Source organism: Thamnophis elegans, chromosome 12 (assembly GCF_009769535.1).
Source record: "Thamnophis elegans isolate rThaEle1 chromosome 12, rThaEle1.pri, whole genome shotgun sequence".
NCBI classification, from domain to species: Eukaryota; Metazoa; Chordata; class Lepidosauria; order Squamata; family Colubridae; genus Thamnophis; species Thamnophis elegans.
Genome location: NC_045552.1, coordinates 25,655,450 through 25,943,807, shown reverse-complemented (window position 1 = coordinate 25,943,807; position 288,358 = coordinate 25,655,450). Strand labels below are relative to the sequence as shown.

The window sequence follows — 288,358 nt, the reverse complement described above, 5'->3', positions numbered from 1 at the left end:
CAGTTAAACTCTGAGCTGCTTCTATTAGAAATGAGATTCCCTGTAGGTTGGATTTTTAAGAGTGGCTGTTGCTGGAATTCCAAAGGCAGGTTCCATTTTTTCCAGGATTCCTCATCTCAAAATCTCCAAGGCTGGATCTACCATTGGATCAGCCTAGTGTTCTGTAGCAGTTTGTCAGGGTTCCAAATAGCATCCAAAAGTAAATCAGAGTCTGAGACAAATAATTCCTCAAAGTTCCAATTTATTAAGAGAGCCATGTTGGCACTTCTGGGAAAACCTGAATCTGAAAAGCCTCCCAGTTTTCTCACCCAGTTGAAAGTTCAAGATCCTGCCCCCATACGCACAAGTCCATCACATGGTCCAATCTCCCATTGCCATGCTGGCAGTTCCACCCATCCAGTTCCAGCCAGGTGCAGAGACAGGATGACCTTGGCTTTCTAGAAAGAATTTTGTTATGGCTACATATCATCCAACTCCATATAATCCCCCCTCCCATTTTCCCACAATAGAAAATGCAAAATAGAATAATAGAAAGTGTGGCAGGCCTAAGATCTAAAAGAAAAGATGGCTGCAGGCTTGACACTATTATTGGCCTGGATCCATCCCAAAAAAACTTTGCACTATAAAGATTCTAGGGTTCAATTTCTGGTATTTAAAAATCTGTTTACAATCAGCAGATTGTCTGGCAATCAAAGTAATACTGAGCTGTAGAGCCAGTCATTTAATGAAAAGACAGCTTCTTCTTCCTGTCTGATTCAGTTGGTCAGAAAAGCATGCCCTAAGGTGGATGTAGACTTTCTTGCAGAAAGAGATGAGCTTGGAGATGGAGAAAGAACTGGACAAAGGGGACTGGCAGCTGTAGGTCCACTCAGAGGAGAAGATGGGAAAGGAAGCAAAAATTGTGGGGAAAAAACCTTAGTTTCCAATAATTGCTAGGAAGTCGTTCCAGGTTGGAATATGCCTGGCTGATATAAAAATATCAATCCTGTCACCAATTATTTGAGTCATCAGCATGGTGGATTTTCACTAGGGATTAAGTGTGAGTTAAGTGAGAGTTAGTTCTCACTTCGTCAGAGGAATACTGTCTGATAGCCAATCTATCCATGGCCAAGTGGAAAAACACATTATTTGTGTATTCATTTAACAAATGTATATCCCATCTACTCAAGACCAGCCAGAAATAAAACATAATAAACCATAAAAACCCAGTTCAAAAGAACCAGGCTCAAGGACTCTAAAAATTACATTATCAACATACCAAACAGAACTTGCCAGAGCTTGATCGAAATCCTAGCCTTGGGGTCTAAGGCTAAGAAGGTGGGGATTGCCAGTGTCTCAGTGGGGAGGTGCCATAACAGAGAAGCTATGCTTCCTGGAGCCTTACCAGAGACATTGCTTCATTGATGGGACCTGGAGCATCCCCACTTTTGCCAGTTCTAGTGGGATGGAGAGAAACCACTGGGCCTAGGCCAGGGGTGTCAAAGTTAATTTCATTGAGGGCCACATCAGGGGTTGTGTTTGACCTTAGGGGTGTATGCCCAGCTCAATATCACTTGTGTTGGCACCTGTAGTTGCCCGAGTGTTCTGCCAGCCAAAACGGGCTCCCGAGTTCCGTTATCATCTGCAGTGGCCTCCTGCAACCCACTGCCAGTGAAAATGGACCTCCATTTTTGCTGTCAGAGGCATTGCAGGCCAATCCTTCGCTGTTTTCAGGGTGGCCCCACGGGCCAGATCTAAGCAGCCTGTGGGCTGGATCCATCCCCCTAGGCCTTGAGTTTGACACCCCTGGCCTAGGCAGTCTGACAGTGAGGCTTTCACTCTCGCCTCCAAAAGAGAGATTGATCTGGGCCACTGCATAGTTCAGGCAGAAGAAAGAACTGCCAAAATATGAACATTGATTTCCCTGTAATTAGGGCTCATTTTAGGGACACGGTGGCTCAGTCTTTAAGTTGCTGTGCTTGTCGAGAAGGTCAGCAGTTCGGTGGTTCGAATCCCTAGCACTGTGTAACGCAGTGAGCTCCCGTTACTTGTCCCAGCTTCTGCCAACCTAGCGGTTTGGAAGCATATAAAAATGCAAGTAGAAAAATAGAAACCACCTTTGGTGGGAAGACAGCATTCCGTGCGCCTTTGGCATTTAGTCATGCTAGCCACATGACCACGGAGATGTCTTCGGACAGCGCTGGCTCTTCAGCTTTGAAACAGAGATGAGCACTGCCCCCTAGAGTCAGGAACGAGTAGCACATATGTGCAAAGGGAACCTTTACCTTTATCTTAGAGCTCATTTTGATTCATAGCAGTCACCAGAATTCTTCCTTAAAGGCTTCTTAGCTTTCCTGCAATGAATTACTGATTAGAGAAAAAAAAGTCTTAATACTTGGGAGATTGTTCAACCCAGCCTTGCTTGAGGGAGACTTGACAGATTCCTCTATTGCATTTCCATTGCTTTCCTTCCAGCTCTTTGCCAAATGGGGTACAACCTGAGCCCCCAGTTTTCCCAGCTACTGGTGTCCCGTTATTCACAGAAGGGCTGCACTCCTGGTATCCAGCTGGACTGCTTCATCCAGATCTCCACTCTCCTGCAAACCATGACGGAAGCCTTCCGGGAGAAGGATACTGGCATGACGGGCACTGCGCGGATCAGCTACGAAGATTTCCTCATGATGTCTGCTACTCGCATGTTGTGAAACCTTTCCTTCTGAGAAACAGAGGGTGGGCGTAACCTGGAGGACCCTGCATTGGACTGTTGGCTTTCCAGCAAGACAGAGAAGGAAAGACAACCTTGGGCACAAGATATTGGGGACAAAGGAAACCGCCATCATTTATTTCTATGAAGCTGATGCCTCAGTTCTACACATAGACTCTTTGACATTGTTCTGCAGTTGGATTTGATTGTTGTGGAATTGTCGTTGCTTCATGTAACTCCCAAGGGAAGAAATTGCTCCTTCCAGATACACTGGAATTTAATTCCCAGAATCCTTCATCCAAACCTGGCTGAAGGATTCTGTTTGAGTTGAAGTCCAAAACAATCTGGAGGCACCAGTCAGGACAAAGCAGGACTATGGCACCTGATACCCTTTTTCTTTGGCCCCAGGTATAAAATCATATAGGGACGTGGTGACACAGTGACTAAGACGCTGAACTAGTCAATCAGAAAGTTTGGCAGTTCAAATCCCTAGCGCCGCATAACGGAGTGAGCTCCCGTTACCTGTCCCAGCTTCTGCCAACCTAACAGTTTGAAAGCACATAAAAAATGCAAGTAGAAAAATAGGAACCACCTTTGGTGCGAAGGGAACAGCGTTCCATGCACCTTCCGTGCCGATCACATAACCACGGAGACATCTTCGGACAGTGCTGGCTCTTCGGCTTTGAAACGGAGATGAGCACCACCCCCTAGAGTCGGGAACGACTAGCACATATGTGTGAGGGGAACTTTTACCTTTACCTATATAAAATCATATAAACCTTCAATTCAGGATTATCCTCCTGCTTCAGAGCAAGTAGTCCAGCGTATCAAATAATAGCTCTTTCTTGTGAATATTCCACCTGTATGTCACTATGAATTTAGATGGATCTACCTTGAGCAGACCTGAATTCCACAGCAAAAAGTGCCCCATAAGGACAGACTGAGGCTTCTGTCCCTGATGCCTGTTTCAAGTCCAGCTCCCAGTTTGCCATTAGGAGATAACCAGCAATCCACCCACCCATCCTGCCAATTTTTTTTTTTTTTTTTTGAGTGGGAGATTCCTGGTTATCTGCATCTCCAGGTTATCGCCCTTCGCTTCAAAACCTACAGGTCCTCTTGCCAATCACTAACTTAGGTGCTTGTCTTTTTTCTTGCCAATGTTTTGCTTGTAACTTTCATGGTGGCCCAAATTATGGTTAACGATGTGCCAGCCAGAGATTTATGATTTATACTTGAATGCATTGTACAATAAACAATCCCAAGCACTGTGATTCTTCTTCTCTTCCTCCTCCTTCAGCGAAATAAATCTCTAGAGTTACATAGAAACAGAATGGCAAAGCCTAATTTAAAATACTATTAAGTTTCTTTTGGGGGGGAAAAAGCTGAGATACAGATGTGATAACTAAAACATGGTTAGATGGTAATGGAACAAGTATCTAGACCAATGTGAATAGAAACCACGTATCTCTATGTCCCATAGAAACTTACCATCAACTTTGATTTTTTGGGGCTTGTAAGTAGCAAGAGAGGAATTTGGAAGTATTCTGAGTGACAGAAACAGATCACAGACTGTTTTGAGTCAAGGGGCAACATATTAGTGTCCTTTCCATGCCTTTGTTCCCATAACCAGTTCTGTTTATTTATGTGCTTATGCAACTTTTATACCACCAACTTGACACAATTGATCTCATTTCACAAAGCTACACAAAATCATAAAAATGTTATAAAACTAACCTATTCTAGCCTGCACCCAATGAACATCCTCCTTACTTCCCATATTCTGAAGAACAGCTCAGCTATTAACTGCCCTCTAAAAGGAGAGGGTACTGTTGAGTATGCAAGACCTAAGTTGGTCTTGGATACTCACTCTCCCTATCTATCTTATCTATCTATCTATCTATCTATCTATCTATCTATCTATCTATCTATCTATCTATCTATCTATCATCTATATCTATCATCTATCTATATCTATCTATACACACACACACACACACACACACACACACAAACACAAAATATGTGGTGGCTCATTGGCCGCAAAATAGATTGAGCTCTCCTTACTTCTCCCAGCTTCTGCCAACCTAGCAGTTCGAAAGCTTCTAAAAAAATTCAAGTAGAAAAATAGGCACTACCTTTGGTGGGAAGGTAACAGCATTTCGTGCACCTTTGGCGTTTAGTCATGCCGGCCACATGATCACAGAGACCTCTTCAGATAGCGCTGACTCTTTGGCTTTGAAATAGAGATGAGCACCGCCCTCTAGAGTCAGCAACGACTAGCACATATGTGCGAGCGGAACCTTTATTTTTGCCTTTAACATTAGGGCATACCTGAAGAAACATTATGCTGTCATCTTCCCCTCCCGTTTTAATATTTACTCCAATCTTTTCAAGATTACAAACTAGGTGAGTTGGGTCTACCTAAAGAAGGTTGACCTTCAGATGCGAAGTCATAAAGACATTTATTGGTTCTAAGTAATACTTTAAACTGCACTGGGGAACCCTCTGGAAGAAAGTATGGTACCCCCAATACCAGCGTTATATGGTCCTGGCAGTTGTAAGACACCAGCTACTGCATTTTGCATCAATGGAAGTTTGATTTGGATAAGAACACAATTCATCAAAATGCTTCTCACTAATTTTTAAAAGATTTCCAATGTAGAACTGGTTCCACACTTTACCAAAGTTTGTTTTTACTAGTATTGTTGAATAAGGTTGAGTTGACAGCCAAATATCCATGGTTTATGGTTGAATGAATTCAACATACCATGGGAAACTCAATTAATTATAATTTACTGCGGAGTATGAACTTATATAAGGACCTCTAAGGATCTTTGAAGGGGCATCATTTTAAAGGGAAATGTCTTACTGATTCAGGAAAACATATATTTTACCTGTCTAATTGTTGGATCGCTCAAGTTTCACATTCCTTGTTGAGCCGGGCCCTTTGCGTTCTGCTCCTGAACATGGAGGTTCCATCAAGAAGTCAGAATTGACCTATCAGAGGGATCATTAAATGGAAATTCCAACAATGCCCAGCCTTCCTTCTGCAGGTTCACTGGATTAATCTAAATCCTTTTGGATGAAGGTAAGTTTTGTTAGGTAAATTAATCTTGAAATAACTTTCCCCAGGGATGTGCATCCTGTATTCTCCAAGCAAGGACACACCATGGATATTCTCCTCTCATTGTTTGTGGGGAAACGATACTGCTTCGTGCAAACATCTTCTTTTTAAAAACTCTTTTAGATGGATCTGCTGACTTCTAGATGGAGAAATTCACTTCAAAGACAAAGCTTTTTCAGATTCTTATTGTTAGGGAGCAAGGAAGACTAAAGAAGAAAAAGAGTCCACCATGTAAATGATGGGATTTATTTTTAGCTTTGGAAGAAAATTAGACCACTAATTAGCTGTTCGCTCTTCAGAAGCAGCTTTCTCATTAGACATGGGTTGTAATTCCAGCTTTTCAGTCAAGAGGTTGGTTTTCCTTGTAGTCTAAAACATTCCTTTGCAACTGAGCAAATAATTCCCATTTGTGTATTTCCAACAACTTGTGATGGTTTTAGGTACTGACTCACTAACTCTGGGCTGTTGTTTCTTTTCACCACCACCACCATCATTCAAGAGGCAGTGGGTCATCCAGATTTCCATTTTCTTTTCTTTTCTTTTCTGGATGCATATTTTGACAATCAGACAAGAGGTCACACGGATCAGAGGAGGAACCAAGTGGTAAACTTCAAACAAAAGCATTTCCCCAGATTTGAAACCATTGTGTCATTCCCCCCCCCCCCATTGAAAGGCGTAATTTAAGCTTTCATCTGAAAATATATGACTTCAAAGATTTTATTTTATGAACGCGATGCTTTTATCAAGTTACATCATCGGACTGGTTTGATGTTGGGGTCACATGCTGTTCTGAACCAGCCAATCAGGATAGAGGGAAGGCGTGGGATTCAAGAAAGCCAAGATGGCGGATATCGTCCCAGTCGCCATCTTGACTTTCTCCACCACTTTTCAAATACCTCTGCTGCCAGATTGTGACTTGTTGAAAAGGAGGCTTTTAAAAATATTTGTCTCTGTATTTGTATTTGAAACATTTATTCGCAACCATAGGCTTTAGCAAAATACATTTAAAATTGCAGCAATTATATCAGTTCAATACATAATATTGACAGCACTATTTGCCAGAGTGTGTTTTTGTATCTTCCTAGCAGCCATTACAAACAATGCAACATGTTTTATTACATGTTCATCTTCAATAGACAACAAAGAAGAAAAAAGATTTTTCCCTCTCCCTCTAGTAAACTAGATTGATTCTGTTGGATTAACAAGGACATAATGAATCTACCTTTAAATTCCTGATAAAGTTTGCAATATAATAAATCATGGGTCAAATCTTCCACCTGTACATTATTACAAATGCAAGAACAGTGTGTGGTTGTTTAATCCTTTATAACTTTCATTTAAATAGGCAGTTGGCATTGTTAAGGAAGTGAAGTTCTGTAAAGGCTTGTCTCAGGCAATGGGATTTAATCGACTCTAAATAGTAGGACCATGATGGTGAACCTATGGCAAAGCACCCATTCCTTTCCTAGGTTTCTGCCGCAAATGCAGACACGATGATCAGCTGGCCTTTGCATGAGCAGCAGTGCCGGAAAGCAATAGAACTGGTCTTCCATTTTCTGGTGTGAGCATGCACACTGGCTAGCTGATTGGCATGTGCATATGCACACCAGTAACCGGAAGAGTTGCTTGCTGATATGCATGCATGCACCAGAAACCAGAAGTTCATTTTCCAGTGCGTGCATGCCCCCTAGGCAGCTACTCTCCTTGTTACAGCCCAGATAGTGTGCATACATGCAAAGTTCTCCCTTTTCGGTACCAAGTGCTGAAATCACTTGGCATCATTGTAGTACAGGGGTGTCCAAACCTAGGAACTTTAAGACTTGTGGACTTCAACTCCCAGAATTCCCCAGCCTGGAGAATTCTGGGAGTTGGAGTCCACAAGTCTTAAAGTTGCCAAGTTTGGACACCCCTGCTGTAGCAGGATACTCCTTGTCCTTCTTTAAAAAGAATTGATGCCACTTAACCAATTTGAGCTTATACACCCACTCTCTACGTTGACTCAAATCATTAACAAATAAATACAGATAATCCTCAGCTTAGGATCACAATTGAATTTCTTTTGCTGAGACAGATGTTAAGTGAGTTTTGCCCCATTGTATGACCTTTCTTGCCACAGTTGTTAAGTGAATCACTGCAGTCACTAAGTTAGTAACACGGTTGTGAAGTAAATCTGCCTCTCCCATTGATTTGCTTGTCGGAAAGTCGCAAAAAGTGATCACACAGCCCTGCAACCATCATAAATATGAGCCAGTTGCCAAGCCCTCAAATTCTGATCACATGACTAAGGTGATGCTGCAAAAGGCGTGTGAAAAATGGTCATAAATCATTTTTAGTGCCCTTGTAAATTTGAATGGTCATTAAATGAATACCTGCAGTCCCTCAATAATGTATGATAATTTATGTCACTTAGAAGTTTCTGGTCTAGCAAGAATTGTGAGAGTGGTTTTAGCCACAAATTGATATTTTTCTCTGTTCATTATTCCTCCCCTTTTTAGTATGAGTTTGGCTTTTTGGTTTGTTTTCCATTTATTGTTACATAAATGTTTTGTTTGTTTTCCATTTATTGTTACACACATGGTACTTTGTAAACTTGGTTGAGCTACTTTTATTTAGAAGGTTGTATAAAAATAGATTAAATTATAGCAGCCTGAAGTGTTGTAAATCATGGTTTGTCATCTAGGTTCTTTGAACAAACTGAGATTTATTCAATAACCATGACATATTATGCTATGTGGACAGAATCTATGAGCTTCAAAGAAACCTATGGATGTCTTTCTTTGAGGATAAACTCATCATGTTTCTCATCATTTTAAGCATCAAGTTAACGTTTCTGATAAATAATAAGGTCAAGAATCTGTTTTGGCAGCAAGAGAAAGTACACACAAAAACGGATTGCTCTCAGAAATGAACTTCACCTCTGCTTCAAGCAGTTGCTGATGTTTTGCATTCCTTTCCTTGTCTCATGGGGCAGGTTCACGCAAGAGGGGAACCAAAAACAAACCCTAAACCCTGTTCATGCAGTATGTCAACCACAGGTGGAATTCAACAGGTTCTGGACCAGTTCTGGAGAACCGGTAGAGGAAATTTTGAATATTTCAGAGAACCTGCAAATACTACTTCTGACTGGCCCCACCCAGTCTCTGCCTCCCGAGTCCCAGTTGATTGGGAGGGAATGGGGATTTTATAGTATGCTTCCCCTGGAGTGAGGTGGGAATGGGATTTTACAGTATCCTTCCCCTGCCACGCCCCCCCAAGCAATGCCCACAGAACCAGTAGTAAAAAAAATTGAATCTCACCACTGGTGGCAACCCATCCTGGAAGGATGCTACTTTTAAAACTGTACTCCAGAAAGTCTGCAGGTGATGCATGATGAGCTTCTTCAGATGATGATGTGCACCCTCTTCAGACATTAGATCCACTCCTGGTTTGACATAATTGTGAAAGTAACATGGAGATCCCAGATAAGAGTCCATAGAAAATAGACTGGAAAGATCTGCCAGTCTAATTTCTTCAGGTGGGAAGATTTACTTTCAAATGTTGCGAGCTTGAAATCCCATGTCTCTCATTTTATCGAGTGTCCACTTTTGCTTCTCTGTGTCAGGGTTCCAAATAGCATCCTCCATCAAATCCAAGGCTAGAAGTTCCTCAAAATTCAAATTTATTAAAGAAGTTATGTTGGCAGATCTGGGAAAAGGCGAATCTGAAAGCTTCTAGGTTTTCCCCACCCAGTTGAAAGTTCCTGCCCCTACACCCAGAAGTCCATCAAATGGTCCAATCAGTCACTGCCATGGATGAAGATTCCTCCCATCCACATCTGTCCAGGTGCAGGGACAAAATGACCTTGACTCTCTGAGAAGGAACGTTGTTATGGATGCATATCTCCCATGCTCCATACAATTCCCCCCTCCCAGTTTCCCACAGTAGAATGTGTTTGAATATTTGGCAGGCCAAAGGAAAAGATGGCTTCCAAACCTGACACTCTGATTCATCTGCTGAATGAATGAAATCTGGAATGGATATTTTCCCAAATATATTCTTTAGCCACGTCATCCACAAGACAAAATGCAATTTGGTTCCCCTCGATTCATTTGGGTGGGATCATGCTTTGTGGGTAAATGACTACAAAATCAGATCTCCAGATTCTCAAGGTTTGGAAATATAACCTCATCCTCACCTGAACCCCAAGAGAGGCCTAGCGAACTGGATGGATTAAAAAATAAAAAAGATTTTATATACATGGTTTCCTACGTCTGATGGGAACCAAGACTAGAAGTATCCATAATAACTATTTCAAGACTGTAAGGTAGAAATTACTGCTTACAATAGAGCTACAATACAGAGGTGGTATTCAGCCAGTTTTGATAGGTTATGGGGAACTGGTAGTGGAAATTTTGAGTAGTTTGGAGAACTGGAAAACAGGCTGGCCCTGCCCCTGCTGCCTCCCTGCCTCCCAGCTGATCTTTTGTTGCCCTGAACAGGAGAACGGAGCTGGAAAGCAGGTTAGTGGGGTGGGAAGGGAACGGGGATTTAGCAGTAACCTTCCCCCAGGAATAGGGAGGGAATGGGGATTTTGCAGAATCCTTCCCCTGCCACACCCACAAAGCCACGCCCACAGAACTGGTAGTAAAAAAAATTGAATCCCACCACTGCTACAATACAATCGTCTCCTTAGTATCAAGCCTACTCTTCTCTCCTCTCCACTGCTCTCCTCTCCTCCCCTCCCCTCTCCTTTGCATTTCCCCTGATAATATCTTATTATTCTGTGTAGGAGGCATGCCTGGAGAAACAACATTTTTTTAAAAAATCAGACTCAGAATTAAACGGACATTTAAGAGTTAGGGTTAGGGATGGGATGGGAAAACCTGCTTATTCTCCATACGTTTAAAGTCACTGGCCCCAAATAGAAGACCAACCTCAAGTAGGAGTGTTTGCGTGGGGCTCCAAAGGCAGAATTGTAATGTTATGGCCATCCTATCATTCTGACCCCACCCATCACCCATTAAGAGCAAAAGCAAGGATACAGAAAAAAATAGGATGATGAGACCAATACAAGACAAACAATCCCTAATTTTTTGTTTGTTCCGTTTCTTGCCCCTAAGATTTATTTTGATATTATTTTTCAGAATATTAATGGAAAACACACCTCTCTCTTTCCATGCATGTGTTTTAAACAGCTTATTTTGTTTTCAGTTAAGTTGCAGCATGTCTTTGATTTAAATTATTAGGACTAAATGGTCTGGCGACTTGAAACCAGCACTATGGAATTTTAAAAGGAAATTCCAAAACGAATTGAATGCTAAGGATGAGCAGAAAGCAAATCAGAAAGGATGGATGAAAAAAATGAGTTAATAATATCAGGGCAGGCAGGACTCTCCAAAAACAGACACAATTTCCTCTTTGACATAGTCTCAAAACATCCGAGGATTAAGATATTTTTCAACATTTTTTCTTAAATAATAGTGATTTATAATTGTAGCCAGTGGAGTAAATCTGTACTCAGTTGTACTGAGAACAAAAGCTATTCAGAAGCAGGGAGATGCAGCATCCCCCCCTTCACCTTAGGAAGCTAATTGTCACAGTGTGTTCTGTGAAGAAATTAAATTCAACAGTAGAACATAGACTTTGCATGCAAAGCATCCCTCTGTCTGATTCTGACAGGGCTGTTTTTAGCCTTAGAAGCTGCCTTCTGAACAGGGCAATACTGAGTAGGATGGATCAATGAATTAACCTTTATTTATCTATTTTATCTTATTTATTTATTTTGTCAAGCATGTATAAGATAACAGATATAAGTCTAAACATGATTATGAATACAGGAAATGGATAAGAATAAGTGGGGACAGCAGGGCAGGGACGGTAGGCATGCTGGTGTGCTTATGCATGCCCCTTACAGATCTCTTAGGAATGGGGTGAGGTCAACAATAGACAGTCTAAGGTTAAGGTTTTGGAAGTTAGGGGAAGAAACCACAGAATCAGGTAAAGCATTCCAGGCATTGACCACTCTGTTCCTGAAGTCATATTTTTGGCATTTGAGTTTGGAGTGGTTTACCTTGAGTTTGTATCTATTATGTGCTTGTGTATTGTGGTTGAAGCTGAAGTAGTCATTGACAGGTAGGATGTTGTAGCAGATAATTTTGTGTACTATGCTCAGGTCAGACCGAAGGGAGTGTAGTTCTAAGTTCTCTAAACCCAAGTCTGGTGGCATAAGGTATTCTGCTGCAAGCAGAGGAGTGGAGGACTCTTCTCGTGAAATATCTCTGGACTTGTGTTGACGTGTGTTATTGTCCAATATATAGTGTGGATTCCAGACAGATGAGCTGTATTTGAGAATTGGTCTAGCAAAGGTTTTGTATGCCCTAGTTTGCCATACAATATTACCGGAGAAGAAGCTTCGCAAGATTAGGTTAACAACTCTTAATGCCTTTTTGGCAATGTTGTTACAGTGAGCTCTGGCACTTAGAATGTTTGAGATGAATACTCCAAGGTCCTTGACAGAGCGAGGGTTGTCTACGAGGTCGTATCCGCCCAGCTTGTATTTGGTGTTCTGATTTTTTTGCCAATGTAGATAGAAGGCAATCTTATCTGGTTTGTAAAAATGGTCACCATCTATTTGGTAAGGGTCATTACTCTGCAGGAAACCATATGCATGCATACCAAGGGGCCATCATTCAAATCATGGTCAAGAAAGACTTCTGCTCAGAATGGATGGGGGAGGGGGACATGCAGCTTCAGCTTGGAGAGCTGGGTCATGGTTTAATGAGCCCAGTGCTGGCTGGAGAATTCTGGGACTTGAAGTTCAGTTCAGCAGTGAGAACAGTAAAGTCCTGCACTTCGAGAGGAAAAAATCAAATGCATAGGTCTAGAATAGGTAGTACCTGGCTCAATGCAGGGTGGCCTTCAAAAATTTTAGGAAGGGAATCTCTGGGTGGGCATGGCCATGGTGGATGTGGCCTAGTCGGCCTCATGCACCACGGGGGTGGGGCGTTTTTGTCCTCCTCGGGCCCCGGAGGCTTTCCTTGAGCTTATGGGAAGCGAAAACAGCCTCCTCTATGCTCCGGAGGCCCTCTGGAGGCCAGAAACTGGCCTGTTTCTGGTCCAAGCTTCCAGAAGGCCCATTTTTGCTCTCCCCAAGCCTCCGTGCACACCCTGCACTTGCCTGCATCCAAAATGGGTCATGTGGGGACTCCTGGGAGGGGAGGGGAGGGGAGGGGCAGGTGAGCGTGACCAGCCAGGAATAGGATTTAGGAGTTCTCTGAACTGCACAGAATCACGAACCCTGTGAACCCCCAAAAGGCCACCCCTGGCTCAATGATAGTAGCTGTGAGAGGGATCTAGGTGCCTTAGTGGCCCACCATGGAAGTATGAACCAGCAGTGTGCTGCGGCTGCCAAAAGAGGCAATGCAATCCTAGGCTGCATTAGTAGAGAAATAACATCAAACTCATGAGAAGTGATGGTACCACTTTATTCTGCATTAGTGAGGCCACACCTGGAGTACTGCATTCATTTCTCATCACCACGATACAAAAACGATGCTGAGACTTGAGAAAGAGTGCAGAGAAGGTCAACTAAGATGATAAGGGGTCAGCAGGATATACCTTACAGGAGCTGTTAAAGGAACTAGATATGTCTAGCCTAATGAAGAGAAGAATTAAGGGTGATATAAGTGCCTTACAGTACACGAAGGGCTGGCATAGAGAGGAGGGGGCTGACTTAGTCTCCAAAGCTCCAAAGGGTAGGACAAGAAGCAATGGGTGGAAGCACGTTAAAGAGAGATCCAACCTGGAATTAAGGAGAAATTTTCTGACAGTGAACAGCTTGCCTCCTGGAGTTGTGGGTGATCCATCACTGAAGGTTTTCAAGAAAAGATTGGACAGCAATTTGTCTGGGATGAGATAAAATCTTCTGCCATGGGTAGAGAGTTGGACTAGAAGACCTTCCACGGCACATTCCAATCCTATGATCGATTCTAAGTCCAATTGACTAGTTGGGAAATTCTGGGAGTTGGAAGTCCACCCATCTTTCTGAGGTTTGGTCATGGTCAATGCCTAGAATCACTGGTGAATGCACTACCTGACTCTTACATCTTCAAATCCACAAAAATTTAACCTTAAACTGTCTACTGTGGACCCCACCCCATTTCTAAGAGGTCCATAAAGGGGCGTACATAAGCACACCATTGTGCCTACCGTCCCTGTCCTACTGTTCCCATTTATTCATACCCATTTCATTCATACACATGTTTATTCTTATACCTATTATCTTGTAAATGATTGACAAATAAATAAATAAATAAATAAATAAATAAATAAATAAATAAATAAATAAATAGTTATCTATATTGTTAAAGTACCCAAAATAAGGTCTTGGAAATTAAATATATGTTTTAGATCAAGTCATACTATTGCTCCATACTGGTCAGCATTATTAACACATTATTAACAAGGAACTAGATGTCTTCCTGATATATACTGGGACTGCAATTCCCAGAATCCTTATGCTGCCTGGGAAAGTCTGGGGAATTGGAGTCCACACATCTTGAAGTTGACAGTATTGAGAAGCATGGATCAAAACAATGGAATCTTTGCCTTTGCATGGTGTCTGTTTCCACTGGTTTTCTTGGGATTGACCCAAGAAAGTCAGTCCAAATCCAAAGTGAAGACAGTCTGAAAAAGCATGAATTGCTCTAAACTCTAATGTACTTTGCTTGTACTGTTTTGTGTTGTATGCGTACCAACATCAAGCCCATTTTCACTCAACTAATTTGGCAGTGGAACAGGCTTAATTAAATGGTGGTGCTGCAAACCCAGCCATTGAATCTTAAGACACTCTGGTTAATCGCTTCATGCAAGATGTTGAAGACATTGAATGCAACAAGCCATGGCTTACATCGTGATGTGCTCTTTGTTCTGCAATTCTGTTTGCCCGAAAAGGCATCCCAGCGGATTGTGTTCTGCAACTTCCCCGTCTCCCAGATCAAAGGGCACTTTGGTATACTACCCCAGTTCCAGTTTCCAGCTGTTCATGTACAGCCCTGACTATAATCATGTTTTTGCTGCATCAGCTGCACTCTGTGATGTCCTTCTGAGCTTGTGGAACACATTACACCACTCAGCATGAGGTGAAATTCTGCTAAATGAGGTGGCGCAGTGGTTAAATGCAGCACTGCAGGCTACTGCTAGATCAGCAGTTCAGCGGTTCAAATCTCACTGGCTCAGGGTTGACTCAGCCTTCCATCCTTCCGAGGTGGGTAAAATGAGGACCCAGATTGTTGGGGGCAATATGCTGACTCTCTGTAAACCGCTTAGAGAGGGCTGAAAGCCCTATGAAGCGGTATATTAGTCTACTGCTATTGCTATTGCTAAAGCTGCAGAAATTTGTAGTAGGAGGGTAGGGAGAATATAATCCCATCCATAGTGGTGCATTATTGCTGAAATTCCTTTTGCAGTGGCCACGGAAGAGCCGTCAGAAAAAGTAGATACAGAGTCAGTTGGTGAAAGCTAAGCCTGGGATATCATAAAAATCAGATAATCAGTGAACTATAAAATGGAAGTGAACACAAGGAACCTCCAGCCCTGCTCTGTTTCAGCAAATTTAGAAGAGATAGACTCAGAGGTGGCATTCAGCAAGTTCTGACCAGTTCTGGAGAACCGATAGCAGAAATTTTAAGTAGTTTGGAGAACCAGCAAATACCACCTCTGGCTGGCCCCGCCCCATCTATTCTTTGCCTCCCAAGCCCCAGCTGATTGGGGGGGAGTAGAGATTTTACAGTATCCTTCCCCTGACACGCCCACCAAGCCACACCACACCCACCAAGCCAGGCCCACAGATCAGGTAGTAAAAAAAATTGAATCCCACCACTGAGGGGGACTTCAACTCCCAGAATTCCACAGCCAGTTCATCATTTGAGCTTAGTTATTTGTGCTTTTAGTGAGATTGATTTGTTCTACAGGCCATTTGTTTGTTGCCTTGGCCGTCCATGGTATTCTCACATGTCTTCCCCAAGATCAGCATCCAAAACACTTTCTAACCTGCTCCATCAAAGTCCAGTTTTCACTTCTATAGAAACAGAAAGAAACCTCCTCTGCAAAGTTCTCACCTCTGTACAAGTAATCCTCAGGTTTCAACCATACCTAAGCCAGGCAATTAAGGTCATAAGCCTGGTCACTATGTAATTGGACTCAATTTGACAACTTTTTTCATGGCAGTCACTAAGCAAATGTGATGGACATTAAGCAAACCTAATGAGTTGCATGGGTGAGGTGGCGCAGTGGTTAAATGCAGCACTGCAGGCTACTTCAGCTGACTGCAATTCAGCTGTTCAAATCTCACCGGCTCAGGGTTGACTCAGCCTTCTATCCTTCCTAGGTGGGTAAAATGAGGACCCGGATTGTTGTTAGGGCAATATACTGACTTTGTTAACCGCTTACAGAGGGCTGAAAGCCCTATGAAGCGGTATATAAGTCTAACTGCTATTGCTATTGCTATTATTTTTCTGAAACAGGAAGTAAAGGCTGGCAAAACCATCATAAATCACAGTCAGGTGATCAAGACACTGCAAACAGGTGTAAATGTGGATTGATTGTCGAGTGTCCAAAATGTGGTTATGTGACCAACAAGGGGGGGGGGTGAGGTCAGAATTTTGAAACTGGGTCATAAGTAGCTTTTTGAGGGTTTTTCATAACTCTGAATAGTCACTTGGCAGCTGTCATAATATCTTTCTCAAGGACTTCATTGTTGTGGTATCAAGTGCTCACTTGTGGCATAATTCTTGTCTGCCAGTTGCTTTGTTGATCCTAAAAGGCAGAAGCTCTTCCCCACTTCAATAGCATCATCATTAAAAAGATATTAAAGTTGGTTGTAAAACCCATTGCCATTAGCTTGGTACAAATGTTCCAAAGAGCTACAAATCAAAATATGTGGCATAAGCTGTAGTAACCTTAGTAACAATAAAGTGAAAAATCTCAATGGCTTGCTCTGCCTACATGAGATCAGTCTATTAGAGATCTGGAAAAAAACCAGAAACCTGTTGACAAAGAAAAAGGATCTAATATAACGAGTTCTTCCTGAATCAAACAGGCAGATCATTAAATGTACCTGAGGGCCTGGAGTTTAACTAGATGAGTTAAATGGAAAAAACAACAACAACATCCTAATCAGAGGTGGTATTCAGCAGGTTCTGCCCAGTTTTGATGAACTGGTAGCGGAAATTTTGAGTAGTTCGGAGAATGGGCAAATACCACCTCTGGCTGGCCCTGCCCCGGTCTATTCTCTGCCTCTTGAGCCTCAGCTGATCAGGAGGAAATGGGGATTTTGCAGTATCCTTCCCTGGAATGGGGATGGAATGGAGATTTTACAGTATCCTTCCCCTTGAGTGGGGAGAGAATGGAGATTTTACATTATCCTTCCCCTTGAGTGGGGAGGGAATGGGGATTTTGCAGTATCTTTTCCCTGGAGTGGGGAGAGAATGGATATTTTGCAATATCCTTTCCATGGAATGGGGAGGGAATGGAGATTTTACAATATCCTTTCCCTGGAGTGGGGAGGGAATAGGGATTTTGCAATATCCTTTCCCTGGAGTGGGGAGGGAATGAGGATTTTACAGTATCCTTCCCCTGGAGTGGGCATTTTCCAATATCCTTTCCCTGGAGTGGGGAGGGAATGGGGATTTTACAGTACCCTTCCCCTGGAGCGGGGAGGGAATGGGGATTTTGCAGTATCCTTCCCCTGCCACACCCACCAAGCCACGCCCACAGAACTGGTAGTAAAAACATTTGAAACCCATCACTGATCCTAATGTTTTTCAATGTGGAGTTCTGAAAAGGCACCCAGGGGAGAAAGATGGAGAACCTGCAGATTTCATGAGCCTTAAATGAAGGAGGGTGGGAGAATGAGGGCTCCTCGTGTCAAGAAAATTATCATGGAGGTGGAGACTTCAACAAGTACCAAAGTCTCCAAAAGGAAGCAGGAAATTGTACCAACTGCTCATGTGGTCTGAATCCCATGTAACGTTTTCCTGGGTCTCATAAGGGGATGTCAGAGAAGAAAGCACCTGGCGTTTCCATGGAAGCGACACTTTTTCATCTTCAGATGTGTCACACTGACAAGCTCGTATCTTCCACACCGAAGGTATGGGAGAGCAGGTAACCCCTGCATTGAGATGAGGTTAAGAGTGATCTGGAGAGATGACAGACTCAGCAACCTTCGAGCTTCTGGGGAATGTTCTTTATATATCAAATGAGGGTTAAAAGGCTTGCAGTCTATAAACTACTCCTGGCAGTCATTTGGATGTGCAGTGATTCATCTCTGAAATGGGAAATGTACTTCTGCTCACTACACCCACACTAGACTCAACGTATCGTTCATGCTTCAGATCCAAAAAGCTGCATGTCCCATTTTGTGGTTGGAAGACTGGACTTCTTTTTTTTTTTTTAATGGACCCATTTTTCATTATCTCATGGGTTTCAGACCTCAGAAGATCAAGTTTCAAGGTTTTTCCATGAGTTGTCTTAGCAAAAGTAAATCGCTTGCTGCAGCTCTTAACATCAACTAAGGCTGATCTTTTTGTCCTTCACTCCATTTAATCTTTTCCATGTGTTTGAGCAGAGCATCTGACTCCAGAGGTTTAAAACCCATTGGTGGAGACACTGTACATTTTACCATTTCATTTCTTCTTTTTTTCTTTAACTAACATGTTCTTCTCTTCAGGCTCAAGGGTTTATGAACTCTCCGTAGCAATTTTCAGCACAGAAAAACAATAGGAAAGAAAAAAGGATGGGAGAGAGAGAAGGAGGGAGGGAGAGGGAGAAGGAGGGAGGGAGGGAGAGGGAGGGAGGGTGGGAGAGAGAGAGAGAGAAAGACAAACACAGAGAGTGGGAAGGGGAGAGAGAATGGGAGAGAGAGGGACAGAGGGAAGAGGAGAGGGAGGGAAGGAGAGAGGGGGAGAAAACAATCACAAATACTAGACCTTCATGTTATAAAAGTATTCCTATTATCAGCTTGAATGGGCAGAGAACAGGAAGGAAAGGCATGATTTTCAAATAGCCACTCAGCCAACCCAGTTAAGTTACTTTCCAGCAAGAGATTCCAGGTTTAAAACTCTAATAATCATCTGAAGAAGTCTTATCTTAGCAAACAACCAGAATTCCTTAGCCAATCATGCTGGCTGGGGAAACTTAGGAATTGAAGTCCATACATCTTAAAGCAGAATGAACAGTTGCAGGAACTGAGTATGACTATTTAATGAAGAGAAGGACTCGGGTGCCATGATAGCAGTTCTCCATTATTTGAGGGGCTGTCAAGAGAAAGGGGGGGGGTCAGCCTCCAAAGCACCTCAGGGCAAAACAAGAAGTAACAGATGGAAGCGTATCAAGAGAGTGATCCAAGCTAGAATTAAGGAGAAATTTGATGACAATGATAACAATTAAACAGTGGAACAACTTATCTCCAGAGGTTGTGGGCGTCCCATCACTGGAGGCTTTTAAGAAAAGGCTGGACAGCCACTTGTTTTGAATGGCATAGGGCCGTGATGGTGAACCTATGGCACACGGAGCCATTTGTTAGGGCATGTGAGGCATTGCCCTGTCAGCTCCAGTGTGCATGCATGCGCTGGCCAGCTGACTTCGGCCTTCTTTTGAGGCCGTTTTTCACCCTCCAGAGACTTCCTTGAAGTTTGGGAACAGACTTCCAGTTTGTCCATAGGGCTGTTTTTCACCCTCTGGATCCTTCAGGAGCCATCAGGAGGCTTCTTTGAAGGCTCCAGAAGGCAAAAAATGGCCCTACGGACACACCAGAAGTCACCATCCCGAACTTCCGGGTTCCCCGTAGGGCTGTTTTTTGCCCTCTGGAGGCTCCAGGGAAGCTCCTGAAACCTCCAGAGGGCCTCCGGGGGGGGGGACACAGGGGGCTATTGTTGCCCTCCCCAGGCTCCTGGAAAGCCTCTGGAGCCTGGGGAGGGTGAAAAAAACTGCGCCAAAAGCAGGAGGCGATGGTTGCATATGCATGTGCATTGGGTGGGGCGCACATGCGTGCTGGATCAGACACATAGCATTATGGATGGCATGCCCATGCACGACCCCCCTGCGCTCCCCCGCTTTTGGCATGGGAGCCAAAAAAGGTTAGCCATCACTGGTATAGGGTTTCCTGCTTGAGGAGAGGATTGGACTAGAAGACCTCCACAGTCCTTTCCAACTCTGTTACTCTGTATTTTGGGGGATTCTGGGAATTGAAGTCCACCCATCTTAAAAGTTTCCAAGATTAAGAAATACCAGCCTAAATGCATTTGTGCAGATGAAGGGAAAGAGACCTTTGAATCTGAAATAGATGGATGCATTTGCTTACAGTTTCCAGATGCTGTTGCCTTTAAGATCAACTTAGTCCCATTTGTATAGTGATAAGCATACCATTCTATTATGATGAGGTATAGCTAAAAAAATGGAGATGTAAAGACTAGTTAAAGGACCTCTTATTGGAATGAGAAATAGAGTCATTGGAGGAACAGCCAGGTATAATATTCAAGGCGTTGGAATATTAATTTTTGGAACTTAGAAGACCTGCCAAGGATTGCAAGAGGCCTTGTCTTCAAACCCCTGAAGGCTGAAAAATGATGCTGAAGGCCTGGCCTGTTAACTTATTAGCAAACTATAACAGGCTTTTGGAAGAGATCCATGAATAAGCTTCATCCAGAGCTACTTCATCTTCAACACTCCATTTGTGCTTTTGCTGGAATTATCAGTCAGTCGGCACCTCCTTTGACAACTGTTTGCAAAGAACTGGGGAAGGAGGGGTGGGCTGATCCCAAAGCCTCATAGGTGTCAATCTAGTTGGCAGATGGCTTTGTAACTGTACTGAAGCATTTTGCATGATATAATGTCACTACATGGCATACATAAGTTTAAAGACTGATTTAATTTCATATCAAGGCTAAATGTGCATGTTATAGTTTTCTTTTCCTTCTTTAATTAGATTTTTCAATTTTATGTATGTTTTAATTATAATGGATTTTTATCTATAGGATAATTTATATATATATATATATATATATATATATATATATATATATATATATATATATATATATATATATATATATATATATCTGTGTGTGTGTGTGTTATATTTGTGCTGATAAATAAATAAAGGGAGACTAGTATAGATCTATTTCAAGCTATTTAGCTCTCATCAGCTAGCCATACCCTTGCTGGGAATCGAACCTGTGCTCTATTGCCTCTTAGGCAGATGTGTTAACCATTGAGCTACAGAGCTCGACTCCTTATCAGCCAGGCCAGGGTGAAAGGTATATATTTAAAGTCACAACCCCTGGTATGCCCAAATATGGGAGGAAGATCACATTTCCATTCTCTGTCCTTTGGCTCGTCACAAGAGACCATCCAGACAGAAACCCAATATTTGAAATAGATCTATACTAGTCTCCCTTTATTTATTTATCAGCACAAATATAACAAATGTAACAAAAAGGCAACAGTAAAAAATATTGGGTTTCTGTCTGGATGGTCTCTTGTGACGAGCCGAAGGACAGAGAATGGAAGTGTGATCTTCCTCCCATATTTGGGCATACCAAGGGTTGTGACTTTATATATATATAATTTGAAGTCTGTATTTCATTATTAAAATGCAATTTAAAAACTTTAAAAATGTCCACGGAAAGCTCCTACAAAGTTCCTTATTAGCATGTTAAAAAAACACTCAGAGCTAGTGAGCTTAGCTAATTAAGTCCAACTGCCTGCATATTATGGGAAGTCAGCCTAAACTGCACTTGTCTTCAGTAAATATCAGGAAATTCTGAGGTGTGTAAGGGTTTTGTGGTATAGAAGCAGCTAGTGGAATCTCCGCAGCCCTGCTTGATTTGAACTGGGGTCCCAAGCATCCAGCTTTCCTTCTGTGCAGGAGTAAAATATTGGATCCCAGGTTCCTCTATCAGCACGATTATTGGCTCATCATGCTGGGTAAAATGAACCAGTGTTGGGCTGGGCCAACCACACATGCAGTTGACCTCTTTCAATGGAAGATACTTAAGACATCATAAACAGGGTCACCCTCCTCCCAAGCTGTTATTGTTCATCAATTACAACGGACACATTAAAGATGCCCTGCCATCACATCGGAATAAAGGCAGCAGAAAGGACTCAGCCTATGAAGATTGCATTTTGCTTAGATCGCATCACCCTCAAGCCCAACAGGACAGCCCTGAAAGAGAATGGAGACTCATGGCGAGAGCACCATGGGCAGCCTCCTTGGAGGGCAGGGATTTCACAGATGAATGGCCTGGCTCTGTATGAGTCCAGGACCTTTGCCCTTCCTCCCAGCAAAACAAATAGAAGGCAGTTCAAGGCTCAAAGTCACGCAGAGCAGCAGCCTGCAGCCTTATAGGAAACTTTAATTATGAAAGTAATTTATAGCGCACTAGGATACCCCCAGAATATAATTTGGGAGTTGCTGCTAGATGAGTTAACCCTTGAAAGCTCCCTGGAGCCTATTCCTGGTTATGCCGTTTTCATGGCAACAGTAGGTAAGTGCTCTGATCTGGAATGTCATTTTGACTTCCCAGCCTAAACCCAATGTATCCTAAACAAGATGGATGAAGAGAGAGGTGGGGGGCGGGACAGATAAATGATACATAGGAATGAATGAATAGTTGGATGTATGGACGATAGAGATAACAGGTAGGTAGGTAGGTAGGTAGGTAGGTAGGTAGGTAGGTAGGTAGGTAGGTAGGTAGATAGATAGATGATAGATAGATAGATAGATAGATAGATAGATAGATAGATAGATGATAGACAGATAGATAGATGATAGATAGATAGATAGATAGATAGATAGATAGATAGATAGATAGATAGATAGATAGATGATAGAAGACAGACAGACAGACAGACAGACAGAAATAGATAGATGGATGGATGGATTGATAATGATAAAGAGATGAGAGAAAAAATAAAGAGAATATGGATGGATACATAGGTAGCTCATAGGTAATAGTTAATAGAGAGTTAATAGATATAGTTATAGAGAGATTGATAAGGAGAGATGATGGATTGAGAGAGAGAGAGAGAGAAAGAAAGAAAGAAAGAAAGAAAGAAAGAAAGAAAAAGAGAAAGAGAAAGAGAAAGAGAAAGAGAAAGAGAAAGAGAAAGAGAAAGGACAGATACAGTACCTATGCCTGCCATAAACAGAAAAACCCAAAACAATGTAATTTTCAACAAAATAAAGAACTTGAAAGTTAGGGGAAAACAGTTTACAAAAACATGCGTACTGGCAGAAATGATTAGAGATTCCTTTTGTATTTGTACCATGAATCAAGAATGAAAAGAAATAGCTGTCACATCAAATGAATGGAGAATTTTCTCATCCATCTCTCTAGCTATGAATCATCTTTATCAACCCAGACATTATAGTCTGTTCAATGAAAAGCAAGCCAGATCATTTCAAAGGCAGGGATGCCTGTTTGAAACTCCATCTGCCTTTGGCTGGATTAGATGTGGCCCTAAAATAAACCCTTTTCTATGGGTTTTTCCCTGTGTTCAAAACACTTTCAATCAGGGACGTGCAGTCAGGGGAGGCAGGGGAGGTGGAACCTCACCAGTGTCATGAGGAAAAGAAAAATTAAAAGGAAAAAGGCTAAGGTAGTTGCTGCCAGAGTCACAGCGGATGACTCTGAGTCTGCTTAGTGCTAACTGCAGCGGAAGGCGAGAGAACTACGGGCCTCATTTGCATAAGGAATTTTTCGCCTTTTAACCCTTGCTCAGAGTTAAGCAAGGGTTAAAAGGCAAAAAAGTCCTTATGCAAAGGAGGCACGTGGTTCTCTGCCTCCTGGTCTGGGAGCAGCAACTCTTGTCTAAGTTGCCTTTTTCTTTTTACATTTTCATCATGGCGGACAAGAGGAGAGTTGAAATGATCCTCTGACACTGCTGGAAAAGATATGTGGGTCCGAGGGAGGGGGCAGGGGGGAGGAATTCAAAATTATTTGTAAGTAATTGTAATTTGTTTTATTATAAGTAATTTGTGTGTGTGTGTGTGTGTTTTATTTTTTAAAGCCGCCGGCTTCCAACCATACAGCAGGTCCTGTTGTATGGCTGGGGCAGCGACATGCACTTTAAAGTGTCAGCACGCCTCCTGGTGATAAAGCAGGACATGTTTAACTCTATGGCGGGGGCGGCATGCACTTTAAAGTGCGGGCCTGGGAGGAGGCGGCGGAGCGGGCAGCAGGCGGCTTTCGCTCCCACCTCGTCCGGGCTTCTCCTCAGCGGGCTGCCGGAGATCTCCAAGCAGCCCTGGGAGAAAACGGGCCAGCCCCGCTTCCCTCCCCGGACTTTCCAGGAGCAGAGGACCCACATTCCGCTCCCCCTTCCAAACCCTGAGTGGCCAGCCTCGGCTCCTGCTGCTTTCTGCCAGAGCTCTGGCAGGCCCGCCGAGGAGGAGCCCGGACAAGGCTGGAGCGAGAGCCGCAGAGGCGAAAGGCAAAGAGGGGTGGGGTGGGTGTTCCAAGAGGCCCCCTCCCCTTTTTGCACTCCGTAAGCCAGGCCCACAGCAGCAAGAGGCTCAGCTCCGCTTCTATCACCCCCCCTCCGCTCCAGAGAAGCCGGCCATGGGCGAGTCTCTGCAGCCCCGGTTCCATCTCCAAGCAGCTCCGGGAGGAAACGGGCCAGCCCTGCTTCCATCCCTGGACTTTCCGGGAGCAGAGGACCCGCATTCTGCTCCTTCTTCCAAGCCCCAAGTGGCCAGCCTTTCACCTCCATGGCTCTCACTCCAGCCTCCAGCCGCTTCTCTGGAGCGGAGGGGGGGTGATAGAAGCAGAGCTGAGCCTCTTGCCACTTGCCTATGCATTATTTTGCTTTTGGCATCTTGGTATTTTCTCTTTTGGGCCACAGGCATCCTCTCCTCACTTCAGCTACGGGATATATTTTAATTTTCAATCCCAAATCCTGCTTCTCTTTTCCTAAAAATATTCTCCAAATCTTGGCCAGAAGACTTCAGCGTGTCTTCAGCCCCACCTGCAGGACAGAAGCTGAACTGCATATTTGGGGACCTTATCCGAAAGGTGCTCTGATCTTCCATAACAAACAAAAGATGATTTGTGTCCCTGCAAGGCTGTCAAAATAGTATAAATCCCTAGTAGGCAATTAAAGGCTGGGTGTAAATTTCAGTGACTGGTTTCTGTAAGCTCACATGAACCGCTATGAAATTTATATTCAGATGGCCAACTAAAGTTAGGCAGCAGGAACGGGTGTTTCAGTGATAAGCAGCTATTTTAGTAATAAAAATGGACTTAAAGCAATTTCAGGGAGATTTCTTGGCATTTTGAAAGCTGTGTTGGGTTTTGAAAAGTGTTCCCCACTAAGTTGTGTTTTCTATTTCCTGCTTCCATGCAGCCTTTCCCGGTTCTTCCCTTGGGGGATCACACTCTACATTTGTGCAGCAAAGTTGCAAACTTAATTTAACCTCAGTTTCTAGCTTCGTTGCTCAGACTGTGGTGTGAAGCAGGCCTGGCAAGGGTGTGTGTGTGTGTGTCTGTGTCTGTGTCTGTGTGTTATGATTCAGTGTATTGTTGAAAGCCAGAAAACATATTGCAGAGAGTGAAAAGTTGTGAGTTATCATGTGTAAACATTAGCTTCTAGATCTCTGAAGATGGGCCATTTGCCTATGGCCCCAGCTCATCCCCCTGACTTCTGTCTCTAAACCCAGAGAGAATTAAGGTGCCTTTTGAAGTAAATCTATAATTTTTCCTAATCTGGTGTGTGTGTGTGTGTGTGTGTGTGTGTGTTTCATTTCTAGTAGTTTTCTCTGCTTAACTGCTGATACAGTTAAATCGTGAGAGAGAACCAGTTTGGTTTAGTGATTAAAATGTTGGTCTAGAAACCAGGAGACTGTGAATTCTAGTCTCGCTTTAGGCATGAAAGCTGGCTGGGTGACTTTGGGCCAATCACCAGGAGATGGTGAATTCTAATCCCACCTTAGGTCTGAAAGCCAATTGGTTGACTTCAGGCCAATCACCAGGAGACAGTGAGTTCTAGCCCCACCTTAGGCATGAAAGCTGGCTGGGTGACTTTGGGCCAATCACCAGGAGATGGTGAATTCTAGTCCCACCTTAGGTCTGAAAGCCAATTGGTTGAATTCAGGCCAATCACCAGGAGACAGTGAGTTCTAGCCCCACCTTAGCATGAAAGCCAGCTGGGTGACTTTGGGCCAATCACCAGGAGACGGTGAGTTCTAGTCCCAATTTAGGCATGAAAGCCAGTTAGCTGACCTAGGACCACTTGACCTTGCTCAGATCAACCCACCTCACAAGGTTGTGGTTATATGGCAGAGATGGCTAACCTTTTTGTCGTTGCATGCTAAAAGCATGTGCACGCTCGCAACACCGCAATCTGGCACCTGCATTCATAATGCAATGTGCATGCAACCCCCCTCCTGTGCGCCCCACCTCCCTCGCATGCACCTCGCCTCCCCCCCCTTTTGCCTATTTTTGGCTTCCAGGTTGGTGCAGGAGGCTTTCCAGACATTTTGGGCCTGGAAGGCTTCCTGCACCAACCTGGAAGCCAAAACAGGATGTGGAGAGGGGGCTGTGCCCCCTCCTCCCCATGCCCTGTTTTGGGCCTGAAAGGCCTCCTGCAGCAAACTGGAAGCCAAAATGCAGCAGAAAGCCAAAGACCAGCTGGCCAGCAGGAGGCCCGCCCACATACGCGGTGGAGCTGGGCTAGAGCGATGGCTGGCATGCTCGCAGAGAGGACTCTGCATGCCACCTGTGGCATGCGTGCCATGGGTTCGCCATCATGGTTATGGTGGAAATAGAAAGAAGCAGTATTAGATATGCTCTCTGCCTTGAGTTGTTTATAAACAAAATTATGAAGAATATAAATAAAAAATCCAAGGTGTCACAATTGATTAATTTATAGAAAAAAATCTAGAGCAGTGTTTCTCCATCTCAGCCACATTAAGATGGGTGGACTTCCACAATTCTCCCAGCCAGCATGGGATTTGTAGTCCACCCATTTCAACGTGGCCAAGGTTGAGAAACACTGCTCTAAATGTGTTCAGCAGCGTAGATTACATATTCTCGGCAATAGAGATATCTCTATCAGTGTTTAAAATGTAAGGAGATTAAGTGACACATAGATATGCACACTGGGAAAATCTGGACCTCACATCAATTACTGCAGTCATTCAAATCCGTCTCCAAGGCAAACCCTGCTACTTAGTCATGTGGATTCACACATCTATTTAGGATATATTTAATTGTCCTTTAACAAAAGCTCCCAGAGCAACATACAATAAAATGATGAAAGCAATAAAGAGCTAAGTGGAAGGAAGCAGTCAGAAAAGGAAGTTAAAACAATATCAAACCTGCAGGACAGACAACAAAGGGTTGGACGTGTGCTGACCTTAAGGCCTACGAGACTCAGGTAAACTGATCGAAACGACACAACTTCAGTGTGGATGCCAGGTTTTCCTGGGTGAGAAAAGGCTGAATTTCTCCACCATCTGGACTTAGCCAAAAGGCTTCTTGTCTTTCGGGTCAATCATTCAGATACAGATTAACAGAGTTGGAAGGGACCTTATATGTCATCTGGTCCAACCCCCCGCTCAAGTAGGAGACCCTACACCATTTTTGACAGATGGCAGTTCAATCTCTTCTTGAAAGCTTCCAGTAATGAAGCTCCCACAACTTCTGAAGGCAACTTCTGTTCCATTGATTGATTGTTCTCACTGTCAGAAAGTTCCTCTTTATTTCCAGGTTAAATCTCTTCTTGTCAGTTTCCATCCATTGTTCCTTGTCTGGCTTTCAGGTGCCTTGGATAATAGCTTGACCCCCTCCTCTCTGGGGCAGCCTCTCAAATATTGGAAGAATGCTATCCCTTGGCCCTTTTCTTCACTAGACTAGCCATGCCCAGTTCCTGCAACCGTTCATCGTATGTTTTAGCCTCCAGTCCCTTAAACATCTTGGTAGTTCTTCTCTGCACTTTTTCTAGAGTCTCAACATCTTTTTTATAGTGTGATGCAGTGGTAAAATGCAATTTTTTAAATTACTGATTCTATGGGCATGGCTTGGTGGGTGTGGCTTGGTGGGCATGGCAGGGGAAGGATACTGCAAAATTCCCATTTCCTCCCAATCAGCTGAGACTCGGGAGGCAGAGAATAGATGGGGCGGGGCCAGCCAGTTCTCAAAACTACTCAAAATTTCCTCTACCAGTTCTCCAGAACTGGTCACAACCTGCTGTATCTCACCCCTGGTGTGGTGACCAAAACTGGATGCAGTACAAACAAGATTGTAGTGGGAAATGTTTTTACATTTATGTTTTTGGTGTCAACTAGAAAGAGATAGATGATATTTTCAAGGAATGATTAAAAATAAAGTTCCACTGCAACAGACAACATGTTAAAACTGCAAAAAAACACAACATATTCTACTAAAAACAGTTTTTTCCAGGAACCCATGGCTGCAATTCATGGCAAAAAATTGTTGCATCTCCTGCCTATGTGCCTATTGAGGCTGATAAAGACATGTGATCTTATCTTGCTTGGAATGTTCTCCATCCAGCTCTGTTTCCTTTGGATGCCGTTTGATTTTGGAAAAAAATAGCTCTTTCTTTCATTAAGCCTTTTTTAGGAATGTTTGAGGCTGCTGCTATTGATGCCTTATTTGGCAAGGATTGGCTAAGCTAAGAATTTTTTTCCCACCTGGTGTCAGAGTGAGAAATGCAGTTCTCCAAACTACCCCCTTTCACCTGGAGAAAAAAGCTCTTCTTAAATTCAGAGGTGGCAAGGAGGAATATGTCTTTTTGTTCGCACATAATGAGCCAAAGGTCCTGTATAATAAATGCATTGCCCTATTTTCCCCAGTGAGCCATATGCAAGTCAGCCACCAGGGGCAGTGTGTACTATGAGTTCAATTCAGTGTTCTATTTTCCTTGTTCAGGCTGCAATATGCAAGATATCTACCAGGAGGCTCCCCAATCTTGGCAACTTTAAGCAGTGTTGGGTTCAATTATTTTTACTACCGGTTCTGTGGGCATGGTGGGAGTGGCTTGATGGGCATGGCAGGGGAAGGATACTGCAAAATTCCCATTCCCACCCAATCCGCTGGGACTCAGGAGGCAGAGAATAGATGGGGGTGGAGCCAGCCAGAGGCGGTATTTGACGGTTCTCCAAACTACTCAAAATTTCTGCTACTGGTTCTCCAGAACTGCTCAGAACCTGCTGAAGACCGTTTCAGGATGTTGCCTCCCGGGATGTGGACAAGGCTATGCGAGCTGTGAGCGCCTCCACCTGTATACTGGACCCGTGTCCCTCTTGGCTGGTTGCCAACAGCAGAGAGGTGACACGAGGCTGGATCCATGCGGTTGTTACCGCCTCTCTTCGGGAGGGGCACCTCCCCACCGCGCTTAAGGCGGCGGTGGTGAGGCCCCTCCTGAAGAAACCGTCCTTGGATCCAGCAGTTCTTAATAACTACCGTCCAGTCTCCAACCTCCACTTTGTGGGGAAGGTTGTTGAGAAGGTGGTGGCCTTGCAGCTTCAGCGTACCTTGGAGGAAGCTAACTATCTTGACCCCTTCCAGTCTGGCTTCAGGCCCGGTTACAGCACAGAAACCGCTTTGGTCGCATTGACCGATGATCTCTGGAGAGCCAGAGATGGAGGCCATGCGTCCATCCTGGTTCTCCTTGACCTCTCAGCGGCTATTTCGATACCATCGACCATGGTATCCTTCTGCGACGACTGCGGGAGGTGGGGGTGGGCGGCACTGTTCTACAGTGGTTCTCCTCCTACCTCTCGGACAGGTCGCAGTCGGTGTTGGTGGGGAGGGAGAGATCGTCCCCGAGGCCCCTAACCTATGGGGTGCCGCAGGGCTCGGTCTTGTCCCCCCTGCTATTCAACATATACATGAAACCGCTGGGCGAGATCATTCGGAGGCACGGGATTAAGTACCACCAATATGCGGATGATACACAGCTGTATCTGTCCGCCCCGTGCCAACTCAATGAAGCGGTAGACGTGATGAACCGGGGCCTTGAAGCTGTTAAAGACTGGATGAGAGCTAACAAACTGGTGCTCAACCCGGAAAAGACCGAGTGGCTGTTGTGTTTTCCTCCCAAAAATTCGGCTAACGTTCCATCAATCAGGCTGGGGGGGCAAAATTTATACCCCTCAGACAGGGTCCGCAACTTGGGAGTCCTCCTGGACCCACAGCTGAGTTTTGACCATCATTTGTCAGCTGTGACCAGGGGGGCATTTGCCCAGGTTCGCCTGGTGCGCCAGTTGCGGCCCTACCTGAACCGGGAGGCCCTCACAACAGTCACTCGAGCCCTTGTGATCTCTAGGCTGGAATACTGCAATGTGCTCTACGTGGGGCTGCCCTTGAAGAGCATCCGGCGACTTCAGCTAGTCCAGAACGCGGCCGCGCGAGTGATCATGGGCGCACCACGGTTCGCCCACATAACACCGATCCTCCGTGAGCTGCGCTGGCTACCTGTTGATCGTCGGGTGCACTTCAAGGTCCTACTTACCACCTATAAAGCGCTCCATGGTAGTGGATCTGGCTATCTGAGAGACCGCCTTCTGCCAATTACCTCCCTGCGTCCCATCAGATCGCACAGGGTAGGCCTCCTCCGAATTCCATCCGCCAGTCAGTGCCGACTGGCGGCTACGCGGAGGAGAGCCTTCTCAGTTGCAGCTCTGACGCTATGGAACAACCTCCCCGTGGAGATCCGTACCCTCACCACAGTCCAGGCCTTCCGCACAGCCCTCAAGATCTGGCTATCCCGTCAGGCCTGGGGATAGGATTTACTCTCACCCCGCCCGAATGTTGAGTGAATGTTGTGTTTTATGGTTAATTTTTTTACTCACGTTTTTCTTTTATGTCTTGTCTTGCACTCCCTTCCCCCATTGTTGTAAGCCGCCCTGAGTCCCCTCAGGGAAAAGGGCGGCCTATAAATGTTCAATAAATCTACAAATCTACAAATCTCTGACTTTCAGACTTGTGGACTTCAACTCCACAAGACCAGTGAATTCCACAAGTCTTAAAGTTTCAAACTTTGGAGACTCCTGTTCTACATAGCTTCAATATTTACTCTTTTATAGCTCGGAAGCCTGCAATACTCTTACATAAGTCATCAGGGGGCAGTATCTCCTATATGAGGAATATATTGCCTATTTTCCTCATTGAGAAAGGCAAGTGAAACACCAGAGGGCACTAAGTCCTATATAGGTTCAATATACAGCCACCTTATAGCTCTCAAGCTTACAATAGCTGAATATAGGTGTGAAGTGCAGAATATCCAAATGAGCTACTATGGAGCAGTATGTTGGCCAATACTGGCCTACTTCCCCTATTGACCCTGGAGTACTGTATTGAACTGAGCCATAGGGCCATATATTCAATAGGTTCAATACATTGCCATATGTTAGCTATATAATCTACCATTAAGGTCAAACCTCAGGAACAGAATGTCAGATGGATTCCATTATATTGTCCTAATTCCCACTGAATCTGCAATGCCCACTTATTAGCCATGTGGGGGGCAATATCTGGCATAGATTAAGCATTGTTTTCTCCATTGTGAGTACAATATCCAAGAGAGCCACTAATAGTGGCTGCTCCAGCCCTCTGGAACGAGCTCCCTGTGGAGATTCGGACCCTCACCACCCTTCAGGCTTTCCGCAAAGCCCTTAAAACCTGGCTGTTCCGACAGGCCTGGGGCTGATGAGTTTCTGTCCCCACTCGAATTGTGTGGTTGATGATTGTTTTTAAATTGGGACAGCCCACTCCCCCCCTGAATCTAAGAGATACAACACAACCACCAATTCTTCAAGCACTGTTTAATTTTATTCCTTAAAAGTGGCCCAATGATTGATTCAAGGTTCTGCAGAATCAACATGATTTGCCAAATATTGGAGACATTTACAAAAAAGTGAGAACAATGTCGCTCTTTCCATTATTATTATTATTATTATTATTATTATTATTATTATTATTATTATTATTTTGTTATAAATAGGTCATATATTTAAAATAAATATGCATTCATTTTAATGGTTTTAATATTGTAATTTTTATATGATTCTGTAAATAAATATTCTACAAAGAGGACAGTTTTAATTTTTCACACAGTAACTATAAAGATAACCTTACAAGCAAAAGCTCTTTTGTGATCCTTCATAATTTTAAAAAATAAGGAGGGGTTCTGAAAAGTAGCACTTTAAAATAATAAAAGCAAACGATAGCACAACAGGAAAGAAGAAGAAAATAAAGTTTACAGAGAAAATACTGTGTTGTGCATGTCATCTGGAGAAATATTTTCTTTAAATGGCTTTAGGCAGGGTGGAAAACACCAACCTTTGGAATGCATTAAAACTATAGGTACAGCCACATTCCAAGTATGCAGAATCAGACAGGACAATGGTATGTGAAAATAACCTTGGGGGTTAATGGGGGAAGAAAATAAGTTGCCCGGGTTGAAAAATGGGCAGAGAAAGTAACTTGGAAAGGATCTGCCTTAACTCGGATTGTAAAAGAGACAGTAAGAGATTTGTACTTTCAGACGTGCAAGATTCTGCTCATTTACACCAAAATAGAATTAGCTCATCTGGTCCAGAAGTGGGTTCCTACCGGTTTGGACGGGTTCAGCCAAACCGGTAGTGGTTTGCCGGCCTGGGTTACTGGAAGCGGCAGTGACCCAGGCCTGCCACACCCCCGAACTGGTTCCCCGATCGGCGCAGCATGTTTTTTTTTATTTTTTAATGTACTGCGCATGCACAGACCTATTTATGGGCAACTGCGCATGTGTGTGGAGCATATGTCAGGTGCACACATGAGCGAACCGAGTGTGTGCATGCAAAATTGCAAAGGCACTGAACCAGTAGTAATGCCAGCAGCAACCCACCCCTGATCTGGTCATGTTTCCTGTCTGATCTACCTGGGAAGGCCGACAGCAAGATTTAGGCTGGATGGTACAGTGTTCCAATACTTGAGGGGCTGCCACAGAGAGGAATGGGTGGGGGGAGGTCAAGCTATTCTCCAAAGTACCCGAATGCCAGACAAGGAATAATGGATGGAAATTGACCAAAGAGAGATTCAACCTAGAAACAAGGAGTGTTTGAGTTTCTGACAGTGAGAACAATCAACCCCTGGAACAGAAGTTGCATTTGGAAGTTGTGGGAGCTTCATCCCTGGAAGCTTTCAAGAAGAGATTGGACTGCCCTCTGTCAGAAATGGTGTAGGGTCTCCTGCTTGAGCAGGGGGTTGGACTAGATGACCTACAAGGTCACTTCCAGCTCTGTTGATCTGTTCTGTTCTTTGGGGCAGCAGAGGAGCACGCAAAGTAGTGGTGTGAATATGGTCTTCAATACAGAAGATGGAGGACTGATACCTAAACATATATATTCTTTCTTGTGAAGAAACTTGAGCAAGGTTATTTCTAGGCCTTCAGTTAGAACTGAAGAAGCTTCTTGGATGAGAAGCAAAATAATTTCCAAGGAAGAAACCAAGAAAGTCCAGTTGCCTTTCAGCAAAGCACCTTTGGGGCTTAATGTATGATAACACTTGACTCATAAGTCTAGAGTCAACCAATTGTATGACTTTTTTTGCCATAATTCTTAAGTGAATTATTGCAGTTGTTAAGTGAATCATGTGGTCATTAAGTAAATTTGGCTCCCCCCCCTTGACTTTACTTTTTGGAAACCAGCTGGGAAGGTCCCAAAAGGCAATAATGTGTCCCTAGGACATATGTAAACATCATCAATACACGCTGCTTCCCAAACGCCTAAATTTTGATCATGTGACCATGGGATGATAGTCATAAGTGTGAGAACCAATCATAAGTCACTTTTTCCCCAGTGCTGCTGTAACTTTGAATGGTTCCTAAACAAATGATTGTAAGTTGAGGATGTAAAGAAATGGGAAATTGTTGCCCTCCTAAGAAAAATAGGGAGCTTGTTTCTCTTGGTGCCAAAGCGTGGGAATTCGGCCAACTTTTGAAAAGAGAGTGCTTTTTTTTTTAAGGGAGGCAATCCAGGAAATTATAGGCCAATCATTTTAGCATCAATTCCAGGAACATTAGGAGAAACAATACACTTACAAAAATAACTCCTATAGAGGAAGAGTCTTTTCTGATGGACAAACACCACCATGAACGCAGCAAGAATTGAGCCTGTCTGGCAGTCAACGGGCACCAGAGTAGAGGCAACGCTGTTAGCGTTGAATGGTTTCACTTTCCAAAGATCTATGACTGAGTTGGCCTGGAGTAAACAAAATTGCTCATAGATGGGAGTACAGGTAGGCCTCGACTTGCAACAGTTTATTTAGTGGCTGTTCAAAGTTAACAATGTCACTGAAAAATGTAACTTATGATCATTTTTCACATTTAGAACCATTGCGGCAGGGGTGAAATGCTACCGGTTCAGACCGGTTCGGCCAAACTGTTCAGGCAGTTCAGGCGAACTGTATTTCTGATGATCAGCTGTGATGCGAGATTTATATTAGCTAGAAAGTAGGATTTCCTAATCTAAATTGCGTGGCACAGCGGATCTCCCCCCTCGCTGTTCTACTTACCTTTGCAGGTGTGCTCGGTAGCAGGCACCGCCCACCCACCTGGATGTCATCATGTCCATTTTTTCATGCTCTGTGCATGCGCATGCTCACATTTGTGAACCGGTAGCAAAGGAAAATAGATTTTACTCTTGCATTGTGGCATTCCCTATTGTCACACAATCAAAATTCAGAGGCGTGGCACCTGACACATATTTATGACAGTTGCAGCGCCCTGGGGTTTTGTGACTTTTTGACAAAGTCAATGGGGAAGCCACATTCACTTAAGGAGTGTATTACTAATGTAACAACTACAGTGATTCACTTAAGGTGGCGCAGTGGTTAAATGCAGCACTGCAGGCTACTGCTAGATCAGCAGGTCAGCGGTTCAAATCTCACCGGCTCAGGGTTGACTCAGCCTTCCATCCTTCCGAGGTGGGTAAAATGAGGACCCAGATTGTTGGGGGCAATATGCTGACTCTCTGTAAACCGCTTAGAGAGGCCTGAAAGGCCTATGAAGCGGTATATAAGTCCACTGCTATTAACAACTGTGGCAAGAAAAGTTGTAAAATGGGGCAAATTTCATTTAACAAATGTCCCACTTAACAACAGAAATTCTGGGCTCAATTGTGGCCATAAGCTGGGGACTACCTGCAAAAGAAACTGAATCTTCTGAAAGTTTCAGTGCTTCTTCATTTTGAGGAAATTTTATTTATTTACTTAAAACATCTATAAAGCATTATGTATAACATACATTATATATAAAGTTTACCATATATTATGCATATGTATATTATGAGAATGTAATGTGGCATTACATCTAATGTTATAGGGGTAGTGTCTGACTTGCAGCCGTTTGTTTAGTGGCCACTGAAAGTTGCAATGGCACATGAAACTGTGACTTACGACCAGTCCTCACGCAACTGTCACAGCATTCCCACAGTCACATGGTCAAAATTTGGGCACTTGGTCCTGGCAGGTGTGGCAGAGGCAGTGGTGGAATTCAGCTGCTTCGGGTTGGTTCAAGCAAACTGGTTTTTAAATTGCTGGCTGGCCCTGCCCCTTCCTGTCCCGCCTCTCCCAGGAGTCCCCACACGACCCATTTTGGCTCTCAGGAGGCTGCAGGGAGGCCTGCTAGGCCCAAAACAGGGTGTGGCACCCCCACCCCCTCCGGCAGCCCATTTTTGATCCCAGGAGGCTGCACGGAGACCTACTAGGCCCCAAACGTGACACCAGAGGGTGGCAGCACAGCCCCCCACCCCCATGGCCCATTTTTGCTCCTTGGGGGGAGTGCAGGAGACCGAGTGCTGCCTGTCACACACCCTGGACATGCCCACCATGACCACGCCCACCCCGCCAGTCATTAGGGCAGAGAACCAGTTTTTAAATTATTTGAATCCCACCACTGGGCAGAAGCAGTTGGTAGCATCTCGTGACTGTCATTTGTCACCTTCTCAGCCGGTTTCTGACCCGCGAAGTCAATAGGAAAAGCCAGATTCACTTAACAGGTGCAGTGATCCTCTTAATAACCAGGGATCAGGGATGGCTCACTTAGCAACCATCTTGCTTAGCATCTGAAATTCTGCTCCCAATTGTGGTCCTAAGTGGAGGACTACGTCTGTGTATGTGTGTGTGTGATTGCGATAGAGAGTGGTGGAACAGACTGTGACTCCTTGCCTATTTGTGTTGGCTTTGTGTGCGCTGTTTAAGTGGTCAGCATTCAAAACAACACTCAAGGACAAAATAGATCCTTCCTTGTAGCTTGAAAGAGCCAAACAAAGGGGAGAGGAAGAAGTGACCTCTGAGCACATCAGCACACACACACACATACACGCACATGCACACACCTGGATGTGTATTTGCACACACAGAAACACACAGAGAGAGATACACACTGCCCCTACAGCCAGTGCTCTGGGTTGCCCTCTTTTTGGCGCTAAGGGCTGCACAGGAGGATTTCCAAGGTGACAGCATCCCAGCACAACAGGAAGCAAGACAAAGGCAGGAGACCTTATCTCGGCTGCCCAGCTTCCCAGGCTTGGCCTTTCCACCCATGAAAGCATTCCAACGGAGAGGAAGGGAGCCACGTTTGCAAGTCTCTCCCTCCCCCCCCCCGCTTCCTAAGTGAGACCTTGAGCAGGGGGTGCAGTGGCTAAAGAAGCTGCTTTTGAGCCTTCACTGGCAGTGATCCTTCCAATTTGGCTTTATTTTACGGTGCTCAGTGTAGAACCCATCCTTTGGAAGTCCCCCTAAGATCACCGGGATCTGCTCTAATTCAGATGTAACCGTGGCATTTTCAACTATTTCATTTGTACTTTTTTTTTTTTTGGGGCAACCCAAACAATTTCAATCTGGATAAAAACCAGACCTATCTGGATTTTTTTCCCCCTTTGCAGCCAAAGAAAATGTACTCTTGCATTCGATTGCTGTTTGCTCTAAGGAGCTCTTACCTGATGGGAAAACTAGAAACTTGGTATCCTCATCCCAAATTTACCGGGCTGCTGCGGGACGAGCAAACGATGAACAAAATGCCAATTTCCCTACAGCAAAGCTCTGTTTAAGTCTCACACTTACACTCCCTTCCTACTTTTTATTTACACCAGGTGGCAGCACTAAGTCAAAGCAGACAGAGCCCCAAGCAGGGAAACCAGCAAAGAATTGTACAAACTCACAAAAGTTTGAAAACCATCCTAAAAGGAGGCCAGGGCAAAGCATATCTCAATTACCAGGAAATTTCACCAGGAATCTGCCCACTCCGTAGGGGCTTTATCCACAGGTGGGTTGCTCCCAGTTCAACCCGGATCAGGTGAACTGGTAGTGGCAGTGGCGGGAGGCTCCGCCCACCAGCCCGGATGCTTCTGCGCATGCAAGCGCATGCACACAAGTAATGGGTAGTTAAAAAAAATGGAATCCCACCACTGGCTTTATCTTTCATTGTATCCATGATCTATAACAAGCCAGGATTTCTCCCCCCCTCATCTATCATCTACCATATCTATCTGTCATCTTTCTCATTCTCATCTATCTATCTATCTATCTATCTATCTATCTATCTATCTATCATCTATCCATCCATCCATCCATCCATCCACCCATCCATCCATCCATCCATCCATCCATCCATCCATCCATCCATCCAATCATTATCTCATCTATTTAGTTTTCTCATCTTTCTTGCTATATATCATCTCTATATTTCTTTGTCTGTCTTTCTGGGTGTCTCTCTGTCTGTCTGTCTATCATCTATCTATCCTATCATTCTCATCTATTTAGCTTTCTCATCTTTCTCGCTATATATCATCTCTATATTTCTATATTTCTTTGTCTGTCTGTCTGTCTGTCTGTCTGTCTGTCTGTCTAGCTAGCTATCTACCTATATATCCTATCTTTATTATTCTCCCTTTTTCTCTTTTAATATTTCTATTTCTGCTACCTAATGCTCATCTATATCCATCACATTTTCAGGCTTTAATGCCTTTGTGAAAATTCAGAAGTTCTTCATGGAGAAAAGGAAAAAAAATCCTCTCTACAAATAATTTTCGCAGTTCATCAGCTATTAATTCTACAAGGTTTAAAAAATTTAGCCTAATCATCACATTTAATTCAGGAAGGGACCTAGATAAAACTTAGCTGGGAATCTAGGACAGGACTGATAAACTAATCACACACAATTCCTGCCAGCATCTTTGTTGCACTTTATTCACAAGAAACAAACAAAAGCAAAATAATAAATACTGAAATTGAGTTGCAGATGATTCGTGCTTCGTAGCCGTATTTTTCTTTTCCAGGAATAAAGATTTTTTTACCTGATAAGAGAATATATATAGATACATATAATGACATTTAGCACCTGGAAAATTTGGAAGAGAATATTGTTTTGCTTATTCACTCAGGTATCAACTTTGATTATGGAACGGGAAGTTTCAGAAGTTAAGTGAGGTTAGTCCTAGGAAGTTGTGAGACTTCTAAAACATCCCAGGGGTGCAGAGTGCAGACTGAGACTGGAAGTTGAAAAGAAATCTGAAACAGGTTAATTATCAACTACCTCCATAACGTAGCCAAGGAAACTGCCCAGGTACATCCTACGGGTCACATCAGAGTTAAACTGAAAGGAGATTTTACCCTTTGGACACAAATCTGAATCTTAACTTCTAGCACACATACCCTAAGCCACTGATGGTGAACCTTTTCGGTACTGAATGCCAAAAAATGGAGTGCATGCGTGCATGTGCTCATCTGACCCGCAACCCAGAAGAGGAGCTGCCCAGGGGGCATGTGCACACCTAAAAATGAACTTCCAGTTTCCAGCACATGCATGGGTGCCTGGCAACTAGTCTTCCGGTTACTGGCATGCATGCATGCACAACAATCAGCTGGCGGATGCACATACTCACACCAAGAAATGGAAGACCAGCTCTTCCAGTTTCCAGCACTGCCACACGCATGAAGGCCAGCTGACCGTCACATGCATGCCAGAAACCCGGAAGAGGAATGGGCAAAGCTGCAGGTGCCAGTCGACCTGGTTCCACGTGCCACTTTGGGCACGCATGTCATAGGTTCTCCATCCCGGCCCTAAGCAATGGATAGAATCGACAGACAGGCTTGCCTGGAGGTGGTTAGTCCTTGCCAAACCGAGTGGCTGCAAAACCTAATCTAAAATGGGATTACGGCTGCCTGTGGATGGTAGTTGCATGCCTACAGCCCTGTTTCCATTTACCTGAAGGAAATTTATCTTGGCTTGGCTCAGATTGCCAAATGAAAGCCAATTAGACCAAATAATGATATACACATATTTTTAAATAGCCATAAAACACCCCCCACCCCCACCCAGAAAGCTTACTAGAACAGGACAGATTTGAGCCCAGCCTGAAAAGCTAGCTTTCTATCCTGGTTTGCACAGTGATGCTTCTTCAGATTTGTTACAAATCAACAGCTGCGTTTAGGGACCATGTTTCGTTGCATTGGTTTTCATTTGATTTTTCTCCTTTGGAAGCTTAGCGTATGGTTCAAGTCCAGCTTGTGGACTTTCCACCAATTGTTCCAATCCATAAAATGGGTGTTTTCAGTAACCAAGTTGAAAGCATCAAGGGAAGTTCCTCTTCTTTCAAATGCATGCAGCTAAGCAACCCATTAGACCAGCTTCTAATTGCAGCCTGAAGGCTAATGATTTGTCCCCGTCCCATTCCCTCCCACCCACCTCCCCACCAGGACAACTAGGCTAATCTCTGCTTTGATCAGGTATTAGGAGAGGAAGCTCCACTTTCTCCCTTCATCCTCACATAAAAGAGTTTTCCGGCTGCATGGAAGGACTGCTGGCACAGGCACTTCTTCCAAAGCTCCCCACCTCACTCATGCATGAACACGCGCCTTTTAATGCGCTTTTTTCCACTTCTTTCACACCAATGGCAGCCGCCCGGTGTTTACACTGGCTCTCGCAAAGCTTGCAGAATGGGACACAAAACCAACCTGCCTGGCTGGCTGAAGGCCTCCCCTTTTCAACAGCCTTAAGTTCTCAACAAAGGGGCGCTAAGCCAAGGGAGGCTTAGCCGCGAGAGACTCTCACGCCAGCACGGAAGGTGCAGAGACAGGCATCAAAAGCCAAAAGGGGAAAAAAGAAAAAGAAAGAAAAAGAGGAAAGGCAGCGGGGTAACCTGAGAGTGGCTTTGGGCAGGAGGTAAAAGTTTTCACTAGGGGTCAGAGCCATCGGAATGGTGCACCAAGTCATCGGACTCAGCAAAAGTTGGTGTCTGGCTATGCGGCAGGGAAATGGGGAAAAAAAACCCAAAATCCATGGGAACTGAAACCAGGCAGAGGAGATAGGAGGAGTAGAATTTCCTCCTATTTTTCCAGTTTAGATGGACCTATAACAGATGGCCTGGGGGTTGATTTCAGCTTGGGCTTGGAAAGTCAAGCGAAGGACTTTGGCAAAGCACTCAGCTTCTGGAGCTGGGAAGGAATTGCATTGTCTTTGGAGCAGCCATACCTCATGGTGGGCTGAACAAGGAAGCTCAAGAAACACAGGAAGAAACTCCTTCCATTGTTGTGGACACACAAGGCAGCTTGACCTCATCCTGGGGCTCTCTGGAGATTTGTGCCTTGATGTCCATAGATGGCTATGTTGGAAATTATGGGGCTCGGAAATCCAACCTAGCTGAGAAGAACTGTTGGAGGAAGGCTGATGCTGTCTAAAGGGTATCAGAGATACTCACTTCGCTTTGATTGCTGCCTTGAGTAGGGGTTAAATTAGGAGACCTCTAAGGTCTCTTCTCAGCCCTGTGATTCCACGTTCTAAGATAGGATGGGCAAGAAAGAACTTGTTTCATGTTGACAGAGAGTCAAGGCTAAGCCAGCCTCCCTCAATCTGGCCTCTCTCCCAATGGGTTGATTTCAACCTATATAGCCATTCTTGGAAATCTTAGGACACATTGAAGACACATAAAACGAGGCAAGGTTTCTTTCATCTAGTTCATCTGCCATTTTGGAATTGGTGGCCATAGCTACAGACATGCCTGCTAGGACTAAAAATCCACTCATCCATAGATGTACTACCTGAGATGCTTGAAAATTTGGCCCAAGAGGATGACAACTCTTTATTTTACCATGGTTGCCTCTGGGGAAGGTCAACCAGAGACGTCATCGTTTTCAAGAAGGTTCTGTAAGGTAGATCACAGAAAGGACTACAAAAAAAATATGTTGGTTGGTCTCCCAGTCAGCAGGCTTCTTCAGATTATCTGCAACTTTCCATCCTTGGTAGGGAATCCTGGCAAGGTTTGCTTCTGATATCTCCAGGTTCCTTTGATTGTGGGTATGTGAGCTATACATAACAAAATGTCATACTGGATATCTTCTCTTGGTCCTTTTCAAGAAACTGTAGCATTTTGGTAGCCGTTTCAGAAGTTCTCAGGTTTCTTTCCCCCACCATCTGAGGAAGGATCCTCCAAAGCCTTTTTTGTTCCCAAATCCACATGATAGTTCTAGGCTTCAGCCAGAACAGAGACAAAGGCTGCTGTCTTTGGAGGCCAAACCCACAGTAGTCATGTCCTGTGACTGTCCTAGATGCCAGATGCTTTGAGGAGAAGAAAACATAGGGCCAACAGAAGGAAAGAAATTCTTCCTGTTATCACAATGCAAGGCTCAAGGGTCCAATCTGCTCATTTCTTGTGGTGCATATCTTCCATTCCAACACGGCCCCAGACGCCCACCACAAAGGATTCGATCTCGCACTCATTGGTCCCCCTGGCTATGCGGAAGTAGCCGTGTTCACCCCACGCCTTGCCCCAGGAGTTGGCTGCAATCTGAAGACAGAGATAGAATAGGCTGTGAAAGGGGTTTCCAACAGAAGAGCACTGACATTTGTCCAACACTGGAGTTTTACATGTGTATACTTTTAAAGATGCTTACAACAACCCTCAAGCATAGGTCAATAGGGAACTATCTATCAATAGTGAGAGCCAGTTGGATAACTAATAATCTCTCTCCACACGTCATCCTTAGTGAAGTCTGCAAACCAACGTCTGCATTTCCTGTGTCGGATGAGGAGAGCACATCTTTCTCCTTCTGTCCTGGTCACTTTCTACAGGGGCAGAATTGAGAGCATTTTAACAAACTGCATCCCTGTTTGGTTTGGTGGTTGCAGTGCCTCAGAGAGAAAGTCCATTCAGAGAGTGGTAAGGACAGTGGAGAAGATTATAGGAAGCTCGTTTCCTGTTACTCAGGATACTGCTTATAAGCACTATGTGCTTAGAGCTCAAAGCATTGTTAGAGACCCCACACACCCACTTCATGGTCTGTTTCTGTTGCTCTCCTCTGGGAGGAGGTTTCAAAGTATTTCACAATATTTGTTTCTCTTGCCATGTACATGCATACATTTGGACTAGACTGTGTTGTTTCTCTGTGTCATATAAGATATGTGGGTATGCATATTGATTGATTGAGTCATGTTTATGTGATGTATATTGGAGGTGGTGACCCTTTGAGAGCTGCCTGCAAGGAAATTTCATTTTAATGTATGCCGATTAGTGTACATTCAAAATGACAATAAAGTTATTTTAAGTCTAGTGGTTAAGGAAGCCGGATAGAAAGCAGAGGTCTGTGAGTTCTAGGCCTACCTTAGCTATGGAGTTCAGTTGGGTGTCTTTGGGCCAGTCCCCCCCCCCTCTCTTAGCTCACCTCACCTCACAGGGTTTTTGTGTTGAAAATCAGAAGAGAAAGATATGTTGGATAGGATTGCCGTCTTGAGTTATTTGTAAAAATAATAAAGTCAGGATATAAATAAAATTAATAAATAAATTAGTGTAGCCCTGTGTCTATGAACATGAATCTGGGCCACTCCAGGAGACAGGGAAGGACAGGGGAGCCTGACATGCTATGGTCCATGGGATCACACAGAGTTGGGCGTGCCCTATTGACTGAACAGAAACAAGAATTAGGTAGAAGGCGCTGGATGACACCTCAACTGGGGGGGGGGGGTCTTGAGTAAAAAGAGAAAGGAAGAAATGAATAAAAGCATCAGTGTGATCACATCATCATGCCATTACCTTGATTTGTAGACCCTGGGACCAATGGTGACATTTCATGATGATGTCACTACACATCTGAATTGTTTGACAATACTGTACTTTGTTACAGGAATTGTTTTGTGGGAGCTTCCTTATAGAGATTTATATCCTATATGATATATTATAGATAGTCTTTGATTTACAACTGCAATGGAGCGGCCCATCATGTTTGCAAGCTGTGATTGGGTCTGGTGACTGACCCAATTTTATGACCTTTTTTGCAGCGGTCATTAAGTAAACACTGTGGTCATTAAGCAAACCATGGGCTTGCTATGGGCTGGTTTTTGGCACACCTGTGGTAAAATGTGGTCACATGACCACGGGATACTACAAGCAGCTGTAAATGCAGGAGAGTTGCTGAGCATCCAAAATGTGTTCATGTGGTTGTCTGTGTGGGGCAGGCCCAGATGTTGGAAGTTGAGAACTGGGTCATAAATAGCCAAAAGGAGGCCCATAGTATCCTTGAACAGTCACTAAGTTGAGAATAAGGATATGTTCTGGTCACTAAAGGAATCCAGGTAGGACAATAGGCTAGAATTTTTCAGAAGTGTAGTAATTTCCAGGTGTATGACCCTCAACTCCAGAATTCTTTGCATTGTCTGTGCTGGCTGAGGATTCTGGGAGTTGAAGTCCATGTGGCTTAAAGTTACCAAGATTGAGAAATACTGATCTAGAGGGAAACCTCTGGCTGACCTGGTTAAGTGAACTGTGTTGAATCATGATATTGTGAACTTATTGACAGAAGGAATACATTTACTACCGTTCTTGGTGGTGGCACTCACCCAATATTTCCATTTTGACCCATCCGGCTTCTGTTCTTCTCCCCATCTGTGATTTTTAAAAAAGAGTTTGTTAATCATCTAACACAGCTGTAGAGTTTCAAGATGAAGAAGACCAGAGGTGGGTTCCTACCGGTGTGGTACAGTTCAGCCGAATAGGTAGTAACTGTACTGGTTCTATCCTCGGCAGCGCCCTCTTGATTTTCTGTTCTGCACATGCACATAACAATCCTCACTGAAAAAAAGTATTCCCCCCCCCCTCTTTTTTTAAATGTTGTGTGCACGTGCAGACTGTTTTAAGTGCAAACGCACATGTGCACGGAGCACACTTTTTCGGACACCGAACGGGTAGTAATGGCAGCAGGAACCCACCCCTGGAAAAAACAACCATGGGAAAAGAAGAAGTAGGGAATCTATTCTTCTCAAGATGGATATTAGGATATTGTACATGAAAATATGGAAAAGAAACTAGAATGAACACGGAATAGAAAAATTAAAAAGAAATGCAGACTCAATGGACAAGACTGACAATGTGCCATCACCACAGCTTCAAATTTTACCAGCTACATGGGTTTCTTCATGACAATCTGTCCCAGAGGTGGTATTCAGCAGGTTCTGACCAGTTCTGGAGAACCGGTAGTGGAAATTTTGAGTACTTCGGGGAAATGACACCGGCAAATACAACCTCTGGCTGCCCCCCCCCCCGCAATATATTCTCTGCCTCCTGAATCCCAGTTGATCAGGAGGAAATGGGGATTTTACAGTAACCTTCCCCTTCCATGCCCACCAAGCCACAGAACCGGTAGTAAAAAAAATTTGAATCCCATCACTGATCCGTCCCTAATTTTGTCCTTCAGATCTTCCAGCACGGTACTCATCACCCCTATAATAAAGTCCATACAACTTGCTGCCAATTATCAATTTTCTCCTCTTTCTTTCTACCTTTCCCAGAATGACTGACTTCTCCAGAGAGCTGGAACTTTTCCCATCATGTGTTCAAAGAAGGAAAATTTGAGCCTGGACACTTGAGCCTCAAGTGAGAATTCTGGAATAATTTATGATCATAGGCCCGACCATTTTACTGTGTCCCCTTAAAATGTAGTCATTTTCAGCAATTTGGCTACATATAAATTCTACTAATAAACACACAGGTAAAGGTAAAAGTTCCCCTTGTACATATGTGCTAGTTGTTCCCGACTCTAGGGGGGCGATGCTCATCTCCGTTTCAAAGCCGAAGAGCCAGCACTGTCTGAAAACGTATCTATAGTCATGTGGCCGGCATGACTAAATGCCGAAGGTTCATGGAATGCTGTTACCTTCCCACCAAGGTTGTTCCTACTTTTCTACTTGCATTTTTACATGCTTTCGAACTGCTAGGTTGGCAGAAGCTGGGACAAGTAATGGGAGCTCACTCCATTACATGGCACTAGGGATTTGAACCGCTGAACTGCCGACCTTTCTGATTGACAAGCTCAGCGTCTTAGCCACTGTTAAAACACAGGTAGTCTTTAGCTTAAGATGGATGGTTAAGAATAGGAAAAATAAATACATAAATAAAATGATTGGTCACTTAGCAACCATTCAAAGTTCTGACAGATCTATTTGGGGGGTACTTACAACTCCGATTTGAAGTTGCAATAGTCACACACACACACACCCCCCCCCCCGTGATGTGATCGCATTTTGGGTGCCTAGTAACTAGACTGCATTGATGGCTATTTTGCTGAAAACCAACATTTACTTCCAGATTTCAGCCAAACTGTGCCCATAGCAAACTTTCACTTAATGAGTGAAATGATGAATAATTCTAATGAGTAATTTACTTAACAACAATGTGATTAAAAACACAGTGATTCACTTCATGACCATCTCAAAAAGATTATAAAATCGGATGAGTCACATGACTCACCTTCTTTAGAACTGCCATGAGGTACAGTTGTGACGGGCAGGCTCCATTATGGTTGTAACTTAAGCACTACCTGTACACCTTAAATAAATATGATTCGCACAGGTAGTCTCCTTCTCCACAATTCTCCCTGACTTCTGGCTGTACAAGTGGTCTGTCGCAAACCAGAGTTGGTCAGGAACCTTTGGGGAAAATGCACAATGCAGACACACACAACTTATTTCTTCTCTTCAGAAACGAAGAGAAGCCAAAGCGAAGACTTGGCGCTCGATCGAGGGATTTCCCATTTCATTTCTGGCTGATAACCTCATAGAAGAGCCTGATTTTCCTTTAGCAATCAGCACAAGACAATAAGGTTAAATGGAAAACACAGCATGGACTTTCTGGCCGAGGGCCACAGCTCTCCCTGTGCTTCAATTTTTCCTTCATTCCAACAAAAAGGAGAGGTGCATAGCAGCACTTTGATATTCTTGCTGAAATGAGTAACTGGAGCAATCCTGCAGCTCAGAAATCAGGATAAATTGAAGCACACGGGCTGCCGAAAACTAAGGTTTCCTCAGAGTACTGCATTTCATGCATGACAGGGGAATTTAGAAGTTGAAGTCCACCGTCTTCAAGTGGCCAACACTGCCCTAAACTCATCCAAGTAGCATGGTGGTACAAGGGACTCAAGTTCTCCAGATTAGAACATAGAATCATTGGGGAGGGGGGATCTTTTATCGCTTTGCAGCTTTCCTGATCTGCCGCAATCCAGTTCAAATTCTCCCTCAAGTCATGCCCAAATGGTTCAGAAGCTGAGATGCAAAGATTGCCTTTAAAAGGCAACTGTGGTGTGTGTGTGTGTGTGTGTGTGTGTGTGTGTGTGTGTGTAGAAGGCATCACGGAGGAATCCAGCTGCCAAGACTGTAGTACTCTTGGCACAGATCCAAAAGGTTTAATCATCTGCATTTCACAGCACAAAAGATTCGAAAAATTTTCCACAACGCAGATAAAAACAAGCCAACTCTTTCATCCATGCCCAGCACCAAAAACAGAGCTAATACCAGCTTTGGGACCATCCTGCCTGCTTCATTTTCATGACCAAGTTTGATCTAGTTCTAGACAGAGAAATTTTCATTTGTGTGGGTTTTTTCCCCTAATGCTCCTTGAAGAGCAATTCCTATCAATTAATAATATTTATTCAGGAAATGACCAGCAAAATTTAAAAGAACAAAACAAACAAAATCAGAGTAAAGCAAATAAATATAATAAATCAGCAGCTAGCAAAGACCAATCATATCTTGCTTTCATTGAGGCAATAGAACATTTAGCTACTGCACATGTAATCAATGGTTTTAGATCCTAAAGGAGAAAGTTCATCTCAAATTGATCTGGCCACCCAAGTTATTTATCTATTAAGGGTATAAAGTAGATTGACCCAATGTCTCTGTAAAAAGTACACTGTCGTAATACGTGAGAGTATTGCATCCAGTTTTGGTCTATAAAAAAGATGTTGAGACTCTGGAAAAAGTGCACAGAAGAGCAACCAGGGTGATTAGGGGATTGGAGACTAAAACATATGAAGAACAGTTACAGGAACTGGGCCTGGCTAGTCTAGTGAAGAGAAGGACCAGGGGAGACATGATAGCAGCCTTCCAATATTTGAGGGGCTGCCACAGAAAGGAGGGGGTCAAGCTATTTTGCAAAGCCCCTGAAGGCCAAACAAGGAACAATGGATGGAAACTGACCAAGGAGAGATTCAACCTAGAAATAAGGAGGAACTTTCTGACAGTGAGAACAATCAACCAATGGAACAGAAGTTGCCTTTGGAAGTTGTGGGAGCTTCATCACTTGAGACTTTCAAGAAGAGATTGGTGTGCCATTTGTCAGAAATGGTGTAGGGTCTCCTGTTTGGGCAGAGATTGATTAGATGACCTACAAGGTTCCTTCCAACTCTGTTAATCTGAATTTATCTAAGATGATCAAAAGTCTGGAGACTAAAACATACGATGAACGGTTGCAGGAACTGGGCATGGCTAGTCTAGTGAAGAGAAGGACCAGGGGAGACATGAGAGTGGACAAGTTGTGGGGGCTTCCTCACTTGAGACTTTCAAGAAGAGATTGAACTGCCATTTGTCGGAAATAGTGTAGGGTCTCCAGCTTGAGCGGGGGGGGGGGGGGGTTGGACTAGATGATCTATAAGGTCCCTTCCAACTCTGTTAATCTGTTATCTAATCTGTTATCTGTCTTAGACTTCACCTGTCTTGATGAAGTGCAGAGGGAAGAATGTTAAATCTAATTTTAAAGAATGTCTCAGCTTAGGGAAGGTTAGATTTAGTAAGTAAATTTCTGCTCCCAGGAGCTGCTGTTGATCATATGGAAGGAGCCTATTAACTTCAATCTGAAATCCCACATCACTTCTTCTTTAAATAATTAATGGCTTGGCTTGAACCTAATGATTTTAAGAATGGTGGAGAAAAGCCCATATGAAGGCATCTTATGCGCTACCACCTATTTCCAGGATGAGGTAAAACTATATTAGAAGTAAAGGTAAAAGTAAAGGTTCCCCTCGATCTGTGCTAGTTGTTCCCAACTCTAGGGGGCGGTGCTCATCTCCGTTTCAAAGGCAAAGAGCAAACACTGTCCGAAGATGTATCCGTAGTCATGTGGCTGGCATGACTAAACGCTGAAGGCGCACGGAACGCTGTTACCTTCCCACCAAAGGTGGTTCTCCTCTTTTTCTACTTGCATTTTTTACGTGTTCATTGCTAGGTTGACAGAAACTGGGACAAGTAATGGGAGTTCACTCTGTTACGTGGCGTTCTGCAAATGGAATTTGGAGACTTCTGCCCCTGAACCAGAGGTAGCTTTGAGTCTTCAAGAGTGTTAGATCTTGACAATGCTGTCCGTCATGAAGTGGGCCTGGCTATCCTCTCTCTTCCTGCAAGCTGGAAGAGTTGACATGCTCTGAGAGTTATCAATTACCATATTTTTCGGAATATAAGATGCATCAAGGTTTTGAAGAGGCAAATTTTTTAAAAAAGTTTTTGCCCTCTGCAAACCTCCCAAAAATGGCCCATTTTTCATGAAAGCGCCCCTCCCTTTTTTAAAGGGCATGAATAGCCTTTAGGAGGCTTGTAGAGTGTTCCTGGGGGCTGGGGGGCAACATTGAGCAAAAAATGGCCCGTTTGTCATTTGTTTCTGCCCTCCTCAGCCCCCAGGAGCACTCTGGAAGCCTCATAAAGGCTATGCACGGGCATTTTTGCAAAGGGAGTGTGGTTTCAGGAGGCAAAAAATGCTGTATTCAGTATATAAGATGCACCCAGATTTTGAGCCTCTTTTTTGAGGGAAAAAGGTGTGTCTTATACTCCGAAAAATACGGTATATAGTGTCACCTGATGGGATTCAAGAAGTAAGCCTTCTCTGCTGTAGGGCTTCCCCCTTGGAGTGATATCTATCTTGCTCTTCTTCAAATGAGCCCTTAAAACCTGCCTCTTTCCCCAAGCTTATACCAAGCCAGTTTGGTGTAGTGGTGAAGCTGATGGCTAGAAACCAGGAGATGGTGAGTTCTAGTCCCACCTTAAGTATGAAAATTTGCTGGTTGACTTTGACCAATCATCAAGAAAGGTGAATTTCAGAGCACTTACCAAAATGATGGTGAGTTCTAGCCAGTGGTGGGATTCAAATAATTTAACAACCGGTTCTCTGCCCTAATGACCAGCTGGATAGGCGGGGCTTAGTGGTCATGTGATAGGGTGGGCATGGCCAACTCAATGTCACTCACATCAATGGGCGCTTTGCCTTAGCTGTTACAATGCAATAAGAGTTAACCAGGGAGGGAGGGTTAACCACCGAGGCAGTTTCTGTAAGCAGGGCAATAAAGATCAGGCTGTTTCCTTCCTGCCTTCCTTACAGGATTAGCCCTGGAAAGTGGAAAAAAACAAAAGGAGTTTTCTTCCAACAACCAATTCTCTGAGCTGCTTAGAAAGTTAACAACCGGTTCTCCCGAATAGGTGCAAACTGGCTGAATCCCACCACTGGCTCTAGCCCTGCCTTAGGTACAAAACTTGGTTGGAAGACTTTGGGCTAATCACCAGGAGATTGTGAATTCTAGTTCCCTCTTACAGTAGTCCCCTTTTGGCCAATCACTCTCTCTGAGCCCAACCTACCTCACAGTGGGAAAAATAGGAGGAAGAAGGAATATTAGCTATATTTGCTGCAGATTTTTTTTTAAAATTGATAAATAAATAAAATAGAATAAATGGCAGGTTTTTGCAGAGTGATTGTAATAATTTTGTGTTATTTTTATATTTTTCTCTATTCTATATTTTTACATTCATATTGTATGTTGCCTAGACTCAGGATGGAGTTGGGCAACCTATGAATTTAATAAATAAATAGTTAACTAACAAGCTAATTAACTAACTGGTCTGCTTTTAAATCATCCAAGCGAATAGTAATCATCATTCCATCTTGGGACAATACCTTTTAAAGATAAAATAATGCAAAGGTATTGCGAGAAAAGAACATAAACCTGGAGGATAAAAAATAAACCAAATATTTGAACACCAGTAGTGTAAAACTATCTAAAAAACTATTTTAAAAAATCAATTTGAAATCCCCTGTTATCAATCTGCTATCAGTAAATGGCAGATGTTATTGGCTGCAGGACTCTGCCTGGTAATTGTGTGGGTGACAGTAGCTGTTTAAAATGAACAGGTTGAGATAAATTCATCACAGCAACCAGGAACACAGAGGAGCAAGGGAGAAATAGGTGGCTTTGTTTTCAGCTGTTGTACAGAAGGGGCAATAGAGGAACACATCTCACAGGTTAATGGTGTGCAGTGTGAGAGGAAGTCATTCATTTTGCCTGTCTGAAATCTTTTGGTCAGCATTACCAGCTGACTCTCAGCTAGTATATGAATCAATATTGGCTATTTGCTTTTATTATGAATGGCTTATGTTACTATATAATTGTTTCTGATTAAACCAATATTCGCTGTTTGCTTCTGATATGATATACTGCTAGAAATCATTTATTAAGAGTTAAACTTTGTTATTGGCTTCTGCTTATATTATTGTATAGTCAAAAATTAGTTGTTTTCTAGCCTAGCAAATTGTAACCTTAATTCTGGATGGCATTACTGCAAATGTTATCTCACTGCTGCATCTCCCTTCTATTCTTGGCTTCAAAGCTAGGCACATTCTTGAAAACATAGAAGAAATTCTTACACGGGAATATCAGGCCCTATAGATAAAGGAACCAAACTAGGGAGTTTTCCTGGCTCATAAATCCTTAAAGCATTCTTCCGAAAAACAATTTGGCAAAGTGGGGCTTCCACTCCCTACCCAAGACTATAGGAGTCCTCCATAAATAAGGCAGACAGAGACAGGAGCGTGAACAAAAGAACGCATTAAAGATCACGGTGGTAACAAACCTTTGTCTCTGATTGGATAAACTTTGTTTCTATCTTCCTAAAATGTATATAATACTCTGAGTCCCTCTTGCAGGGTATGGCTATTCCTTACATGCTTTTGTTTGTATGTTTTGGATATAGTTTGTCACCCAGCTTTTGCTATGGCCATAAATAAAAGCTGATATTTTTTGCAAGCCTCGTCTCGAGTCTCCACTCTCTTTGGCATTTCAGTGGCTCTGGGAAACTGCTGGGACATTACAATGACTTGATCCACTTCAATCTTCAGTTGACTTTTTTCCTAATTGGAAGGATCCCAAACTTCCTAACCTTTTCTTAACTGAAAATGTTCCAGTTGCTCTTTTCCAGCCTATTATTGACACTTTAGTCCTTTTTCAACCAGAATGGTAGAGAGTATCCTAATGCAGACATCCAGCAGATTTGTAAAACATAGGGTGTCCTCAGAGGATGAGTATAAAAGTAAAAATTGTGGTAGTGATGGCGTGGTTGAAAATCTGTCTGTTTTTTATAGCAATAGCACTTAGATTTAGATACTGCTTCATGGTGCTTTGCAGCTCTTTCTATGTGATTTACAGAGTTAGCCTATTGCCCCCAAAATCTGGGTCCTCATTTTACCGACTTCAGAAAGATGGAAAGCTGAGTTAACCTTCAGCTGGTCAGAATCAAACTCCTGGCAATCAGCAGAGTCCGCCAGCAATACTGCATTCTAACCACTGCACCCTCACGACTCTTTATAGGTGACACTGTGTATGAGACAGTGTGTGTGTGTTTGTGTGTATGCATTCTTGTTAACACTATCACTTTGTAAATTTTCTACCTGCATTTGGGGTTGCGTTACCTTTTGTTACCTTTTGTTTCCTCATTGAAAATGGGGTAGTATAAAGTTATAGATCACTTAGGACTGACACCTGGAAATTTAACAAATAGTAAAGGGTTATAGTGTATTAAAAATACTGATAAGAGTGCAAACAGAGTTCTGGCTGGTTCTGAAAATCTGGATTGGGGTAGACAGAGAGCAAAATTTACTGCTTGAGAACAGGACAATAATGAATTGCTAACACATTTCCGGGGCCAATAAATAATGGGTAGGATGATAAATTTGAGCAAAATTCTGGACGCCACCAGATGTAAATAAAGCTACAGCCCTCCAGAGAAGGCCCATAATTTCATATATGCAGGTAGTACTCAACTTACAATGGTAATAGAGCCTGACCATGTGACTAACCTGATTTTGTGACTTTTTTGTCGTGGTCATTAAGCAAACACCATGGTTGTTAATGCTATGAGCCTAAAATTTTTACAGTAAACTTTATTCTCAGTTTTCACATGAATATATCATCACGCTTAAATCTTTTTTTAATTCCATCCCATTGTCGCTGTGAGGCATTTTCGCTGAAAACTGGAAATAAATGCTGGTTTTCAGTAAAAAAAAAAAGTCATAAATCAAGTCAAAAACTAACTGTAGCTTTGAGTTTTCCTGGCACTGTTATCTACTGCTTGGAACCGCAGTGCCAAAACAAACACAACTTTGACATTTCTCATTAGAAAAAGTATTCACTCGCAAAGGGACACCTTGGATTTGGGTTTCTTGTTGATTTCCCTGATCTCACTCACCCAGTAATTTTGACAGAATGGGTTCCATGTTGTCGGTATTGTTCTGGCTTCCCAGCTGCTACAGGAGTATGCTGATAAATCCCACTTTGATACACAAAGAAGTCTTCATGCACTTCCATGATGGCTGCAGAGGAATGGAAAAGGAGGTAAATTATGGATTTAGGCTAGAAAAGGATCTGACACAAACACGCTATTCTTCATAACTCAAATGCCAATATTTCTGGGCTTACCCACACTACAAAAGTTAGGGAACTGGGCAGAAGTCTAGAGCTTATCGAATTCTCCAACCAGTTTCTATACTTCTTGCATCAAAGAGGACCAGGCATAGGGCCATGACATATGGAAGACTTTGTTGCTTGCATAGAAGGTGGAAGCAGGAAGGACCTTGTTATGGTCAAGCAATTTGGCCTGTTGGTGGCAGTTGTCTCTTGCTTTCCCCATCCAGCTAGTCAAGCTTAATGATACTTGACCAGACATAACATTTTACACCCTTTGCTCATGCAGTTGTAGAAAGCTGAAGATCAGAGTTTAGTCCTCTCAAGATGAACCACAAACAAGCTTCTAAAGACCAGTCATAACTGCACTTTAGGGTGTCTTCTACTCCAATTTCCAAGATGTTTGGTTTTCCCCAGTTCAACTCATAAGAACCCAACCTTAGAAAGTTAAGGACGTCCACTTAATGAGGTGGGACAGAGGGCATGAGTAGGAGGGTCACAGGAATATTATGGACTGTTCTAACCAAAAAGCATTAAAATTGCATGCAAGGAACAGCTTCGGGCATCCAGCAGGTTTGAAAGTTTGTTTCCTCAGCTTGCTTCTGATTTGGCATTAATGCCAGTGATATTTAACCCTGAGAGGTTTTGGAAGGAGGTCTGGACTGTTTCCTGATTCATGATTGGCCCAGATGACTAAGGCTGCAAATTACTGTCCAGAGAGAGTGTTGCTCATTTTCCTTTTCCTGGTGACCTCTTGGGCAAATCCATGCAGGTTTTTAAGAACATTATGGAAAAGTTTTCTTATTATTTTCTTCCTGGAGTTTTTGTTCTTTCGGCTTCCTTGGTATTTCCTTCATAGACAGCCCTGGTATTTTCCATTTCCCACTGAAACCAGTTAAATCAATGCGGAAGGCACTGAATCATTTAATAGTCATAAAGGCTATGTTCACAAAAGTTGCTAAACTGGATCAAGCTGACCAATAGCAGTAGCAATAGCAATAGCAGTTAGACTTATATACCGCTTCATAGGGCTTTCAGCCCTCTCTAAGCGGTTTACAGAGTCAGCATATTGCCCCCAACAATCCGGGTCCTCATTTTACCCACCTCGGAAGGATGGAAGGCTGAGTCAACCTTGAGCCGGTGAGATTTGAACAGACGAACTGCAGAACTGCAGTCAGCTGAAGTAGCCTGCAGTGCTGCACTCTAACCACTGCGCCACCTCGGCTCAAGATGAAAGCTATTCACACTTGAATGAAACTGTTAGATTAACCTTGTCTGGTTAAATGTGGAGAGGGCAGCACCACCAGTTCCTGCCAGTTTTTGTAATAATTGTGCTGTGAAAACTATAGAGGGAACTTTGCTATGTTTCTGACCCTCCTCATGGCTTCCAAAAAAGTCATGATTGACCTTTCAGCCAAAATACTTTATTCCTTTGTATTGGAAAGAAAATGTACATTCCCGCAACCAGCTAGGTAAAGGTAAAGGTTCTCCTCACACATACATGCTAGTCATTCCTGACTCTAGGGGGCGGTGCTCATCTCCATTTCAAAGCCAAAGAGCCAGCGCTGTCCATAAACGTCTCCGTGGTCATGTGGCTGGCATGACTAAATGCGGAAGGCACACAGAACGCTGTTACCTTCCCACCAAAGGTGGTTTCTATTTTTCTACTTGCAATTTTTACATGCTTTCAAACTCCTAGGTGGGCAGAAGCTGGGACAAGTAACAGGAGCTCACTCCGTTATGCAGTGCTAGGGATTCGAACTGCCGACCATTCTGATTGACAAGCTCAGTGACTTAGCCACTGAAAGGTTTGTCGTTGAATGAATTGTGAGAAGCAGCCTTGCATTTTAACTTGCTGTATGAACCAGATCCTCGTATTAAGTCATCGCATGATTCATTTTCTTTGGTCACTGCATTTTCTATGAACACAGCTATTGTTCACAGTCCAACAACACTGCCTTTGTTCACTAAGGTTCAGGCTTCAGCATGTTGTGGGAATCCAATGATAGTCAATTATCTGTGGCTAAGAATGGCTCCTTTTTAAAAAAAAACAACACAGAGATCTGCTTTGACTCCTTCATTTATTTTATATGATGTTGTCTTTTTGGTTTTCTGTTATAGAACAATTCAAGGATATTTCCTTTTGCCTTCTGGAGAACAGAAAAGTGAATTGTTGCTTCCTAAACAGCTTAAGATTTGAGGGACCGTTGCGTAAATAGCTAGTTGCAAACTTCTCCATTATAAGTGAGCATAACTTCGCCAAACTATAAGCAGGCTGTTACAAAGCAAATTAGAATGTCTGTATGGGAATAAATAGGTTAAATACAAAAAAAAATATTGCTGGAATTTGCTTTCTTAGATTCTTTCCATGCATAATTCTCACGGAGTTCTCTTTAGCAAGATTTATTGAGATGAAGTCAATAGGTTGCAAGAATTCCAGCCACTGGACTATTTCCAATTTAAAGGCATTACCTCCCTGTGAACATTAGGGCAGAGACCTTCTGGCCTTCTTTCTGGCAACTTTCCTATGATCTCGTGAGAGAGATGGTCTACTCACTGACATTGGAGGAGCTTGCAATGGATTATTTACACAACAATCTCTTGATTCTTAGTAGTCTTGAAAAAAATCATTTTTTAAAAAAAATACAGACATTGGATACTAATAAAGGGGTAACTAAGTCACCGCTTTCCAATACAAATCATTTCTCTTTTGTGTGACTTTCCACCCTGATGTGTATTTCAGAGAGCCCACCTCACCTTGCACAGGTCCATTTTCCATTAACTCCTTCATGATCTCCTTCTCCTACAAGCAAATGACAGGTGCTAGATCAACAGGGAATCAAAAGCAATTATTCATTCCTCGTGGCTTCTCTCTAGATGAGGAGCTTATGTTCTGATCAACTTAATGGCCAAGTTGATCCTAGTAACAAATTTTTCTGTCTTGGTGCTCCCCAGTGTCCATCATCACCAACCCCTATGGTTAGAGTCAGAGGATTGATGTGTGCTATAATACTGGCATTTAGAGAGTGCCTGGAGAATAGAATAGGATGGGATGGGATGGGATGGGATGGAATGGAAGAGAAGAGAAGAGAAGAGAATTCTTTATTGGCCAAGTGTGATTGGACACACAAGGAATTTGTCTTTGGTGCAGATGCTCTCAGTGTATATAATAAAAAATAAAATACATTAATCAAGAATAAAATCACTTAGTGATAGTCAAGGTTACCAACAAGCTATCAAATTGTTCTAGTAAACAAATAAAACAATATAAATTGAAAGATACAAGCAACATGGTTATAGTTATAAGTGGGAAGAGATAGATACTAGAAAGGAAGAGAAGAATAATAGTAATACAGTCTTAATAAATTATTTGATTGTGTTGGGAATTAATTGTTAAGCAGAGTGATGGCATTTGGGGGGAAAAAACTCTCCTTGTGTCTAGTTGTTCTGGTGTGCAGTGCACTATAGAGTTGTTTTGAGAGAAGAAGTTGAAACCATTTTTGTCCATGATGTGAGGGGTGTGTAGATATTTTTACAGCCCTCTTTAACTCATGCAGTATATAGGTCAAACTGTATACAGGTCAAACTGAAAATCAATATATAATCATGCTGATATTACTGAATAACAGAGACTACCAAGAACTCCCTTAACTTTCTTCACATTTCTCCCAAGAATTTCAACACAAATTTTCAGAGATGCTTCGCTGGGCCCATTGTCCTACCAAAATAGAGCCTGGTGCATCCAGTCTTGACATACTGTACCAAAATGGGTGACCATATTCTCCCAGTCTTAGTGGAGTTAAGCCACTGACTACAGATAATCCTCAACATATGACCATAAGAATGGTGGTGGTGCAGTGGTTAGAATGCAGTACTGAAGACTACTTCTGCTGACTACCACTGCCAGCAGTTCGCAGTTCGACCCTGACATGGCTCAAGGTTGACTCAGCCTTCCATCCTTCCAAGGTCGATAAAATGTGGACCCAGATTGTTGGGGGCAACATGCTGACTCTGTAAACCGCTTAGAGAGGGCGGTAAAAGCACTGTGAAACGGTTTATAAGTCTAAGTGCTACTGGTAAGTGCCATAGGTCACCCATGTGACCTATCCATTTTGCTATTTTTTTGAAGCAGTCATTAAACAAACACCATGGTTGTAAAGCAAGTATTGCGGTTGTTAAGTGAGTATTGTGTTTGTTAAGTGAGTATTGTGTTTGTTAAGTGAATCAACTACTCACTATGGGGCAGTTTTGCTAAACACCAGAAAGAAATGCTGTTGTTTTGGCAAACGTTTTAATTAGAGATGCTGTTTTATTGTCCTATTAATTTTTTCCCTTCCCCAACAGCAAATTGTTGCTGTAAAGCAGTTCCCTTTTTTAGTCTATCCTTTTTAATGTAAAGATTGGTCAAAGACTATAATAAAGAAATTTGATTTGTTGACCACTGCTCTACTTAAACTGAATAGCAATGTCTGGTCTTATTTCCATATAACCCTGACCCCACCTCACAAATTTTACCAGCATGCTAAGAAGAAAAAAAGGAAGAACTTACATTTGAGGAGAGACGATATGCAGGTGTGGATTGGTAGATCTCATTGAAATCCGTTTGTGAGTTGGGGCAACGTGCTGTGGCTTGCCTCTTCCCCCTGCCAGTGGATCGGGTGTGCATCATGCAAGGTGGACTGGCGAATGAGCTCTCATTTTCCTGGCTGGTAAAGGGGTAGCATTCATCGGTCACCACCCTAGAAGACCCAAGAGAGAAAAGAGAATGGCTTGGAAGTTCTCTTGGAACTCAGGACTCATGCCCAGGCTCACTTCCAAAGATCAAACTGTTCACGAACTAGCTTAGCACTGCTTGAAGATCGTGGTGATAAATAGCAACCTAGAGAAATGTGACCCAGACTGTTGACTAACACAAAGCCACTGAACCATAGAATCATATGCTGTCCACCCTCTACCCTATGTTCTCTAAACATCTTTCTCCTGAACTTCTGCAGGAAACCAAGGATTGTCATGCAGAATACAGAACAGCAGAATTGGAATGAACCTTGTAGGTCTTCTACTCCAACCCCCTGCCCAAGGTGTAAAAAGGCACTGAGTGCCTAAACCAGAACGTGCGTGCATATGGGCACGCCAGAGCGCCCGAACCTGAAGACCAGCTGGCCAGCACACGCATGCCTGTTTTTTTGGCCATTTTCAGGTGACCTTTTGGGCTATTTTTGGACAGTTTTTCAAGCCAAAAATGGCCTAAAAACAGCTGAAAATGGCCCTGAAAATGACCCCAAAACAGCTTGAAAAGGGTCTAAAAATGGCCGGAAAACAGCCCAGAAAGCAGCCTGTTTTGGGGGCATTTTTCAGGCCTTTTTCCAGTGCTCTGGTGCCTGCAAAGACCAGCTGGTGACAGTGCACATGCCCACAGAGAGGGCTCTGAGTGCCACTTCTGGCACCGTGCATAGGTTCGCCATCATGGCCTTACACCATCCTGGATAAATGACTGCCCAATCTTTTTGGAAGACCTCCAGTGATGGAGCATTCAAAACTCTGGGGAGTTAAGCTTTCCATGGATTAATTGATGTCATTGTCAGAAAAGTTCTCCCTAGTTCCAGTCATAGCCTAGTCGAATATCATAGTGGGTTGTACTCTTGGAAATGAATGTCCCTTTCAGTATTCCCATGTTGCTGGCCTCACGGGAAAATCCAAATTGTCCCAAGCTCATTTGCAGAAAAGGCCCATCGACCACTCACCCCCTCCTGCGCAGGAACCACCAGGCCCCGTCCACACGGCCTCCATTGCAACCTTGTTGGTGGCGAGTGTTGCAAGACAGCAGGTTCTGGGGGGACAAGGCGGGTGTCATGTGTCCCATGGAGTGGATCGAGATCCGGTCAGAGGCCACCGCTGGAGAGAAAAAAGAAACTTGTGGTTAGAAACCTGTTGCATTTCTTGCATCCAACTCTCCAGCTGTTGATCCAGAATCGAAGGACAGGAAAAGGGGAACTGAGGGCCAGTGAGGAGAGGGACAAAAACATTGAAATGCAAGCCCACAAGCATGAGAAAAAGGAATCCGATCATGCTTGAGAAGGCTAATGTAAAATATATTCATATGTATCTCTTGACCCTGCAGGTGCTTAAGAGATTTTCAGAAGCCAATCAAGGCTAAGTAGGTGTTGTGGCCCGCCAGCTGAGCTGGCAGCAGATTCGGACAGCTAAGAGGTTGGGGAGGAACATGGGCCAGTCCTGGAGTCTGGGGAAGGCTCTGATGAGGGCTCTGTGTTGGAGGCAGAGAGGGGGCCATCTGACAGTTATCAGTTGCCTTCAGAGCCAGACATCAGTAGGGCAGAAGAACAGCTGGAGCCTGTTACCAGTGTGCGCATGTGCAGAGTTGCCAGACAAAGGGAACAGCTAAAGAACAGGAGTCAACTAGAGAGTAAGATCCACAGGTGGATGTTAAATGGCCCCTCCCAGAGAAAATAAAGAAGAGCGAAAGGGGAGTGGAGGTTGCAGGAGACAATTAGCTTGTTTAATCGTGACTCTCAGAGGCTCCTTGCCACGTTTTGAAGATATCGGTCTGGCAGCTCTCCAAGCCAGATAAGGTCTATGACTGTATATTCACCTGCTGGATGTGAATGAGAGGAATTCACAGTAACTTAATAAAAAGGTGGGGGGGTGGTTGTCAGGAGAAGTGGTTTGGGGACGCCTAGGTCAGAACAGTAGGAAGAAGAGTTTCTCCTGGAATCGAGTGAACAAGTCCAAAGAAACTGAGGGTCCAGTCATCTTATCCTTGTGCAGATGATATGGAGTTAAATGAATTGAGTATATTTGCTCAGGGCCTTACAATCTTAATTGGAACCAGAATTTCTACTCTGCAGCAAGGCGAGTTGCTAAGCCAGGCAAATCCAATTTCATGACCATTTTTGCCACATTGTGACATGAATTGCTGCAATTGTTAAGTGAAGCACAGACTCATTATGTGAATCTGGATTCTTTCAATGACTTTGCTTGTCGGGAGCTGGCTCTGAAGGTCACCAATGGAGACTCCGGAAAGCTGCAATCGTTCTAAATACATGCCAGTTGCCTACCATCCCAATTTTGAACAAGTGACCATGGGGTTACTGCAAGGGTCAAAGATTCCAGGACCAGTTGTAAATCTCATTTTTCAGTGTCATTGGAACTTCAAATGGTCACTAAGTAAGTCAAGGACTATCTCATAAATCTGTGTCTTTTAATGGGCTTAAGTACGAAGACAGAACTGGCAGCCTTTTGAAGGCCAAGGCCAGCAATTCATGCCTTAAAGAGCTACATGCCACCAAGGGGCAGGGGCAGTGGTGAGTTTCTACCGGTTCAGATCGGTTCAGCCGAACCGGTAGTGGTTTGGCAGCCTGGGTTGCTGGAAGCGAAAGTGACCCAGGCAGGCCTGCCATGCCCCGTACCGGTTCTCCAGACGGTGCCTTAGGCGCCACCATCTTGTTTTTTGCTTCTGCACATGCACAGAACAATTTTTATTGTATTGTGCATGCATGTGCAGTGCACATCAAGCACATGTGCAGCACGCCACAAGCAAACCAGCAGTAGTGCCTGCTGTAACCCACCCCTGGGTGGGGGCCATATCACCTATGAAGTTGGAATAAGTTTGGAGGATGTATTTTTTTAAAGAAATACTTTGAGAGTACCCAAAGGACATAAGAAGCAGGCAACATTTTGCACATCACAGGGGAGGACAACTTCCCCTACTTACCCCAGACAGTCATTTGTCCAAATGATATAAGGACTGCTGTCTTGGGTAAGGGTGGACTAGAAGACCTCTAAAGTTACGTCTAGTTCTAGGGTTCTATGATTCTATGCTCTGGCTGTCACATTTGCATCCAAGGATTGCTACCTGCTGTGGAAAAGGCCCATGATCCCCCACAGTTGCCTTGATCCAGAGGCTCATGGATCATCCCGGACCACTTATCAGCAGCATTGAAATGTGGAGGGAGCACTTCATTGGTGGCCATGTTGATCTGCAGAAAACAGAGGAAAGCAGAAAGAGAATGAATCACTCAACTGTCAGGCCTGCAGCCATCTTTTCTTTTGGATCTTTGGCCTGCCACACTTTCTATTATTCTACTATGCATTTTCTATTATGGGAAAATGGGAGTGGGGATTGTACGGAGTTACATACTATGTAGCCATAACAAAAAATTTTTTACAAAGCCAAGATCATCCTTTGTCTCTGCACCTCTGCACCTGACTGGAATTGGATGGGTGGAACTGCCAGCATGGCAGTGGAAGATTGCACCTTGTGATGGACTTATGAGTGCGGGGGCAAGATCTTGAACTTTCAACTGGGTGGGGAAACCCATGAAGCTTTTAGATTCAAGTTTTCCCAGATGTGCCAACATGGCTCTCTTAATAAATTGGAACTTTGAGCAGTACTTTGCCTTGGACTCTGATTTACCTTTGGATGCTCTTTGGAACCCTGACGACAACAATTTTCCCAGGAGGCATAGGAAAAGAGTGATTGGGGGAGAAGGTCTATGAACATTCTGAGATCCCAACCAGATCCCCCAGAGCAGGAACTGCTATTGCATAAATCTTTAGGTAAAATGGTTGTTCTCCTATATGGCAACTTGGAATGGAGACACTCAACCTTTGTCATGTTGGAAGAAATGTCCATCTGGGTTCAGTTCCAAGACACTGGAAACATGGAGGCTGCTTGGAAAGATGGTTTTAATGATGGACAGGATCACATGGTTTGAGGTCCTGGGGAAAGGGGGATCACATGCCTCAAAGATATTGAAGAAGAAAAAAAAGGACTGGCTTGCTGAGAGTCCCTGGGTTTTATGCCCTCTGTTGGGCCCCACCCTGGGGCCTTCTGCTCCACAGTGCAAGAAATGCACTCTGATTGGCTTTCAGACTCCCATGGGGCGATGCAGGGTCAACTCTGTAGGCTATGCTTTGAGTCCAAGTTTGGTTGAGCCTTGCTGGGCGGTGATGAAATGAAAGAGCTTTGGGATTCCCATTATGGCTCTGCCTGTAGATCTTTGTTATGTAGAATAGACAGGCCTTAATGGCCCATTGAAAAGGTGGGGGGATGAGTTTCTTCCTCCCTTTTTGGGGGAAATATTCTGCCCTTTAATATTTCCTAAGATATTTCATTTTCTAGGAGAGAGGTGGGTGCTAACTTCCTACAGTCAATAACAGCAAGAAGAGGAGTGGTACAAGGAGGGTGAAAAGTTTAAGATGAGCAGCCACAACAGTATGATTGGAGCTCCACTTTTTGAAATATGTTGTGAAAGACACATTAAAAAAAAGAGGTTGAACTTACATTGCAGTGTCAAATCTACCATTTTTTTATTTTGAACCCGACCCCGCAGAGTATCTACTCTAATGTTTATCAACATGCCAACTTTAAGCTGTGTGGACTTCAACTCCCAGAATTCCCCAACCGGCATGGCAGTTCAGGAATTCTTGGAGTTGAAGTCCACACAGCTTAAAGTTGCCAAGGTTGAGAAATACCGATCTATTCGACCAACAGTATCGTTTTCTCTTTGTCCATTTCTCAAAGCAACAACAATTTTCAGAATAGATTTAGGATTTAGCAGGAACATGAGCAAGTTTTGCAATTCTTTTATTGGTGAAAATGCAGGCTGCAAGAGGACAAGCGGTGGAGCCTACACACATTTCCATGCCCCTAGGCAGCAGCAGGGGTGGTTGCAGATCCCTAAGGCTGTATCTTACAAAACATCTCAATTTTCAAAGCATTTTTCTCTTTCATGGGACAGATTCCAAAACATGATATTTTTGTTCCAGACCTTCTTGCCACTCCTGTTATTGATTCAAGAGATTACAACCAGCATTCCAAGTTATGTAGAGATGCCAAAGCTGAAGGGTGTGTTTCTGTGTGTATATCCGTGTGTGGCGCAACAGTCCGGCCATTCTACTGTATCAAATGCCAGAAGTCAACATAACGGAAAAACACACGTCCTAGTCCTTGGGTATCACTGCTACAAATGTTGTGTTAAATATTTACTATATTCTGCTTAGATTTGACTTTTCCTCCAAGGATTTTGAAACACTGATGACCTCTCTTGGTACAACTGAACCTGGATTTACTGGATGGACCCAGTTCCTTCAATTCCTACAAAAACCACTGCCATAAAGCATTTGGCCCTCAAGTGTTGTATGAATCAACCAATGTCTGTCTCCTCTCCTTCATGTTTTATTCGGGTAATTTCAAGGCAGGTCCTAATATTTCCACACAATCCACTTACCAAGATGATTTCACTAACCCAGTTTCTGGACTAACGTACTACACCGAATCTTTACATAACCAAAAGCAAAGCAAAGCCATACTGCACTCATAGCCCTTATAGACCATATGAACCAATCTAAAAGACACAACATGGTAGACTAAGTTTGCAGCTTGGTTCTCATAACACAGAGGATCTAATTATGAATTACTGTCAAGTCTCAAGAGCATTTGCAACAAAGGTGGTATTCAGCCAGTATTGACAAGTTCTGGAGAATTGGTAGCAGAAATTTTGAGTAATTCGGAGAACCAGCAAATAGGCTGGCCCTGCCCCCTCTGCCTCCCAGCTGATCTTCTTTTGTTGCCTGAACAGGAAAACAGAGCTGGAAAGCAAGTTAGTGAGGTGGGGAGAATGGGGATTTTGCAGTATCCTTCTCCTACTATGCCCACAAAGTCACACCGACAGAACTGGTAGTAAAATTTTTTGAATCCTACCACTGGTTTGCAGCGTTACTACTATTAGGAAACAATCCAGGAGCAAAACACAGCACAGAGAGACTTAGACATTTAACAGTGGTTTATATACAACATATGCAGAAATATATGTGATAGCAAATACCCGAAAAGTAATCAGTCTTCTTCTTAACTCTGCAGTGAGAACTTAGCAATGGATACTGGCACAAGGAGGGAGAGAATACGCTCTCTCCTGACTGCCTTATATAAACACTTCTTAAAGTGGTAAAGACTTTTGTGGACCTTTACATAGTCTTCAACTGGCTATCCCAATGCTGATTCATCTTCGTTGCATCAGCCTTACATTTCATCAGCTTTACAGATGCATCAGCTTTACAACTGATTTAGCTTTTCAATCTCAATACCTTTACAATTATGGTAATCCATTTTCTAGATTTGTGTAATGCCCTAAACCACAAACTAACCAAACAAACACCCATCTACTCTCCCTTCCAAAAACCTTAACTAAAGTTTAAAAGAACCAATGGGTTGTGTGAATGAAACTACTAGCCCTTCAAAGAAGGTGTTGTGTAAACACACCATCCCAGGCTACATGAGGATTATAGCTGTAGGGATGACACTAGAGGATGAAAACTGCACCCCAGGTGAAGTTCCTGCCAGAAAAGCAAAATAAATCTAACAAATACATGAGAAAACCACTTACATGAAGTTCATTCATATTCATGACAGATGTGGAAGGCTTGATGGTGCCAAGGCGATACCTAATGCCTTCCTCCAGTGTCATCCCCCAGAACTGGCTGTAGTTAGAAGCTCTCCAGCTAAAGAAAGACAGGAGACAATCTGCTAAAAAAAATGCTTGGCTCTGCCAAGGGAGAATACTTAGAATGGGCCATAGTAATATTTTTAGGTTGCAACATCTAGATTCATTGTAGGATGAATTTAGTTTCCTCTTTCCTGGTTGCTAATTAGCTCAGAATGAAAAGTCCAACTCTTCATGGAGCCTGAACTAGTGAATGGGTTAAGCATCTAAGGCAGGATCCCCAACTCTGGACCATAGCCCACTAGTGGGCGGTGAGGTAATTGCAACTGGGATGCAGAAACGTCGGGAGAACACACGCACATGCACGTCCCTGCTTGCATGAGTGGCAGGCACTATTGTGGCCCAGCAGAGCTGGCAGCAGATTTGGACAGTGAGGAGGTTGCGGAGAAACATGGGCCAGTCCTGGAGTCTGGGGAAGGCTCTGATGAGGGCTCTGTGTCAGAGGCAGAGAGGGGACCAGGGCCATCTGGGAGTTATCAGTGACCTTCAGAGTTAGATGTCAGTGAGGCAGACAAACAGCTGGAGCTGTTCCCAGTGTGTGCAGAGTTGCCAGATGAAGGGAACAGCTAAAGAAATGGGCTCGACTTGGGAGTAAGGCCACAGGTGGGCGCTGAGGTCCCCTCCCAGAGGAAATAAAAGAGGAGCAAAAGGGGAGTGGAGTTTGCAAGAAACAATTAGTTCACTTAATTGGTTCATGATTCTCCTTGCCAAGTTTTGCAGATATCGGCTGGCAGCTCTCCAAGCCAGATAAGGTCTGTGACTGTAAATCCTCCTTTGAAAGACTTTGCTGGATGTGAATGAGCAGAATTCACAGTCAATTAATAAAAAGGTTTTTTGTCAGGACAAGGAGTTTGCTGCATGCTCTTGGGAAGCCTAGGTCAAAATAGGTGCTTGTGCATGCTGCTCATACAAATGGAGCTGCCTGTGCGCATGTAAGCTCACATGGAACCAGCCCCTCTCCTCCACCACCACACCACCCATCCACAAAGCCAGAAAGGTTGAGGAACTCAGATCTAAACAGCTGGTTTGTTCCAACTGCTTCAGAAAACATAAGCCTTAATTTCCAGTGATGGTTTTACAAACACCCTTAGTTTTTATTTTGAGTTGATCTACAAAAGCATCTGGATGCGACCTAAATTCTTCAGTTCAGCTCATGCGCCATCAATTCAAAGAATAGAATTTTTGTTCTTACCCATAATTTTCTCTGTTGATGGCATCGATCATGTCCCCATTGATAAGACAGACGCGGTTTTCACACTCCCATGTGCCATGCCCATTACAAGTACTGTGGAGGAAAGACACAGAAAGGATCATTAAGGACTCAAAAGGAGACCGAGTTAATCACAAATCCAAATCTGAGATCTGCAATTATAGGTCCTGCAATAGTAAGTCCTGGATTTATGACCAAAATTGGGATCAGAATTTCCATTGCTCAGCAAGGCAGCTGTTACATCAGTCATACCTCATTTTATAATCTTTTCCGGCACATCTATAAGCAAATCACTGCTGCTATTAAATGAATAATCTGTTGTTAAGCAAGGGATGTGTTCTGACCTAGGCTTCCCAAAAGAATGAAGCTGACTCCTTGTCCCAATTAAACCCCTTTTATTTAGTTTAAAGTGAATTCCTCCCCAGCAAAGTCCCGGCCAACAGTCTTTCAAGAAATTTCACAACTACAGACCTTTATCAGGCTTGGAGAGTTGCCAGACCAATATCTTCCAAATGCCACGCTGTAGCAGCAATTACTTGGCAAGAAGTCAGGAACAGATCTCCACCCTCGTGATTGAACTAATTGTCTCCTGCAAGCTCCCCTTCCCTTTCACTCCTCTTTATTCCCAATGGGAGGGGCCATTCATTGTCCACCTGTGCCTTTACCCCCGAGTTGGCCCTTGTTCCTTAGCTGTCCCCTTCTCCTGGCAGTTCTGTGCATGCGTACAATGGAAACAGGCTCCAGCTGTTCTTCCGCCCCACTAATGTCTGACTCCAAAAGCAACTGATAACTGTCAGATGGCCTTGGCCCCATCTCTGTCTCTGACACAGAGCCCTCATCAGAGCTTTCCCCAGACTCCAGGACCAGCCCATGTTCCTCCCCAACTTCCTCAGTGTCTGAATCTGTTGCCAGACTTGCTGGCCATTGGCAAGCCACAAAAGGATGGTCACCTGATGCTGCAACCTTCATAAATACATGTCAGATTGTCAAGCAGCTGAATTTTGGTTGTAAGTGCAAGGATCAGTCATAAGTCACAATCAGATTACAGGATTAACCCATTCCCTGGCTTTGCACATACTATGTTGAGAAGGAGGGCGATTGGGGTAAAAACATCTTTATTGTAATAAACTCTTCAAGATTAAAACCAACCAACCAAATCTAGCATAGTGGGCCAAGCAGCTGTATGGGTTGGCCCCAATCTTCTTAAGGGGGTTGAGTGAAACCAAGAGTTCTTCAAACACAACACCTTTAATTCACTCAGTTCCCAGCATTCCCCAGCCAGCATGCTGAGGAACATTGATTTAAACTAATAATACAAAGGTAACATCTCAGGGACCATGGGTGATCTGGCAAGTATCCAGAATGCCTCAACATTCCTAGACGTCACAAATTCCTGCACCATTCAGTGCACCATCTAGCAAAGATCAAATAATCTCCCGCTGTTTGTTTCCAGGAAACGGAACCAAGATGGATGAATGGGGTGTGGGGAGCGAGCGGAGGGCTCAGCCAGAATTAATTGTTTCTGACCTTTGGTGGAGGAAATAAACTTTAACAATAAATGGATATTTTTAAAAAGCCCTTTCCTCTTGGATCTCAACTCCACCACCTTTTCAAGGGCAGACGCAGCAGCCCTTGACTTGCTGCGCAAGAGGCAAAGTCCTAATTAAGAATTGCCCTAAAAAAACCTCTCGTTTGTGTGTTTGTTTCTTGAGCGACTCTGTCCAAGGGCTCAGTTGGCAAACATACTGCAGAAAAACTCCTGGGTCTAGAATGGGAGTGCAAAGGTTGAACAGCAGGAGAAGTAAATGGAGTTTGAAAGGAAGGCTGCCTTCAGCTTCCAGTGGCTGCTGTTTCCCTTCAGGCCAATGCTCCAGATCAGACATGCATAAGGACACACACAAGCCACAACATTCCTTTTTTACTCCTGTCCATTTGATGTAAGTTACTAAAAAAGGAAAAAAATGACATCAGTCCTTTCCTGCCCATCAATAATCTCTTGAGAGAAATGGAGACAGGGGCAGCTTCCCCCCACTTCCCACTTCTCCTTTACGTGTTGCCCATTCAAAGTATCCTTCAAGTCAAGTACAGTTCTTGGTGACATCATGGATGGAGTGAGGTGCTTTCCTTGGCAGCCATGCAGAAAAGGTCCGCTGTGGCTTTATCTCAGGAAGTGTTTTGACTTCCAGCTTGCAGCCTTAACAATCCTTGAAAGGCTTCCATTCACCTCTTCCCTGGGTCTTTCAACCCTCCTTGGGTTTTAGGGATCTACCAAGCTCAATTGGGCATCTACTAGACCTGTGATGGCTAACCTATGTCACGCGTGCCAGAGGTAGTACACAGAGCCCTCTCTGTGGAAATGCACACTGTGGGCAGCTGGTCTTCATGGGTGTTGAAGCACTGGAAAATGGCCCAAAAACCAGCCAAAACCAGCCAAAAATAACAGGCCGTTTTTAGACCAGTTTGGGGGCATTTTCGGGGCCATTTCGGGGCCATTTTTCAGGCCGTTTTTGACATCCAGAATGGCCAAAATAGCCTGAAAAACAGCTCAGAAAATGCCCTGAAAACAAATTGAAAAACTGCCTAGAAATAGCCCGAAAGGCAGCTAAAAATGCCAAAAAAACAGCCATGCACGCACTGGCCAGCTGGTCTTCGTGTTTCCGGCACTCCGGTGCGCACACATGCACGCACGTTCTGATTTGGGCACTCAGTGCCGAAAAGGTTCACCATCACTGCACTAAACCTTGAATAGCACAATGGGATCTAGTCGATTTCATAATTCTTTCATCAGATTCACCATGCCTAAGTTAAAATCACCACGCTTGGTGTTCCCATGTGATGCGGTGTACTTTCTCCTAGTAGCTTCCTAGCAGGAGTAAACCCAATCGTTTCATTCTGTGTTTATTTGTATCCCACCTTTATTATTTCGATAAAGTGCCTACAAATATTCTCCTTTATTGGTACAGAAATTAATTTTACAAAATAATAGCATGGAAATTCTGACGTGATATAAATATCATCCTCTATGTCTGTCTTCCTTTGAATGGCGCTGTCCAAATTTGGCTTTGCTATCTGTCTGGGAAAGGGAGTCCTGGTCCAACACATCTGGCAGGGCCCAGGGTGGGGATGATAACTGTGCAGGCTGCATCTGGGTGATGGAGCTGCATTTAAGCAGCAACCTTGGCCGTGTGGAATATAACCCTCCCTTTCATAGAAGATTAAGAAACACCGATTAAGAACTTTTTGCCTCTTTGACTTGGAGCCCCAAGCAGTATTAGCTATTCTTGATGCGATGCTTGGCATTCCTGTTTGGTCCAAAAATCCACCACCACCCCTTCCCCCCCTCCCTCTAACCCTCCAGTGACAGCTAATCTTTCTCCTTTTATGGACTGGGTTAGCAAAAGCAGCTCCTACATTTCTGAGAGAGGGTGCTGAGAGAGGCCGGTTTCTGGAAGCATCCCAAGGTGGGCAGTCCTTTAAGGAAATGCCAGTTTGAAATCAGATTTTCCGAAGGGGCTTCTCAGGTCAAGAGAGGCCCAGCTTGGCTAGCTGGTGGCTACAATTCTGGTTTGCAGTTCAGGACTCTCCTGATCTGACACCTGCTTCTAAGGGCAGCCCCGAATTCAGCAGGGAAGAAATTCTCTCCCATCCTTTTGAAAGAATAATCCCACCTTTTTCTGAAGCGATTGCTGACAAAATAAGATTATTGTTTCCATTTCTTTCACTTTAGCCTGTGGCTGAATTCACATAACCCTCTGAACTGGGGCAGTGAACAATCTACGTAGCTGTGATTCAGTTTCTAAAACTTAGCTGGTTTTCACTTGGATTTTTTTTAAAAATACTGTATTTTTCAGAGTATAAGATGCACCAAGATTTTGAGGAGGCAAATTAAAAAAAAGTTTTTGCACTCTGCACACCTCCCAAAAATGGCCCGTTTTTTGCTCATTTTTGCCCTCCCCAGCCCCCAGGAGCACTCTACAAGCCTCCTAAAAGCTATGCACGGCCATTTTGGTGAGGGGGGCAGGTTTCAGGAGGCAAAAATTGCTGTATTCAGTGTATAAAATGCACCGAGATTTTCAGCCTCTTTTTTGAGGGAAAAAGGTGCATCTTATACTCTGAAAAATACGGTAATTTTTATTGAACAGTTTTCCTCCATTTTTGTAACACAATTGTCATCATTGCAACATTTCCACATCGATATACATCCATTGTACCTCCATTTTTCCCTCTATATCCATACCTGTATACATATACGTAATTCTTTTATACATATTAATCTACAAGTGTACTAATTTATATATGATACATCTTACATTTTGTATCATGTCTATTTATGATATACAGCTTTGTAACCATTTTCTAACTCCTTAATATTTTTCCCTTGATGCTTTACTAATCTTTACATCTATCCTCTAACCATTTGTACCATATATAGTCCAAACCAAGCGATATTCAGACTTTTGTAAGTCTATCCATTTCGGCGCACTCTTAACACTTTTCTTATCACATTTTCCTCTGATGGTATATTTTTGTTTTTCCAATTTTGTGCGTAAATGATTCTAGCTGCAGTTATGACACGTAATATTAAATATTGAAATTTTTCTCATAATTCCCTGTAAGTATCCCTAATAAAAAATAGTTCTGGTTTTAATTCACTTGGATTTTTTTTAATGCAGCTGAGTGGTGGTGTGAATCCAGGCTGCTCCTTGGTTTAGGACTCAGCATCTTGGCCAAACCCAGAAATTGGTTCCTCAAAGAAACTGTATGGAGCAGTTTGTATGAAGGCAGTCAGTGCGAATGAGAAGGACGGGAGCTGAAGCTTTGGTTTCAATACTGACATGCCCAGTTCTGTTCAGTGTATCTGTGTAGTCAGGAGCCCCAGGCACTTGGGAACACACATAATTCAAATTCCTCTCCATTCCGAAGTTTCTCCCCTTTGCTCCCAACCATAAACAGATCCACAAGCCCTACTTGGAAGAACGCCTCATCCTAGACCTTTAAGGCAGTCCTTAGCCTCTTGGCCTTCATTCCTTTTATAGGACCTCTAAGCTCATTTTGGGATGGGGGGAGGCAGAGGCAGGGTGGGGCGAGAGATGGAGAAAAGGAAGAATGAAAAAAGAATGGAAGAAGAGATGAATAGATGTGCCTTGCCTTCATTTTGTCTTTTTTTTAATACCATGGAACTACAACATCCAGAGTCCCCAGCATCCAGCATCACATAACTCCAAGGCATGATAGGAGATGAAGAATGGGAACATTTCAATTAGGGGTGTCCAACCTTGGCAACTTTAAGACATGTGGACTTTGGCTCCCAGAATTCTATACTGGCTGGGGAATTCTGGGAGTTGAAGTCCACAAATTGTTCTGATCTAGGCTTTCTGATACCTTTTTTTGTGAAAAACAGGCCATTTTGGGGAGGTCTGCAGAGTGCAAAAACTTTTTTTTTAATTTGCCTCTTCAAAATCTTGGGGCATCTTATACTTTGAAAAATATGGTAGTCCTTGACTTAGTAATATTTGTTTAACAACCATCCAAAGTTACAATAGCATTGGAAAAAGTGACTTATAACTAGTCCTCGTCCTTACAACCATTACAGCATCCCTGCAATCACTGATCAAAATTCAGCACTTGGCAACCAGTGTGTATTCACAATAGATACAGCATCCTGTCTGACACAGCAAAACGGAGAGAAGGAACAGACTGAGCTCCCCAAACCCAAGACTTACCAGAGGTTGCAATTATCACGGTAAGTTGCTCCAGCATGGAACTTGACACCATTGCGAATGCAACCTGGGGAGAAAAAAGATGCCAAAACAAAGAGAGTTAGTCTTCAGAGCTCTATATTTTGTAAGATGGCTCAGCATTTAGACCAGGAGTGCCCAACCTTGGCAACTTTAAGACTTATGGACTTCAACTCCCAGAATCCCCCAACAAGCCATGCTGGCTAGGGAATTCTGGGGGTTGAAGTCCACAAGTCTTAAAGTTGTCACGGCTAGAGACTCTGATTCAGATTAATTTTTTGAATAGGTAGCAAAGTCCTTGTTTTGTTATTACCCAAAACCATGGGTATGTGCAAAGAGGGAAAGCTCGTGGCATCACATGCATCGTGTAATGGCACAAATGGCATGAATTGTGTTGTTGACATCAGCTGCAAGGCAAATTGCACCATCTGGATAACTATTTCCCCATTGGCAGGCAATCTCTCCCCTCCTGCATCTGGAATGCACGGTTCTTTAGAACAGTATTCGCGCAGGTGGTGTTAGCCTTTGGGCTATCACTTTCAGGATCCCCAATAACAGGCCCTGGACATTCCAGAGGTTGAAATTCTACACATCTGGATTGGGAAATTCAGGTTGGGAAAGCCTGCGAAAGAGGTGAAAGGTGAAATGAAGCAACATCAAAACCTTTAGAATTACAACCATTCAACTTGAATTTTTAAAAATACACTATAGGAGAGAGATAAAAGAGAATGTTGTGGCCCGCCAGAGGCCAGCAAAACTGGCATCAGATTCGGACAGTGAGGAGGTTGGGGAGAAACATGGGCCAGTCCTGGAGTCTGGGGAAGGCTCTGATGAGGGATCTGTGTCGGAGGCAGAGAGGGGACCAGAGCCGTCCGACAGTTATCAGCTGCCTTCAGAGTCAGACATCAGTAAGGCAGACAAACAGGTGGAGCCAGTGTGTGCATGCACAGAGTTGCCAGACAAAGGGAACAGCTAAAGAACAGCGGTCGACTTGGGAGTAAGGCCACAGGTGGATGATGAATGGCCCCTCCCAGAGGGAATAAAAAAGGAGCAAAAGGTTAGTAGAGTTTGCAGGAGACAATTAGTTCGCTTCATTGGTTCGTGACTCTCTGAGGCTCCTTGCCAAGTTTTGAAGATATTGGCCTGGCAGCTCTCCAAGTCAGATAAGGTCTGTGACTGTAAATCCTCCTTTAAAAGACTTTGCTGGATGTGAATGAGCAGAATTCACAGTGAATTAATAAAAGGGGTTTTTGACGGAACAAGGATGTTGCTTCAGGCTCATGGGAAGCCTAGGTCAGAACAGAGAAGAATGAAGAGAGAGGAGAATTGAGGTTGACAAGATTGAGCTCCAGTTGCTCTTTTGAGGAGTGCAAAAAGAAAGGTGCAATTACTTTTACTGCACTACCGTATTTTTGGACTATAAGACACACCAGAGTATAAGATGCACCATGATTTTGAGGAGGTAAACTTTAAAAAAAAAATTGCATTCTGCAGGCCTCCCAAACCCTCTGCATGCCTCATTTTTTTGCACACTCAAAAAAGGGCATGCAGAGTTTTGGGAGGCTTGCAGAGTGCTCCTGGGGGCTGGGGGAGCAAAAAATGGCTTGTTTTTGCCTTCCCCAGCCCCCAGGAGCACTTTGCAGACCTCCCAAACCGTCTGCACGTCCATTTTTGCAAGGGGACGGGGTTTCGATAGGCCAAAAATGCTGTATTCAGTGTATAAGACACACCCAGATTTTAATCCTCTTTGGGGGGTGCGTCTTATACTCTGAAAAATATGGTATTTATTTTATTAATCAAATTTATATGACCGTTCTCTCATGGAAAAAGATTCTAGGCAGCGTACAACATTATTATGCTTTGCTTGTGCATTTTTTTCAATAAATCAGATGCTACAAACCCAGTAACAAGATCCTTGGAAATGTTTTATTGTTCTATTTGCAGGCAGTTAAAGCATCATTATGTTTTGACACGTGCAAGAGAACACAATGCATTCACAACTATGCACCCTGGAGTGGTTTTCTCCCACTCCCTTTTTCATCTGAACAATTACTTATAGTTTCAGGACTCCACTCCCTTATAAATATACATGGATCAGAAAAAATGCCGGGCTTCTAACCTATCCAAAGGGTGGGGGGAGGGGGGGTGAAAGCTTGTAAAAGTTAAACTGTATTTAAAACCCCACCATTATTCAACAAGGTTGGGTGGAAATGGATCCAAAGAGGTCAACGTTTGATTTTATCTAAGTCTTCAACCCAGAACACATTTTGAAGGCGAAACTTCAGATCCTGAAAATGTAAAGGGCTATACTGAGGCCTCAGCTGCATGGAACAGGGCATCGTTCAATCAGAGAATGTTCAAATCCAATTTGATTTTTAAATTCCCTGGCTTAACTTTTGGGAAATATTTCTCTACAGCTCTCAGAAGAGGCAGTGATGGACAAGACGGGCATTTCCTTATCTGCAGGATTTCCTTGCCTAATAACTTATTACGGTTTGCAGTCAGTCACATGTTTAGATTGGGTTACACTTTGTTATCTACCTACTGAATGCTTCCCAAAGACCTGGGTTAGACAGATGTTGTTTGATGGTGTTAAAGGGAACAGTGATAGGCTGTTCTAAGTAAAGTTAGGGGCTGTCAGACTCTTAAACACAACCACAATCACTCCACGCACACCAGTGGTGGAATTCAATTTTTTACTACCGGTTATGTGGGCGTGGCTTGGTGGGCGTGGTGTGGCATGGCTTGGTGGGCGTGGCAGGGGAAGGCTACTGCAAAATCCACATTTCCTCCTGATCAGCTGGGACTTGGGAGGAAAAAAATTGATGGGGGCGGAGCCAGTCCAGTGCTGTGGTTTTACGATCTTTCTTACCACAGTTGTTAACCGAATCACTACAGTTGTTAAATTAGTAACACGGTTAGTAAATGAATCTGGCTGGTTGACTTTGCTTGTTGGAAGTTTGCAAAAGGTGATCAGGTGGCCCTGGGACACAGCAACCGCAGGGGTGAAATTCAGCAGGTTCTGACCGGTTCTGGAGAACCGGAAGTGGAAATTTTGAGTAGTTCAGAGAACCAGCAAGTACCACCTCTGACTGGCCCCAGAGTGGAGAGGGAATGGGGATTCTGCAGTATTCTTCCCCTGCCATGCCCACCAAGCCACGCCCACTGAAACAATAATAAAAAAAATGAATTTCACCACTGAGCAACCATCATAAATACATGCTAGTTGCCAAGCATCCAAATTTTTAACACTTTACCAGGGGGATGCTGCAACAGTTACATGTGTAGAAATGGTCATAAGTCATTTTTTCCAGTGCCATTGTAATTTTGGATGGTCACTTAATGAATGATTGTAAGTTGAGGATGTTCTGTATAGAATTCAGCATTTTCCCCCTACCTCTTCCCCCTTTTTTGAACCCCAACACCATAAAAACAAAACATTTGGGTTAACAGCCTGGATTTAGAGCATGGGTTGGCAACCTTAAGCACTCAAAGAGCCATTTGGACCCATTTCTCACAGAAAAGAAAACACCGGGAGCCACAAAACCTTTCCCAGGCCTGACTATTTCTTGAGCAGCCACAAAACTAGCATATGTAGTTGAATTAAACATCCTGTTTTCTTCTGAAACTTTTCTTTTCTTGGATCTATCCATGGTTGTCCTACTGGGGCCTGAAAAGCTCAATAAATCGTGTGCCGGCAGGTATCACACTTTGGCGGTTGTGATGCATATTTTGAGGGACAGGGAGCAGCAGAGGGACAAAAGAGCCACATGCAGCTCCAGAGCCGTGGGCTGCTGACCCCTGGTTTAGAGAAATGGCAGATTGCTGAGAGCATCACTTCCAGCCTCTCCATCAGGAATTCAATAGAAAGAGAGCTATTGTACCAAAGCAAATATATATATATATCAGATTTTCCTTATTAGGGACCAAGGAAACAGATGAGGTTGCTGCAGAAGTGACTTGTATCCATGGTGGGACTGATTGTAGTTGTTTGAAAGGCTGTTTCATAGACCCAGGAATGACTTCTGAAATGTGGGTGGGTGGAAACCCATATGGATTTAGCAAGCAACAATACAACTATACATCCACACTGCTCAATTTTTCAACCTATTTATAAAGGCTTATAAATCCTAACGGTTAACACTTTTTAAACAAAAACAAGTGACTAGTTTGTAATATTATATATCAATTAAATAATAGTTGTGATGCTCCTCCCCTTCACAACATGTCAGTTTCTCTCATTGTCTTTTAACAGGTGTATTTTTTTTTAATCCTGAGTGAGTCACCAGAGTTGTTCACAAGTCTGTGGCCTTAAAAATTGAAATAATAAATAAATACAAAACTATATTACTGTGTTACTATTGCATAAAAGACCACCATGAATGCTTAAAAAAAGAAAAGCAAAGTAAAAAGGCAAAAATAAAAATAAAATAAAACAAAACTTCTTTTAAAAAGTACATTCACATACAGAGAGAGGGGATGCAAAAAGTATATTGAATTGCAAATGTGGAATTCTTTCCAAGTTTCTTCTTGATAGACATTACCAAGAAGAAAACCCCACTCCCACCAATGCTGAAAGAGCAAATCTGTTATACATAAACAGACAGCAAACCTCACTCCTTTCTAGCACTGATGATATTACCTAGTTGGGTAATGAAACGTCTGCAAGTAAACAGTCAAGCTCAGAGGACACCATTGGCACCACAGTTCAACCCAGAGCTACAAATGCTATAGTTTCTTTTATTGAATTGCAAATATAAACCGGAGGTGGGGGAATTAGGAGTCCAGGATGAAACTGGTGGTAAGAGATGGTGTAAGACTGCAAAATTCACAGATCTTCTTCTCCATTCTGATTAGCCCTGCACTCACCATTAGAATAAGGATATGCTTAGGGTACCAAGGGAAAGGGAAACCATAGAGTTTCACCACTACCACCAGCATCATGCCTTTAATTCTTTCACTGTTTTGAGCCCTGAATGAATTTTTGCATCTTGTCAGTTAACCCGTGGAAGGACCAAGGGGATCCAATTTAGCAAATGGATTCTCTGCCCAGTTGCTGGGTGGATGTGGCCATGGTGGGTATGGTCTAGTCAGCATCCTGCACCATGGTGGGGGGGGGGTGCGATGGGGTGTTTTCACTCTCCCTGGGCTCCAGAAGTTTTTCTCAAGCCTCCGGGAGGGTGAAAGGGGCCTCTTCTGGGCTCCGGAAGCCAAAAATAGGCCCATTTTTGGCCTTCTGGAACTTCCGTGAGGTCCGTTTTTCACCCTCCCCAAGCTTCCGCACGGGCCCTGTACTTACCTGGCATCCAAAACCAGCTGCGTGGAGATTTCTGGAAGGGGGGGAGCATGGTGGGCAGGGCCAGCCAGGGGTAGGATTTGTGGGTTTGCCAAACTGGATAGATTCTTAGCTAGAGGATCGCCCGAACCTGTGGAAACCTGCCGCAGCCCACCCCTGAAACCGTTGTTGGGCTGGGCTTAAGGTATCCATCAGTTGGCCTTAATCCAGCCCTTATTCCAATTCAGCGGGAAATTCCTGCCGTACCTTCAAATCAGGTGTAACTTCAGATCCACTGCTTACCTTTCTGCACTGGATAAGGTGGTTCGATGCCCAAGCAGTATTCCCAAAAATCAGGGCAACAATCAGATATGGTTCGGTTGCAGAAGAGGTCACAGTAGCAAAGGGTATCAAAGTAGGGGACAGTGCAGGCATCATCTCTCCCGTGGCAACAAGCATCTTGCCGGCCACAGTATGAGCCTTCTGCATCCCGTATCCCCTGTTCGTGCAATCCAGGTGCCAGTTCCCTGCGCGTGCGATGCACCCGAGCAGGAAGAGTCTCACCCATCAACAGTAAGGTGCACAGAAGAATCCAGTTTTTCATGGTGCCTTCTGAGTTACTGAATCCCAGATGTTCTGGAGAGAGGAGACAAATAAATCTGGAATCACGTAGCACAACTTCCACCTAGCCCAGTCTGCTAAGAACAGACCCCTTGGAAAGATATGAATTGCCCACAGGTGAACTGGAAAGCACTGGGAGAAACTTTGATTCTTTTGCAAGGATGTTTCCTAAACTGGGTCATCAGGAAGCAGAGGGAGAATATTCTCCTAATGAATTTTGCTCACTATAATCACATACCACCTGAGGTAAATCCTTCAAGATAGACCAGACCAGGAATTCGGTATCATGCAGGTCAATTATTTTTGTTGCAAAGCTATAGAAGCAGAACCTTTCTGTCTGAATATGTTTCCCCTTCCCTCCCTTTATTTTTATAAGTAGGAAGGGTCTTGTGTGAGATGCTTCCTCAGGTTACATTCCTCTTCAAACTCAAGTTTCTTTTATCTCCACAGTGACTTGGTAGCGATTTTTCCTCTTGTCCCTCAAGGCCATTTCTTCTAGCCCTGATTTTTGCCTTGATCAGAAATTCCAGGACAATAGGGGAAACAACTACGTGAAAGGTAGGACTAACCCATCCCTTGTATTATTACAGCCATCAAAACTACATGAAGGCATCCCTGTCAGATGCAAGCAACCAGATCCACATATGCGGGGTTCACGTTTATTGTAAAAGGTAAAGGTACCCCTTGCACATATTTGCTCATTCTTGACTCTAGGGGGAAGTGCTCATCTCTATTTCAAAGCTGAAGAGCCAGTGCTGTCTGAAGACGTCTCCGTGGTCATGTGGCCAGCATGACTAAACACCCAAGGTGCATGGAATGCTGTTACCTTCTCACCTAAGGTGGTTCCTATTTTTCTACTTGTATTTTTACATGTTTTCAAACTGCTAGGTTGACAGAAGCTGGGACAAGTAACAGGAGCTCACTCTGTTATGCAGTGCTAGGGATTCAAACCACCAAACTGCCGACCTTTCTGGTCGACAAGGTTAGCGTCTTAGCCACTCAGCCACTGCATCCCATGTTTATTATACTCTATCTATAATACAAGAATCTCCCCAGGCTTGGGAATAAACAGATAAGGACCCATGGAACTTAGGGGGTGTCAATCCTTAGTCTCTTGCTGCTGTGCAACAACTCAAGACTAACTCCTCACTCGATCCCTCCTCCTTGCCTGGCTGGGAGTTTCCCAACAGTCCAGGAGTTGACATCAAGAATATGTTCTTTGCTTCTAACCAAAGATTCTACAAGTCTCCCTTGGAGTCTATTAGCATGGGTAAGTTTTTGGTGAGCGTTTCACCTATAAAATTCCAAATCTGGCTTGAATCATTTCTGTTACATTGTCATATCCATTGCTGGGCCCACCATGTCTCTTGAGCTCAGGCTTCCTAACCAGCTCTCAGAAGGAGAGATTACATTCAGGACATTGTCCTGCTTACACAGTCATCCAGAATGGAAAAAAAGCAAGCAAAAAGTTGACCTGAAAGAGCTCACTTGAACTAGGAGGGGAGAGGACAACCATGTCACAGCCAGTTAATTCCACGACTCTTAGCTTCCTTCCTCTTCTCACTTTAGCCCCACCCACAAAGTTGTGAAGTAGATTTGATTAAGGACCATCACACACCCTATAAGAAATAGCCCATTATCCTTTCTGAAGGACATGACTGCACAACCTTGCCTTCAACACACCTACTGTCTATAGCCATGATGGCGAATCTATGGCACGCGTACCACAGGTGGCACACAGAGTCATTTGTTAGGGCACACAAGGTGTTGCCCTGTCAGCTCCAGCATGCCAGCTGACTTCGGCCTTCTTTTGAGGCCGTTTTTCACCGTCCAGAGCCTTCAAGGAACCTCCTGAAGGCTCTGGAGGGCAAAAAATGGCCCTATGGACAAACCAGAAGTCACAATTCCCAAACTTCCAGGTTCCCCGTAGTTCCGTTTTTTGCCCTCCGGAGGCTTCAAGGAAGCTCCTGAAGCCTCTGGAGGGCCTCCGGGGTGACTGTTTTCTAGGAGGCTTTCTAGGAGCCTGCGGAGGGCAAACAAACTGCAGCAAAAGCGGGGGGCGGGCGTTGGTCATGTGTGCATGCGTGCGGGGGGGGGCGTGCATAGCATTATGGGTGTGTCACACCCGTGTATGACCTGCGCTTCCCCCACTTTTGGCACGGGAGCCAAACAAGGTTAGCCATCACTGGTCTATAGCAAAAGAGCACATCGCCAGTAGCCACAGCCACATCTTTCCTTGCTGCACTTCACAAGTCATTTGTCCACTTTGGCTGGTCCAAAGCTCAGCCGGGCAGTCATTCTACAGTGGATTATTATAGGGTAAGCTTAAAGACAGGGATGGGGTGAGGTTTGGGGGTTGGTTCAGGGGTAAAATGCTACCGGTTCACACCAGTTCGTGCAAACCGCTAGGGACAATTGTCGTAGGTTCCGCAAACCGGTAGTAAAAAAAAAAAAACTTCTGAGGATCGTGCGGTTCAGCTGTGAGTGATGCTTTCCCCCCACTTTTTTAAAAAATGAAAAAAAGCTTCCAACAATCGCACAGATCAGCTGTGAGCCACCCGATCCTCGGAAGCTTTTATTTCACTTTTTAAAGCATTTTTCCTCCCTATTCGCCCAAACTGGCAGGAAAAAAAGGTTCCATGACAATCAGCTGTGAGCTGTGCAATTGTGAGAACCTTATTTTCACTTTTTAAAGCATTTTTTTCCTCCCTATTCGCTCAAACTGTCAGGAAAAAAAATGCTTTAAAAAGTTTGGTGGGGGGAAAGGTTCCCACAATCACATGGCACAGCTAAATCTTTTTTTCCACTTCTTAAAGCATTTTTTTACTACCAGTTCGGGCAAATAGTTAGTAAAAAAATGCTTTAAAAACTTTAAAAAGTTGACCATGCCCACCCAGTCACATGGCCATGCCCACCAAGCCACACCCACCAAGCCACACCCAGAGAACCGGTGGCAATTTTTTTTACATTTCACCACTGGATTGGATGCTCTGCTTCTATTGCCCCACAGTGCTGACAGGCTCCAACTCTGATCCTTTGCTAAGTGGGGATGAGAAGAATCCTAGGATACTAGAATGACTTCTTCTACTATGCCAGGACTATGATTGAAGGGAGCCTAGCAGCTCATTTATCTGGTCTATGTACAAAGGTGGTCTGGTTCACACATGTTGTGTGAAATAAAGCCAGGGAGGTCTCACAATACATTGAGCCCGAGACTACCCAATCCTATTTTCCCTTGGTCTTACGAGCTGTGGAAACCCAGCCAATGTATATACACACAGAGAGTTGGAAGGGACCTTATAGGTCATCTAGTCCAACCCCCCACTCAAGCAGGAGACCCTACACCATTTCTGACAAATGGCAGTCCAATCTCTTCTTGAAAGCTTCCAATGATAAAGCTCCCACAACCTCCGAAGGCAACTTCTGTTCCATTGGTTGATTGTTCTCACTGTCAGAAAGTTCCTCCTTATTTCTAGGTTGCATCTCTCCTTGGTCACTTTCCATCCATTATTCCTTGTCCGGCCTTCAGGTCTTCAAGCAGGAGACCCTACACCATTTCTGACAAATGGCAGTCCAGTCACTTCTTGAATTGGACTGCCATGTGAATGGCTTTCCTTTCTCTTCCCAGGGAACTGGACACTTACACCTATTTCGTTAATCCCTGGATCATTTTTCTCTTGTGCATATGAACTAATCAAAAAGCAGAAAACGACAAACCTAGAATGCCCAAATAAACCTGCTTGGGGGAAAGGTGTTCCTAAAGAAGAAAATCTGGGCTAGAAGTCCCCTATCCCCTGTTTCGTTAGCCGTGGGCCCAGCAGTCACCATCTCCACCCCTTTGCAAGGGAATCCTCTCCTGCCCTTCCCACTCCCCCAAACCTTCCCTCATAAGGAATGAAGACCTCCTGGATGATCTCAGCCAGCAGCAATGCAGTAGGGCCACCATTCCCAAAAGCAGAGGCAGCAGCAGTGGCCACCAACTCCGGAGGAAGGAGCCGAAAGTCAAAAGCCAAGGAAGGAATTTCCGCTGCCTTTCCTGTCCACCTTTCCCTTGGTCTTCCGGGATGCAGGGGCCATCCCAGCAAGCTTCAAGTTTCATTTTGATTAACTTTACTCTCTGACCTCTTTCAACAAAGTCCAAAGCAACCAAAGGTTTGTTTTATGTGCCTTATCTGCTCCGACCAGCAGTGTGAACTGTGAGCTTCAGAGATATGTTCAAGCTCAGAAGGGATTCGTTTCCTGCTTTCGTTTCATTTCAGAAGCATTTTGACAGGGGCAGCAAGAATATGCAACGATCCCAGAAGACTAGACTGCTCTAATCCACTAGAGACTTCCCAGGTCCCACTGAGGGGAGGTCTCTAGTAGCAGAAGGCTTATAGAGTTATTAAAAGCTGCACTCATGACCGTCTAGTCCAGTGATAGCTAACCTTTTTGTCATCACGTGCCAAAAGTGCATGCTGGGGGTGTCATGTTTGTACACATGCCCACACCCATAAAGCAATACATGTGCGACACACACATCCCCCATGCATACGCACTGGATACCCACCCACCCACCACAGTCCATTTTGGGCTTAGCAGGCCTCCCTGAAGCCTCCTGGGACCAAAATCGGCACAGGGAGGGGCACCCCTTGCATTCTCCCCTTCCACCGTGCATGCGTGTGCCCCTCCATGCATGCACACGCATCTTCTGCATGTGCCCCACCCCCACGCATGCACGGCAAAGACCCAAAAATCAACTGGCCTGGGGGAGACACACACACATGCATGGTGGAGCTGTGGGGTGACAGCCCGCATGCCTGCAGAGAGGGCTCCGCATGTCACCTGTGATACGCATGCCATAGATTCCCCATCACGGATCTAGTCAAAAGGTCTGTTGCTGCCCCACCCAGCTGCACCGGATGAAGGAAATCTATGCCTGGCCAGCCACTCAAATGCAAACATCAGCTGCATGTTTTAAATTGAATCCATGTCAATCTGCCTAAGTGCTCAGAGTCCACCTCTGCTTGAATGCTTAACTAATATGAATTTTTTTTAAAAAAAACAATTCTGAAGTTTTAGAATAGCACTGGAAAAATTGTTTATAAAATGGGGGAATGCCCTTCTAAAATGCTTTGCATGCCACTTCTGTCACCTTGGGAGAAAGGTAAGCTTTTTCTTTCCAAAATGATTTTCCTAACCTTTTTTTAGATCTTGATGAGCTTCCTCTGGCAGAAAAAGGGATAAAAATCAAGGACCTCATCATTTAGGGCTGATGAGCAGAATGATCGATCAATCCATTCTTTCATTTCAGGACTCCTGAGTCTTAAAAGAACTGCATAGAGTATTTTCATTCAATAAAGGAGAATATTTTGTAGCTCAAGGTTGAAATGAGGGGTCCTTGGTGCTCTCGGAGCTGGATTGTTTTCTTGCAGATGTTTCATGACCCAAACCAGGTAACAACACTCAGTGGTGATATTACCTAGTTTGGGTAATGAAACATCTGCAAAAAAAAAAAATCCAGCTCAGAGAGCACTAAGTACCCCTCATTTCAGAAATGCCCTTTTCCACTATTGTACCGGCAAGTAGCATTGCATTCTTTCTTGCCTATTCTGCATTTTAATCACCTGCTGTGCCCATTTAAGCCAGTTCCGCTTGATCAAACACCAGGGTTGCATTCGCACACTGCCCTTCACCTGCTTTCAGAATTAACCCGTTTTCTTGAAGGAGAATCACCCAGTGCACTATTCCTGAAATGATCCAAATTGCTTGAGTTCAGACAAGGTGCTCAGCTATCTCAAAAAACAAACAAACAAAAAATCCAGAATTGTTCACATTCACACAACTTGGCATATAGTAGAAAAAGCAAAGGCAGGGTTTCCTTCCTAAGCAGGGGGTTGGACTAGAAGACCTTCAAGGTCCATTCCAACTCTAGGGGAAGTAGAGAAGGGAACGGAGAGGAGGAAAGAAGAATGGAGAGAAGGAGAGAAGAAGGGAGGGAAGAAAGGAAGGAAGTAGAAGTAGGGTTGTTGTAAAATAAGATGGGTGTATGGGATGGTAGAAAAGCAATCTCAATTGTATTTTTAACTTTAAGGGGAGGAAAAAACTGTTATAAATGTTAAAGGATAACACATATTATCAATAATAGTTATAAGATTGTATATTTATGAGTGTATGTATGAGAAATAAAAATGAAAAACTTTTTTTTTAAAGAGTCCCTTCCAACTCTGTTATTCTATTTTGGGGTGGTTTTTCTTTTTTGGTGTTGTAATTAAGCATGATTGACTCCAGCCACAAGACCACACCTTCAAAGATCCAGAAGGAGCAGAGATTTCGGCTTTGGGGATCCAAATCGGAAAACTTTGCCATGGAAAATCAGGAGTTTTCTTTATTTTGTTAAAAGGCACCAGCGCTTTCTGCTCACTTCATCTGATGCCTCTGTGAGGAGCAGCTCCTCAAAGTTTGTGCCTTTTAATAAAAATTTGCCTGCGGGAAAAACGGTGCTATTAGACATCCTCAGATGCTAAGACACGGAGCTCGTCGATCAGAAAGGTCGGCAGTTCGGCGGTTCGAATCCCTACTACAGGTCTTCTGCGTGAGGAGGGGGTTGGACTAGATGACCTCCAAGGTCCCTTCTAACTCTCTTAGTGTTTCTTGCCAGGTGAAGTAACACCACTCTCCTTGCCAAGGAGTTCTCCTTTCAGATTCGGAAGTGGATAGGAAGATGCAGACCCAAAGAACGACAGCATCTCCTGAAGGGAATGTCCTCCCCTTTCGAAGCGGGCAGCATCAGCGGACCCAACCCCGTTCTAGCCACTGCCCAAATCTCGAGCGCCCTGCTTTCCTCTTCCTCCCGGCTCCTGAGACTGCATTCCCCACCATCCCTTCTCCCCGGGCCCTAACCTGCCTGTAAGCATCAGAGGAAGGAAGCGGAGTGGAGAAGGCGAAAGAAAAGAAAGTGAAGTGGGAAAAGGGAGGGAGAGAGAGAATTTTGCCCCGCCAAAACGCTCGTACCTGGCGCGTCTCTGCGCAAACGGAGCGGTCGGTCTCTCCGCCTCTGTCTGAGCGCAAAGTCAGGCGTTGCAGGCGCACGTCCCTCTCCCCCTGGCCGTCCCGGCACTCGCCCTTATATGGAGTCGGGGACTCCCAGCCCACCTCTCCTCCCTCGGGCCCTCCCCTCCTGCCCACTCCGCAGCCCCGAGAGAGGCAGGCAGGTAGGGCTGGCTGGCTGATGGGTAGACGGACAGGACTCGCTCCTGAGACCCGGTGGAAGACTTCGAAGCTCAGTCGGAGCGCGGCTCGGTGCCAACTTCGCCCGCTGGCCTCGAAGCAGCCGCCCTCCAACTTCGGCTTCCCCTTGAAACCGCTGCAGCTGCGATAAGCTACCGAGGATACGGTCAAAAAAGTCAGGATGGCGACCGCAGCGGGTTTTTTTATATATACGGACCGCATACCTTGTGGACATCCTACAATAGGAAGGAGCATCGCGTGAGCCTCCGCAATGGGTCGTCGTAGACCACTAGGCACATCCAAAGCACCCGAGGGCAGGGCGAGAAAGAATGGTTGGAAATTAATCAGAGAGAGAAGCGACCTGGAATTAAGGAGAAACTTCCTAACAGTGAGGACAATTAAGCAGTGGAACAGCTGGCCTCTAGAAATCGTGGGCGCTTCATCTCTGGATGTTTTTTTAAAAAAAATAGTCTACACAGTCACTTGTCTGAAATGGTATAGAATTCTCCTGTTTGAGCAGGGGGGTGGACTAGAAGACCTCCAAGGTCCCTTCCAGCTCTATTCTATTCTATTCTATTCTATTCTATATTCCATCCTTTCCCTATTCTATTCTGCATTCCTATTCTATTCTATTCCATTCTTTCCCTATTCTATTCTATTTTACATTCCCATTCTACATTCCTATTCTATTCTATTCCATTCCATTCCATTCCATTCTTCTTTGGAGACCCACCTCATTGCACTGATAATGAGCCCCCTCCTGGCTCCTTTGGTCCCATCAATGGGCCAAACTGGTTTACCTTCCCAAGTCGGATGATCCTGGAAGGAGAGTGGGGTAGGAGGGAGAGGCAAGGGACCCCCCCCCCCCAGGAGCATAATGCTCCATGGGTCTGTGGGATAGTGTTCAGGAACCCCTGTGGGTTAAGAACATAATGCATTTGCTTGCCATACCAGGCTTGACTATGGCTAAGGAATAGAAGACTCCTCCCTATTTTCTTCACAACAACAACCCTGTGAGGTGACTGTGAGAATGACTGGCACAAAATCACCTAGCTGACTTTATGCCTAAGGCGGGACTAGAACTCACCATCTCCTGGCGATTAGCCCAAAGTCACCCAGCCAGTTTTCATAACTAAGGCGTGTGTGGCGGACGGACGGACGGATGGACGGACGGGGGCGGTGGAAGGGGATGGTTTTGTGCAAGGAGCAGGCATGTGTGCTCATGTGCACAGCTCTATTTGCACAAGTGGACCTGCACATGTGTTCTCATCCACCACTTGTGCGGTCCAGTTCTGAACATCCATGGCCCAGTAGTTGGCCGTGGTCCAGCAATTGGGGATCCCTGGACTAGACAAACATGCATCTAGCCTATATACTTGGTCAACTCCTAATGACTCTGGACAGCACCCAATAATCAAAATAAAGAAAGGTATTTATTTAAGAAAATGTGCATGGCCACCCAACTCACACTCCGTGACTCCAGGCAGTTCAACAGTAATAAATTGCAACAAAACCAGTAGAAAATGACAAGGGCAATGAAGCAAAAGGTCTCTCTCTCTTTCTCTTTCTCTCTCCCTCCCTCCCTCCCTCCCTCCCTTCTCCCCTCCCCCCCAAAGCCTGGGTGAAGAGCCAGGTCTTCATGGCACTTCTAAATAATGGCAAGGAGAGTGGGGAAATCTTGATCCAGAGCTTTGTCACCACACTATAAAAAAGATGTTGAGACTCTAGAAAAAGTGCAGAGGGGAGCAATCAGGATGATTAGGGGACAGGAGACTAAAACATATGAAGAATGTTTGCAGGAACTAGGCCTGACTAGACTAGTGAAGAGGAGGACCAGGGTAGACACAATAGCAGTGTTCTGAAATTGGACGGGCTGCGACAGAGGAGGGGATCAAGTTATTTTTCAAGGCACCTGAAGGCCAGATAATGGATGGAAACTGAACAAGGAGAGATTCAACCTGGATATAAGGAGAAATTTTCTAACAGTGAGAAAAATCAACCAATGGAACAGTTTGCTGCTAGATGTTGTGGAAGCTTCATCACTTGAGACTTTCAAGAAGAGATTGGACTGTCATCCGTCAAAAATGGTGTAAGGTCTCTTGCTTGAGTGGTGGATTGGACTAGTTGACTTATAAGGTCCCTTCCAATTCTGTTAATCTGTTTGGAACTGATATTCTTCACTCTGGGCAGAACCAGGCATGACTAGTCTAGGGAAGAGAAGGACCAGGGGAGACATGATAGCAGTCTTCCAATATTTGAGGGGCTGATACAGAGAGGAGAGGGTCAAGCTATTCTGCAAAGCACCTGAAGGCCAGACAAGGAATAATGGATGGAAACTGACCAAGGAGAGATTCAACCTAGAAACAAGGAGGAACTTTTTGACTGTGAGAACAATCAACCCATGGAACAGAAGTTGCCCTTGGAGGTTGTGGGAGCTCCATCACTTGAGACTTTCAAGAAGAGATTGGGCTGCCATTTGTCAGAAACGGTGTAAGGTCTTTCTGCTTGAGCAGAGGGGTTGGACTAGATGACCTACAAGGTCCCTTCCAACTCTGTTAATCTGTAGGTCAGAGTGCAAGGGCTGCTGCAGAAAAGGCGCCCTCCTGGGCTTCGGAGGAACAATAGGGTTTAAGGAATACTCACAAGAACCCAGAGTGTTCTGTGGGAGACAAGCCATCTTGCAAGTAAAACCAGGCCCATGTGGTGTAGGGCAGGGGTCTCCAATCCCCAGTTTGTGGACCGGTACCAGTCTGTCACCCATTGGGATCCAGGCCGTGCAAGCAGCCGGGTGAGTGCATGAAGCTTCATTTGGGCAGGCACTGGAGCTAGATTGCGCATGTGAAATTATCCCCTTCCCCTTCCCAAAGCTGTGGTGTCCCCCCTCACTGCCATCACCTCTGCTGTTGCTGATCCATGGAGCCAGTAAGGTTGGGGACCACTGCAGTAGAGCTTTCTAAGTACAGGTAGTCCTCGACTTACAACAGTTCATTTAGTGACCATACAACAATGCTAAAAAAGATGTGTTTGTGACTGTTTTTCACACTTACGACTATCCCCAGCATCCCCATGGTTACGTGATCCAATTTCAGCCGCTTGGCAACTGACCATTGCAATGTTCCGGGCTCACGCGATCCCCTTTTGCGACCTTCTGACAAGCAAAATCTGTGGAGATGCTAGATTCACTTAACAACCATGTTATTAGCTTCATGACGGCAGTAATTAACAATGGTGGGAAAAAAGATGGTAAAATGGGACAAAACTCACTTAAGCAACTGACATTTTGAGCTCAATTGTGGTTATAAGTCAAGGACTAGCTGTAATGAATGACACCCAGAAGAAACTGGCACCCAGTGCCGCTCACAAAGCCGTGGTGTTCCAGGGGCATCCTGGGGCAAGCCCATAACTGCCTTTGGTGCTGCATTCCACACAATGGACCAGCTGAGCAAATGAAATATTTCCTGGATAGGGTTGAGGCTACAAGGACTGGTAAACAGGAAGCAAAGGATACACCTATTTGCTCCTGGCAGACCTAACTCTCACTTCCACCGGCAAATTCTTTCCACTGGCATTTTTGCTTCATTCAACAAACTTTCCCTTTTGTTAAGAGACCACACAGAGCTCCTCTACCCATTTCTGCCAACATTTCCATATCTTGAAATTTTCCCCTTCTTTCAATCCAGTCTCCCTTTCTGCAAGGTGGTGAATTCAGTAACTTAGATTACGGGATGGGTTTCTCTTCTCACCTGGTTAAGTAACTTTTTAGATCCGGACTTAAATGTTTTCGAGAAGAGCTCTTCCCCTAGAGATGAAAATATGTTTTAAGGTAGGGTAAGGGGATTAGGAAGCAGACAGACATTCGTTCCTGGAGATGTAATGGATGAATAGGCATTAGTTGCACAAGTCAAATACACCCTCCATATTTGGAAAGAGCATAGCTCAATTAACCAGGGGGGGAAATGGTTACAAAAACTCTCTAAGCTCCATGTTCTTTTTTTTCCTGCTTCACTGAATGGACCAAGTGGATTCTCAGGTATAAAAGTGGAAAAAAATGCAGTTGGGGTGCAGTCTGTAGGGCAGTGTTCTCAAATTTAGCAGTTTTAAGCTGCAGCTCCCAGCATTCCCCAGCCAGTCATGCTGCAGAATTCTGAGAATTCTGGTTGAGGCTATACAATTAAAATTGCTAAGGTTGAAAAACACTGTAATAGAGTAATACAATGTACCATGAAAGAAGACTCATCTTTATTTAGCATGCACACACAAACAGAGCAGTGGTGGGATTCAATTTTTTTTTACTTCTGGTTCTTTGGGCATGACTTGGTGGGCATGGCAGGGAAAGGATACTGTAAAATCCTCATTCCCTCTCCACTCCAGGGGAAGGTTACTCCAAAATCCCCATTCCCTCCCAATCAGGAGGCAGAGAATAGTTGGGGGTGGGGCCAGCCAGAGGTGGTGTTTACCGGTTCTCTGAACTACTCAAAATTTCCACTACCAGTTCTCCAGAACTGGTAACAACCCGCTGAATACCACCTCTGAAACAGAGGGGAGGGAGGGAGGGAGAGAGAGGGGGGGAGGGAGGGAGACCGGGGGGGGGGGGAGAGAGAGAGATACTCTAATTTCAGAGGAAGGAACAGGTTGAATTGAAGTTGCCCTTCACCTGTTTGGGGGGACAATCCAATTCTGCTCAAACTTCCATTGTCATGTTGCTGTCCTCCCCCCCCCCCAGCAGAATTCAGAGGCAATATCTGTGCTTCAAGGCCAGATTTCTTCCCCGGAGTGAGAAGAGCTATTTTAGCAAAGGATATTTTCGAAGGAAGGATTCCCCTGGCAGCCACACCCTCATTTTGCTGAAAAGCGCCACACCGCGTGCCATCCCAGACGACACTCTATGCCAAGCCGGAATGACACAATGCCTGGCAGTGTGAATGTGAGTGCAAGCATTGTGCATGGAGAATGGGCATTTGTGTGATTTAAAATTTAAATCTCCAGGCAGGCTGCCAACGGTGACCTCAGGAAGCTGAAGGGAAGTCAGACAGGCTGGTGGTTGCAGGTTCAGGCTGGTTGGAATAGGAAAAGAAAGGGTGGATTTAAATTCAGAACTGGCCAGAGCTTGGCCTATTATTATTATTATTATTTAATCCAAAGTTTAGATAGCAGAGGAACACTTTTCTGAATGCCAAAGGAAAACATGCTTCGTCTGGAATGGGTGATTTGGGGCAACCTGTACAGGCAAGTTCAAAGCCCAGAAAAATTTATCCTAAGTCTCTAGGAATCTCTTTTCTGAAAGTATTTCTTCTTGAAAAGAGAGAAGCCAAACTACAATAAAGATTTGTGGAGGTAGTCAATAAACCTGGGTTTAAAATGTTGTTGTTTTAAAGCTCTTTTGAATTGTGCAAGAATTGAACACACTTGGATAAAATGTTTGTCATGCCCACGAGTAATGTGGAGATTATGAGATTGCATTCGGAGTGTGATCTGGCTGCAGTTTTGCAGTAGAATATTAAGATTTGTGTTCTTCCTGATTCATGAAGTATCTCTCATTTTAGAGGATGGTTGAGTAAGGCTAGCTGACCAATGCACATTGTTGTTGTTGTCTGGTGTCCATTTAAGCTCACGCCGACTGCTTCGGTGACTCCATCCAGCCACCTCATTCTCTGTCGTCCCCTTCTTTTTTTGCCCTCCATCATTCCCAGCATGAGGCTCTTTTCCAGGGAGTCCTTCCTTCTCATCAGGTGGCCAAAGCATTTGAGTTTCATCTTCAGGATCTACCTTCTAAAGAGCAGCCAGGGTTGATCTCCTCTAGCATTGACTGGTTTGATCGCCTTGCAGTCCAAGGGACTCGCAGGAATCTTCTTCTGCACCAGAGTTCAAAGGCCTCACTTAGCCTTTCTTATGGTCCAATAGAAACTTTTATCCTCAGTTGTTTAGATAAATGGCCAGAAGCAGCAATACTAATGAGTGGGAATTTGGGTCCAAATGATCATCAATTCAATATTTTTTTTTGTGAAGTGAGTATTTTAGAGGAGCCCTTGCATACAAGAGAATTTAAGGGTTCAAAATATAACTGGACAGCTTTGCTGACCAATGAATTCTGAGAGTTGAAGTCCACAGGTCTTCATGGGCCCAAGATTGGAGACCCCCTGAGATAGATGGCTGTTGGTTTGGAGCTATATGTACTTAATGACCTTGTGGAAAGAGGCCACCTGCAGAATAAACTTTTTGGGGGACAGGGAGGAACTCCATAATTGGTCATTGGATTGGATCGTGCCATCTTCTGAAAGCCCTGCAGTGGCTGGAGATGGATTTGTGATTAGAAAATGACCCATCCACCCCTTTAGATTAACTCTTATACCTCCTTGGAAACATGCAAGAGTGGAAACAATATACCCTTTTGTTCTTGAAAATAACAATTCTAAGGTACACATTAAAGGGAGTGGTATTAATGCAATAGAACTTGTCAACTGGATAGGAGCCACGGAAGCCATAGAAATTCATACACGCAATGTCATGTCTACAGGATACAGAATAACAGGAAGGGAACTTGGAGGTCTTCTAGTCCAATCCCCTGCTTGAGCTAGTAGTAGCCGTCTAAATATTAGAGTAGTCCCCTGCTCTAGTATTTTTCATTGTACAGGGGGGTTGAGAAAGACACTGGCTTGGCTACTGTTGCCTATCAATGACCAGTTTAGCATTTGGATCAGGAATTTTCTGATTCCTTGGTTGGTTTCAACGGCATTTACTTCTGGTTTTCAGCATAAATGCAGTGGTGTGTTCCTACCGGTTCGGACCGGTTCGGCCAAACTGGTAGTGGTTTGGCAGCCTGGGTCGCTGGAACCAGCAGCGACCCAGTGGTGCCATAGGCGCCTCCATCTTGTTTTTCACTTCTGCGCATGCGCAGAACAATTTTTATTGCACTGTGCATGCGCGTCAAGCGCCTGCATGCCCGCAGCGCACCCACAAGTGAGCCAACAGTAGTGCCTGCCAGAACCCACCCCTGCAAAAATGGCATACAGCAAACAATGGGTTCAACTTTACAAGCATGGTGTTTGCTTAATGACCTCCACAGAAAAATATTTTAAAATTGGGTTGGTCACATGGGTGATCTGCTTTACAACTGTCATGACTTATGACTGTAATGGGCAGTTTCTACTATGGTCATAAGTCGAGTATGTCCTGCTGTTCATCTGCCCGCCTCACTCTTGTCCAGGGTTGCCCTACCTTGACAGTTTTAAGATTTGTGGACTTCAACTCCCAAAATGCTTAGCATGGCTGGCTGGGGAATTCTTGGAATTGAAGTCCATAAGTCTTAAAGTTGCCAAGGTTAGACACTCCTGTTCTAGTCTCTTTGGAAGATAACAGCGGTTTCCTCTGCATGGCCTAGGATGGACCTGCCGATGCCCTGTTGCACAATTGAAAACGTGAAGTTCCTATTTCAGCAATGTTCTCATTGCACAAGAGCACAACTGTCACTTTTGCATTACAAAGGAGAAATTAAGGAGAACTGAAAGCTAGCTTTCGTAAAGAACTGGGAGAACCGTCTTCTAAGAAAAGGGCAAAGGAAGCCATCCGTTCTGAGTAAATTGTGATGGCCCAGCCTTACCCGTGCCGATGAGTCTGAGAAAATGCAAAACAGCCTCCCTGAGTCAACCCTTGAGGTCACGTCCGAACAAATGCTACTGAAGCAGGATCTGCCTGTCCCCTTCCGCTTCCATAGCATCACTTCCCTTCTTCTCTCCCTCTCTTGCCAGACAAAGAAAGAAAACGCAGAACATAAAAGTCAGAAGTGGCTAAAAAAATGCCAGTCAGGTGAACCTTTGACACTTTTCCACTGACTGAGTGTGCAACATGCTGAATTTGCTTACAAAACTAACCCACTTTCTGGGTTCCCCAATACATGGGATGGTAAAATAATCAGTCACGCTGGCTCCATGCCCTGAGGCCACAACCACCCAAAATGGATGAAAATGGATGTTGTTTAAAATTCACACTAAACTATAATGTAAAAGAACAATGTTTATAAGATGATGTATCATTTGTACTAAGCACTAGATAAGTTATCTAGAATGTATAAAGGAATTTCAAATGAATGTTGGAAATATATATGCAAAGAAGGGACCTTTGATCCTTTATGATAGACATGTGATAAAGCAAAGAAATATTGGAGTAGAATTCATATTTTAACACAGAAAACTCTTACAGCAAAAATAAAGATGAAACCAGAAACTTTTCTTCTGGGTTTAATAGTAATAAGACTTGAGGGTGGGATGGGGGTGGAATTGGAACTTTGATCTTATACATGTTAACAGCAGCAAGAATACCATATGCACAAAAATGGAAGGACATTTCAATCCTCACCATGGACGAATGGTTACAGAAGCTGATGGAGTTGTCAGAGATAGCTAAATTTGCCATTTGATCAAAGAAAAGAATATAAGTTCTTTCGTTTCTACTTAGAAACCACTTCTGGACTTTGTGCTTGAGATGGAAAAAAATGAAACTTTGACTTTGGGTTTTACTGAGTAGATAGATTTGTTGTTATAGAAATGGTTAGTTTATACTATTAAGGAAAAGTTTGATATCAATGCTTTATTTTACTGCAGCAGAGAGAGACGGAAGTCAGAAGTTTCTATTTCTTTTCCCCTTCCCTTCCCACTGTGTCCTACTATTTGCTTTTCTATTTTTGTATTTTATTCTATAATCGAAGAAAATGTTATTTAAAAAATGTAAAAAGGAAAAAAATGGATGTGGTGACATTGCAAGCCACGCCCAGCCCAATGTACTTGCATGGGACATCACAGTTTGCCCTCATTGTACACTTGGTCATCTGCTGTCCACTTCTACCGTTTGTCCTCCAACACATCTTTCTCTTGGGTTTCTGCAGGAAACCAAGGATTGTCATACAGAATAACAAAGTGGAAGGGACATTCAAAGTCTTGAGTTCAACCCTCTGCCCAAGCAGAAGATCCTATGCAATTCTGGACAAATTGCTCTCCAATCTTTTCTTAAAAACCTGCAGTGATGGAGCACCCACAACTTCTGAAAGTAAATCATTCTACTAATTAATTGTTCTCACCATCAGGAAATTTCTCCTTGGTTCTAGGTGGGATCTCTTTTCAATGATCTTCTACCCATTACTTCTTGTCCTGGGGTGTTTTGGAGAACTGGTTGAATCCCTCCTTTTTGGGCGAGCCCCTTAGATATTGAAAGACTGCTATCACATCAACCCTAATCATTTTCATCGCTAGCCTAAACATCCCCAGTTCTTTGTATGTTTTAACTTCTAGACCAGGGATGGCTAACCTTTTTGTTGTCGTGTGCCAAAAGCATGCACGTGCCTGCACCCATAATGCAATGTGCACGCAATACCCCCACCCCCTGCACATGCACATGTGACTCCCTCCCCACACTTCCCATGTACATGTACGTGCAACCCCCCCCCACCCTGCACTCCCCGCACAAGACCCCCCCTTGCACCTCATTTTGGGCCTAGTAGGCCTCCCTGCAGCCTCCTGGGACCAAAAATGGGCCGCAGGGGGCACCACACCCCTCCCCCATGCTTCCCCACCCCTGCACATGCACACTGACCCCCCTATCCCCGCGCATATGCAACCGCCCCCCCTGCACGTGAAACCCAAAAATCAGCTGGCCGATGGGGGGCGCCTGCACATGCATGGTGAGCTGAGCTGGAGCAATGGAGCAACAGCTCACTTGCCCACAGGCCACCTGTGGCATGTGTGCCATAAGTTCCCCATCGTGGCTCTAGGCACTTAATCATTTTTGTTGCTTAGTGCAAAATTGTGTGAATGTATTCTCTATAGTGCCCAAGGGCAGAACTAGGTGATGCCATCAGCGTTACAAGGAAACAACCAAGCTCAGAAAGCTCCCAGGATCCCACAGAAGGTATCCAACATTCCCATTGACAAGTTAGGCTTCTGTCCCTTGGCCGAGAGAGATTCTCCTTGGATCTGCACATTGCAAAGCGCAGTTAGTTGCACACATGAATTGTGAAAGGCACCAGCTCTCATTTTTGACTGTCATTTTAACGGACCGTCAGCATGGATCTCTTCCAAGCGCTACTCACCTTCATCTTTTTGTTTCTGTGTATTTAACCAGCTACACTCTTTGCTGGAGCCCTGTCTGCCTTTCACGCTACGGGGAGGATGCTTAACAAAACATTTTGAAAGCGCCTGAACGAAAGCTTCTAAAGCAGCAGAAAACTGGCGGAGTTGCTTTCTCAGCAAGATGGCATGTGTGGTAGGTACCCTCCTTATTTTCTTTTCTTGCCAGGCAAAAAACACACCCCCTTCTTCATTGTTTCAGACCCCGGCCCAATTTGCATCAGACCAGAAGGCAGTATCCATTGTATGGTTTCCCCCCTCTCAGCCCAAAACTATTTATTAATTGCTTGATATTTTTCTTTTATACTTATTTTCTTCCATTTTAAAAAAATCCAGACCTGCCATGATTCCAAAGAATTTATTTACTGGGTAGTTTAAAAGATAATCAGGCATTCTGTCAATGATACACAAACTTGCTTTTGAAATGTTAAAAAAATTCTTTAGCATACAATAGAGGTCTAATGCAGTGCGCCTTCAGCATTGAGTCATGCCAGCCACATGACCACAGAGACATCTTTGGACAGCGCTGGCTCTTTGGCGTTGAAACGCAGATGAGCACTGACCCCTAGAGTTGGGAACAACTAGCACATATGTGCGAGGGGAACCTTTACCTTTAATGCAGGATATCCGATCTGTGCACTCCTAGCTAACTAAGCTTCCTGTGTTCTACCTGGCTTATTTGTTTAGAAGATGTTTTTAAAAGAAAAAAAGGTATTAAAACTTCAGCTTCTAGCTCTGTTTTTATTTACACAGATGTTCTCCAGATGCCCCATGGACGTCTTAGGAAATGAAATAGCTAGATGGTGGGAGGCCAGAGCTTTTCTGGGGAGGGCAATCACTTGTCCTCAAAGGATGAGAACAAAATGGGGGAGGAGAAACCTCATGAGATGTTGCTAGATGGGGAGCATCTACACCAGCTTAGCTTCTTGCCTTCTGCAGGTGTCCCGTTTTACTACTCTTGTAGAAATAGAGGAATCCTTGACTTACCTCAATTTGTTTAGTGACCGTTCAAAGTTAAACAGTACTGGTAAAAATGGCTTATGACTGTTTTTCACACTTCCAACCATTACAGCATTCCCTGTGGTCACATGGTCAAAATTAGAAGACCTGGCAATTGGCATGTATTTATGACAGTTGTAATGTCCTGGGGTCATGTGATTACTTTTTGTGACAAGCACAGTCAATGGGAAAGCCAGGTTCACACAGTGATTCACTTAACAACTGTGCCAAGAAAGGTCGTAAAAGCAGTGCAAAACTCACTTAACAACTGTCTTGCTTAGCAGTGCAAAATTTGGACTCAGTTGTGGTCATAAGTCAAGGACTACCTGTAGAAGATTCCTCTCCAAGTGGTCCATTTCCAAAGAGCTCCAATAAGTTGTTCTTCACATCTGCTTACAAGCAATTACTTCTTCCTATAATAAAGGGAAGTGGTGGCTCAGTGGCTAAGACTACGAGCTTGTCAATCAGAAAGTTCGGCAGTTTGGCAGTTTGAATCCCTAGTGCCGCGTAACAGTGTGAGCTCCGGTTACTTGTCCCAGCTTCTGCCAACCTAGGAGTTTGAAAGCATGTAAAAAATGCAAGTAAAAAAATAGGAACCACCTTTGGTGGGAAGGTAACAGTGTTCTGTGTGCCTTCCGCATTTAGTCATGCCGGCCACATGACCAGGGAGACGTCTTTGGACAGCGCTGGCTCTTTGGCTTTGAAATGGAGATGAGCACCGCCCCCTAGAGTCGGGAACGACTAGCACATATGTGTGAGGGGAACCTTTACCTTCTTTATAATAGAATAATTCCTATCCTTCCACCCACTTCCCCCAGCTTTGAAATAATTTCAGCCATTGTTTCCTGAAACAGGAAAATTATACCAGAAGACCGTTCTTTTAACCCAGAAAATGCTGATCCAAGTGGGGAATCTCCCTGAGCTTAACTGTTTTTCAAGACCAATTGGAAATCTCTGACAATGGACCAATTGGGGTGCAAGACCTGGACTGGGTTTCAATCTTTGCTTTTACTATCAAAGAACTCTTGATCTTAATTTCCAACGGAGAATTCCAGGAAAGTTAAATATTCACCAGATTGACTTGTTAGAGTGGGAAAAAAATATGTACAGAATGCTAGGAAATATGACTCATTGGTAAGTGCCTCTTAGACATGCTTATCTGCAAGACCACAGAGGATGGGGTGGGCTGAAGAAACGGAGATATCAAAGAAGGGCCTTGGTTTCTTCCTCCCATGTTCTCTGTGCCATCTCTGTACCATGTGAATAATTAACCTCTGTAACTCAGTCATAATTTTTAACTATTATTCCTGCAAAACCTTCTCAAGGCGTCTTTCTAGTTGTTTGAAGAATGAGAAGTCCAATCAAAAAACCGCCTTCTTGGTGTTCAGCATTACTTTGATGCCTCATCATTTCCTCCGTATTTACTCTATTGAAGAAGCACTTTTTATATTCATTTTTGACCTATGAACATGTGGTAGCAGTGCTGAGCCCAGAGTTCCTGGAAAGCCTGAATAGTCAGCCACAAATTCACGTGAGCCATCTCAAACTATTTAAAAAGACTGCGGGATAATCCTGCCTTCCTATCATGCATATGTGAGCATCAAATATGGGGTCAAAAGGGAGGGATGTGATCTTTGAAAACTGAGCACATGTTAAAATTTGACAAAGTTCAGAGGAATCTCTAAACAAGGTTCCCCATTTTGGACACCTTCTAGGTGCAGTGATTTCAAATCCTAGGGTTGTGATGGCGAACCTATGGCACATGTGTCCGAAGTGGCATGCGGAACCATGTCACCTAGCATGCGCAGCATCGCCCGTTCATCTTCCAGGGTTTCTGGCATGCATGCGCACGTAACAATCAGCTGGCCTTCATGCGTGCGGCAGTGCCAGAAACTGGAAGAGCTGGCCTTCCATTTTCCTGAGTAAGAATGCATGTCAGCCAGCTGATTGTCACATGCACAAGCACACCAGAAACCTGGAATACTAGCTGGGTGGTGCGCATGCACATACCAGAAACCGGTTGCAGCCCAGACGAGTGAGCACACTCCCTTTTCAGCACTGAGGATGCAAATTGGGACTACTTTGATATAAAGTTTTGATTTGCAGTCGTGTCCAATTCTAGGGTATAGTGCTCATCCCCATTTCTTTAACTGAGGAGCCAGTATTGTCCAAAGGCATTTTCCTTGGTAATCTGGGCAGCGTGACTATACTCCAAAGGATGGAACACCATAGTCTTCCCACCTAAGTGGTACCTATTTATCTATTCACATTTTCATGTTTTCAAACTGTTAGATGGACAGGAGCTGGGGTGAGGACAGGAGCTCATCCCATTATGTGATGCTCAGGTCTTGAACCCAGGCTATCAGTTTTCCAGCTGACAAGCTCAGTGTTTTAAACCACTGTGCTGCTTTGATATTGTGTTTCCCTAAAACAAGACCAGGTTTTATATTAAATTTTGCTCCAAATGATGCATTAGGTCTTATTTTTCCAGTTAGGTCTTATTTTTGAGAAAATATGGTACTAAATGCATCTGTCTGGCTGACAATCGTAACTGGGGCTTAAATGGATAGATCTTATGTTATGAGCATCCTGAAAAATCATGCTAGGGCTTATTTTCCAGTTGGGTCTTATTTTCAGGAAAACACGGTATATATACTACAAAAACATTTGTGTTTGTTTGTAATCTCATTTAGATGAAATAGTGTGTCATAGTGCAAACATTTTTGAATCAATGTATCTCAAAGGAGCTAATTTAAAGAAGGCGTTCAAAATCCAGCTTCTGTGGAATTGAAATTTGGCAATGTTGTGGCTACTTCAGTGCTGCCGCAGTCAACCACAGTAACATGATCATCATTTCCAACCCTACCTACCAGTTTCCTACAAGGAAAGTCAGTGGGGAAGCCAGCAGGAAGTCAGAAGATGTTCCTACTCTCATTGCTTTTTTGCCCATCTCTAAAATAAGGAAAGGTTTAGGTAAGGTAAGGAAATATCTCTGAAATGCAATGGGTCATGGTTATCTAGTTGCTTACCAAATCTCTAGAACTCATATAGAACCATCAGCCAATGAGAATTTGTCATCCTGGTCAAACTGGTGGCAGAATAAGTGCTCAGCTGTTATCTAGGAACTGGTATTTCTCCTTCTTCCTCTCAGTAACACAGAAAGCCTTCTAAATTAATAATAATAATAAAATGGTCAATTGCTAGTATTTCTTCTTGGCATGGTGGTGGTAAAATTTATCTTGGTATGATGATTGTCCCTTATGTAAGCATACCTGGAGCCCAGGAATGGGGAAATGAGAGGCCCAGCAACCCCTTCCATAGTTTTGGTCTAGTGAGAGACCCAGAGACAGCAGTTTGGTCTCACGGTTAAGTCGCTAGGTGGAAAACAGGAGACTATGAGTTCAAGTCCTGCCTTAGGCATGAAATCCAGTTGGGTTTCTCTGAGTCAGTCACTTCTCTCAGCCCAACTCACCACATCTTACAGGGTTGTTGTTGCAGGGGAAATCAGAGAAGAAAGGTATATTGGATATGTTTATCACCTTATATTAGTTGTAAAAATAAAGGTTGAATATGTATGTATGTATGTATGTATGGCCATGTGTGCGTGTATGTTCCAGCATAACTCTGAAACGCCTTGAGCAATTTCAACCAAACTTGGTATACAGATGGCTTACTCTTTGGAAACAAATAATGTGGGGGTTAGACACCCTTAAAACCCTTCAGTGTGTTCTGTTAAGATACAGCCTGTGTGCCTTAAAACGGTTTCTACTGTACTACCTTAAAATGGCTTCTACTGTGCAGCACAGTGGAGTTGCCATGGTAATGGCTTCACAGTACTCCACAAGATGGGCTCCCTCCAGTAAGGGGGAAAATCCAACATTAGAAATTACATTTGGTCCGAACGCCGAGTATCGGCTAGTAAATAAATAAATATGCATTTCAAGCAGCAATATGTTCTAGTTCCTACAGTTGAATTTCCTGTTGGTTTCCCTCCTTTGATGATGTTCAACACAGGGACCCCATGTCAGGAAAGGACTTACGGTACTCACAACATGATGTGATCAACACGGGGCTCACTGTAAAGCTTGTTGGTTCTATAACAGTGTTTTCCAACCTTGGTCTCTGTGCTAGCTGGGGAATTCTGGGAGTTGAAGTCCACACATCTTCAAGTGGCCAAGATTAAGAAACACTGATCTATACTAAGAATCCACCAGCAAGCATGGCAATTGCTGAGAACTTTAGTTGAAGCACACGGATCTGGAGACTGAACAGATTGGGAAAAGATACTCTAAAACAATGGACTGGTACTTGAGCCAAGTCTGATGAATTTTTGAAGACTATAACTTTATTTCTGTTTTTATTTACCAAATCCAGAGCAACTTAAAACAATGTACTAAAATGCTGCACAATTTTACACAGCTTGGTAACACCAAACAATACACAAGAACTATACAGTAGTACATATAATTGTTTGCTTTTGTTGTAGTTGCAAACTCGTGTCCGATCCATCACGACCACATGGACAACATTCCTCCAGGCCTTCTGTCCTCTACCATCCTCTGGAGTCCATTTAAGTTCATGCCTGCTGCTTCGGTGACTCCATCCAGCCACCTCATTCTCTGCCGTCCCCTTCTTCTTCTTTTGCCCTCAACCTTTCCCAGGTATAATTATGCAGTAATAATAAATGTCATCCAAGTAAGATGGCAAGCTGTCATCCTTAAGGATCTTTCTTTCTGGAAGAGTCTGGTCTAAAAGATTCTAGAGGATCATCATGGAGGAAACCAGTCTGATTCATCTCTAGAATTAGGTACCAACTCAAATACTCAGACCGTTTAGGTGGGTTGATTCCACTTGGAGCCAGTCATCCTACAAGGATCTGTTATGCCAGGTATAGCTGGCTATCAATCAAAATCATTTGAATTTCACTTAGACATTACTGATAGCAAGTGCAAGTTCTGCAAGAGAGGTATAGACCACTTGAAAGAGCTGCAAAAGCACTATGAAGCGGCATATAAGTCTAAGTGCTATTGCTATAGTGTGCTCATAATGACAAATCATAAAGACTCTATATTGGCATCAGGTGACAAATGTGAGATTAGGCCAAAAATACTCAGATGATGCAGAAATACGAAGAGGGGGCAGACAGGGCTGTATTTTGTCTCCGCTGTTGCTTAATGTCTACTCTAATTTTCAACAAAGCACTGGAAAATGTTGATCCTGGTCTCAAAGTAAACAGTGTTCAGATCAACAATTTAAGATATGCTGATGATATAGTTCTGCTTGCCAGTAGCCATGAAGACCTTCAGCTCCTCATCAATAGAGTCTCAGAAATATTTGAAAAATACGGCTTGAAGCTTAACATCTCAAAAACCAAGATCATGGTTGTCAGCAAACAACCCATTAATTACCACTGATAAATTTGGAATAGCACTAGCAAAATTGAAAGAATCACGTACCTCAGTTTTAATTTACATGAAAGCTGGGACATGATCAGTAAAGTAAAGACGAGGATAGGGAAAGCTCAAACCGCATTCTTCAAAATGAAAAGGCTCTTCTGCAGTCACAACATAAGCCTAAACCTGAAAATCAAGCTTGTCAGATATTACGTCTTTCTATTCTGCTCTATGGAGTAGAGAGTTGGTCTCTGACAGAAAACCACTTGAAGAAACTAGAAGCATTTGAAATGTGGATTTACAAATAGATGTTACATATAATCTGGGTTGACAAAATCACAAATGAGGAGGTGATAAGATGCCTGGGAAAGCACAGGGAAATCATCAAAGCCATTAAAAAGCAAAAGCTAGAATATTTTGGACATGTGACGTGACACCCGAAAAAAATATGTCATCCTTCCCTTAATCCTCCAGGGAAAGATTGAAGGCAAAACTAGATCCAGGCAGAAGAAGAACATCATGGCTTCAAACCTAAGGGACTAGGTTTTGAAGCCTCAGTTTGAAACTCAGCAGCACTTTTTCATGCGGCTGTTGACAAAAATAGGATCGCCAACATGATCGCCAACGTCTGATGACGGATATGGCACAAGAAGAAGAAGAAGCTGATAATGATAATAAGTGGGCCAACACATTTGAACCAACTCAGAATGCAAGTACTGCAGTCTTCAAAAGCAGACCCATGTAGAGTCCCTGCTATAGTCTGGGGGACAAGGGCATCAGCCAGTCTAACCTGGTCCTAGGAAACCAAGATTGTTTCATTTTTTTCCTATATTGGCAAGTCAGTCCTCAGAGTCTGGAACACTCTTGTCCTAAACAGTTGAACCTTAGATGGAAGAACTTCTGAATGTTGGACTGGATTGAGAGAAAAGAGAATGACCAGAGAGACTTTATCTTGCCTGCATGACAACGGCTGAGGAAGAACGGCAGTTCTTCCAGGAAGATCTATCCTGACCGAAAGAGGGGAGTTTTGCTTTTCCCCAGAGGTCCATGAGAATACAAGAGGTAAAGAACTTTCCATCCACTCTCTGTTACCATCAAAAGTATGTGAGCTGCGGATGTCTCCAAGTGGTGGACCTTCCTGAGAGACAAGCCAACACCCTGTCTCCTTCCCAGGCAGTGGGATTGCTACTTCTGCATTTTCCCCTTTTTCCTGTGAAGAAAAAGGAACCTTGTTACTTTCAGAGTTAGAGTTCAATCAAAATAGTATAAACATGACTTCTGGCGATGACCCTTTTAAGGACGAGGTCCCTGGAAAGCTTGCAAGGCCATTAAAGCAACAGCAGCAGGGATGTCCAATTAAATTCCTTTGTTGATTTCTGCTATTCCTTTGACAAAGACAATTCTTCCAATGCCATTTTTAGGATCGGCTTTATAACTGACATCCAAGAGGAAGAAGTAATCATAACAATCCAACACTTGCATAGATTAAGTGATAAAATCGGGGGGGGGGGGGGGGGGGAAACAGTTCTGGGCCAAACATGTGCCCAGAATTAAACCCGAGTCTAAGTTTTTCAGAGGTGTGCAGTGAAAGATTATATTTGAACTAAAAATGGTTGTCTGAGCACTTATTGCTATCACACACTTTGCACCATTATATTGTTAGGAAGGCACACACTGCCACCAGAACACAATTACTCATTGTCCGACTCTGCTACCAGCTCCGCTGGCTGCTGGTGGGCCACAACACTTGGCAACTTTAAAATGCGCAGACATCAACTCCTAGAATACCTTAACCAAGATGCCTGGGGATTCTGGGAATTAAAAGTCCACCCATTTCAAAGTTGTCAAGGCTGAAGAAATGTTGGCCTGCTGGAAACTCAGATGATCTCTAGATGTTCTTCAAATGAACCAGGAAATAGTGATTGAGCAATGTCATTCCAGATATCAAAGCCTTCTTCTTGATATGGCTGCTGATCCACTGATATTCTTGGAGTGTGCTCAGGTTGTAAATCCTCCAGCACCTTTTGACATAGTTCCTCCTGGCAGAAGAATGAAAATGCAAATAAATTCCACAGAGGTTAACAAAGGTGCTCCTTTGAAAATTCAGAAATATGTCTATTAAACATCCGCTCTGATCTATCAGCTGTCAAATGCTGGCCTGGGCATGCTAAATAAAACTCTTGCTTTAGGCTTGTCCATTAATAATCTTTATTCTTTGAGGAAAACATTATTATTGTTATTATTGTTCAAAATCTCAGCATTGGAGGCACATTTGGATAGATGTATGAGGGAGATGGGCAGTTTCTAAATTTGATAAAATAAACAAATATACATAAATCATCCCAGAGCAAACAATGGCATTGCTTAATGACAACAGAGGTCACTTTACAACTGTTGCATTTGCTTAATGACCACTGCAAACAAGTTCATAAAATCAGGTCAGTCACATGAGCAATCCAATTTATAATGATCATGAGTTTAAAAACATGATGGGCACAACTCCCATTACTATCTGCAATGAGGAAGAGGACATAAGTAAATGCAATGAGAAATGCAAAAAAAATATAGCCCACACAGATGCATTCTGGACAAGCTGAAGCTTCTGTAAGGTAAGGTACCCCTCGAACATATGTGCTAGACGTTCCTGACTCTAGGGGTTGGTGCTCATCTCCATTTCAAAGCCAAAGAGCCAGCGCTGTTCGAAGAACATCTCCATGGTCATGTGTCCGGAATGAATGAATGCCAAAGGCGCACAGAACACTGTTACCTTCCCAACAAGGTGGTTGCTATTTTTTTCTACTTGCATTTTTATGTGCTTTCAAACTGCTAGGTTGGCAGAAGCTGGGACAAGTAACGGGAGCTCACTCCGTTATGCGGAGCTAGAAATTCAAACTGCTGAACTGCCAACCTTTCTGCTCAACAAGCTCGGCGTCTTAGCCACTGAGCCACCGTGTTTCTGAGTCTTTCCAAATTAGGGGTTCTTGGTGCTATCTGAGCTTGGTTGTTTTCTTCCAGACATTTCATTGTCCAAACTAGGTAACATCATCAGTGCTAGTAAGGAGTGGGGTTGTGAATTACAGTAGAGCACCCAAAACCCTGCATTTCAACCTGAGCTACAATTATTCTCTTTTATCAGCTCTTCAAATTACATGAGTTTTGTGTCAAATTGAATCGAAAAAAATGGTTTCACCCTCCATGGCATCTATCAACCAAAGATGGAACACGGTGACTGCCCCTCACTCCCCTCCCAGAGAATTCATGTTCCCAAAGACGTCCCCAAATAGTTCAGGCATTCAGAGACCGAAGCTCTGAACTCTGTCAAACAACTGCCTGTTCTTTTCCTGGCTAACCAGAGGAAACTCACGTCTGCCCCGAATGGTCACACAAACCTACATTGTCCTGATGCATCATTTTCTTGAGATGCTTCTAAAGTCAGAGCCTGTGGAATGAGTGGATGAATGTGACAAATATGACTCTTGGGAAGGGGGGGAGAAGAGATGTGCGAGAGCCTGAAGTTGGCACAGGGATGGGGTAATGGCATGTGAGAATGATCTTGGGAAACAAGGGGAGGGGAGGCTGCCTAGGGGAACAATTACACAAGAAAGGCAGGAGCCCCCAGTGGCTAAAAGGCCAGAGGGAAAAATTCAGGAAGGATCTTTCCTAAAGGTAAGGTAAAGGTAAAGGTTCCCCTTGCATATACGTATGTGCTAGTCGTTCCTGACTCTAGGGGGCAGTGCTCATCTCTGTTTCAAAGCTGAAGAGCCAGCGCTGTCTGAAGAGTTTCCGTGGGTCATGTGGCCGGCATGACTCAACACCAAAGGTGCATGGAACATAGTTACCTTCCCACCAAAGGTAGTCCTTTTTTCTACTTGCATTTTTTACCTGCTTTCGAACTGCTAGTTTGGCAAGCTCACAAGCTCAGCATCTTAGCCACTGAGCCACCTCGTCCCTAAAGGATCAAGCAATTAAAAGTGCTGGTGGGAGTGTGTACCTTCAGACTTACAAGGTCCTGTTAAAGCAGCCTTACAATAAAGTACGATTAGCTTATCTAGTCATGTTTCCTGTTTGATTTACCCAGGAGGGCTGGCATCAACCTTGCAAGTCTAAAAGTGCAAACCTTCCACTCCCACTTTTAACCTTCTGATCCATTAGGGCAGGTCCTGCCAAGAGTGTCTTTCTCTGACTCTAAAGCCACTGGAGGTTCTCCCTTTTTTGTCTGATTGTTTTGTCTGATCGTGGATAAGAGTAAAAAGTAAGCATAATAGGGAGCCGGTTTGGTATAGTGGTGAAGTCATCAGCCTAGAAATCAGGAAACTGGGAATTCTAGTCTTGATTTAAGCAAGAAGCCAACTGGGTGACTTTGGGCCAATCCCTCTCTCAGCCCTGGAAAGAAGAAAACAAGGGTAATCCACTTCCAAAATCTTGCCAAGAAAACTGCAGGGACTAGTCCAGCAGTCACCAGGAGGCAACATTGACTCAAAGGAATTAAACAATAAAATTACATAAATATAAACTTAATATAACAAATTATACTGCATTCAGTTTTGGTCACCATGGTGTAAAAAAGATGTGGAGACTTTAGAAAGAGTGCAGAGAAGAGTAACAAAGATGATTAGGGAACTGGAGGCTAAAACATAGGAAGAACAGTTGCAGGAACTGGGTATGTCTAATTTAATGAAAAGAAGGACTAGGGGAAACATGATAGCAGTGTTCCAATATCTCAGGGGCTGCCACAAAGAAGAGGGAGTCAAACTATTCTCCAAAGCACCTGAAGGCAGGACAAGAAGCAATGGGTGGAAACAAATCAAGGAGAGAAGTAACTTAGAACTAAGGAGAAATTTCCTGACAATTAGAACAACTGGAAGTCTTTAAGAAGATGTTGGATAACCATTTGTCTGACATGGTATAGGGTTTCATATCTAGGCAGGGAGTTTGACTAGAAGACCTCCAAGATCCCTTCCAACTCTGTTATTCTATTCTAAATATCAGTGACAATCACTAAGATTAGGTTTTATAATCTGTTATAGATGGGGAAAATACTATAGAATGAATGGAGAGAAGCACAAATTTGGACAATGGAAAGATACATAAGAGGCAGCAATACTTGTCATCCAAAATATCTCCAAGAAATATGATTGTAGCTTTCAGTGATATCTTCAGCCATCTATCAAATTGTTCTTATCTGCTTTTTTTTTCTCCATTGATTTTTATATTTTGTTCTTGCTGACCATTCATTGCCTTTCATCTAAAGTGTAGGTCATTGCACAATTCTTTGCTCCCAATTAACATCTGTAGAACTTCCATTTTCCTTTTCATCTTGGCTTGGTTTCACTTTCGCTTTGGAACTTTTCTTGTTCCTTTAAGCAGGGCCAATCCTTTGATAAGTTGTTTTACCTTATTAACTTTATGTCTATCAGTTTTTTGAATTGTTTCTGTTAGAAACATCCCAATGCGGAATTAGCTTTCATTGACACAGAGTACAAAGATGCTTTTTCAACTAAATGTTGCCTTTTGAAAAAGCACATTTAGGACAAACATAACCTGAATGACTGAGAATCTCCATAGACAGGGCAGAGTATCGATAATCCTCAATTTACAACCACTGTAGAAAAAAGGGAGGAAGCCACGCTTCGAATATTGTATCCAGTTCTGATCACCATGATACAGAAAAAATGCTGAGACCTAGAAAGAGTGGAGAGAAGTCTGGAGGCTAAATTGTACAATAAACAGTTAAGGGAACGAAGTATGTCTAATCTAACAAAGAGAAGGATTAGAAGGTACACAATAGCTGTCTTGTAATACTTGAGAGGCTGTCACAGAGAGGATGGGAGGTCAACCTATTCTGCAAAGCACTTCAGGACAGGACAAGAAGAAATGGGTGGAACATCACTAAAGAGAGATCCTAACTGGAACTATGGAGAAATTTCCTGACAGTGAGAGCAATTAATCAATGGACAGGTTGCTCTCTAAAATTGTGAGTGCTCCTTCACTCCATCCTCCATTTGTCCAGGATAGTCATGGCAGTGTGGGATCCAGCCAGTTCTTACCTATTCAAGAGAACCAGTTGTTAACTTTCTAAGCAGTTCGGAGAACCAGTTGTTGGAAGAAATTGCCTTTTGTTTTTGTTTGTTTTCACTCACAGGGCTAATCCTGTAAGGGAGACAGGAAGGAAACATTCTGGTGTTGTTTCTAGCTTAATCTTTATTGCTCTGCTTACAGACACTGCCTCTCTGGTTAACCCTTATTACATTGTAACAGCTAAGGTGAAGCACCCATTGATGTGAGTGATGAGTTGGCCACGCCCACCCAGTTACATGACAGCTGAGTCCCGCCTATCCAGCTGGTCATTAGGGCAGAGAATCTGTTGTTAAATTATTTGAATTCCACCACTGGTATACCCTGGGAAGGGGCTTGGACTAGAAGACTTCCAAGGTCCTTTCCAGTTTTATGATTCTGGAATTCATTATAATGATTATGGCCAATATCTTGACTTCTTTGATTCCCTGTGGACCCCCCAAGGAATTCAGCTCAAATCAACGTTGCAATATTCAGCCCCATCTTGAAGAAGACTGAATCAGGCATTGATATAATCAGCTCATGCTCTGCATTTATAGATTGTAATTTGCTTTGCCTGTACATAACATATTCATTATGTTATGATGTGTTATGTGGTGGTCTCTTCATTAGAATAGATGAATGTGACTTTAAAAATATTGTATTTTGGAATGTGATAAATGGATCTTGTGCTATAAACCCCACTGACTGATGCAGAGAGGGCATATTAGATGGAAAGCGTAGTTATCAAATGTTTGTGTCTGTAAGTCAGTAGAATTTTAGCAAGCCCCATAGTATTTGCAGATTGCTTTCTTGTCAATTCCACTCTGTCTATTTTTAATACAGAGATGTTTCAGTACGAATTCCCAGAAGACCTTTGTTCCAGCATTTCCTATATTTGCCAGTAAAATCGAAGTAAAAATGCATTACAAGTACATTTTTCATTTTAATGATGTTTATGTCTTTTATAATTCCACTTGTTTTATCCTGCTTTTCTTATAGGAATGTAAAGAGAGACATATCCCCCCCACCCACGTTTTACTGGACAATTTCTTGAGCCAGCAGTGTGCAGAAGCAGCAAAAAAGGCTAATACAATCCTGGCTTGTATAAACAGAGATATAGAATCAAGATCACATGAAGTATTAGTACTGCTTTATAAAAACCCCAGTAAGACCATACCTGGAATACTCCAACCAATTTTGGTCACCATACAAAAAAGACTTTGAGACTTTGAGAACTCTGAGAAGAGCAACTAAGATGATCAAAGGCCTTGAGCAGAGTTGAGATTCAACCGGTTCTAGCCTATTCACTAGACCTGGTAGTTAATTTTCTAAGCAGTTTAGATAACTGGTTGTTAGAAGAAATCTGCTTTTGTTTTTTTCCCCACTTTACAGAGTTAATCTTGTAAGGAAGGCAGAAAAGAAACATCTTGGTGTTTTTTTCTAGTTTGAGTTGGCCCTGCCTACCCAGTCACATGCCCACCAAGCCATGCCCAAGCCACACCCATAGAATAGGTAGTAAAGAAAATGGAATTAAACCACTGGCTAAAACTAAAACATATGAAGAATGGTTGCAGGATTTGGGTTTGGCTAGTCTAGACAAAAGAAGAACTAGGGGTGACACGATAGCAGTAGTCCAGGATTTGAGGGGCTGCCACAAAGAAGAGGGGGTCAACTTATTTTCCAAAGCACAGAAAGTAAGACAAGTAGTTTCCAATGTTTGGAAACTGAACAAAGAGAGAAGCAACCTGAAATTAAGGAGAAACTTCCTAAAAGTGAGGACAATTAACCAGTGGAACAGTTTGCCTGAAGAAATCATGGAAACCCCCCATTGGAGGTTTTTAAGAAGAGACTAGACCTGTGATGGTGAACCTATGGCACACGGACCCATTTGCCGGCATGCCACCCCTCAGCTCTGGTGTGCATGCGCACACCAGCCAGCTGATTTTCAGCCTTCTGGATGGCCATTTTCATCCTCCCCAGGCTTCAGGAAAGCCTCCGGAGCCTAGGGAGGATAAAAACAGACCCAACGGGCCAACTGGAAGTTCATCCCAAATTTCTGGTTGGGCCATTGGGCCATTTTTTCACTCTCCCAGGCTTCACAAAAGTCTCTGGAGCCTGGGGAGGGCAAAAACCCCCCGCATGGGGCTTCGCATGTGCGAATGCGCAGGTGGGGAAGGTTGCATGCACATGTGCAAGTGGGAGGGCACGTGGGCACGCACAAAAGTGTGTGCATACACAATTTTGGCACACTTTTGGAAAAAGGTTAGCCATCACTGGACTAGAGAGTCACTTATTTGAAATGGTCTAGGTTCTCCTGCTTGATCAGAGGGCTGGACTAGAAGACCTCCAAGGTCCCTTCCACCTCTATTCTATTCTAAGTGAGACCAAGTGATGAACCCAAAGTAAATTCCATAGACTAGTAGGGCTGAGAAACAGGTTCCTCTGGTCCAAATATAGGTAGACCTTGACTTAGCAACCTTCAAAGTTCTGATGAACCCCAAAAAGCTATTATGATCAGTATTTTAGTTCTGATAGTTGCCCCCACACCCCCAGGTCATGATTGCATTTTGGGTCCTTGGCAAATAAAATAAAATAAAATAAAATAATAAAATAAAAAAATAATAAAATAATAAAATAAATTAAATTAAATTAAAAATAAAATAAATAAAATAATAAATAAATAATAAATATAAATAAAATAAATAAAAAAATAAAAAAAAATAAAATAAATAAAAAAATAAAAAATAAAAAAAATAAAAAATGAATAAATAAATAAAATAATAAAATAAAATAAAGTAATAAAAAAAACAAAACTTGTGCTAATCAGCTCTCACCCATTATTTGGACTTTTGTTGCTGTTGTTGAACTAAGGGGAAGTCTGTTCTTTTGCATAAACTGTTTTATCCCCAATAATCCCCTCACATTATTTCACTACTCCAGCAGAACTGTCAATAGTTTATTGCAAATTCTATACCCCTATAACGTTCCAGAATTAGTAACGGTCATAACCCAAATCCTACCATTTGGTAATCACCGCTTCGCCCACCCACAATTTCTGCTACTGGTTCAGGCGAACCGGTCCAAATCATCTGAATACCACTCTGACATTTATGATGCCAATCATATAGACAGTAATTTATATCCTTTCACCAAAGGCTTGAGGTTACTATGAAGGTACTATAAGCCCTCAATGGGGAAAGGAACTGAGCTCACAAGGCTAAAATGTCTTTCACACCAATAAGAAATGCACTCATTTCATCTAGAAATCCCTTAATCCAGGAATCTCCTCTCTCTCTGTGTGTGTGTGTGTGTGTGTGTGTCTTTGTGTCTGTCTCTATCTGTGACTGCTTCTCTCCTCTCCCCTCTCCCTCCCTCTCGGTGTGTGTGTGTGTTTGTGTGTGTGTGTGTGTGTGTTGTCTTTGACCCATCATGTGTTTAAGAACAGTTTAGAAAAGCAAGGCTCCGCTTAGAGGCAAGGAAAAGGAATAACCAGAGATTTTTCATTGTTTTATTCATTTTTGCTAAACTGAAGGGAGCCTTTTATTGGCAGGAGTCACATAGCAGCTAAGAGAGTGGAGAGGAGAGTTGTTCGTAGGAAAACCCAGTAGGAAAACAAATACTTTATGCATGTCATAGACCGGCATTTTTCAAACTTAGCAACTTTCTGATCTTTAGACTTCACCTCCCAGGATTCCCCAACCAGTATGGGAGGAGTTTGCTACCTGGGTATTTTGAGCAGGGCGGGAAGATGCTCTAGACAGAAGACCATCCCTTGTTAAAGACCTTTAGGTACTAACCAGCACCTTAAATTACACTGGCAAATGATGTAGCATCCGCAATATTGGTAGCCTGCTAAAGTGATTCTCATCCATTAACATGCTAGCCATTTCCCCTCCCCTTTTGGTGTGTGCACCAGCTGAAGTTTCAAATAGTCTTCAGGGGCAGCCCCAGTAGAAACCTCTTTGCAGTAGTGCAATAATGTCAGAAGGAATGAGGGAGGGAGTTATCTACTAAAAACCTCCCATATACATATTCAGTTATACTCTGATCCATTTGTACAATGTAAACATAAACCAAATACTGTATTATGTCCAGTTTGGATCTTTGTCAACCAACCCTCTATTTATGTTTGTAAATATGGCTGCTGGGCAGTTTGATCTTCTCTTCAGATCATTGGGAATAGGAGAAGGAAGAGAAGATGAGGGAGGAGGGGAGGAGGGAGTAGTAGGAGAGGAGGAGGAGGAGAGAAGAAGAGGAAGAGAGAGGAGGAAAGGAGGAGGGGAGGAGGAGATGAAGGAGGAGAGAGGAGAGGAGAAAAAGGAAAGGAGGAGGGGAAGGAAGAGAGGAGGAGAGAGGAAGGAGAGAGAGGAAGGAAAAGGAGGAGAGGAAGAAAGGGGAGGAGGAGAGGAAAAGGAGGAGAGGAGGAGGAGGAGGGAGAAAAAGAAAAAGAAGGAAGAGAAGATGAGAGAGAGGAGGAGAGAGGAAGAAGAAGAAGAGGAGGAGGAAAAAAAGAAAAAAGAGGAGGAAGAAGAAAAAGGATAAGAAGATGAGGGGAGGAAGAAAAAGGAGGAGAGAAGGAAGACAAAGAGGAGGAGGAGGTGGAGGAGGAGGAGGAAAAAGAAAGAGAAGATGAGGAGGAGGAAGAAAAGAAAAAGGAGGAGGAGGAGGAGACTTTTGTTCTACCATCTAACCATAGTGCCTTTCCTTCCCAGACCACTTTCTCAGCTTTGTAACAGTAGGTCAGAGGACACCTGTTCTTCTCCACTTTTTCACCTGACTCTAGAAAAATCAGAGAACCCTCCTTTTCCAGATATTCATTTTTCCCAACAAGGTCCCATAGAATCTCCCATGAGCAAAGAAGTAATGAGACACACAGGCAGTCATCTACTGAAAATTTTAATGAAACAAATAAGTTAATAAGTTAATAAAGTGAGGTAACTATGCATTGTCTCAGAAACAAAATTATTAGGAAAACTACCCGAGGCCCACCTTATTGTCTTTGGCTGGTCAAAGCCATCCCCTGCTCCCTTCCTCCCCCTCTTGCCCTTCACCATGCAGCCCCTCCTCTATTTCTGGAGATGATCATCCTGGATGAAGACTTGGGTGTGCTCTCCAAGGAGGGTTTGTTCAGTGCATTGAGAGGAAGAAGTCATAGTTTGATGGGGGAGAAGGGGAACCATTTCTTCAAGACACATGCATGGACATGCAAAGTGAAGATGCTGTTGGGCAAGTGGGGGGACTTTGGACATGCAGCCTAAAGGAGTTGTGGAATGAAAGCTGGGCGTGTTCAATGGGACAACTCAACCACAATGGTATTGGTGGAGTGAGCTCTGAGAAGATGAGGAAGTCTTCCAGATTTAATTCTGTTCTGTCCCGGCAAGTTAGCATTCTCCCACCAGATGCCCTCCTGATGGTTCAATCACCATTCCCATAATGCCCAGCTAGCTGCGAGCTATAGCTATAGCTCAATACAATTGGAAAGCCAGTATCTATGCAGCAATCATAAAGTGAGAATGACAAATGAAGACATTCCATAGAAAAACAGGACTTCTGTTGGTTCTCTTGTTTCAAGTTAACAAGACAACCCACCAAGGAGCAGATTTTGGTAGCTAAGCAGAGATCCAAGCAAAAGGACTAGAAGGAAGGGGCTGTTTGGACTTAGAATTTGTTCTGGGATGGATCTGTGGTTCAAAGAAATCTGAGTGAATGATCATTGGGAAGAAAATTTTAACCACAATCTGTACCAGGAGCAAGAGAAGAGACTCAACAAAGAAGCCACAGACAATCCTGGCTGATGATCTAGTCGTACATTACATTGTATTCAACATAAACCTAAAACCTAAGAGTTTTTCGAATGCTGGTCTCCTAAACACTGCATATCCAAGATGATGCTTGTGTTGTTGCTCTTTCCCAAGGAAAGCACACTCAAGACCAAAGTCCACCATGATAGCTGCAGAAGTTAAAACTCATGCAGATGGGCAAGGAGGAAGGTGACATCTGAAGGGCATCATCAGAGAGGCAGATGGAATAATTGGAACAGTGGTGCTTCGTATCCTAAAACAGTGTTCCTCAACCTTAGCCACTTTAAGATGTCTGGACTTCAACTCTCAGAATTCATCTGGGGAATTCTGGGAGTTGAAGTCCAGACATCTTAAATTTGCTAAGATTTGAGGAACATTGTCATAGAAAGACTCCAAAGGGAGAATGCCTCAAGAAAAACCCTGGGTGGAAATCGTAATCCAAGGATCTTCTACTAGTAATAGGAAGGATGTGCTCACAGCTAGTAGGAAATTTGAGTCTAAAGCAGAGGTCTTCAAACTTGGCAACTTTAAGATTGTGGACTTCAACTCCCAGAAGTTGACAAGTCTTAAAGTTGCCAAGTTTGGGGATCCCCAGTCTAAAGCAATGATCCCCCAACTTGTGGACCCCAGATATGTTAAATTTCAAACGCCCAAGCAGCCATATTAGAAACATCATCCAACCCAACTGGAGGACCTCAGCTTGGGGAGGGCTACTCAAAAGCTACACCACAGCACTGATAATTCTACAAGTGCATAGTACCTGAGCCAAGCTCTACCTTAATTCACTGCTGTTGAATGAATGGGAAACTCACACACAATACACACACACCCAATTCCCTGGGAGACAGCAATACTCAACTCTCCCTCCAGAGACAGCAAGCTGATGAAATTCCCCCTGAGAACACCAGGACCCATTCTATTCTTGGCTACCTGAATTGGGTTTCCTTCAAGGGTGCACATAGAGACCCCCTCCCCCAAATCCCTGATTACTTCCTAGGCAGAGAAGGCACCTTAACCACTGCTAAAGACTGGTTTCAGGTTGCATATTCAAAATAGTTGCATATAGGGGTGCCCATCTCCCCCAAACATGTTTCCATTAAGTGGCAAGTTCCACTGTGTGCTCATGAACCGGGGGGTGGGGGGAGGAGGGCATAAAATGATGCCTGCTACTGGTGGGACGGGGAGCTAAAAGAGAAGTAGAAAGGTGCTTCAAAGGCTGCCAAGAGTAGGGTTAGGCATTGCCAGTCATTAATTGCTTCTAAATGCAAAGACAAGAAACCACATTCAGTCAAGTTGCAATGTCCCTTGTCGAGCACGGCTGAAGGAAAGAGTAACCTAGCTTTTGCATAGCTGAAAAAAAAGCATTGCCAACCTGGTTTGCCCAGTAAAAGTAAAAGTCTAGAGTCGGTGGCTCTCATTTCATGGTTGTCACCATTTGCATGGTTTCCTTGATGGGTTGGCCATCACAATGACTCGAGAGTCCAAAGTGGCCATTTCATCTTGACTGCTCTTTGTCAAAAGAGAATGGAATTCCTCGGTAGCCTGGAGGCACCTGAAAACTCTGGAGTTAACTGGGAATCATGGCAGATGTCTACAGGAGGCCGAGAGGCAGAAAGACAGATTTCTCTGCTCATTGCTTCAGGCTAACAAGGCTTGCTTCCCAAGAGAGAAAGCTGCTGACTTGAGTTTTACATTCTATCACAACCACTGTGGGAAACCCAGAAACACTGGAAAAGTTACGACTGACAGCTGACGGGTGCTGGGACCCACCCTGCTGTTTTGGAGATCTAACCATTTGTCTACATTTGCTCTAAATGCTCTGGTGCTAGTGGCTTTGCCCCCCATTGGAAGACTTCAAGTAAAGTTGAGGTGATCGTTCTGGTGCAAAGGCAGACGAATCTGATGAGGAAACACCAACAGGGTGAGGCTGGAGAAGATTTCGGCTCAGTTGAGCACAGTCCATAAGAGTAGTCAGAAATTGTCTCCCAAGCCCTCCTTCGAAGGGAAGACTCGCTCCCAGCCTCTCCTCCCTGCATGTAGCTGGTGTGTGGCTGTTACACAGCTAGTCTGAAGAGGCCATCTTAGTCAATGTTGGTGCTAGCCGATCGGGAGATGTTCAAGGTCTGAGCAGAGACAGAGATGTCTTCATGGTCCACAGGACTATGATAGTCAGAGGTGATGTCCGGTTCACCACTGCGAACTGGTATAGCGGTCAAGCTAATGGAGTTGATTGAACCCTTCCGTAGGCACTGGGAGTAAACACCTAGCAACAAGTCCAGCTTGTGCTCGATAGACTCAACCTGGAGAGGAGAGAGAGAGAGAGAGAGAGAGAGGAGAGAGAGAGAGAAGGGAGGGAGAGAGGAGGGAGGGAGAGAGGGAGGGAGGAGAGAGGGAGGGGGGAGAGAGGGAGGGAGGGAGAGGAAGAGAGGGAGAGAGGGAGAGAAAGAGGGAGGGAGGAGAGGGAGAGGGAGAGGAGGGGCGAGGGAGGGAGGGAAGGAGAGGGGGGGGAAGGGGAGAGGGAAAGAGGAGGAGGGGAGAATGGAATGGAGGGGGGAGGGAGAGAGAGGAGAGAGAGAAGAAAGAAACAGAGCGAAAGAAAGAGTGAGAGAGATGAAAAATTCCCCAAGTTCTAAAACTTATAACTTGGATCTAAGTTATGAGGCTGGACATTTATTCTTCAGAATCAGCATCTATAAAACGAAGGTAAAACAAAGGAAATTCAGGTGTATCAACTAAAGGGAGTGGGGGGATGTCCAAGAATTCAACAAGCCAATGGTGAAAATGGGGCAAAGCTTCAGCATACATAGGCAGGTCTGAGATTTTCTAGATTTAGGTCAGAAAGTCTTTAATTTTGTTTTCAACTGTGCAAATCCCATTCTTCCATTTTCACTATAGGCCGAGTGCCATATTCCAGGAAAAATACCTAGTTTTTGCAAAAGCATCATCAAAACTGGGCTGTAACCTGAGTAGGGCAACCACAAGGTAGACCTAGAATTTTGGGGCAGTTGTTAAGCAAGTCACCATGTGACCAGACTGAATTTGATGACTGTTTCAATAATGGTTGCAAAGTGAGTCGCTCTGGTCATTAAGCAGTCGTGGTCATTAAGAGAAAACATAGCATATTCAATAGGCTGCCAGAAAACAGCAAAAAAGTTGCTAATTGCATGCTTGGCAGAATCAAAAGTCCTGTGAATGCAGGGGGCAGCACAACATTTACGATGATCAGAACTGCTTTCCAGACCAGGGATCTCCAACCTTGGCAACTTTAAGGCTTGTGGACTTCAACTCCCAGAATTCCTCAGCTAGTCCAACCCCCCACTCAAGCAGGAGATACACTATTTCTGACAAATGGCTGTCCAGTCTCTTCTTGAAAGTCTCAAGTGATTAAGCTCCCACAACTTCCAAAGGCAACTTCTGTTCCATGAGTTGATTGTTCTCCTTGTCAGAAAGTTCCTCCTTATTTCTAGGTTGAATATCTCCTGGGTCAGTTTCCATCCATTATTCCTTGTCTGGCCTTCAAGTGCTTTGGAGAATAGCTTGACCCCACTCCTCTCTGTGGCAGCCCCTCAAATATTGAAAGAAGACTGCTATCATGTCTCCCCTGGTCCTTCTCTTCACTAGACTAGCCAGGCCCAGTTCCTGCAACCGTTCTTCCTATGTTTTAGTCTCCAGTCCCCTAGTCATCCTGGTTGCTCTTCTCTGCATTTTTTCTAGAGTCTCAACATTTTTTTATAGTGTGGTGACCAAAACTGAATGCAATATTCTAGGTGTCTTACTAGGGCTTTATAGAGTAGTATTAGCACCTAATTTGATCTTGATTGTATCCCTCTGTTAATGCAATTTAGGATTGCATTGGTTTTTTCGGCTGCCGCCACACGCTACTGACTCATATTTAGCTGGTTGTCCACTGATACTCCAAGATCCCTCTCACAATCAGGCCTAACAGGCCTAACCAGGTTATTACAGAAGCTGCCTATGCATAGCACATTAAGCTTGGTTACTTTTGAACTTAAATAGGATTTTGGGCTTTTCGGGTGTGGTGTAAACTCAGATTCAGGTGGTATATGGATCAATCTGTTGGCCAAACCCATAAAATGAATTAATTCAGCAATCAGGTTGAGCATATTAGATTCATACGGCCTCTTCATTTCTAAGAAGAGGATGACCAGGATCAATTCCTGGCTTGTGAACCAAAGATGATCTAAGAAGCCTCCAGTGGAAGCCACAGCGACGTCACCTATGATATGAAATCATGATGCACACAATTCAAGTTACCCCATTCATGCCATCCGCATGAAAATGTCATCATGCGCTTGATGTCACTTGAGGCTTCCTCCACAGATTCTCATGATGATGCTTTAAGGGGCTGAACCAGAATTGGAGAAGTCAAAGTCCATCCTTAGCTATGGAATCTCCCTGAAGAATAAATCACCCACTTTTAGCCTAACTCATTTTAAAGGGAAAAATGAAAGAACTCATGTTGGGAATACCATCAAGAGATCTTAGACAAAAGGGAGGATGGAAATCTAATTATCAGAGAGATGAAAGAAGATCCAAGCAGTGGTGATCACATCATGTATAAGGAGCCCACCTCCCTCTATCCATTTTCCTCCCAGGCCCAGCCTTACCTGCTTTTCCACCTTTAGCACTCGGCCCATCATGCTGAGTTCATCCACCAGGTCGACCTCTAATGCTACTTTTTCCCCTTTCTCCCGTGTCTTCTTATCCATGGCGATACCTCCCCGGCCCACAATCTGATCCACACTGGAAAGAGTGAAGAGAGAGATGTTGGGGAGATGACATCAGTGAAACAAAATGAGGCTATCTGGGCCACTTGGGGAATTAGATCAAGGCAAGAACATTTGGTCCACCTCTGAGAATTCCGCCTGAAAGGGCTTTTTCTGTCTAAAGGGATGTCACTTTCTAATACCACTTTATTATGCCTTGATGAGGCCACACTTAGAATCCTGCATTCAGTTTTGGTTGCCATGATGTAGAAAAGATGTGGAGACTCTAGAAAGAGTGCAGAGAAGAACAACAAAGATGATTAGGGCCTGGAGACTAAAACATATGAAGAACAGTTGCAGGAATTGGGGTATGTCTAGTTTAATGAAAAAGGAGGAGTAGGGGAGACATGATAGCAGTGTTCCAATATCTCAGAGATTGCCACAAAGAAGAGGGAGTCAAACTATTCTCCAAGGCACCTGAGTGTAGAACAAGAAGCAATGAGTGGAAACTAATCACGGAGAGAAGCAACTTAGACTAAGAATAAATTTCCTGGCAGTTAGAACAACTAATCAGTGGAAACAAGTTGCCACCAGAAGTTGTAATGCTCCAACACAGGACATTTTTAAGACGTTGTTGGATATCCATTTGCCTGAATGGTGTAGGGTTTCCTGCCTATACTCCAGAACTGTTATACCCCAACACCTCTGCATAAAAATAATTGCAACAGTTCTCCCAAAACCTAAGTCTTTAATAGCAAAGTTAGGGAAGGACCAACTGATTTTGCTTCCCCTGCCCAAGTGGCTGTGCGGATGTTGACGTCTTTTACATTTGTCACCAGGACTCTTCATTCTCTCACCGTATCTTGCCTGCAGCTGCATCATAAGCCGATGAAAGAAACTCAAGTCTTCTAAGACTCTAACTCCAACTCTGGCCGACATCTGTAGTTGTTTCTGACCCTGCTCTCCAGTTGTAGTCTTTGCCACAGCCCCCATCATAGTTTTGGCTTTCCAAGTTGCTGGGAAAATAACCCTGAGCATCACTGAGCCCCAGTATTTCTCCTCACCGGTCTGGAGACTTTTGCTTCTGCCAAGCATGTCCAGATGGCAGCTGAGTATTGCTCAATCACATCTTAACATCATATGGTCTCAGGGTCTCTTGAACTTTCTTTTGGCTACCAGGAATTAAGAATTCTGCAAGAAACATGCTTATTTTAAAGTTAAAATGCAAGCACAAAAACTGGAGGAGAGATTAGGTAACCTTTACTGCTTCTGGTGTGACCATGCATGGCATACTCCCATTTAGCAAGTGCTTTTCAGGCATGCTGGTGGGGAGGGGAACTCTAACTACAGATGCCAAAAATGCAACCTGAAAGCAGGAGATCCTGTGGCCCAATCTTCTTTCAACCCAGTGTACCCAATATTAATCAGATTTAAGCCTTTAGAACAAATAACTCTAGGGGGCGGTGCTAATCTCTGTTTCAAAGCTGAAGAGCCAGCGCTGTCTGAAGATGTCTCCGTGGTCATGTAGCAGGCATGACTCATCACCAGAGGTGCATAGAATACTGTTACCTTCCCACCAAATCGGTTTCCTATTTTTCTACTTGCATTTTTTACATGATTTCAAACTGCTAGGTTGGCAGAAGCTGGGACAAGTAATGGGAGCTCACTCTGTTACATGGCGCTAGGGATTCAAACCGCCAAACTACCGACCTTTTTCATCGACAAGCTCAGCGTCTTAGTCACTGAGCCACCGCATCCCTATATAAAACAAATAGACTTCCATATTTAGGGGTTTCAGGGTCAACCACTTCAACTGAAGTTCAACAAGACCACAGCAAATTCTAAAATGTTAACCAAATGGCTCAGTTATAATCACCAACACTCTGCTCTTCATTTTAAAGGCCCAGAAGGCAAACATCCCATCAGTGTCAAAGGGATAGAATGGTTGAGCCTACCAAAGGGTTTTCCTACTTGAAAAAAACTCAAGCCCAGTTTTTAGATCTATTCTGGGGCTGGCCTGAATACAGTGGCAGTGGCAGTCAGAGCTGCTACTCCATCTATCCTAATGAGTAATTCAAGTCTTTAGTTATTGATAGAACATTCTCCCAATGGAACCTGATAGACTACCAAAAATGCCTTGAGGACAGGTGGGCACACACTTAGGCCATCTCATGGATCAATCAACCTTCAAGAGCAAAAGAGAGGTCATCACATTTTTCATACATCTTCTAGTGTGAAATCACTGTCACCCTTTTCTCACTGGTAAGGTACAACTGGAATCTTCCCTTGGTTTCAGGATTTTCTCCAGGGGAACTCTGCCTAAAGCATATATTCAGCCATGAGACCCTTCCCCTCTTCCTTCAAGCCAAACTCTAGTTGGCTTTAATTTCAATTTCTATCATCTCAATTTCTCTGAGAGCAACATCTAGGCTACCAGAAAGTCTATTCTATTTGGCTGTGCAATTCAAATGCTAAGACTTGATTGAGAGGACCTTTGATTTGAGATTTCTCCGGAAGCTACCTTGTGGACCCAAACCTGGAGTTCTTAGCTTTGATTCCAGCTTTGCAGCACTCACCTGACTGCTCGGATCAAGGTCTTACAGTAGGCATGATGTCTTCAAAAGTCAAGTCACATTGATGGGTCTTCTCCTCACTAGCTTCCTCTGTAGGACCATCAGCTGTGGATGGAAACAGGACTTGGTGGGAGGACTAGCCCAGAGGTGGGTTTCTACCGGTATGGTACGGTTTGGCCGAATAGGTAATAACTCCGGCGGACACATGACCGTACCAGTTCTATCCTCAGTGCCGCCATCTTTATTTTCTATTATGCATATGCGCAGCACAATCTTCATTGAAAAAATGTATTTCCCCCCCCTTTTTAATGGTGTGCGCATGCCAGTCCCAGAGAGGTCCCCAGAGATGGGCCATTGTTGGCAAAAACGGAGGTCATGTTTTTTCCCTTCCCCCAGCCTTCAGAAGCACTCTGCAGTTTTCAGCAGGGCTGGGGAAGGGAAAAATGCCCCCATTAAACGGGGTACATTTTTCTCTCCCCAGCCCTGCTGAAGCCTGCAGAGTGTTCCTGGGGGCTGGGGAGAACAAAAACTTTTTTTTACTGGGTAGTTTGCAGGCGCTCCCTTAACTCTGGCGAGGCTGCCCCCCCCCAGTGAAAACTTTTTGCCAGCATTTTGGTGGGCGTGGCTTGGTAAGGGGGGGTCATGTGACTGAGTGTGCATGAGTGGCATCGAGTGGCCATGCCCCACTCAGTCACATGTCCTTCCATCTAGCCACGCCCACCAAACCAGTAGTAAAAAATTTGAAACCCACCTCTGGTCTAGCCTCTAGGTCAAGGTTTCCCAACTTTAGTCATTTCCCAGATATGTGGACTCCAACTCCCAAATTTCTTCAGCCACTACGTTGGCTTTTGAAATTCTGAGACTTGGATTCCACACATCTTAAAACTTGCTGAGGTTAGAACGCACTGTCCTAGGGGAAGCGTGTGTGGAATATAACACGAGAAATATTAATAAATATACCAAAGAGTAAAACCACCACCTTTCGAACACTTCAAAAACACGAGAAGAGGTGGAACAAACACAAATACCATATTTTTCAGAGTATAAGATGCAACCTTTTCCCCTCAAAAAGAGGGTTGAAAATCTGGGTGTGTCTTATACACTGAATACAGCATTTTTAGCCTCCCAAAACACCACCCACTTTGCAAAAAATGGCCATGCATAGCCTTTAGGAGGCTTCCAGCGTGCTCCTGGGGTCTGGGGAGGGCAGAACATGAATGGGAAAATGGGCCATTTTTTTGCTCATTTTTGCCCCCCTCCAGCCCCCAGGAGCACTCTACAAGCCTCCTAAATGCTATGCATGCCCCCCCCTTTTTTTTTTTTACAAAAAAGAGGCCTGTTTTTGCAAAAAAAAAAAACCAGGCTGCTTTTGGGAGGCCTGCAGAGTGCAAAAACTTTATTTGCCTCTTCAAAATCTTGGTGTGTCTTATTACTCTGAAAACACAGAGGTATAATTCTGTAGCAAGCTTACTTGATTTCCTCTTAAGATCAACACTACTATGAATTAAAATCATATGAAAGTTTCCCAACCTCCAGCTTCCAACGTTTTACCGTCCACTGGTGTCCGGGGTTTCAGCCTCAATGAGGCCCGGAATTTTGTCCTGTCATTGAAGCTCCAGCTCTTCTGTACTTTGCTGGGGCTGATTGCCTCATTGAGTTCTCTGTGCTGGGGGGAGCGGTGGAGTGGGGGCATAAGGTGCTGCTTCCCCCTGCTGCCTTGCTTCTGAGAATTGCTCACTCGGATGCGGTCTTTGAGTTCCCATTTTATTGCTGGAAAGGGTTCAGAGTGGCAGTTAACTGGTGGACATGTGAATTGGGAGGATGAAAAGCCACGGCTGAAGGGGCCCTAGACTCAAATCTGCTTGCACTCCTCTGCTTACCTTTGAACAGGTTACAGTTTTGACAGTTCTGTGATCCAGTGGGCTCATTGGCCTGAAATCCTATACCGTTTAGATAGTCCCTCAACTTACAACTGTAAATGAGCCCAGAATGTGAATTATAAGGCATACTGATTGTTAAAAGGATCACTACATGAGGTGCTGATTTTATGACTTTCTGAAGTGTTGTTAAGTGAATCATGACTGTTATTAAATGAGCACCATAGGCACTAAATACTAATAACAATAAGCACTTAGACTTATATACCCGCATCATAGTGGCTTTTACAGCCCTCTCTAAGTGGTTTGCAGAGTCAGCATATCGCCCCAACTTCTGGGGTCCTCATTTTACTGACCTTGGAAGGATGGACGACGAGACAACCTTGAGTCATTCAGAATTGAACTTCTGGATTGAACAGTTAGTTAGCCTGCCGTACTGCATTCTAAACCACTAAGTATCTATGTTTACAATGGGCATTTTTTTTTGTTGGAAATTTGAAGTAAATGCCAGTTTCCAGCAAAAAAACATCATAAATCACAGTCATATGACTGTGGGATCCTGCAATGGCCATAAATGAGGATGCCAAGTGTTCAAAATGCAATCACATGACTGCAGGGGGAGGTTCTTATTGGGATTTTACATCCAGGTAGTAAGTAGCTCCATGGGGGTTTGTCATAACTTTTGCATGGTCATAATTTGAGGTCTTTATGTAGAAACCCCTAACATGGGTGAGAATCAGAAGGAAAGTTTGGTCCACTTGGAATAAAATAGCTAAGTATTTTTAGCAGATCAGCATTCAAACTTGAAATAATACTTATTCAATACTTTATTCTATCCTGCAATATATATTTTTCTGTACAGACCAGTAATACTGTAGTATGTGTATAGCTGCCACCCTATGTTTGCTTCTGTTTCACTGTGCAGTGACAGTCTGCCTTGAACTCCTTGGAGGATTTGACAGGATAGGGATGCTTGGGGGGGGAACGAAAGCAACTCCTGTATCTCCCTGAGATGCTGCTTCAAAGTCAACCAGCTGGGAAAGGAAAGCAAGCTGCAAACCAACCTACACTTGAAGTGACTGTTCTGAAAACATCTTGCTTGCACCTGATTGGTCATGGTGGTGATGGGGTTCAGCAATGGCAGGCAGTTAAAGGAGGGAGATGTTGAACTCAGGGATTTTTGGCACATGATTCTCAGTTCTGGCTGCATTACAGCTGCCCACTGACTTTCTATTAAACTGTACTTTTCTCAAAAAAAAGGAGCTAAGGATCATTTTTACTTAGATATTTACCGTACTTTCAGAGTATAAGATGCACTTCCCCCCCCAAAAAAAGGTGAAAATCTGGGTGCATCTTATACACTGAATACAGCATTTTTAACCTCCTGAAACCCTGCCCACTTTGCAAAAATGGCTGTGTATAGCAATTAGGAGGCTTCCAGAGGGCTCCTAGGGGCTGGGAGGGCAAGAATGAGCAAAAAATGGGACCATTTTCTGCTTGGTTTTGCCCTCCCAGCCCTTAGGTGCACTCTACAAGACTCCTAAAGGCTATGCATGCCCTTTTTTTTGACAAAAAATGGGCCCATTTTTGGGGAGGTCTGCAGAGTGCAAAAACTTTTTTAAATTTGCCTCTTCAAAATCTTGGTGTGTCTTATACTCCGGTGAGTCTTACACTAGAAAAATATGGTAAGTGTGGCAGGCTTGAGAGTGTGTCAAACTGATCCTCTTGTAGGAATCTTGGTTTTGTTTTTTCTGGAGGGGTGCCCAATGATTTCCCCTTCCGATTGAGGGGCCACGGGCTGTCAAATAACATATATCTCTCCCACTACCACTCAACTTGTCTTTGCAGGTAGAAAACAAGCACATAAGGAAGTTAAGGCTTTCCCTGTAGCATTAGGTTTTCTGTAAAAGATTAAATAAAAAGTCTCAATAAAGATTTTAAAAAATATTTTTTTAAACAAGTCTCAATGCAAATCCACAACCAAGCTCTCTGCAGCACCCCACCTCGTTGTAGAATTTATGACTTTGGTTGCAGTGTGTTCATTATCCATTGGAAGGGGACAACAGGTTGGACCACAAGGTCAAGCAGCTGATTTCAGTTAGAGAAAGGATGGAGGAAAAGGTTCCCAAACTATCTCATGCCACAACCCCATTCATAGTCCAGAGCCCTTTCCAAAAGTACTTACAATACAGGTGAAGGAAACAAGCAACAAATCAAACATGAAATGTTAGAACAGTTAAAGATGAAGAGAGACTGAAAGACACAACAAGACCAGGGATGCCTGCAGAGGAGATGTTTGGAAGCTCAGCAAGCTCAACACAAGATAAGCTGGCTGAGAGTTTTATTTCAGGTCATGTTTTGGCCAATAAACCAAGAACATCTTCCTTGATAGCAAGGGAAGGCCTGCAGCCCAAGCAAATGTGGCTGTGGAAGGAAGAAGCCATTTTTCCCCCAGATAACACTTCTCCTCCCTTCCTAACAAGATATTTGACCCCAACAGAAGAGAATACAGTATAACTCAGGGTTCTGAACTGTGGAGTCCTCAATGCTCTCTGAGCTTGGTTGTTTTCTTACAGATGTTTCATTACCTGACTGGCTAGCACTCATCAGTGCTAGCTTTCTTTTGCTAGAAGAGACTGGGTTTTGCTCTATATATACAAGTAAGGTGGCTCAGTAGCTAAGACGCTGAGCTTGTCGATCAGAAAGGTTAGCAATTCGGTGGTTCGAATCACTAGCATTGCATAACAGAGTGAGCTCCCATTACTTGTCCCAGCTTTCTGCCAACCTAGCAGTTCCAAAGCATGTAAAACTGCAAGTAGAAAACGAGGGACCATCTTGGTGGGAAGGTAACGCGTTTCTGTGCACCTTAGGCATTAGTCATGCCAGCCACATGACCACGGGACATCTTCAGACAGTGCTGGCTCTTCAGCTTCGAAACAGAGATGAAACACCACCCCACTAGAGTCAGGACTGACTAGCACATATGTGTGAGAGGAAAGCTTTACCTTAACCTATATACAAGTGACTTGCTCTGTTAAGAGTTGATGGGAGCATTCTTGGTGGTTCCTAACTAGGTTATGATCTTATTTAATTGGATAATTAATGTCTGTAAGAAAAACAACAAGCTCAGAGAGCACCAAGGATTCCTATGTGTTGTCCCAGTTTGCCTATTTGTTCAAAGACCAGGAGGATTTCAGATGGAGATGGGTCTGTGAGGACAAGAGCTAAAAAAAAAATTCAAGATGGCAGCTACAACCATGGGATTTGAAGCCCTGTGTCCCTTTTACATGCACATCACTTGCAACTATTAGGTAAATGAATATTTAGCTTCACACAAGTGCAAAGGGGGATTGTGGGTGGGTGATGAAAATGTCAAGATTACAGCCACATCAGTACAAATAGAGTCTGAAATGTGAATTCTGAAATGTGTGCATGTGCAATGAGTGTAAAAACAAAGGAGGGGCTTTAATCACAGCATGTGGATATATCCTTCCAGAGGAATCTAACCATCATTAACTCTAATCAAAATTAACATATTTTGCAGTGGCCAACTTTAGCTAACTCAACTGAGGTAGTTTGCATTCTCAAGAACCATCAAAACATTTGCTCCAGCAGAACGTTCAGCTTCAGGAAAGTGTTCAACTAACCAAACCACTTTGGGTTTCTTACCACATAACCAACCCTAACTCAGAGGAAAACTAACCAAGTTAAGCCTAAACAATGTAGCATGTTTAGTAGCCATAGCCAAACAAATGAAAATAGGACGGCTTTGTGATATGCCATCTCAGACAGGATCTGTTTGACATGGGATTCAGAACCAAAATGACAAACACAGGAAAAGACCAAATCCCTTCTTCTCCTTTTCAAGGAAGTTGGCCCCACAGTTCTGCTCAAGGAGGGCAACAGAACCAAAGAGAGAACTCCACAGATCCAAATGGCATTTGGCTAACACTGTGGTGGTGAACCTATGGCATGCATGCCAGGAGAGGGCACTCAGAACCCTCTGTGTGGGCATGCGTGCCATCACCAGCTGCTCTTCTGGTTTCCGGTGTGCACATGTGCATCAGCCAGCTGGTCTTCATGGGTGCTGGAGCTCCAGAAAATGGCCTGAAAACAGCCTGGGAAATGGCCAAAAATGCCCCCAAAACAGGCTGTTTGGGGGGTGTTTTCCAGGGCATTTGGGGGGGGCATGTTTTGGGCCACAACTGGCCTGAAAATAGCCCGGAAAAAGGCCAAAAAACAGGCATGTGTGCACTGGCCAGCTGATCTTTAGGTTTCTTGTGTCCTGGTGTGCACAAAGACCAGCTGGCGGGTGTGCATGCGCATGCCAGAAACCCGAAGGCACTCTGGCACATGCACATGACATACATGCGTTCTGGGTTTCCGCACTTGATGTCGAAAAGGTTCGCCATCACTGACCTAACAGATGCAGCAATGGTTTGGCCAAGAATTTGACTTCAATGGGAGAGCTTCTTTTCCCCCCCACCCAAGCAGAAAATGTTATTCTGACCTCACTCTTAAAATTTCTTTGCTAACCATTTTCCAGGTGCCTAAGCTGAACATGAATTACAATCCCTCAGTCCCAACCATGTCTCTATCCCACTCAGCTTCAAGCATGCATTGTATGGCACTTTGGGCTCATGTCTTGATCAGGGGCATCCACCAGGTGTGATCATAAAAGGTGGCCACAATAGTAAAATCAAAGTTCTGGATGGACCATTGCACCTAGGAAAACGTCACACGTCACTGTCATTAACCACCAGCCTGTGGACTTTTTCTCTTCCTCTTCTTCTTAAGTTGGACAACTCTGCCCCCAGCTGGCAAATGGAAGGTTACAAAAACAAAAACTGGTGACTATCATCTCCCTCTTTCTGCTTGTTTTTGCTTACCATCATTCCTTTTGGCAGAGAGGGAAGGCACAGCTTTAAAATGCGGATTGGTCACCAAATGGGGAGAGTCAAAAATCTACAGTGGTGGGTTGGTGAAAAGGGATGACACAGTAAAATAGTGTCTTTGTGTGGATGTGTCAGGAGTGTGGAAATCCCAGCATGTGAGAAGAAGGAAGGATAGAATTTTATCATCTGTAAAAAAAAAAAAAAACCTGTTCCCTCTAGCTCCAGGAAATTGGCATAATCAGAAGTCTCTGATTTTGTGGACATGAAAAGTTGTGCTATGTCAACTTAGCCCAATGTAGAATTGTCTGTGATCCCAGGGAGACAAAACAGTCCTTACTGGATGAAGAGGCATCCAAAGAAATAGGAACGGTTGCCTCACCCATGCCTAGCATAAAGAAATCACCACATTGAGGATCTCAAGACCACCTATAGCTGAAAGCATGAAGAAATGCTTCAGATTTATAGGAACTGCAAGACCAGGAAATTAATTCCTCTTTTCAGCAAGGGTCTGAGATTGCTGGAATGAAAGCAAGATAAAATTGGCGTGCAAAAATGCCAGTTGCCAAACTTGATTCAAAAGAGGACAGTTTGGTGTAGCAGTGAAGCATCAAGCTAGAAACTAGGAGATCAGGAGTTCTAATCTCACCTTAGGCACAAAGGTGACCTTTGAGTCAGACCCACTGTCCATCCTAAGAAAGGATCAAATGGCAACCATCTTGCCAAGAAAATTGCAGGGACTTGTCCAGGCAGCCAACAAGAGTCAATCTTGACTAAAAGATACCACCCACATCACAGAAAAACCTTGGTTATTTATCTTACAGCCATTAATGAACATAATTCTCACTGCACAGCTGGCTAAGCAAGGAATCCCAAGTGACTTTTTCTCCAGAAAGCTTGTTCAACAAAATATCCTGTTTTGCAATGGGATTTTAAGCTGCAGGCATGACTTGAATTTAGGGAAATAGTGATATTTCAGAAGTCCCATCCCGTTCCCAAGTAACACCTAAGCAACATTTTCTGACCAACCCTCCAACAAGCACCAGGTTTTTATTGGATACCTTTCATGTGCTGTTTCCCAAGGTGGTTTCATCCAGCTGTGTTGGCCTACAGTGGCCCAAAAGCAGTAGTTAAGGGATGTAGCACAAGAGATTTGGAGGATGGTAACTTTGGGAAAACTGCTTAGTATCTCAAAAGAGGAAAATGACAAGAAGAACTGAACTGCTACACTTGCTTTACAGAGGTGACTCTATACCAGATCAAGAGCCGATTGATTCTTGGGAATTATTTTCCTCATTCCCAAGAAATATTTTTGTCATGCTGCAGTAGCTTTCATAATTCCAGAGACACATCACTGCATTCTAAAGCTACCTAGAGCTGCCACATATCTAGATTGCTTTTTGCTACATTAGCCTGTCAATATCTGAGATCTCCACCTGAAGCAAGCTATAAAGGAATAAGGCAGCCACAGCAGCACTGGTCTCTGGTCACAGCCATGGCCCAGCAGGTGCCAAAAGAGGAGTGAAAACTTTTTAAATGAATCATGTGCTGATAGTTTGTCATCTAACTTGCAAGGATGTCTTTGCACAATGATTGGAGGCATTGTGAAAGGGTCACTCTGGGAGGCATCATCAGTGAAAGCAGAGCAATGATCATTGACCTGCTAATTTCTCACCATCTTGCAAGAAGGCACCATTGAGATCATCCACATTTCCTATGGAGGGAAAACTGGCAGCTCTTTTTGGCCTGTCTTATAGAGCAGCATGGACACTAGTGTTGACTTTCTTGAGAAATTTCAAAGCAACTCTGCATTCCCAGGGGAGTTGCCTTTTTCCAGTAAGGGCAGAGGGCCCTGGGTTTTTTCCACCTTGGATTGGAGATTGTTCCAACAGCCAGTTTTCAATCTCCAGAATTCCCCGTTCCTTTAGTCTTTCCCCCATGCAGATCAATAATAAAAACTGGAATAACTTCAGGGCCAGCCCTAGGGTAAAATCCCAACAAGGTCAGATTCCTTCTTCAGCTGAATATAGTTTGGGTGTGACTTCTTCCATGACAATCACCAAGTCTTAATGTCATGGAAAGAAGAAAAAGGGCATGGCATTATACATAATCAAGATTCTTTCAATATCTTCTCTGGCATGGTTCAATCTGACAAGCCAACGGACTATGTCTAACTCTTTCCAGGACTGCTAAATTATCTAGCCAAGTGTCATGAATTGCATCCATGTCTCAATCGAAATCTGCCCATTGTAAGAAGTAGAATCACACAGCTAATGGAATGACTACATCTGGAAGGATGAGGGAGATGTTCCTATATTCATGCATTCATGTTTCCAAGTGGCTACCACTGGCCTAAGAGTTATTCCCAGACCCAGAATATAATCAGGCAGCTACAAGAAGGTAAATCTCCAGCACAGCTTTATACTTTTTTTTTAAAGTAGAACCCGAGGGATACCAATCTTTCTGATTTGAGATTTGGGGGGTATGAAAAATCAGAGATAAACAAAAAAAAAAACTAAGCAAAGTTGAGGTGCAAAGTGTCATGATGGTGCCCCATTAGATTACTATCTTGGCCTGAAATGATTGATTGCATTCCATATTAGACTGATCCTTTCCACCATCAGGTACCATTTTCCATTAGGTTCACTCTCCAAGACTCCAGGAACATAGAACCGTTTTAGAACCATGTCAGAGTTGGTTGCTTTGGGAAACAAATTATCCTGCCCTACATTTTAAACATCCTAAGAAATCCATAGTATGTTGAAGTGTTTTTATTTCTTTTCATTAATCCAGCTATTCTCTTAGGGTCATCAGAGGTCAGCATAATGTGGCTTGGATGGTGGGGCAAGGATGAAGAAGAGAAAGAAGCAGAAGGTTTTAGAAGAAAGGAAGAATTCAGAAAGTGTTCAGTAGCAACAGGGGTCCCTGGGATCTTGATCTCCCATCCCAAGGTGGCCCATGTTGAATCCAAGTGCATTGTTTTGATTCCTACTCGAAAGCTGCACTGGAGACATACCATTTTTTTTTTCAGGAGAGCAACATATCTCCACCCCAGAAGGGCATCATAACAAATGGGAAGGAAGGACATCCCCATGCACTTCTCCACTGCCCATGATTAAAAAGGGAGGGTTTGAATCAATGGGACACCCATAATGCAAATAGAGTATGAAGATCAAGACAAGTCCCCAAACATCTCCTGGACAGCAGATCCAAAGCCTCGGTACCTCTGTTTCCAGCCGGTGGGAATCCGAAAGAAATTCCTTTTACTACTAAAGATCTGGCTAGAGAGAGGAGAAGGAAAACAAAACAAAACAAAACCAAGAACAAAAGAAGAGGGGGGAGAGGAGACAAGAAGGAAAAAGAAAGGAAGAGAGGGGAAAAGGTTAGTAAGGGGAAGGGCAGAGAGGAAAGCCATGCTGAGGCCAACAGGACTTCATGAATGTTGTGAGAGCACCATCCACAGAACACCTCACTCAGGACACCCAACATTCACTACGATTTCCAATCCCATCATTGATATGGACAACTCACTTGGCCTCTATGAAACAAGCCAGCATCACCAGAGCTTGCTGGAGGAAGGCTTGGTTTAAAAAATGATCAGCCTAGTTCAGATCTGGAAATGAGCATATTGGCCAAGAAGGTCAGAGGTCACATTACTCATGTTATTCTTGTCTATTGATAGCTCTTCCCAATACCTCTATTAAGGGGTCTTCCTCTTGGTTGCGAGGAAACCCAAAATGGAATAGAGTTTGCTGTTCTCACTGTCCAATCCAATTGCTTCTCTTACAGCTTTCAACCAGTCCTCAGCTCAGAGACCTGGCTGCTTTTTAATATGAATTTAACAGGTCTTCTGTACAGTCAATGGGCAAATAAGATGCCTCTCTGTTGCTTCACTGGGTAACCTTTCCCTAGACCTGTCATCTTTTCTTTATGCTTCTTTTGAACATAAGTTCATTGCTCTTCTGGAAGACTGCTCAGTAGCCTTAGGACCACTGTTGATAGGTGTGGGAGAGCTATGCTTAGGGAGCAACAGGGGAGCACCTCTCATTTCTACTTTCTTGTGTGACTTCCACACCACCACTGATGGGGAGATGCTATTCAGGTTGCTCTAAGTTTCTGAGTCATGTATAAGAGGTGATTCTATTTTGAAAGCCTGTTGCCCAAATCAAAATAGACCTAGAAGACTCTTCCCATGGAGAGAAGAGTCAACCTAAAGTGTTCATCTAACTGCACCCACAGAATGCTTGGTGAAATATATCAGCTTGTGCCCAAAGCAAAGCTTGTGAAGGCATTAGGGGGGAAATATTGTTTTTAACACTGGAACAGCCAAAGATGATTTAACACTAATGTCCTGGGCTAGGGACAGCATGAAGACATGGGGACATGTCTGTGGAGATTCTCAATCATCCAGTTCGTGATTGTCCCAAAGGTGCTTTCCTAAAAGCAACTTGACTTGATTTTCTTTTCCAGCTCAGTTCCAAAATCATTAGATTATATGAATTATATTATTTCTTTCAAATATAATTATAAATCAAAATAAAATAAATAATGTTTAAACCTTATGAGGGCTTAAGACAACCTTTTACCCTTAAAAACCCTATTCCTTCAACAAAAAACAATGTCATGGGACACTTTTTCCTACTTGGAGAAGTGAAGAAAGAAAACACTACCCTTCCTCATGTCCCTGATTCAGATGTTTGGTCTTTCCACTTCTGGTGACACCACAACATGAATTAGAAATACCACTTGAGGTCCTAAGGAATTACTGTGAAAAGTGGGCCCTGGTTTCCTGGGAAATTGACCTCCCTTGTCTCTAAGCATCAATGCAGCAAACAATTCTCTTGGTCCCCCTTGTGCTATTTCCATTTTCAGTGCTGTTTCTCCTTTCACCCTCCCCAACACGTTTATTCCCCCTACCTCAGCAGGAAATGAGATTTTATAGGACAACCTACCGACCTGCTGCCTCCCTCTCTCTGAGGAGGGAATAAAAGCAGAGACCACCATTTTAAAGGGAAGGGTTACCTTAGGCGCAAACACTTGGGTGACGGAGCTTCTTCTTCTATCCAGCTTCCGGAATGAATAGGGAATGGAGAAGTGATGAGAGATGGACAGAGAAATAGGAATCAAGGGAGGCAGAGAAGAGGAGAGAGAGAAAAGATGATGAAATGAGGTTGGACTGCAAAGGAGACTTGGAAGGTGGAAACCGTCCAGACCCAGCCATATGACCCTCTTTCTGGAAAGAAACTGGTGCTGAAAACGCTTTGCCACAAGTCCTGCTAGAAAATGAGGATTCTGGGTTAGCCATGATGTTGTGGTGTTGGGTTAATCTTTTTGGAGACGGCACCTAAATTTTTCCCTTGAAAATGCAACTATGATAATGATCCCAGGATGGGGGGTGTTGTAACGATGGCCTCGGCCAGAAGAGGGAGATAAAGAATTGTGCATGGTTGTGCCTTTCTTTCAAGGGCCAAGGAGGAACCCAAAGGAAGCCAACTCAACTCTTATCACACGTAGAAACAAACAAGGAGTAAAACAGGAGGGAGCAGCAGCACAAGACAGAGTCCACACACCAGAGAGAAAGAGAGAGAGAGAAGGGCATGAGACACACCAGGGGCACGAAAACGTGCAAGGAGGTGGCATCAACCCTACCTTCTCCTGTGCAAAAGAAGGAGTGGAGGCTTCAGGCCAGAGGTGAAGGAGTGATACGACGGTGGAGCTCCATCAGGAAATTTCCTCACCTCAGAGATCCTAAGCCCTCCGTTGCGAGCTCGGTGCAAGTTTTCAAACATAGGGACCAGTTCTCTAGGGTTGGGTTCAAATAAAAATATGGAGAAATTAAAAGCTTTCAAATGAGAGAGAAAAGGGGGGAGGGGGGGAACAAGCAAGGAAGCAAAAAAGGTAGGGGTCAAGGAAAGTCTTGAAAATAGAAGGGGATTAAGAGAGAGGGGGGCAGGAAGGAGAAGCAATGAAAACTTAGCAGAAATTTAACAAAATTAAAAAAAACACATTTGTGGACCACTGCCCATAACTTCCTTTAAGGAGAAACTTGTTTTTCTCATAGGAGAAAAGAATAGGAATCACCTAATTGTTTTGTTTTCTTGATAGACTTATCTGGGTAGACTAAATTGATTGGTATTGCTTATAGAATTAGGGTGCACTGGCCTTTGTTCACACATGCTTTTAATCTAACTCCAAATCTAACTAGAAATTAATCCATTTCTTAGTTGTGGAATATGTGGAACTATAAATCAGCCAAATGGCTTACATTCATAAAATACACACTAAGCCACAAAAGTGAATCATCACACTGTCTAAGCTTAGCAAATGAAACCAAAATTGTAAGTAATTTGGTTAAGTGTATTGTAGGAACATTAATTTATGAGCATGAGTTTCCAATTTTGGGAGGGCAGGTGAACAGGTTGTCATTAATTATCATCAGAGGTGGTATTTAGCCGGTTCAGACCAGTTCTGGCTTACCAGTAGCGGAAATTTTGAGTAGATTGGAGAACTGGAAAATATCACCCCAGTTGGCCCCACCGTTACCGTCCCCGCCACTCCCACCACTCCCTGTCCTATATTCCCTTGGTGTTTTTAGCTCAGCTGATTTGTGCTACAGAGCGGATTGCTGCACTTCGGCTGAGTTAAAAAACAGCTCAGTTCAGCAGTGCTGACACCAAGGGCGTCTTTGAGTGCTGCGTGTGCGCGCAAGTGCACTCTCATAGAACCGGTAGGAAAAGATTTGGAATCCCACCACTGATTGTCATAATTTTGTTCTGAGTGTAATCCAAGCTGCAAACCAGACATTCTTCAGATCTGTAGAACATTTGATTCAGAACTATCTCAGGCAACAGTACCAATCAATGAATCTTACCATTAATTGAGATATTCAAGTCTTCAATGCTAAACAATGCCCCATTTCATACTGTTGGGCTGTTCATCATTGATAGAGTTCAGTAATAACGTTATTGAATTCAGAATGGCTATGAAACTTATTCCATATATATCTCCCAAGGGCAGGCAAGCATACAAGAAATATACATGGCAACTGAAATTAGTCCAAAAGGCTTGCAAAAGGAAGAAGCAAGAAAAAAGGGATAAAAAGCTAGTGCTGGCCAGACTTCCATATTGGACTTTGATTTGAAAAATAACAGCAATTTGATATGGAACTAATCACATAGAACAGGGGTGTCCAAACTTGGGAACTTTAAGACTTGTGGACTTCAACTCCTAGAATTCTCCAGCCAGCTGGCTAGGGAATTCTGGGAGTTGAAGTCCACAAGTCTTAAAGTTCCCAAGTTTGGACACTCCTGACATAGAAGAACTGTCAATTCTTCCTCATTGGATGTCTTCAAGTAAAAGATGGAGTGCTGGACTGTTCTACCAAGTTGAGACTGTGGGCTCCTTGGCACTCTCCAAACTTGGTTGCTTTCTTGCAGATGTTTCATTACCCAACTAGTTAACATCATCAGTGCTAGAAGGGACTGGGGTTTGCTCCATCTTTATAGACATGTGACTTGCCCTGTCAGTGTTGGTGGGAATATTCTTGATGGTTCCTTGACTAGGCTGTTATTCTTGTTTGACTATTTTTGGAGCTGTATTTTCTTGATTGTTTGGGATATTGTTTACTTCTCCATTTTGGTCTAGTGCTAATCTTGGTGTTAATATCTGCTTATCTGTGTGTTGATTGCTGGCAAGGGTTTGTTTTTGTTCTTTTGTTTCCTTTTTAGCTTTTTTATTGCCTTTTTTAAGTGGTTTATCTCAATGTCCCTGTTGATGGCTGATCTGTCTAAGTGCCAGGTTTCCAGAAATTCTCTAGCAATTTTGGACTTCACCTGATTTTGGATGCAGTTTCCCATTTGAAGTTATGGTGAAGTCTGTCCATGTGATGTGTAATTAAGGTGTATTCATCATGTCTTCTCCCTGCTAGTTGGTGTTTGTCAATGCATTCTGTTAGTCTTCTGCCTATTTGTCCTATATGTCAGAGAGCACCAAGGACCCTACAGTTCAGTCTTGAGCTACAAACATTCTCTTCTGTTAATAAAAATCTAGATTCGCTATACTCAATAGCAACAAGAGGGCTAATAAGATCTCCTCCATCTCTGACTCTAGGGCCAAGCGGAATCTGAATTTAGGAGTCAGAGTCAAAGAGTACTGGATAGCCAATAGGCCTTGAATATAAGGGTATGGCCAGAAAACGATCTAGGAATCACAACTGGTGGGTAGTGGTCTTTACTTATAAGTATGTGCTGCTGGTGCTAAGTTGCTAGTATTGACTTTCACATCATTGCTTTTAAAAATTATCTGCATCCACAGGCCAAGTATAAGTAATTTGAAGCAAATGCTAGGAGGGTCTTCCTCTTTCACAATGATGTTTCTCTACAGAGGACACAAAGAGCCTCCAACTCATAACACCTCCCATTTGGACCAGTGAAACTGGGGTGGAAACCATAGTTCATCATTAAAACATCACTACTCCAGATCAGTGGTATGTCCATGAAGGAAGAAAATAGGTCTCCATACCATGGCCAGATGCTCATGGACTATCCTATATGGGGGAGGGGGGAGGGAGAGAGAAAGAAAGGTGGGGTGCAATTTCATGACCAAACCACTGAATAGGGGAAGATGGGATTTCTATATTATTACTATCAGTCTTCTCATCGTTCTTATGTCTCCTCCCACTTATGACTGCATGACTGTAACTTTGTTGCTTGTATCCTTACGATTTATATTGATTGTTTCCTGATTGCTTATTTGTATCCTATGACTATCATTAACTGTTGTACCCTATAATTCTTGACAAATATATCTTGTCTTTTTATGTATACTAAGAGCATCTGCACCAAAGACAAATTCCTTGTGTGTCCAATCACACTTGGCCAATAAAGAATTCTATTCTATTCTATTCTATTCTATTCTATTCTATTCTATTCTTCTCCCTGATGTTTAGCAAATGTTAATCTTTGGAAGCTTCCACTGAGGAAATACTAACCATCATAAAGAGGGCAGGTTTTGCATAATTTATTATTTCCCCTTAGTACAGAAACGGTAGCCTTCCAGGAAAAAAAAATATTAACTTTTCTAATGAATTTGGTCAAACACCCCAAAATTTGCATTCAGCACTGAATGAGCCTGCAATTCAAAACACTTCATGATGCAGCTTCCAAGCCAGGGTCCTGTACATTCAGACAAAAGTCCTTGAGGCAAAGATGGTTGGCATTATATTTTTTTTTTAATGTCTTCCCTCCCCTAAAAAATGTCAGATATTTTGAAAGATGGAAAAAGTGAACTGACAGCATAGGCCTCCTGAATCCTGATTCTTCTATTAAACCATCTTTCCACATAAGGAGAAGGTGTAGCCAGTGATAACAAAACTACTGCGAATCTTCCCTTCCCTTATTACACTGGTTAATGCAATTTGTAATTCACCAAGCCACACACGGTAGTAGTATGGCATGGAAGTGTATGGAAGTAAACCAAGGGTGTCATCTTCTTGGTCTCCTTGTTTATTAAAAAGATCCATGGGAAGAGCCGTGTGCCAAAAGTAGCCAATCATGAGCTACTACATATCTTCTCACTTACTTTTCCCCCTTCCATCTTTCTTCCTATCTCCTTCTCCTGGTCTTGGAGGAGGATCTAATGTCAAGATGTCTATCGTGCCTGCATGATTCAAGTTCCACCCCTTTTTACATGCAGATGCCAACTTGACATTTTGACTTCTCCCCAGGTGGACACTCACACCCTCCAAATACAGGTTTCCCTCTATTATATAAGGGACACAACCATGAGTTTAAGTAATTGTGGTTTCCAGTTCTAGTAGGAATGAACTGGTGAAGTGGAGTTGAAGTCCCACCTCTGGGGAAGGACATGATGTGGTGTTCTTTTGGTGAGATCAGCTTCTTGCACATAATGTTCTCAAAGTCAATTAGTCATATCTGTCTTGGAGATGCTGAGCCAACTCCCCACTTAAACACAATTGCCAAGACAGGGATGCTTGGCCATGGGAGGAGCATTACAATCGCCAAGATAGTAGGGATGGTGTCGCTAATGAAGCCCCACCCCATATACATACATACATACATACATACATACATACATACATACATACATACATACATATATATATATACATACATACATACATACATATATACATGTGTGTGTGTGTGTGTGTGTGTATTATGTTTCATTGTGATGCTGCATCTGTCACTTTACAGATGTTAGCACTTCCCACAGATGCTTCTCAATGCTTCTCAATGAAATTCCTGAGGATGCCCACTCAGCCCCTCTGCTAGTTGCTTTGGATGTTCAATCCACAACTTTCCCCTTCAAATAATCATTTTTAATAGTTTTGTGCTGCTTCTGCCTGTTTGGTCTTTAGTTTTGCTTTGATTTTTGAAGATAGTTGCTCGATTCCACGGAATTTGTTTCCTTTGTATTTTCATCTTGTTCTATGTTGAAGACAACTGAGAACCTTCTCCTGTACTAAATATTAGAAAAGAGGGAGATGCATTTAGAAAAATAAGACACAGAGATCCTTGTGGGCTGCCACAGGCCTCTGCTTGAAACTATGAAAACATGGTCAAAGTGAGTCTTGCAAGAGGTCAGCTTTTCGATTGAACAATTATGCTTAACAATAACATTCTACCCTGCATGTATATGCATGTGACCCCATGCATGTCTACATGTATGCAAAGATCCAGAATCACGCTCCCATTAAAGCTCAAGTCCTACCCTCATACCTCTCCATTAGTCTCCATTGCAGCTTCCACCACCTAGAAGATCCTGGAGCCCAGTTTGAGTGGAGGAAACATCACATGTTATGAAAGATGTGGATGGAATTATGATGCCTTATGAAGAGGGCATGGAATCTGAACATTCAAAACCCAGCAAACAGGTTCAAAGGAAGGGATCTTCTAAGCATCCGCCTTATTGGTTAGTCCTTTCACCATGGCCAGTTCCTGTTCTGCACTGATGCATAATCGATCGACCACCTTCTCCTGATGGATGGGATTTAAACATGGGATTGGATAACTGATGGAGTTCCATGTAAAGCAATGGCCACTTGCAAGGGAGTGCAAGGCTCGATGAAAGGCACTTCTCTATCTGGCAAGCAGGAAACAACGTCTCCCCGCCATCAAAAGGTAGTTAGAAAGAAGATGGGATTAAAGAAGCTAAAGGACACGTGCATCCAATTTCCACAAGTCTATAACCTAATTCTGCTTTCCTTTCTGAAAATTTAATTAATTAGACTCTGAGAGAATCTAGCATTCTTGATTGTGAGCAGATGCTAAGGTTGCCTGATACTCACCTTGAACCAACACAAGAATATCAGGCACCAAATATCCACAATCTACCATGGGATAGATGCCAGGCCACCATACAATCCCCATTAATTTTTCTGCCCTGTTCTCCTTTAAAGTGACTCACAAATTTCCCTGGAAATGTGGCAGCAACCAGAGTAGACAAAAGAGGCATACTTTTAACCCCAACCCTACCAATTACTCATACAAGTTTGACTCTCTCTGATCTATTTTCCCAACTGCGGTCCATCTCGTTGCAACTTCCATCAACTTGCTCTTTCTGTTTCCTTGGTCATGATTCCCAAGGAACACCTGCCCCCAGCTCTAACTGCCTGCCATCCCTCCAAACCCCCAATGTAACTTCACACATACCTAAAAGATGGAAGCATGCTGTCGTAGTAACACCAGGTAGCAGTCAGGTAGGATCGGTTGATGTCTGTGGAGTAGAGGCGCCAAGCAGCCTAAATCAAGGAGGAAGAACAGGAGAAAGATAGAGAGAGGCCAGAGATAGACCAACTTAAGAGGGCTTCTTCTAATGTCTCCACCCAGCCTTAACAAAGCAGGTCAGTGGTGGGATTCAATTTTTTTTTACTACCAGTTCCATGGGCATGGCTTGGTGGGCATGGTGTGGCTTGGTGGGCATGGCTTGGTGGCAGGGAAAGGATACTGTAAAATCTCCATTCCCTCCCCACTCCTGGGGGAAGGATACTGCAAAATTCCCATTTCCTCCAGATCAGCTGGGACTTGGAAGGCAGAGAATAGATGGGGCAGGGCCAGTCAGAGGTGATATTTACTGGTTCTTTGAACTACTCCCAATTTCTACTACCAGTTCTCCAGAACTGGTCAGAACCTACTGAATGCCACCTCTGAAGCAGGTAAGTATGGTGCCTTGGATGGTGGACCCCAATCCCAGCCCTTGCATTTCTGGTTTGATGCATTTCCTTGGTGAAAGATCAACAAGGGAAGACTTAGACGTGCCAAGGAACAAGGTCATATGCATAGTACAGCCAGAGACAATTGTATAGTCAGAACGTGAATTAAAAAGAATTTAATTAAAAGATTAAAAGCTTCAAATAAAAGCATAATGGCCTTAGCTAGCTAAACCCTAGCCCTGTCTATAAAATACAAGCAGTATTTTCCCCAGTGAGCTCCTTTTTGTCATCATCAGTCACCATCATCCTTAAACACATCATAAGGGGAGTCTTATCAAGAAGTCAAATAAGTAAAGATGACAAAAATACAACTCATAACTATGACAAATTTCAAAAGACGCAATAGCTTAAAGCAACGGCAGAATCCAGCTTCATGTCCCTTAATAAATACTTTAAAAAATCAGCATGAAATATTGCTATTGTTCTCTTTGCTGGTTTTTCTGTCAGTATAGAGAATTTAGGAGCAGGAGGAGAGTTGGAGGAAATAGTGAACTGGCACCAAAAGAAACAGAACTGGGATAGTGATGCTGCTCATCATGTAGTGAAGACAGGGCCATTTTCACAAACCAGGATCCTGGTGCCTGGTGCTTTTTTCTTCCATTCTTCTAATCAGCATCCTCCTTATGGTGAATTAACCAGGTTGATCTTCATCCTAATCTTGTCACTGTAAAACCTAGGCTATGACTTTGGATAGAAGTGCTCATGAAATCATAGTTAATTTGATTTGATTTGATTTGATTTGATTGCACTTATATGCCGCCCTATTCCCGGAGGGACTCAGGGCGGCTCACAAACCAAAGGTAGGGGATGCAGACAAGAGGAAACAACAAACAAGCAACTACAGAAAGAATTTAAAAACTATCAACAGCCACACAATTCGAGCGGGGACGGGAACTCGTCAGCCCCAGGCCTGTTAAGAGGGTACGTGGTATCCATTGGCTAGGTTGATTGTCAGTAAGTATGTGAAACCAAGTTAAATACTAGGAAGGGAAAAGGAATAAATATTATTGTGACACGTCCTGTAGTGGAGGGTAGAAATATCCACCAGATTGGATATTTCTAAATCAGAAATCCACAGACTATAGTACACAGGTCAAAAGTGGAGACAAACTTTTTTCCCTTGAGTTTGACAAAATCTACATGACCTTGTCAATTACTGTGTTTTCTGAATTGGACTCAAACAAAACCCCTATTAAGTAGGGGTTATCACAGAGATGGGTGAAGTTGGTGCATCTCCTGAAGCTTTGCCCTACAACTCCCATCTTCCCAACCAACAAGACCAGAAAATCCTGCTTCATTTCTTTCAACATCTCAACACTAGGCGGTCTTCATTTCACACCACTTGGAGGACACAAGTCAAGACAAAAGCCATGGAGATGATTGCACCTGGGGTGTTCCATAAATATAAAACTCTATTAAGTTTCTTTGGGGGGAACGCTGAGATACAGATGTGATAACTAAAACATGTTTAGAAGCTGGAGAACTAATGGAATCTGGATTCACAGATGGTATGCCGAGCCATTTGTCAGGGAAGCCTCCTGAAGGTTCCGGAAGACTAAAAATGGCCCTACGGACAAACCGGAAGTGACTCTGGTTTGCTCGTAGGGTCGGTTTTTTGCCCTCTGGAGCTCCTGAATCCTCCAGAGGGCCTCTGGGGAGGGGAGGCTGTTTTTGCCCTCCCCAGGCTCCTATAAAGACTCTGGATCCTGGGGAGGGTGAAAAAAGCACGCCAAAAAGGGGGCAGCACTGATCATGCGTGCATGCACGCTGGGGTTGTGTACATTGCATTATGGGTGTGGCACATCCGTGCACAGAGCCCATGCGCTCCTCCTGCTTTTGGCACAAGAGCCAAAAAAGGTTCACCATCACTGATCTAGGCCAATGTGGATAGAAACCCCTAATGGAGAGCCATATCTATGTCTCTTCTTAGAAACATACACTCAGCTTTGATTTTTGGGGGCTTGTAAGTAGCAAGTTAAAAATTTGGGAGTATTTTGAGTGATAGAAGCAGATCACAGACGTTTGAGTCAAGGGGCAACATATTAGTGTCCTTTCCATGCCTTTGTTCCCATAAACAGTTCTCTGTATGTTTGTTTATGTGTTTATGCTACTTTTACACCACCAACTTGACACAACTAATCTCATTTCACAAAGCTACACAAAAACATAAAAATGTTATAAAACTAGCCTACTCTAGCCTGCACCCAATGAACATCCTCCTTACTTCCCATAGTTCTGAAGCTCAGCTGTTAACTGCCCTCTAAAAGACTGTTAGAGGGCAGTTTTGAGTATCTAAGTTGGTCTTGGATTCATTCATTCTCTCTCTCTCTCTCTCTCTCTCTCTCTCTCTCTCTCTCTCTCTCTCTCTCTCTCTCTCTCTCTCTCCCTCCCTCCCTCCCTCCCTCCCTCCCTCCCTCCCTCCCCTCCCTCCCTCCCCTCCATCCCCTCCCTCCCCTCCCTCCCCTCCCTCCCCTCCCCTTCTCTCTCTCCTCTCTCCCCCTCCCTCCCCTTCTCTCATTACAGCCATTCTAAATGTGGAGCTGCTTCTGCTGAGTTTTTTCTGGCTGATTGAGGGAAGGTGGGGGGAACTCCATTAGAGATTAATTATCAAAGAGAAAGAGCAGGCAGGCATATCCTGACCTTTCATCTGCTCTGGAAAAGAGGGCTGTGTGAATTGGCCAGCGGTATCAGATGGGCAGAGGACAGCATCCTCACTCAGGAAAGAGGAGGGCAGAGCTGTGTCCCTAAGATAGTTTTGTGTGCCAAAACAACTGCGTGCATCCCTTTTGTCTTGCCCACCATCCATTTCCAGCTGTTGTTGGAGGCCTCTCAGCCCAGGAGTTGAATGGCAGGGCAAGGCTGCCAGAAGGAGACCTTTTGTTGCGTGGATCCTCTGGACCACAGAGATAATGTGGTGTCAAAAGTTCCATCTTTCTGACCACAATAGCAAAGGAACCAATCCTGACAGGAGAATGATAGGGCAGAATATTGTCGGATCAGAAGTAATTCTTCAATAAAGAGTGCAAAGCCAATGAAAGAGAAGCCAGAAAAGAAGATTTGGATTTGAGCTTGTGGCTGGGGAAGGAAATGGGGCTGGAAAGGAGGTCATGGCTTAGGATGGGGCTGAGTGAGTGGTGCTATATCTACCCCTGAACTGCACAAAGCATAACTCAAAGATGGAAGAATAAGAAAATATTCATAATGAAACAATGGATTGTGAAGGTGGCAGGGCTAATAGGCAATTTCACTTGTTTGACTCAACCCCAAATCTCAACCAACAAATGCTGTGTCTTACACATTGGCAAAAAAAAATCAGAACACAAAATACAAGCTGGGTGGATATGATCTCATAAATGACCCCCACTCTTCCAAGGACCTTGGAGTACTCATCTCTAATGATCTGAGTGCCAGAGCCCACTGTAACAGCATTGCCAAAAAGGCATTAAGAGTTGTTAACCTAATCTTGCATAGCTTCTTCTCTGGTAATATTGAACTGCACACAAGAGCATACAAAACCTTTGCTAAACCAATTCTCAAATACAGCTGATCTGTCTGGAACCCGCACTGCATATTGGACATTAATACAATTGAGCGAGGGAAGAAGATTCTTTAGTTATCTTTCTTTTTCTTTTGTTATCGTCCCTTGTTATTTTGTTTTTTATAACTTCCTTTTTTTCTACTTTCTTCTTTATGTTTCCATAGCTTTCTAAATCTTATGTAAAATGTTCTCTTTAGAAAAAAATTGTTTTAAAAAAGAAGAAGCAAACTGCTAACTCAGGGTCTCAGCTACTTTTGGAGGAAGGCAGGGGGTCAGGATGACTTCCAAGGAAATTTTAGAAATTTACTTGCTCAGCGGTAGAAGAGGATGCTTTGCAATTATTCTTCCAAATGCTGAAGAGGTTGTCAAAGAAAAAAAAAAACCAGTAATTTTTTAATTTGTGATGATCGTGTGATATATCTTTGATGATTTTTTATTTTTTGCAGATTTTGCAAATTTCATCACTAAGCAAAGAATTGAACACTCTTCAGCATTAGGCTTATTAGACTTCTCTACAGGACCAAACCATAAGCTTAAAAATAAAGAACTGATAATTATCTATTTAATTTTAGCAGCAGCCAAAACAATAACGATGCAACATTGGAAAAGTCTACATAATGATTGAATTGCGGATTAGCAATGCCTCTTTAATTGCCACATTAGGAAAAAAAATATCAGATAAAGTAATGAGATTTCAGAGAGAGAAAATAGATGGACAAAGGTCTGTTGGATATGTTGCCACCTTGAGTTATTTATAAAACTAATAAAGGTGGGATAGAAATAAATAAATAAATAAATAAACAAACAAACAAACAAACAAACAAACAAATAAATAAAACCCCACAGTTTTATTGGATTTTATGGTTTACCTTAATAGCAATAGATTATGCCAGTGTACTCTTTATTTATGGTAAAGATAAAAGTAAAGGTTACCCTCGCACATATGTGCTAATCATTCCCGATTCTAGGGGACGGTGCTCATCTCCTTTTCAAAACTGAAGAGCCAGTGCTATCCGAAGACATCTCCGTAATCATGTGGCCGGCATGACTAAATGCTGAAGGCACACGGAACACTGTTACTTTCCCACCTAAAGTGGCCCCTGCTGCTGAAGGTGTTCTCACTGGAAGGCTGGGTATGGAGCTAAAAGCAGGGTCTGTACTTAAGGCGGATAAAGGTGTTTATGCAAGTGGGAAGAGAAGGTAGAGCTTTCCCATGGCAATGAGCAGAGGGGGTGAGGAATGGCTTTGAAGAACAGAAGAAAAGGTTGCCACCAAAGTAACGATCAAATTGAAACCAGGCCAAGAAATTAACTTGAGAAAACATTTCAGGCAAGCCCCCCTTAATTTACATTGATGGAGGTGGGCAAGCACCAGGGGTGGGTTCCGTAAGTCACTATTGTGGGTTCGCTCCTGGGCACGCCGCAAGTACGCACTTGGCTTGCGCTGTGCACCTATGCACAATACAATAAAAATGTTCTGCGTATGTGCAGAAACAAAAAACAAGATGGCTGCACCTACATAGCCTTCTTTTTTACTCTCATCTATCTTGTAGGCAGGGGCGAAAATCAGCAGGTTCTGCCAGGGTCTGGAGAAACAGTAGTGGAAATTTTGAGTAGTTTGGAGAACCAGCGAATACCATCCCTGGCTGGCCAGCCCCCATCTATTCTCTGCATCCCGCGTCCCAGCTGATTGGGAGGAAATGGGGATTTTGGAGTATCCTTCCCCTGCCACGCCCACCAAGCCACGCCACAGCCACCAAGCCATGCCCACAGAACCGGTAGTAAAAAAATTTGAATTTCACCATCGCTTGTAGGGTTAACAAGTGGGCAGTGGATCCTTCCCCAGGTCTGCCAGGAAAAAGGATAACTTATTTTTTACAGATGTTACTGAGTCTCCATCTCCTCCTGTAGTCCTATCCCAAGTGCGAGATTCAGGAATGAAAGAGCTACAGGAAAGTGTAAATCTGACCTGTCAATCAAACCTAAACCTTTCAGTACAGATAATAGATAGAACCACATACCTCTAGCATGTGCCAGCTGCCAACTGAACTGCTAAGAGAAGAATGGAGCTTTGTCAATTCTCTTCTCCTGAAGAAAGCAAATTTTCATTCAAAGAAAGAGAATTGTGGCAGTGTACCTCATAAGTTGTGCCAAAGAATGGAGGCCTTTGAACTCCCTTGGACTACAAGGCAATCAAACTGGTCTATCCTAGAGGAGATCAACCCTGACTGCTGTTTAGAAGGCCAGATCCTGAATAGGAAACTCAAATACTTTGGCCACCTAATGAGAAGGAAGGACTCACTGGAGAAGAGTCTCATGCTGGGAACGATTGAGGGCAGAAGAAGAAGGGGATGACAGAGAATGAGGTGGCTGGATGGAGACACCAAAGCATTCAGCGTGAACTTAAATGGACTCCAGAGGATGGTAGAGGACAGGAAGGCCTGGTGGAACATTGTCCATGGGTTGAACAGGACTTTGCAACTAACAACAACTGCTATATCTGCTATGCAATGTTTCTCAACCTGGACAACTTGAAGACATGTAGACTTCAAGCCCCAGAATTCCCCAGCCAGCCATAGGGTTTGGAGAATTCTGGGAACTGAAGTCCACACATCTTACAAGTTGCCAGGTTGAAAAACACTGTGCTAGAGAGGGCGAGAAATGCCCGCCACCGCATTCAGACATGCATGTGTAGGCACATCATTATAGATGCAATACTTTAAAGAGGCTGTGCTTTTCCTAAATATACATGAGTTTGTTAATATAATCTGATAGTTATGGAATGGAGCTACAGAGCACAAACTTGCAATTGCTTGAGGAAAGAAACGTATTCAAACATTCCTTGGCTTCTAGCATTGAACACATTCTTTAAACAAGGAGAGAAGGAGGAAAAAAGAGAGGGTGGGGAATCCAGAATCTTCCTTTCTTACTCACCTGGATCAAGTTTGCTGCAGGTGTTCTTCTCTTCTCAAAATGTTTTTGTCGATGTTGCTCTTGGACTTTGAGAGCAAACCCTGAGCCTAAAATTCCCTGTGTGAAAAAGACAAGCAACAACAAACTTTTCAAAACAGCAGTTAAATTCTAACTAAAAAGAAGCTCTAAGAAATTGGGGAATTTGTACTATTTGTTGAGAGGTCAAATGTCTAAGCCAAAGAGATTCCCAATGCTTCAGCATCTTCTTGGAGGCTTAAAGACCTTCCAGACAGCCAGCTCATAAGGACAATCAGTGCACAACTATGAAATTCTCCTCCTCCTCGTTTTTTTTGTGGAAAAAAAAGACCAAAACTACAGAGCAACTAGCTAGCTAGATTGGAGACAGCCACTTTGGTACAGTGGTGAAGGCACCAAGCTAGAAACTGGGAGACTGTGAATTCTAGTCCCACTTTAGACACAAAGCCAGTTGGATGCCCTTAAACCAGTAACTTTCTCTCTCCACTAGGAAAGGGGCAAGGGCAAACAATTTTTTTTTAAAAAAAACAACCTTGTTAAGAAAATTGCCGGGACTTGTCCAAGCAATCTACAAGAATTGGACATTATTGAGAAAGGTAACTTGGGCTGATTTCAAAAAAAGCTAAGATGGCTCTAACTTGGTTACTCCTTGAGTGAGAGAGTTACCCCAAGACTATGGAGTACATTAGAAAGTTTAAAAATACCCCAGAAGGAGATTAATGACAAACCATTAAACACATGCATTCGTGTAATCACCAGGAATCAAATTCAAAGAGCCTTTTTCCTTTTCTCTAAGCGGCTCGGGGTTGTGTAATTCAGATCACAACTTATTTTTTATCCCTAACAGAGGTGGGTTCCTGCCAGTTCGCACCTATTTGGTAGAACCGGTTCGCCAAATCTACCGAACTGTTTAGAAGAGGTTCCACCAGTGGAGCCGGAAAGCAGGCCACACCTACAGAAGAGGTTCCAAAAATTTTTGAAACCCACCAGTGGTCCTTGGATATGATTATTCTACACTATCATGTTCATATTTATAAAACTCAGTGCCTCTGTAAAGGTAAGGATGACTACTGTGGTGCAATCAGAACATTGCGTGTGTTGAAGTTGTTTAATGCAAACCAAAGATGCCTTTTAAAAAACAAGTTTACATCATATTCTTATGCATGCCAGTGCTGTGTGTGAGGTAATTTAAGGTGGTTCTGACAAGTGTCATCGGCATCTTCATATTTGGTCACATGGGTGGCAAGCCACTCCCATCCAGTCACATGGGCGACAAGCCACTCCCACAAAGGAGGCCACACCCACAGAGTAGGTTCGAACAATTTTTGAAACCCACCACTGATCCCTAAACAATCTTATGAATTGAGTATAACTGAGACAAGGGGTGAAATTCAGCAGGTTCTGACAGGTTCTGGAGAACCTGTAACGGAAATTTTGAGTAGTTCGGAGAACCAGCAAATGCCACCTCTGGCTGGGCCTAGAGTGGGGAGGGAGTGGGGATTTTGCAATATCCTTTCCCCAGGAGGAGGAGGGAATGGAGATTTTGCAATATCCTTCAAAATGTCAAACTGCCGACCTTTCTGATCGACAAGCTCAGTGACTTAGCCACTGAACCAATGTGTCCATCGTATGCTGATTAGTGTACATTACAACACTTATACTAAAATAACAAGTAATTATTATTTTACAGTTACAGTTAAATGGTTATTTTAAGTCTAAGTTCTAAGTCTCCCTAGGGAGTCAAATGTTCTTCCTTCCTTCTCATGGGGACTCACCGCAGGAAGGGCAAAGAAGGAGATTCCCAGCAAGGCGAAGCAGGCTGTCAGCACCCGGCCCAGCCATGTTTTCGGAACCTTGTCCCCATAGCCGATAGTAGTGAGTGTGATCTGAAATCACAGAAGCAGATAATTTGTATAGGGACCTTCTCCTTAGGGCTTCATTACAGCAGGCAGCTAAATTTTGTGTTGCTGTAAGATATAATTGGTTAAAGACATACCCATCTTTGTTTTAAACATTACTTTTGGTCCAGTACATCTTAACTAATAACTTATAAGGATAAGGTAAAGGTTCCCCTCACACATTTGTGCTAGTCGTTTCTGACTCTAGGGGGCAGTGCTCATCTCCGTTTCAAAGCTGAAGAGCTAGCGCTGTCCAAAGACATCTCCGTGGTCATGTGGCCGGCGTGACTAAATGCTAGAATGCTGTTACCTTCCCACCAAAGGTGGTTTCTATTTTTTCTACTTGCATTTTTATGAGCTTTCAAATTGCTAGGTTGGCAGAAGCTGGGACAAGTAACGGGAGCTCACTCAGTTACACAGTGCTAGGGATTCGAACTGCTGAACTGCTGACCTTTCTGATTGACAAGCTCAGTGTCTTAGCCACTGAGCCACCATGTCCCAGCTCTACCTTTACCTTTACCTTTACTGTTCCTGAATCCTGTCCCAATTTATTTATCTGAATTAAAAATGTACCGGCATGGCACAGGGTTCTTGATAGAAAAAAAGAAAAAATATCTTACAAAGGAAATAACTCTCTTCCTGTTAGAGCAGGGGTCCCCAAACTTGGCAACTTTAAGACTTGTGGATTTCAACTCCCAGAATTCTCCAGCCAGCATAGCTGCTAAGTTTGTTAAAGTTGCCAAGTTTGAAGACCTCTGTGTTAGAGAATAACTATATTTCCAGAAAGCACATCAGTTTTAACAGCATCTGTACAAGTATAGTCTGAAATGTAACACTACAAACAGTGTTGTTGTCTGTATTGTTTGCTGTTTTGAAACAGATTTTTTCCCCTTGTTTTCCTCTCCAAAAGCTAGGTGTGTCTTATACTTCGGAGCATCTTATACGCTGAAAAATACTATACATAGTTTGTTTCCCAGTCTAGCTGTCTATCTCATTTCCATATCTTGAAGATCAGCCATCTGCAGCTTGATCTTCTCCTGATGTGTTGGGACATCAACTCAGCATTGGAGGCATCTCCAGGAGTTCCAGTTCCAACACAACCAGAGGTCTCAAATAGGGACACAGATATCCAGCCCCAAATCAATCCTGTGTCAATCCTGATGTCTTTGATGGCTTCCTACTATTCATTCCCATGTCAGTTCTTCCTCTTGCTAAGCCAGATTTTGTTTAAAAAGAGGAGGCGCACTTACCGTACCCCACCACAGGGAGTCTGCATAGGTGAGAAAATCTTCATTGGCATCTTTTTCCACCAGGTAAACCAGGAAAGAGGAAAAGATAAGGACAAGGAACCCAATGTACCATGCTGTGATCAGCTCCTGCCAGAGTCCACCGGAGAAAAGGAGATTTCAGCAACAGAAACCAAGAGAGAGGACAGAAACCTGCCTATGGATCATCACCATTGTCTCTGAACTCAAAACCGAATGTATCCTTCTTCCCATGTCACCCACACAGCAGCACCCTTGTAAGGCAGCTTGATCTACAGGTAGTCCTTGACTTACAACAGTTTGTTTAGTGACCATTCAAACAGCACTGAAAAAAAAGGGTCTCATAGCCTTTTTTCACAGTTACGCCCTCTGTAGCAGCCCCATGATTGTGTGATCAAAATTTGGATGCTCAGCAACTGGTTCATACTTACAATGGTTGCAATGTCCCAAGATCATGTGATCCCCTTTTGCGACCTTCGCGGAGGTGGTATTCAGCAGGTTCTGACCAGTTTTGGAGAACCGGTAGCGGAAATTTTGAAAAGTTCAGAAAACAGGCAAATACCACCTCTGGCTGGCCCCACCCCCATTTAATCTCTGCCTCCTGAGTCCCAGCTGATCAGGAGGAAATGGGGATTTGCAGTATCCTTCCCCTGCCATGCCCACTAACTGACACCCACAGAACCAGTAGTAAATTTTTTTGAATCCTATCACTGGATCTTCAGATAAGCAAAGTCAGCAGGGAAGTCAGATTCACTTAACAACTGGGTTACTGACTTATCAATGGCAGCAATCACTTAACTACCATAGAAAGAAAGGTCATAAAATGGGGCAAAATCCCCTTAAAACATGTCTCACTTAACAACAGAAATTTGGAGCTCTCTTGTGGTCGTATGTCAAGGACTACCTGTACCAAGCTGTAAATGGACTCAAGCTTTTCTAGTCCCATTCACCAATTTCTCCATTCCACCACCCTGGCCTATTGGAAAAACTAAGGAAATATCAACGGCTTCACCAAAGTTCAGTCTGCATACCTGAAAGGTAAGGGAACAAAGGAGCTAATAAACCCCATTTCACCTCTATTTTCCTACACTGAATTCATGCATTTGCAGGTAGGATAAGATGCCAGTAGAAGTGACAGGGTTATTGGATAGCTAGGTGGAGTTGGGAATTGGACATGAATGCCAACTGATTGACCCTGTCTCCTTTCATCCCTCGTACTAATAAAATGATTGATGATACAGGGCTAAATAAAAAAGGTCACTTTATTTTTTTTAAAGGACCATCTGCTTGAATCATGGAACATTCTTGTATTACTACAGACACACACACACACACACCTGGGGATTCCCTGGGGCATTTGAATATTGTAAGCTTTCCCTAGGGAGCTCTAATGTTGCTTGCTCTATTTTCATCTGTCTGTTTCTAATTGACTTCACTTTGTAGAGACTGTCACACTTACGGAGAGACCCAATCAGACCTGCACAACACTTACACAATCCCTGTTCAGTACAGGTTTTCTAGTTGAGCTTTCTCAAGATGATGCAATAACTGCATGTCCATCTTTTCAGGGTCCCAGACAGTGGTGGGATTCAGCCATTTCGCACCTATTCTGGAGGACTGGTTGTTAATTGTCTAAGCAGTTCGGAGAACTGGTTGTTGGAAGAAATCTCCTTTTGTTTTTTTCCCACTTTACAGGGCTAATCCTGTAAGGAAGTCAGGAAGGAGACATTCTGGTTTTGTTTCTAGCCTCATCTTCATTGCCCTGCTTACAGAAACTGCCTTTTCAGTTCACCTTTATTACATTGTAACAGCTAAGGTGAAGCGCCCATCGATGTGAGTGACATTGAGTTGGCCACACCCACCCAGCCACATGACCACCAAGCCCCACCTACCCAACTGATCATTAGGGCAGAGAACCAGTTATTAAATTATTTGAATCCCACCACTGGTCCTAGAGAACCATTGGATGTTTTCTACCACACACCTAGAAATACACAGCCCGGGCACGGGGATGCAGGGGGAGGGGGCACTGCAAAATACAATGAAAGACAGTCAATATGAAAGCTAGCTTCCTTACAAAGAGGCATGAACCTCATTAGAGATACCTGTAGGAAATCTCAATCATTTCCTCTCAAGAACTGGATGCTTCTCTGCATAAACAGGACCCACGTGGAGTAAATAAGTCACAGCATTGCAGAGATAAGCAATCTAGTTCTGACAAAGATCAGTTTCTATAACCAGGAAGAATTTACATCCATAAATCATAAAATCAGAACACCAAATATAAGCTGGGCGGATATGGCCTCGTAGGCAACCCTCACTCTGTCAAGGACCTTGGAGTACTCATCTCAAACGATCTAAGTGCCAGAGCTCACTGTAACAGCATTGCCAAAAAGGCATTAAGAGTTGTCAACCTAATCTTGCAAAGCTTCTTCTCTGGTAATATTGTACTGTAAACTAGGGCATACAAAACCTTTGCCAAACCAATTCTCAAATACAGCTCGTCTGACTGGAATCCACACTGCATATTGGACATTAATACAATTGAGAGAGTCCAGAGGTATTTCACAATAAGAGTCCTCCACTCCTCTGCTCACAATAGAATCCCTTATGCCACCAGGCTTGAAATTGTGGGCTTGGACAACCTAGAACTATGCCACCTACAGTCTGGCCTAAGCGTAGTACACAAAATTATCTACCACAATGTCCTACTTATCAATGACTATTTCAGCTTCAACTGCAATAATATATGAGCACAACTGCAATAATACATGAGCACACAATAGATACAAACTCAAAGTAAACCGCTCTAAACTCGATTGCAGAAAATACAACTTCAGCAACAGAGTGGTCACTGCCTGGAATGCTGTACCTGACTCTGTTGTTACATCCTCAAACCCCCATAATTTTGACCTAAGACTGTCCACTGTTGATCTCACCCCATTCCTAAGAGGTCTGTAAAGGGGGTGTGCATAAGCGCACCAGCATGCCTAACGTCCCGGTCCTACTGTCCCCATTTATTTGTATTCATTTCTTTTGTTCGTTTCCATATTTATATTTATACTAGCTATCTTGTGCACGTTTGATGAACTAAATAAATGAATAAATAAAATAAATAAATATGCATGCAGAGGTTGAAGTCTTTTTTCTCCTGATCTTTCATAATGGATTTTTTTTCTATTTTACTCCTGCTGGCTGACTGGTGGCCACTGTTTGGAAACTGTGTTTCCAAAATGGTTCTCTTGTGTAGTCCTCATCTTCTGCTTTGCCAACTCCAACCATCATCTGCCAACCTAACTGGAGATTATCAATGAGAAGGGAACCCAAAGAGGAACACAGTCATTCAAAAGACAGACAGTCCCATGCACAAGAGATCCATGGGTTGCATGCAACAATAACTTTTAAAATCAACTCATGAAGCCATTGTTTCTTTCTTTATAGTCTAATAAGGGCTGGAAGTAATTGCTAACTGGGAAACACTGAGTGTCAAATGAACAAAAAAAAATGGGGTATGGGAAGTATCCTGTCAGATGAGGATGACGATAACCCTTAAAAAAAAAAGCATTCTGGAAAAGAGCATAATAGGTTGACCTAAATATGAGCATGGAGATTCCTGCTGGAAGAAAGAAAACCTGTGACATTTTGCTGTAGAACTTGCTGCTTCCTGATCTCAATGTGGAATCATCGGGAATCCCTCTGCTTTGCACTGGTGGCCCTCCAGAGCTCTGTGGAACTACATTTCCCAGCAGCCCTTGGCCAGTGTGGCCAACAGTGTCTCTGGAAACTCTGGAAAGCTATTGATCCTCCAGTCTTCTCTGCTTTTACACAATAACTTCTTCTGGGATGAAGCAGATATAGGGAGAATCACGTTGTGTTCAGTCCTTTCAATTCCCTGCCATTCCCTCTCCCAAGATGGAAATAGAATAAGAAGCAAGTGTCTTTATTTCCATCTCTGAGAGCAGATTCCTATACCTTGCTTGGGCTGGTAGGCCTCCAGGGACTCACCTTGCTATGGGCATAGACCACTGAGCCAAGAAGCTTCCAAGTACCGCCACGGCGGTCCATGCGCACCATGCGTAAGATCTGCAGGAAGCGCATGCTGCGTAGGGCCGAGGTAGCAAAGATGTTCCCCTGGGTGCCAGCTGCAATGACGGCCAGAGAAGCAATAAAGACGATGAAATCTGAAGCACAGGAAGAGAAAGGAAAGAGAGGGCAACTTACAATCTGTGAGCTAAGCCGTAGCTTGATGGGTGCATTGCCCAGACATCAGTTCCTCGGGTGCAAAGCAAAGAAACCAACCTTTAAACAAAAGCTAAAAGTCACCATTCGATCAAGCAAACCCTTGCACTTGTTGTCTTCTATGGGAGTTGTCCTCTATAAAGATGGTGCCTCTGAATTATAAAAGCAGATGAAAAACATGGTGTTCTCCACAATACAAGGTTGCTCTTCTGTGCCATTTGGGTATTTCTGAAATCCCTGGGGAACCTTAAAATATAGATTAGCTTGGTGGACCTAAGTATCAGACAAGGATTCAAAATCAATAGTCAAAAACAATGGTGGTCTGAAATAGCGTCTGGGTATCTACGGAACCATGCCTAAACAGAAGGAAAATGGCAACTGGGAGATGAAAGGCGCCATCTCTATAACCGTATCACGGAGTAGAGGTATCTGAGATTACATCAAGGTTTTTGCACAACAAAAACATTCAGTCTTCTAAAACCTCTTCGGAGTTAAAGGCTGGGTAGAAATAAGGCTTTTCTTAACAATTATGCCCAGAACTATCAGAAGGACAAACCCAGGCTTGAGAAGGAGATAATTCACTTGATCTTGGGGGACCAGGTGTGTTTCTGGCATCCAAGCTTTTCTGATGACCACAGACAGAGATGGTATTCAGCCAGTTCAGACCAGTTTGAGCAAACCAGTACCGCCGATGATCGGTTGGTCCCACTCACCCACACCAACCTATCCTGTCCTTTATTTCCTGCTCTCTAGCTCATTCCTATCATGCAACACATCTGATCCCCCCCCCCTCTTGCTGTTCTACTTACTGTTGCTGGCTTGGAAGATAAGCAGCTGAGCTTCTAAATGCTCCATTTTCAGTGCTGTGTGCAAGCACTTTAGGCACGTGCAAAGCACACACTCACCAAACCGGTTGTTAAACCGGCAACATCCAACCACTGACCACAGCAATGGGGAGAAGGTGTCTTCCCATCCTGGCCCCCAAAATATCCTGCTCCCAGTCCATTCCACCTATTTTCTCTGATTTAAAGAGAACATGGAATCAATTCTTCTTCAACCACCACTTCCTGGAGGATTCATGGATAAGCTATGTTAGTGTTTTGGAGACGATACAGAAGTGGTTTCCCATTGCTGTTTCCCTCAACTTCTTTGTCTAACCTTCAGCCTTGATGTTCCCTGGTCCTGTCCCAGCCAAGTCCCAAATAGATCCAAACCCATTTAGTTCCTATGGAGACCAAGTTGGCCAAATGCGTCTGCTGCTCAAATGGAAAAAGAGATCAGATGCCTGCTTGAGGTTATACAAACTCCATGATCTGCATAGTTCAGATGACTTTGAGTGAGGCAGATTCAGGTGATAATAACTTACATATCTTCAGGGCAGAGAAGAAACTCTGCAAAGATGGACTTTCCAGGTGTTGCTGAATTTAAACACAAGCAGCTTTTTCAAATAATTGCAAATAACTGGAGTTGAAATGTTACATACTTTGAAGTCATCAGCCTAGAAGTCACCTTACGTACCTGGAAGTCATCATGCTAAGTGTCTAGAGTAAGCATCCAGCTGTAGTTTTTAGTTAGGTAAAGGTAAAGGTTCTCCTTGCACATATGTGCTAGTCGTTCCTGACTCTAGGGGGCTGTGCTCATCTCCGTTTTGAAGCTGAAGAGCCAGCACAGTCCGAAGACGTCTCCATGATCATATGGCCAGCATGACTAAACACCGCACAGAGCACTGTTACCTTCCTATTTTTCTACTTGCATTTTTACATGCTTTTGAACTGATAGGTTGGCAGAAGCTGGGACAAGTAATGGGAGCTCACTCCATTACGTGGTACCAGGGATTTGAACTGCCGAACTGCTGACCTTTCTGATCAACAAGCTCAGTGTCTTAGCTACTAAGCTACTGCGTCCCCTAGTTTTTATTTAGGGGTTGTGTTTATTAACATGTGGTTCGATGCGTTGAGTGCATCCAAAAAATAGGACAACTCCATGTGTTGTGTGAATGTAACCAATATGAGTCAACAACTACAAATGACAGTTGCACAGCTGTCTGGAGTATAAAATAGTGGGACTTCCCATTCTCATTCCTCCTCTTCCCCCCAATAATGATGGGGCACATCAAGAATCCTTCTGACATGCCTCTTTGTCCCCATCAGATGCTTACCGATGACACAAAAGGGTTTGCGGGCAAACCGGAAACGGCCTTGCCATCCTCGATAGCGACAGCAGCAGCCCGCCGACCAGACACGGACAATGTATTCCACTCCAAAAACAACAATCATGACAAATTCCTACAAGGAGAAAAGTAAGGCAGAAAAAACCAATGTGAGATTTTTTTTTTGCATGGCGGGTAAGCCGAAAGAGTGGTCACAAAAGCCCCAATTTAGCTGAAGCGCTTTAGAACAAGAAATGTGTAGCCAGAACAGCATGTACAACAGCGTTTTTCAACCTTAGCCACTTTCAGGTGTGTGAACTTCAACTCCCAGAATTCCCCAGCCGGCATACAAATGACACCACTGGGAACACTAATACTTATTGCAAAGAAGACACTGGGGAGCTACTCCTATACTTTTCCAGGAAAAATCCATGGAATCACCAAGAGTCAAGGTGGACTTGAGGAAATTATGTTTAGCTTGTTTTAGAATCTAATTGTTTGCCACCCAATTAACTGGGATTAGAACTTCCAATCATTACGGCGATTAAGGAGAGGATGAACTATTACAGTAGTACACAACCTTAAACACTCAAAGAGCCATTTGGATCCGTTTCCCACAGAAAATAAAAGAGCGGGAGCCACAAAACCTACCAGGGGTCAAAAAGCTCAATAAATTGCATGCTGGCAGGTGTCGCACATTGGTGGTTGTGACACATTTTTTGAGCGACAGGGAGCCGCAGCAGAGGGATGAAAGAGCCACATGCAGCTCCAGAGCCGCAGGTTGCCGACCTCTGAACTATTGTAATGGTATGTGGGAGTGGCCTTGGGAGACAGGGAAGAGCTACAGTTGGGTGAATTGTTAAATAAGAGGCTACCTAGTTCTCAGAGGGAATTTGGATGTAGCAAACATCACAGGAGGGAGTCTCCCTAGTTTCTTGGGCTGTAAAATCAAAGAGGGAGGGTTGTACTTTCAGATCAGCAAGATTCTGTTAAACCTGGGGTCCCCAAACGTGGCAACTTTAAGACTTATGGACTTCAACTCCCAGAATTCTCCAGCCAGATTACATGACACTTACATGAATTCTGGTTAAGCAAATATACTTCCATTCAGTAACTGTTTCCCCTAATAGAGAGCTTGTGTAAACAAGCCTTGTTTCAAAGTCAAGGGCAATTAGAGGAATTAATTCTTTAAAGTTGCATATGGCCACGTCAAGTTATTTAAAGTTAAACCATCTGAATTACTGCAAGGAAAATCTGGAGTGCCTAAAATTGCCAAAATGGCAAGATATTCAATGAAAACATCTTTTGAGTTCACTAATTGGTTCAATTGCATTAGCACATTTAAAACTTCTGGATGGGGTTGTTTCTAAATTGCCCAGAATCACTTCTAAGCAGTTATATACATTAAATTAGATAGATAGATAGATAGATAGATAGATAGATAGATAGATAGATAGATAGATAGATAGATAGATAGATAGATAGATGGTAGGTAGATAGGTAGGTAGGTAGGTAGGTAGGTAGATAGATAGATAGATAGATAGATAGATAGATAGATAGATAGATAGATAGATATGGATGGGGTAGGTAGGTAAGTAGGCAGGCAGACAGGCATACAGACAGACAGACAAATGAGGATAGATAGATAGATAGATAGATAGATAGATAGATAGATAGATAGATAGATAGATAGATAGATAGACAGACAGACAAAGGTAGGTAGGTAGGGAGAGAGAGAGAGAGAGAGAGAGAGAGAGAGAGAGAGAGAGATAGATAGATAGATAGATAGACAGACAGACAGAGAGACAAAGGTAGGTAGGTAGGTAGGTAGGTAGGTAGGTAGGTAGGTAGGTAGGTAGGTAGGTAGAGAAAGAGAGAGAGAGAGATGGATGGGTAGGTAGGTAGGTAGGCAGGCAGACAGGCATACAGACAGACAAATGAGGATGGATGGATGGATGGATGGATGGATGGATGGATGGATGGATGGATGGATGGATAGATAGATAGATAGATAGATAGATAGATAGATAGATAGATAGATAGATAGATAGATAGATAGATAGATAGATAGATAGACAGACAGACAAAGGTAGGTAGGTAGGGAGAGAGAGAGAGAGAGAGAGAGAGAGAGAGAGAGAGAGAGAGAGAGATGATAGATAGATAGACAGACAGACAGAGAGACAAAGGTAGGTAGGTAGGTAGGTAGGTAGGTAGGTAGGTAGGTAGGTAGGGAAAGAGAGAGAGAGAGATGGATGGGTAGGTAGGTAGGTAGGCAGGCAGACAGGCATACAGACAGACAAATGAGGATGGATGGATGGATGGATGGATGGATGGATGGATGGATGGATGGATGGATGGATGGATGGATGGATAGATAGATAGATAGATAGATAGATAGATAGATAGATGATAGATAGATAGATAGATAGATAGATAGATAGATAGATAGATAGATAGATAGATAGATATAAGAGACATACATACCTACAGACAGACAGACAGACAGACAGACAGACAGATAGATGATAAGCAAACAGATTCCAAATTGGCAATATATTTTAATTAAAAAAATAAAATATTGCTAAGGAGTTATTTTCAAGAATTTTGGAATACAGAACAGGAATGCTCTATATTAACAAATCAGTGGCAAATATTCTTATAGAATATTTGGAATGTTTTTTATCATAAGGTGAAACTAATTCAAAAAAATATATTTTTCACATTACCCTTATGAGAGCTTTTTAAAGGCCTGGTTATTGACCTGTTAGCCCTTTGAGATAGTCCAGGCAGAAAGCACCAGAACAAATCCTAGCCCTATCTTTATTGTAGAGTTATAATAACAGAATCAAAGTATTTCTCTTATCCTTTCTTTTTACTCTCTGGAAAAATAGAGAGAGGCCCTTCTGAAATGCTTCCCATCAGGGGTGGGATTCAACGTTGTTTACTACCAGTTCTGTGGGCATGGCTTGGTGGGCATGGCATGGTTTGGTGGCATGGCATGGTTTGGTGGGTGTGGCAGGGGAAGGATACTGCAAAATCCCCATTCCCTCCCCATTCCAGAGGAAGGATACTGCAAAATCCCCATTTCCTCCCCACTTCAAGGGAAGGTTACTGCAAAGTCTCCATTTCCTCCTGATCAGCTGGGACTCAGCTGGGAGGCAGAGAAGAGATGGGGGCAGGGCCAGTTAGTGGTGGTATTTGCCAGTTCTCCAAACTACCCAAAATTTCTGCTACTGGTTCTCCAAAACTGGTCAGAACCTCCTGAATACCACCTCTGCTTCCCATGCCCTCACCTCTTCTGTGGATGATATATATTTTGCATGCCAGTTGTCCAGTTTGTGACTCTTTCTTCCATCTCCCAAGGTCATTGCCACATACCATTACACAACCTCCTTATTATTGAAAAGTGTAAATGGCTGACAGGAGACTTACTCATATGAGACGGGTCTGTCCCAACATTGCCCTATTTCAATTCAAAATCCATCAGTGAGTTCAGCTGGTCAAAAAATATCAATACCTTCAAAGATGTGAAGGTACTTTTGAATTACTAACGAAAGACTTATGGATGCATTACTATAGGAAGACTTGAGCATTTAATTGAACAGTGGGGGGTTGGGGGCAGGAGTGGGGCTTACTGTTCAATGTCGTAATGACAGTGTGAGTCCAAATTTAATATCCAGGATGGTTAATACAGTCTTGCTTTTTGTTGACAAAATGACTCTTTATTGATGTAGCACAAAGATGAATCAATATTGTTCAGTGTGCTCAAGGTTTAAGCATGCCTTGAAAAATTAGGCAGAATAATTTCCCATATGTAACCAATGTGATGCTTTTGCTGTTTCTCTTTTAACTTCTCCCTTGTCCCACCACATCTGTCAGCCATTATCTTCTTTCTTTTCCTTTTGAAAATATTTTTCTATATTTTTAAGGTAGCAAATAAACTAAAAAGATAAGGGGGAAAGATATTCTACCTTTGGATATCAAAGGCTGGGGGAATTAACCACAAGAAAAACATGTGAATTTCATAACAGATTTAACAGAGTTGGAAGGGACCTTATCGGTCATCTAGTCCAATATCCCCCCCCTCAAGCAGGAGACTCTACACTATTTCTGACAAATGGCAGTCCTATCTCTTCTTGAAAGCCTCCAGTGATGAAGCCCCCACAACTTCCAAAGGCAACTTCTGTTCCATGGGTTGATTGTTCTCACTGTCAGAAAGTTCCTCCTTATTTCTAGGTTGAATCTCTCATTGATCAGTTTCCATCCATTATTCCTTGTCTGGCCTTCAGGTCCTTTGGAAAATAGTTTGACCCCCTCCTCTCTGTGGCAGCCCCTCAAATACAGGAAGTCTGCTATCATGTCTCCTCTGGTCCTTCTCTTCACTAGACTAGCCATGCCCAGTTCTTCGTATGTTTTAGTCTCCAGTACCCTCATCATCCTGGTTGCTCTTCTCTGCACTCTTTCTGGAGTCTCAACTTCTTTTTTATAGTGTGGTAACCAAACCTGGAAGCAGTACTTTAGGTACTAGGCACAAATGCAGTACATTTGCCCATTACCAAAGAAATTCAGCAATCTGAATTTCCGCTGACTTGGAAAAACGTGTCACAGAGATCAGATAAAATTCTACTTCTGTTCTTCTTATCAAGGAACTCTCTCCTCTCTCTTCTTCTCTTTTATAGTTGCTACCGTGGTGTTAATGACCCAGCATTTTGACCAGACCGCATAGAGGCCACAATCAGAAACGAGGACTCCAAAAGGGCAGGATGGTATAGAGAACTGTTTGCTAAATATAAATGTGCTCATTGCGACTCATTGATCTTCCCCACACAAAGGCTGGACCTCAGCAAAGACATCTTTGGAGCAAAGGGTGGCATTTCATGCTGCTGCTGCAAATTTACTTTTGAGCAGACATTTCGGGGACACATCAGGAGAAAACTTGTCATGCAAAGGCCTCCATGGATGCAACGTTCCCTGGGGAACAATTTGCTCTCCTGATGGGGCTAATACCAACTGTGACTTGCCCTTCCTTGAATCCCCTGGAAGTTGTGAGGTAAACTGCTCAAGGTAAATGGGAGGCTACAAAGGATGGATAGTTCAGGTCCAATGAGACACAAAGTGACCCTTTAAGGTGTGGGAAAGACCATTGGAGAGAAGAGGGGAACAGTGTTGTGGCCCGCCAGTGGCCAGTGGAGCTGGCATCAGATTCAGATAGTGAGGAGGTTGGGGAGGAACATGGGTCAGTCCTGGAGTCTGGGGAAGGCTCTGATGAGGGTTCTGGGTCAGAGGCAGAGAGGGGGCCAGAGCCATATGCCAGTTATCAGCTGCCTTCAGAGTCAGAAATCAGTGAGGCAGACAAACAGCTGGAGCCTGTTCCCAGTGTGTGCATGCACAGAGTTGCCAGATGAAGGCAACAGCTAAAGAACAAGGGTCAACTTGGCAGTAAGGCCACAGGTGGATGATGAATGGCCCCTCCCAGAGGAAATAAAAGAGGAACGAAAGGGGAATGGAGTTTGCAGGACACAATTAGTTTGTTTAATTGGTTCCTGACTCTCCGAGACTTCTTGCCAAGTTTTGCAGATATCAGCCTGTCAACTCTCCAAGCCAGGTAAGTTCTGTTACTGTAAACCCTTCCTTGAAAGACTTTGCTGGATGTGAATGAGCAGAATTCACAGTCAATTAATAAAAGAGTTTTTTGTCGGGACCAGGCATTTGCTTCCTGCTCTTGGGAAGCCTCAGTCAGAACAAACAGAATAAGAGTTGAAGGAGAATCCATAACACCTGAGAGTTCAACTGTCTTGTTCCAGAGTTCTCCTTCTTATCTGGTTAGCCAATACAGTCCAGGTTTAATGATGATGGGAGGTGGATTCTAAATGAGGATCAATCAATCAATCCTTTTGATGACAGCATTAAATTGATGCACTAAATCCAGAAACCAATTTTGCAATCTTCCATCCTCTCAGGCTCGTCTGGCATCCTTTTTTATGTCTTTCCAGGATCAAGAGTTTCTGTTCTCTTATGTGTTTCCAGTCATTCCTCAGTTCTTTATCACAGGTTAATGCAAAGATCTGAGGCTATTATATACCATTTCTGTATATGCATAATCTGATTATTTTGAATAACGGATGCTTCCTATTATTTTTAATTCTTAATGGAGTCATCTTCCCAGTCATACCTGAAGCTGATGTGCATTAAGATAGGATTCCTTGCATTCAATGTAAAGGCTCTACCAGAGACCTATGGCTTTTCTCCTGGATGGTGGACAAATGGGCACAAATGTCCATCATTCCTGCTCCAATGGGAAATGCGAGAACCTGGCCCTGCAAACTTGCCCCCCAACTGGTCTCGCTGCATCCCTCCTTGCATGAATCAGAAAGGGCCTATTTTCCTGCAGTGTCAGCTATGGCCTCCTTGTCACCTCCCTCTCTATTTTTGTACAAACAGGTACCTATTTTGCTTACTACGGGAAAGTCACACGGACCTTCTTAATTTAGTTTTCATCTCAGTTAGAAGAAAACCAGCGTCAGCTATTTCTGAGAGTTTGGGGGAAAGTTGCTTAAAAAGAGATATCTTTCTTTCTGAGATTTTCCTTCCTTCCTTTTCTTCCAACTGTCACTTGTTTGTTTTTTCCCTGTGCAGATGAAAACGAGCAAGTTGTGCTGATGGCTGAAACATCCAAATAATTTGCCTTTCTTTTTCAGCCAATCCCTTCTATGAAACGGGACTTTCCTTCTTCCCTTCCCAAGAAGTAGTAAGAGATCATCCTATTTCCAACAGCAAAGGCTTCACTGAATGTTTCTAAATGCTGCAGGGATTATTATTATGATGATGATGTATTTATTTATTGTTGAACTCTGACTCATGTCTTTGTTGATCATCCCTTGTCTCCTCTCTGGCCTCTTCACTTTCTAATCCTATCAGGTCCATCTGGTGTCCTTCCTCTCCCTGCTTGGCAGGGCCTCCTCCTTAAAACCTTCTCCCAGTTCCTTGTCCTTTAATTGCAGACCGAGCTTCCTCCCATCCCTTCATCCATCACTCTGTTTTCCTGGCGCCTCCTTGCCAATTATGTTCACTTATCCAGCTTTATCATCCAAAGCTCTCGGAGGAATTCTCTTTCCCCAATCAGTACCACCTCATTGCCCTTGCTGCCTTCCCTTGCAGGGTCTTTGAAATTGCCATTTCTGCAGGAGCTTTTTAAATCCCTCTGCAAACAAGCCCAGACTCAAACTCTCACTGTCTTTAATTTGTGGTAAATCAGTTGGAATAAGTGCCTGTTAAATTGCTGCTTTGTGACAAAAGTGCCATTCATGCCTACGATACTAGATAAATAAATCAATAATTAGCAGATCTAATAAACAATTGCATTCCTCTCCTTCTGCCACAAAGTATGCTTTTTTTTCTGCTAGAGTTTCTCTTTTGGAAGGTAGCTGAGGTTTTGGGGCTGCAACATGCCTACGGTGAGATTGGGGATGGAGTTTTCCTTATTTCCGGCCTTGCCAAATCAGTCTTTCCCCTCTTAACTTGCTCCCACACACAGCTATTAATCCCAGCCATAACCTTTCATTAGTGCCAATGGGAGATTTCCTTTTTGGGAAATCTAATAGCAGGAGGGGCTGCACTGGAGCGGAAAAGGGTTACCTCGTCCTTCCAAAATGCTTTACAGGTAGTCCTTGACTTACAACCATCCGTTCAGTGAGCATTTGACGTTATGACGGCATTGGGGGGAAAAATGACTTGTGACCAGTCCTCAGAGTTGCAATCATCTCAGCATCACTGCAGTTACGTGATCAAAATTCATGCACTAGTCAACTGACGTGTATTTACAATGGCTGCAGCATCTGGGGGGGGAGAAGGGGGTGTCACATGATCACCCTTTGCAACCTTCCCTGTGGGGCATTCAGCCAGCAAAGTCACTGGTGAAAGATAGTTTCTTTTAACGAGTATGTGATTCAGTTAATGAGCACAGAAAATAAGGTTATAAAATGGAGTGTAGCTCAATGACATCACTTCACAATAGAAATTCCAATTGTGGTTGTATGTCAAGAACTATCTGTTGTTGTTGTTAGTTGTGAAGTCGTGTCTGACCCATCGCGACCCCATGGACAACATTCCTCCAGGTCTTCCTGTCCTCTACCATCCCCTGGAGTCCATTTAAGCTCACACCGACTGCTTCGATGACTCCATCCAGCCACCTCATTCTCTGCTGTCCCCTTCTTCTTTTGCCCCCAGTCTTTCCCAGCATGAGGCTCTTCTCCAGTGAGTCCTTCCTTCTTATTATATGGCCAAAATATTTGAATTTCATTAACTATTTGTAGTGCCCTCTTTATGTCTGTATTTTATATATTAGCCACTAGGAGGCAGTACTGGTTCAACTTGGTCTGGACACAAAAGCTAAGTTGTGCCTGGATGGGAGACCACGATGAAATCCCAGCATTGGAAGCAAAACTGGGGATTCTGGAAAACTAAGTAAACAAAAGCATCTCAGGAGGAGATTTTAAATTTTTTTTATAAAATGCGTCCATGCTGTTTCCAAGAAAGCTGCACAGATCTGTCCCTAAAGTTACCAGAAGTCAAGCTTAGCATCTGACTTTAACAGCAGACTAGGCGTCCTGTAGACTAAACTCTTTAGGTTAATGATGTGTCTCAGGCAGCCTTTTAGAGGCCAAGGAGAAGGGCAATAGAAGAACTGAGTTCATCCAATGTTCTCAAGGAGTTCCAATGAGTGACTTTCCAGGATATCTTTCTTTCAAGGCTAGCGAAGACTTCTGGCTGGAATTTCTATGCATTTGCTGGAATCTCTTATCATCACCCCCACCCAGCTGGATTGTCCCAGCTCGAGAAGATCTGCTTTCATTTCTTAAAGATTAGTTCTCACAATGGAGCCTCCCAGAGGGGGTATTCAGGTAGTTCTGACCTGTTCTGGCAAACTGGTAGTGGAAATTTTGAGTAGTTTGGAGAGCTGGCAAATACCACCTGGCTGGCTCCACCCACATCTATTTGCTGCCTCCCGAGTCCCAACTGATGGACTGGGAGAATGGAACTGGAAAGCAGGTTAGTGGGGTGTGGAGGGAATGGGGATTTTGCAGTATCCTTCCCCTCTCATGCCCATCAAGTCATGCCCACCAAGCCACACCACACCCACAGAACTGGTAGTAAAAACAGTTGAATCCTACTACTGGAGCCTCCTCTCAGTCCAGAATGGCCCAAGATCCATCAGGAAAGTGGTGCTTCCACTGGAGAAGGGAAGAAGCTCTTGTATGTATTCATTCAGAGATGCAGTGCAGAACAACTTAAGCAACTCCTGCAGGGCTGCCCCTCCTATTCAGCCAAGGGGCTCTCCACCTCTGTAGCTATTTCTGCTTTAGCTCCCAGAGTGGACAAACCTTGCCCAGCTGGATATGGTAAAAAGAAAAAAAGTCAAGACAGAGCCTTGACAGTGTGAAGTTCCATTCCTGTTTATGGATATCACAGGCGCAGTTGCTTTTTAAAAAAATTAACTTGTTTTTTAAAAAAATTAAATAATGCTGTGCAAAATGAATAAAAAGTGTACCCTTAACAGCAACAATGTACTGCAGAAATACTCCTTGGAATAATGGTATAATGGTATTTATTTGTTTGTTTGTTAATTTATTTATTTATCAGCAAGTACAAGGAAACAAGTATGAAAACATAGAAATAAATGGATATAAATAAGCCAAACATAGCCATAAACACATAAAAAGAGGACATATCAATGGGGACAGTAGGACAGGGACGGTAGGCACACTGGTACGCTTATGCACGTCCCCCAAGGGACCTCTTAAGAAGCACATAATGTCCCCGGTAGATAGTTTAAGGTCAAATGTATGGGGGTTAGAGGAACTAACAACAGGATTAGGTAGGGTCTTCCACACATTTACTACTCTATTGCTGAAATCATTTTTCCTGCAATGAAGATTAGAACGGATTACATTTAGTGTGTATTTATTGATAGCCCTGGTGTTACTGCAGTAGAAGTCAAAATTAGGACATTATGGCAGATAATCTTCTGTACTAAGCTTAGGTCGTAGACAGCATAGTTCAAGGTTATCCAGGCCTAAAATTTCAAGCCTGGAGGTATACGGAATTTTATTACGAGCAGAGGCGTTAAGGCCTATTCTTGTAAAATACCTCTGGACCCTCTCTAATGTTTTAATGTCCGAGATGCAGTGTGGGTTCCAGGCAGGTGAGCAGCATTCAAGGATAGGTCTGGCAAAGTTTTTGTATGCCCTAGTTAGCAGCATAGCATTACTAGAGAGAATACGCGGGAAAGATCTTGGGAGAAAGGAGGGGGAACTAGAGAACTGCCAGATAAGAATGGGGGAGCTGAAAAATGGGCAGAAAAAGAAATACATAAAAGAAGCTTGCTAATTTCTCTGGCTGTAAAAGGGAGCGCTGGAGATTTCTACATTCAGACTTGTAAGATTCTGTTAATGTAGCTTTATAATAACGTTGAATTAGCTCATCGTGTCTGTTTCTTGTCTGGTTTACCTGAGAAGGCTGGCAGGTTATTTGAAACTGAATGATTTGGAACGGAGTCTCAACTCTCCAGAGATTCATTTTTTGCCCTAGCTCTGCTGGCCTTTTATACAGCGTTAAAAAACCTGCTTTTCCCTCAGGCATTCAGGGTAGGATGCTAAATGCACCCATCGTGGAAGATGCTATGATATGGCTTGACAAGCAGATGGTATGTCTGGGCTTTTTAAATTTTTAATGATCATTTTTGTTGACTGTTTTTACCGTTATGTTAGCTCAACAGAGCCACTCCAGCAAAATAAATAAATACTACATATTTAGACATATAAATATTAGAGGTATATATTAATATACAGTATAAATATTTCATATATATAATGAAATGCAAAACACCCTCTCAGCGAACCAGTACTAAACTGGTTAGGAACCCACCACTGACGCAGAGTTCTCATCCGAGCCTTCCCCAGACTCCAGGACTGGCCCATGTTCCTCCCCAACCTCTTCCCTATCCAACTCTGCTGCCAGATCTACAGGCCGCCAGCGGGCCACAACAGGACTATAAAAGCACTATGAAGCAGTATATAAGTCTATTGCTATTGAGCGAACCAGGAAAATTAAGCCAATTTAGTGACCAAACTTTCCTGGGTTCCAGCTTGAGTGTATTTGTGGGAAGGGTGCTTACAACAACTGCAAAGACCATGTGTCAGGGTTCCAAATAGCATCTAAAGGCAAAGGATTCCTCAAAGTTCCAATTTATGAAGAGAGCCATGTTGGCACATCTGGGAAAACCCAAATCCGAAAGTTTCCCGGTTTTCCGCACCAAGTTGAAAGTTCAAGATCTTGCTCCCACACACACAAGTCCATCTTCCATTGCCATGCTGGCAGTTCTACCCCTCCAATTCCAGTCAGGTGCAGAGGTGCAAAGATAAAGGATGACCTTGGCTTTCTAGAAAGAATCTTGTTATGGCTATATAGTATCTAACTCCGTACAATCCCTTCTCCCATTTTCCCACAATAGAAAATGCATAGCAGAATAATAGAAAGTGTTGCAGGCCAAAGATCCAAAAGAAAAGATGGCTGCAGGCCTGACACCATGCTGTCTTGGAATCCTGGCAAATATTCCTGCCCTACCTCACCCCCTCTTGTAGCAATTAAAAACAAAGACTGAAAGAACGTCTCTCCCCATACTTACCTACAGAGAAGTTGGATTCACAATACACTGATCTGTAAAGTTCAGTTACTAAAGCAAAATGCATGTGAGGCCCTTCCCATGCAATGCCCAAAGAACCACCATTCAACCAATAGGCTGAGACAATGTCTGGTTTCTCAGAACATGTGGAACCTCAAATGACTCAGTGTGGCTTTAACCAAACAACATTGGGAGAAAATTCCAGAAGGTTGCTGAAGAATCTTCAAATCGTCATAACTTCTTCAAATAGCATCTTCAAATCCTCATAACTGAAACCTTAAACTGTCTACTATTGACCCCACTCCTAAGAGGTCTGTAATGGGCGTGTATAAGCACACCATCGTGCTTACCATCCTTGTCCTACTGTCCCCATTTCTTTGTCCCCATTTCATTCATACTCATGTTTATTCTAATACCTGTTGTCTTATAAATGTTTAACAAATCAAATAAATAAAGTAAAAAAAGAATGAAGAAGGAGATCTCCCTTACCAGGATGAAGAGATACTCGTTGGCAAATGTATGATGCTCAGGAATAGTTGAAAACACAGATAAAATCAGACAGCTGAAGACCAGGATAAATCTGCAAGAAGAAAAAGGAGAACATGGGTTAGTCCAAGCCAGAACTCACAAGAGTTATTGTGTCATGTGAACACAGGACTTTCTGGTATCACAACTTGTCTGAGAATCAAATCTTGGAGGGAGTTAGGCCAGTGTTCCCACTCAAATTGCGCCAAGCCTGACAAAAAAATGTGATTCTGCCCTCAAGGTTTCTCATGATCCTCTGGGGGATCCCAACTCATAATTGGAAAAGACAAAAACAAAACTCCAAATGATGTAAAGAGGTTAGCGAAATGTCCTGAAAACAGCAGAATGAAACCTGAGAGAGACAAATGCAGACTTCTTAAACCCACAGTTATAGTTGGACACTAGTTATAGCAAATAGAATCTTTGTTACCATGAGGGTTGAATATGAATCACCAATGTAATCTGGCTGCAAAAATATGTCAATTTTAGACTGAAGTAATACAAATATGCTTTCCAAATTAAAAGCAACATTAGCTGTGCTTTATTTGGCATCTGCTGACTCCCATCTTGAGTACTTGACACTTGACAATTCTGGACACTGGGTTTTTTGAAAGATACTGAAAAGCTGGAAGATCATGAGCTATGAAACTGGGCATGGTTTGCATTAATGCTAGGATTGAAGCAGTGGTGGGATTCAAAAATGTTAGCAACCAGTTCTCTGCCCAGTTGCTGGATGAGTGTGGCCATGATGGATGTGGCCTACTCAACCTCCTGCACCACAGGAGGGTTGTTTCTGCCTTCTGGGGGCTTTTCCTGAACCTCCTGGAGAGTGAAAATGGCCTCCCCTGGACTCCAGAGGCCAGAAATGGGCCCATTTCTGGACTTCTGGGCATTTTTTGCCCTCCCAGAGCCTCCGTGCGGGCCCTGTTCTCCTGGGAGGGGAGGGGCAGGATGGGAGAGGCCAGCCAGTTCTTGCAACAACCAGTTTGGCAAACTGGATGCAAAATTGACACCCAGTTCACCCGAACCAGGGTGAACCAACTGAATCCCACCCCTGGACTGAAAGGATTTTCCATAGATAAATTACCTCAATGATAATTATTATGATTAGCTTCAACCTCTTTTCTATCATACAAGAGCACAGAATTTGGAATGCCAATCGTAAAGTTCCAGGAAGGAAGACCTAATTAAATGCGGGGGAGGAGGGAAATGTAAGACCTCTTTGATAAGGGAACCATTTCCCCAGACATGGAACAGACATCCCTTTTTGAATGGATTCAGTCAGGATGGATACCATCTTTGTGAGATGCTTGATTTGGGATTCCTGCACTGAACAGGTGGTTGGATTCAATAGACTGTTACGATAGTATCATTCCGTGATTCTCTCTTGTATAAAAGGGAAGGAAAGTTGGGTTAAAAGGGGTTAGTTTCCTCGCACAAGCATGCTAGTTGTTTCTGACTCTAGGGGATGGTGCTCATCTCCCTTTCTAAGGCAAAGAGCCAGCACTGTCCAAATATGTCTCCGTGGTCATATGGCCAGCATGACTAAATGGTGAAGGTGCACAGAATGCTATTCCCCTCCCACCAAAGGTGGTCCCTATTTTTCTACTTGCATTTTTTACGTGCTTTTGAACTGCTAGGTTTGCAGAAGCTGGGAAAAGTGCAGGGAGCTTGCTCCATTATGTGGTGCTAGGGATTCGAACTGCTGAACTGCCGACCTGATTGACAAGCTCAGCATCTTAGTTGCTTAGCCATTAGCTGAGCCCAAACCTTAAGTTAGCAAGCAGTGGTGAAGTCCTCTTCCTAAGTCAGAATCTGGAAACCTGGTGAAGTGCAAATAAATGTGTATCAATGTGGTGAGGTGATGAAGGTTTTGAAACTCCAGTTCTAATCCTCCCTTAGCTCCAAAGGCTTCCTGGGGGAATTTGGGCCAGTCCTTCTTCTCAGTCTCAGCAGTAGGGTAGTGTAGTAGGGAAGGAGTTAGATTAGGACCAGGAAGACACTGAGAATTTGAATCTTAGGATCCAAGAATCCAAAGGAGCCCTTCAGGCCATCTTGTCCACTATCCTGCCCAATACAGTAATCTAAATTAAATCATTCCTGATAATATTTATTTATTTGTTTCTTTGTTTGTCAAATGTATACAAGATAACAAGTATAGGTATGAACATAAACATGAACGAAGGAAGTGAGTACAGATAAATGGGGGCAGTAAGACAGGGATATTAGGCACGCTTATGCGCTTATGCATGCCCCCTTTACGGACCTCTTAGGAATGGGATGAGGTCCACAGTAGACAATTTGAAGTTGAAGCTGTGGGGGTTTGAGGCTGTAACAACATAGTCAGGTAGAGCATTCCAGGCGTTGATCACTCTGTTGCTAAAGTCATATTTTCTGAAATTTGAAGCGCTTTACCTTGAGTTTGTATCTATTGTTTACCCATGTATTATTGTGGTTGAAGCTGAAGAAGTGAGCTTTGCTGAACATCACCTTTGCTAGAATACACCCAGAAATGAGGAGCCCCCCACTTCCTTTGGTAACTGGTTCCATTATCAAACTGACCTCTTAGGACATTTTTTCCTACCATTTTCTAATCCCTTCTTCCTTGAACACCCAACAGAATTTCCACCTTCCAAGCGTTGGAAAATGAGGCAGCAGCAATGCAAGCCATGATAAAAGAGAAACAGGGCATTGAATTTTAGTTTGTCCTATATCTGCCATACATTCTCTTCCTCCATCTTCCCTGAGTCTTTACACCGCCAAGATGGGGCTCAGGACTCCAGACAGCACCCCGATGGTCAGAGAAGCTGGTAAAGTACTTTAAGGGAGATTCAGGTTAATGTCAGCGTTCCAAATAGCATTCAAAAGTAAATCAGAGTCCAAAGCAAAGTATTGCTCAAAGTTCTAATTTATTAAGAGAGCCATGTTGGCACATCTGGGAAAACCCAAATCTGAAAGTTTCCCCACACAGTTGAAAGTTCAAGATCTTGCCCCCACACTCACAAATCCATCACATGGTCCAATCTTCCACTGCCATGCTGGCAGTTCAACCCATCCAGTTCCAGCCAGGGGCAGAGGTGCAAAGACAAAGGATGACCTTGGCTTTCTAGAAAGAATATCGTTATGGCTACATCACACCTAACTCTGTACAATCCCCCCTTCCATTTTCCCACAATAGAAAATGCATGGCAGAATAATAGTAAGTGTGACAGGCCAAATATCCAACAGAAAAGATGGCTGCAGGCCTGACAATATCAAGGGGCTGGATCAACTCTGAATGTGGGGCTGTCCTCTCCAAGGTTTGCTCCATCCCCCGGTGATAAGCACTATGGCACATCCAGACCTGTTTTAGCTTGAAGGAGACCTTGACTTATGTGGATCAATTGTCCATCTGTTCAGATGGAAATGAATATCATTGCCCATTAACCATTCATTTGGAAGGAGCATCATTGTTGACAAAAAGGAACAGCCCCAGAAACAACATGTTTTTTTTTTCCTGGTTATCTCCTCTAGTCTTGTAGTTTGCGTCTTTCTTCTGTCTTCTGGGTAGAAACAATTTGGATATGAGCAGCCACTATCTATCAGCAAAAAAAAAAAATTGGATATGAGCAGCCACTATCTATCAGCAAAAAAAAAAAAATTTGGATATGAGCAGCCACTATCTATCAGCAAAAAAAAAAAAAAAGTCCACGTTTTAGGTGCATCTACCAAACTGCAGGTGTACACTTTGTTGATAGATGGCAGCATGGGACAATCAATGGAATTGGAGAAACTTCCAAATCTGATTCTTCTGGGCAATGGCTGATCTTTGATCATAACAATAACTTTGAGAGTCCTGGGCCCAAAATATTCCGATCTTAAAATGATTGTTTATGAGTGTCAGGAGCTTAAGAAAGAAAATAAAACATTCTGGGCTCTAGGCTTTTCCCCATGTTTCATTTCCTGTATTTATCTCCCAAACATACATCTTTAACAGATTAACAGAGTTGGAAGGGACCTTATAGGTCATCTAGTCCAAACCCACCCACCCCCACTCAAGCAGGAGATCTTACACCATTTCTGACAAGTGGCAGTCCAATCTCTTCTTAAAAGCTTCCAGTGATGAAGCCCACACAACTTCCAAAGGCAAGCTATCAGTCTACTCATTTCTGCACATTCTAATATTTTCCTAATCGCCTTCTCGTCAGTAGGGATTTCTTCACTAGAAAAATGTTGCTTTTTTAAGCATCTGCCAAAGGGTCACATTGTGCTAAAATCCTGTTGGGACGGAGGGATCTTTATTCAGCAGGGAAAAATATGTCCTTTCCTTTCCCTATCAGAAAGCAGTCAATCTTTTGGCATGTGAGGAAGTGCAGAAGTATCAGAAGAAGGGAAGCATTGCCTGGGAGAAATTATGGTCTCCCTGGGAATAATCTCTCTGTTCAAATAACAGATTAACAGAGGTGGGAGGGGGCTTATAGGTCATCTAGTCCAACACCACCACCATCCCGCTCAAGCAGGAGACCCCACACCATTTTGGACAAATGGCAGTCCAGTCTCCTTGAAAGTCTCAAGCGATGACACCCTTCCACAACTTCTGAAGGCAACTTCTGTTCCATGGGTTGATTGTTCTCATTGTCAGAAAGTTCCTCCTTGTTTCTAGGTCAAATGTTTCCTTTGTCAGTTTCCATCCATTATTCCTTGTCTGGCCTTCAGGTGCTCTGGATGAGAGCTTGAGCCCCTCCTCTCTGTGGCAGCCCCTCAGAAATTGGAACACTGTTCTCATGTCTCCCCTGGTCTTTCTCTTCCCTAGACTAGCCAGGCCCAGTTCCTGCAACCGTTCTTCATATTCCGTCTATGATGGAATCTTCTTAAATTTCTCCCACTTGAAGCTCACTCAAAATACAATTCTTGTTTCATTTGGGCACACTGGTACTAAATGGGAAAGCTTCAAATCTCCCTCTGAGGTATAGAATAAGGGGGGGAGAGTTATGATTTTGGGGTGCTCCCCACAAACACATATAGAAATAAATCTATATTAAACAAAGGAAGCTACTGCCCTGAGTCACACCCAGAAGAAAAGGTTCTACCCTAGGTCAGTCCTTTAGGCGTTCACTTTTTATCTGCTGCATTCTATTTTAATCTGATCAGCAAAATATTTCAAAATTGGAGGGTCTGACTCTTAGCCTATCACTAAGGATACCAGGCAAGGGATGTGGTGACTCAGTGGCTAAGATGCTAAGCTTGTTGATCAGAAAGATTGGCAGTTCAGTAGTTCAAATCCCTAGCTCAGTGTAACCGAGTGAGCTCCCGTTTCTTGTCCCAGCTTCTGCCAACCTAGCAGTTCAAAAGCATGTAAAAATGCAAGTAGAAAAATAGGGACCACCTTTGGTGAGCAGGTAACAGCATTCCTTGCACCTTTGGCATTGAGTCATGCCAGCCACATGACCATGGAGACTTCTTCGGAGCTCTTTGACTTTGAAATTGAGATGAGCACCGCCCCCTAGAGTCAGGAATGACTAGCACATATGTGTGAGGGGAACCTTTACCTCTACCTAAGGATATCAGGACAGGCCCACATTTCATTCTGCAAAGGGATGAATGAACATGGGAGAAGAAATACCTAGTGGCAAATATGCCTAGTGGCAAATAGAGATGCATACATTTCATATATGCTTCAACCTTCTAAAATGTGTTTAATAGCATTATCATCATCATCAATGTCATCTCGTATTTTTCCCTAGAACACAAGCAGGTGTTCATCAAGAATGGTATTATTCCATAAGGAGGAGTTGAGGACCACCAGGAAGAGATGCCATACAAAGGAAACTTGGAAGAAGTCCTTTTGTTGCAAGAAGTTTGGCTTTTTCTCCCTTTCTTTTCAACTATGCTTAGCCTAGCTTAGGTGCTTACACGTTGTTGTTGTTTTGCATCAGAATCGGAGAAAATAAACCACTCTTTCTGGTAAAGACAGAGGGGCATCTTGAGGACTCAATAATGAATATTTAAAGAATATTTGCAGACCTGGTCCTACATATAGCAAACCTCATTCTTTCCAGCCATAAAAATACACCACACTTTGTTTTTACCCTTGTGACAAACCTGTCAAGTTGGATGGCTAGGCCAGGGATCAGCAACCTGGAGCCACAAGTGGCTCTTTCATCCCTCTGCTGCAGCTCCCTGTCGCCAGTTGGCTCTACAATTGATAGGACTTTCAGTTAGGACAGGAAGAGGAAAAAGGATGCTGTGCTATAAGGAGACTCTATGGTGGGGGAACCGGACTTCTAGCAGGCTCCAGAATTGAACACGGGGCTTCCGATGAAGACCTTTGTGGCTCTTTGAGCATTTAAGGTTGCCGGCCCCTGGACTAGGCTGAGAGAGAGGAGCTCCATGACTGAACTTGGTCTAAATCAGTGTTCCACAAACTTGGCAACTTTAATATGTGTGGACTTCAACTCCCAGAATTCCTCCACCTGGGAATGTTGGGAGTTTCAGTCCACCCATCTTAAAGTTGCCAAGTTTGAAAAACAGAGTTAGATGAAGGACAAGCTTGAGGGAAACAGGAGGAAGCCCATACCGGAGCTGTGAAATATATTTTATCAGGCAAACACTGATGATCAGAAGGGCAGGGCAGTGAAAAGGAAACACGCAATGTAGAATCAAAACAAGTTCACTAATATAAGATGTTGCAAGGACTACTATGAAAGACATTTTTTGAAACGTAAAAGCAATACAAATGTGCAAAAACAGAAAGTAAGGAAAAGTGATAAATAAGAAAGTAATGAAAGAAAAATAGAAAAAAGATATGGAGTGACTTCCAATCTTTATTCACATAAAATGCATTTATATTTTATGCTCTCTTTCTAAGTTTACATCATGTCTTCCTTCTTTCCATATTCTACCCTTTCTAATCAACAAACTCATACATCGCAAGTTCATTTTTTCCATGCTCAGGAAAAAACCCCATAAAGTGTTTCCAGTCATTAACAAATGTCTTTATTGTCTTTTTCCTAATCAACAAGTCAAGTTTTCCAGCTCTGCACTTTTTGTCATCTTCCCCAACCATTCCTCCATTGTGAATAAAGATGGGGCAATGACAGTTAGCTATTTAAAAACAAAAATCAACAAACGTCTGAAAAAAGGTTCATTGACCATTGCATTTTCAGTGTGCTTGCAAGAAATGGTCCCTAGGCAAATTCCATGGAAAGAGTACAATCAAATCCAACCCCAGACAGCATAGAAAATAATTTAGAAACATTTTCTCCAAAAGCCTAGAATGTAAACTGTAAAGTCTCTTAGCCAAGATAATCCATCAGTGAGAGGGGATAAAAAGAAAATCAAGATGGTGTCCGTTGACGTATAAGTTTTAGATTTGTTTTAGCTCCAGCCAGACTTTAAACAATGGAATATTACTTTTATCAATGTGTTAAACCATGATTAGTATTATAACAGGCTTGTTAGACTTCCTTAAAGAGAAAAGCAGCAAAGTGGAACTTCCATTTTCAAGAGAAATATATCTCAGATGCTAATAGAGGGGAAATCACTATATTTGTGATGCGTTTTGGTTTAGTGATGGATGGAAAGAAGATAGATGTAGAAAGTAAAGAAGGAGACTTTTATGGAGATTGTCAGGCCTGGAAGCCATCTTTTGCATTGGGATTTCAGGCCTGCCACATTCAACGCTGTGGGAAAATGGGAGGGGGATTATATGGAGTATGGGAGATAAGTATATAGTCTAAATAATATTACTTTCTCAGAGAATCAAGGACATCTTGCCCTGCACCTGGAGGGGTATCACTGGGAGGCATCTCCAGTTGGGATGGTTCCTCATTGGACCATGTGATGGACATGTGGGTGATGGGCAGGGACTTGGACTTTCTTTTGGGTGGGGAAAACCTGGAAACTTTCAGATTCGGGTTTTCCCAGATGTGCCAATATGACATCTCTAATACAATGGAACTTTGAGGAAACTCAAGCCTCAGAGTCTTCTTTCGTTGGGGGTGTTACTTGGAACCCTGACAGAGACCTTCGAAGTTATCTTCACCAATTGAATGAGCAAAATGTAGCTCTCCAATCAGGATGAAGTCCACAAAGTTTCCTGATTGTCAAGCATCTAGATTTAGATCCAGATTTAGATTTGCAGAACCTAAGGAAACATGACTAGTCTCAAAAGCTGGAAGGGAAGTTGACAGGTACTGGGATAAGAGACCATCAGGACATCCCCAGAAGGATCAAATAGACTGAGAAGACCTCCCCCCTTTGCCCCCTCCCAAAATTCAGAAGAAAATAAGGCATATGGCTTTCATAGCCTGCTAAGAAATCTACATGGATGCAGTTATCATCACATTCAGAGAAAAACAGAGATAGGCTTGAAGAAGATACAATATTTAGCATATCTGGAATTTAGCCTAGAAAAACAGGAAAGAATGAGGAAGAAACTCAAGATTATCTACCTTGGCTCACTTTAATTTAAGAGGGAGGGGAATGAACCCCAGCCAGCTTTCAAGATTCTTCTATTACAGCTTAATAACACAGGAGTGTTCAATTAAATGGTTGACAAGTGCTATTTTCTGGCCAAGCCCTGAGGCTCTGGTTTGATTCATGTTATCATTTTAGAGCAGTGTTTCTCAACTTTGGCAACTTGAAGATGTGTGGACTTCAATTCCCAGAATTCTCCAGCCAGCATGTTTGGCTGTGGAAATTTAGGACTTGAAGTCCACCCCATTTAAAGTCATCAAAGTTAAGAGACACTGTTAAAAGACCCCAATATCTTTACACTTGAGACTTCCTGGCTCAAAGTGTTTGGTACCCCATGTAGTATCACCAGATGCAGAGTCCACCATTCCAAACATTGAGTGATTAAAATTTAAATTACAATTCTGTGCAACCCCAAGGAAGTTTTAGTTGCCCTTCTCTGTCTGAATATGCCCAGACACTGGGATTTATTTACTTAATTACAAGTTATTAAACTAAAATACCTAAAAACCCATCCCAAATCCAGTAAAAAAGAAAACACCTAAAATATGATTAATAGTGAATAATGATAAGCAAAATAAAAAGGGGGAAATTGTGTAGGCATACCAACAGTAGATCAGGTAATTAACAATAAATGAAAATTGCAGATTAGGGGAAAAATTCATTTTTTGTAAAATATGAAATCACAAAGGAAACCAGAGATTAGTTTATCTATTATATCAGGGGGGAAACTATTCTCATAGATTAAATCCAAACAGGAGTTGGAATTCAGTGAAAATGTAGGAAAGGAGCAAGCAGAGGAGGTGGGAGGGGAATTAAATGCATTATTAGTTTAGAGTCCTTGCATTGCCACAAGGGACCCAAATCCAGTCTCCCCCACCCTTGATTTCTGTTGACTGTTAAGGGGAACCAATTTAGTGCTGATGGTTAGTTGACTAGATCTATCTATCTGTCTGTCTGTCTGTCTGTCTGTCTGTCTGTCTGTCTGTCTGTCTGTCTGTCTATCTATCTATCTATCTATCTATCTATCTATCTATCTATCTATCTATCTATCTATCATATATGGCTGTATGTATGTATGTTCCAGCATAACCGGAGCACCTCAATCAATTTCAACCAAACTTAGTACACAGATGACTTACTCTCTGGAAACAAATATTGTGGTAAGACATCCCTAACACCCCTCAGTGTGTATGTTCTGTTAAGATGCAGCCTGTTGTGCCTTTCAAAGGCTTCCATTGTACTGCCGTAAAATGGCTTCTACTGTACAGTGCAGTGGAGTTGCCATGGTAATGTCTTCACAGTTCTCCACAAGGGGGCTCCCTCTGGTAAGGGGGAAAATCCAACATTAGAAATTACATTTGGTCCGGATATTTTCACCCTATAAATAAATACCCAGGCAACGCCGGGCTATCAGCTAGTTCTTAATAAATCTTAAATGCTGCAACCTTATAAATAATTCTGAGTCTTTTTTTTTTGACAGACAGGTACACAAAAGCTAAGTTTAATCTTGGCTTAATCATTTCATTTTCTGCTTCAGCATGTTGAGAGAATCAACCTTATCTGGTTGGTTTATTTAGGAAGTATTGAGCAAATCCAGGAGGAAGGGACCAAATTAAGCATGGATGCAAACTTTGAGCAGCTTGGGGAACCTCTGCAACATTTTTTTCAGATAGTGAACCTTTTCACCATTTCTAACCTTCCATATGGATTTCTTTTCTCACCTAAGATATGCTTTTTATGGCTCACTTGCTGAGATTTCCAGCCTTTCTGCTCCAACTGCTTAGGTTAGTTATTGTTAGTTTTATCTCTTAGTTACAGTTAACTGCTTTGATTTTCTTTTTAAAGCATTTAATAATTTTAAAGAATAAGAAAAACAACATTCAACTCCATGATTAGACCTAAAAGCTTTTGGGTTTCAAGTCATAATTGAAATGTTAATGAAATATTTGAGTGTTTTAAGTTATGGAAAATTTCAGGAGGACCTTGGTCTGTCTTCCTTCCTCCTTCCCTCCCTCCCTCTCTCTCCCCCTCCCTCTTTCTTTCTTTCTTTCTTCCTTCCCTCCTTCCTTCTTCTTTCTTTCCTTTCTTTCTTTTCTTTCTCCTTCTTTCCTTCTTTCCTTTCTCCCTCCCTCTGTTCGTATAAATAAAACCAGACAGAAACGTTCATTGTGTTGGAAATACTAAAGAAATGGGAGTCAGATCCTTTGGCGCCTTTGGAAGACATCTTGCACCAAGTTGGAAACTGAAGCGCAGCCCAAAAGGTGCTGAAAGAAAGGATTTGAAACTCATTTCATGCTGAATTGAAAAAGGCAATGCCTGAAATTCAAACCCACCGGATTTCAATTCTGCCGATACTGGTTGTTTCTAAAAGCTGAGAAAACCTGCAGTCAAGCTAAATATATCAGTGTCTTTGCATTTCTTTTGACAAAGGAAAGAAGGAGGATCCTGATGCAGTCAGGAGAAATCACCACAGTGGATGCTTCAACAGAAAATGCAAAAGCTTCCAACAAACTTTAAGAGAGATGGGAAGAGGGAAAGAGACAGAGATTAGAAAATTGCAATGTTTCTTTTATTAATAATTTTATCAAAGCTCACAAATACAAGACATTTGTAAACTTTAATGATAAAAGACTAATGCGAGGTATGAAGAATTTAGAAAGCAAAGAAAAGACCAAGAGAAAAGTACAGAGAAAAAGAAAATAAGAAAAAAAAGAATAAAGAAAAAAGATATTAAAAAAAACAACTTCCTCATCCATCCAAACAAGTATTAACAACCTGGGTAATTTAACACCTTCCCTAGTATGTTAATTTAAAATAATATCTTCTTCCCATTGCTCATCTCTTATCAACCAATGCAATTGTAAAAACATATCACTCAGCTCTAACCAGAAAAACCCTTTTAGGAATAAAAGAAAAAATAGGATATATATTTTAACCTCAATCAAATGAATCCATTTTGTATTCCAACTTATTGCTTTCCCTAAGAAATAAAGTAATAAAAATCTTTCCCGCTATATTGTCTGTTATTTATAAACAAATCTTTACAGCCTCTTCATTCAATGCTGTTTTTTTTTAAAGGCCCATTAATAGCTACCAGAAACCACAACCCCATTCCACATATATATTACATTCAGAATGGCAATGCTTTTAAGGCCGAGCAGATTGGAAGGTTGAGCATCAATTAATTGAAAAGGGCTTGGTCCCGTTACTGGTTTCCCACTCACTCCTGTCAAATGCTTGTGGTCCAAAGGATCTGAATTGGCTATGCCAAATTCCAGGGTGGAGAGCCTAACTTACCCATTCTACTGCCTTATTTCAAGAGCCAAACTCTGGCTGCAGAAGCTCCTGACTGCAAAATGGCCTCTCGGCTGCAGAAAAGCCTTTTGGTGATAGCGCCCAATATTTTGGGACTTTCTGCTCAGCAACTTTGCTATTTTTTTAAATACAGTGCAAATCCCCCAGACCATGGGTTGGCTCCCAATAGCACCAAAGGTAGCTTGAATTGCCTGGCCTATGGCTTTTTATTTAAGATTGCAATTGCTGTCATCCTTCTCCATCTCCGATGTCTTTTCAATGCTGCCCAGCATCCATCGTATTCTTCCAGCAACTCATAGCTCTTAATGGCACAGAGATATTTATAACTTCCTTCTATGAGAACACTTATTTGCAATTAAAATCACTGTCTTTACTGTTCTATCTGCCATTTTTATTTTGTCCTTTATTATAGATGCTTTTTTTCCCTCCTCCAGCTTATGCATTTTAGTATTTTAAGCCATCAACCTTTCTGTAGCCATCTCGTAAAAGGCAAAATAGAAATGCTATATATAAAAACAAAGGCACTCCAGACATGGATTGAGATAGAAGCCAACTCATAGTTGTGGGCTGCTGCCAACATTGTGGGGTTGTGGCAGTCCAGATCACTTGGATATTTCCCCGTCTTATGCTACATACTAGAAAATGGCATTATTCGATTCCGTACACTGAACACCCCCATCAGCCTCTTGCAACAATTAATCATAAAGGTGCAGTTCCATGCCTGCTCTCTGAATAGAGCCTTTTGCTCAAAAAAAGGAACTGTAACATTCCGAACTGGACTAATTTGAAGTGTCAAAGCAAAGCGCTGTGAAAGTGCTCACTCGCTTTATTACCCAGGTGTCCTTAAAACAGAAAAGTATCTTTGGCGCAATTAGCAGAGAAAGAAATAAAAGGGAAAACAAAGATTGCTGAAGACAAAGAAATGAGATGTGTGCAAAAATATTTTTTCCTCCTGATTCAGCAATTCTAAATATGGAACAAGGAAAGATTAGGCCACAAGCTTGCATAATGGCTTACAAAGACCATCCATCTCCCAGGTCAGCATCCCGCCTTAGAGACTTAGCAGCAATAACATACATGCATACACTTTTACTGACAATATGGGGCAAAACAAAATGCTGAAGACTTCGACCACTCTGGAGGACATTGTCCTTCCTAGCTTAAGACAAGGAGAAACAGCCCAGAATTCTTACCAAGGAGAAATCAACCACTTATGACTTTTGCCCACGCTGGCATGTTTTCTAAGCATTATCAGCCAAACCTAATGGAGATTTCTTCATCCTTACTAAAGGATGTGATGACCTGATAATCCTTGCTAGAGATGATGATCCAACTTGATCAACATAGGCATGGTTTGTAGAAACCTTTTCCTTGCCCCATTTGTTGCTACAGCTCAAACTCAACTGTGATGTTGATTGATCAACCATTGGCCACAGGAAGCTGTGTTACCCCAAGAAAAGCTGATCATCTAATTTAGCCCAATGTTATTGCTCTGTTGAACAGCAGCTCTTTGCCAACAAGCTGAAATCTTCAACCAAACTTCAGATAGGAAAGCGGTGCAGACAGTGGTGAGGACGGTAGAAAAGATTATTGGCAGTTCACTCCCTTTTATCCAGGACATAGCATATATACATTGCTTGAGCAGAATCTGTGGGATTGTCTGGCAGCTACACATCCTCTTCACATCCTGTTTTCCTTGCTACCTTCTTGGAGGGGGCTTCGTGGTATCCGAAGCAGACCATCCAGATTCAGCCATTTTTATTCCATACAACCTTGTGTACTCTCCTGCTTCCTCTTTCCACTATGTATTTCAAATGGGCAGTGACTAATATTTATATGTATTTATATGTTGGAGTGTTGGTATCTACATATGTATGTATATAGCATATCCATATGTGTATTATGTATGTGTACACTTTTGAGAGCAGGCAATAGAATTTCATTTTTAATGTGTGCCAGCATGCCCATGGAAAAAAATGACAATAAAGTTTATCTTATTTTATCTTAACTACCTTTTGTCTTACCTTCTTGACAATTGTTTTGGTTTGTAATTCTCAAAACCATTGGTAGTCCAGGCAAACATCAGAAATGGGAGGTTTTCCATTGGAAAGATACTTGGTTGTTTCTTCTTGTCTTAAGCTAGGAAGTAGAATCTACCCTGCTTGAAGATTACATGGAGTTCCTGATCACCAAAAGATTCAGGAAGTGCTTTTATCTATCCTAAGTGAAAGCAATGGATAATTGAACTCAGGAGATCAAACCTGAAGTCTGGGAGTTCTTCAGCCTGCTTTTCTTCTGGAAAAGTCATAAAAAGTTCTTTCCCAACACATCATCAGAAAATTATTTATTTCAAGCTTCAGTTCTGGTCAATGGCTGAGAAAAAGAGGAAGCAGTTGCCTGGAGATTTAGTCTTTCGGTATTTACTCTATTTGTGTGATGACTATATTGAGGTTCCAGAGGCAAAGGGAGTGTACCATTGAAGGTTACTGGCTGGGGAGAAACTGAAGGATGGAGCTTTAGGGCTTTCAAAGTTTGTGGCGCTATTTGGCATGTGGAAGGGGCAGGAATTGTCATCTTGAATTCTAAACATGTTCAACTTGTGAATGAAAAAAAATGCTGATGTGCAAAGATGGCTACCACAAAGAAGAATGGGTCAACCTATTGTCCAAATCATCAGAAAGCAAAACAAGAAGCAACAGATGGGAACTAATCAAGGAGGGGGGAAAAACCTAGAATGAAGGAGAAATTTCCTAAAAGTGAAAACAATTAATCAGTGGAATGACTTTCCTCCAGAAGTTGTGTGTGCTACAACATTGGAGGTTTTTTTTGGAAGAGATTGGATAACCATTTGTCTGAAATCGTCTAGGGTTTCCTGCTTGAGCAGGGAGTTGAACTAGAAGACCCCCAAAGTTCCTTCCAACTCTGTTATTCTATTGTTCAGTGGTATGATGAATGTTTAATCCAGTGCTTCTCAACCTCTGCAATTTTAAGATGGATGGACTTCAAATCCCAGAATTCCCCAGCCATCATCGTAAAGTTAGGAGATATAAGTTTATTCAAAGCAAAGTTATTTATGGATATTACATCAGCCAAGCATTTTATCACTCTTTTGCCAGCATTTAGAAATCTACCAGAATATATCAAGAAGAGGCAAACAGCTAGTTCGATTCTTATTAGGGTAAAGGAAGTTCATCAATTTTATATACAAAATGATTTTTTAAATGAGTTACATGAGCTTCTCTGGGAAGTCTTGAAAAACATAGGAACAAGATTTCAGCTTTAAACTTGATGAATTTCAACAGAGCTCTTTCTGGCAGGGAATTCTTCTTAAATCCATTTCAGTGAATCATCAATAGATAATAGTAATAATTCACCAATGGCATTCTACTTCATTAAAATTTCATTATATTAAATGAGTATGTTTTCTAGATTGGGTTGGCAATCTAGGGTGTAAACAAATAGCATATATTTTCATCTTAGTGGCAATATACAATAGCCTTTTTTTTTGTTTTAATCATTTGTTTTATATTTTGAAGAAATCACACAAAACAGCCTTTGTAAAACAGTCGCCCAGCAGGATTAGTGTATATATTTTCTACAATAGAAAAAAAAAACCTGCATAAAAAATTATTCAGTTTCTAATCTAAGAAGCCAGATGGCCCCTGGATGAAATGTATTCTAAATGATGGGAAATTATATTGGCAGGAAACTAAACCTCAGCAATAAAAACATTTGAAACCCCCCATAATGAAAAATAGAGTTAATTAAATATGGATACCATTTATTGCACATATTTAAAAGGTTTTCCTTAATAGATGATCCTCATTGGCACAAATGTGATTTTGGACAAATTTATATAATGTTGATGATTAACCTGTATTCTCAATTATAGATACACTAAATCCTAGTTATAAGCATTTGTTTATTTATTCTTTTATTTTCCCCTCTTTTTTGTTAGCTCTTATTTTTGTTTCTGGTTTATTTTTGCTGTGTGTGTGTGTTCTTCCTAGCAAGTGCAGGATCTATTTTTGGTCTTGAAGGGGTTGGGTTTGGGGGGGGGGGGATCAATCAAATGTTAATCCATTCATTACAGCAGGAATTTGATAGTTGTTAAACAGCATGATAGGCAGTATATAAACCTAGCTTGGAATGGACTGCCTAAGAGATAGAGAGGGGGGGAGAGGGAGAAGAAAGAAAGAAAGAAAGAAAGAAAGAAAGAAAGAAAGAGAGAGAGAGAGAAAGAAAGAGAAAGAAAAAGAGAAAGAAAGAGATAGACAAAGAAAGAGAGAGACAGAGAAAGAGAGAGAAAGGAAGGAAGGAAGGAAGGAAGGAAAGAAGAAAGAAAGAAAGAAAGAAAGAAAGAAAGAAAGAAAGAAAGAAAGAAAGAAAGAAAGAAAGCCAAGAAATGGGCTTCAGTCCCGGCAGACATCTAAAAGATTATTCAAACTCTATCTTTTCTACTGATTGACAGCTAAGATCTCTGTAACTACTGCAGTGCATTCTACACGGGACTGTCCTTGAAGACTATTCAAAAACTTCAACTGGCCCAGAATACACCAGTATTGCCCATCATGAAAGCTTCGCATTATGTTCATGTAGCAGCTGCATTTTTTCCTAGAATATTAACTGGAATTGAAGGGCACACTAAATGTTGAACTGATAGCATGGCCGAGGTTGTAAAACAACCCAAGGTTAATACTATTAAGTGATCAAGATTAAGTGATTAAGTACTGTGGGGGCACAGTGGTTAGAATGTAGTATTCCAGGCAAACTTCACCCACAGCCAGGAGTTTGATCCTGACCGGCTCAAGATTGACTCAATCTCCCATCCTTCCGAGGTGGGTAAAATGAGGACTCAGATTGTTGGGGGCAAGAGGCTGACTCTGTAAACTGCTTAGAGGGGCAGGCAGAAAGAGGGGCCCTAGAACTGCGATGGCGAATCTGTGTCATGTGTGCCCAAAGTGGCACGTGAAACCATGTCACCCGGCATGCACAGCCTTGCCTGCCTGTCTTCCGGGTTTCTGGCCTGCATGCATGCATGACAATCAGCTGTCCTTCACACATGTGGTAGTGCCAAAAACTGGTGGGCATATGCCCACTGGCCAGCTAATTGTCGGGTGTGCATATGTGCCAGAATCCAGAAGTTTGTCTTTTCTGGAGCGTGATCACTTTGCGTGTGCAGCAGTGCCAAAAACCGGCCTGCGCATGCACACCGGCTGACTGATCATCGGGTGTGCATGCACGCTATAATCTGGAAGTTCAGCTTTTCCAGAACGTGGCCCCAATGAGCGCATGCATAAAATTTCTGCACAACCTTTTCGGCACTCAGTGCCAAAAAGGTTCGCCATCACTGCCCAAGAAGCTCTGGAGGGAAGTAGGGAGGGAGGGAGGGGGAGGGCTTCCAGATGAGAGAATGAATTTTACCCTTGCTTACAATTGAATCAGAAGTAACAGGAGTCGTGGGGACATAAAACCAACCAAGCCAAGTAAGAATATGAGGAAGAATACTTCCTCAAATTGCAACGCCTTGGCTTTTGAGATCTCATTGCTGCCTGGTGGATCATGTCAGATCATTTTCTTCACCATCTGCAAAACTCCTTCTCTGGCTATAAGCATAATACCAGCCCTTTCTGCCTTACTGTCTCCAGGAGATTCTCAGAGAGGCATCCAAACTTCCTGGACTGACTTTCCCCAACAGATTGATTGATTGATCGACCATCAGGTCAACGCTGATTCTTATCAACAACCACATAAATAGGTTTTCTCCATGGGGGATCTATCCCTAACTTAGCCTTTCAGGTCTTCCAATGTTGCATTCATTACCACTGTAGCTGAATCTATCTCATAATAATAGATAGATGGAGTCACAGAAGAGTTTGAAATTATCACTATCATTCAGACCCAGCACAGCCAATGGTAGTTCAGGAGTGACATCCCAATACTGCTGAACGATGTCAGGTTAGAAGGAGGCCCTCTAAATCAAGCACCTTTCCATACATATGATGACCAAGGTGGGCATCCATGTCCTGCGTCTGTGCATTTGACTTCTTTTTCTTCAACGAAGAACTTTGCATATCTCTGTCACATTCCACGGTTTAATTTTCAGCTATTTCTCTAACCTGTCAAAATCACTTAGGGTTATGGTTTTGTGTGCAGAAGGCATGCCTCCTAAAAGCTAAAAATAAGCCGAAGAAGGAAGCTGTCAGAAGAACCAGCATCCTTCCACCTTGGGGAATGTTCCACATCATGGTTCTCCCAGTCTTCTCCAATTTGGAAGAAGTACAACTTCACTTATCCTCTGCCAGCAGGGATGTGATATGACTGTGGGCGATGGGAGTTGAGATTTGAGATTTCGACGAGATGCCAGGTTGGAAAATACCAATGCAGAGAAATCTATTTCTTTCTAACTTTAAGGAATAGCTCTGTGCTACCATGGGGAGGAGAGAGGCAGTGGAGTGGGGGGAGATAGCAATAGTCAACCTGTCTTAGTCATCCTCTCAGACCTATCTGCATGCCTAGACCAAGACCTAATTCCCAGCAGTAAACAACAATGACATCATCTGAAACCAAAGGATAAAGAAGTAAATTAAAAAGAGCTAACACAGTTTTTCCACAGTTTTTGAACACCAAGTGAGCAAAAGTTGCCTTTTATGGCTGCCCTTTTTTACCCTCACGAGGGCTCCCTGAGTTATCAGGAACTTCACATTCCTCCAAACCACATCAAATAAAAAATATCGATGTGAAGTTTCAGGTGCCACCTAAGGTCAAGGTAACACCTCCCTTGAGTCAATCTCCACTCCTGGGGACTCTATGAGCCTGTCCATTTCCATGTTTTGGAGAATGCATGTTAAAGATGATACTCTGGTTTTGTTACCATCTTCTAAATATAAAGAGCAAAGCCATCCAGTTAATAATAAAAGCAAAATATCAAGAGTTTTCCAGCTAGTTCATGATTCCTACTATTTTGCATGCACAGCAAAAAAGCTTCTCTGATTTAGGTCAAAAACTCAGTTGAGCTCCAACTTTAAGAGCCTTCTTCAAGCATTCAGTTTCAGTCAAGGTCTTCAATCCTTGATGGCTCAGAGGTAAAACTGGTAGAAGGTTTGCATATTGGCTGCTCTTCCACTATGGTGGCCAGAAGACCCATGCTTGTACAAGTAGAAAAGAGACCGGCAAGTCACTGAGGCCTTCTTCTCCTACTTGTTCTGTTAGCAGAACATGCTAAGAATTTGGATGAAAAGGAATTCTGGATCAAAGATGGATGGGTATGACTTTAAGAAATCAACAATCCCTCCAAAGAATTTAGCTCCCATCATTCTCAACCACTACACTTTGGTGGGCTGAGGTGTTCTTACATCTTGCACTGAGTTAGTCTTCATAACCAGCCATAAGGCTCTTCCTCAGATCTTGTTTGTCACAACACAAGAAGGCTTTTACTAACTATTTTTGAAGGACATCTCCTCAAGATCTCACCTCTACATCATCCTGGTGCCCTAAAAAGAAGTCTTTGATCTAGACTGGAAGTGGTATTTTCCTTCTTCTTTAGGACCAAAACTTTCTGTGAGGATACTTTGGAGGCTCAAGGATGAATGTGGGATGATACCATCAGAGACACTGATCTGCTTAACTCCCTCTGATTCAGGGACTCTGCTGTGGAAATGGCCTTTCCCCATCCAATTGGTGGACACTGTGTTTCTCTGTCCCTGTTGGCTTTGGCTGCAAGAGAAACTGGACAGCAAGTCTTTTTCCCTTTACATTGGAATATTGAACGCTTAGGAGATCAATAGACTTGTCAGCCAAGAACTTTGCTCTTTGGTATCCAGATACATCAGGACATTCTCTGTGAGTGTGTCTGGGTTGGGGGTGAGCTAGCAAAGCAGGGAAAGTGTGTGAGATACACCCACACACACCAGCATGGTATGATTGGTGGTGGGGAAAAGCAGCTTTTAATCTAGAGTGGAAAAGCAAGAAGACTATGGTGATACAGGATCCTGTGATTATATTTCAGCTCAGCTCTTCCTTTCATATGGTCAAATGACTAAATCAATAAAGATTCCATTCCATCCAACCCAACCCACCCCACCTCATCCCATCCCATTCCATCTCATCCTATTCTATTCCATTCTATTCTTATTTCTTCATTATTCTATTCCATTCCATTCTATTCCATTCTTTCTTAGCAATTCCAATCACTGAGACAAACTTTTTCTTTGCAGGAGGCGGGGAAAGGGTTATTTAATACAAGTATATTGATTTTTTTTGTTTCTCAGACACAACTACTGTCAAATTCCCAGGAGACTGATAATCCTGTCAGAAGAAGCCATGCATCCAAAATAGTGTTTCTCAACCTCAACAATTTTAACCAATTGTTTAACAAATTGTAACAAATTCTCAAAATTCCCTAGCCAGTCATATAGGCATCAAAGCATCTTGGAAGACTTTAGGCCTCCCTCCCTCCCCCCTCTCTCTGTCTCTCTCTCTCTGGAAATTGGAGGAGGGAGAGCTACCTTGAGCTCCTGAGTATAAAACCAATAAATAAAATCTAGCCAAGTTAAGCACAGTGGTGATCACTAAATGAAATCTTCTGGCTCACAAGTGTAATACTTGTGATTGTTAAATCTTATTGAAAGAATATCAATAGATGAGTCATTGGATGCTTCTTATCTGAGAAATATCTTCAAAGGGAGTCAAAAAGACCTTATACGAGTCTTGCAAACAATGAAAAGTAGCTGGAGTTGAGGACTGAATAGAATACACAGTCTTTAACTGCTCACTTGGGCCAAAGTTGTGGTAGTGAGGGAGATGAGGGTTTTTGAAAAACTACAGAATCTGTCCGCCCAAAGGCAAGACCCGGGTCAAGAAGGGGTTGCGTTGGTTGGCTCATTCTTCCCTCTCCCTTACTGTCTTGTCTTTAGCATTCATGAGGACAGTTTGCACTGGTGGAGAAGGAGGGATAGTAATTGCACCACCTCATCACTATGGGAAGAGCCGCTTGGCTGAAACTCCTGGACAGCTTAATGCTCCCTTTAGAAATGCAGAAGGACTTGCTGGCCTCCTGAATTATTAACGAGCACCCTACCCATCTTCCCATTCAGCATTTCTGATCTTAACCCTTTTGAAACAAGAACTCAAAGGCAGGAAGGGGATATGAGAAGAAAGAAGAAACATCCAGAGACAGAGGCCTCAGGTAGGCAGAGAGCAGCTGCGGGGGAAAGTGGACCTGGAGACAGAAGAAGATGGAAAGATGATTTACTGGCTCTCAAGAATCTCAGCCTGCTAGCTCTGGGGGCGGGGGAATGGGATTGGAAAAAAGATGCTCAGAGAATAAAACCATGATTATGGAAAGCTAAATCAAAGCCTGATCATACGTCTTCCTTAACCAAGTCAGCTGCACTCTACCTGTTAATTTTGAATAGGGTTATCTTTGTGACCTGGTCTGTCATCCATTCCCTTTGATTAATTTATTGCCCACTGTATTGTATGAATCCAGAATATGGGCTTTTGATCTATCCTGTGGCCACAGTCTTAAAACATCTAATTTCTTGTGGAAAAGCACATACAAATGTGCTTTTCTTAGTCATCCAGGTCATGGTTGTCCCAAAAGTGTTTTCTTCAAAAGGCAACTGGACTTACTTGTTTTTTCCTTGAAGATGTTTCACCTTATCCAAGAAGCTTCTTCAGTTCATGCCTTTCAATCCTTCCCAACCTGATCTGCACTGCACTGACACTATAAGTCCCAGAATTCCATGTTAACCATGTTAAGCTGCAGACTGCTGGAGACAGTCACTGTAAAACGGACTTTAAAAGCAATAGTATGAAGAGGATGCACAAGTTCCCCTGACTCTTGCTTTTTCTACTTCCTATTTACGTTCCAGTCCCATTCTCTCAGTGCAGGTCACTACTACCAGTTCACCTGAAACAGTCTGAATACCACTGAATACCACTACTACATCTATCTATCTATCATCTATGAAACTTTAAGATATTGTGGACTTTAGCATTGTATAAATTGGTGAATTCTGGGAGTTGATGTTGGAGAAGGTGGGGCTGACGTCGCGACAATACGACATGCTATCTTGGAGTTCCAAGATAGCCGTTGATATCTCTGCCGCTGGATGGTACTTTTGGACCTAAATTGTCCCGTAGAGATGGTGATAGAAAAGGGCACATCCTGCTGATCTCAGGGACATTGCAAAATCCCTGATTGATCCAAGAGAAGCTCTTTTTTCTGGCGACAGAGAAGCAGCCATTGAAGCTGCTGAAGTTGGGACTGCTCCAGAATGGAAGGAAAGCGGGAGAGAAAGTGTGTCGAATTGGTGAGATAAATTTTATTATTAGAGAAGAGAATACCCAAAAAACCAAAAGGTTGTTGGGGACAGTCACTGTAAAATGGACTTTAAAAGCAATAGTATGAAGAGGAGGCACAAGTTCCCCTAACTCTTTACATTCCAGTCCCACTCTCTCAGTGCAGGTCACTACTACCAGTTCACCCGAACCAGTCCGAACCGGCTGAATACCGCTACTACATCTATCTATCTATCATCTATGAAACTTTAAGATATTGTGGACTTTAGCATTGTACATATCGGTGAATTCTGGGAGTTGAAGTCCCCAACATCTTAAAGTTGCTGAGTCTGTCTGAGAAACACTAACCTAACCCGCTACACCAATGATGGTGAACCTATAATATGCACATCAAGGGTGACACACCACAAAGTTCTGGTGATTCACCAATATCTGACAACAACTACTCTGGAGAGCACGCCCTATTCTTGAACATTTTCAGAAGCAGAGGTGTGTGCTCCATTTGGTATGCTCTCACTTAGCCCCTCCAGAAGTCACATGAGAAGGGCATGCTCTTGTGTGGCCCTCAAACCTTACTGAAAATAAGTGTGTTAGTTTATTTCATTTTCGTGATCGTTAGGCTTTTCACTAATTTTTGTCATGCCAGGCACATAAGGCTCACCACCTCTGAACTATACAATGCCTCATCCCCTTCAATCCATCAGAAAACATGATTCAGCTCTTTAACTGCCTTCTCTTTGGTATCTAGCATACAGCCTCTCCATCCTTCCATCAGCCTTCCTTTCCAATTGCATATCTCTGGCCATCTGAAATGTCCTCCTCCAAAGTCATTCTGCTATTCCGTGTTGCCCATAATGTGCATTCTCCTGACCCAGATATAGCACTCTAGATATTGACTAATGAGGAAGAAAATAGAATTTTCTCCTCTCCGAAACTAGGGAGGTGATTGGCAGTCAAAGAAGCAAAACAAAGCAAGCAATTCTGATGGCTTAAAATAAAAAGCAAAAAGCTTCCTAGAGAATTGCTATTTTATGTGCTCTGATTAGCTTTGCTTAACCCAGCATTAACAGCAGACAAGTTAAGAATTACAGCTCCAGCATATCCTGGGTTAATGAAAGCCATTCTGAAGTTGGGAGAGCTTAAGAAGAATTTGGATCTTCACAGATGCATGGAATCGATCTGGGGACAAAAAGCAAGCAAGGATGCCAATAACACAGTGCTTTGCCTATGAGTTTCCATCAAGGTGGACACCAGTGAAAGCAGAAGCATCATAAGAGTTGGAAGGGAGCTAAGAGCTCTTTTAGGTCACTGCAGGATGTTGAACTCAATGGTTTTCCATCTCAGACTACAAAACTCTTTGTCCCTGTCCCTCCCACTAAGTGGACAAGCCAACATGGATGGGAAGAGCAGCTTTCAGAAAGGAAGGCTTAGTACATCCAAGATTTGAGCACCATCTACTCTTAGACATCACAAAAGCAGGTAAAGGTTTCCCTGTCCAGTTGTGTCTAACTCTAGGGAATGGTGCTCATCTCTGTTTCTTGACCAAGGGAGCCAGCATTATCTGTAGACCTTTTCCACAGTCATGTGATTAGCAAGGCTATACACCAGGGCACATGGAGCACTGTTATCTTCCCACCGAAGTGATATCTATTTACTTGCATTTGCATGCTTTTGATGTCATGCCTGCAAGCCATCTTTTCTTTTTGGACTTCAGGCCTGTCACACTTTCTACTGTGGGAAAATGGGAGGGGGGATTATATGGAGTTGGGTGACATGTAGCCATAATAACATTCTTTTTAGAAAATCAAGATCATCTTTGTCTCTGCATCTGGCCGGAACTGGTTGAGTGGAATCTGGAATCTGTCTTCATGGCAGTGGAAGATTGGACCATGTGATGGACTTGTGGTTGTTGGGGCAAGATCTTGAACTTTCAACTGGGTGAGAAAACCTGGAAGCTTTCAGATTCAGGTTTTCCCAGATATGTCAACCTGACGTCTCTAATAAGGTAGAACATTGAGGAAACACAAGTCTTGGAGTTTTATTTCGTTGGGGCTGTTTTTGGAACCCTGACATTAACCCACATCTGAAATTTGAACTGCTAGGTGGACAAAATCTCAGGCAAGTAACAGGAGCTCACCCCAACATGTGGTGCTCAGGTCTCAAACAGAAGCTGTCAGCTTTCCATCTGACAAGCTCAGTGTCTTTAACCGCTGAGCCATCACACCCCCTTATCACAAAAGCATCTTAAGTAAAAAAAATCTTGCATCATTTGGAGATTTTTTTAAAAAAATACCCACTCACCCAGGCATACCAAAGCAAAGTCTGGGTGAGACTACCATTTATAGTTAACAGAAGAAAGAACAAGGATTTCATGTAAACCTTTAATCAGATCAGCTCTAAGCCCCATGTCATCAACACACCAAGTGAAAATGATCAAAACTGAAAACTTAGGCAAGTCTAAAGGGGAAGGCGAGACAGCAACAAAGCAGTTACCACTCCACAACCAAAGAAGTAGGCAGCTCTGACTGGCTCCTAAAGACAGCCAAGCACAAAAAATCCACTCACTACCCATAAATCTTTTGATTCCATGTGAACATGTCCCATGCGATACAAGGCGCCTGCTGCAGTTCACGGTGTTTCCCACTGTTCCTTTAGGGAAGGGCTGGCTTGGGTGCTTAGCTCCTCAATTACAACAAGCTAAGAGCCCAGCCCTTATGGCTACAGAAATATTATGGGCATGCCAGCCTGCTTCCGGCTTCCTTCCTCTCAGCCCAGGAGTGAAAGGAAGCCGTTCACTGCGCTGCAAACCACTGAATGTTATGCATGCATCCCTTCTGCAGGCAGGCCAATATCTAGGCTAGGAGATCTCCATATATGGCAAGGGAATGTCATTGCATGACACAACCAAGCTCTGAAACTTATTCCGTAGCAAAACTGGGAGTCTTTATTTTCTCTGCAAACACAAGATACCCAGTACTGCCTTCTTTTATAGAGTCTGGAGACTGTGATCTAGAAGGTGCTGTTACAAGTTTAACCTCTGTTTGTAGCTGGGAACGAAGCAAGTAGCTCCAACCATCTCAATATTGTTAGAGGATCTAACTGCAATAATTATTTCACTCTAATTTGGTATATGTATTTGTTGATTTATTTCTTTGAAACATTACTGTAGTTGTCCATCTTAAACCAAACTCCGGGCAGCTCCTGGCTTTAATACTGTACATGGTATTTCAGTTGATAGGCATATTGCATTTTCATTCAGTCATTAATACAGATTAGGCAAAGGGCTATTTGTATGAATTGTGTTATGGCACAACCCTGAACACAGGATTCCTCTTGAGATTACAGAATTTCTAGACCAAGGTGCCTCTGAACATGGACAGAATAACTTTCTTATGCTGTCTGTCATGATGAGTCTTTTGCTGCAACATTAGAAGCAGTAAAACAGAAATGGTATGCAACTACAGCATAGCCTGAGGACAAAATGCTTAAATAAGACATCCTCATTTTCCCATCTCCACTGTATGCAGGATTCAGCATCCAGGAGGGGGGGAAGAGAGGGAGGGAGGGAGACTCCACAACTTTTATGTTGTTACTTGTTGTGCACAGTTCTTGTTATGCATTAACACTGCTTTAGTCCAACACTTTGGCACCTTTTCCAATATTAGGGGAACTAATTCCTTAATAAGAATTATTGATTGCTTGATTCTCTACCTTGGTCTTAGCATAAGGTAAAGGTAAAGGTTCCCCTCACACATATGTGCTAGTCGTTCCCGACTCTAGGGGCGGTGCTCATCTCCGTTTCAAAACTGAAGAGCCAGCACTGTCCGAAGATGTCTCCATGGTTATGTGGCCAGCATGACTAAATGCTGAAGGCGCATGGAACGCAGTTCTCTTCCCACTGAAGGTGGTTCCTATTTTTTCTACTTGTATTTTACATGCTTTCAAACTGCTAGGTTGGCTGAAGCTGGGATAAGTAACAGTTCACCCCATTATGTGGCGCTTGAGATTTGAACCGCCAAACTGCCAGCCTTCTGATCGACAAGGTCACCATCTTAGCCACTGAGCCACTGCGTTCCCTCTGAGCCACCGTATCCCCATGGTCTTAGCATACTTAGATGCTATCTGAGCACAGCTCTGGACACACCAAACAAGGAGCTATTGTGTTAGGGCAACAACAGTTCCTGAGCAGAGAAAGTCAACTGCGAAGTGGGGCTGGTTTCCCAACCACAGGAGGAAGGGGCGTCACTCTTCCTCCTGCTCTCCAGGCATTTAGTCCCTGGAGCTTCTGAACTGGCATCAGCAAGTGCCTTTGAGGATGTGGGGAGATCCTTTGGCCCCTGAAATTGTGCTGCTGATGTGTCCTCAAAGGCTGAGTAGAGTTTTGTCCCATCATTTATGGCGAGCTGAGTCTGGATGCAGCTGGCTTCTGTTCGCAGACTGTGAAAAATGCCGGATGGCTGCTTTACTGTGCTTAGTAGTCAGGAAAACGTTAACTGATTCACATGAGCTGAACTGAGTTGAGCTAGTCAGAAAATAATTCCGAATGACTACTTCAATCTGAGCAGATGTGATCTGAGACCTTGGCAAATGACATCCAAGGAAGTCTACGAAATGCAGTAAAATGCTAAGAAAATCAGCCAAGTTTCTAGCAGCAATTCAACTATCTAGAATCGTAGACTTTAGTTCATTTGGCACCACACTTCTAACTAATTTGGCTATCAGCATATTTTTTGTTCTGCAGATTAAGCATTTCCTTCATTTTAAGAACTCCAAAAAGTAAGATCAGGCTTCATCCCTGGTGACTCACACAGGCATTCCCAAAAAAAGACACTGGTGCTCCACGCTTCTCTTCAATCAGCTTAAAGGCTGCTCCCGCTTTCACCCAACTTATTGGAAAGATGGAAGTGACATTTGAAGGGGGTATCAATGGCACCATAGACTCAGCCATGAAGATGGTGGAACACCAATAATACAGATGTTCAGAGAAGCTCATCAATTCAAGTGCAGCAGCTTATCTCTACATTGGGACCCAGAAAACGATCACTATTAATTCACTACAAAAAGTCTCTCCTGAATTATCTTCACTTGTGATCCTGAAAACTTCAATCTCCTCTCAGTGGATAGGACTAGATTCAGACCAGATAAAAGGAAACTCCCATCTCCTTTCTATTCCCTCCATCTCCTCCATCCCTACCTTCCCCCGTCTCAAGATCAGCACTTCAGCTGGTCCCTAGATTGGTGTTTCTCAACCTTAAGAACTCTAACAGAGGTGGTATTCTGCTAGTTCACCCTGGTTAGGGCGAACCGGTAGTGGTGATGGCAGGAGGCTCAACCACCCACCCAGACATCATCAAAGACGCTCTGCACATGCACAGAAGCGCCAACCACGCACATTCCCAGTTCCGAACCAATAGTGAAGATTGCAGCATTTCATGCCTGAACTCTAAGATGTATACATTTCAACTCCCAGAATTTCCCAGCCAGGCATGCTAGCTGGGGGATTCTGGGAGTTGAAGTCGACATATCTTAAGTGTTGCTATGGTTGAGAAACACTGCCCCAGACCACCAGCCTCTATGCAGACTATCCATTCATTTTTTCAAAACAGCTGCTCCTGGTCCTATAAAATCTTGAAAAGAGACAGATTTCCACTCAGGATAAAGAAACAATGTCTCCTTCAAGGTATGCAAATTCTAGGAATAACTGGAGGATACCCAGGTGAGTGGGTTCTTTGGCATTTCTAGGAATTCCATTTATCCTACTTTTCTTCCAAGATATTTTTTTCCTTCTTAACTTTCCATTCTCTTGAAGCTCTGAGATTCCAACCAGTTACCCATCCATGGGCTAACCATGGCAACCAAAGTTAAAAGTCTGAGATCAGCCAAGGTCAGCTACATGGAGAAATAAACAGACATGATTATGCAATTTATACTAGTAGTCGAAGTGTTAGAAAGTCAGACTCAAGTGACATTTAGAATGCATCCTGAGGGAGAGCAATTCTCTTACACTTTTAGCAATAGCAATAGCAGTTAGACTTATATACCGCTTCATAGGGCTTTCAGCCTTCTCTAAGAGGTTTACAGAGTCAGCATATCGCCCCCACAGTCTCGGTACTCATTTTACCCACCTCGGAAGGATAGAAGGCTCAGTCAACGCTGAGCCGGTGAGATTTGAACCGCCGAACTGCAGCTAATAGTCAGCTTAAGTGGCAGCAGTACTGCACTCTAACCACTGTGCCACCTTGGCTTTTCCTCCCTTGTTTCAAATACGAGAGAGAATCTGCTTCAGCAAGTATTTCCAAGAAGCAACAAATATTGGAAGCAATCTCACAGATTAAATTGGGCATGTTTGCACTGACTGAGCAGCACCTTCTTCACACAAGACCTTTCATCTGCTTGTGTACTTAATCTCTTTTCTGACTTCGTGCAATCCACTCAACCATCAATTAAGCAAAGTATTTTATCTCGCCCATTTGATTGTGCCGTTGGGTGGTACATTTTTAATCCGTGTATATTTTTAAACCCCTGACCTAATAAACATTATGGTTAAGTAAACGGGCTGGCTTCACACCACACATTAAGGCTCAGTAAACAAGCAAGCTAATGTCAAAATTAACTAGATAGCCTGTGCCCCATGGGGGTCATCATTTCAGAGATGTTTCCTTACCAAAACAGACAAACAAAATGACCGCAAAACTGACCGGAAAAAAAATCAGTGGGAGCCAGAGCGACTTCTGACTTCCTATTGGCTTCCCCATTGAGTTTTTTTGCTGGAAGTTGGCAGTATTAATCGGAAATGCTTCCTTCCCTCTCTCCCTCTCTCCCTCCTTCCTTCCTTCATCTTCTTTTTTCTTTTCCCTCCATCCTCCCTCCCTCCCTTCTTCTTTTCTCTTTTTCCCTTCTTCCCTCCCTTCCACCCTCCCTCAAATTCCTCCCAGCTATAAACTGGGAAAGTTATGTTTGGGCGCACAAGAGGTGCCATGCAGGCCAGGAAGACTGTGTGGGTGTGCGTAAGAGATGATGCCTAGATCTGGGAGGGCACATGGGAGAGTGGTATGAGTTGGGAAGGGTCCTAGGGATATGTGGGTGGCACTGTGCAGCTGGGGTAGCACAGAGAGATGCCCAGGTCAAAAAGGTCATGGTGGTGTGTAAGAGATGCCTCATGGCTTGGGAAAGCCATGGGGGCAGCATGGGTTGGGAATGGTGCCTGGAGGTTTCTGGAAGTGCATTAGATGTGCAGGTCAGATAGATAGAAGATAGATATTCTTTATTGGCCAAGTTTGATTGGACACACAAGGAATTTGTCTTTGGTGCAGATGCTCTCAGTGTACATAAAAAGACAAGATACATTCATCAAGAATCATAAGGTACAGCACTTAATGATAGTCATGGGGTACAAATAAGCAATCAGGAAACAATCAATATCAATATAAATCGTAATGATACAAGCAAACAAAGTTACAGTCCTGCAGTCATAAGTGGGAGGAGATGGGTGATAGGAATGATGAGAAGACTAATAGTAATAGTAATGCAGACTTAGTGAATAGTTTGATAGTGGTGAGGGAATTATTTGTTTAGCAGAGTGATGGCTTTCGGGGAAAAACTGTCCTTGTGTCTAGTTGTTCTGGTGTGCAGTGCTCTATAGCGTCGTTTTGAGGGTAGGGGTTGAAACAATTTATGTCCAGGATCCGAGGGGTCTGTCAGAGATGGCATTTGGGAGGCAGTGTTGTTCATGTGCATGAGAGTGCCCAAGCGGTGTCAAACAAACCAAAGAAGGGTAGCTGGGACTGCATTAGTGTGCAAGAGGTGCTGTACTATGCAGGTTGGGGAAGGCACAAGGGGGCCATGGCACAGGTCAAGGAGGGTGCATGGGAGAAACCATCCCCTCTCTGAACATTTTCAGGAACAATGCTATTATTCCCGCTAAGGAGAAACGTCCCCTTTTAGAATAAGATTGGAGAATTCAGTGACAAGTTGCAACATGCCATTTTGTCTCCAACGACAACCAAGACATCTGAGGACCATCTAGAGAAGAGTTAAAAGAACCTTCCCAACTCTAGACCTCTTCATCCCTGAATTTTGCCAAGAGTCAACCCAAGGAGAAATTCACAAGGCCTTCCTCAAATGAAAAAATACAGGAACCGGCACCGGAGATCATTTGAGTGAGAGATGCCAACTTTACTCGTTTCATTTTTGTTTATTATTTTGTAGCACAGACCACCCTTCTCCTAACCTCACAACCCTCTCCTGCCAAAACAAGTTTGAATGAGTTCTCTTAGCTCAGATCCAGAAAGCACTGAATTGGTATTTCAAGGGAAATGTTATCCTTGCAGTTCCAAGAATGGAGCTGTTAGACAGAGATGTTGTTTGCAAAAATTATACAGCTAAACGATGGAGCAGCAGAAATTTGGAGCACCAGTGAGCTACCAAGGTGCACCTTTCTTTGAGTGTTTCCAAGAACAATAAGCCAGGGATGTCCAAACTTGGGAACTTTAAGACTTGTGGATTTCAATTCTGGGAGTTGAAGTCCACAAGTCTTAAAGTTCCCAAGTTTGGACACCCCTGTTATAAGCAGTTCCCAAGAGGGCCCTTTTGGTATCCGAGGTGACTTCTTTCTGATATGCTTGAGCTCAAGTTGGGTGCCTCCCTGTTTTTCTGCTTTCGCTTTAGACTCTCCAAATGGGATTAGCATCCCAAGAAAAGGATCATCCAAAGCATGGTATTTGGAGGGGGGAGTCACGGCACAGAGGATGGGGATGCTATTAACTCGATCATTTGATAGGCATTAGTGTCTAAAATAATAGCTGACTTTTCTATGGTTCATCGCACAGTCAGAGAGATGTTTAGACTGGGTTTGGCATTTTTGCCCACTAATCAAGTTCTTCCCAAGGATCTAGGATAGGCAGGTGTCCTTCTTTGATGATATTAACCAATTCCGTTGTATTTAAGTACAATGGCAATAAAGATTATACTTATATTTATATTAAAGGTATTGTTGTGGGATGTAAGCTGTTCCAAGTAAAGCTGCCTGCTGGAATTGACTGATGGGGATTTTATCAGTGCTGATAGTGTTCAAGTGGTGCTCCAGTTGTTTTGGGATTGCACCCCAGGCACCTATTACTATAAATACTATCTCTGCTTGTTTTTTTTTTGACACAGTCCTTGTTTATCTATTTGCAGCTGTTTGTATTTTGCTATCTGTTATTTTCTCTTCTCTTCTGTTATCTTCTGATACTGCCACGTCCACAATTCAGAGTTTTTTGTCTTATTGACAATTATTAAGTCTGGGGTATTATGTGGCAAGTGCTTATCTGAATTCTAAAGTTCCAGAACATTTTAGCTTCTTCATTTTCTATCACTTTGTCTATTTTATGACTCTAGCAGTTTTTTCTTGTAGGCATAAGATATTTCTTGCTGCTCTCGTTCTTGCTGCTCTCGTTCACCTCGTTCATATGTGCTAGTCGTTCCTGACTCTAGGGGGTGATGCTCATCTCTGTTTCAAAGCCGAAGAGCCAGTGCTGTCTAAAGACATCTCCATGGTCATGCGGCTAGCATGACTAAATGCTAAAGGCGCACGGAACGCTGTTACCTTCCCACCAAAGGTGGTTCCTATTTTTCTACTTGCATTTTTAAGATGCTTTCGAATTGCTAGGTTGGCAGAAGCTGGAACAAATAATGGGAGCTCACTCTGTTAGGCAGCGCTAGGGATTCGAACCCTAGCACCATTGTTGCTACTTTGTCATGCCATTGCTTGTAGTCAGTCTGTGTGATCTTCTTACAGCAGCTTACCTGGTGGTCCAATGTTTCTTTGGCTTCTTTTTCAAGTTATTGATTGCCGTCTTCTTTTTATTATTGGTAATACTAATGCCACTGACTTTACACCCTGGCCAGAGGTGGGCTGCTGGGGGTTCGCAAGGGTTCAGGAGAACTTCTAGCTAAGATTCTGTGCAGTTTGGAAAACCTCCAAATCCCACTCCTGGTTGGCCCTGCCTACCCCCGCCCCTCCCCTCCCAGGAGTCCCCACATGGCCCATTTTGGATGCAGGTAAGTGCAGGGCATGTGTGGAGGCTTAGGGAGGGCAAAAAATGGGCCTACCAGAAGTTGAGGAAGACCGGAAATGGGCTCATTACCAGGCTACAGAGGGCCTCCAGAGCTTGGGGAGGCCATTTTCGCCCTCCCAAAAGGAGGGAAGTCTCCAGGGCCTCGGGAGGGCAAAAACACACACACAGCCATGGTGCAGGAGGCCAACTAGGCATGCCCACCATGGCTACACCCACCCAGCTACCAGGCAGAGAACCCCTTGCTAAAATTTTTGAAGCCAGCCCAGCCTTTACCCAAAGCAGCTGTAAGCTGCTTAGCAAAAAACTCACATGTAACAATGGGCAGCTAAAAGGAAGGAAAAAGAATTTAATGAATACAGAGGTTGAATCTCAGACAGGGATGTGTCTGAGGTGGGCATAAAAAAAATTAAGATGTGGCTGCACTAAAAAGAGGACAAAGCTTTCAATCCATTCTTGCAGCCACAAATTGACTTGTTTGAATTCTGCCTCACCTCCTACCATAGTTCATGCTCCATAAATACACTAAATCTTGACAATAATCAGTTTTCATTCACTTGTTAGTTTCATATCAACCATAGTTCTTAGTTGAAAGGATCTGGGGGTCTTAGCAGACCACAGATTCGACATGAACCAGCTGTGTGCTGCGTCTCCCAAAGGAGCCAATGTAGTCTTGGATTGCCTTAACAGGGGCATAATGTTGAGATTGAGGGAAGTGATTGTTTTTCATCTATATTGCAGTAGCCAGTTCCCATCTGGATTAACGTGTCCAATTTGGGTCACCAAGAAAGTTGCTGAAGAACTGGAAAGTGTACAGAGAAAGAAAGCAGAAGCTCAAAGACTGGCTTCTCTCTAACAAATAGTTAAAAAAACTGAGAGATGGCACAGTGGTTAGAGTGCAGTACTGCAGGCTACTTCTGCTGCCTGCCGGCTGCCTTCAATTTGGCAGTTCGAATCTCACCAGGTTCAGGGTTGACTCAGCCTTCCATCCTTCCGAGGTGGGTAAAATGAGTACCCAGATTGTTAGGGGCAAGAGGCTGACTCTGTAAACCACTTAGAGAGGGCTGTAAAAGCACTACGAAGCAGTATATAAGTCTAAGTGCTTTTGCTATTGCTATATAGTAAAAGCAATAGCACTTAGACTTATATACTGCTTCAAGGTGCTTTACAACCCTCTCTAAGCGGTTTACAGACTCAGCATCTTGCCCCCACCCGACAATCTGGGTCCTTCTTTGATGGTGGCAAAATCTTTTACAAATAATTACAGATATGTTCTGTGATCCCTCATCAAAGTTGGCTGCTTTGTCATTCTCTTTTGCAACAGGGCATAACAATACTAATGTGGTTTATTTACATAGCTTTGTAACAAAACTTCATAACTTTCTCTCAACAGAACATGTAACGTAAAGTTTAGACAGCAATCATGCTGGCTCTCTTTTTAATGTAATTATAGCATAGCATCTAACCATTGAGACGTTGATTGATTGTTTTATTATTTACATCAATAATATTGTCATCTAGTTAACACTGAGCCAAAAATGATATTATTATTTACTATATTAGGCTTGAGTTCCCTTTATTTCCACTTTATGGTATTAACTCAAAAAATTCAAGGCAATTTTTTGTATTTGATTTTATTTTTGAAATGTATATGCCATAATTTGCATCTGCTTCCAGCAATGTAGTTTCATGGATTTTTTAAAAAAAAGCTCTTTGCTGTTTTTATCTATATAAATACATGATGGAGATAGACAGAAATAAAAAGGTAAATGTTCACCTCGTTCATATGTGCTAGTCGTTCCTGACTCTAGGGGGTGATGCTCATCTCTGTTTCAAAGCCGAAGAGCCAGTGCTGTCTAAAGACATCTCCATGGTCATGCGGCTAGCATGACTAAATGCTAAAGGCGCACGGAACGCTGTTACCTTCCCACCAAAGGTGGTTCCTATTTTTCTACTTGCATTTTTAAGATGCTTTCGAATTGCTAGGTTGGCAGAAGCTGGAACAAATAATGGGAGCTCACTCTGTTAGGCAGCGCTAGGGATTCGAACCACCAAACTGCTGACCTTTCTGATCAACAAGTTCAGCGTCTTAGCCACTGAGCCACCGCATCCCCTTTTAGACAGAAAGATACCCATTTAATAACTAAAAAAACTAGAACTATGGAATAAACTTAACTATGGTCACAGCAAAGCAGCTTGGCATGGGAATTCACTCTCATGATGTATTGTCTACAGGTGAAAAACAGAAGCAAATGCACATCAAAGCAACAGAAATTCAGTCGCACCAAACATTTCCAGTAAATCAGCCAACAGGGAAGAAAGAAAAATAGATACCCAAATATGACTATAGAAACAAGCTATCAGACCATAAGCAAAGATAAATAAATCACCCGAGGAATAATTGTCAAGGAGATTGCAAAACATAGGAACATACTAGGAAAAAAGTCTGAGGGGAAAAAAAGCTGTCTCAATCAATCAACCATCAAACTGATAATCCATGTTTTGGTACATTTGTATCGCTTAATTGGCCCTACTCAAGAAAAAGGACATTTTATTTTGTTCAAGCTCCTCTTTTCCCCCTAACAACTTTTTTTTAATTAAAAAAAAAACTTGCTACCCAATGAGAAAAAAGGCCCCAAACTTTAGCTTCAAAAATGTAGATGACGTCAGAAGTGACAGTCTTACTTAAAAGATTTTTATGGCTTACTGTGTTGGATGAATCTAAAGCTTTCTGAAGCAAAGAAGTAAAGTTAAGAACTGTTGTAAGATTGGTAACAATTTTTAAAGCTCTGGTTTTGGAAAAACAGTTCGATTTTTATTTCAGGCTCTCTCAGAAACAAAACTAAAACGTCCCCCCAAAAGTGAAGTTATAAGGCATTTAAAAAGTTTCTGCTTACATAAAACAAATAAGAATGTTCAAACTACACAGAGGTAGTGTATCATGCAGAAGGAAATCACTCTAACGGGCTCTAATGTCAACTAGAAACATATGAAAAATATAAAAAGCAGGCTTTTCGTCAAGTTGTATTACAGGATCACGGTGTTAAAGACGCTCAGTGGCTAAGACGCTGAGTTTGTCAATCAGAAAGGTTAGCAGTTCTGTGGTTCTAATCCCTAGTGTCACGTAACGGAGTGAGCTCCCTTTACTTGTCCCAGCAGTTCAAAAGGACATAAAAATGCAAGTAGAAAAATAGGGACCACCTTTGGTGGGAAGGTAACAGCGTTCTGTGCACCTTCAGCATTGAGTCATGCCAACCACATGATGTCTTCGGACAGCGCTGGCTCTTCAGATTTGAAACAGAGATGAGCACTGCCCCCTAGAGTCAGGAACGAGTGGCACATGTGCGCGGGGAACCTTTACCTTTTATTACAGAATCGCCATCAAAAATTCTCTCCAAGACATGATGAATTGGGTAAAAAAAAATCACCCTCTACAAATGTCCTAAACCAGAAATTAAAGTTCCTTTTATTCCACATCTCAGGATGAATTTGTTTCCAAAAAGGTATATTAACAATTCTTAGAGAGAACTCACGTTATACTGGAGCCCCATAGATTTTCAAGCAGGAAGATCTCCCAAAGACCTTCATAAGGAGTTCCATAAAGAAAAATGGAGAAACAGGCTGAACTTCTTTGGAAGGCATCTTCAATCATTTCTCTGTCATAGCAGTTACACAGGGACCACTAGGGTAATGTCCAGCTGTGCCTCTGAATGTGGAAGTGTCAAAGGACAAACCAGCCCACTGTGCTGGACATGCCTAAAAATCCAATGCAATGGACACTGAATGGTTAATAGAATGTAGGACTTTCTTAGAAGTCTTTAGATATCTACCATAAGACCATAGGCCAGAACTATTTCTATTAGGGATTACAAAAGAAAAATATAGCAAAGGTGGATTATATGTAATGTTGCATATTTTAACGACAGCAAGACTGGTCTTCACACAAAACTGGAAAGACAAAGAGATTCCCCTGGAACAAGAAATAATAAAGAAGATACTGACATGCGCAGAAATGGACAGGCTGACTCTAGAGCTCAAAAACAAGGGTGAGACAGAATACCATGAAATCTGGGACAAATTGTACTGAGGGCTAGAATCGAGAGGAAAAGGTCGGGACAGAAAAACACGGATAAGTTAAGAACTGGGAAATATGATATTAATATTGTATGATAGGTAGGAATTGGATGTGTATATGTACTGATAGTAACTATATAATGAAAGGGATTAATGGATAGGTAATTTGACTGACTACACATGCCTATGTAATGGAAATAAACTGTTATTGCTCTAAGATTTAAAAAAAACTCTATGGGAAATGCCTATGCCAAAAATGTCGCACTATGTCCATCGTTTTTAATGTTTACCTAATAGAAACCTTTATTTTTTTAAAAAAAGACTAGAAGACATAAGACTAGAAGACAGAGCTCACCAAACTGCCCAGCCCCTAGTTGTAACACTTGTTACTTCCACGTCCCTTCCTCCAGGCCACCCTCATTATTTCTCAAATCAAAGCCCCAGAAGAGGAATGGCTTTGCCAGCATTTGGACTCTTGTTATCTGGCCCAAACCCAACCCACATTCACCCTTGACATTCCCAAGTGAAGGGCGTAGGGACTTCTTGGCTGCCTCTAAATCAACACTCAACTCCTATGGGGGCTGGAAGGGCTGCTTGCCTCTTGTATAAACAATGTGTCTTATAAATCCACGCATGTCCTGGATATAAATACCCCCACTGGTGGAGCAGCATTTGTTTTCGTGGGTAACCATGGCAAGGGCTGCGAGCTGTTGTTTTTCCTTGCCTGTGTGTTACACTCCAGGCCTGACTATCTCAGCACTGCAAATGCCAAAGCAAACCTGCAGTTTTGCAATCCCCTGAGGAGGCTGGCTCTAGGCCCGACTCCAGCTTTGCTATCTTACAATCCAACAAACCAAATTTTATAATACTCTGTTAACTTTGGAGTAATTAGATCCAAACATTAATCCAGTGCTACAGAACTGCCCCGGGAATGACCTTCTGCAATCATTATATTCCTTAATTTCTTGTATCTGGAAGAAGGATCATATCTACAGATGGAAACCCCCGACTGTTAAGTGGATGAAAAGGACTGCAAATCTGAAGAGGAAAACATAACCAAGATACAAGTCATCTATTATGTCCAAGTTATTATGATATCAAGTTTTTATTAAATTAAGCAGAAAGTTCATGTCCATTTCACTCAGCCAGAAGAACAGCCCAACGGGATGTTCTGCTTTCTTGTAAGCTGTGGGAAGGCAAGTTAATTTTCCCATGGTGCTATAGATATTTTCCCGGTTGCCTTCTGGCCTACCAGCTCCACCTTTTTTTAAAAAAAGAAGCTTCTAAAAAAAGTCCATCTTCTTTGTTTATAAAAACATCTTTGGGCTACTCAACAATGGATTTTTAAAGTAGTGAAATTGGTAAATAGTTAATGCCCAGTTTTGTCCGGAAGAAAAGAGAGTTTCCCATTTCCTATAACAAACAAAAGCCCTAAACCCAGAGTTTAAAACCCCACAATCACTATGATCAAGTAACAGACCATGTCCATACAAATAAGCCAACCTCTGGGTTCAAAAGGGTGGTCTGAATCAGATAACACATATAGTGATGACCATTGAAGCCCAATGACAAAATCCTACTTTTGCCTAGCTAGATTTCATGCACAAACTCAGCTCTAAGATAGAGCATCTGAGAGGAATAGAAAGAGAGTAGAACATAGGGCTGGAAGGGATCCCAGAGGTCTTCTAGTCCAACCCCTTGCTTAAGGCAGGAGCCCTCATACCACCCTGGTCAAATTGTCATCCAGTCTACTCTTGAAAACCTACAGCAATGGAGCACCCACAATTCTGAGATGCAAACTATTCTGTTGATTAATGGTTCTCACTGCCGGGAAATTTCTCCTTAGTTCTAAGTTGGATCTCTCTTTAACAAACTTCCACCCATTATTTCTTGCCCTGCCCTCTTGAGCTTTGGACAAGTGGCAGGAAACTAGCATCCTTATCCATCCTCCCATTAAAAGCTGGCAGCTACATTTTGCACCTTTGTGATCTTTTCAGTGGCAGCCACTATCCTAAAGGGTTGACTACTAGCCCTGCCATAAGAAATGGATGGATGATTATGTACCATCAAGTCATGTCTAATTCTTAGCAACTCAGTAGATTTTCCCCATCATCTCGTCCTAGCCTGCTCTTTTCTTCCCAATAGTGCACTTTGCCAGCCACCATTGCCAGTTGTTCACTTTGCTGTTGGTTGTCCTTTTACTCTCTATCTCTCTTTCTCAGCATTATATCTTTTTTCTCATAAATCCTAAAGTGGGAAGGGACCTTGGAGGTGTTCTAGTCTGACCCCCTACTCAAGACAAGAGACTTTATACCATTCCAGGCAAATGGCTGTCCAACCTCTTCTTGAAGACCTCCAGTGGTGGAGCACCCACAATTTCGTTCCACTGATTAATAAATTTCTCCCTAGTTCTAGGTTGCTTCTCTCCTTGATCTGCTTCCATCTGTTGCTTCTTATCATGTCCCCAGGTGCTTCGGAAAACAGATTGACTCTTTCTCAATACAAAGAAGAGGGGGTCCCACCTATTGTCCAAAGCTTCTGAAGGCAGAACAAGAAGCAACAGATGAATACAATAGAATAGAATAACAGAGTTGGAAGGGGCCTTGGAGGTCTTCTAGTCCAACCCCCTGCTTAGACAGAAAACCCTATACCATTTCAGACAAATCTTTTTCTAATCTCTTCTTCAAAGCTTCCAGTGTTGCAGCATTTACAACTTCTGGAGGAAAGTTATTCCACTGATTCATTGTTCTGTCAGGAAATTCTTCCTTAATTCTAGGTTGCTTCTCTCCTTGATTAGTTCCCACCCATTGCTTCTTGTCCTGCCTTCAGGTGCCTTTTGTAGAATAGTTTGACTCTCTTTTCTTTGTGGCAGCCCCTGAGATATCAGAACACTACTGTCATGTCATCCCTAGTCACCTTTTCCAGAGTCCTTCACATAATGTCTCTGAAACTATAAGGAAAGAGACTTTGGAGACTTTGGAAAATAAAAGCAAGATAAAGGCTTCAAGTCTTAATCAACAGTCAATCCTTATGGTTGTCCAGTATTGAAATGAGCAACTTGCTTTAAATTACATATTTGGAGAGCATCTGGCATGTCTGACTAATTTAATCAGCTTGTATAACTGTCCATCTCAAGCAATGACTCTGAGCAATAAATAATATTAAAATAAAATTAAGGAAAATTACAATCACAAATGCAAAAAAAAAAAAAACATGGATAATGCAAGACAGGTGAAACAGCAGCTATTTAACCAGAGCTGAAACACTGAATTGCAATTATCAAGATGGAGGAAGCAAAAAGACCCTCATTTCATCTCTGCTGACTACTTTGCTCTTTTCTCTAAATCCTAAAAGATGTTCAGATATTGTTTTTCTTCAGGGAGGGAGGGAAATAGCAGTAGACTTATATACCGCTTCATAGGGCTTTCAGCCCTCTCTAAGCGGTTTACAGAGAGTCAGCATATTGCCCCCAACAATCTGGGTCCTCAAGAGCCAAGGTGGCGCAGTGGTTAAATGCAGCACTGCAGGCTACTGCTAGATCAGCAGGTCAGCGGTTCAAATCTCACCGGCTCAGGGTTGACTCAGCCTTCCATCCTTCCGAGGTGGGTAAAATGAGGACCCAGATTGTTGGGGGCAATATGCTGACTCTCTGTAAACCGCTTAGAGAGGCCTGAAAGGCCTATGAAGCGGTATATAAGTCTACTGCTATTGCTATTGCTATTGCTATTTTACCCACCTCGGAAGGATGGAAGGCTGAGTCAACCCTGAGCCGGTGAGATTTGAACCGCTGAACTGCTGATCTAGCAGTAGCCTGCAGTGCTGCATTTAACCACTGCGCCACCTTGGATGGAGGAAAGGATGGAGCAGAAGGAAATAAGGAAGGAAGACAGGGAGGAGGGAAGGAGCTGGATGATGGAAAGGAAGTAAGGAAGGAAAGGAAAGGAAAGGAAAGGAAAGGAAAGGAAAGGAAGGAGCAGGAGGAAAAGTTAGAAACAGCATCACTCTGCACATGCTGAACTGTAGCCATCCCATGGGTCTTGGGGATTTTGAGATAGGAAAGGTAAAGAGAGTATTAATGTATTTTATGTATATAGTAGATAAATTACCCTAGCCTTCCCATGTTGAGCTACACCTGCATGTCCCATCCATCCATCATCTGGCAACATCCCCTGACAGGACCTTGCTCAAAAGGGCCAGCAAAACTCAATAAAACTCTCCAGGGTGACTGCAAACCAATGTAAATATTTCATGGCGAGCCTTCTGTGTGACTTTCTGCTGGCCCCCACCTCATCCATCAAAGAGCCAGCCCCATCAAGCAAGGAGAATTATACCAGGGTTGAGGGCACTTAGTGAAGTTTTTGTAACATTCAGGTCAAAAGCCTTTGGGGAAACTTGCCCTTTCTCAAAATAAGAAGTGAAAATTCATCTACTCTGCAGGTAATCCACTGTGTGTGTGAGAGAGAGGGGGGAGGGAGGGAAGGAGGGAGGGAGGGAGGGAGAGAGAGAGAGAGAGAGAGAGAGAGAGAGAGAGAGAGAGAGAGAGAGAGAGAGAGAGAACCTATAACTTCAGGAGGCCAAAGGTTCCATTGCTTAACAGTTCTCCCAATCAGGAAATTCCTCTTTAAAAAGGTAAAGGTTCCCCTCGGACATATGTGCTAGTCGTTCCCGACTCTAGGGGACGGTGCTCATCTCCGTTTCAAAGCCAAAGAGCCAGCACTGTCCGAAGACATCTCCGTGATCATGTGACCAGCATGACTAAATGCCGAAGGCACATGGAACACTGTTATCTTCCCACCAAAGATGGTTCCTGTTTTTCTACATGCATTTTTTACATGCTTTCAAACTGCTAGGTTGGCAGAAGCTGGGACAAGTAATGGGAGCTCACTCTGTTATGTGTCGCTAGGGATTCGAACCGCTGACCTGCCGATCTTTCCGATCGACAAGCTCAGCATCTTAGCCATTGAGCCACCGCGTCATTAAATTCCTCTTTAGTTCACTGCTAATCTTCCTTCCTAGCAACCTAAATATGCATGTACACACACCGAGGGGGAGTGGGGGAGAGATCCAGGCACACAGAGAAAGGGTGGAACACACCACCCCCATCCAGTAGAAATATCAGAAAATGACTGCTCATGATCCCTCCAATGATGAGCTTTTATCTCCCAAAAAAGAAAAGCGAATCCTGTCCCTCCCACTGAAGTCGGTCTGGACATGATTAGGAGAATTGAAATCCAGCATAGCCAGAAGGTGTGATGATTGGGAGAACGCAAATATACCAACTCTCCAAAGTGAAGTCCGGAGGGGCAAGCAAACCTGTGTTTGAGGTATCCCATCCTTCTCTTCCATCAAGTGATGGAGCTGTCTCTTTAAAGGAGGAGCAAAACAAAGATGAAATTCTTTGGCACTTGCCAACCTGAGTTGTTGGCCAGCAAAGGAAGAACAATGATTAGACAAAGTAGGGAAATGTTTGCACTGTGATTAATGCTCTGTAATTGATACACTCTCATTCCTCTGGTATACTTTTATGGATGCCTTTCCAATAGACCAACCTTGACAACTTGAAGAGGTATAGACGTTCAAGTCCTAGAATTTCCCAGCCACTCTGGGAATTCTGAGAATTGAACTCCACGCATCTTCAAGTGACTACGGGGAAAAAAACTGCTGTAGACACTCAACACAAGGGCAGGATTCATCTGCTTTTTTGGTCTGAGATTTCTTTTCCACTAGTTACACATCTTTCAATGCCAAGAGATGGAGAGTATAGTTGACCTGAAAGGCAAAAAAGAAGGTGACAACTGACTTATTTCCATTTAATCAACATGTACATGGTGGTTGGGTTTATGCAACAGTTCAACCCTGGTTGTCTCTGGGTTTTCTATCTGAGAGGGGGGGGGTGAAATGCTACTGGTTCAGTCCGGTCCACTTCACCCAAACCGGTAGTAAAAAAAGTGCTTTAAAAGGTTTTTTAAAAGTTCTGACAATCAGCTGTGTGATAATCAGCTGTGCCTGATTGTCTGTGAGGTTCCTGCTTATTGCAGGGGTCATTTTGTGTGAAGTCCAGCTGCTTTTACATTGTGTGTCAGAGCAGCCACACCTATCTGGTCACATTACCACCAAGCCACACTCACAGAACCAGTAGGGAATTTTTTGAATTTCACCACTGTTTGAGAGTCTTAATTCTGGACCAGTTTTCTTGGAAAAAATTGGGAAGTGGTTTCTTCCTAGGGCTGAAAGAGAGCGACTGGCTCAAACTCATCTAATTTGCTTCATGTGTAAACCAACTCAAGATCTCCTGGCTTCAAGTCCTGCATCATTACAATCTCCACTGCTGGTGACCACAAGTTCCTGCAATTTTTCTAGCAAGATGTTGGAAGCAGTTTGCCATTTCCTCCTTCCTTGGGCTGTGAGAGAGATGGACTGAACCAAAGTCACCCAACTGGCTTTGTGGACAAGACAGGACTGGAACTCCCGGTCTCCTGATTTCTAGCCTGGTGACTTAACCACTACACTAGTTGTTTTGTTCGCATAATACACTATGCCAAAACAAAGATATTGTGGCTTAATGTCAAAGAAGCTTTTTCAAAAGGCAACTGGACTTTCTTTGTTTTTGCTTGAAGGTGTTTCACTTCTCATCCAAGAATCTTCTTCTTGAATGGTGGAGAATGGAAGGATCCACCATTCAGTCAGAACTGAAAAGGCTTCTTAGATGAGAAGTGAAATGTCTTCAAGTAAAAAGAAAGTCCAACCATGACCTGGATGATTGAGAATCTCCATAGACATTATAGCTTAATGTGATAACCTGATCCACACAGCATACAATACAGTGCAACACAATAGCCTGATTCCCACAATATATGAACTTCAATCCTAGTTTAGCCTAGTTTATTTATTATGGAGTACAGGCTTGTCTCCTCCTTATCCAAATTTACGAAGTACATTAAAATGGCATGGGGTAATCTGTGAGTCATTGACTTCACTATGATCAGTCAGGCAAATGGGCTTATTCTTTAAACCATGAGGTAGCATGGTGTGCAAACTCAAACAATGATTCACTGTAACTCCACCAACTGAAATCAAAAGGAGCCTCTTAGACATTTCTGGGAAAGAAATGGCAAACTGCAGAAGCAAGGACCATGGTGGAATGAAGTGTCAGTAAATAGATCAGGTTTTTGAGATTCCTCTCTGGGAAAGGAGAGGACTTGAGATCAGTCATAATGATCCAAACAGTTTCTTCTCATGAAAAGAGAGGTTTCCAGTCTGTTTGGAGCTCTTGAATGAGAAAGGAATGTTCAAACCACAGACCGCAGCTATATGGATACAGTGTTGGCATACTTCCCTTTATAATCACTTTCAGAAATTGCTTGTTAACTGCTTTTCACCTATTAAAGGCAATGGTTCTGTTCGCACATATGTGCTAGTTGTTCCCAACTCTAGGGGGTAGTGTGCATCTCTGTTTCAAAGCCAAAGAGCCAGTACTGTCTGAAGACATCTCCGTGATCATGTGGCCGATATGGCTAAACCCCGAAGGTGCACAGAACACTGTTACCTTCCCACCAAAGGTGGTCCCTATTTTTCTACTTGCATTTTTAATGTACTTTCGAACTGCTAGGTTGGCAGAAGCTGGGACAAGTAACAGGAGCTCACTCTGTTATGCAGCACTAGGGATTTGAACCACCGAACTGCTGATCTTTTTGATCGACAAGCTCAGCCTATTAGCCACTGAGCCACCGCGTCCCCCCTTCACCTATTAGGAATCTTCAGATCAGCAGGTTTTATACCACCAGGTGAATTTTCTTCGATCCTTACTGAAAGAAGTTTTAAAACCAAATTAAGGGTATGTTTTTTTTAAAAAAAAAAATCATCTCGGAAAGAAAAGAAAAAAGAAAAGCAGAAAACTTTATTTTCTGAAAGGCATAAGCCCAGAGACTCCCCAAATTGTGTGTCCTGGCATCACAGAATTATTTGAACTGTCTCCAAGGCACTTTGGTGCACAGTGAAAGAACCTCTAGTGAAGGGGTGGCCAAACTTGGCAACTTTAAGACTTGTGGACTTCAACTCCCAGAATTCTAGCCATGCATGTTCACAATTCTTAAAGTTGCCAAGTTTGGAGATTCCTGCCTGGTGGCATCTTGAAAAAAAAATACTGAGATATTAAGGGCATTGTGACACAAGAAATTTTGGAAATCTCTGGCACAACCTCGTTTAGCTCTCCTAAGGGTTTCCTCCTACAATGAGAGCCACTTAAGGAGGCTTTCCTGGCCAAGACTATAGACCAGGGCTCACCAGCTTTTCAGACCTCAGGGACCACTAAATTCATAATTTTAAGTCTTGTGGACCACTAATATGAATTAGTGATGGGATGGGGTCCTTCAGGCACTTAGCCTAGCTGCCTGTTAGTGGAGAGAAGTGCCCGGGGTCAACCCTAGATTTTCTATCTATTGCAGCTAAGAATCTCAAATACAGCCAAGAATGAATGTTTGTCTTGTAGCCAGCCCGGGCACCAGATTGGCCCCCTGCAAACTCTGTCTTTTGAGGAGCTCGGCCGAAGTTTCATGCACTCCTCACTGAAGCGCCTAGACTCCCAGGGAAGGAGGGAGAGAAGGGCTGGAGCTACTAAACACGCAGCCAAGCTAAGTGCCTGAAGGACCTCATCCCATCAGTGAGTGGGAGTAATTGCTTCGGTGGGCTGTATCCGGCCCAGGGGCCATAGTTTGAGGGTGCCTGATTTAGTGCAATATAAAAAAATGCAAAGATTTTTCTGCGGACCACAAACAATTTCTCATGGACCACCAGTTGGTGACGGCTGCTATAGACATATTGAAAGGAAAGTAGGAAAACATAAACATTGATGATGCAGGTAAGAGTCAGAAAGCTTAAGGTCAAAGATCTTCCTCTCCTCCATCCCTATTAGCTGACTGGAGCAAATAGGGATCATATTCCGATAGTTTGGAGGAGGAAAGATTGCAGGAAGCTGCACAGTTTATGCTTCACCTTTTTTTTTGTACTACTTCTATCCAGTTATAATCTCTTCTTAGGATCTTTCTCCACACTCCTTTTGGGAGATGTTTGATCTTCCAATCAGCTTGAAATGCAAGCAGGAATGATTGGAGGAACTCGGGCTGACGTCTTATCAAGCACTAAGATAACATTGGTGAAGGTGAAACACCACTTCTCCTTCTTTAGTCATCTTCCCCAACCTGGCACTCTTCAGATACCAAGTCACCCAACTCCCAGCCCATAGACAAAGAACTGTGCTATTGTCCCGAAAAAGAGAATCTTAGCCAAGCATATTTTGAAGGACACCAACTGTGGGAAGCTTGCCTTAGCATAGCACTACCTAGGTAGCCATGCTGAGATGCCATGCTGAGCTCCAGGGAGAAAGTACAAGGAGAAATAAGCAAATGAAACTAAAGCAATTCTGACCTCAGGGGAGAGAACAGGACGGAATTATCCGGATCTCTATATTCAGTCACAGGTTTCGCAGATGTGGTGGCTCAGTGGCTAAAACACTGAGCTTGTCAATCAGAAAGGTCAGCAGTTCAGCAGTTTGAATCCTTAGCACCGCGCAATGGGGTGAGCTCCCGTTACTTGTCCCAGCTTCTGCCAACCTACCAGTTTGGAAGCATGGTAAAAATGCAAGTAGAAAAATAGGAACCACCTTTGGTGGGAAGGTCACAGTGTTCTGTGTGCCTTCAGCATTTAGTCATGCCAGCCACATGACCACAGATACGCCTTCGGACAGTGCTGGCTCTTCTGCTTTGAATGCACCGGCCCCTAGAGTCAGGCACATATACTGAGACACAAGAAATTTTGGAAATCTCTGGCACAACCTTTACCTCTCCTCGACCAACAAGGGTTTCCTCCTACAATGACAGCCACTTAAGGAGGCTTTCCTGGCCAAGACTATTATAGACCAGGGCTCACCAACTTTTCGGACCTCAGGGACCACTGGGCTCTGGAGATTGTCCTCAAGCCTCGGGGAGGGCGAAAATGGCCTCCCCAGGCTCCAGGGGCCCTCTGGAGGCTGGAAACAAACTTCCAGTAGGCCCGTTTTTCACCCTCACCAAGCCTCTGCATGCGCTTGCACTTACCTGCATCCAAAACAGGTCGTATGGAAACTTATGGAAGGTGCAGGGTGGGCAGGGCCAGGATTTGGGGGTTCTCCGAACTGTGCAGAATCTTAGCTAGAGGTTCTCCCGAACCCCTGCAAACCCCCAGCAGCCCATCTCCTTGACATTCTGAGGAGATTTCATGTTCACTTTTCTGAGTTTCTAGTGTTCATAGCTAGGAGGATGCATTTTAAAGTGGACAAAAAACACATCCTGATGTATCCAAACAAGCAATCAGCCCACCTTCTTTGAGTTCAGCATCTTCTGTTATTTACTACTTCCCCACCGAAACCCCATGAGCAGATAACAAGGCCAACAAACTTCACAATTTAGTCAACAATTGTAGATTTCAGTTTTTCAGGCCACCCCATTTTAAGTGCAGCACAACTCAGATCTATGTGGATGTCGCCAGCAACACACATTCTTGCTAGAGCCCAGCTGCGCACAACCCTACAATCTTCAGTACCACGAGAACCCAGTGCTCTTTGCAAGATCGCCAACCAAGCGAGCCTCTTGCTTTATGCATCCAAGTGGCACTTGACATCTTGTTGAGGTGGCTTTCCTGCCATCCCAAGCCCTTTCGAAAGAGCAGACGCCACAGGGCTCAACCCTAAACCACTTGCATGCAAAGCATGCATCCTAGCACACAGCAAAGACCTCTGCTTTCTCCATCCCCGCACTCTCTGTTGCCTACACCATCCCCTCTCTCTCTGCTCATCCCCTGCCTTTTATTAAGTTGCAAGAGTGGGACAATTACATCCCAACACATTTCCCTGGCATGCAGGAGAACAAGGGTTTTTGTAACTATTTCAAAAGAGGTTTTGAGCACCATTTGTCATAGTTCTGGCGGCCCAGCTGCCAGGTGGCTCTTTATAATTAAGTGTCCTGCTATTATCGTAACATGCACCAACCCAGCACAGGCAGGCTCTGCACCTCCCCAACTTTCTCTATCCTCACTCACCAGCACCCCCCACTTTCACTGCTGGGGAAGGTGGGGGAAACGTTCCCTTCTGATGGAGCTTCCTGCTGACAATGCAGCTTTTTATTTTAGCTTCTCGAGAATGGGGATGCAAACACCCCAGAGTTTCACTACCTCCCTCTGCACTGTTTGAATCTGGAGCTGGGCACAACCTCTAGATCACAGGCCTCCATGCTGATGCCATCCTCAGAACATCATGCTGGGCACCCACTGCTTTCCGCCACTATATTGAAGCACAAGGAAGCCTGAAATTCTCTCTTTGGTCTAGCAGAATATTATAATAATCAGGGTAAACCAAGGCAAGCGTGCTTTGAGAAAAAGGCAGCGACTCAGAAGACAGAGGTCACAGGTGAGAAGACCCCCTCCCCATCCTCTCCTGAACCACACTCCAGTGTTCAACCAAGTACTGGTGGCTGTAGAAGATGGTGAAGAATGCAGAAGCTGATAGAGAGGAAAACAATGACAGCTCAGTCCTGGAAATGTGTGAGAAAGAGACTCAAAATAACCCCACCTTGGTTTTCTTTGGTATAAAGATAAAGGTTCCCCTCGTACATTCGTGCTAGTCATTCCTGACTCTAGGGGGCGGTGCTCATCTCCATTTCAAAGTTGAAGAGCCATCGCTGTCCAAAGATGTATCTGTGGTCATGGGCCAGCATAACTAAAAACCGAAGGCGCATGGAACGCTGTTACCATCCCACCAGAGGTGGATTCCTACCAGTTCGGCTGAACTGGTGGTGGTATGTCAGCCTGGGTCACTGAACTGGCAATGACTCAGGCTGGCCACACCCCTGAACTGGTTCCCTGGTTGCCGCCATCACCACAGCCATCTTTGTGTGGATGCAGAACTCTAAACAATTTCCATTGAACTGCATCCATAGCGCACACGCAAAGCGCGCATACGAGCAAACTGGCAGTAATGCCAGCTAGAACCCACCCCTGCTTCCCACCAAAAGTGGTCCCTATTTTTCTACTTTCATTTTTTACATCCTTTCAAACTGCTAGGTGGCAGGAGCTTGGACAAGTAACGGGAGTTCACTCCATTATGCGGCGCTAGGGATTCAAACCACTGAACTGCCGACCTTCTGATTGACAAGCTGAGCGTCTTAGCCACTGAGCCAATGGATCCCTCTAACACTTCTTTGATATAAGAGGGGGCAAAGAGAAACATTGGCAGCCTATCAAGTTTCTGTTATTATACCCTACAAGATAAAGTAGCATTGTGATATCTTGACCTAGCCTGCCCAAATGCTGATAGCCACCAATCACCATTCTAGGGTTGTGTTCATGTATCACACAAAGCCATAATGAGGCATGTTTGCTTTTGACTACAATTAAACACTGTGATTTGTCACTGCCGTCAACCCTTTAACTATAAATCTTACTTCAGCGAACCATAGCTTAGTGCAAGGCAGTGCATGATTGAGAAAGCTGTCCAGAAACAGAGTCCACCAAAGCCATGTGGGCCCAGGTTCCTAGAAATGGGTCAGAACCAACGTTCCAAATTTTGGAGAAACAGACAAGCAGGGTGACCCAATTCCTGCTGAGGATTAAAATGAGCCCATTTCCCACTGATCTTTTTGTAGAACAATGAAAGATCCAGGTGCTTAAAACTTAAGCGATTTTTAAGTGGCTGCTGTTCTGCAAACATTAACAAAAGGATTATGAAAAGATAGGAAAAACAGATTGTAAGTAGTTGAAAACCACAGCCATGCCTTCTTCCTCCTATACAGCAGCTTCAGTTTTCCTGAAAGGATGAGTGAAGGATAGTTTTATCTGTAAGACTGCTGAGTGCATCCTAACACATATGTAAGAGTTGACACCAGGTTAAAGGGATATCCATAACAATTGACCATTTCAACTCACAAAGCAACATGCAACTCTGAGAGACCTCTTCAAGAATCCCCTTCGTCAGAAAGGAGGTACCACTTTCCCATTACAGCTGATGACACAGCTGTTTTCAACATGTGTGAAGGATTAACACCGCTATGATGTCTGCAAAGGACCCTGAGTACAAGCGAGTAGGGCAATTGCTTGATGCAAGCAAAAGAGATAGGCTGGACTAGTTTGTTGATTTCATTCAGGGTGCCTCTCTCAGCACACAGGGCTCAGAAAGCTCCGCAGTTCAGCAGTTCAAATCCCTAGTGCTACTTAATGGAGTGAGCTCTCGTTACTTATCCCAGTTTCTGCCAGCCTAGCAGTTCGAAAGCATGTAAAAAAATGCAAGTAGAAAAAGAAGAACCACCTTTGGTGGGAAGGTAACAGTGTTTCATGCTTCTTCAGTGTTTAGTCATGCTGGCCACATGACCACGGAAATGACTTTGGACAGCGCTGGGTCTTCGGCTTTGTAACGGAGATGAGCACTGCCCTCTAGAGTCAGGAACGACTAGTACATATGTGCGAGGGAATCTTTACCTTTAACTCTCAGCACATTCACAACTTTCATCAGTGGAACGACAAAGCTCTTTTTTTATCAAAACCACAGCACAGAGACAGTTAATCAAAGGTTGGTTTTTTAAATTATTATTTAGCGAATGGCACGTGTTATCCAGGGATCACCAAGATGGCTGGCTGCCTCTGTGAAAGGAATTTTTTTGGGCAGTGTTATTTTTACCCGCAGGATGCCTGAATGCTGATAGGCAATTGGGGGAGTCTCCTTTCTTGACCCTACGTGGTTTATTCACTCACGGGACTCGAGCCGCTGACCTCACAGTGCGCAGGCCCAGCGTCTTACCATGTGAGCCACGGCAGCCCCCAATAAATCAAGTGTTCCTCAATTTTGGAAACTTTATGATGGGTGGACTTCAACTTCCAGATTTCCCCCAGCCAGCCTGCTGGTATAAGTTGTTATCCTGAGAGGACTAGAGGGGACATACCTGGCTTCAACTGCTGCCTAAAAATAATTCACTCTTCCTTAGTGGATTCTTTCCATATGTTGGAGTGTAGCTCCCATGACTTCACCCATCATCCCCTTTAGTCCTGTTGACAGGGAATTACAGGAAAGCTTTAGGCCCGTGACAGTGAATCTATTGCATGCGTGCCACAGGTTGCACACAGAGCCATTTGTTAGGGCATGCCAGGTGTTGCCCAGTCAGCTCCAGTGTGCATGCGTGCACTGGCCAGCTGACTTTGACCTTCTGGCCAGCTGACTTCGGCCATTTTTCACCCTCTGGAGTGTTCCCACGCCCACCAAGCCACACCCACAGAACCGGTAGTAAAAAAAAATTGAATCCCACAACTGCCTGAGATTGCTTGTTCCAGCAGGCCCAGAACTAACCGAACTTAATTCCACCAGAAGAGTTGTGTCTTCTCAAGACCATGTTCGCTGAGGATCTGAAGCTTTCACCTCAAACATACCTGGAAGGCACAGAGTTAGTTCAGGCTTTTAACTACCCAAATATTGCCCACCCTGTTTTATAAAGTGAAAGAAAAGGTTCCTTTGAGTGAAACTCAACTCCTGGTGACTTCTGGAATATACTTACTTAGTTTCTTTAGCAGCTACATGGGAATGGATTTCCACACTTACTTCTGTGGTATTTTGTTTTCAACTTCCTAATAGTCTACCACCCAAGTACTAACCAGGACTGATTTTGTTTAGCTCCCCAGCCAAACAAAGTCACCTGGTGCTCCCAGCTGCTGAGATGTTTTATAAAGAGTTATCTCTGCCTTCTGTCATCTCACCAATTAAAAAACTGAATTGTTAGCCAGTCATAAATGGATGCTCGTTCACATTAAATTTATTTCCAGCATGGTCTCCAGGACAAAGTGGTGAGAGGCATTCAGCCCCAATCAGTCACTAGCCTCTCTCACAGGCCTTCTTTAAAGTGCCCCTGTTTTCTGTTGTGAAATCCTCAGAATATTTCATTGGCTGAGCAGTGTTGGACTTCAGGTTTTAGTGACCATGATCTAGAGAACAGATTTTTTGGACTGGCATCTTCAGAGGTGTGGTGGTCTGATGTGGAGTCCACAAGTGACCGTAGACCACAGGTTGCATTTGAAAACCTTATTTGGACAACTGCTTTTTTATTAGAGATGTGGAAAAATGACTCTGCCACATGCATTGTTGTTATTGTTGCTCATTTGCTGAGTCGTGTCCAGCTCTTCCACCTGAGTTAGAAGGGCACAACCCACCACTTTGGAGAATTAAGACTTCTTGCAAATTTAAAGGAGGTAAAGGTTCCTTGGGGAAATACTCAGATTACCTGAGGAACCATCTCAACTCAATGGGATTGGCCTAGCCCACTTGTTCCAATGGAAGTGGCTTGCAGAAGACCACGTTAGTCAAGGAATTTTGGCTGGTGGGGTCCGAAGACTCTTCTGTGGTCATATGGCCAGTATGATTATACAATGAGGTGCCCAGAATGCTGTTACTTTCCCACCAAAGTGGTATCTATTTATCAACTCGCATCTGCATGCTTTCAAGCTACTAAATTTGCATGAGCTGGAGCAAGTAACCGGAGCTCACTCCATCATGCCATGTTCCAGTCTCAACCCCGACTATCAGTTTTCCAATTGACAAGCTCAGTGTCTTTAACCACTGAGCAATCATGCCAATAAAGGGGTTCGGTTCCTCTTTGGTCATCAGTTCACGTGCTCTTTTCCATCACACCCTGAACTTCAGATTCAAAAAGGCGAGATTTTAACAAGAGATCTAAACAGGTAGATTTCTAAGCCTCTAAATCGGGGTGAAAATCAGCAGGTTCTGACAGGTTCTGGAGAACCGGTAGCGGAAATTTTGAGTAGTTCGGAGAACTGGTAAATGCCATCTCTGGCTGGCCTGCCCCCATCTATTCTCTGCCACCTGAGTACCAGCTGATTGGGAGGGAATGGGGATTTTGCAGTAACCTTCCCCTGGAGTGGAGAAGGAATGGAGATTTTGCAGTAACCTTCCCCTGGAGCAGTGACGTGCAAGTCAGGGGAGGCAGGGGAGGCAGGGCCTCACCACTATCATCATGAAAAGAAAAAAAATGTAGAAGGAAAAAGGCTGAGGTAGTTGCTGCCAGAGTCACAGTGGATGACTCTGCTTAGTGCTTAACTTTATAAAAAAGCCTCTAAAAAAGTGCCCTCTACAGGAGGAGGCGGGAGAACCACGTGCCTCATTTAGTCAATCTTTATGATCACTCGAGCAGAGTTAAGCAAGGGTTAAAAGCCGAAAAATTCCTTATGTAGATGAGGCACTTGGTTCTCTTGCCTCCTCCTGTAGAGGGCGTTTTTTTAGAGGTTTTTCTTAAATAGTTAAGCAGAGTCATCCATTGGGGACTCTAGCAGTAGCTAGCCCAGCCCGACCTCAGCAGCTCTTTTTCCTTTTACATTTTCATCATGGCAGAAAAGAGCAGAGTTGAAATCCTCTGTGAAAGAACTGGAAAAGGTATGTGGGTCGGAGGGAGGGGGAGGAATTCAAAATTAATGTAATTTGTAAGTAATTGTATTATTGTAAGTAATTTGAGTGTGTGTGTGTGTTTTACCTGCCTCTGCTGGTGCGCGGGCTGGCATTTTTTTTTAATGTCGGACATAGTGGCAGGGCTTTTGGACATAGCGGCAGGGCTTTTGGACATAGAGGGATGCCTCTATGTCGGACACAGCGGCAGGGCTTTCGGACGCCCCGGCACTGTGTCCACCATAGAGGCGTCCCACTTCTATGTTGGACATAGCGACAGGGCGACTTTTGCCTCTAGTGCTGGGGTGGCAGGGCGGCAAGTAGGCAAAAGCCACCTCTATGTTGGACACAGCGTCGGGGCTTCCGAAAGCCCTGCCACTGTGTCTGACATAGAGGCGTCCTGCCTCTATGTCAGACACAGCGCTGGGGCGTCCAAAAACCCTGCCACTGTGTCTGACATAGGGCGGCTTTTGCCCGCTTGCCTCACCAGCTGTAAACCTCACCGCACGTCACTGCCCTGGAGTGGGAGGGAATGGAGATTTCACAGTATCCTTCCCCTGGAGTGAGGAAAGAATGGAGATGAAAAAGGAGAAATTGGGCTGGGGTGTTTGGTTTCTTTTCTTGCAACCATTTCCCATTCCAAGCAATTAAGGACTCAACTTGGGGGACCCTTGGGGAAAAAAGGCAACCATCTCAACAAGCAAAAATGGGCATGGAGGAACGGAGTCTTTGAATGGGGTGCAAGTATTGAAGAGATCAAGCACAATAAAAACTAGAGAAAAGGTGAGTCTGTTAGAAGGGGCAGCAAACTTTGTGTCCACTTTGCATTCATTCTCTTCCAGGTTAAGAGTTGTAATAAGGAGATTCCCCACCTTCCTCCCAGCCAGATTCTGGGGCTTGGAAACATTCATAGAGACCCCACATAAATTTTAATAAAACGCAGGTGTCCCCTTCTACCAGCTTGAACTGCACAAAAATAATAAGAGGAGAAATAGCACGAGTTGTTCTTCTCCAGCAAAATGTTGAAATTGGAAGTCCCCGTTCCACTCTTACAGGTTCTTTCCTCAAATTTTTATGTCTTTCAGAAAGTTGGAGTCCTCCCAAAGGCTGTCAATACCTCAGCCGGCTAGGAATATTTTAGCTACAAAAGGAGCAGCACTCAGAGGATAACTGTGTAGGTAGTTTACACAAGAGTTATTAATATAGTACCCTCCGTGTACTGTTCTGTGTAAACAAAATTTGGGGAAAGAGAATTGCTCTCCTCCAGGAGATCCTTTGCACCAGAAGCAGAAAATAATCCATGTAAAGGGACGTCCTTGTTTCCAGTGCATGGAGATGATTCCCACGGGTGAAAATTTGGCCTAAAGCAGTGACGACTAACCTTTTTGTCATCGTGCCAAAAGTGTGTGTGCATGCCCACATCCATAATGCAATGTGCGTGTGACCTCGCCTGTACCTCCGTGCACATGCATGCATAACACACACATCTGCCCCCGGGCAAGCGCACACACAACCCGCACCCCATTTTGAGTCTAGCTAGCCTCCCCAAAGCCTCCTGGGACCAAAAATGGGCCACGGGGGAGTGCACCTTCCCACCACACTCCCCCCACCCCCTGCACATGTGCACCGACCACCCACTCTGCGCATGCACAAATCACCCACATATGCCCTGCCCCCTGCACATGCATGGCAGAGACACAAAAATCAATGGCCTAGAGGCAAAAAGCACCAGGCTAGAAACTACGAGATGGTAAGTTCTAGTCCTATCTTAGACATGAAAGCCAACTGAGTAATTTTTTGCCATTTACCAGATGATGAGTTCTAGTTTCACCTTATCCTGGGGCAGTCACTTTCTCCCAGCCAATTGACCTCAAAGGGTTGTTGTTGTGGGCGGAGGATGGAGTATTAAATATGTTTGCCACATTGAGTTATTTATGAAAATAATAAAGACAGGATAAAAGTAAATACATAAATAAAAATAAACTCCACGTGGCTAGAGCAGCCTGCCAATGATACAGCCATGTGGAAATGGGGGACCATGATCAGTTGGGAAAGAAACCATCCTATCAACATATCTAAATGGACACCAGGTTGGAAAAATGCCCCAGGTTACAAGGAGAGAAGGAGCTCCTTCCCCCATCCTATTTAGTAATGCCAAGGTTGCCCCAAAGGTGCTTTTTCAAGAGGCAACTGGACTTTCTGATTTTTCTTTGAAGACATTTCACTACTGACCCAAGAAGCTTCTTCAAGCAACTTGGGTGAGAATCAAAACATCTTCAAAGAAAAACCAGAAAGTCCAGTTGCCTCTTGAAAAAGCACCTTTGGGACACTCAGGATTTGCCGGCAAATGAAGAATTTACTTCCAATAATCATGGGATGACTGTTTCTATCAGAGTACAGTTCAACACAAGAACTGCTTTTATTTCAGAAAATGTAGTTCTATCAATACTCAACTGAACAGAGATTGTTTTTTTTTCTCTCCTAAGAAAGAGTACACCTAGAATGCCACACAGGAGAGAAAAGATGTGTATAATATTTCTTGCAAAAGCAATTTCTGTTTTGCATGGATTTTATTTCTTCCTCATTTTTTGTTCACCCTGAGATTATTATTTTTTTCAGCTGTAAGATCACTCAAACATGTTCCCAGTTAACTTAGTGCAGAAATATTTTTATAACATAAAATGAGGGCAGAAATATTTTTGTAACATAAAATGAAAACAAATGAAGGTTTTATAGGGTAGTTATTAAGTTATTGAGCTGAGGTGGCGCAGTGGTTAGAGTACAGCACTGCAGGTTACTGCAACTGGCTGCTGGCTGCAGTTTGGCAGTTCAAATCTCATCAGGCTCAAGATTGACTCAGCCTTCCAAACCTTCCGAGGTCAGTAAAATGAGGACCCAGATTGTTGGGGGGCAAGAGGCTGATTCTGTAAAACTGCTTAGAGAGGGCTCTAAAACACTATAAAGCAGTATATAAGTCTAAGTGCTATTGCTATTGCTACAATCCTTCATTTCATGACAGATTGAAGTTACAACAGCACTGAAAAAAGTGACTTTTAGCAGCCCCTTGCACTTATGACGGTCATAGCATCCCCATGGTTATGTAATCAAAATTCAGATGCTTAGCAACTGGCATCTATTTACGACAACTGTGGCATCCCGTGGTCATGTGATCACCATTCGCGACATTCCGAGTTTAGTTTCCAATAAGCAAACTCAATGGGGGAAGCCAAATTTGGTAATAGCAGCATGATTCATTTAACAACTCTAGTGATTCGCTTAACAATCCTGGCATCTAAGGTCGTAAAATTGGGTATGACTCATTGAACAACCTCCTTACTCAGTCACAGAAGTTCTGGCCCCCAACTGTGGTCCTAAGCTGAGGACTGCCTCTTTTGCAAGTCAATGATAAGGCTGAGCTAGGATCTTCTTTGTTCAAATGCCACAGTAGAAATAATTCAGCCTAGAAAAAGCTGCAACCAGGAGCAAATTCAGTAGGAGTATCTGTCGTTTCTGCTTCCCTTTTGCATTTAAGGGAATTCATGGGCCAGGGATTCAAACCCAAGGATATAGGACAGAAAGCAATCAGTTTTTCCAGCTCATTGCCCCATCCATGTTTTTCACCATAGCAGCTGCCTTTAGACAAAGAAAAATGTAAGGGGCAATCTTTGGCCTGAGGCCTGGATAAACGAGGAAAAATCCAATTCATATAATTGATTTGATTTGGAAAATAAGTCAGTGATTCGGATTGATTTTTGGAATCAATCTCGATCTATTTCAATTTAATACTGGGTTGATATGTAATAAGGCCAGTTCTGCACAGGTGGAGGCAGCTTCAAATCATCCAATTTGAATCAGCTTTCTGATTCTGTTCAAAGATCTGGCTAATTCTCTTCTACGCTGTCACTTCCCTTCCCGGAACTGAAGCCCAATTGATTCTGTCTACCTTATCGCATTATCTATCTATGCTGCAGGAAGCCCAAGGAGTTTCCTGTAGAAAATAAAGGCCAGAATTAGCACAGGAGGATAGTCTCTCCTTGTGTTAGGGCCACAATTCCCAAAAGTCTAACATGGACAAAAAAGAAAGATTCACCATTTTGAGAGCTATAATCTTAAGACAATTTAAAGGCACTGGAACAATAACCTAAAATTTGACCAACCCTAAAGGTAAAGGTTCCCCTCATGCATATGTGCTAGTCGTTCCTGACTCTAGGGGGCAGTGCTGATCTGCATTTCAAAGCCAAAGAGCCAGCGCTGTCTGTGGTCATGTGGCTGGCATAACTAATTGCCGAAGGCGCACGGAACGCCATTACCTTCCCACCAAAGGTGGTTCGTATTTTTCTACTTGCATTTTTACATGCTTTCAAACTGCTAGGTTGGCAGAAGCTGGGACAAGTAATGGGAGCTCACTCCACTATGCGGCACTAGGGGATTTGAACCGCTGAACTGCCGACCTTTCTGATTGCCAAGCTCAGTGTTTTAGCCACTGAGCCACCACGTCCCTCGTGGTACAAAATAGCAAAATAACCCTAAATGGTATAAAATAGCAAAATAACAGAGTTTGTTTCAGAATGCAGTAACATTTCACTAGTCATCATCAAGGCACGCCTGTCCTTGGGTTGGAAAATGTTTCGCCATGGTGGCCAAACACTTCCCAGGCTGATCAGAGATGTATTTCATACTTCAGGACAAGAAGTAATGGGTAGAAGATCCATTCTTTAATCCATCCATTAAAGAGATTCAACTTAGAGTTAAGGAGAAATTTCCCGACAGTGAGAAAAATTAACCAGTGGAACAGCTGGCCTCCAGAAGTTGTGGGAGCTTCAATACTGGAGTTTTTAAGAAGAGTTGTCTGGAACAGTATAGGGTCTCCTACTTAACCAGAGGGTTGAATGGGAAGACCTCCAAGATTCCTTCCAACCCTCTTATTCTATGTTCATATGCTAAACATGCCCTTGCATTGATGTAGCTATTAATTATGTACCTGCCCTAGTTGAGTATGCTGTGTGAACACAACCTAGCAATTATTGGCTTTAAAATCATCCCTCTTTTTCACTGTACATCAAACATAAGTTGAGAACTAAGAATCTGAAAGGTTGCAATCAACAAATCATTTTCCAGACCACACAGTCTGCATTAAATAGCAAACGCTTTGGAAATTTGGGGGAATGGGAGCCCAGATTATGTTGATTTCCTCACCTATGAAACCCAGTGAAATCAGTAAAAAGTGTGCTGCCTATGCCAACATCTAACCATAGAAAGCACAGCAGGACAGCTAGAACATGACCCAGATTTAAATGGAAAACAAAACTGATCGGGAATCCAACCGATGTCCAGGCACCAGATGTGCCTAATAAGAAAAGACCAGTCCCAATTAGCGCATTGTATTGACTCTTGTGCATTTCTACATTAGTTTCTTTCACCAGATGGAGAGAAAGGAGAAAGAAGACCTCCCAGCAGGGGAACAATTAACACCTGCTTTTTGATTTATAGCCTTCCTGCTTTCTTCAGAGCTTGCAGCAATTCCAATGCTTATAGAAATTGAGCTAACTAATTAGGTGGAAAAGAGATTCCAATTGGCCACAGCAGATTTGGTCTCCGACCCCTTCAAGTTTAGGTGGCCTACATAGGCCCCCTCCCCACCCCAAGGCCAGAGGGATTCAGAGGTCACCAGTAGTCAGCCCATTGTCCCTTTGTCAGGTTAACCTTTCTGTTGAGCTCAAGAAAAAGATGCCATATCTGACTACTGTCAAATCATTATTGCTTGTGGGTGCTTTGTAGAACAACAGTACTCACTGCTTGCTCATTTCTCATTTAGAATAGAATAACAGAGATGGAAGGGACCTTGGAGGTCTTCTAGTCCAACCCCCTACTTAGGCAGGAAATCCTAGACCACTTCAGACAAATGGTTAGCCAACATCTTCTTTAAAACATCCACTGTTATAACATTCACAACTTCTGGAGGCAAGTTGTTCCACTGATTAATAGTTCTCACTGTCAGGAAATTTCTCCTCAGTTCTAAGTTGAATCTCTCCTTGATGCATTTCCACCCATTCTTTCTTGTTCTACCCTCAGGTGCCTTGGAGAATAGTTTGACTCCCTCTTCTTTGTGGCAACCCCTGAGATATTGGAACACTGCTATCACGTCTCCCCTAGACCTCCTTTTCATTAAACTAGACATACCCAGTTCCTGCAATATGTTATAGTCTCCAGTCCCCTAATAATCTTTGTGGCTCTTCTCTGCACTCTTTCTAGAGTCTCCACATCTTTTTTATATCGTGGCAACCAAAACTGGATGCAGTATTCCAAGTGTGGCATTACCAAGGCATTATAAAGTGGTATTAACACTTCACATGATCTTGATTCTATCCCTCTGTTTATGCAGCCCAAAACTGTGTTGTTTATTTACTTGTTGGATCTACACATTCTCACATCCATGACTCTGGGTGGCTTACAGTATTTAAAAAACAATATAGGAAACATAAAACCTATCTCGATAGGTAGCAGCCACATCACAGGCTCTAAACAACAAGCCCACTCTCAGGTCCATGGATTGAGAGGCTCTGAAAAGCCAACAAGGTTGGCATCAACCTGTCTTTTGAGAGGAACAGTGTCCACAAGGGATGATGCAGTAGCAGAACCCAAGGTTAGAACCAGAGTTCTAGTGACTGTCTATGGAGATTCTCAATCTTCCAGTTCATTTTTGAGCCAAACATGCTTTTTCCAGAAATCAACTGGAGTTACTTGGAGGTTTTTTTCCCCAGTTTTTTAGAACGGAAAAGCTTCTTGGAGAAGTGAAATGTTTTCAAAAAGAAACCAAAGAAAGTCCAGTTGACTTTTGGGGGAAAAAAGCACTTAACAACGGCAGCAAGAAAATGGGGCAAACTCACTTAATACATGTTTCACTTAGCAACAGAAACTTTGGGTTCAATTGTGGTCATAAGTTGAGGACTACCTGTAAAGCAAATCAAATATCTTTATTACAGTCTTTAATCAGCCTTTACAGTAGAAAAAGAGAAATAGTTTACTGCAACAAATTGTTACTGGGAGGGGGAAAACCCAATAACACAACATATAATTAAATGTTTGACATGATTGTGTGACTTGATGAAGATATTTGGCCACCAGGTATCCAAGTGTAATGTTAGATAAAGGTAAAGACTCCCCTCGCATATATGTGCTAATTGTTCCCAACTCTAGGGGGCGGTGCTCATCTCCGTTTCAAAGTCAAAGACCAGTGCTGTCCAAAGACATCTCCGTGGTCATTTGGCTGGCATGACTAAACGCTATTCCCTTCCCACCAAAGGTGGTCCCTATTTTTCTACTTGCTTTTTTACAGTCTTTCGAACTGCTAGGTTGGCGGAAGCTGGGACAAGTAATGGGAGTTCACCCTGTTATGCGGCACCAGGGATATGAACCCCCAAACTGCCGACCTTTCTGATTGACAAGCTCAGTGTCTTAGCCACTGAGCCACCACGTCCCTAAACTACCGGTACTTTATGCAAATCATAAAATGCAATTACATTCAGAACAGAACAATATACCCCCTTCTTAAAAACCAGGAGGAATTCAGAAGCCCAGTGGTTATTTATCTACTGTGATGCTTGATGTATTGAGTTTATAAATATGCTAACGCAATGCTTCTCAGTCTTTTTCCTCCTTTGCCCCAAATCAGAAAGTCAATTTTATACCACTTTGAGCCAGTTTAAAAGTCTCTGTTGTGATTGGATAATCAGTTTGTGTGTGGTTATCTAAAGAAAAAACACTTTTACTCAATTTCCGTAATTTGCCAGCTATGGAAAACAGTACGCTAAAACTTTTTTTTAAAAAAAAATCAGAACAAATGAGGAATATATAGAAAAAGCAATTCTGAGAACAGAATTTTAATATAATAACATTTCGGTTTGAGAAGCAGACATATTAAAAATAGGAAAATGATGAAATGTGATGTTTGACCTTTCAAAACACATTTATTACATTTTTTAAATAAAACAGTATTTTACAAATTATCCGATGTTATTTGCGTTAAGGAGGGGGGGGAGGAAAATGCACGTAAGAACTAAAACATTTGAAACTTGACTCATGTTGTAATTTTTGTATAGCTGGTTGCAATGGCTTTTAATTCTATTTTAATATAGTTTCCTGCTCAGACTCCCTTGTGAACCTCACGTATGGCTTAATCAGCCATACAAACTGATGGAATAAACAAATAAACATATTTACCTGATGAGGCCCATGGTGGCAGTGTTAAAATTTAACAGAATAAAAGAGTTGTAAGGGACCTTAGAGGTCTTCTAGTCCAACCCCTTCTCAGGCAGGAAACCCTATACCATTTCAGACAAATGGCTGTCCAATCTCTTCTTAAAATCCTCCAGTGATGAAGCATTCACAACTTCTAAAAACAAGCCACCAATTAATTGTTATAACTGTTGGAAAAAGTTTCCTTAGTTCTGGGTTGGTTCTCTCCTTGATTAATTTTCATCCATTGCTTCTTGTCCTGCCTTCAGGTGCTTTGAAGAATACCTTGACCCCCAATTCCTTGTGACAGTGCTTAGACATTGGAACACGGCTTTCCTGTCAAGTCCTTTTTTTCACGATACAATTTCTGCAATCGTTCTTCCAATTTTCATCCTCCAGTTCACTAATCATTTTTGTTGCTCTTCACTGCACTGCAGAGTCTTTTTTGATATTGTGACAAAAACTGGATGCATTTGAGACAGAAACTTGCTGTCATTTTGATCAGTCACTCAATCACTCAATCTACTTTACAGTGTAATCAATAAGATATTGGAGGAGAGAATACTGTCCACTTGGCTCTTCTGGAAAGTTCAGGGCATCAAACTAACTAAAAGACAGGTGATAAAACAATATAAAGAGTTGGCTATGTGCATTACAGGTCCCAGTAGTTCTCCACTAATCACCATTTGTTTAACAAACATTTGAAGTTACAATGACACTGAAAAGAGTGATTTATGATGGGTTCTCACCCTTACGAGCATCACAGCATTCCCACAATCCCATGATCAAGGTTTAGATCCTTGGCAATGTGTGTATGGTGGTTGCAGTTTCCAGGGTCATGTGATTATTATTTTACAACCTTCTCAGCAGGCTTCCACAAGCAAAGTCAATAGGGGAAGCTGGATTCGCTTAGCGAGCATGTGATTCACTTAACAACTACATTGATCTGTGCCCAAAAGGTCATATGATCGGGCATAACTTAACAACTGCCTTGCTTGGCAACAACATTCTGCTCCCAATTGCAGTCATACATCAAGGAAATCCAAATTCTAAAATGCAACAGGACATTTCTCAAAGGATTCAAAGATGCTTTTCTCAACTTGAGGTCCTTCAGATGAGTTGGAGCACAGCTCCCATTATGTTCAACCAACAAACCAAGGGGCATGAGGGCAATCATGGGCGCTACCGTCTAACTCTTCCAGAGGGGAGCAAGTTGAAGAAGATGGATAGCACCTATTTTGAGTGCTTGAAATCACCAAGGGACAAAGAAAAGGAAAAGACAGTCCGGGTAACAATGGGAAAAAACAGAAAATAGGCTGGCTAAAGCCGATAAGGAGAAATAAATAGTAACTGGAATAACCCAAAAAGTAACAGAGTCAGGATGCGAAGCTCTTCTGGATAATCATGGATCATTGGGAATGAGCTACAGAAGTTCTTTTCTATCTTGGTTGCAAACACTATACCATGCATTCATTTTTCATTCCATTTACACACAGAAGAAATAAGTGCATCACATTCTCAGTAGGAATAAGTCAGGGTTAATCTTGGTTAAAGGGTAAAGGTTCCCCTCGCATATACATGCTAGTCGTTCCTGACTCTAGGGGGCAGTGCTCATCTCCATTTCAAAACTGAAGAACCAGAGCTGTCCAAAGAAGTCTCCGTGGTCATGTGGCTGGCATGACTAAATGCCAAAGGCACACGGAACACTGTAACCTTCCCATCAAAGATGGTCCCCATTTTTCTACTTGCATTTTTACATGCTTTCGAACTGCTAGGTTGGCAGAAGCTGGGACAAATAACGGGAGCTCACTCCATTACGTGGTGATAGGGATTCAAACTGTCGAACTGTCAACCTTTCTGATCGACAACACAGCCACTGAGCCACCACGTTAGTAATGTTGGTTACCTAATTACTAATCACTGTATTGCCGCAGGAACTATTTCTCTTTCCAGATCCTGGGACACTACAAGGAGCATCAGTTAATAAAAAGTGTGTTGGGCATAATTCTTTTGTCTGGATATAAAAATACTGGAGGATTAACTGCATCTTAAACAAAAATCAGTACTGAGCCCAAGAAACATCTACCAATGAGAAGAGTGCAGTAACAACATTTAGGACAGTCGTGGTTTAACAACTATTCTCAGTTACAACAGTGATGAAAAAGTAACTTTGCAACCTATCCATTTACAACTTTTGCAAGTCTATCAAGCAAAAGAAAGTTGAACTGAGATCATTAAAACAATCATGGTTTCATTTAGTGATCATTTGTTTAATGACTGAATTGCCAGTCTCAATTGTGGTCACTAAAGAAGAACATCTTCAAGTTGTCAAAGTTGAAAAACACTGTTTTAAAGTCACCAATGGAAAAAATAATAAGAAGTCTCATAAAAGATCACAGGGGAATAAATTCCTGCTCCTCTAAAACTAAGAAATGTACAGTAGTCCTTGAGTTACATCAGGTTTTCTAGTGACCATTCAAATTTACAATGTAACTGAAAAATATGAAACATATGACCATTTTTCACAGTTGCAGCATCTCCATAATCATGTGATCAAAATTCAGATGCTTGGCAACTGTTTCATATTTTTGACCATCGTCTCGCGATCACCTTTTGTGACCTTCTGACAAGCAAAGTCAATGGGGAAGCCAGATTCATTTAACAACCAGCTTTCTAACTTAGCAACTGCAGTGATTCACTTAGCAACTGTGGCAAGGAAGGTTGCAAAATGGGGCCAAACTCACTTAACAAGAGAAACTTTGGGCTCAATTGTGGTCATAAATGGAAGACTACCTGCCCATCTGCTGGTCACCTTCTAATGAAACAGTGTTTGAGCTGCAGGTCCCAAACAGCTCTTGTTTGGCTACCAAACTGGGCAAGAACAAGAAAGCAAGAACAAGAAAGTCTACAGCTGTGTCCTCCACCTGTGGTGTTAAGATGCGTGGACTTCAACTCCCAAAGTTCCCCAGCCAGCACAGATCTTAAACTTACCAAGGTTGAGAAACACTGGCCTACAAGATGCTATTCTGGGGAAAATACAGAATCTTCCAAGGTGTAGAGAGAATGTCCTCATCTTCTTCACAGTGAGTTTATTAAGTGGGGACCTTGTTGGATAATTGGACATGTGTCTCTCCAGATTTCCTGCCACTTGCATTACCATTTATGAGCTAAGCCACTAAGAGACCCACCTTCTATCTCCTGATGGTTTATATTTGTAGGAAAGACTGCAGAAAAGAGCAAGGAAGATTATTAGGGGGCTAGAGGTTAAAACACATGAAGAATGGTTGCAGGCATTGGGTCCATCTAGTCTAGTGAATATAGAATATAGGGACAAGGTGGCTCAATGTCTAAGAAGCTGAGATTGTCAATCAGAAAGGAAACGACAGCAGTTTGGCGATTCAAATCCCTAGTGCCACGTAATGAAGTGAACTCCCATTACTTGTCCCAGCTTCTGCCAATCTAGCAGTTCGAAAGCACGTAAAAAATGCAAGTAGAAAAATAGGAATCACCTTTGGTGGGAAGGTAACAGCATTCCATGCGCCTTTGGCATTTAGTCATGCTGGCCACATGATCCCAGAGATGTCTTCAGACAGCGCTGGCTCTTCGGCTTTGAAATGGAGATGAGCACCACTCCCTAGAGTCAGGAATGACTAGCACATATGTGCTAGGGGAACCTTTACTTTTACCTTTAGTCTAGCAAAAAGAAGGAGGAGGGGTGACATAATAGCAGTGTTCCAATATTTGAGAGGTCAACTTATTTTCCAAAGCACCATAAGGCAAGACAATGGATGGAAACTAAGCAAGGAGAGAAACAACCTAGAACTAAGGAATAATTTCCTAACAGTGAGAACAATTAACCAGTGGAACAGCTTGTGTTCAGAAGTTTTGGGTGCTCCATCACTGGACGTTTTTAAGAAGAGACTAGACAACTATTTGTCTGGAATGGTATAGGCTGTCCTGCTTGAGCAGGGAGTTGGACTAGAGGATCTCCAAGGCCCCTTCCAACTCTGTTATTCTGTTTACTCTCCATTCCATTCCATAGCTTCTCACAGAAGTAGTGGAAGAAACGCAGGCTACGACCAAAGAGAGGTGTAGGCTTCAGGATTTGCACAACATGCTAAAATTGTTTGTGTGCATCTGTGTGTGTGTGTGTGTGTGTATGTATGTATGTATGTATGTATGTATGTATGTGTGTGTATATATATATATATATATAACAAATGTAACAAAAAAGGCAACAGTAAAAAATATTGGGTTTCTGTCTGGATGATCTCTTGTGACGAGCCAAAGACAGAGAGTGGAAGTGTGACCTTCCTCCCATATTTGGGCATACCAGGGGTTGTGACTTTAAATATATACCTCTCACCCTGGCTGGCTGATAAGGAGTCGAGCTGTGTAGCTCAATGGTTAACACATCTGCCTAAGAGGCAATAGAGCACAGGTTCGATTCCCAACAAGGGTGTGGCTAGCTGATGAGAGCTAAATAGCTTGAAATAGATCTATACTAGTCTCCCTTTATTTATTTATCAGCATAAATATAACAAATGTAACAAAAAAGGCAACAGTAAAAAATATTGGGTTTCTGTCTGGATGGTCTCTTGTGACGAGCCGAAGACAGAGAGTGGAAGTGTGACCTTCCTCCCATATTTGGGCATACCAGGGGTTGTGACTTTATATATATATATATGTGTATATATATATGTGTATATATATATGTGTATATATATATATATATATATATATATATATATATATATATATATATATATATATATATATATATATATATATATATATTACATACACACACACACACACACGTTCGTGTGCAAACCCTATTTCTTTGGGGGAAAGGCTTATGAGAGGGAAGGGCTGTCTTCATCCATCTGCTCTTTTTCTCCCTTTAGGCCAAGCAAGGCATTTCTATACAATGTGTTATAGGATACTGGGCTGCTTAGAACTAGTTAAAACACAACAGATAAAAATTCAATACGCTAATCAAATTAATAAATAAAATGTAATAACAGCAATCCTAGCAAATCAAGATGCAGAAGCTCAATTAAATGCCCGCTTAAAATGCCCTGCTTTTTTGCATTCCAACAGACCTTGATTATGGTAGGTGGCCTAGGAACTCTTGTCTTGTGTGCTTCAGAATGGGAAACCCTTAGCCCGAGTTGATCAAAATATAATTGATATCTTCACAAAATGTGCTTTGTCAAATAAACCCCACTATATTATGGCTGGGACACGATGGCTCAGTGGCTAAGAAGCTGAGATTGTCGATCAGAAAGGTCGGCAGTTCAGCAGTTCGAATCCCTATTGCCGCATAATGGAGTGAGCTCAGTTCAAAACACATAAAAAATGGAAGTAGAAAAATAGGAACCACCTTTGGTGGGAAGGAAACAGTGTTCCATGCGCCTTCGGCATTTAGTCATGCCAGCCACATGACCACAGAGACGTCTTCAGACAGCGCTAGCTCTTCGGCTTTGAAACAGAGATGAGCACCGCCCCCTAGAGTCGGGAACGACTAGCACATATGAGCAAGGGGAACCTTTACCTTTATTTATATTATGGCTAGGGTGACAAAGATATGGTGAACCACAAATTGAGTAAGAGTTGTTTAACTAAAGAGGGTCTTGGAACCAGCCACACCACCACCCTGGCTCCAAGTTAATGAAGGTTATAGCTGAGAAGCATCACTGGGCACTTAGAGTTCTTTCTTGCAATTTAACCAGGATAACTTTTAAAAGCTTGTTCAGGGGTCCTGAAGAGCTACCTCTGAGCAAGTTGTTTACCAGTGTAGGCTGAAAAAAATGCCATTTTCTGTAGACTTCATCTTGCATTGCAAGGAATCACTCTATCACCATTTCTCACCTTCCTTAACAGAGCTGGCCTTCCCAAAATTAATAAAATGAGTCAAACTATTTCTGAACTGCCTACAAAAATTAGGGTGTCCATGTTCTGGGGCGGGGGAGCAGGAAGAATGCAAACAATTGTTCCTCAAGTTAGCACCCATCATGATGAGCTTCTATATTGGTATGTGAGAAAGACCCTGAGAAGCAGGGGGAAGAGATGCTGCCTAGGAAACAAACAGATAAGAGACAGCATAGTCTGCAGCTGCAAAATGGGCAGAAAAACAGACTCAGAAAGGCACCTCCTTAGCTTTTCAGGATATAGAGGAGACAGAGGGGGATTTGCACTTTCAGATTTGCAAGATTGACATCAGCCTTCCCAGTTATACCTGACAGGAAAAAGACCAGATGAGCTACCTCTACTTTATTGTAAAAGCTACATTAACAGAATCTTGCAAGCCTGAAAGCAAAAATCGCCCGCCATCGCCTTTTCAGCCTGAGAAGTTAAGGAGGGTCCCGGTGGTGGGATTCAAATATTTTTATTACCGGTTCTGTGGGTGTGGCATGGTGGGCATGGCTTGGTGGGCATGGCAGGGGAAGGATACTGTAAAATTTCCATTCCCTGAGCTGGGACTCAGAAGGCAGAGAATGAATGCGGGCGGGGCAAGCCAGAGGTGGTATTTACCGGTTCTCTGAACTACTCAAAATTTCCACTACCGGTTCTCCAGAACTGGTCAGAACCTGCTGAATACCACCTCTGGAGGATCCCTTCTGATTCTCTTTCTCTGTAATTTAGATGAGGGCTGTATCCTCTCTTATCTGATCATTTCCTAGGCAGCATCTCTTCATCCTCTTTCTGTGTCTCAAGGTCTTTCTCACACACCACTACACTTATATAAGCATGATGAGATGAGGGTTGGAAACTACATGTTATGTGTCTCATTATACAAAAGCTGCCATTATGCAAGTGTGTCATTGCACGATTACATTATGAAATGTGTGATGGCATCAGATCATAGTTTCTGCTCGATGCATCTGACCAGCCCTTAAGAGGTTTAATTCTAATGCGTAGTTATTATATGATCCACATTGCATCTTTAATCTGGTTACTGAATTGTTCCCTTTTCTGGTTTGCACAGTCAGAAGCCAATTCAAAGGGCTGCGTTCCACATTACACGTGGACTCAAACAACTACAATAAAAACTTATCAAGTTCATCACGTTAATGTGTATGCAACTTTAATTGCTGAATAAAGAATTTGAAATTCCAGACACTAGGAAAAGATATTAACATCAGGGCCAAAATGTTCAGTTGATCCTGGATTATATCATATTTTACCCAAAACAATATTTTAGATTCCTTGGATCCCACTAAGTTTATATAGCAAAGGCTTGTGTAAATCATCAAGAGATAAAATTAGATTAATGCTTCATTTAAAGATATGTTTGCTCAGTCCTATAGTTGCTCAATTCTGGGAGAAACATATATTATCTCAACTTTCAAACTTGATGTAGTATTCTCAAAGGATTGAGTTCTTTTGAATTACATTCCTGATGCTTGGAAATTGATATCAGGACAGAGAAAGCAAATTCTCAGTGCCCTATTTTGTACTAAAAGATTTATTCTTCTTTGTTTGAAAAGTAAAACATATGGCCTCCAACTATCAGTTGTCTGCAGAAAGTGTGTGATTAGCAACTTAGGAAAAAAAATCACTTTTCATTGAATGATGAATAGAATAGAATAGAATAGAATAAGAATAGAGTGGAGTGGAGTGGAGTGGAATGGAATGGAATGGAACGGAACGGAACAGAACGGAACGGAACGGAAAGGAGAAGAATAGACTAGACTAGACTAGACTAGACTAGAATAGACTAGAATAGAATAGAATAGAATAGAATAGAATAGAATAGAATAAGAATAGAGTGGAGTGGAATGGAACGGAATGGAACAGAATGGAATGGAAAGGAAAGGAAAGGAGAAGAATAGAATAGAATAGAATAGAATAGAATAGAATAGAATAGAATAGACCTTGGAGGTCTTCTAGTCCAGCCTCCTGCTCAAGCAGACAAGTACAATCTCAGACAAGTGATTGTCCAGTCTCTTCTTTAAAACCTCTAGTGTTGAAGCACCCACAATTTGTGAAGGCAAGTTGTTCCACTGGTTAATTGTCCTCACTGTTAGGAAGTTTCTCCTTAATTCCAGGTTGCTTCTCTCTCTTAATTAGTTTCCATCCATTGTTTCTTGTCCTGTCCTCTGGTGCTTTGGAGAATAATTTGACCCCCTCTTCTTTGTGGCAGCCTCTCAAATACTAAAATACTGCTATCATGTCACCCCTAATTCTTCTTTTCTTTAACTAGCCAAACTAAATGCTGCAGCTGTAACTGAAATTCTTATGTTCAATTTGTATATATATATACTTGTATAGGTCCTGTTTTTCCCCTTCCTTCCTTCCTTCCAAACTTCTTCCTCCCCTCCTTTTCTCTTCCTCCTCTGCCTTACTCTACCAGCCATCAAATCCTAAACTTATTATTGTATCTTAAATTCAATTTCTGGAGAAAGCACTAGGAAATGAATGAGGTTACTAACTGAAGGCGAGCTGATTTAATTTTAGAGAAGGTTGGAAGAAATCATAATGGGAAATGAACTTTATCCCCATCGTCAATTCAATATAATTTTGGATTAGTACTTGTTTAAAACTTTGAAATCAGTGGGTGCAGCTATCTATTTTTTTAGGAGTGATTTTGAAGAAAAGACTTGGAGGAGGGAATCTACCAGCCACTGTTATATGTTCACTTTTTTTTACACTTGTTCATATTTACTGCAAATTAATTAACTAAAACTGAAGGGTTAGTAACGGAGTCAAAATTAACTAAATTCTAATTTGATCAAGGTTATTTTGGATGGGTCATTAGAGGTTAATCTCCTTGAAATTTAAATAAATCCTAGTAATTATGTCTAAATTGAAATTGACTGCTGTAAATGAGCCTATGCAGATTTGCATCTTCTAGCATGGGTGCACTTCAGATAAATATTTTATTTATTTATTATGAAGCTAAAGTATATATCTGGAAATATTTGAGCTGGAGATTAAAGAGGAAAGCATCTGAGATGCCACAGGAACCACAAGGCTGCAGCAAAAACTAAATCCATCTTTAAAGGTACTTTTTAAAAATGCCAACTAAACATTGTGGGAGTGTCTAAGTAGGTTTTTTTCAACACCTTCCATCTCCTGAAACTTGTTGGAAAGTTCTTTGGGGAGAAAGTTGGAATATCTTGTTCAAACAAGTTAACTTGGTCATTGAATTCATCAGTCCGGGTACCTAACGCTAACACAGCCTATGAAGTTCATACCACAGGTTAAGCCACAAAGAAAGAAGCAAACCTGTTAAAAATAACTAGATTAGCCTGTTGACTAAAAACAGGATGTGGGTTTGTAACGGAGCTGGTGAAAAGCACAGCACAGCTGAAAACCAAGTCACTCTCTGGAACTTACACAACTCTTAAAGCACAGGGCATCTTCCCAACTCAACTTCTCTCCATTAAAAGCCATGAGAGCTTTAGAATTATAGAGAACAAATCTTTGTGCCAATGATTTCTTGATCCTTTAATCAGCAAGAAGAGAAGTTTCTTGGCTCCACCTTTTCCAGGGTTGACCGTGTCCCCCTTGATGATGATTCCAGCACTTAGCAGGGATTTGTGAACTCCAAAACCAGGATGTCAAACTGGAGTCTCCATCCCCAGGATGACAATCTAGCTCTGATTATAGGATACAAGCATAGTTTCTTCCTGGAATTGACTTGTTATTTGGGCAGCTAGCTAGACAGAGTAGGAAAATCGTGGTAGCTTGCATGTAGGAAGCGCTTCAGGATGGGGTGGAACATCATTTATTTATCATTTTTATTTATTTATAAATTTTATTTGCTGGCCATCTCGCATCCAACAACTCTGGGTGGAACACCATAGAAGATTATGCAAGCAACGTTAGAAACCAGGGGCATCTAGGTAAGGATGGGCATGGGTAAGCATCTATAAAGGTCTTGAATGGGGTGGAGGGGAGATATACTTTGCTAAAGAAAAAATCAATTTTTTCATGCACTGCGATTCATCTTGCTTCAACAATGGACAAGCAAGTCTATTGACTCCTGCTTTGGGCAATGGGGGGCTGGACTAAAAGACCTCGAAGGTCCCTCCCAGGCTGATGATTCTAGTGCTTCTTGTAAGTCAGAGAAAAAGAAAACAAGACAAGTGGGGAGAGGAAAAGGGAAGAGACATTTACTCTTTCCTTTACAGGGACCAGAGTGGATTGGCTGAAATCTGCTTTTGAATGTTATAAAAGTACAAGCTGAAGATGGGAGAGGATGGGAGAGACCTTGTTAATAAACCTTCTCCAGTCTGGCTAAGCATTCTGAAGCGGTGGGAGCAGCACCTGGGATGAGGCTGCGTTCCAAGGATCCTTGAACTTAGCAATCGCTTCCCATTTAGAAGCGGAGCAGTTTAGGATCTTCTAAAAGTACCTGGTGACAGCCTCAAAGGCAGCACTCTCATACCCAAGCAAAACTTTGCTGGCAAAACTTTGTTCTGCCTTATTTACCTGGCAGGTGTGGATGGATGCTTGGCTCAGCTAATCTATTCTGTATGGTCCTATCAAGAGCAAACGGCAAGCACTTTTTAATGGTCTTGGAAGAATTATTGCATAACCTTTTCTGCACCCAACTCCAGTTCATCAGACAGATGGAGCACTGTCCTAAAACAGTTCATTTGATATACTTATCCAACATTGAACCAAGGAATGAAACAGGCATAAAGTTTTTGCTGTTATGTTTCTTTTTTAAAAATTTCTTAAATTACCACCATTCTCCACCCTCAAAAAAAAGTGTTCCTCTCCCAAGGTTTAAACTATACTGTGGTGACAGAATCTGACTTTGCATCTTCATTTGCGTGGGTACGAGTTACAAAGAGGAAAGACAAAAATAGAGGCTGTGTTCTTGCACGGCACTTACCTGGCCCCTTAGCAATCTAAGGAACAACGTTCACACAAGCTAAGTTTGACTAGTGTGAACCTTGGTTAATTTCTTTAAGGTTTAGCAAGGGCAAGGGACTCAACAAATTTGGCTGGTTCGTTGCTGTTAAATCGGGCTTAGAAAATGGGTCAATTCGGTAAGCGGGTTCCCTGCCTTGTGTGAACAAAACCACCTTCTCCTTAACCACGGCCCTCTTAATAAGAGTTCAATGACTCAGACGTGCGGGGCAAGGGGAAGCATTGCGGGCAACCCAGAAGACAACCCAGGGACCGACCGGGATCCCCCTGAAACAAAGTTCTTGGACCAGGAGAAGGCAAGACAGGCCAGGCAGACTCACATGAAAGCGTGGTAGATGAACGCCCAGCCTCGGGGTCTTTCCAGCACGTTGTAGAGGCAGTTCTGAATGCGACGGTAGCGCTTCTGCGACGCGGACCGAGCTCCGGAGCCCCCGCGTGGGACCGGTAAGGGAGTCCCGAGGAGTCCCAGGCGCCTGGGGCTGCTGGATCCGGCGGCGGCGGGGGCTGAGGCGGTCGCCTCGCTCTTCTCAGTCTGCACGGCGGTCAGGGCTACGAATTCCACGCGCGGGGTTTCTCCGCCACCGCCGCTACCACCGCTGCCGTGGACCGCGGACGGAGGCAGCCCGGAGCGGTCCCCGCCGAGAGCCCCGGCCATCGCGCTGGGCAGGAAAGGACGAGCGCGCTCACGGCATGGAGAGGGCTGAGTCCCGCAGCGGTTCAGCCCGGCATGAGGGGCTCCGCTGCGATCCTGCCTGCTGGCGCCAGACCTCCGGAGCCCTCCTTCCCTGGGCAGGGATGGAGAGGGAGCCTCACTCGCCGGGGCTCGGCAGGCGGACGGAACCTGGGACTTCGCCGCGGGATGCGCCCAGGGCGCACACGGGGGACTCTTGCCGAGCAGCCGGGCGTCCTCCTCCCTTTCCCCCGCCGGTTCTTTAAGCCACTCGGGAAAAAGCGTGGGGAGGAGAAGGGGGGTGAGAGAGGCAAGTTGGAGGGACGCGGATCTCTCTCCCTCCCCGCTTCCTCGGCTTGGATGCTGCTTCTCCGCCTACGCCCAAGTTTAGAAGAGTTGCCGGCTTCGCGCTGCGCTGCGCTTTGGAGAGCTGGGCAGTGCCAGGAGCGCGGCCGAAGAAAAAAGAGGCGGCAACAGCAGCAATTTCTGCCGCCGCCGCGGGCTCTTTCTCCTCCTTTTCCCTCGCCCCCCCTCCATCCTGCTGGCTTTCCCACCTGCGTTTTGCTTCCCCGGCTCACATGGCATCCTTCGCCCCCCTCCCACCCCCACCGTCACCCCACAACCCCCGCCTCGCCGGCTCGTCTTTCCGACTACGCTGAAGGGGCCGGGCGCCCAGCAGCCAGCCACGCCTGCCGCTGCCGCTGCCTTCCTTCGCCTTCTCCTCCTCCCGAGACGCGGCTGGAAGAAAGCGGGACTTTCAATAATAATAATAATAATAATAATAATAATAATAATAATAATAATAATAATAATAATAATAATAATAATAATTATTATTATTATTATTATTATTATTATTATTATTATCGGCGAAACAACTGGCCGCTGTGATACAATTGTACAATAAATATGGATGATTTGAAACTCTATGGAAAGTCAGAAATAGAAATCCAATCATTGACAAATACAGTCCGAGTATTCAGCACCGATATTTCAATGCAGTTTGGCATGGAAAAATGCGCCACTATATCCATAAAAAGGGGCAAAATCACTGCATCTGAGGGAATTGAAATGCCCAATGGCCAACTAATTAAATGCAAAGAAAATGAAGCCTACAAATACTTAGGCATTCTGCAGTTGGATAACATCAAGCATGGAGAAGTAAAAACTATTGTCAGGCGAGAGTACACCAACAGAGTTAGGAAAATTTTAAAATCTAAATTGAATGGTGGAAATACAATCAAGGCCATAAATACCTGGGCAATACCAGTTATAAGATACACAGCTGGCATAGTTAACTGGACACAAGCTGATTTGGACCTTTTGGACCGAAAAACCAGGAAACTAATGACAATACACTACAGTTTACATCCACGTGGTGATACTGATAGACTATATCTGCCCCGAAAATCAGGTGGCAGAGGATTATTACAAGTGAAGCAAACAGTTGAAGAAGAAAAACATGCACTGGCTGATTATTTAAAAGACACTCAAGAACATCTATTAATCGAAGTAAAGAACAAAAATCTACTGAAGGCCCAACAGACAAAACAAGAATACAGAAAAGATGTGATAAAATCAAGAATGGAGAGTTGGCAGAACAAAGCACTGCATGGTCAATTTCTGGAAAAAATAAAAGATAAAGTGGACAGTGAACAAACTTGGTTATGGTTAAAAACAGGTACATTAAAGAAAGAAACAGAGTCACTAATCCTGGCTGCGCAAGAACAAGCTATCCGCACAAATGCCATTAAGGCCAAAATCGAAAAATCCTCTGATGATGCCAAATGCAGACTTTGCAAAGAAGCTGATGAAACTGTTGATCACATACTCAGCTGCTGTAAAAAAATCACGCAGACTGATTATAAATTGCGGCACAATTCAGTAGCACAAATGATCCATTGGAATTTGTGCAAAAATTATAATATTAAAACAGCAACAAACTGGTGGGAACATCAGCCTGAAAAAGTCACCGAAAATCAGATGGTCAAGATCTTGTGGGATTTCCGTATACAAACCGACAAAATACTGGCGCATAATACACCAGACATCACACTGGTTGAGAAAAATAAGGTCACAATCATAGACATCGCAATACCAGGTGATAGCAGGGTCGCCGAGAAGGAACATGAAAAAATCGCAAGATACCAGGACTTAAAAATCGAAATTCAACGACTATGGCACAAACCAGCAGTGGTAATTCCAGTGGTAATTGGCACACTGGGTGCTATTCCAAAAGCACTGGAATTACATTTAAAACAGTTAAAAATTGACAAAATCACCATCAGTCAAATGCAAAAAGCCGCACTGCTTGGATCTGCACGCATATTACGAAAATACGTTATGACGTCCTAGGCCCCTGGGTGGGGCCCGACTAGTAACCAATGCCTAATCCGGCGAAACAACTGGCCGCTGTGATACAATTGTACAATAATAATAATAATAATAATAATAATAACAACAACAACAACAATAACAACAACAACAACAACAACTCCGCCGTTGCCGGTCCCAAGCCCGGATGAGAAAGGAGGAGGGTTGGGGTCAGGTTGGCAACTGGTCCCGGAAAAAAACCCCGCCAACCCATACAATATGGTGAAAAAAACAAATAAGAATTCCATACTGCATCGGTCGTCGCGCGGGTTAACAAGGGCCGCGGCGGATGTTGGGGTCCCTGGACATCCGTTGACAAGTGGGGCTACAAGTGAACCAGCCAACAAAACGACAAAAATATAGTGCAGATGAAAACCGTGCCATAATGGCCTGTTACTACAACTCAGAGCCAGAAAAAAGAGGATATTTAAAGCGAATGTATGAATTATGGAAACAACAATATCCAGATTCAAATGTTAGTGAACAACGACTAGCAGATCAAAGGCGATTTATTATACGGAATAAAGTGTTTAGTGAAGTTGAACATGAGGAAATTCAGGCAAATTGCAAAACCCAAAAAACAATATCACAAGCGGAAATAACTGATATTCAAGACACAACTAAAGACATTATAGTAGAACTCCCAGAAGAAGCTCTCGGGGAGGAAATAACATCACCACCACTAGAACCAGTTATCACTGAACCAACTGATGAACTAACTCAAAAACAAAAAGAATTGAAGGATAAGATCATGGAGCATTTTCTGCTTAATGAGGAAAGGCAAAATGTTTACCATCACTAAAAACTGTGCCTAAGAAAATTTTGGCCCCTATCATGAAAATGGTTAATGCAGTATTTTCAACAATTGAACCGGGATCCATCTTGGAAACAAACCAGTTAATGTACAGCACAGCTGTAATAGTCACTAATGAACTGGACATTAAAATTAAAGTACCTAGTCACACAACAGAAAAAGCATCAAAGCCAAAGTGGAAAATCCGTTTAGAACAAAAAATCAAAAAATTAAGGGCAGATGCGAATAACTTAAAGAACATGCATGAGCAACGGCTTAAAAACAACAAAATCATAGATCGGCTAATCAGAAGATATAGATTGGATAGAAGAAACATCAATGAAGCTGTAGAGATTGTAAAACAGCAGATAACAGTAACAGCTAGAAAAACTGAAAGATATGAGGCACGAATCATCCAATATAAACAAAATCAGCAATTTCGATCAGACCAACGGCGTTTTTATCAAAGTCTTAATGTGAATGGTGACACCAAAAGTGAAAAACCAGAAAAGCAGGCCACAGTTGAAAGTGGAAAGAATTGTGGGAAAATGCAAAGGATTACAACAAGAAAGCAAAGTGGATACATGACTTTGAGAAAAGCATTGGCAACAAACAAATGCAAGTATTAGAAATAACAACTGAGATGGTCAAAAATCGAGTTAAAAGGTAAAGAATTGGACATCACCTGGAAAGGACCAATTACATGGTTTCTGGCTCAAATATCTGACCAGTTTACATGCAATATTGGCCAGGCAACTGAATGAAATTTTACAAAAGGGCCAAATTGATGAATGGTTGACAACTGGAAAAACATACTTGATTCAGAAAGATGCAACTAAAGGAACAACACCAGAAAACTACAGACCAATAACATGCTTGCCAACAACCTTCAAATTACTCACAGGCATTATTGCAGATAACATGATGGATTATTTGGAAACAAACAACATCTTGCCAGTAGAGCAAAAAGGCAACAAAAGAAGGAGCAGGGACACAAAAGATCAGCTTCTAATTGATAAAATGATATTAGAAAATTGTAAGAACAGAAAAACGAACTTGAATATGGTCTGGATTGATTACAAAAAGGCATTTGACTCACTGCCACATAGTTGGATCATAAAATGCTTAGAAACAACTGGCATTAGCAAAAATATTACATCCTTTACTGAAAAGGCAATGAAACAATGGAGAACTGAGTTGGCAGTAGGGAATGAGAGCTACGGAATGGTTAACATCAAGCGAGGAATTTTCCAGGGTGATTCACTTTCACCTCTTCTCTTCATCATCGCAATGATCCCACTATCAGTAATCTTAAAAAAAATGAAATTAGGCTACCAAACAGCCAAAAAAGCTGAAAAAATTTCGCATTTACTATATATGGATGATTTGAAACTCTATGGAAAGTCAGAAATAGAAATCCAATCATTGACAAATACAGTCCGAGTATTCAGCACCGATATTTCAATGCAGTTTGGCATGGAAAAATGTGCCACTGTATCCATAAAAAGGGGCAAAATCACTGCATGTGAGGGAATTGAAATGCCCAATGGCCAATTAATTAAATGCAAAGAAAATGAAGCCTACAAATACTTAGGCATTCTGCAGTTGGATAACATCAAGCATGGAGAAGTAAAAACTATTGTCAGGCAAGAGTACACCAACAGAGTTAGGAAAATTTTGAAATCTAAATTGAATGGTGGAAATACAATCAAGACCATAAATACCTGGGCAATACCAGTTATAAGATACACAGCTGGTATAGTTAACTGGACACAAGCTGATTTGGACATTTTGGACCGAAAAACCAGGAAACTAATGACAATGCACTACAGTTTACATCCACGTGGTGATACTGATAGACTGTATCTACCCCAAAAATCAGGTGGCAGAGGATTATTACAAGTGAAGCAAACAGTTGAAGAAGAAAAACATGCACTGGCTGATTATTTAAAAGAAAGTCAAGAACATCTATTAATCAAAGTAAAGAAAAAAAATCAAAGTAAAGAAGATAAAATCAAGAATGGAGAGTTGGCAGAACAAAGCACTGCATGGCCAATTTCTGGAAAAAATAAAAGATAAAGTGGACAGTGAACAAACTTGGTTATGGTTAACAACAGGTACATTAAAGAAAGAAACAGAGTCACTAATCCTGGCTGCGCAAGAACAAGCTATCCGCACAAATGCCATTAAGGCCAAAATCAAAAAATCCTCTGATGATGCCAAATGCAGACTTTGCAAAGAAGCTGATGAAACTGTTGATCACATACTCAGCTGCTGTAAAAAAAATCACGCAGACTGATTATAAATTGTGGCACAATTCAGTAGCACAAATGATCCATTGGAATTTGTGCAAAAATTATAACATTAAAACAGCTGGTGGGAACATCAGCCTGAAAAAGTCACCGAAAATCAGATGGTCAAGATGTTGTGGGATTTTCGCATACAAACAGGCAAAAATTATAACATTAAAACAAACTGGTGGGAACATCAGCCTGAAAAAGTCACCGAAAATCAGATGGTCAAGATGTTGTGGGATTTTCGCATACAAACAGACAAAATACTGGCGCATAATACACCAGACATCACACTGGTTGAGAAAAATAAGGTCACAATCATAGACATCGCAATACCAGGTGATAGCAGAGTCGCCGAGAAGGAACATGAAAAAATCGCAAGATACCAGGACTTAAAAATCGAAATTCAACGACTATGGCACAAACCAGCAGTGATAATTCCAGTGGTAATTGGCACACTGGGTGCTATTCCAAAAGCACTGGAATTACATTTAAAACAGTTAAAAATTGACAAAATCACCATCAGTCAAATGCAAAAAGCCGCACTGCTTGGATCTGCACGCATATTACGAAAATATGTTACAACGTCCTAGGCCCCTGGGTGGGGCCCGACAAGTAACCAATGCCAAATCCGGCAAAACAACTGGCCGCTGTGATACAATTGTATAATAATAATAATTCTCCTCCTTCTCCTCCTCCTTTTCCTCACTGAGTTTTTACACCACTTTACATGACAAACTACAATATGTGGATTCACACAATCAACAAAGCCAAACCAAACATAACGACTTGGTTGATATGAGAGTCAAACGTCTCTGGGTTTGCAGTGCAGAGTGCAACTGAATTCATACAACATGGTAAGTAGTTCTTCTTCTTCTTTTTCTCCTCCTCCTCCTCCTCCTCCTCCTCCTCCTCCTCCTCCTCCTCCTCCTCATGATGAACAACAAGAAGAAGAACAAGAATGGGAAAGTTCCTTCAAACAATCAGTCCCCAAGTTTTTGCTCCCTGCCGGGGGTTTTATTTATTTATTTATTTTATTAAACAGTTTTTTTTAAAAAAAAGACAAAAAGAAAAATTATTTTTTGCAATTTAATTTAATTTTATTTATTTAGTTTTTCAAACATGTACAAGATAGCAGTTATAAGTATGAACATGGACATGAACACAGGAAATGACTGCAAATAAATAGGGACAGTAGGTCAGGGACGTTATACACACCCCTTTTTCTTCTTTCATTCAGCCGGTCCTGCGCCCACCTTCATAGTTGCCCATTCATCACGGCCAATGCGCCACAGCCCATTCGCCATTGGCCAACTCATCATGGGCGACTCAGCATGGGCCCATTCGCTAGGGAATCGAAGTTACACTACCGGTAATCTCAAAGAAATGGTGGAATAGAATAATTAAAGAAAAGATGCCAAAGGAGGGATAAAATGAAATGTGGCTCACCAAAAATAAAATATTTTTAAAATTATTTTAAATAGAACAGAACAGAATAAGAGAGTTGGAAGGAACCTTGCAGGGCTTCTTGTCCAACCCTCTGCCTAGAAAAATACCATTTCAGACAAATGGATATCCAACATCTTCTTAAAGACTTCCAGTGTTGGGGCATTCACAACTTCTGGAGGCAACTTCTGTTCCACTGATTAATTGTTCTCACTGTCAGGAAATTTCTCCTTAGTTCTAAGTTGCTTCTCTCAATTAGTTTCCACCCATTGCTTCTTATTCTACACTCAGGTACCTTGGAAAATAGTTTGACTCCCTCTTCTTTGTGGCAACCCCTGAGATATTGGAAGACTGCTATCATGTCTCCCCTGGTCCTTCTTTTCATTAAACTAGACATACCCAGTTCCTGCAACCGTTCCTCATATGTTTTAGCCTTCAGTCCCTTAATCTTCTTTGTTGCTCTTCTCTGCACTCTTTCTAGAATCTCCACATCGTTTTTACATTGTGGCAACAAAACTGAATGCAGGATTCCAAGTGTGGAATACTTGAGCCCTGATGGTTTTCCTGCTGGATCTTTCTAATCACAGTTGCCTCTTTCAGGTTGAACAGGGTCCTAACTTCCATGTCTACAGCTATGTTGGCTATGGCAAATTGTCCCGTTCCACCTGAAGCAGGCCTCTTTCCTGCAATTCCAAGATTTGGCTCAGCCAGATGGGTCTCTTTGTTCTTAACCTCTGAAATGCATTTCCAGGGTTTCAGCTTTCCGTTGGAATAAAGGGGAGCAGGTTTGGCCTCATGCTGGCCCTTCCAATCTTTTGGTAAGGGCGGTGAAGACAAACACTCATGTGAATGAATTGTATTCAAAGAAATGTCTTTGATTAAAGGCAGTGGATTTAATTGCTTCCTCCTTGGTCATGATTAATTACAATTAGCTGGCAAGTTTGGAATGAGGATGAAGGCTGTGGAAGGAGAGATCTGCTGGTTGTGTACCCATCGGATGAGGGAAAGCAAGGCACAAAGCAAAGTGAACAAAATGGGACTAAGATTAAGTGTAAACCAATGAGAACAGGTAGAACAACCAACCTTAGAATTGCATTGCATGCATTGGCATCCTTCAGTCTCAAAAGACTGTGGTATCGTGCTCTGGAAAGAGGTAAAACTGGAGTTTCTCTCCAGAGCATGAGGCCTGAGTAGATTAATATGAGGGATAGACTGTTACCCAAGCAGCAGATTCCCCCTCTCCATGTCGCTGAAATAGTCCAATGGAACGGCAGAGCTGAAACAATTGGCTCCAGCTGCATCGCAGGAGTTGCCAGAATGTGGTTGTACAAAGTCACGAACTGTTTCCAAGACTCTGGCTCCGAATTTTGCCTTGAGATGGACTCCTGAAGCCTTTTCCAGTAGTGGATGTAGCCACAAGGCAGTGGAGGTTTGAAGTCAGAGTTTCCCTTCTCCTAGAAGATGGTTCTGCCACTTTATCTGCCATTGGGGCCTCTTCTCCTTCAAAACATTGACTTTCTTCTCCTCTAACCCTGGAAAGGGGCCCTTACAAGGTGCTACCAGCCGGGCCAGCTAGACCAAGATTTTTAAGGAGGTGTTACTCCTCCATCACTCAGCCTTTGTCCTGGCTTGTGACAGGCAGAGCCTGGCTTCCCAAACGTTGGGCCCAGGATGGCGGGTTTAACCTTAAAGTTAACAGCATAGATAAGGAAGTGGTGGAGAGATTCTGCCCCTTAGGAATAGCCATCAGCTGTAAAGGAAGAAGCAGTCAAGAAATATGCCACTGACCAGCAATCAATCACACCACTGCAAAGGCCTTGGAGAAGATATTCAAATGTTGGGATGTGTTTGTAGGTACAAAGATCAGAATTGTGTAGGGCATGGTGCCCTCTGAGGCATTCTAGAATGGAATGGAATGGAATAGAATAGAATAGGGAATGGAATGGAATGGAATGGAATGGAATAGAATAGAATAGAATTCAGAATGGAGTAGAGTGAAGCGGAAGAGGAGAGGAGAGAAGAGAAGAGAAGAGATAGAGTGGAATGGAATGGAATAGAATAGAATAGAATTCTTTATTGGCCAAGTGTGATTGAACCCACAAGTCTTTGGTGCATACGCTCTCAGTGTACATAAAAAGACCATTCTATGGATGCTTTTTGGGTGTGAAGTGAAACGTTTTCAAAGAAAAAAAAATTAAGAAAGTCCCATTGACTTTTGGAAAAAGCACCTTTGACACAACCAGGACCTGGATGACTGAGAATCTCCACAGACTTTTAACCAACCTTAGAATTAACAGCAAAGATAAGAAAGTGATGGAGACCATCTGCCTCTTAGGATCAACCATCCACTGTAGGAGAAGAGGCAATCAAAAAATATGCTGCAGATCAGCAATTGATCACACAGTTGGAAAGGAAAAGATATTCAAACGTTGTGGTATTCAAATGTTGGAAAACATATTCAAATGTTAGAAATTTTTGTATTCATTCATTTATTTATTTTGTCACATTTGTGTAGTGTATATTGGAGGTGGTGACCCTTGGAGAACTTTATGCAAAGAAATTTCATTTTAATGTATGCCAATTAGTGTACATTCAAAGTGGCAATAAAGTTATTATTCTATTCCAGTGATGGCTAACTTTTTCCGGACTGAGTGCCCAAAGCCTGCATGTGTGCCCGAACCCCCAAAATGCAATACACATACACACCTGTGCATGCGCCCTTCACCCTGCGCACCCCATGGATGTGTGGCAGAGACCCAAAGACCAGCTGGCCGGTGGGAGGAGTGCACTCATGCGCAGTGGAGCTGAACTAGGGCAATGGCTCGCATGCCATCAGAGAGGATGCTGCATGCCACCTCTGGCACATGCCATAGGTTTGCCATCATGGTTCTATGCTATGTGCTACACTATTCATTGTGAATTAGATGCCACCTTGGGAAAGATCCTTTTGAGTTCCATATGGAGATAGGAAGATAGGCACGAATGCCAACTTAGCAGAAAACCTACCACTTTGTTCATTGGCTGGCAACAAGTGTATTGATATTAAAAGACAAAGTCATTTTTTCCAGGAGTAAAATCAGTTTTACAGCATTGTAAGTACAAATCAGAGGCACGACGGCTCAGCTGAGCTTGTCAGCCTGAAAGCTGACTGCCTGTGTTTGAGACCTGATCGCCGTATGACAGACTGAGTTCCCATTCCTTGCTCCAGCTGCTTTCCACCTGGAAGTCCGAAAGCATGCAAGTGTGAGCAAATAAATAGGTACCACTTCAGTGGGAATATTACAGTATGTCATGCGCCTCAGTGTATAGTCAGGCTGGCCACATGGCCACAGAAATGTCTTCAGACAACACAGGTAAGAAACGGAGCTAAGCCCCACCCCCTAGAATCAGACACACCTGGATGAGGGAAAACTTTCCCTTTACCAGCCCAAGTCAGATAGCTGCAAAAAGCAAAGGTTTTGAGAAGATTTGCAAAGTTGGCAACTGCCCACATTGTGGTTTTGTGAAAGCCTTGCCAACACTTTGAAGTACAACTGAGTGCTCAGTTTAATGGATCCTCTTAATAGAATCGTAACTACAAGCTGATTAATTGGGAGGAGCCTTCTTTAATTGGACCAGAAAACAAATGGAAAATGGAATTGGTGGTGAATAGAGACAGCATCCAGAGGAGTCTCTTGCTCTTCACATAGGAGTGGGCAAGCAGTATTTTTCCCCTGCTTCAAAATGATCCTCCACCATCCATCACCCTGCTGGCTGGATGCAGAAGAGAGAGAGAGAGGGAGGGAGGGAGGGAAAGGAGTGCCCTTCCTACTATTTCTCCCACAAGAGACCTGTGTGATAGGACAAGTTGAGAAAGAGTGACTGGCCACCCAGCTGGCTTTTATGCTTAAAGCAAGACTAGAACTCACCATCTCCTGATTTCTAGATCAGCATTGACATTCAAACTGGCTGCCTTTATTTATTTATTTGCTTCATTTCTACTTTTTTTTTCTTATTGTGAAAGATTCCAACATGGCTTTCATCAAAATAATAACATGTAACTGCACCAGGGCCAGAGGTGGTATTCAGCAGGTTCTGACCAGTTCTGGAGAACTGGTAGCGGAAATTTTGAGTAGCTCAGAGAACTGGTAAATAGCACCTCTGACTGGTCCTGCCCCCATCTATTCTCGGCCTCTCGAATCCCAGCTGATTGGGAGGGAATGGGGATTTTACAGTATCCTTCCCCTGGAGTGTGGAGGGAATGGGGATTTTACAGTATCCTTCTCCAGGAGTGGGGTGGAAATTAAGATTTTACAGTATCCTTCCCCTGCCATGCCCACCAAGCCACAGCCACAGAACCAGTAGTAAAAAAAATTGAATCCCACCACGACTAGGGCATATTCCAACCCTTGCAAAAAAGAAAAAAGAAAGGATTACTTTCACATTGTACTTAGAATGAAAAGACTGGAAATGACTCTTTAGATTGGTGGGTTGTTTTTTTTCAAACCTGGCAACTTTAAGATGTGTGGACTTCAACTGCCAGAATTCCCCAGCCAGCATGAATTCTGGGAGTTGAAGTCCACACATCTTAAAGTTGCCAGGTTTGGGGGGGGGGGGGGACCACAGCTTTAGATTATCAAGTCTGATCAGGGGTGGGGGTTTGCATGGGTTTGGGTGATCCTCTAACTAGAATTCTGCCCTGTTCGCTGAAACCCCCCCCCAAAATGCAAGCCCTCGCTGGCCCCACCCACCCTGCCCCACCCCTCCCAGGTGTCTCCACACAGTCCGTTCATCATGCCAAGTAAGTGCAGGGCCCACATGGAGGCTTGGAGGGGGGGAGCTACTGGAGGTTCCAGAAGTCCAGAAACACACCTGTTTCCAGCCTCTGGAGGGCCCCTGGAACCCGGGGGAAGCAGTTTTTGACCTCCCAGAGGCTCTGAAGCCTGGGGAGGGCAAAAAACACCCTCCCCCCATCATGTTGCAGGAGGCTGACTAGGCCACGCCCACCATAGCCATGCCCACCCAGCAATGGGGCAGCGAACCTGTTGCTGAAACTTTTGAAGCCCACCCCTGAGTCTGATCCTTGCTTAGAACAGAACTCTCAGTTTCAGGTCTCCAGCCAATGTTTTGGTGATCTTCCTTGAAGATGTCCAATAAAAGGAAGGCCTTCCCCAACACAGGCCATTGGAATATAAACTGAGAGCAAACCTCACTCCTTCCTAGCACTGATAATGTTACCGAAACTGGATAATGAAATGTCTGCACAAAAACAATCAAGCTCTGACAGCACCAAGAACCCCAATCTGTCCCTAATTTGGGTCTTCCAATGGTGCCCCCATCATCTCTATAATTGGGTCCATTCACTTTGCTGAGAGCTTCATTCTCCTCTTGTCCTTCCTTCCACTTTTCCCAGCCCTAGAGCCTTCAGCAGAGAACGAGGTCGGGGGTTGGCAACCTTAAACACTCAGAGAGTCACAGAGGTCCTAACCGGAAGTCCCCCCCCCATTCAATTCCTGAGCCCCGTTCAATTCCCCCACTATAGAGTCTTCTCCTAGTGTGGCATCCTTTTTTCTCTGCCAATTGGAAGTCCGATTCCCCCATCATAGAGTCTCCTCCTAACACAGCATCCTTTTTCCTTTACCTGTCCTAAGTGAAAGCCCTATCAATTGTGGAGGTGACCGGCAACAGGGAGCCGCAGAAAAGGGATGAAAGAGCCACATGTGGCTCCAGAGCCGTGGGTTGCTGACCCCTGAACTAGGTCTTCACATAAAGCATCATATAAAATTATTTCCCATGCTCGGTGCATTTCTCACTTTATTTCCCATGCTGTTATTCCCCCTCGGCAGCCTGCAATGTTCTAAAAATGCAATTGAAACATTTGAAAGAACTGCACCTTAAAAGAGCAGCTAAATTACACCAGATATGCAGGCAATAAATTGGCAGGGGAAAAAAGTACATTAAAAAAGCTCCATTGCAGCTTTCGTGTTAATTGCCCTTAAATGCTGAGATGAGCTCTGAGTGATGCATCGGAAGAACCATTTTTAGGAATCACAATAAACAGTAATAGAGGTTGGCTTTATGACCTTTCCCAGTGGGTTTTCGCTGCTTTCATTTTGCCTCTCTTTCAGAGTGCTGGAAACAGGAGATGTATGTTCCCGTCACCTTTTCCCTAAAGGAGCCGATATAAAGATCCGGCAATTTAAGGATCAGTCTCTTGAGAGATACAGTGAGCTCTGCACAGAATGAACTGGGTTAGTTGGTTCATTAGAGGCAAACCTTGCCTTGTGTGAGCTACTGAACCCTTCCTGGCTGAGGGACCCTTTTTCAGATAGTGAGAATCTTCTTTGTCTTCTATATATATAAAAATGGCTCTATGTAGGTGTGTATGTTCCAGCATAACCCTGGAATGCCTTGAGCAATTTCAACCAAACTTGGTACACAGATGACTTATTCTCTGGAAAAAAAATACTGTGGGGGTAAGGCACCCCTAACACCCCTTGGGGTGTGTGTGTCTGTGTGTCTGTGTGTCTGTATGCGTGTGCGTGTTCCAACATAACTCTGGAACGCCCGGGCCGCTGAAATGAAAAGGAATGAAGTATATCTATAGTGTCAATTCACAGTACTTTTGACAGTGGTAGTGTGCATTTTGGATTCCAGTTCTGTTAAGATACAGCCTGTTATGCCTTAAAATGGCGTCTACTGTACAGCACAGTGGAGTTGCCATGGTAACGGCTTCACAGTACTCTACAAGGGGGCTCCCTCTGCTAAGGGGAATTGGTTCTTAAAAACAACACCATAGGCCCTTAGCTTCAAGCAAAGAGTGCAAGTTGTCAGGGGAGGTGCCTGCACCCTGTAAATAAAATTACTTTGATTTGACACTATAGATATAATTCATTCCTTTTCTTGTCTAATACAAGATTAGGATAAATAAATACCCTGGCAACACCGGGTTATCAGCTAGTTTAAAAAATAAATGGAATGCAACTTCATCTAGACTCACACAATCATTTGGCTCCAGGCTAGGATCCCTGCCACATCTTGTGGCAGCGTGTTCCAGAAGGTAATTTTTAGATACTATGGGAAATTATAATTTAGTAATTCCTTGGGGCTGCTATTAATTTACATAATTAGATAACCATCAGACAAAAAAACCCTCTTCTCTGTTCATGTACTGTGCAGAATTAGTGAACCATAGACACACACACACACACAAATACATGCATGCATGTATCCTCAGTTGTGATCATAAGTCAAGACTATCTACAATTATATATATTAACAGCCTAGATCCTAGAACAACTAAATAAACTAAATGTGAGGTGAAAAGATCCAATCTTACACCATACAATATTATTATAAATCACTGCCCCATAAATTTTAGTCTTTGTGCAGTTGTCCTGCCCTTCTACATCAAGGGCATCAAACTAGCTGCCTGCTGGCTGGATGTATCACACACTGGCCACGCCCACCACAGCTCCATGAAGGGGCAAAACGTCACGAAATGTCACATGACAGCAATGTGATGCCACGAGTTTGACACCTGTTCAAAGAAGAGCAACTAAGATGATCAAAGGCCTGGAGACTAAACCATATGAAAAACAGCTGCAGGTTTTGGCCAGTCTACAGAAAAGAAGAATTAGGGGTGACATGATAGCAGTATTCCAGTATTTGAGGGGCTGCTACAAAGAAGAGGGGGGGTCAAATTATTATCCAAAGCATCAAAAGACAGGACAAGAAACAATGGTTGGAAATTAAACAAAGAGAGAGGCAACCTGGAATTAAGGAAAAACTTCCTAACAGTGAAGACAATTAACCAGTGGAACAGCTTGCCACCAGAATGCTGTGTGGACGCTCCATCACTGGAGATTTTTAAGAAGAGACTAGACAGTCACTTATCTGAAATTGCATAAATCCATGATGGCAAACCTATGGCATGTGTGCCATATGTGGCACACAGAGCCATTTGTTAGGGCACACGAGGCGTTGCCCTGTCAGCTCCAGTGTGCATGTGCGCACTGGCCAGCTGACCTCAACCTTCATTTTTGGCTGTTTTTCGCCTTTTGGACGTTAAGTAAGAACAACCTGAACCAGGGCAATAGAAACCACAGGGGACTTTCACACAAAATTTGAAGCTTTGAGATTTAACTTTGCTTAGTCATGCTTTCTTTTATACTAGCTGATAACCCGGCATTGCTCGGATATTTGTTTATAGGGGGGAAATGTCTGAATCAAATGTAATTTCTAATGTGGGATTTCCCCCCTTACCAGAGGGAGCCTCCTTGTGGAGTACCCTGAAGCCGTTACCATGGCAACTCCACTGTGTTGTACAGTAGAAGCCATTTTAAGGCACAACAGCCTGTATCTTAACAGAACACACACCCTGAGGGGCTCTAGGGGTGTCTAACCACCACAATGTTTTTCTCCAGAGGGTAAGTCATCTGTGTACCAAATTTGGTTGAAATTGCTCAAGGCATTCCAGAGTTACGCTGGAAAACACACACAACCACACACTTTTTTATATATAGATTTTTTGGGATGACCTGGGGCATTTGTTTATTTCACATTTTTTTAAAACATCCTGGTGATGTTCAGCAAATTAAAAGTACCAAGAAAGTAGTTTTACCACTTGCCATTTTTAAAATTGTTTAATCTCTATCTCGGATAAACATTGCTTTTGTGTATCATCTAACTGAGGTTGTTTGCCTTTATTTAAAGAGACCTTTTCTATTTTGTATCCTGTACATTCTGTGGTTTGCTATATAGTTCTGAATAAAATTTTAAACAATCAGCAATTTATATATTTCACCCCTTTCACTTCTGTTGGCCTCTTTCCAAGTCTCTAGCATCTTTCCTCCAAGTAAGATAGAACTCATTGCATTTTGCAGAGATTGTAAAAGTTCATCCTCAAAGCATTTATAATAAAAAGCTGACACACACACACACACACACACACACAGAGACATATATATATATATATATATATATATATATATATATATATATATATATACATATATATATACATATATATATATATATACATACATACATACATACATACATACATACATACATACATACATACATATATATATATATATATATATATATATATATATATATATATATAATGTTGTATTTGTGCTGATAAATAAATAAAGGGAGACAAAGGTAACAGTAAAAAGGCAACAGTAAAAATATTGGGTTTCTGTCTGGATGGTCTCTTGTGACGAACCGATAGACAGAGAATGGAAGCAGTAAACTTCCTCCCATATTTAGGAATACCAGGGGTTGTGACTTTAAATACATATATATATATATATGAGGTTCCCTCATGGTGATAGGCCCATTCATAATCTGTCCCTCTTTTCCTTTGTAATCCTTTGTAAATATTGTTTCTTTGGATATTCATCAATTATCTCTAAAGAGATGTCATTGCTTAATACAAATTGGAATAATATTGATAAAATACTTTTGGTATGGCCAGATTGTCCATTAGTACAGTATCTGTCCATTGTAATTGCAATATCATTTTCTTTTTGTAATTTATGTCAATCATTGCCCTGGTTTGTTTGCTAACGCAAAGGTTTTTTTGCTCTGCTTAGTTCATTTTCATTTCGCTTTCTCTTGTGGTTAACATACTAGGTAACTGTCATTGTAAAAACTTAATTTGCTGACAAATACTTATCTATACACTGCTTTTATTCCTCTTTTTGCTTTATCTTATCAGGATAATTAGAACTGCAGAAAAAACAGTTACTACCAACCTGCCTTTCATTGAGGACCTGTATACTCCATGAGTCAAAAAGAGGGCTCTGAAAATATCTACAGACCCCTCACATCCTGGACATAAATTGTTTCAACTCCTACCCTCAAAAGACGCTATAGAGCATTACGCACCAAGACAACTAGACACAAGAACAGTTTTTCCACGAACGCCATCACTCTGCTAAACAAAGAATTCCCTCAACACTGTCAAACCATTCACTAAGGCTGCATTACTATTACTATTAGTCTTCTCATCGTTCCTATCACCCATCTCCTCCCACTTATGATTGTATGGCTGTAACTTTGTTGCTTGTAACCTTACAATTTCTATTCTATTCTATTCTATTCTATTCTATCTCATCCAAAACAGCTTGTTTTCTCTTGCCCCCTTTTTAAATTCACCATTATGTTATACAGAATAAACTGTGATAAAAGCTTTACTTGTACCCCAAGCCATTCTTAAACCAGTGTCTTTGTTTAAATCATTTTTTAAAAAAAATATTTTTACAATCCTCTATGATTTCTTATTTTTCTAACAATCTTTTATTTAGTCTCCATCTAAAAGGATTAGATTTCATTTTATAAGCCAAAACTGATAGAATTATGATCTGAAAAAGTCTTTGGTAATATCTCTAGAAACCCTAGTAGCCAAATTCTTTGAAATTTGTATCGTATCTATTCTTGAAAAGGATCTACTGTATGCTTTTCAGAAAAGTAGATGTACTGTTTTAAATTGCCATTTTTCTCTCTCATGACTATGAGCCCTAAATAGCACTTTGTAGTTATCTTTCATTTTGTAAAATTCACCAAAGTCTGCACTCTTTAATAATAACAGTAAACATTCTCACAAAGATCCAGCTTGTTTGTCTATTCTAAATCCAATTTATTCAAAAACAGTTTCACCCCAAAAAATTTTTCAAAAAAACCCTGTCTTCTTTATCTATTTTAAACTTTCTTACACTCTCTTTGTTAAGCTTTTTGCCAAACATTTTTCAATCTTTAAAACCATTTCTTTTCTTTTTAAGCCATAAAGAAGGGGGACCCACTAAGTTGAATTCTCTTATCCCCCTACTCAAAAAATCTCTCTTTACTTGAAAATTAACGCATCCAAAACAATTGAAGAAAGTGAAGTTTCCATGAAACTTATGTTCATATAGGCTGCATCAAGACTGTGAGCTTCATTGAAATCCCTGAAATTTCAACCGTTCAGCTCATGAGTTCACCACAAAAATCTCCATTTGTGCTGTCTACATACTTGGATCAGCTGTACAGAGTGCAGGTGGATAATTTCACAATCTTTCCTTTATCCAAAGAATCTGCACCAACCAGAATTCACCATCTGATTGCCAATCTCTAGTGTCCCTGCTGTCAACTTGTAAAGTGTTACCATGACTATTATCAAGTTGACATTGGAGGGAGGATTCCATGCATACCTTTGGCCAGAGTCGGATCTCATATTTCTACAACCTCGTTGGTGGATATGATTTATGACACAGACTGAGGAGGGGAGAATTAGGGGTAAAGTGCAAAGACCATTAACCGGCAATCAGTTTTGGCTCCACAGAAGAACATGCCAAAATGTTGATCCTAATAAATGACTGCATTTCTTTTGAACTTTGTCTCGAGGTTTGTAAATTAGTTAGGTCATCTTTTGGAAACTTCACACCTGCTCCTTCAGGGATGTCTAGATTGCCAATGATCCTCACCTGGAAGCCCCTCAAATAGGCTTGTTTGGACAACTTTGCAATGCCAAGAATTGGGTATTTTTGCACAAAATTTCAAGGTCAAGAAGTTCCGTACTACCATACTATGATTTAACAATAGTTTCTGCAATTGCCCCATCAGTCATCAAACTCTGGACCTGTTGCAGCTTCTAGATTATCCTGAAAGGCTGCTCCCTGTAGTCTATGTTATTGTAATCCAGTTGAATGATGATCGGAGAAGTGGTGACCATTGGAACCTGGTGCAGGTAGGGTCTTCAATAATAGACATGCCATCTGAAGCTGGGCAAGGGCCCCGTGACCCATCTTGGGCTCAATCTGCTACTAATACAGCAAGTCCAAGATCCAGATCTCCTTCAAGTCCTACTCCAATCAGTTCACTGCCAAACTGATGTTCTTAGATCTTTATTAGTAAAATGCAGTTTGGTGGAATTTCTTATTGGGTCTCTTCTCTATACTAACCCTTTTACAGACATACTATTTTGGCTACGCTATTACCGACATGAGGCTATAATGATCTCTGCAGCAAAAAGACATGCAATGTTTTCATGGTTGGGTCTAAAAATTGATGTATGGAGCAATAAAGCAAGAAATGTATTGATCTCTATCAAATCCACATCGCACAGGTCACTTTTGTTTCTCCATCCTTGAACTTCAATCTTTCTTCTCTAATTTTTACATTGGTCCATTGAATGATGGCACTAATAATTTCTTTAGAAAATAATAATTTCTCAATCTCTAGAGGAATTTCCTTGATTTCCAGCTGCTGGCCATAGTGCAGATACGGTTCTGGATTTATTGCTTCCAAAAAGTGCAAAAGACCATTTCAATTTATCCTTCCCATATAAATTATTGCACGAAGTGGATTGTACCTGGTCATCAATTGCATTGGGAGCTTCATCGGGTTCCTCGTTGTCCATAACAAAATTTTCATCACAATATGATTCCACTTCACTCAGATCACTCTCTGCTTCTCCATATCACTTTAGAACAGTTTCTTTGAAGTTTGGCTCACAAAATAGGGGTGTTCCAAACATTTTGGATAACTTTTGCAGTCACTATGACCACAGATCTGTGGTTATGGGCTAATGGCATTTCACTCCAAATCAATGAATGATTTCAAAGATTTCATCAAGGATGTTCAGACATGGATTAGAATATTGCTCAAAACCAATTAATTTGATTAATTTTCGGGTGATGTTATTGTGCAAGCCCAGATTGTACTGTACATATTATTGTGCAAACCCAAAATCAAGATAGCTTGATTTTGAAACTCAAGTTAAGTCTGCTTGCTTGTATGCAGCCCCTAAATCATAATCAACCCTGGAGGCAGGATTTACAGTACACAGTAGACTGCACTGGTTTGTATATTGCCTAAATATCATTTTGGTACCCTCTCGATGTATTGAGAATGCCCTGGGAATTGTTAGAACTGCAATCCTAGCACACTGGGGGACGGAGCACTACATTCCAACTAAATTAAGACAATAAATTGCAATTACATTGTGGTTTCTTGTCCTCCCATTTTGGAAAGCTCTCCAGCTGGGCTTTTGGCATGCTGAATAACTTGACCATTTGCAGACTAGTCTGACATTGGTAATCAGTTTAATGCAGCTCTCCCTGAGGCTGAGAAAGAACTAGTTGGTTGGGTTGATGCAGGATTAAGGTGGCTGCACCCACATGAGGTGCTATGGCTAAACAAATCAATCATACGGGTAATCCTCGACAATAGTTCTTCCTTACTGTCATTTATTTAGCCACTATTTGAAGTTACGACATACTGAAAAAAGCGATTTATGACCAGTTTTCACGCATGACTGTTGCAGCATGGTCATGTGATCAAAATTTGGGTGCTTGGCAATTGGCATGTATTTATGACAGTTGCAGAGACCCAGGGGGTTCTCCATTTGCAACCTTTCCAGCTGTTTTTGACAAAATCAATGGAGAAAAGAGGGTTCACTTAATGGCCACATGATTCACTTAACAACTTTGGCAAAAAAGTCACAAATTTGGGCATGACATACTAAACAATCACATTTTAGCAACTGAAATTTATCATATGTCATATATCAGTCTATCTATCTATCTATCTATCTATCTATCTATCTATCTATCTATCTATCATCTATCTATCTAACATATTTTTCGGACTATAAGATGCACCAGTGTATAAGACGCATCAAGATTTTGAAGAGTTAATTAAGAAAAAAAGTTTTTGTCCTCCCCGGTCCCCAGAAGCACTCTGCAGGCTTCAGCAGGGCTGGGAGAAGGTAAAAATGCCCCCATTTTTCTACCAAACGGGGGCATTTTTCCCTTCCCCCAGCCCTGCTGAAGCCTGTAGCTTCTGGGGGGTGGGAGAAGGCAAAAACACCCCCATTTTCATGAAAAACAATTTTTGCCAGTTTTTCACAAAAATGGGATGTGGGGGCAGGGCTTTGGGAAGCCAAAAATGGCCATATTCGGTGTATAAGATGCACCAACATTTCCACGCCCTTTTAGGGAGGGGAAAGGTGCATCTTATACCCCCCAAAATATGGTATCTATCTATCTATCTATCTATCTATCTATCTATCTATCTATCTATCTATCTATCTATCTATCTATCTATCATCTATCTAATCTTTCTTATTGGCCACCCATCTTACCACAGGATAACTCTGTTCCCAATTGTGGTTATAAGATGAGGACTACCTATATTTTTTTTTGGATGCAATGTTCTTGTTCACACATTATGTTAAGACAATGCTGGAGTTCATCTATGTATAACCAGTTGGGCCATATACCTAGTTTCTGCATCTGCACAACACAATAGCCTTTCATTTATTTGTGGCTTGCTATTTGGTGGCTGTAGCCCCATTGGTTAATTTAGAATAAGGGTGTTGCAGAAGCGCAGGAAGTAACCAACCCAGATTATTTCAGTAAACCTGGGTTCAATGGACCCAGCCAGGGTCTGAATTCCCAGATCACATTGAACTACTCAGCATCTATGTACATACCAGGTTGCCTGACTGTGTTGCATAACCTCAGCCATTATGTTGCCTTGGCACTGACAAACCTTGATTTGCTCTCTTCTGCTTCTGTGGAAGAACCACTTTGCTCCATGTGGATTGAACCCAAGGTAAGGGTGGCGGAAGGGGGAGAATGAATCATCTCTGAGACTGGCTTAAGCTTCCTCCAATGCACTCAAGAGAGTAGCTTCCTCCAAACCACAAGGAGAGAGCATGAGAATGAAAGGCCCATGCGCTCGTGAATTATTCAGCAGGTGGTGGAGGACTCTGGCAGGGTACCCAGCCTGAGAAGCACCATTGCACTCAGAAGGTTGTCAGAAACACCAGCCATAAAAGCATCACTAAGTAATAGATCTACCACTTATTTTGACCTCCCTGCAAGCTGCAGAGATGGGGGCAAACATGGACAAGATCCAATCTCTACAGAGTCAGGGGGAAATAGCAATAGCCCTTACACTTATATACCACTTCACAGTGCTTTACAGTCCTCTCTATGTGGTTTACAGAGTCAGACTATGGCCCCCAACAATCTGGGTCTTCATTTGACCCACCTCAGAAGGATGGAAGCCTGAGTCAACCTTGAGCCTGGTGAGATTCAAACTGCCAAATTGCAGGCAGCTGACATGCAGCAGAAATAGCCTGCAGTACTGCACTGTAACCACCGCGGACCAAGGAAGGAAGGAAGGAAGGAAGGAAGGAAGGAAGGAAGGAAGGAAGGAAGGAAGGAAGGAAGGAAGGGCAATAGATTTATATACTGCTTCATAGTGCTATACAGCCCTCTCTTAGCGGTTTACAGAGTCAGCCTCTTTAGTGGTGGGTTGCCAAATTTTTTGGTTCGCTCATGTACAGAAGCATCCCAGTGGGTGGGTAGAGCCTCTCGCCACCACTACTACCAGTTCGCCAAATCCAGGCTGAACTGGGAGCAACCCACCTCTGAGCCTCTTGCTCCCAACAATCCAGGTCTTCATTTTACCAACCTGAGAAGAATTGGAAGGCTGAGTCAACTTGAGCCAGTGAGATTTGAACTGCCAAACTACTGCTAGCAGTCAACTGAAGTAGCCTGCAGTGCTGGATTCTAACTAGCGCGGTTTTGTCATGCCACGCAGTGATGCACCTCAGAAATGCACAGTTCTAAGGCACAGTTTGCTTAACTGTTCCTGGGATGTCTGTAGGATCTGGTCAAAAAAGGCAAGGAAGCGCCCATGACAATCAAAGCTTTACCTGTTTTCATGTGCACCAGATCATAGAATCATGGTTACCATCTTGATGGCTTTGTCCATACACTGGATTTCACTGCCATTTCTGAGTCTAAGTCGATTTCAGTTGTCAGAGAACCCTGAATTTCCAGTTCACCTCCCATTCCAAGAGAGGTTAGCTTCATTTTAAGGGCTGCTTTCCTTTCCTGGATCTTTTCAGACAGTTTGGAGCAGTGCCTCTCAACTTTCACAATTTTAAGACAGGTGACTTCAACTCCCAGAATTCCCCAGCTAGCCATGAGAATTCTGGTAGATGAAGTTCATACATCTCAAAGTAGCCAAGGTTAGAACATAAAACATAGTATCATCGAGCTGGAAGGAACCTCAGAGCTGTCTTCTAAACCAATCTCCTGCTCAAGAAAGGAGACCTAGTCTACTCTTGAGACCTCTAGCAATGGAGAAACTATAATTCTTGGAAGCAAGCTGTTTCATTGATTGTTTTCACTGTCAGGAAACCTCTCCATAATTCTAGCTGAATCTCTCACCAGCTTCCAACCATTATTTCTTGTGTTGCCCTCAGATACTTTGGAGAATAAGTTGATCCCCTCAACTCCATGAGACCTCTCAAGTCTAGACTATCATGTCTCTCCTAATTCTTATTTTTCATAGGCTAGACATACTTAGCACCCTCAACTGTTCTTCCTATGATTTAGCTTCCAGCATCTTTGTTGCTCTTCTCTGCAGACTTTCTAGGGTCTCAGCATCTTTTTAGCATCATGGTGATCAAAACTGAATGCAATATTCCAAGTGTGGCTGTCAAGCCTGGAAGACATCTTTTTTTTACCTTTTGGTTTTCAGGCCTGCCACATTTTCTTTTGTGGGAAAATGGGAGGGGAGATTATATGTAGTTGGGTGGTGTAGTCATAATAACATTCTTTCTCAGAAGGTCAAGGTTACCTTGTTCCTGCACCTGTGGATGGGAGGAATCTTCCTTCATGGCAATGCTCGATTGGACCATGTGATAGACTTGTGGGTGTTGGGGTAGAGTCTTGAACTTTCAACTGGGTGGGGAAAACCTGGAAGCTTTCAGATTCGGGTTTTCCCAGATGTGCCAATAGGACATCTCTAATAAAATGGAACTTTGAGGAAGCTCAAGCCTCAGAGTCTTCTTTCATTGTGGGTGTTACTTGGAACCCTGACATTAACCCCAAATCTCTACTAAAAACTCTAACAGCTACCCTGAACTTTGGGGTGCTATCTGGAGTCCTGAGGCCCAGCACCAACCCGAGCCTGGGCAGCACAAAAACTCAGGGAAGATGGAGGAAGAGAAGGACAGTGGCCTCACTAAAGCACTACAGATCTGCACTATCACTTCTCATGATATTGAAGCTATCCCTCTGTTGATGCAGCCTAGAACAGCATTGGCTTTTTTGGCAGTTGCAGCACACTGCTGACTCATACTCAAACATCCAGATCCTCTCACAGGGACTACACTTAAGTCAGGTCTTTTCTAGAGCTGTGCATTTGGTTTTTCCTGCTTAAATGCAGAACCTTGCTTTTCTCATCACTGAACTGCATCTAGGGCCCAATGCTCAAATCTAAAGATCCTTCTGTATCTTAAGTCTGTTTTCCAGAGTGTTAGCTTTTTTAGGCTAAGAAGCACTGCTTTGATGACCCCTTCAACTAATACCACTCTATAAAGCCCTAGTAAGGCCACCCCTAGAGTTCTGCATTCAGTTTTAGTCACCTCACTATAAAGCAGATGTTGCGACTCTAGAAAAAGTGCAGAGAAGAGCAACCAGGATGATGAGGAGACTGGAGACTAAAACATATGAAGAACTGGGCATGACTAGTCTAGGGAAGAGAAGGACCAGGGGAGACATCATAGCAGTCTTCCAATATTTGAGGGGCTGCCACAGAGAGGAGAGGATCAAGCTATTTTCCAAAGCACATGAAGGCTAGACAAGAATTATTGCATGGAAATTGACCGAGAAGAGATTCAACCTAGAAATAAGGAGGACAGTGACAACAATCAATCCATGGAACAGAAGTTGCCTTCGGAAGTTGTGGGAGCTTCATCACTGGAGGCTTTCAAGAAGAGTTTGGACTGCCATTTGTCAGAAATGGTGTAGGGTCTCCTGCTTGAGCGAGGGGTTGGACCAGATGACCTATAAGGTCCTGTCCCACTCTGTTATTCTGTCTGTTAAAACTGCATATTGCCCCCCACCAATCTCATTTCATATGCCCACCAGACTGTGGCATCAAAGTTGGCAGTAGCATCCTGGATCACCCAGTGCAAAATAACCAAAATGTTACTTTTTTGCTCTATCACTACCCCCAAACACTGCAGGAAACAGACAAGAGAATAAACCATACCTCCTAACATCATCTCCTTATCAAAAATCCCCCCTACCTCCTTCAGAGTACTGGTGTTTTTTAAAGCACAATTTCTTTCCTGGCTGCTTTTCCCCCAACTTTTTCATCTCTCTCCAACTACAGGCTGCAGAGAAAGAGCTGGAAGTTCTACAAGATGCCCAAAGCAAACTTATTTGGTTTTGACAGCATGTTGAGTCCCACATTTAACCTTCAGGTTACCTACAGCCTGCAGGTTTTGAATTACCCTCCTCCATCTCATCTTTGGGATCAGCAACCAAATCCAACTGGGTCTGCTGATGTCTACTGACTGGACGTATCCTTGCTGTCAGCTAAAAGAATGAAATAAATAATGGGGCTGATGGGGGAGGAACCGGGAGTTGTTCGGATGTACTTGCCAGCAGACAGTGTAAGAGAGAAGACTCGGCGCCTCTATTTCTGGGATTGGCCTTGTGCACAGCAACTTGCTGATGAGGGGGGTCTCTTGGTGGAAACGGCGTAACCTGACTACTGAAATAGGAAGTCTCCCAGATCAGTTTCTGCAAGCGGTGACTTTTATGATAACAGAGAGGATGCAAAATAAATCCCCACACACATTGACTAGACCAGTGGTGGCTAACCTTTTTATTGAAGTGTGCCTGCCCCATTTCTGGCCTGGAAGGCCTCCTGCAGCAACCTGGAAGTCAAAACGGGGCATAGGGGTCGTGTGAGACCCCAAAATGCAATGCGAGTGCCCCCCATGCATGCACCCTGCCCCCCACACATGGACAGCAGAGACCCAAAGAGCAGCTGGCCAGAGGGACGCATACGCACATGCGCAGTGGAGCTGAGCTGGGCAATGGCTTGCATGCCCACAGAGAGGGCTGTGTGTGCCACCTCTGGCATGCGTGTCATAGGTTCGCCATCATGGGACTAAACAGGCTGGTTTGAAGGGTTGTTTTCTTCTTGTATTCACAGCAGTGGGGTGGGGAGAGACTATCCAAGGTCCAAAGGTCTCATCCACAGACACAGTCGGAAGACTGAAATGGATATTGGAGCATGTGCCTCGGAGGGTAGAGAGTCAGGCATTTTCTCGCCAGTTGCCAACCCTTGCGCTCAAATCATTCCAAGTGAGAGATTATTTCAAGGCAACAACACAAGTGAGGTTTGATCTGGGAAGATCTGGTTATGCAGAGTAAACAGAGAGCTCTGCTCCTCCAATTGTCTACTGGCCGAGGTAGATTCATTCAGAAGTCAATGTACACAATCCTCTCTTTAGGAGAGGGGGTTGTGGCTCCCCAGCAGCCAGTGGAGCTGGCAGCAGAGTCGGACAGTGAGGAAGTTGAGGATGAACATGGATCAGTCCCGTGGGGGCTGAGGAAAGCTCAGATGAGGACTCTGTGTGAGAGGCAGAGAGAGAGCTAGACAGCAGTGAGGCAGAGGAAAAGCTGGAGCCTGTTCCCAGTGTGGGCATGCGCAGAGCTGCTAGGAGACAAGAACAATCAGTGTCCCCGTGGAGATTCGGACCCTCGCCACCCTCCAATCCTTCCGCGCCGCTTTAAAGATCTGGCTGTCCCGGCTGGCCTGGGGTTAAGATTTTAACCCCACCCGAATTGTGTGACTGTTGTGCCTTCTTTTAATATGTTGTATTGTCTCCATGTTTGGAATACTGTTTGTCTTGCCCCCCTACCCTTCTGAATTGTGAGCCGCCCTGAGTCCCCCCAGGGAAAAGGGCGGCATACAAATAAAGGTAAAAAAAAAAAAAACAAGTAAGAAAGCAGGGTCGACTCAAGAGGTGATTGGCCCCTCCCATAGGAAACAAAAGAGGAATGAATGGGGAGTGGGCTTTTGCAGGAAGCAATTTGTTCATTCAGTATGGAAAGTTCTGTTCGTGAGACTCTGTGCCAAGTTTTGCTTTGCTCTGTGTTTGGACACTAGTTATCTGGCACCGCTCCAAACAAGATAAGGTGTGTGTGGATAAACATTCCTTTGAAATACTGTGTGATAAGACTAGCTGACTGTGAATGAAAGGAATTCACAGTTGTGTAAATAAAAGAGGTTTTGTCAGGACTAAGTCTTTGCTTCTTGCTTTCTAAGGAAGCCTGGGTCAGAACAAGGGGTCTCAAGCATTGCAACCTCAAGACCTGTGGATTTCAACTCCCATGGCTGGCTGGGGAATTCTGGGAGTTGCAGTCCACAGGACTTAAAGTTGCTAAGGTTGGAGATGCTGCTTTAGAAGACTAGAAACAGTGAAGGTTTGTCTTTGGTAACAGATACTCTCCCCCCACACATACACAGACCAAAAAAAGTCACCGCCCCCTCATGAGCTGTGACAGCTGTTCTATCCTGGTGGCTCTTTTGAACCTAAAAACTGCCTTGGATCAACTTCATAACCAAGAACGTCTTTGGTTCCTTTTTGCCTTGGTCCAAAGCCAGGGAGTCTGAATCAATATGGCAGCAACCAATCCATCACATCTGACATGGGTTTTGGGAAACCAGCCGGCATGCTGTTTTCTCCCCGGCAGTTGCTGTCACCATGATCTTGGTTAGCCGGGGGAAGCTCAGAGCTCTCCTCTCGCTTCGTCCTCCAGAGCCTTTAGAAATGTTTTCCAAAGGTGGAGCTCTTGATATTCTTTCAGTTTAGTTGTTTGATTGATGTTTTGTTACCCAACTAATATAATCGGTGATGTTACCTGGTTGAGTAATGAAACATCTGCAAACAGAACAACAGAGTTTGAAGGAATCTTGGAGGTCTTCTAGTCCAACAGTCACCAACTGGTGCTCCGTGGACCACTGGTGATCTGTGAGAAAATTTTGGTGGTCCGCAGAAAAACTATTTGCATTTTTTATATTGCACTAAATCAAACTATGGCCCTTGGGCTGGATACGTGCAATGAACGCTTATGTTGTTGCAGGGAGTCTCCCCCTTTGGGGTCTTTCTGTGTGGGTTGGAGGGGGCAGAAATTCTGACTTGAGGTCTGCTTCCTGGTGTGGGGCTTTGGGGGAAGGCTGGAGGGAAGCACCGCTGGTGGCAAAGAGCCAGAGGGCCTCGTTCCAGTGGGACTGCATCATGGCCTGGAACTGGCTGTCCATATCATCCTGCTGAGCTTCCAGGCACCAGTACCTGGCCTTGCACTCCCGAAGGTCTTCCCTCTGCTGGGAAAGCCTATGCTCGTAGTCCTCAATGAGGTGCTTCTGCTGAGCCTCCTTCTCGGTCAGACCCAATTTGAACTGAGCTGTTTTGCCAATTCTTTCTCATGGTGGCTGCTTAGCTCCAGCAACTGCTTCCTGATGGGGCCCTAAGGAACCCAGGTGGGCAGGCCACAAGTGGCTGGGAGGGGAGGGGTGAGTAGAGGCCGTTGAGGTCATTAGGCAGACCATATTAGTAGACCACAGGATTTAAAATTATGAATTTAGTGGTCCCTGAGGTTTGAAAGCAGGGGTGAAATGCTACCGGTTGGGGCCTGGTTCGCCCGAACCAGTAGTAAAAAATACTAAAAAAAATTTTTTTTAAAGTTCCAATGATTACATGTCGCACAGCTGATCTTCAGAACTTTTTTAAAAAACTTTTTAAGCATTTCTTTTACCACAGGTTCTTCAGAAACACGGGGGTGGGGTCCGGTTTGCTCCCGGCAGGCTTCCCTTGAGCCTCCTAGACCAAAAAGGAGGGATAGGGGTGCTGAGAAAGAAAGAAAGAAAGAAAGAAAGAAAGAAAGAAAGAAAGAAAGAAAGAAAGAAAGAAAGAAAGAAAGAAAGAGGGAGGGGAAAAGGAGGGGAAGGAAAGACTATAAACTTGGCACTAGATGCAGTTTCAGAGGATAATCCAGGGCTGGAATGGATCTGGAGGTCATCTAGTCCAACCCTGCTCCAGCAGGACTTGTTAAAGTGTGTTTCTGTCTTTTGATCTCCCAGTTACAAGACTACATAGCCACACCCACCCAGTCACATGACCCCCACCAAATCACACCCACCGAGCCGGTACTAAAAAAAATTAGATTTCACCACTGTCTGAAAGGACTGTTCTAGTCCTGCTCAAGCAAATTGAACAAATGGCTGTTCAATCTCTTCTTAAAAATCTCCAGTGATGGAACACCTACAACAGGGGTGTCCAAACTTGGGAACTTTAAGACTTGTGGATTTCAACTCCTAGAATTCCCCAGCTGCTGGGGAATTCTGGGAGTTGAAATCCACAAGTCTTAAAGTTCCCAAGTTTGGACACCTCTGACCACAACTTCAAACAATCAGTGTCAGCAACAAGCTGGCAATCAAGCTCAGTGAGCACCAGGAGGTCCACAGCTCAACCCTGAGCTACAGATATTCTCTTCTCCTGGAGATTTTCCAAGATCTGTGCTATTCAGAACAAGGAGTTCTGAGAGCTTAGAGTCCTTAATCCTTCGGGGAATCAGGCTACAGTTCCTGGCAGGTACTTCAAGAGAACATCGGGGCCTTCTTATAAGACTCAGGACACAAAACCAAATGGCCAATGAAGGATTGGCTTCTTCCACGGGAAACAAAGCAGATTCAGGTTCCTAGCACTGAAGAAGACCTAGTTAGCCCTACCATCTGTGTGGTGCAACGAGAGTGTAGTAGATTGAAGAAAGATCTGAAATCTGTCTTGGGATTTTTTCAAAAAGGTTATTCTTCTTCCAAAGTGGCTTGAGCTATTGTCAGGGGGCTCAAGAATTTAGGAGTGTTCATTTCTTGGAGGGCTGCTTTGCACTTACAAAGGACGGGAGTGAAACATCTCCTCCAAGCTGCTTCCCAAAACAACCTCCTCTACTTGCTCCTAAGAGCAAAGCAGCTACCTTGCTTGGCTGAGTTTCCCTGCTTTCAGCCAGCTACTTGCAAGATCCTTTCGGTCAAGGAGGATGCTGAGCTCATTCAGAAAATTCAAAGCAACCTCACAGTGACCGACTGGTGATGGCTTTCACATTTCCATTGAACGATGTTTCTGAGCTTTCTTTAGAGGTGAGAGAAAACAAGGATAGTTAGGATGCCTTCGTTGTTTAGGACTTATCTTTCAATATGTTTGAGCTTTCCCTGACTACAGTACCCATAATTCTCAGTTTGCAGAGCCATGAAAGAGCATTTTTTCCTCTCTAGTTAACAGAAGAAAATGTGATGTTTCAACTTTCAGCCAAGTAAAGAGCAACTAGTACCTCGTGTCTTCTCTTGGGATTTGATTGGAAATCAGGAAGCCAGAGAAATGCTAAATCATTAAAGCATGGGTCCTCAAACTATGGCCAGTGGGCCACATGCGGCCTACCAAAGCCATTAATCCGGCCCACACGGGACCACGAGGCTGCCCCGCCCACATCACCCTGTCTACCCTTCAGCTGAGCGCAGACTTACTTTTGGGAGCCCCGCGGGCTGGAACTGAAAGGTAAAGCCAACAATTTTGCCTGCAGAGACCACAAATGAGCCATTTTGGCCTGGTTTTGGCCAGCCAAGATGTTCTGGAGGTGGGGAGTGAAAACCCAGACACCTCAGGAGGCCAAAAAATGGGTGAAAATGGCCCGTTTTTCACCTCCTCCGCCTCCAGAAGATTATATATATATATACAGATAGATAGATAGATAGATAGATAGATAGATAGATAGATAGATAGATAGATAGGTAGGTAGGTAGGTAGGTAGGTAGGTAGGTAGGTAGGTAGGTAGGTAGATAGATAGATAGATAGATAGATAGATAGATAGATAGATAGATAGATAGATAGATAGATAGAGATAGATAAATAGATAGATAAATAGAGAGACAGGGAGGGAGGGAGAGAAGGAGGGAGGGAGGGAGGGAGAGAGAGAGAGAGAGAGAGAGAGAGAGAGAGAGAGAGAGAGAGAGATTTCTAAAGCTCCTTGGGGCTGAGAAGAATTGCTGCAAAACTGAGTTTCCTGAAGTGGACCGCTAGACTCCTAAACAACTGAAAAAATGATCTAGTAAAAAGAAAAGGCAACCAAAAGAGCAACATGCAAACAAAAGCAAATAAAACATCCCCAGGAGCTAAACAAATTAAAGTTTAATTTGTGTGCATTGTTCAATGGACTGCTACGCCCCTTAGTCACATGACCTAGCCATGCCCCCCCATCACATGACTACATTGCCATGCCCACCCAGCTGGTCTGGCCCACCAACAGAGTCTCTCCCCCTCCCTCCCTCCCTCTCTCTCATACACAGACACATTTATGCCTAACTCCTCCCATGGGAATATCTCTTGAATTTTTTTCTTCCCTTGAAATAAATGTTGAAAGTTAGTTCTCTTTTCAGCCAACTGAATGTGACAAAAATGCAAGGGAAAGTCTTTGCTCAGCATGCAGAAAATTGGATTTCACTTTCTCAGGCTAATGCCAGGAATGAAAACATCTGAATTTAAACCTGAAAGACTGGACTCTCCAGCCAGAGTCTGGCTGAAGAGGTTGGACAGCAATTACTAAGTTTTGCTAAGTTGGCTAGACGATGGGACTCCTGAGATTTCTACTTGGACTGGCCATCCAAGAGTTGAGACAGCCACCACTAATTGCAGGAATTCCAAATACTTGCAAATCCATGGATGAGAGTCTACTTCAAATCCACAAAGCATTAAAAATGTGTGGCTGTCCTTCTATATTGGCATCCTCCAGGTGTGTAAGCCCTCACATTCCTGGTAATTCAGGAGATTGTAGCTTAACACATCTGGAAGAGTCATTCATTCACTCACTCACTCACTCATTCAATTTCTATAGCCACCGAACACAACCAGTCGACTGGGAGATTTACAATTCTAAAGTTCAAAAACAATTCAAACAATTTAAAGGACATTAAAACAATAAAAACATTCACAAAATGAATAAGTACAAAGACAAGCCATAATGAATAATTCACTAATAGTAAAGCCACGTAACAGGACCCTTCACACACTCCTAGCCCCAGGCCCAGGTACATAGCCAAGTTTTTAAAAGCTTTGCAAAAACCCAACAGGGTTAAGCCCATTCTAACCTCTAAGGGGGAGAATCATCCAGAAGGCAAGGGCTGCAGCAGAAAAAGCCCTTCTTCCGGTTGGCACTGTTTGGCTGAAGGGATCTGCAGCAGTGGTGAGCATGGCTCGGTGGGCGTGGCAGGGGAAGGATACTGCAAAATCCCCATTTCCTCCCGATCAGCTGGGACTCGGGAGGCAGAGAATAGATGGGGATGGGGCCAGTCAGAAGTGGAATTACTCAAAATTTCTGCTACTGGTTCTCCAGAACTGGTCAGAACCTGCTGGATGCCACCTCTGATCTACAGCATGCCCAATCTGTTGAATTTGGTTGGACGGTAGAAACGCTTGGAAAAAAAGGTTAAAAAAAGGTAACTTGGACTAATATTCCACCCCTGAGCAACTCTCCCCAACCTGGTGCCCTCTAGACTTCAGGATGGCACATTGTGGTGCAATTCTTATGCAAGAGCAAGTAGAGAGCAAGTAGAGAAAGGGAACACTGGGGGGGGGGGGAGACTCATCACTTCTTACTCAATTAAGCTGACTTTCCCCCTTCTTCCTCTCTATCTTGGTGGACCCTGACATATTATGCATTTATGTACATCTCTATTTAGCTTTGATGTGGAAATACTGCATAGTGATATCTGCTCAGTGGCTTACCTTCCCTGACAGCTGCCTCCTTGTAACACTTTATTCCATAAATTAATTTTGCATTGATAACTCAAGGAACGACTTCTATATGGTAACAGAGCCAAATAGTTAAAGGAATTAGGGCAATTGTTGCCTCTGAGTACTTGAGGGGCGGTCACAGAGATGAGTGGATTGACCTACTCTCCTGAGTAAGCACCTGAGGGCAGGACAAGAAGCAATGGGTAGAAGCTTGTTAAAGAGGAATTCAACCAGGAACTATGGAGAAATTTCTTGACAGAACCATGAATGAACAGAATGACTTTTCTCTCAAAGTTGTGGGTACTCCATCACTGGATTAAGACTCTTGATTTGATGGCTGCCTTGATATATGAAGAAGGCCTAGGTGAGCAGAATGGGATTTCTGAGAGTCTTCTGAATTCTATGGGGGCTTCCAGTTGCCACCAGGTGCACCAGAGCCCAGATGCGGCTCCACAGGGAAGGCAGATCAAAAATCACACACTAAAAATGAAGAATCACCTTGGGCAGCTCTTTAATGTCCTCAGCAATAAGGTAGTAATCAGGGGGTTGTAGGACTAAACAAACTTTAATTCACCTAGGGACATGGGGCATTGAGAGAATCATCCCCTGGCATTCCCCTTGACAGATTTCTGGCACAGTGTCTTCAAGAATCCACTTTCTATTAAGCTGTCTTTCCCAAAGAGAAGCCCTTCAAATGCATCAAATTTATTTTTTTCCCACCAGCAAATTCAGTTAATGGAGTAATGATGCAACATGCCTGCAGGCCACTGAAGTGAAGTAAGCTGATCTTGTAGGTACTATAGGGAGGGCTGTGGGCAAGCTGTAGTAAAAGTCAAGATAGTGGCTGCAATGATGAAAGCTCTGCCTATTTTTAGGTGCAATGTGCATAAATTAAGACGGAGCTTCAGTCATACCTTCATAGCCATCGTCTTGACTTGCTTGGTCCTATCCTACAGATACCTGTAGTGTACAATAAAGAAAAACATAGAATCCTTGAGTTTTCAGCTGCATAAAAAGAAATCCAAAATCTAGTTGGAGTGGACTATGTGCTCTCAAAACTGACCTTTAACATTTTGGACTTGGTGAGAATATGGAAACTGTGATGGATGAGTCTCCCTTTGTTCTGCCTTTGTGCAGCGAAGTAGCCTTAAATTCAGGTTCTTGGTGCACTCTGAGCTTGGTCGTTTCCTTGTAGTCATGTCACTATCCAATTAAATAGCAGATAAAGGTACCCAAAGAGCTACAGATAAAGGTAAAAGGTAACGGAGTCCCTATGGGCTTTATTCCATTGATCATCATAGAATTTAGGGGGTGAGGCTCAACTCTCTTTCTTTAAGCCATTGAGCCAGTGCTGTCTGAAGATGGTTTCCATGGTCATGTGGTCAGCATCACATCACAGCCTAAAGGGTGCAGGGAAACACAGAATACTGTTATCTTCCCACCGAAGTGGTACCTATATATTTACTTACATTTGCATGTCTTCAAACAGCTAGGTTGGCAGGAGTTGTGACAAGTGATGGGAGCTTATTCCATCACATGGTAGTAGGACTCAAATCGCCAGAGTATAGACCTTCTCTGGCATGTTTTAAGCCACTAAGCCTCTCTGAGCTACAAATATTCTCCTTTAAATTCAGATTCCTCTTCCATTTAAATAATTATAAATCATTATTTAATAATTCACCTTTCCAATCAATTGCACGGGCATTAAATGCTTGCATTTGATGGAGAACACACAATAACAGGGCCCCACCCCAGAGGGACGCGATGGCTCAGAGGGACATGGTGGCTCAGTGGCTAAGATGCTGAGTTTGTTGATCAGAAAGGTCAACAGTTCGGCAGTTCGAATCCATAGCACCATGTAACAGAGTGAGTTCCCGTTACTTGTCTCAGCTTCTGCCAGCCCAGCAGTTCGAAAGCACATAAAAATGCAAGGAGAAAAATAGGAACCACCAACAGCATTCCATGTGCCTTTGGCATTTAGTCATGCCAGCCACATGACCACAGAGATATCTTTGGACAGCACTGACTCTTCGGCTTTGAAACTGAGATGAGCACCACCCCCTAGAGTTGGGAACGACTAGCACATATGTGCGAGGGGAACCTTTACCTTTACTTACCTCAGAGTATTTGATGCTACTAATTCACAAAATTTGCTCAAGGTTGCCCTTGATTTCTGAATCTGCCCTCTGACCTGGTTACTTAAGCCACAGAGAAAGAAAGCAATGCCAAGAAAAAAAGGGTCGATATAATAATATTTGCATTTGTTAACATCATATGTACCTAAATGCACGCTGAAAGCAAAAACATTAAGCCTTAATGACCAACTTCTGAATGATTAAGATGTTTCGTCTCTCAGTGTTTTTAATCTAAAGAAGACTTTCAGTTTTTATTTCTCTTCCCTCTCCAGTCTGCTCTTCTATATTCTCTGCCCTTGGAGGCAAATGGCCTCTAGCATATTAATTGCTCCAGAAAGCAAAGACCTGGGAGGAAAGTCTTGCTTCAGGTTGATGAGCCGCTCAAGTTCTCCCACATTTATCTTAATTTACAAGCCAAGAAATGGCTTCGCAAGGATCCTGATACCAGGGTTGGGCTTGCCTTAATTTCACTACCTGGTAGGTTTTGCATTGATTCTCCAAGAACTGTCCTTGGAAACTTTATACTAATTCAGAGCACTGGATGTAATTGAAGAGACCTTAGTGAGGGCAATGCCTAGAGAATATGTTATGAAGCAGGAAAGAGAGGAAATCAGCCTTACATCCATGTGACTTTCAGTTTGATCAGCAAACTCATATTTGGGAGGAAGGCCATTATATTGACGATAAGTCAACTTTTGCAGGGCAATGTCCAGAGGTGGTATTCAGCAGGTTCTGACCAGTTCTGGAGAACCAGAAGCAGAAATTTTGGGTAGTTCGAAAAACCAGTAAATACCACCTCTGACTGGCCCCACCCCCATCTAGTCTCTGCCTCCCAAGTGCCAACTGATCGGGAAGGAATGGGGATTTTGCAGTAACCTTCCCCTGGAGTGGGGAGGGAATGGGGATTTTACAGTATCCTTCCTCTGGAGTGGGGAGGGAATGGGGATTTTACAGTATTGTTCCCCTGGAGTGGGGAGGGAATGGGGATTTTACAGTATACTTCCCCTGGAGTGGGGAGGGAAGGGAAATTTTACAGTATCCTTCCCCTGGAGTGGGGAGGGAATGGGGATTTTACAGTATTGTTCCCCTGGAGTGGGGAGGGAATGGGGATTTTACAGTATACTTCCCCTGGAGTGGGGAGGGAATGGGGATTTTACAGTATCCTTCCTCTGGAGTGGGGAGGGAATGAGGATTTTACAGTATTGTTCCCCTGGAGTGGGGAGGGAATGGGGATTTTGCAGTAACCTTCCCCTGGAGTGGGGAGGGAATGGGGATTTTACAGTATCCTTCCTCTGGAGTGGGGAGGGAATGAGGATTTTACAGTATTGTTCCCCTGGAGTGGGGAGGGAATGGGGATTTTACAGTATACTTCCCCTGGAGTGGGGATGGAATGGAGATTTTACAGTATCCTTCCCCTAGAGTGGGGAGGGAATGGGGATTTTACAATATTCTTCCCCTGGAGTGGGGAGGGAAGGGAAATTTTACAGTATCCTTCCCCTGGAATGGGGAGAGAATGGAGATTTTACAGTATCCTTCCCCTGGAGTGGGGAGGGAATGGGGATTTTACAGTATCCTTCCACTGGAGTGGGGAGGGAATGGGGATTTTACAGTATCCTTCCCCTGGAGTGTGGAAGGAATGGAAATTTTACAGTATCCTTCCCCTGGAGTGGGGAGGGAATGGAAATTTTGCAATATTCTTCCCCTGGAATGGCGAGGGAAGGGAAATTTTACAGTATACTTCCCTTGGAGTGGGCAAGAAATGGGGATTTTGCAGTATCCTTCCCTGGGAGTGGGGGAAGAATGTATATTTTACAGTATCCTTCCCCTGGAGTGGGGAGGGAATGTATATTTTACAGTATCCTTCCCCTGGAGTGGGGAGGGAATGTATATTTTACAGTATCCTTCCCCTGGAGTGGAGAGGGAATGGAGATTTTACAGTATCCTTCCCCTGGAGTGGGGAGGGAATGGAAATTTTGCAATATCCTTCCCCTGGAGTGGGGAAGGAATGCAGATTTTACAGTATCCTTCCCCTGCCACGCTAACCAAGCCACAGAACCAGAAGTAAAACATTTTGAATCCCACCACTGGTAATGTCCATGTGTAGGAAATTGAAAACATCAACATTGTAAATACCAGTGGAAAACAATTACCTCTGAGGGACTTGCCTATTCACAAAAAACCCTATCCATTCTTCAGAAGGTAAACTGCTGAAGTTGCTCCCCATGCACACCTGAATCCTGGAGATGCTTTTGATCAACTTGTTCCATTTTTCTTTGGTGTTGCTAGACCATAATACTTGTGTACCTGGTTGTTTAAGCCTTCACCTTTTGACCTGATGGTTTAAACAATAAGCAAACATAATGGCAAGAAAAAACAGAGCTGATATTTGAATATCTACATGTATTTTCATCTTACATGCATACTTGCCAACATGCCTTCAATCAAAACATCTATGGTGGTTCCAAAATGGTGGGATGAAGGCCATGATTGTGACTGTGGGCCTGACTATTCAAACATCCCACTCTTTCTGCTGTCAAAAACTGCCTATAGGCCCATGATGGATCCTGAGATGTTGTTCTTAATATGCTGATACTTAAGGTTGCAACTGTTCTTTGCAGAAATCCACCTTCCTATTTCTTGATTGGACTTAAGAGTTGGCAGGTACTCAAAGCAACACCCTGGCCATCAGGACTATGTTAGTTGTGCACAAGATGCAGTGACCTCCAAAATAACCAAGCACACTTTAGCTTAGTTTGTTGTGCAAATCCTGACTAAGTTGAGAAATGGCACCAGAGGTCCTCCAGAAAACAGCACTGGGTAGACATGGTTCTGTTAACAGAACGTATCTTGAAAACCCAGCGATTGCTTTCTCCTGATATAAAATCCTAGGGGACGCAGTGGCTCAGTGGCTAGGATGCTGAGCTTGTCGATCAGAAAGGTTGGCAGTTCAGTGGTTCAAATCCCTAGCGCCACGTATCGCGTGAGCTTCCATGACTTGTCCCAGTTCCTGCCAACTTAGCAGTTTGAAAAGATGTAAAAATGCAAATCACCGTTGGTGGGAAGGTAACAGTGTTCTGTGAGCCTTTGGCATTTAGTCATGCTGGCCACATGACCACAGAGATGTCTTTGGACAGCGCTGGCTCTTCGGCTTTGAAATGGAGATGAGCACTGCCCACTAGAATTGGGAACAACTAGCACATATGTGCGAGGGGAACCTTTACCTAACATAAAATCAAGTAGATTGGAGCTCCATCTTGAAGCACAAGACACCTTCAGACAACACTTTTAGCTTAGCTATTAATGTATATTGTATTTGTGCAATATATCAGATCATTAGAAGGAAATATTTGTAGCTCACGGTTAAATTGTGGGGTCCTTGGTGCTGTTTGAGCATGATTGTTTTCTTGAAGATGTTTCATTAACCAAATAGGTAATATCTTCAAGGACACTGATGATGTTATCTAGCTGGGTGATGAAACATCTGCAAGAAAACAATCAAGCTCAGAGAGCACCAATGATCCCACATATCAAATCATCAAAAATCATAAGAACTGATTCAACCCAACTTGTTATTGTGCCTTCAGGACTCTTGCAAACTTCTGAACAAGTCCAAGTCTCCAAGTCTTCTTTCTAAGATTATGGTTGGGAGAGAGGGATTGACCCAAAGGCACCTAATCTGCTCCTGACTAGGCTGTAGGAGAAGAACAGGTAGAGCTGGAAGATGGAGTTAAGCACGTCATCAGTTTAGAATCATTGCATTACCACAGGTGCTTCAAGTCCAACCTCTCCTGAATTCCATTGACCCTTATCTGGTGCCAATTTAATGTTGAACTTTAGTTGACTAGATTCTTGTGTGCTGTAACTTTACAAATGGTCCCGATTCTTTGCACTTGACCAAGGTAGGACTACAGGTCAAGTCTTCTGGCTTGTAGTTTAATCCTTTAATCACTAAAGGCAACACTCTAAGGCACAGAAAAGCAAATCAGAACTAAAATAGCCCCATTCCACATATTTTGCAAATGCATCTGCTAGGTCATGGACTGACCTGGTTAACTATATTGTACAAACACAACCTCTACTCTATTGATTTACTAGATTATATTCTCTCTTCAGGAGCTCTCTATATAATCCTTTTCTAAAAACAGCATGATGAGATCAGAGTGGATTAGAACCATGGTCTCCTGGGCCTCATTCAACTCCTTAACCAGTAGGTCACCCTGCCCCCCCATCCTTAGTGGAACTTCTAACTCTCCTGTCCCCTTGTGAGTTGTGGTGGATCAAAACAGATCTTAGCTCCATGATGGCAAACCTATGACACGGGTGCCAGAGGCAGCACATAGAGCCCTCTCTGCTTGCACATGCACCGTTGCCCCAGGTCAGATCTCTGTGGCGTTTCTTTTGTGAGCTTCTGTTTCCCTGCAAACGATGAAACAGAAGCTCATGAAAGAAAAAGATCTTACCTCTTGCTCCACTGCTGGTGTTGGGATGCTCCGCCTCCTGCCATCCAGCTGGTTTTTGGGTCTCTGCTGTGCATGTGCACATGTTCATGCATCTGCATATGTGCGCATTCATGCATGTGCACCTTTCAGTTTGGGCATGTTTACACACAGTTTGGGCACAGTATCTAAAAAGTTTGCCATCACTGCATTAGCTAATCAACCTGGTATCTCAATTACAAGAGATATTGGTGAGGTTAAAGGAATGTTAGTGGGACTTTTATCAAGCTAGATTTACAGAACCTTGGAAAGCTCCAAAGTGCCATTTTATCCCAGGGTTTGTGGCATAACTGATTCCTTCATTCTTTTGCAGAAGGGTTTCCCTTTCATAAATCAGGAATTATCGGCCTTCTTGTGTCATGGGCTTTTTGAAAACCTAGCCAAACTCAATGACTCCCTCTCAGGAAAATGTGCACATGAAATGAAATACAGATGGACTGCATTACAAAGGAACTTGTGTTATTTGAAAATTTTAGTAACATGTGTAATATATGTGCTTTATTAATCCATTCAATCAGCAGCAAGACAAAAAACACCTTTAAAGGACTGGTAAGTTAAAATAATTATTTCCCCTCCTCCAAGTCCACAAACCATCTAAAATCTATCTACAGATAGGATAGAACCCCAAATTAAACAGCTTCCATTGCTAATTCCTTCACCTGTGTCAGAGTCCATGTAGCTGCAAATTACAAGCAATATGTTAGCATCTCCTCCTCCTCCTCCTCCTCCTCCTCCTCCTCCTCCTCCTCCTCCTCCTCCTCCTCCTCCTCCTCCTCTTCTTCTTCTTCTTCTTCTTCTTCTTCTTCTTCTTCTTCTTCTTCGCAGATTAGACAAGCCAATGCACTGTCCGCTGTCTCAAAGAGCTTCCCAGGAACCAGCCAGAAAGGCTCCAATCTAACGAAAGGCAAAGAAATTCCAGGGACACCTCTGAAGACAAACAACCTAAACTCATGAGCGCCCTTTGGTTATCAACAAGCTGGGTTGCAAGTACTGCATGCTCCACTCTTAAGGATTTATAGGATTCCTACCTAGGTCCCAGTTGCACATAATCCCAATCAGTTGGAGACAGTTGCTCCTCAGAAGTAGGGCCTCTATAACTGAGTAGCCCTTTATTCATGAAGAGGTCCATTCCTCCTTGGGACCTTATCTGCTGAGCTTGAACTTTCATTCATCCTGAATACCTTAGACAAGTCATATGCAACATGATGTTACTGACAGGTGATGTCGTTTTGTTCTCCAGGGATTCACATGCATTCACCTGTCCTCTTAAGGTGGATGTTTCCATTTTGGACTTGCATTCTCTCTCTACATTTCCCTTAGGTTTCCCTTCGGCTAGGAATTGGAAGCAGAACAGAAACTTCAGAATGCCTAAGACAGGGATGTCCAACTTTGACAACTTTAAGTCCTGTGGACTTCCAACTCCCAGAATTCCTCGGCCAGACATGCTGATTCTGGAAATTGAAGTCCACAAGTCTTAAAGTTGCCAAGGTTGGACGTCCCTCATCTAGGACCTCTCTAGCTCCAAATATAAATGCCTAAGAGTGGCCATCCTTCAGGACCATTTCAGTCCAGGAATTGGATTCTTTCTGTCATGAAAATTTCTCCAGAGGTATCTCAAACTATACGGTGAACAGGCTGGCTTTTTTGGGTACTGGTTGGGTAAGTCTAGCTTACGAATACAAAATAGGGCAGTGATGGTTAACCTTTTTGGTGCCGAGTGCCCAAAGCACATGTGCACGCGAATGCACACGTGTGCCCCAATCCCCAAAATGCAATGCAAGTACCACACACACATGCACCCTGCACACACACAAAAAACCTGCACATGGATTCCAGCCCTCCTGCACCCAGGCTTCCAGGCTGGTACAGGCAGCTTTCCAGGCCCCAAACAGGGCACGGGGGGGGAGGGGGCTGACATGGCACCCTGTGCCCAGTTTTGGCTTCTGGGTTGGTGCGGGTTGCAGAAATGGAATAGAAAGGGTGCGCTGGGGGGGGACCTGCAGAGAGTGGGGAAGGCATGAGTGGCAGAAATTGAGGGGAAAGGTCAGGCGCTCGGGGGGGGGGAACCTGTGCATGTGCGGTGGAGCTGGGCTGGGGCGATGGCTGGAGTGCCCACAGAGAGGGCTCTGCGTGCCACCTATGGCACATGTGCCATAGGTTCGCCATCATGGAAATAGGGCCTTCAGTGAGGTAGAGAAATCAGAAGCCAAGCCTGCAAGGGACTATGAGAGGAGGGTATGGAAGATAAGACTTCTCCCTCTCGTCCCTCATGCCTCCATGTTCAGCAAACAAAGTTCCAAGGGCAAAAACGTTGAGTTTGTGGAGAGGCAGCTAGCCAACCTAATACCCAGATGGCAAAAAATGTGACCCTGATCCACCAAGCTAAATTCCACAGGGAGGTGGGGGAGATCAGTGCGTGATTCCTTTTGGAAACAGGTCATTTAGTTAGCAGAGTGGCAACCTCATCATGCAAAGGGTGCCCTCTGCTGAAAGAAGGAGGAAGATATCAGGATTCACCCAAAAGTGGGTGACCAAGAAGCCAGCTTTTTACCAGCCAGCTAGTTCCATAGTCTTCTGATAGGAGAATCGTTTTCTGATAATTTTCTCACCATCTGAGAAGGCAACATGTTTTAAAGGAGAGCAATGTGAGGCTTCAGAACTGAAGACATGGCCAACACTCTTTCTTGGGCCTCTTTCTGGCCATGACTGCTGAAAATTGCCAGTCCAGCTTCTTAGAGACATGATCCCTAATATTACGGTTTCACCTTTGTTAAAGACACAATTCAAACTTTCTTCCCAAACCCAAAGGGAAAACTCTAAACTATTAACCCCCACCAATATTTATGATGTGATCCTATTCACATTGCACCAATAGTTCTCTTGCTCTCATCCAAAATGTTATGTACAGTTCATAGAATTATAGAATCCAAGAGTTGGAAGAGGTTTTAACGATCATCGAATCAAACTTCTGCTCAATCAATTAGACCATCTCTAAGAGAGGATTGTCCAGTCTCCATTTGAAGACCTCCAGATATAGAAATGTCATCGCTTTGCGTGACAGTTTATTCCGCTGGCTGATAGCTTGTAGAGTCAGGAAATTTCTCCAAATGTTTAGCCTGCATCTTTTTCATGAAACTGTAACAGATTGGTTCTAGTTCTCTTCTGTGAGACAACAGAGAACAAACCAACTTCTATTTGGCAACTCTTCAGATATTTGAAGATTGCTATCATATCTCTCAAGTTAGACATATCCAGATCCTTTATCTGTTCCTATTAAGTCTTGATTTCTAGATTCATCATCTTTTTTAAAGTCTTTATTTTTATCATACATATTCACAAATATACTCTCATAGCTATTATTAATAATATGTATTATCTTTTGACATTTACAATTCATTTCTCCTCTTAAAATTAAAAATATAATTTTGTTTTCCTGCCATCCCAGATATCCATCTTGTTTTACAACCCTACTTCTTCTTCCCTCTACTTTTCTCCTTCCCTCCCCTCTTCTTCTTTCTTCTCACCTCTTTCCCTTTTCTTCTTCCCTTCCTTTCCCCCACTCCTTCCCTCTTCTTCCCATTCTTGCCCTCTCTCCTACAATTACTTCCCCTCCGTTTCCTCCTCTCCTTTTCCCTTTCTTCTTTCCCTCTCCTTTCCTCTCTTCTCTTCCTACTTTCCCTCTGCTCCTCTCTACGTTCCCTTTTTTCATTGTTGTGTTTACATATTTCCTCTTCATAGATTCATCATCATCAGGGCTGTGTCCTCTGAACTTGCTCGGCCTCCCTTTTGAATTGTGTTGTCCAGAACTGGACACAGGATTCCCAGGGAGGTCTGACCAGGGCAGAGTAGAAAAGGCATTTATTTCTGTACTCTATTATCAGTTCTCTAATGTTTTCTTGCCCCATTTGTTTTAATTTGGTCCAGTCCTCCTTTTCACAAGCCAAGTCCTGGCCACTTTTGTATCTGGGTCTCTTACCCACAGCACAGTCTGTCATTTTTTATTTTAGAAAGAGGAAAGGGGCCATTAAAAATCCAGTGATTTTAGGATCGGTTATCATGGTGTAAGGGTCAAGTTCTGTTTATAGTTCTGGTTCCTTGGGGGGGGGGGCTGCTCTTTTTAAATGCTAGGCCATGGAGAAGGGAGAATGATAATCACCCTTCAAAGCTTCAGGCTCACTTCAGGAGAAAATATCATCACTTCATTGCTTGTCTTACTTGCTCATCGTAATTTTTCTCCTAACTTGGCGGCCATTCTCCCCTTTTGGGAAAAAAAAAAGTGAAAATGAAAGAATGAATGAAGTATCTTTCCTATCTGCAAATTGTGTTGATAAGAGAATTAGCAACTCATGTGAAATCTTATTGAGCCCAACTACTCAGAGCTAGAGTGGAGGAAATAATCCACAGGAATTGTTGAAAGGGAAATGGTCCATAAATGGAATTGTTCATATTCATGTGAAAGTCCACAGGTTGGTCCAGTTGAACTCTCAAGTTCATTCTAAGCCAAAAAATACTTAATCTTGGGGTTTTTTTCCCCAATAAATCACACTTCTCTGGGTTTGCAGTGTAGAGTGCAACTAAATTCATACAACATGGTAAGCTCTTCTTCTTCCTCCTCCTCCTCTTCTTCTTCTTCATCTTCTTTCTCTTCCTCCTCCTTTTCTTTGCTGGGTTTTTACACCACATTACATGACAAACTACAAGATGTGGATTCACACAATCAGAAAAGCCAAACCTAACATAATGACTTGGTTGATATGAGAATGCCTGCCACTTCAAAGAGCCCAAAGTTAGGATTAAGAGCCAAGGTGGTGCAGTGGTTAGAGTGTAGCACTGGAGGCTACTTCTGCTGATCGTTGGCTGCCAGCAGTTTGACAGATCGAATCTTACCAGGCTCAAGGCTGACTCATCCTTCCATCCTTCCAAGGTCAATAAAATGAGGACCCAGATTGTTGGGGCAAAGATGCTGACTGTAAACTGCTTACAGAGGGCTGTAAAGCACTGTGAAGCGTTATATAAGTCTAAGTGCTATTGCTAGTGCTATTCTAGCCAGCAAACCCTTTGTATTGAGTCCAAATAGATCTAGATCTGGCCAGGACTCAGATGAGAGACGACCAGAGAACCTCCCAGCTGGGAAATCAAACCCGCATCCTAGAGGAAGGCAGTGGCAACCCCCCTTCTGTGACACTGCAAAAAAAAGACCCTCCCTTGATGCATGCACGAAGTCATCAGAGGTGGTTCTTCACTGGAAAAAAAAGATGTTTGCTTCCATGGTGAGCTTTCAAAATATTGTTGCTTTTAAAAGTAGAAAATCTTCCCTGAAAACTTTGAATTGCTTGTTCTCTGCTCCTGGTCTTTCGCTTCTTCCCTTCCAACTTACCATTCCTAGCATCCCTTAGGGAAAGGGAATGATGCCAAAGCTATTTAAAGCAGGGGGATATGTTGTCCAGAGACAAATGTAACATTTCTCTGGAAATAGGAAGGGGAATTGGCAAGTAATGAAGGGGGGGGGGAACAGAAGAGACACAGAATATGTTGCTGTTGTTGTTGTTTGCTCCAATAATAGGAGGTGGATTTGGGTGAAGGAAAAGTAGGAATTTAGAGAAAGTTGATGCAGAATTTGTTTTAATATCAGCAGTATATCTGCGGAAGTATATTTCAAACCTACACCAATTGAGAAAATATATCATCTTGCTCAATGGTGAAATTCATTTTTTTTTACTACCGGTTCTGTGGGCATGGCATGGTGGGCATGGTGTGGCTTGGTGGGTGTGGCAGGGGAAGGATACTGCAAAATCTCTATTCCCACTCCACTCTGGGGTCAGCCAGAGGTGGCATTTGCTGGTTCTCCGAACTACTCAAAATTTCCGCTACCGGTTCTCCGAATTACTCAAAATTTCCACTACAGGTTCTCTGAAGTACTCAAAATTTCCACCACTGGTTCTCCAAACTACTCAAAATTTCTGCTACAGGTTCACCAAACTACTCAAAATTTCCACAACAGTAGAAGGAGGAGCCACGTAGCGACATTACAACATGTGGTCTTGACACTCTGAGACCACCATTGACACTTTTGCCCCCGGGGGGTCCATTGAGACCTAAACCATCCCGTAGAGATGGTGATCAGGAATACAAAGCCTTGCTGGTCTCAGGGATATCGCAAAATCCCTGATAGACCCAAGGGAAGTGCTTCAAGCCCGCGATGAACAGGCAGCCCCTAGGCTGATGAAGTCAGGACGCTCCGGAAGGAAGGAAGTGAAAAGAGAAAGTGAGTCCATCTGGTGAGGTATTTTTTCTATTTTGCTAAAGACTGCCCCAAGAAATGTTTCCTTAAAGCTAAATTGATCCTTAAACAAAAGGACTGAGCTGCAATAGCTAATGAATGCCATTATGTGGTTGTGTCTTTAAGTATGATTGATTTGAGGTAAAAGCATGTTCAAATAAGTGTAGTCAAATGAGAATTGTGGTACATTGATAGCAAGATATACAAAGATTTTTGACTTAAAGTGTAAAATCTAATATGGAGTATAAGTAATGACTATGGAAGAAATGCACGAAAGTTATCTGTAACCAATCGACACGCTTTCTACAAGATGTAATGAAGGATTATTCTTTTTTGTGTTTTTGTTTAATTAAAATAAAAAAAATCCCCCCCCCCAATTTTTTTTCACTGCCTGTTCTCCGAACTACTCAAAATTTCCACTACAGGTTCGCCAAACTGCTCAAAATTTCCGCTACTGGTTCTCCGAACTACTCAAAATTTCCGCTACCAGTTCTCCGAACTACTCAAAATTTCTGCTACCGGTTCTCTGGACTACTCAAAATTTCCACTACCAGTTTCTCAAACTACTCAAAATTTCCACTATCAGTTCTCCAAACTACTCAAAATTTTCACTACCAGTTCTCCAAACTACTCAAAATTTCCGCTACCGGGTCTCTGAACTACTCAAAATTTCTGCTACTGCTTCTCCAAACTACGCAAAATTTCCACTACCGGGTCTCCGAACTACTCAAATTTTCCGCTACCGCTTCTCCAAACTACCCCAAATTTCCACTACCAGTTCTCCAAACTACTCAAAATTTCCGCTACCGGATCTCTGAACTACTCAAAATTTCTGCTACCGCTTCTCCAAACTACCCAAAATTTCCACTACCAGGTCTCCAAACTACTCAAAATTTCCACTACCTGGTCTCCGAACTACTCAAATTTTCCGCTACCACTTCTCCAAACTACCCAAAATTTCCACTACCAGGTCTCCAAACTACTCAAAATTTCCACTACCAGGTCTCCAAACTACTCAAAATTTCCGCTACCAGTTCTCCAGAACTTGTCAGAACCTGCTGGATTTCACCCCTGCTCTCACTGGCATTGCCCCACCAAGATCAGGAGAGAAGTAGCAGCAGATGTTGAGAGAACTAAGAAAGATAAAGATGACATCTCTCATCTCCCATCAATTCAGATCTAGGAACAGCTTTATGGCAAGGATAAACATTCTTGTGGGTACACTAGAATTAAATTGAGTCAAAAAGTGGAGGAAGGAGACCATCAAGCAAGGAATAACATTAAAGGATATGGCTGAAGGATCCTTTATACTACCTGGGGGACTCTAAATAAGTTGAGAATTAAGAGTGGCTAAAGGTATAACTAATATTTATTTATTTATTTAATTTATATTCATGGTGACTCAAGGTGGCTTACAGAATGTAAAACCACATTTAAAACAACAAAAACTAACAAAAAGAATCAAATGAACCTTGGTAGTGCAGTGGTTAGAATGCAGTACTGCAGGCCACTTCTGCTGACTGCTGGCTGAATGCAATTTGGCAGTTCAAATCCTACCAGGCTCAAGGTTGAGTCCTCAGTCAACCTTGAGCCAGTCAGGATCCGACTGCTGGCAGTGGGCAGAATCAGCCTGCAATACTGCATTCTAACCACTGGGAAGGAGGGAGGTAGGGAGGAAGAAAGGACAATAGCAACAGCCCTTAGACTGACCATAATTCACAGCCATATAAATAAAAGAGGGTTTGGGGATTAAGATTGTGATTTATACTTTTTCAGGAAGCCTAGGTGATGACAATTCCTTGATCTCTCCTTTGTGGACTTCTTGGTACATCTAATGGGCCACCATGAGAGACAAGGATTGGCTAGAAGCTAAAGAACTATTCTGATATTCCCAGTCAACCAATTGTTTTGCCTCTTCTTGATTAACTGATCTAATGTCAGCACAAGCAATAAGTGTAGAGTATATGCTAGCTACTTTATTGCTCAATGCATATTTCACAGCAATCTTCTCAAACTAGCAGTTTGCCCCTGGGAAAGACTAAATAAGGTTCAGTGGCATTCAAGAGAACCTTCCTCTTTTGTGTCTACATAAGGATTCCAGGCTGATTCCCTGCTTGATCCCTCCTCCTGATTGGGACAATCTCTCTCCAACACCTAGTGGTTGAGCGAGGCATTGAGGGATTTATCATTGAGTCTGAATTCAAATTTAAAAAAAAGTTTCAGTGTGGTTTTAGTTGATACCCTCCAAAGATTGAGTCAATTTAGCCAGAGTCCAAATGACCAGAGCTGCTGTGTTACCATTTTCACTACAAAAGTCAGGTTTATGCTTCTTGATCCAAGTCCCACAAATGTCTATATTGTTATGTGTTCCTCTCTTGTTTTCTACATTGATTTATTCTGCAACCAACATTCAGGCAATCTTTATAATTTAGTCTACATTAATGAAAAGAACACAGGACACAAGTTCAAATGTTGCATTAATATATGATGTGGATGGTTTGCTCTTGCTTCACCGGTCTGGCAATATGTGAATTTAACCACTGGTTTTAAAGCCACATTTACAGTTGAGCCAAAGTACAAAAACCCAGGTCTGAAGTCCATATTCTCATGACAATTGTGACCATTTACTCTGCATCAGTTAGCTTTCAACTCAGATTCAGGTTTTGCCAAGGTGGCGCAGTGATTAGAGCACAGCACTGCTGGCTGCCTGCAATTTGGCAGTTCGAATCTCACCAGACTCAAGGTTGACTCCGCCTTCCAACCTTCTGAGATCGGTAAAATGAGGACCCAGATTGTTTGGGGGCAATATGACGACTCTGTAAACTGCTTAGAGCAGGCTGTAAAGCACTGTGAAGTGGTATATAAGTCTAAGTGCTATTGCTATTGGGTTATACCTGGTGGTTGTTTCCCAGCCACATGAATTACTATACTTCTCTGCATTTTGCTGGCTCCAGGGTACCTCTATGAATTAACAGAGTTGGAAGGGATCTTGTAGCTATTCTATTACTCCTACTCCTATTACCATTCCCTATTCCATTCCATTCTTCTAATTATTCTTAATAATTCTCTCCAGCACAACTAGGAATATTAATAACGGACCAGCTCCAACTTTCAGAATTAGCCAACCTAGT

At 43.1% G+C, this 288,358-nt stretch overlaps 3 protein-coding genes across 4 annotated transcripts in view; 1 reads left to right on the top strand and 2 right to left on the bottom strand.

Moving 5' to 3' along the window:
• The window catches only part of PEF1 (penta-EF-hand domain containing 1), a 15,364-nt gene extending 12,167 nt beyond the window's left edge, over positions 1–3,197 (top strand). The window contains exon 5 of the mRNA XM_032228361.1: positions 2,455–3,197. Within this exon, the coding sequence (XP_032084252.1) occupies positions 2,455–2,684 (230 nt within the window). The 3' untranslated portion in view covers positions 2,685–3,197. The remainder of the gene's footprint in view (positions 1–2,454) is intronic.
• Positions 3,198–39,719: 36,522 nt separating this feature from the next.
• On the bottom strand, positions 39,720–84,291 carry TINAGL1 (tubulointerstitial nephritis antigen like 1). Of its 2 annotated transcripts, none has more exons than XM_032227365.1 (12): positions 84,185–84,291; positions 76,874–77,206; positions 71,281–71,344; positions 65,540–65,632; positions 64,231–64,345; positions 60,699–60,822; positions 58,570–58,720; positions 57,378–57,567; positions 55,586–55,631; positions 52,614–52,737; positions 43,683–43,728; positions 39,720–41,637 (listed from the first exon to the last, which is right to left on the bottom strand). In XM_032227365.1, exons 2-12 carry the CDS (start codon positions 77,172–77,174, stop codon positions 41,494–41,496), a joined length of 1,398 nt encoding a protein of 465 aa, XP_032083256.1. In that variant the 5' UTR covers positions 77,175–77,206; positions 84,185–84,291; the 3' UTR covers positions 39,720–41,493. The 2 variants fall into 2 exon arrangements, with proteins under 2 accessions (XP_032083256.1, XP_032083255.1); XM_032227364.1 differs by lacking the exon at positions 84,185–84,291 and adding an exon at positions 81,094–81,303.
• A 28,815-nt stretch (positions 84,292–113,106) lies between these two features.
• On the bottom strand, positions 113,107–240,315 carry KCNQ4 (potassium voltage-gated channel subfamily Q member 4). Its single transcript, XM_032228518.1, is given in 16 exon segments — positions 113,107–115,065; positions 117,394–117,533; positions 118,560–118,598; positions 118,601–118,624; positions 118,627–118,697; positions 120,074–120,170; positions 121,617–121,821; positions 121,823–121,835; positions 138,507–138,595; positions 145,538–145,633; positions 147,328–147,438; positions 148,701–148,826; positions 152,721–152,896; positions 155,113–155,239; positions 167,273–167,363; positions 239,422–240,315. Coding segments are annotated over 16 exon segments (1,959 nt in total). The 5' UTR covers positions 239,757–240,315; the 3' UTR covers positions 113,107–114,846.
• Positions 240,316–288,358: the final 48,043 nt, after the last annotated feature.

Coding starts and splice junctions, on each gene's coding strand:
- TINAGL1 (XM_032227365.1), bottom strand. CDS start 77,174: ATGAAAAACTGGATTCTTCTGTGCACCTTACTGTTGATGGGTGAGACT. Junction 71,345..76,873: donor ACCTTATCCAGTGCAGAAAG/GTAAGCAGTGGA, acceptor TTTTCTCCCCAG/GTTGCATTCGCAATGGTGTC. Junction 65,633..71,280: donor CGTGATAATTGCAACCTCTG/GTAAGTCTTGGG, acceptor TTTCCTCCACAG/TACTTGTAATGGGCATGGCA.